At 29.3% G+C, this 288,358-nt stretch overlaps 2 protein-coding genes across 2 annotated transcripts; both read right to left on the bottom strand.

The window, feature by feature from the left end:
* Window positions 1-5,460: 5,460 nt before the first annotated feature.
* Window positions 5,461-26,917, bottom strand: LOC142329186 (uncharacterized). Its single transcript, XM_075373582.1, has 9 exons — window positions 26,660-26,917; window positions 23,552-23,621; window positions 22,315-22,532; window positions 20,376-20,537; window positions 19,069-19,182; window positions 15,213-15,294; window positions 10,078-10,116; window positions 7,630-7,728; window positions 5,461-5,732 (listed from the first exon to the last, which is right to left on the bottom strand). Exons 1-9 carry the CDS (start codon window positions 26,915-26,917, stop codon window positions 5,593-5,595), a joined length of 1,182 nt encoding a protein of 393 aa, XP_075229697.1. The 3' UTR covers window positions 5,461-5,592.
* Window positions 26,918-91,484: 64,567 nt separating this feature from the next.
* apolpp (retinoid- and fatty-acid binding glycoprotein apolipophorin) lies at window positions 91,485-241,160 on the bottom strand. Its single transcript, XM_075373975.1, has 54 exons — window positions 240,999-241,160; window positions 220,310-220,339; window positions 216,142-216,338; window positions 213,323-213,508; window positions 209,900-210,049; window positions 208,868-209,060; window positions 207,941-208,172; window positions 206,268-206,433; window positions 203,751-203,924; window positions 201,137-201,289; window positions 197,341-197,488; window positions 193,129-193,412; window positions 189,843-190,067; window positions 187,133-187,312; window positions 186,635-186,822; window positions 180,961-181,218; window positions 179,276-179,469; window positions 175,618-175,764; window positions 174,079-174,309; window positions 170,970-171,271; window positions 169,293-169,422; window positions 167,105-167,268; window positions 165,339-165,544; window positions 163,899-164,127; window positions 161,892-162,034; window positions 160,233-160,623; window positions 157,101-157,376; window positions 152,380-152,706; window positions 150,074-150,486; window positions 145,508-145,655; window positions 144,139-144,283; window positions 141,300-141,488; window positions 139,558-139,784; window positions 137,446-137,625; window positions 136,016-136,162; window positions 133,902-134,070; window positions 132,190-132,362; window positions 128,481-128,701; window positions 127,246-127,544; window positions 126,434-126,561; window positions 123,863-123,991; window positions 120,978-121,109; window positions 117,458-117,617; window positions 112,709-112,911; window positions 111,116-111,349; window positions 110,611-110,744; window positions 107,233-107,393; window positions 103,442-103,625; window positions 100,868-101,067; window positions 99,761-99,879; window positions 96,547-96,679; window positions 94,145-94,257; window positions 93,233-93,436; window positions 91,485-92,183 (listed from the first exon to the last, which is right to left on the bottom strand). Exons 1-54 carry the CDS (start codon window positions 241,069-241,071, stop codon window positions 92,157-92,159), a joined length of 10,149 nt encoding a protein of 3,382 aa, XP_075230090.1. The 5' UTR covers window positions 241,072-241,160; the 3' UTR covers window positions 91,485-92,156.
* Window positions 241,161-288,358: the final 47,198 nt, after the last annotated feature.

The following is a 288,358-nucleotide window of genomic DNA, read 5'->3' as shown; positions in this document are numbered from 1 at the left end:
TGAAAACTGGTAAATAAATTTGATGATGAAAATCAAACTATATGTAGTTTTAAGGATGCTTGGTCATCCAAAATCTAATCGTACCAAAATCATTTCATTCCAATGAAGCTTAAGGAAAATTTTTTTATTATTGTATTGTTCGCTAAAATCTTTGCTTGATTACTTAAATACAAAAAAGATTGCGTTTATTTAGAGTTTTTTTGTTCTCACAATTTTTTAACAAAACATAATGTGATCATTTTAAAATATTATAAAAGAAATTGTAGATAAAATGCAATTAATGTAAAAAGTATATAAATATATACAGAAACATAAACAACTTGATATGTGCATATTTTTAATAAAAATTGCTAATTACTAATAATTGGATGGTGTTTGTTGTTATGATACTCCCAATAGAATGACAATTTGTCTTGCCAAACATGTCTTAATGAGGTAAATATTTTTTGTTAAAATATCAATATACTTTGTATACAAATACTTTATGTTTATTGTTAATATTATGCACTGATACTGGAAATTAACTCAGAATAATTAAATTAACTATATTTTTTTTTTAAATGAAGGTGTACTTAGAAATGTTTTTTTTTATTTATGTAATTAATTTTTTAATTCATTATTGATAATAATGTAATATGACTTATTTAATTACATAATATGGAATTGATTTGCATAATTTAAAAAATTTATAGGATTTATTTAAAAATATAAGCAAGTAATAAATTTTATGAATAAGATAGTAATGAATGAAACTGTCTTATGTGAATAATTTTTAAAAAAATTGTTAAATAATGTAAAATAAATAGGTAAAAAATATTAAATAAAATAAATCTAAAAGAATTGGTTTTTTTAATACTGTTTTATGTTGATAACATTTCTTCAGTCACTTTTCCAGTTGCTGAGACAGTTATCATCATAAATCATTCTTTTAATGATGTAAATTTTTAGATCCTTGTCTGTAATTACACTGTATATATAAAATGAAAAAAAAATTATTTATATTTTTATGTATGTATATAGTGCAATGTTTATGATCAAACATTGTAACTTTTCTCCAAATAACAACTTTAACAAAAGCTGAATTTAGCCTTCACGAGGTGTGCGTGGATATATCCCAAAACAGGAGAAATTTGTCTGGTGAACTGAATCTAAACAAACTTCACAGCTTTATTTATCATCAAATCACATCTCACTAGATCACATCTAGAGTTGTAATTCAGGACCTAGTGGTATCATCTCAACCTTTCATCAGGGGGTCCTGGGTTCGAATCCCAGCCAGGCATGCCATTTTTCATATGCTACATTTCCATATCCCATGCACAAGCTTGACTTATGTGGAATATTATCCGACAAAAAAAAAAAATCCACTGGTTGATGAAACAAACAACACTATAGTTCATAGAAGACAGCATTCAGATACGGTGGGCTGCTGCTTAGAAGATAACATGCGATCAGAAGCATTCGAATGCTTCAACACTACACACACGAACAAGAAAAATAGAAAGTCCAAAATCAAATCAAAGCAAATCACCTACATTTCCACACACAATATAAACTTGCTGATGTAGTTACTGGTAATAACTGGCCTAATGGACCATCACAAAATTCTCATCTTGGGTCTGCAGGAAATAAGAAACACCGACCAGGATATCATGAAATCTCAAGGATATAGACTCTACAAAGATATACCTGGGAAAAGAGTGATGAAAAATTTCCTACAGTTTGGAACAGTCTTTTTAGCAGTCTCAAAATAATAAACTCCATACAAGAATTTAAGTCACAATCCCTAAGAATCTCAACACCCACCCTAACAGCATCTAATAAAATCTACACTATAATAAATGCCAATGTACCCACTAATAATAAAAATAACTCTCCAAAAGACCATAAAGAAACAGAAATGTTCTGGAATCTACTCAACCTAACTATAAATAACATTCCCAAAAACCATGTTAAACAATTAATCAGACTTCAATGCTCAATTAGGCAAAGAAGATACTGCAACATCATTGGAAAATGGCCCGCCCAACAGAAAACAAACAAAAATGAACTGAAACTCATCAATCTTTGCAGAAACCACAACCTAATCTCGAAATCCACCTATTTCATTATTTGTGAGAAATGTAATGGTTCTTTTGGTAGAGGAATGTATTTTTCTCATTGACATGTCTTTTGTGAAGGTGCCAAGTATACTGATTTAGTGAAGCACAAGTTTTTTGAAAAAATGTTCAAATACTCCTAATCCTCACTACAATGCAGTTTGAACTCTTAACCAAAAAATTTTGAGCAACAGACTCTGTTGAAGACACTCATCAATGTGGAAGACCACAGAAACTGCTTGATATTTTCGATGCTATGACCAAACGTCCATGAAAGTCAATATGTAAGTTAGTACAGCAGGAAGATATCAAGCTTGCTACTACATATAAAGCTGTAAGAAAAGAACTGAAACTTTTCCCCTACAAAGTAATTTGTATTCAAGAAATGAAACCTATGGATCATGACAAAACTACATTATTGTCAACAATTTAAACACATTTTATTGACCAAAATTCCATAGGTGTCTTCAACAATTATGTTTTTTGCAGATGAAGCATGCTTTCAAATTTGGGAGGGTATATTAATTCACAAAATACATGATTTTTGTCGACAACTAACCTCCATTAATTACATAAACAATCTTTACACAAAGCGAAAATTGGAATCTGGGTCAGAGTGAGTAAAATGTGCATTGTGGGTCCAATCTTTTTTGAAAACACAGTCAATCAATAGTGATCGTTATTGTGATATTTTAACTTCATTAGTCGGTTAACAGAAGTGGAAATCAATCACAGTTGGTTCCAACAAGATGGCACTACAGCACCCACAGCTAACAGGTCAATGGCTTTTTTACGAAATGTCTTTGGTGAATGAATCATTCTGAGGTGTTTATGGTTTGTATGATCACCTGATCTGACTTTCCAGACTATTTTCTATGGAGGGCAACCCCAAACAAGCATTGTAGTGCAACAGACTGATTGATGAACTAAAAACCGTAATAATGGCATAGGTACAAGATATTCCAGTACATGAGCTGGTTAAAGTGTTTGAAAACAAACTGAAACATCTGTAGTGCTATGTTGATGTTGGAGAAGGTCGTCATTTTCAATATCTTTTATAAACTATTCCACTTATTATAATATCCATTTCTATAAAGTAATGAAATATTTATTTTAAAGAAGTAGTATAGAAGAATATTTTATTTTATTTCAAAGTAATAATTAAGAAAGTTTTGTCATTACACTTCCATAATTCTAGTGTACAGCAACTTTCCGAATGCACCATAGATTTGACTTACCTTAATTTCATCATGTATAGGAATTGATTTTGTTAGTGTTGTAATAGAAAATGTTACTGAATTTTTTTTTCGCAATAGCCAATTCATATTCAACATTCAAAATTGGATTCAGTATCAAATTTATCAAATGTTACAGAACAGACATCAATCTCCATGTTTGCATACACTTGCAAGAAAAATTGTGAATTGTATTCAGTTTTTGATTGTACAATTAATTGTAAAGAATGCAAATAGTAAATATCTGTATGAAGATGATTTTTATTATCATGTTGGTACGTCTCTAAATAACAAGTGTATTTTGAAAAAGTCAACTTGTTTTAAGTTTGTTAATAAATGTGACAAAATATATAAAACATTTTTTAGTAAGGTTGAGATTTTCTAATATGACTTGTTTTCTAACTATGAGGTATTTTATTCCAGAAAATATTTGCTGAAAAAGATTTGCAGTCTATTCTGCAGCTTTTAGTTTTTGACAGAACCATTGGCTGCATGGAAGGATGATTTAATTACTTATTTAGAAAGCAAATCATTTTTAATTTATTTAAAAAACACTCTGTTATGAAAATGTATCTTATAAAAAGTATTCACATTAGGTTTTTTAAAATGTATTTTTTAATATATAAAAGTAACAATAATATTAAAAAAAAATCATACCTTATATTGAGATCATAGAATTTTATCATAAAAAAATAAATTATGTTCCTTAATAATTTAAATTATTTTCACAACATGATTGCTTTTAAAATTAATAAACTTAATGCAACAAGAATAAATATGCTGGCAAATGTTGGTCAGTATTACTACTAAAATAAGTAAACTTAATATGTTTAAATCAAATCTACAAAAACTGAAATACATGCTAGAATAAATTTTGTCATAAATCTTATAGTCATAATACCTTAAAAACTAATGAGATAATTTAAAAAGATTTAAATATAACATATTTACAAAAACAATAATTTAATAATTAAACTAAGGTAAGTATAATTTTGTTTTTAATAGATTTGAAATAAAGATGTTTATAAAAAGTAAACCAGAATGTTCATACATTAGACAATGGATTTTGAGCTGCAAACATTCTATATTTTTTGTAATTAAGTTATTAAAAGAAAATCAAGAATGGAAAATAGAATATCACAATAGTTGTTTATAGAAGCAAATTTAATTTAATTTTAATGAAAATTGAAATAAAAAAGCCTTAAGTTTGTACTATTTAATAATTATTATCTTTGAATGAATTCTAATGCCAATAAACAAGTAAAAATGTAAAGGATCTAACCACAACAAGGTTGCATTGAAGATACTAAAAGCTCATTAGTTCATTATCTTTAATTCAGAAACAAGAACAACTGAATGAAATTATCAAATCCACTGATACTTTAATTTATCGATTAAAATGTTTGTTTATTTAGCTACTGAAATAACAGTGATGTTATTTAGTAATAGTAGTAAAACTTAAGGTAGAAAACAATCTGATGAATAGCACGACAGAATGTATAAGAACTAAAAAATTATTAAATTTTAACAAATCACTTTTAAATGGAGAACTTTTTCTTACAAAAATCTTTTGAAATTAATGATTCCACTGAAGAAAGTGTGAAAACTAGTAGAAGAAAATTAGTTGTGCAAAATGTAGTTAAATTAGTTTTAATTTAAATGTGAATTGTTTAAAATGTAATAATATAAAACAATGCAATTAAACCACCAATAAAAGCTGCTTGAAAAAAAAACAAGCTTTGAACAAACTATTTTTATATAGTTTGGAGTATCCTAACAGTGTATTAATTATATTTTTATTTAGTATAAAAATAATTATATCAGAGGTGCATTAAAACCTGATGAGTGTAAAAAAAAAGTTCATTATATTATACTGTACTTTATAATGAGTTCAGTTCAAGTTAAAAATAATACTTTTATTTCATTATAATAATAGAAAATACATTTTCAAAAATTAATTTTTATTTTTAACAGAATTCAATTTCCAGAGATTTTTTTAAAAGTATTCATGAAGCTATCCTTTTACATCATTAAGGATGAAATAATAATTTCTTTATCCAGTATTATATCCAATATTTTATTTATGATTATTACGTAGAAATATTTGAACTGATCTTTACAGCGTTACTTCAATTTATATCAAAATTAAAAATAAAAAAAGAAGGGAATAAAGTTATATATAATTTTAAGTAACATTAATAAAATTTAAATGTTTTACTTATTAATAATAATAAAAACAACTCAGAAATTGTATTTTATCATCTATAATCATTTTCGCAGTTATCATTATCTTCATTTACATCCATTAATGATGCATTATAGTCTGAAGTCAAACTAAGGAATTCCCTTTCAATTTCTGCACTCATTTCTTCTTCCCAGCCACTTGGGTCAACACAGTCTGAAACAGAAATTCATGAGAAAAAAAATTAATTTATATTTCATTGTAATTCTTTTAAAAAAGTGTTGAAATGAGCATGCAAGATGTTAGATTTATTTTCCTGTAGAACATTCCTTAACCATTTGATTCCTAATATCAAAGTAGAGAAATATTTTACTATTACAAGTATTTTTTTCCGAATATTATTTTTATTCTGAATGTATATGAATGAAGAATTATTGTCACTGATAAAATGTTGATTAATCAACAATCATTTTTGCTTTTTCTTTATCTATTAAAGATATTACAATCAATTTTTAAGAGGAAAACATAAAAGTTTCTTTATCTAAATAAAAGTATATGCTCTCTACTAAATAAATGTATTATAAGAATGAGGTATAACTTGTGTCTTATTTTGCTCCTAATTTAAATAAGATTTGATGGTAATAAATTTTTTAGGTTCTTTGAAAGTATTATGTTTCTGTTCGTTCTTACATAATGTTTTGTTTGTTTATTGTTATACTTTTAATTTTAAGTTGCACCAACTTCTATACTTGTTAACTAATAATAAATGTTCTTCTACGCCAGTGAAATTGCTTCAGCATGGTTAATTTTAACGATATTCGAAAACCTGTTTAATAAACATAGCTTTAGCTGTTAGAATTTTATCCTTATTTCATACCCTTCAATTTTCAGGATGTAATTTAGTGAGACATTCTAGGTGATGTGAATCAAGTTGTAAAATGTAGCTTATTGTCTTGTGCAGGACATAGATTTTTATTGTTGATTATATATACATACTTTAAACCTTTGTATGTTCTAATTGCTATAGCATATAGTATTTGAATTCACATTGTATCGTGTTATATTTTGTTATAAGGGTTCAAAATATGCTCAGTGATTTATTAAGTATGAGCGCCATTTCAAATGCAAATCCTTATTAACAGTGAATATGTTAAACAGATAATTTATTTTATTTTAAATTACATCATCTCACAATAGTACATAACCCCAATTACTGTTAAGCAGTTGATTTTATTCAATTTCACAACTACTCCTGATACAGTGTTATTATTTAAACCCCAACAGCTAAATTAAAGTAAGCAAAAGTTCAAACCTACAAAAATTGGTATCAATAAATAGTTATCAGTAATCGGTCACACTATAATATTATAAAGATAATTGTATCATTTACATTTATTATCCTGCTAATGTTTTTTTTTTTTTTTTCACCTCAAGACGACCAGTCCACGCTAAAAAGTTTAACACAGTCGCCTCAGAATCCTGCTAATGTTAACTACTCATACATTATAACTGTTGGTGATAGTTACCATTATGTAATAGGTAGTTACACATTTTATACCGTTCTTTATCCATTATCACTTCTTGTTCTGCAATTGTTCTCATAAAAATATTTGCAACATCAAATAAATTCAAAATGTAAATATCTATAACATTAATTTACACCATCATTCTAAAATTAAAAGATAAATAAAATGTAAAATAAAAATATCTTTTACTTTGGAAGATCCACAGCCCCCAGTTATTATTATTTTTTTTTTAAATTTGAAAAAACTCTGCATAAATAGTAGATCTTGTTTAATCTTTAGTAAAAAAAATTTTGTAAGTTTTATTGAATTTACTCTAAGTGATAAAAAAAAATTATTCATCAAAAAAATAATTAGCTCATGGCCAGCATTTGGAAATATAATCCTGATTGGCGTTTGAATTCAGAATCTTCTAGATGAAAGATGAAAATGCTGTTGCTCTAGGTCAGAGAATCTGGTTTTTAACTTATAAAAAAGGTCTCTAAAATTTGAAAACCATAAGATAAATTTTTTTATTGATTCCAAATATTCTATTAAGTTGAGAAAATTATGCCTATATGTAAAAATAACATTAAAAATATCAAAAATACCTTCATCAAGCAAGTGATGTACTGATTCATATGGTATGTATTCGTTCATAGCATCTGAAAGATCTGTTATTGTTGGTACTTCATTACTGATTTCTGGTTCTGCAAGTATATTAAATCTATATTAAATATTTAATTGAAATATTGAAAATGTTTGAGTAGTAAATTATTTTCAAAAATGAGGACTCAAATACACGTATGTGCCCACACATGCACACACTCACTATCTGTTCTGTTTCATAAGTATGAAAATTCGATGTGAATTTTCAGTCATAGATAGCACTATTAGCAACATTCATAAAGATCCTCTCCTGGAAGGTAATAGGCAATGTCCCTAAGTTCTAAATTCTAATGGCCAACCTCCATCATTAAATGTTGATTTAATGAGGCTTGCATTCTGTTTTAAATTCAAGTTAGTTAACCTTTTCTCCTCATATTGAAATAAAATGTACTTTTTCCTCAACTGTAACTTTAACCAGAAAAATTTATCATCATTTTTTGAAAAAATAAAGAGGATTACCTGGTACTGAAGTGTAAGCCAAATGCCAAATGTAAGGTTTAGATAATTAATGGGCCTTAAATTAAATAAAATGATTATGGCAGATATTTTTTTAAATTTGAATTTAAATATTGCCTTATTAAGAAAATTTAAATTTTTAACAAAAACATTTAATGATATTTTTATATTGGTTAACTGAAAAATTTTAAGTATCTAAATAAACAAATTAAGAAAAATATTATACAATAATGCATTTAGCAAATATATACAGATTCAAATTTTTGAATTTGTTACAGTTCCACAAAAGGCCGAGTCGTTACTCATTATTAAATTATAACATAAATAAAAATTATGATTCTATTGTTAAAAAAAAAATTAGAATAGGAATGTTGCAAATAGCTATTAAGCAAAAATAGATTACAAATAACTATCTACCAATAAAATAAAAATGTTATAATTACCTATCTATAAAATAATATTAATCAGAGATACTGGACAATTGAAGAAAACACAGAAAAAATTAAAGAAAACTCTTGTAATAAGAGAATTATTCCTATGCAATAGCTAGTACCTTAGAATCTATCAAATAAAGTCTTTGACCTGTTTTATACAGGATTTGGTGTTAATATGCCACAGAGTGTTAATATTTCGAAAGTTCATACATTCATACTAGTTTTTAATTAATCTTTTAAGCTGAAAATATATATATTTTTAAAATCCATTCATTCATATTTAAACATATTAATCCTTGAACATGTTTAATAAGAGTTGTAGTTTATGCTGAATTTAAAAGAAGTATTTTATTAAATAATGTAAAAAAAGAATCAAAATATCTATCTATTCATGATGTTAGTTGACCATAAAGTCAAGAAAATTAAATTATTTAGGTGTAGAAAGGATTTGATGTAGGAGTGATATCAAAATGAGAAAAAAATAATGGAAGAGTAATATCAGGCTCAACATCCACTATAGCTGATGTGGCATCTACTTAAAAAGTTACTACAACCCATTATTTACTTTCTTTCCAAAAAAGCAATCATTAATTTCTAAGAAACCATTTTTCAATTTTTCTTTTTCAAATTTGTTAGTAAGTTTCTCACTTATGACCAAAATTTATTACATTTTCCAACACTCAATTAATAAAAGACCAGGAGTGTTCTACCCCTTAAAATATTCCAGAATGTAAATGATATTTAATTAATACATTGCAAGAATGTAAAAATAATATTCAAATATTTAAAAAATTAAACTCCTTTCTGCATTTTATTTTTAATGATTGATTCATGACACAAGCTTAAAGCTTTTACATAGGGATATGGAATAGAAATTTTACAGCATATGAAAAATGCTGCATGCACCTGACCAGATTTCAAACATGGGAAAGGCTGAAATGCTACCATTTTGCCATGGAGGCCAGCGTAGTGAATACTTCAAATATGATTTTTCTTTTTACCTCTATAACTCTGAATTTATTATTTGCCTAGCTTGACTTAAAAAGATTGGTCAAAATAGCAATTTCTATTGTACAGTAAATTTTGACCATCAATCAAAAAACCAAAATGCATTTCACTCAAATAATTACAATTATGGTTTTAATGTATAAATAATTTTTTACAGACATAAAATTTTATATTAGCTAAAACACAGAAATTATATTGTAAAATGTTGCATGGTTATAAGTATATTATACAGCATTCAATATTATGCTTATATCTGTACTTTTTTTCTATAAACTATCGGTATGAAATATATCTAATTCCTTATAAAATATTTGACATTAACCACTGATTAATTATTACTTGAATATCAAAGTTTGACAAATATTAAGGTAAGATTATGATAAATTAAAAGAAAAGTAGGACAGCAAGCAGTCTATGGTATTGCTTAGAGGTAATTTCATTACTTAAATATTAAATTGTAATTATTTGTACTCATATATTTAAATAACTCACCGTTCTTCAGTTCCACTTTGGGTGAACTTTCAGGAACAGCTGCAAAGATAATCTTAATAAATAAAAATTAGAATATTTAGAAAATATCTGAAAAAACCTATTTTCTTATTAAAATTCCAGTAATATGTCTAAAAAGGTTGTATCTTATTACAAACACAAATATGTTTCTTTCCCTTCTCTTATTTTATGTAAATTAAAAATAAATAAAAATAAATACTTAAATGATATCATAAGACAGATCAGGAATATTTTTCTGTTTATTGTTAGATGAATCAAATGTATGGTAAAAACAATGAGTCAAAATTGAAAAGATAAAAAATTGATGTTTTGTTTATGCAAACTTCAAATTACTCAGAAAATGATCTAAAGATGTTTTCAGAATTTCTGTTTTTTCCAAAGATGAAATTAAAGTTTTTTAGACAAAAGTTTTGTTTTATTTTTTGGGGTTTTCTTTACAATATAATTTATTAAATGATTACTCAAATAATTATCAAGAAAAAAATCTACTGTATTGAGTGAGTTTATCTCAGGGAAAAATAAATTGAGTTGGAACAAGAAACAATTCCATTATATTAATGTTTGTTTTTTCATGAAAACTAGTAGGTAGTTCTTTAAGATGCAGATGAAAGTTCATTCGTGAAAATTTCTTTTTAATGATTTGAGTATTTCTCTTGAAACACAAATTAAGGCATTAAGATGTCTAAAGAGATTTGGTTGAAAACCTATACAAAAGTTAGCCATTTGAAGGGCACTGATATTTCATGTTGACTTCTCCAATTACAGAATGACTATCATTAAATTTTGTGAGGAATGAATAAAATCCTTAGCTCATGTTAGTTGTATACTGAAAGAAATGGGGTGTTGCTTCAGATTAATAATATTCAGTTTTAGATAGATGCATCATTAATCTGCTTCTGCTTTTATTACCCAAGAAATGCTACTACACTACTGCCCTGTGGTTTTTTTTAAAACAATGTAAATTTGGCATATGCTATATTAAAATCTGTAGAATCTAGCAATAACAGTTGAATGACGTAATCATCACAGAAGTCAATGTGTTAATTGGAACTGCAACTCAATTACTTTATGTTTGATTCATGAAAACTAACTGAGTGATTTCAAGAAACAGATATGACAAACGAACAGAAAGATAAATGAAAAACCTGGTAGATAAGCATTTAAATTTTTTTCGATTCATAATTCAGAAGTTATTCAAAGTTTAAAATTTCACTTAAGTTAACGATGCAATTCAAAAATAAATTTGATATTGTAACAAAACAAGGTAACATTTAAAAAATTACTATTCAGTCATTTTTTACACAAAACACTTTCAAAATAAATAAAATTGCTTATGTTAATTAATGAATCTACTATCTAATTATTAGATGAAGGAACCATGTAATTTCCTCTGAAAAAATTTACTGTAAGCACAGTTATGTACAATATTTCAATAAAGGATAAATCTGAAAATATGTTTCATATGCATATTATAAACAAGTCATAAATGAAAAAATTAAGTAATAAATATTACATGGAAATAATGTAATTAAATTTAGGGAAATAACAAATTTTTAAGTATACATTATGTGAAGTAGTTGAATATAAAGTATAATTTAACAGATTCTCTGAAAAACAACATTTCATTTAATTTAATTTTTGAGAAGTGATACCTTTGTTTTAATTACACAAAGTAAGTGAGAACAATATTATTTTCATTATATAGATTGGCTGAAATAAGGTATTACTTTTAAACATTGATTTTTTTTCTTTTTAAATTTATAATGTATATTTAATAGTAGGATTAAAGATGATAAGTTAAGCCTACACAAATAATGTAACCTAAGATTTACTATGTAATCAATCACTACTTTTATCAGTTACACAGCTAAGAGCTGGCGAGACAGTTAAGTGATAGAATTAAGTGAATTTGAAACTGATTATTTGAAAAATATTATTCAGTAAATTTTTAAAAAAAACAATTTCAAAATAAATAAAATGAATCATGTTGATTAATGGATCTATTATTTATTTATTAGATGAAGGAACCCTATAATTTCAAGTACAATTTTCAAGTTGAAAATTAAACAAATATACCTTCTCTTAAAACTTAGTGATTTTGTAACTTTATTCTATGTTGCATATTATTAGTGTTTAGAACAAACAGGAAATTTTATTTAAAAAAAGAAAACAAGCTGATTATGAAACATTAATGTCAATTTTACTAAGATATTTAAAAAAAAATTATATGATAATATAATTTACAAACCTACCATTAAAAAAATAATAAGCTTGATTACACATTAAAAAAAAATCCCATTCAGCACACTGGAAGGGGGAGGTAGATTTCACCAGTGCTAAGTAAGGGATAAAAAAGATTTCCACCTTAAAGTTAAGAAAAACTTCAAATTTACTCAATACAACAATGGTTGCATGTTAAAAAGTTTCACATGTTTAGCATAGGACAAACCTCATCTTCTTACAATTCTAGCAACATTTTGGTCATCTCTTGCCATTAGGGTTGGTCATATTAAAAATTGCTTCAGAAAAAAGTTTTAGGTAATGTTTAGAGGACTAAGGACCACTTTAAACTGATTTGATAATGTGCCTATTAAGAGAGGTATTTTTTTTGTCTTCAAAACCCAAATTTTTCCACCCCCTGGGACAATGGTTGGTGATATCAAAAAATTTTACGTAGATAAGTTTTAGACCCTTTTCCAAAGAATAGTAGGAACTTTAAATAAATTCGATATTTTACTTAATAAGAAAGTTATAGCGATATTTTTTTTTCGAAAAAGTCCGCCATTTCCACCCCGATGGTCCAATTTTGACCGTTAACTAACTCAAGGGGAGAAAATTGATGTAATTTTGTGTCATAATTATTAGGTCTATTATTGTGAGAAAATTAATACTTAATTTGATACTAATTTACAATACTAGAATTAACAATAAATAAAAACAACAACATTTAGAATTTAACATAAAGTGGTTATGAAAAACGACACATAATTACATTTATTTTGTGCCATAATTCGGCTATTTTTTAACCGATTTTCAAACATAAAAGATCATTTTATTCAAAATAAAAGCCTTAATGATTTTAGACAATAACATAAATTTTGATATAACTAATATTTATGGAGATATAACAGATTGAAAAAACAAACATGGCCACCATTTTGTAATTGTGAAGATTTTTAAGTCCTGATTTTTTGCTAATTCAAAATTTTTATTACTAAGATGCTTACCAAATAGTAATATGATTCATCTATCTGAACTTGAGATATAAATCTTTACATAAAAATAACAAAATGACGGACAGGGAAGAATGAAGAAGAGAAATCACCTTTTTCCTAAGGTTATTTTTTGTTTAGTTTTATAAGTGAAATCTGAAAAAGTATAGCCAGCCCACCATTTTCTCTGTGTATATATATATATATATATATATATATATATATATATATATATATATATATATATATATATATGAGAAAACTTTGTGTATTTATAATCAATATTTATCTCTCTCTCTCTCTCTATATATATATATATATATATATATAGATAAATGTATTTATTAACTTTTGAGCTGATGGTGGTTTTGGTGACTGGGGGATGTGAAACGTGAAGATAAGTCGAAATTTTCCAAAGTCGAATCATGGTAATCTTTACAATTGGTAGCTTTCTTGTGAAATCTACTTAAAAAAGAAACTATACATTCTGTTGCTTTCGAACCACATCATCAGCTTAATTAAAAAAAAAAATAATAAACAATATTTTTATGACATATTTATGTAAATAAATTAATAATAATTGTCAATATTATTTTAGTAATGCATATACAACATGATATTTTTATTGTTTTATATTGCTTAAACTTATTTAAAAAAATGAGTGATGAAGTGTAAAGAATTAATTTTCTTTAAATTAACTTATTCTGATCAGAATTCAAAAAATGCATATTTAACAATTTTTTTTTTAATTTGTGATATTTTAGTATGTAGTTTCTGTGAATTTTATATAGTAAGCAATTTTAACATACATATAGAGTGTATAGTAATAGTCTCATTTTTAGGAAGATTTCATAAGAAAGCTACCTATTGTAATGGGTACCATGATTTGACTTCCAGAAAATTTCAGCATATTTTTGCGTTTCACATCCTCCACACCCCAAAACCACCATTAGTTCAAAAGTTTATATATATATATATATGCACAAGAAAGTGAAATATATATATATAAAATGTATTTCACTTATTTGTGCACACTATAACTGCTGTAATTTTGCGCCAGTCACTTTCAATTTGTCACATAAAATATAACGACCCAAAATCTTGGTCTAGTTTGTTAACGGCCAAAATCGGACCATGGGGGTGGAAATACGATGGGGGGCTTTTTAAAAAAAACAAAATATCGCTATAACTTTCTTATAAAGTAAAATATCGAATTCATTTGAAGTTCCTACTATTCTTTGGATAAGGGCCTAAAATTTATTAAAGTTTTTTGATATCACCAACCATTGGCCCAGAGGGTGGGAAAAATGGGGTTTTGAAAACAAAAGAAATCATACATCCCTTAATAGGCATAGTATCAAATCGGTTTAAAGTTTAAAGGACGTTAGTCCTATAAATATTACTTAAAACTTTTTTCTGAAACAATTTTTGATATGACCAACCCTTATAGCAAGGGATGACCAACATTTTGCTGGAATTGTAAGAAGATGGGGCTTGTATGCTAAACATGTGAAACTTTTTTTCACATGCAATTATTTTTATACTGAGTATTTGAGTATTGAGTTTGAAGTTTTTCTTAACTTTAAGGAGGAAATCTTTTTTATTCCCTACTTAGAATCGGTGAAATTCTACCTCCGCCTTTCAGCATGCCAAAAAGGATTTTTTTATATAGACAAAGAGACTTGTACTTTATTCATGAAAGCGTATAATTTTATATGTAACTTCAATTATGACTGATTTCACATAGAAATATGCAGTAATTATAAAGATGTAAAAAAAAAAAATTGTATAATGAATCCAAACAAAAAGGTTATAATGATCTAGAAAACTCTATTATTGTTTGGTAGAAGTAGAACAAATAATATCTTTTTTTAAAAAGAGAAAATTTGTAAGAAAAAAATATACCTGGTGAAGGCAATGATGTAGCAGTTTCATAATGCTGTCGAGCCTTTAATTCATTTGGTGAGACAATTGGTTCACTTGCCACCTGAAATATATAAAAATATTAAATACTACTATAACCCTTTAAAATACTATATGACACACTATGTCCTTACAGCCACTTTCTAATAAATAAATAAATATTTATATAAAGTACGATATGAAAGAGTTGTAAGAGGAAATAAGAAGGAGGATTTGTTTTTACAGTAGTTTATAAAAATGTATAAAAAACTATTTAAAATAAAAAATATTCCATTGGTACATAATTATACTTTACATAGATCATGTTCGGAATGGGTAAAAGTACAACTTATTCTGCAGATAAAAAAAAATGGTGCTCCACTGTTTTTGCCTAGATGAAGGAAAATTATGGTAAAACCTTAATAATAACAACTAAACTACATAAGTAATTAATGATAAATAAAAAGAAGTGTTTAAATTTCAGTTTAATACTTAAAAATAATAACAACAAGAAATAATAAGTTACAGGAAGTCTAATTTTTTCCAAATTTACTTGTATGATTTACAGTGGTTTGTTTTGCTTGCCTTTGTATAGGGTGTTGATGTGTTGAGTGGCTGGAGTAGAAGTATATACTAAGGGGAGAGAAATGAACTGTTATGTGGTGTAAGGCAATGTTCGTTTTTCAATCACTTTGCATCATTTGACAGTGTTGTGTCTACTGAAATTTGACTTAACTTATTATTTTTTAATATTATAACAAACAGCACTTTATAATTTCATCTACAAGAAACAGTATTTTTTTTTAAATCTTATAGAAAGGTAAGAGGTCATGTTTGGAATGTAGCATCTGCTGCCTGCAGAAAGTTATATATGCGCGCGTGCGCATGCACGCACACACACACTCCTCAGGTAAGTTCATGTGTATATTTCACCCTACCCCAGCACTGCAAGAGTATATTTCCCTCATCTGTACCTAAAATACCCCTTTCAAATCTGTATGAAAACTAGATTTATAAAACTTGGAATTTCTACAAGTACATGAAGATATTTATATGAAATTATTAATAAATGAAGAAGACAAAAAATAAAAATTTAAAAATGTGTTAATGGGAATAATTGGATTATATTTACTAATACTGATTAGTATATATTTATACATATACTTATCACTAGAAAAATTAAAATTCAGGTTTTAATTTTTCTTCTTAGTTAGGATTTAAAAATTCATCAGTGTAATACTGGTAATATAAAAGAAAATACTTTAATTTTATTTTCTACTGAATTTTACAATCAACTGAATAATTAAAATTATTACAATAATAATAATGATATATATATATATATATATTAAAAGTTAAAAATTGATATATAGTTTCATTATTATCAAAACAAAATTTTACACAGTATATCTTCATAATGAATGAAACACCACCACATATCCTTTAATGTTTAACCTTAAGTATTTTATAACATGAGTTTACTTAAACATTTCACATAAAATGTAATAATAAAAAAAATATGAATAAATTACACTGATAAACATAATTTTTGTTTTCTAATATACATGATTTTAATCTGTTTTTTGATGCTGAAAACGATTATGAACTCAAAATCTGTCTATCACCCACCACTTTTGAAAATTGTTTAAATTTTAATTAAAGGATTTTTTCATTTTTCAACGTACAGTTAGCATTTTAAGCTCCTATATTGTGTTTTGTTAGCCCATTTTTTATTGTTTAACTTTGTTAATATAATTTGTAAGCTATAAATAAACAATACTAGACAAGAATTAAATCATGCCATAATCACATATTATGACATCATATTTAATACTGAAAATTGAGCCTTCAGGAATAAGATTAATCATGTCTGTGCAGGTCAAAACGTGCAGCTGAAAACACAGCTGTGTTGTTTGTATTATGCACTGGATTTAGGAATGAATTAATTTTGTTCAGTCTTATTGCTATCTTAAGTTTGTTAACAGCGCAGTGTCATAACACCTCAAAATTGTGTAAATGATGTGGATTTCTTTTGTTATGTATGTGGTAAGTTTACTATAAAATCAAATAGAAAAAACATTACGGCTTTAATTAAAAAAGCATATCATTTGCACTTTCAGTGTTAAATTGGTGATCAGGATAAGACGTGGTTTCCTCATATAGTATGCACTAATTGTTCTGTATTAAGGGGATGGCTGAAAGGTACACAGAAGGCTTTGCCATTTGGTGTGCCTATGACTTGGCATGAACCAAAGGATCATGTACCCGATTGTTACTTTTGTTTAACAAGTGTGTCTCAAATTTCTAAAATATCTAAACATACTGTAAAATATGCTTCATTGCAGTCTACAATCAGGTCTGTACCTCACAGTAAAATTATTCCAGTTCCTGAGCCACTGTGAATGTATGTTTCAAAAGCAGTGATGAAGAATCAGGCAGTACTGAAGAAGACAACAATGATTTTGATTTTGAATTATCTTCCAATAAGCCACATCTTATACCACAAGGTGAATTAGATACTTGGTTAGGGATTTAAATTTATCAAAAAATCAAGCTGAACTGTTAGGATCAAGAATGCAAGGTTGGAATTTACTATAAAAAAATACAAAAATTTTGGGCTTTTGAGGCCGACAAAAAGAACTTTCTCAGTATTTTATTGATGAAAATAATTTGGTTTATTGCACAAATATTGATGAGCTTATGTTGCACTTAGTTCATAAACCTGATGACTGTCACCTTTTCATAGATTCGTCCAAGTATAGTTTAAAAGTGGTTCTACTACACAATGGTAAAAAATATATGATACAAATCGCTTATGGTATTAATTTGAGAGACATACGATATGATGAAAGACGTTCTTGCAAAAATAAATTATAAAAAACATAGCTGGAACATATATGGTGATTTGAAAGTTATAGCTATTTTGTTAGGCATCCAGTTAGGCTAAACTAAGTACATGTGTTTTCTTTGCGAATGGAACAGCCAAGCTAGGGATAAATGTTATTAAAGAGTGGAAGAAATGTGACAATTTAACTTCAAATGGGAAAAATATTATTCACGAGCCCTTAGTTGAACCCAAAAAAATATTTTTAGAATTAATTTTTTTAAATTTTTTTAGGATTAATGAAAAATTTTATAAAAGCAATGAAGAAGGATAGTCCTGGATATTTGTACATCAGGCAGAAATTTCTGAAGTAAGTGAAGGAAATATTAAAGAAGGAATATTTGTTGGTCCTCAAATAAGAGAGTTGGTCAAAGATGATGTATTTAACGCAATGTTAAATAATGTAGAAAGTGCAGCTTGGGATTCATTTAAAGACGTCTGCAAAACTTTTCTCGGCAAACAAAAATCCAACAATTACCACAATATTGTTAATCAACTTCTTACTTCATACAGAGCTATGGGGTGTAATATGTTTTTGAAAATACATTTCCTCCACTGACATCTAGATTTTTTCCCGGACAAAATCGGCAATGTAAGTGATGAACACAGTGAACATTTCCACTAAGACATTTCGGTGATGGAAAGCCTCTATAAAGGGAAATGGAATAGTAACATGCTAGCCGATTACTGTTGGACATAATTCAGGATGTGCCTGAGGCTATTTATAAAAGAAAACCATCAGCAAAATCATTCTAACACAGGTAAAATTATAAATTTTACAGATTTTAACTATATTCTTCCTTAATTTTTTTTGAAGCATAATTTATTTAAAACTAAGGGTAATAGAAAAATTGTATTTACAGATCTGTAATGTATGCAAAATAAGCAATTTAAGAAATGGTATCACACTTAGAGAAACATTAAAAAATTTTTTTTATCATCAATTTTATAGATTAAATAATACATATTGCTTACAAGTTTTTTTGTTCTTCCTGTTGACAATCCTCCATGATTTTTAATATGTTTTCTTAATGAACTAGGATCTGTATATCTTTTACTACATCCAATCACTTGACATGCATATGGTTTCTATAAAAAAAGAGAAGTAATGTAATGATAATTACAAATTATTACAGCATTTATATAGTTATATAAAGAAAGTTATAAAACTAGATTTAATTGATACTGCTATTTTTGTACTCAGGGCATGTTGTGGCCATATTTGCAATATCTACTTTTCATGATTTTCAAAAGTTTTCAGAATAAAAAAAAAAAATGATGAAATCATTACAATTTCATAACATATAAAAATAAATTTTGAATTTGATTAAGAAGAAATTTATAAATATATTTTTAGATTGATTAAATTTGTCTACTGTGACTCCACAAACGTATGAGTATTAATTTTTTTTTTTTTTTTAGGTGATTAATTCACCATGTAAGTTTGAAGATTTTGTTTGGGAATATCGTACAGAAATTTTCTCTTGGAACCTTCTAGGTAAAATGTGGAGATTCAAGCATTAGCCACTAGATCAGCAAAACAAATTCTGTGAAGGAAGTTGCCAATAAAGTGAATGTATTATGTATGGTATTTCTAATGTTACAGTACCACCTTTATCCTTATTTCATCTAGTAACATACTGCAATAATTAGCAATGACTACAGGAAGCCTTCAACTATTTCAGAGAAATCAAAAGCCTTTTCCACCAGGGAAAATTTAAGGGCTAATCTGCTGCATAACAAACCCACATGCTATTATAGATTGTTCAACATCTTTGGGGTTGAATAGTTATAGACTATATATTAGTACTTCTAAGTAATGGTTTCATTCAAGGTAAGAAATTTTGGTTACAGTGAGGTAGTATACAGGAAAAATTAAGTCTGGAAGGAATCAGCAAAATGCTGTATAGTTTGAAATAATAAGGCTTGAAGATTATATCTGAAAACTGAATTGATTTGATTACCAATCTTTGTAAGGTTGACATTGATTAATCTAGATGAAGAGTTCCTTCCTGTATATATTACCTAAAAATTGCTATCATATTAGAAAACCAACATGTAACTATAACAAGAATCATTAAAAAAACTTTTAAATAACAATTATAGGGTAAACTATTTTCAAAAGTTGAGAAAAATATTAACATAGATACTTTAAAAACAAAATTAATTAATGAAGTAAATTGTTTTCATAAGATTTATATGGAGTTCCATGGGCAATAATATCATGAATTTAATAGTAAAGAAAAGTTTGATTTCCATTTATTATTAAATCTGGTACTTACTGTGTCAAAATGTGTTCGTTGATGCTTGGCTCTATCAGAACTGTTACTGAAAGCTTTTGGACATCCTTGAAATTGGCACGCATAGGGTCTTTCTCCAGTGTGAGATCTCTGGTGTATCTTCAAATTTTCAAGTCTTGAAAATGCTTTTAAGCAGCCCTGAAACTAAAAAAAGGAAAAAATATTTGACATAATTATCAGCAATTCTCTCCAAAGAATTATGAACTTCTTTTTTTGGGGGAATGGGAAAGCTAAGAGGCTAAGCTTTAGCACTTTAGGAATTACTTATAGTGAAATAACCATGTAGGAAACTCCTCTGAATTTTCTGAACCAGCCCACTGGCAGTCTCTGTATCAGGTACCAAATGCAATCGCTCTTCAGGATGTAGTGTTTTCAGTATGAAGAACCTGGTAAGGTTTCCCATGATATCAGATTAATACAAAGATAAGATTTAATGCCCAAAATAATGTATAAAATGTGTCAGTTGAAACAGAAGTTATACTATAAAAAGAAGAACCAAAAAAATGTGGTTATTCCAAAATGAAACTTTTCAAGGATCATGTTATAAAAGTACAATGTGTACATGCTCAGATTATATAGATGTATACTTTTAGCTGCCATAAAATACTGTACTTACAAAGAGATCACAAATATATTGTTAAACAATTTTTTTTTTCAAAATGGTGATTTAATAAAACTATTAAACAAAAAAATTTAAGCAATTAATTTTTAATAAATTATTTGTTTTTTTGATAAGTTTTTGATAACCAGTTTTCAAGTTGGATACAATTTTAAACCAATATGCTAAAAATCACTTTTACATTTTTATGTATTCTATTAATATTTTACTTATTGTGCAGTATATATGTGCAGAAGGTAATGTAAAAGAAGAAACCTTAAATGTATCCTGTATGGATTGAAGAATACTCTAGAAAAAGGATTTTCTAAGTTTAGCTAGAGACAAACAAACAAAGCTAAAAATACCAGTGACTCAACAACATTCCGCAGAATGTTCCCAGAAGTCTCTGCTATCTCTTTTTGTTTTCTCAAAGTTTGACAATCATAACAATGTTAATGTATACTACAATGTATGCTCTACTCTAGTTTATGGCAGCTGTATTGGCTGCGGGTAATAGCAACTCATTTCTGGATCACCTAATCAAGTTGAACTGAAGCCAATGAATACAGAACAGCCACATCTCAGTCACTGTTGGTTGTTGTTACTGAATTTACATTGCTCAGCTAGTTTGAAGCCTAAGGGATCCGTAAGCTACTGACAAAACTGAAAATCTGACTCCAATTCTAGTAAAAGTTAAAACTAAACTTACTAAACTTGCAAAAACAATAACATTGAATAATAATTAAAGAAAACTTACCACAGTCTTTCCATCTATTTTATATACTCATTCCAGACAATTAAATACTTACTAATTAAATAATTAAATATTTACTATTTTATAATAGAAGAGTTTTGGATAATGAACTTATTGATTATAAGATAGCCAGTTGGAGGTGTTATTTTTGTTTACTGAGCATACAAAAGATAATTTTATGAGTGAAATCTTTGCATGTAGACTAAAGTGGTTATTGTACAAACAAAATTTAATTATAAAATGCAGTTTGTGAACTTGGAGAGGATGATGAAACAAAAGCAAAAAATGACCACACATATAATAATTAAAATAAGTTCTGTTCTGTGTCTTATGTATATCAACTATTTATGATCCAGTTCAAGAAGTAGAAAACATATTTAAAAATATATCTTTACCTAAGTAAGGGTACATTTTAATTAAGAAAATAACATGAAATGTTTTGAAAATAAAGGTAGTAAAACTCTTTGCCTTTATATAGAGCAATTTGTATATTTGCTGCTACATTCTTCGTTGCTTATACATAATTTATACAACAATATATGTGAAAAGAACATCAAAAAATATCTTACTGGACATTTATTTGGTTTTTCTCCAGAATGAACTCGCATGTGTATAAGAAGTTTATAACGAGCATTAAATGGTCGTGTGCGTCTCGGGCAAGCTTGCCAGAGACAAGCAAAGTCTTCTCCCCGCCGTAATTCCACATGTGTTTTCTCAATATGTCTTACTAATGCAGGTTGCCCTTGAAATAGTGCCCAACAATCTTCCCATCTGCATTCCAGTAGACCTGTTAATATATAAAAATAAACATGTCTCAATTAAGAGTTATAATAATATAAAACAGTTCATAAAAAAAAGTAAATCTAGAGTGACATGAATATTTTAATTAAAACAGTTTTACTATTACTACCTTTACCTTTTACTATTACTATGTGTTAAAAAATCAACAGGTTAATAAAAATAAAATAAACAAGTAGGCCTGGCTAACCTGAAGTTCATGAATGAAATTGTAACTCAAGTATAAAATCATGAACAAATTTAAAGGAAAGTCTGTATGACTGTTAAGATCAAATAAAAAATAACCAAGTTATCAATCTGATGTTAATATGATTTCACGGTAAGCTTCAGTACTTTGAAAAAGACAAGTAGTTTTATTTGACTTATAAAAAGTTGTTAACTTACTCCTGGTAAATATGTTTTGTTTGTTGTTTATTGTAACTTGAGAATTGAACTGATTAAGATGAAAAATATCTGTACAAGGGTTACAGAGGTTTTTCAAGGGCAATTGTAGGTGATGAGCTACTCTAGCTTCCTCACATTAAAAAGTTAATACAAGTTATTTCCTGATGTTTAGTATTAATTGATTTATAATAGCATCAAATCAGTCAAATTAATAAGTTTAATTAATAATTAGATTAAATTTATGTAGAAAATTTTCATTAATACTCATGATGCACTTCGGCTGTTGTCTTTTACTAAATGACAACAGCAAATACAGTAGTTACCTTCTAGTTCAGTAGTTTACTTTCTCAAAAGAAAACCATGTCTGTTGTCGCTTACTTTCAGTTATGTATCGGGACTGGTAAACTTCTCCATATTGGAAACAATTTATTAAACATGGAATTAGTCAGGACAATTTCAGGATTTCTTTTTTTTGTATTTGTTAAAACAGAATTACTTCTGTTTGAAAATTTAATGTAATTTCTGTTCAAAATTGAAAGAAATTTATTCATGTTAATAAATATTCAACAGAGATGATTTTCTTATTTGTAATTATTAAAAATTGTTTAAAAAATAATGCTATACCAGATGTAACATCTTCTTTCACTCTTGGAAGCATATCAACTACAGCTCCTTCTGATTGTGAAACAACAACCTGTGTAGAGAAATAACAGTTATTCAATTAACCAGACATAAATTATATAGAATTACAGTAAATAAATAAAATAATATCATAAAAATTGAGGGAAAAATATTTGTTAAAATGTTTGAAAATATCTTTAAAATTTTATTCTATGTAACATGCATTAAAAATGGATAAATTACTTTTACTAAAGAAAAAAATTTGAAAAAAATAGCAAAACATTTTATCTGATAGAAAATTTTTACTGCACTAATAAAATAGACAGAAATCAACCTTATACTGCAGCTGCCTCTCTTTCATTATAATTCTAATCATAGATTCAGAATTACTATTGGGTTGCTTCTTCATAATACTACTGTGTTGTTTAATTCTTGACTTTACTTCCAAGTAAATTTTACTATAACAATAAATATACAATAAATAAAGTTTGAATAAGTTAACCTGTCTTTTCTACTACAATTAAAGTTTTACCTAGAACAATTTGATTTTTTATCTGCCAGAATATGTAGCATTATATATACTCACAAGCAATTGTACGGGTGTAAGTGAACATACTATTGTGTTTGCCTATTAATGGGTGTGTGTTTTTGCACATGCATGTTGTATCAAATAAATATTTACCTGATTGTCTGTTATGTTACAATTCATATCATTCACTGTTGACTTTTGCCATGTCTGTCTGCAGTTCAGGTGACCAAATTCCCCATTTTCATTATCATAAGGCTATATAAAAGCAAAAAAAAGGTATTAGTGTGATATCCTATTTATAAATTAACAAATCCATAAATTTGGCTACAAAATGTACAGCAATTTACTGAATGTTCATTATCTAGTCACTTATATCTTTCAGGTTATATGTTTAATCTGTTCATTTTAAGTAAGGTAAACCATCTAAGCTTTTTTCCTTTTTTTTCATTCTCAATCTCTTTTTCACATTTCAGATACTCTATTATCTTTCTACATTCTTTAATTCTTTCACCCTATTTTATCAAAATTATTTTAGTCAGTACTATCAAGTACAGGTGTACTTGATACTCAAGTGCACTGAAGTTTGTGTACAAGTACAAATCAGATACACCTGATTTGTTGGCTTTACATTGAAATATACCAGTTCAGTATTCCTTCAAACAGTAGTTATATATATAATACATTTAATAAAATCACACACACACACACACACACACACACACACACACAAGTGCACACACACATACATTTTGTTTTCAGTCATTTGACTGGTTTGATGTAGCTCTCCAAGATACCCTAATAACTGCCAGTCGTTTCATTTCGATATACCCCCTACATCCTCCATCCCTAACAATTTGTTTTACATAATCTAAATGTTGCCTGCCTGCACAATTTTTCATATCTACCTGTCCCACCAATATCAAAGTGACTATTCCAAGATGCCTTAATATGAGGCATATAAGTCTGTCTTCTTTTAACTATATTTTTCCAAATCCTTCCTTCTTCATCAATTTGCTGCAACACCTCTTCATTTGTCACTTAGCCTAACCATCTTATTTTTAACATTCTTCTATAGCACCACATTTCAAAAGCTTCTAATCTTTTCTTCTCAGGTATTCTGATCATCCAAGTTTCACTTCCACATAAAGCTATGCTCCAAACATATACTTTCAAAAATATTCTCCTGATGTTTAAATTAATTTTTGATGTAAGCAAATTATATCCCTGACTGAAAGCTTGTTTTGCTTGTGCTATTCGGGATTTTATATTGCTCCTGCTTCGTTCATCTTTAGTAATTCTTCTTCCCAAATAACAGAATTCTCCATAATCTTCATAATCTTTCCTCTTCATATTTATATATTCAGTGGTCCATCTACATTATTTCTACTACATTTGATTACTTTTGTTTTGTTCTTGTTTATTTTTATGCATTGGTTTTTGCGTAGGACTTCATCCATATCAATTATTGTTTCTTCTAAATCTTTTTCATTCTTAGCTTGAATTACTATATCATCAGTAAATCAAAGCATCTTTATCTTTTCACTTGGAACTATTACTCCGGATCTAAATTGTTCTTTAACATCATTATCTGCTAATTATATATAAAAATTAAAAAGTAACGGGGATAGGGAATATCCTTGTCAGACTCCCTTTTTTATTATGGCTTCTTTCTTCTGTTCTTTGATTATTACTATTGCAGTTTGGTTCCTGTAAATGTTAGCAATTGTTCTTCTATCTCTATACTTGAACCGCAAATTTTTTAAAATGCTGAACATTTTATTCCAGTCTATGTTCTCAAATGCCTTTTTCTAAGTCTATTAATGCTATGTATGTCGGTTTGTGTTTGTTTAATCTTCTTTCTACTATTAATCTGAACGCTAAAATTACTTCCCTTGTCCCTATACTTTTCCTGAAACCAAATTGGTCTTCTCCTAACACTTCTTCCAGTCTCCTCTCAATTCTTCTGTACAGAATGCTAGTTAAGATTTTTTTATGTATGAGTAGTTAAGCTAATTGTTCTGTATTTTTCACATTTACCTGCTCCTGCTTTCTTTGGTATCATGACAATAATACCCTTTTTGAAGTCTGACAGAACTTCCCTTTTTCATTAATATTACACACCAGTCTGTATAATCTATATATCACTTCCTCACCTACACTGCACAGTAATTCTGCAGGTATCCCATTCATCCCAGAAGTCATTCAAATCTTTTAATATTCTATTAAATTCAGATCTGTGAATTTAATTGAGCATTAAATTCACAAATTAAGTGTGAATTTAATGTGTATGTACACACACACACACACACACACACACACACACACACACACACACTTAATAAAAATAATTAATAATTAATCATGATTTTATTCTAATCATGGTATTATGTTTACGTGTATTGGTATTAAAAAAAAATTACTGTTTTTTCTAGGCTTGGATCTATTGAGCCTTACTAAAATAACTTTTCAGATATTAAAAACTTCACAAAAATATTTTATTAATTTATAACTTTAAAAAATTCTATAGTAATTAAAGTATAGAAAAAAAAACTTTTAAAACTACAAAATTAAAAAGAAATTACCTTTGGTTTAAAATGGAGACTGGAACAATTTTTCCGAATCATGGAATTGAATGATGCACCTCTCATACCTTGCCGTAGCATTGTTTCAATTGGTGGGAGGGGGTTGTTGTTGCTGTTATTGTTTACACATGTTGGTGTATTTAAGTATGTTTTGAATCCTTTAAATCCATTATTACAACTATTATTAACATTATTATTTGTATATGAAGAATCTTCGCTAATTGTTAATGAAGATACTGATTCATCACAGTCAATCATTAATAATTCTGATGTACTTTGTTTGAGTGAAGATATTTCATCTGTAAACCATTTTGTAAAATATTCTGTTTGATTATTTTGTTCTATAAAATTTTCATTTTTCTCTGTTTTAATATTATAAGTCTGATCATTATTTAATGTTTTAATATTTTGACTATCACACTGACTATAATTTTTATTTTGTTCAAAATCTTTTATTTCATTTACGTTATTATTATCTTTGATCTCATTTACATTATCGAATAACGTTAATATCATTTCATTAACATTTGATGACTTTTCATCGCTATCATAAACTTTTAATAAATCTTCATCTACTATTTGTATGAAACTATTTTCTTTTCTCTTGTTATCATCATGTAAATTAGTTTCAAATGGTATGTGAACTTTATCTAATTGTAAATGGATTGATTTATAATTTAAATCATCATTCATATTTTTATTTGGTGAACAGCTTTTAAATTTTGACATATTATTACAATCAAGATCATCATCATTTTCATCATCTTCATCATCATTATCATCATCTTCATCATCATCATCATCATCATCATCTTTTGAAAATATTTGATCAATAATATAACAATCTTGTTCAGTATCTGAGCTTGATTGTGCTCTAGGTCGAAAACTGTGTTCACCATCATTATTTATAAAAAAATCATCAGAACCAGTATCATCTATTGTGGATGCAACTGAACTTAATCTATCTCTTTGATACTGATTAAAATTGGAATCATTTGATAAATTTCCATTTATATTTTCATTATTTTGATATTTATTATTATAATTATACACTTTTTGTTGTAATAATTCTTCTCCAACCATTGTAAAAATGTAACTAAATGTCATTTCGTCAGATGTTGTATCACCAAATGAATTTATTCGATTTTCAAAATCTAAATTACCTTCTGGTATTAAATATTTTGTTTCTGTTTTCATTTTTATGTAATATTAATATTATTTTATTTTGTCATTGATTATCCAATTAATTTAATTTTTCACAGAGTTAAATGTTTTTAATTCATTCTGCAAAAAATAATAAAAAATTATAAATGTAAGTACATTTCATAAACAAAACTAAAACATTTTTTTCTTATTAATGGTTTTGCTTTTTTAATACCCATAGAAGCAAGTGTAACTTGATTGTAACACCATTAGTCCAGATGATACTAAACATTTTTTTAAAAACTGTTTAGGGTGGAAAGACAGCAGTAAAAATTCATGAAAAGTTTAAAATAATAAAAATAAAACTAATTACCATATTTATAAAAGTATGTATTAAAAAAAAATTATTAGTGACACTTGTGAAAAATAGTTCACGCAGAAGATCTCTTTAAGTAATTATGTATCTCTTGCTTCAGTGATTTCTGTTAAGTCTTACACAGTGTGACTTTTTTATTCATATCACAGAGGTTGACTTAAAGATAAATTTTCATAAATATTGGACATAACAATTTTTCCAGATTTTTCAAATATGTATGGAGCTTTCTTTTCAGTATATTTAAGCAAGTAACACTGGCTCAAAATTAAATTTAAAATAATATATTTAGCAAATCAAAATGCTAGTTTTTAATATTTAAAAAAAGTATTATTGTTTTATAACGCTATTTAACCAGTGACAATTAATAATGTAAAAAAATATTTCAGCAAATACATTACAGATAAAAAATAAATAAGCCTTCATTTTATTTAAAAAATATTGAAATAAAATGAAAAAATGCAATATTAGCACAAAATAGATTTAAATATTTTGTGATTACTTTAAGTTTTAGAATGATAAATGATATAACATTGAGTTACACCATTAAACAAGAAAGCTTCACTACTTCCTGAATTTTTTTGTGGCAATTGCTTAGCATCATCACCAGTTAGCTGTTATTACAACTATTCTTAATAGTACAGAACTCAGGATTAAATACTGTTAGTATTGTTTTGATTTCAGAAGAAGTTTTAATTAAATGTGAATGTTTCTGTGTTGCTGATGTACTTCGACTGTTGGGTTTTGCTCAATCTCTGGGACAGTCAGTCTCATGAGATCAGACATGGGAGCTATCAAAGTGTAATTAGGCTTATTATTTTTTGATGAGACAATGTATTCTTAAAAAACATGTCAGACACATTTGATAAATGAATCTGTATTTTTTTTTAATATTTACTTTATTATGACTAAACCAGTAGGGTATTTAAAAAAATTAATACAAATTTAAATATTAATTTCTCATTATATTTTTTTTTACATCTATATAAATATATATATATCTTATATAAAAGAGAATGTCCTGACTGATTCACATAATCAATATACAACCAAAACTATTATAGGTAGAGACTTGAAATTTTCAGGGTACCTTCGTATATTTAAGTAGGCGTTCACTAAGAAAGAATTTTGCGAAATTTTGATTTTAATGGGTTCAAATCGATAAAAAACCAAATTTCGTGTTAACAGCGCTATCTGTTGGACGTAAAAGCAACATACTCTATACTAAATATTTTACGATTCCATTGCAATGTTTCCGATATGTGTGTCCGCTATAGACTAAATAATTACTGGACCGATTTACGAGCGGGGAAGAAGGGAGAAAGGGAAAAATCGGAAAAGGGAAATAGGGAAAAATCGAAAAAGATGAAAGGGAAGAAGAGAAGAAAGGGAAAAAGGGAAGAAGAGGAAAAAAGAAAAAAGGAAAAACGGGGAAAAGGAAATGGAAAGGGGAAAAGAGGAATGATGAAGGGGAAAAGGAAAGGGGACATGGGGAAAGAGGAAGGGGATTAAATAAATTTAATTAAAATTAAATAAAATAATATTAAATTAAATTTAATTAAGAAATAATTAAATTAAAATGGAATTAAACAAATTAGAATATGTAAAGCAAATAATTGAAGATGCCAGATGCAAAAAAATTGGTTGATATTAAAAACGTAGGTAAAGCATGAAATGAAGTAATTTATTACATCTGTCAAATAAGTAATATTAATACATCGACAGAATGAGTGTGTGAGTACTCTAGAAGAATGCTGTTAAATTTTACAGCTGTATTTCTATGTTTAAAATAATGAAAAAAGTTCATAATAAACATGTGTCCGGAAAAGGCTTTGTTTTTAAATTAGGAATAACAAAAAACTTTACCATGATTTCTGCTTAGAACCTATACCGAAATTCATCGAAAACTAACTGGAATCGATAACCGGGAGAAGGGAAAAAGGGAAAAACCGGAAAAGGGAAATAGGGAAAAATAGAAAAAGGTATAAGGGAAGAGGGTAAAATGGAAAAAATAAAAAGGGAAAACGGGGAAAAGGAAAAACGGGAAATGGAAAGGGAAAAGAGAAAAAAGAAAAGAGGAAAGAGGAAGGGGTAAAAGGAAATGAGCTAAGAGGAAGGGGAAAGAGAAGTAAGGGAAAGAGAAATGGGAGAAGGAAAGGGAAACGAGAAGGGTGAGCGAAGCGAGCCATGACCCTCTGATCGTGACGGGAAGCGCAAGTAACCATACAGCACGGGCGAAGCCGCGATGGGGATGCTAGGATTTGGGATTGTAATACATTTTTTGTTTATCTTTATTGGACTTTTATATTGAACTATTTTAATTCATTCATAAAATGGATTGGTCTAATAAATATTATTCAATTTTCTTATCTTCCTTTTTTTGTTTTCCTTTATGTAAGTTTTGGGCAACAATTCATTGTTTATCGTATATATTCCTTCGGTATTTTTCATAACAATTTTTATTTACCGTTTTATCAGGATTTAATGAAAATCTAAATATAATATTGCTGATTAAATATTTTTTATTTATAAAAAAATAAGTCTGTTATTAAAAAAGCATTGCGAGTGATGCTACATCTATATTGTGGGCGAAGTCGCGACGGGGTACGCTAGTATATATATATATATATATTTCTTTTTTTAAATATTTTTGTTGCTTAAAATTTTGTTTATTTATCCTTTGTACTGAAAGAAAATATTTTAATTATAAAAGATAAAAATAATCTGTTTGATAAATGATAACTTTTATAATTGTGTAAAATTAAAGAAAATTTTGTAGTATTACTTCATTTAAAGAAGTTTTATGAACCTTTTTAAAATTTAATTTTTGTTAGTTTATTTATTGTTCTTAAGTGTTGTTTTTATTTTTTGTTTATCCATTTGGTGTCACACTTGTTCTATCTGTATGTACTAAATTGAATCAAAATAAACGGATATTTATTTATTATCTAAATAGAATTTTAATCTGTTACAAAAATACTGGAAAAAAGTTTACGGGTATATTTCACAGAATAATTATTCAAATGTACAAAGTTTAGGATATACAATGACAAACTGAATAAGTGGTGTGAGACAAAGGATAGTGTAAATCTGTAATCTTTTATTCAGCTGAAATATATTACATAAAAAAAGCTAAAAGGAGATGAAGTTATACAATTGTATTTTATACGATGTATTTTAAACAATTATTTTTTTGTACATTGTCGTTATAGTATTATAATCAAATGTTTGTCAGATGATTTTGTCATAAGAGAAAAGCTACTCCTGAAAATGACTGAACATTCTTAGTGACAAACATCCCCTCCAAGCCTACAAAAGAAAATGAGAAATAAATTTGTTTCACATTGCCTTCTTCCATTGTTTTCTCTGCTAAGCTACACATGCTGTTGCCCATTAACATTAGTTTCATTTAGTGATAACATTCTCATGCCCAATTACAGTATATTGTATTATATATATATTAATATTATATATATTCGAGGTGTGTGAGAAAAGTAATGAGACTGACTTTTTACTTACCAAAGTTTTTATTTTTTTCAAACAACAATATTATCCCCTTCAAATTAGTTCCCTTGGGCAGCTATACACCGGCGGAATCGTTGTTCCCACTCCTGGTAGCAGAGCTGGAAGGCTTCAACTGGTAGGGCTTTTAACTGGTCGGTCAGTATTTTGAATGTTCTCCAGAGTTCTAAAATGACGTCCTTTTAAGACATGTTTAAATTTCGGGAATAGGAAAAAGTCACAAGGACTCAAATCAGGTGAATAGGGGAATTGAGTAACCGAAGGACTGCGTTTTGAGGTCAAAAACTCCCTGATGGGATTGGCCGTGTGACACGGGGCTTGTCATGATGAAGCATCCACTTGCCTTCAATGTCTGGTCTCACGCGAATCATTCTTTTCCTGAGCCTTTCAAGGACACCTTTGTAAAACACTTGGTTGACAGTTTGTCCTGGAGTTACAAATTCTTTATGTACGATACTCCTACTGTCAATAAAGCAAATCAGCATGGCTTTGATATTTGATTTGCTGATTCGACATTTTTTCGGTCGAGGAGATGACGGAGTGTGCCACTCTTCGCTTTGCTTCAGGATCGTACTCAAATATCCAGGATTCATCACCTGTGATCACACGATTGAAGAATTCTTATTCATTGTTAATCCTCTCAAGAAGATCAACGCACACGTTTCTTCGATTGTCCTGTTCCGTTGTGAGGTTTTTCGGCACCAATTTCGCATGTCCAAATCGTCTGTCAAAATATGATGTACGGTGAAAGTGTTTACATTTAACTGTTCACTCATCATCCTTATTGTTAAACGACGGTCTGATCTCACACGCTCAACGTTTTCGTCAGATTTTGAAGTTGAAGGTCTCCCTGAGCGAGGTTGATCTTCAACGTGTTCTCGGCCTTCCAAAAATGATTTGTGCCGGCGGAAAACTTGTGCTCTTGATAAGCAATGTTCCCCACAGGCCTGTTTCAACTTTTCAAAGGTCACACTCGCGGATTCCCCAAGTTTAATACAAAACTTGATTGCACAACGTTGTTCTAAATTCCGATGCTCCATTTTCGCAACACACAACTTCACTGATGGCGCTGTCAAAAATGATATGTTGGCTGAACGGAGTTGAAACTAGTACTGAGCATGTTGAAGAGATGAACAAACCGGTCTAGCACAGACCGGTAGACACAGCGTTGCCAGATCGCTCGAAGTGTCATCAATCTCATTACTTTTCTCACACACCTCGAATTGCATACAAAATATATACGGATATGTATATACACAAAATATATATATTATACAAATATTATATATATTATATATATATATATGTATGTATATGATCTATCTAGATCATAAGCCTGTCTAGATTATATTTTCCATCTGTCTATATGTAATTTTGTGTTTTTCAGTAAAAATGTACATCTTAAGAACAGAATTTATTTATTTTAATAAAATCTGGAGTACATACAAGTATATAGAACATCTACAAAATAAATAAGTTTGAAAACTTTATCTTTGAAAATACAAAACTGTGGCCATTAAAAGATTTTGTAATAATTAATGTTCCACAAATATTAATTTTATTGAATTATGTTTTATTAGATAAAATATTAAGTTTTTTATTCTGAACAAAATGACACTTCATTTGTTCAAATTGAATAATACAGTCAGCTGTTTAACTCAGGTTATGACTGAAATTATTAAAGTAGATTGTAAGAATTATAGTCTGATAATTTTGCCTGTTTCCACTCATTAATAAAATAAATTATTATAAAATTATTTTTAACACAATTAGTAAATTAAGTGAAAACAGCATAAAATTATCACATTGTATAATTTTTGCAATCTGCTTAATGATTTCAACTATATCTAAGCAGTTTATCAACAAACTCTGCTTTCATTATGAAAAATATAGTGTCATTTGTTGGCAATTAAAGACTTAACATTTTATCTAATAATATTTACAAAGCTAATATTTAAAAAGTTTTTATTGACAGTCATTTTGGAATTTACAAGGTTGTAATTTCTATACTATTTATTTTCTAGAAAATGTTATTGGTAATATATACCAAATTTCATTAAGATATCTTGTTCTGTTCTTAAGCTACACATTTTTATTGAAAATACCTCCTGAGACAGTATATATATATATATATATATATATATATATATATACTAGTGAACAATAAGCAAGCCTCTTATGGCCTAATGAGATGAGGATGATATGTAAATGAGGTGTAGTCTTGTAGAGACTCAGGTCAACCATCCTGATATGTGTGATTAACTGAACCCTAATCACCAAGGTACACTGGTATCACCGGTATCCATTGTCTAGTATTCAAATCCATATAAAAGTAGTTATGTAGCGTAAGTGAGAATGTGTCGAATCTGTATAAAAGTAACTAACATTTACTCCAATTTGAACCTCAGAACCTTTAACTTCGAAAATCAGTTGTTGAACAAGCAATTTGCAACAAGTTTACCACCAGACCAGCCCGGTGGGCTAGCATATATATACGTAATACATGAAATATAGTTTTCAGCATATGAAATATCCTAATTGTAATTATTATTCCTATTATTTTATTAAAATAAAATTATGATTTAATTCTGTTTTACATTTGAACTCTATACATTATGAAAATGTACACTTTATTTACTTATAAATTAAAAAAAAAAAAATGTATTCTATCAGTTGCAGGTATGGTTCAATTTTAATAAATAAAAATATTTAGAATCTACATCATTTGAAAATTCAGTAAAAAAAATTGAAATAACTCAGAAGATTAATTGGTAATTTACATTTTAACCGTATTTGTTCAGTTTTAGAGTAAATATTTATCAAGAAATTGTCTTCTTTTTACACTTATTTAATTTTTTGATATTAAATATTTTTAATATCTGTGGAAACATTAAATAAAATTAATATTTCACAATATTTAATGATTGTAATGCTAGTACGAAATAAAATTAATATATTCTGGTTACTTTAATAAATTACCAAGCAATTAGATGAGCTATTACTTTATAAATTCATAATAAAAACCCACCGGGTTGGTCTAATGGTGAACGTGTCTTCCCAAATCAGCTGATTTGGAAGTCGAGAGTTCCAGCAATCAAGTCCTAGTAAAGTCAGTTATTTTTACACGGATTTGAATACTAGATCGTGGATACTGGTGTTCTTTGGTGGTAGGGTTTCAATTAACTACACATCTCAGGAATGGTCAAACTGAGACTGTACATGACTGTACATTTCACTTCATTTACACTCATACATATCATCCTCTTAAGTATTATCTGAATAGTAATTACCGAAGGCTAAACAGGAAAAAGAAAGGAAATTCATAGTAAAATAATTTTTTTTTCTTTAATCCTAATTAACCTTTTACTTCGCAGCTGATAATTATAATTAAAAAAGAAGTGAAAATCTTATTTACATTTTGGAATGAGTTTTACTATATAATAAGATTTATTTTTAAATTGGTAAAAATTATGCAAAGTGTCTGAATATCAATGCTTTATTTTTTTGTAATTAAAGCTTACTTTTTTTCCCAGAATGTTGGGTTCTGATAGATTTATTATAAAACCAAAAGCACTTAAGTAAAAATGAAAACTTAAAAACCGTTTTTATTCATTGAACTTAGATGGTATACACAAAGGCTGAAACAAGGCCTTAAGATTAATAGGAGAGATTATCTTCTGGTTTTGATGAGGTTAAAAGATCAGCATGGAAAAAAAGGATTGGAGAACAACATTAAACCATCAAAATTTGACAAGAATAATAAAATTAATATAGCACATGCTTAAATATTAATATACTTTATAACAGCTTAATATAAAATTCTTTCTAAGCTTTACATAGTTATGGATGAAAAAATTATTTTATCTAATCGGGCTAAGTAGATTATTCTTTTTTTATAAAATAAAATATTTATTCAGATCATGCAACAAAGTTGTAACAGATAATTTAACTACTTCAGAAATAGTAAGTTTATTATTCCTGGAAAATTGAAATGGAACTACTCCCAATTTTTGACTAAAAGGATCAAGGAAAAAATATTATAATATTAACCAATATGAAATGAAATGAAATGGCTATAGCCCTTATTAGTAAAAAAAAAAAAAAAAAAAAAATTATTTTAACATGCAGATGACACAAATTACAAATTGAAAATCAAAAGAAAATATGTTAGTTGATTTCCAAAAAATTATGAAAATTAAAAAACAATATTTTTTTAGTTTCCATTTTTTTTTATTATAGATTTGTTGGCAAAAATCACACTTGTAATTTTTGTCAAAAATCTATTTTGAATTACTTTTTACAGTAGTACATTATTATTCTCAAATCACTATCTCCTGGCAACTCATACTTTTCATAACCGTGCTAGAAACTGAGCTTATATAAATAAAATGTGTATAGAACTTCTACAAAAGAAAATTTTGGTTCTTTTTCTGAATTCGACAACCACTTTTATCCATTTTTTTTTGTTTTAGTAGTTTTTTGTTTTTTGTTTAGTAATTTTAATTTTTTATTTTAATAGCAAATTTTTTTTTAGTTTTAATATAATTTTTATTTTTAATGTTAACTGGACGTCGGTCAGTGAGCATTGGTTATGTTATTTACATTATGTTGATTCCGTGTACTGAATGATATATACTTGATATATATACTCGATCATATTTATATACTGGATTATATGCACTGGATCATATATATATCAACATATGTTCTATTTTTTCTAAATACAAGTTTTATTTTTTCAACAAAATAATATTTTCTATGAATTTTTATCATTTTACCTCTATTTCTCCAACATATTTTTAATTAAGCATTTAAAAACTAACTATTTTACAAGAATTAAGTTAAAAAAAAATTAAAAAATTGGCTGTCTGATTCCGAAAAAAGTACCAATATTTTAGATTAAATCATGCAAAACTCTTTTAATTAAAACAATTTTTTGTTAAAATTAACAATGTACAAGTTACAGCCTAGAATTTGTAAAAAAAATTATTTAAAACAGATGTTTGAATCCAATTTTCATGGATACTAACTTGTTTACACTTCTTATAGACACAGCTGTTTTTAACACATATGTATTTTGATGATTTTATTGTTTTTTTTTTTTTTTTAATGTATTCAGGTATTGAATAGTATGTGAAAAATTGCATGCTTCTTTTATTGTTTAAAAAATATAAATTATTTTAAAATCTTTAATTTTAGTTCTGTAGATAAATACAAATTACATAACTGAGTCATTCGTATTGTTTAATTACAAATAAATTTTTTAGACAACCTTACTGTATTAATTTTATTTTGAATATATTACAATGAGAACTAAGTATAAAACTTAAATAGTAAAAAATAAATAAATACCTGTTTATAATTCAGGTTTTATTAATTTTCAGCTGTAGAATTTTTTAAATTATAAATTTAATTGTAAGAAAAAAGCTTGTCCTTTTTATCAACCACACATATTCACTCTTAATTTGAAATAACACGAATGTTAACAATTATTAAACACACTGCAATATAGTCATATATAAAATAATGATAGAGTAAGCTGTGCCAGCTCGGCTCTTCGATCAAAAATGTAATGAAGATCAGGCTTTAAGTGTACATATGAATCCTGAGATGCTGATAGGTGAAAAAAAACCCTCATATATACTGGAGGGGAGAGAAGAAAACATATCGTGCGCTAGACGAATGGTCGGTCGTGTTCCGCCTATACTTGAAACTTTTTTAAAAAGGAATGAAAAAATGAACAAAAAAATATTTTATTTATTATTTTTTTTGTCAGGCTTAAATTCTAACGAACGTACACGATTTTTTTTAGATAAAGCGCGCGCGCACACACATACTTATAAACAGAAACAGAACACACACACACACACACACACACACACACACACACACACATATATATATATGTACAGAGAGTGAGAGAGAGAGAGAGAGAGAGAGAGAGAGAGAGAGAGAGAGAGAGAGAGAGAGGGGGGGGGGAAATATTTCTTTTTACAAATTTCGGAGAATTGCCTCCGCCACAAAACGATAAAAACTTATGCATGCCTATAAAACGAAAGAATAATATCCCGGAGTAACAAGTCTCCCAACTCCGTAATTACATAAAACAACAGATTCTTTCAAATTTTAAAAGCTTTAACATATAGAATGATTCAGGAGGAAAGGGAAGTAATTTGGGAACTGATTCTAGAGCTTGAAATAAGAAAAAAGGTTCAAATATATGTCCAAAAACGTTTTGTTATAGAGTTACGGCTAGAGAAAAATTTCGCCCTGATTTCAGTTATCCGGTGAAATGAGGTCATACTGAAATTTTTAAGGCGTTATATAAGAGTTAAACTTGATGGTTTCTTATGTATTTTGACTTGAAGTTGAATAACACAGTCTCAAAACTATATCTCCCGTAGTTTTCATGATATCCATCGTAAAATATAAAAACTCGGTGACGAAAAACACATGTTTTTTTTAGGTTTGAAGTGCAATAACTTAGTTAAATGACTAATAAATTCCTAAGTTTTATTACAAAACTTGTAGTGAATTAAATTGTGAGAAAATTGATGCAACAAAGTCTATGAAACACAAAGTTGCGGATTTAAATAATGTGGATAAGCTTGGTATTTTTCACGTACTACAAAATTCATTTCTACCATATTGTGACCATAATTGAGCGTTAGTCTGTTTCTGCAAGAATAACAATAAACAAATAAAAGAAAACAAATTTGAAACTGAAAAACCTGAAGTTCTTTAAAAATAAATATTTCAAAGTTGGTATTACAAAAAGCAGAGGAAGAAAGTATGCTATTTAATGTCAATAACGTATGGTTAATCTTAATGTTAATATAAGTACGTTAAAGTATCGAGACATTAATGCACTTACCACTAGGGAGGTGGTAATTAATACGGTCAAGTACATGGCCAGATTGGAGAAAGAACAGCAACTGGCTGTTAAGTTAAGACAGGCTCATTCAGGCACGCAGGTGGCTTGCCTGTTGATGAATGGCAATGAGGCAGAGAAGCTTTTGAAAGGGGGACGCCTGTGGGTCGGGATGGTTTCATGTCGAGAGACTCCAGACGAAGAGCAGGAACGATGTTCTAGATGTTGGGACCATGGCCACAAGGTTCCGAAGTGACAGATCCCGGAGTTGTTTCAATTGCAGAAAGAAGGGCCATTTCAAGGCCGGTTGTCGGGAGCCAGCAATATGCAGAAAATGTGTTGCGGAGGGCCACAAACATGGCAGTTCACCATGCAGAGCGCAATAAATATATTGCAGTTGAACGCCAACCGCAATCACCAATCTTAAAGAGATCGCATGACTTGCTACGGACCTTGACCAGAAATTATAAAGCGGACCTGTTGTTGGTTGCAGAGCCAAATCTGAGCGTGGTAAAGGCCGTGGGATGGTACGCGGATGAGGATTGCTCGTATGCCATTGCCATGGTCCCGAGATATGACACCTTTAGCGGTAGCGGCGGTGGAGCAGGTTTCACATGGGTTGAAGTCGCTGGCGGGACGATGTATAGTTGTTACGCCTCGCCCAACATACCATTAACAGAATTCATAATCAGAAAAAATGGATGAACTCGCGGCAGGTATTCGGAGACGAAGAGGAATGATGTTGGTGAGTGAGACTTAAACGCGAACTCCCTCAAGCTGGCTTGTGAAGAAACCACAACCGAAGAGGGAGAATTCTGGCTGAAGCTATGGCTTCCCTTGATATGGTGTGTGTGAACGACTTCGGAGCTCACACATACCATAGAGGTGACATGGTTTTTACGCTTGACCTCTCATTAATCAAGGAGACCTGGATAAGAGATGTGAACTGGCGCGTTCTGGACGAGGAGACTCTCAGCTACCATCTCTGCATAGGAATGATCGTTGGGAGGCAACACGATAATGAAGTCCGCGCACAGGGATCTTGGAAATTAAGGCCGTCTCGGATTCCAAAGTTAAGAACCGCGTTTGTGGAGAAGGTGGCGGCCCACAGTCCTGAAGGTATTGAACCGGAGGTTCATGGCCTGATGGTCCAATCCTGTAAAAGAAGTGTTAGAGAGAGCTATAAACAGGTCTATTGGTGATCTATGAAAGTGGAAAACGCACGGAGGAATTGTATCCAACTTAAGCGACTGCTCACAAGAGGGAGGAAGGGTGGTGACATATCAGCTAATGAGCTTATAAAACATAGGTTAAGACAATCTCGTAGCGAACTGCAGAAGGTGGTCTTTAGGTCGAAAAATTGTAAGCGGAAGAAGATATGTGACGAATTAGAAGAGAACCCCTTCGGGAATGCATACGAAGTGGTGATGGACATGTTTGGAAAATCAGTGTCAAGGTTGCCTGCTGCCCAATTGAGAGAGGTTTTGGAAGAACTCTTTCCCAAGGACCATAAATGGAGGAGGAGAGAAATAGTAGCCGGGGTTATTTCCCGGTTCTCGGTGGATGAACTACGTTTTGCATCGGATAGACTAAAACCACGGAAGGGGCCCGGTCACGGAAGGTCCTGACAGCATAACCGGGAAATATAAAAACAGCTGGTAGAGGCTTCTCCCTTGACAATACTTGATGTTTCTAATAAAGTAGTCTTTACAGAGATGTTTAAAAAATTGGAAACTGGCACGTCTGGTGCTTATTAAATTAGAGGGCAAGAAGTTTAAGCCAATCGCTCTCATCAATGCTCTGGGAAAATTGTTTGAGGCCTTGTTGGTACGGCGTCTAGAGATTATAATTGACAGAAGGGAAGGCTTATCCGGATTCAGAAAGCAGCGATCTACGGTAGACGCGATAACAAGAGTTATGGAGCAGGTAAATGCAGCAGCGGCCGGATCGCGACACAGTAGAGAAATTCCGTTGATAATTAAGGTAGATGTACGCAATCTATTTAACAGCGTCTCTTGGGATGCAATCTTGGATTCGGTAGTTAGAAGACAGGTACCACCCTACCACGTTAGGATGGCGCAACAATACCTGACGGGGAGAGAAATGCAGGTGGTCTCAAGAAAGGGAGAAAAGGTCGTTGTGGTCATAGAGCGGGGTCTTGCCACTTGTCCTGTTGGACAAGTGGCAAGTGACACAGGGAGGTAGACTTCTGGACGATCCAGTGGCTTACGGGTCATGGATTGTTCGGGGTCTAGCTTCACTCTAGAGGGATTTGCAGGTCGATGAGGTGCAAAATACTGCGAAGGTGTGGACGACGTGGTGCATACCTTCATGGGATGCCCGAGATGGGAAACCGAAAGACCGTTGGATCGGCAGGCCACACTGGAAGAGGTGATGTCAAATATGATGGGTTCGCACGCAGGCTGGAGACAATGCACGAGTTGGTTCCGAAATGTGCTCGCTAAAAGTTAGAAGAGGAAGCTAGAGCGTAGAGTGGTGGCTGGTCTGGAAGTGGGAGTGGAAGGCCATCTCTCGGGGTGGACGGCGGAGGTCAAACAGGATAGCCGTCGCTGGGTGCCCCCGGGGGACGCTGTAAGCTCTCACGGAACGATTGCACTGGTAGGCCTGCAGACACGCGCGGTGATGATGACCTTGGGTGGTTCCACCACTGCGTTTTTGGAGGGTTTCTAGTGGGTCCCTGCTTCGGCAGGACCCACCCAGCAGTACGGACTGCTGGTCGTCTGGTTGCAGATTTGCCCTCCTCCAACGTAAAACAAAAAAAGGTATGGTTTAAATTTTTTAATTTTATGAATTAGGTATTGAACTGTTTGAAAACATTCTATGAATAATGTTAAGTATGGACAAATTTGAAAAAAAACATCAAAATTTTGTAAACTATTTCATATTAAAAAGCCTATATAGTCATATATCTATTCCTTATAAGGTATCATTAGAAATTATTTAATATATGCCTTTACTTTCATAATAATAAAGAAAAAAATATTTACTTTTTCATGAGTTGTATTTAATTTTATCAAGATCAACTGCAATGATCCAATTTCTTTTTCCAAACAATGAATTATTTTTATGCAGTCTGTTATTACCCCCAGTTAATTGTTTTAAATAAGTAAAATTATCAGGGTAATGCCAATAAACTACATATCTAACGTAAATTTTTTATACTTTTCAATTGATACGAGACTACCAGTTTCTCTGAAACGGAAGATGTACCAGGTGAGCAATTTAAAACCAAACCACTACAGACTAAACATAATTGCAACGTGCAACATTTTATGAAAGAATACACAAATTGAAATGTAAATTAAATTAGATTCTGTATTTTAATTAGCAAGAGTTTACACGTTTACCATATTTTTACACTGAATATTTGAAGTGAGCGCACTGTGTAGCGATGCATAATTGTGCTTGAGTGAACATACTGAGAATCACCTGATGCAAAACGTTGTTGTCAAATATGTCGATTTCTTGTTGAATATGGAATATTCAACATGAAACATCAATACAGTGTAGGAATTTAAATTATAATTTCTATTTTTCAAATAATTCCAAAGAAAAATATCTCAATTAGACAAATCTGATGAATGTGGATGCCACAACTCTGTTGATAGTTCGTTCTTCTGTAAAAGCCGCATGAACTGCTAGTGAATAATTTTATGTGTAACATATTGCATTGTCTTGTTGAAAGAAGCAGTACTCTTTTTCACGATCTAAGTAAGCATAGATTTCTTCAAAAGTTGTTCAGTACTCTACCGTACCGAGTGTCCGTTCAAAAAATATAAGCTCCTCCATATGATTACTAGAAACAACACTCAATACACCGATTTTTTTTTTGAACTGGATGCTCAAACATCCGGTTAGGATTTTCAGTCATCTGATCTGATACTGTGGGAAATAACATTTCCAGATAAATGAAACAGTGCCTCGTCCGACATTAATGCAGCATCAGCTCTATCTATTCATAGACAATGTTTTTGAGATGCCAGTTGCAATACGTAAGAGGTTTCGGTTTGTCTGGCCTCTTAAGTTATTGTAAGTTACACGATACGGTTTCATATTTAAATCGTGAATAATCTTAAGGCAAGATAATATATATATATATATATATATATATATATATATACATTTTACAAATGTGATAACGTGCGCATAAGCTTTTTTCGGACTGGCAGAAATTCTTTGAATGTCAGTTATGGATAACTATTTAGTTTTGCGTGTGAAATCGATCCCGTTGAACGCCAGTTTTTAACCGTATCTGCTGTAATACTGGTTTTCGAAATTTTTCCGCGAATATTTGCCATATTTCTTGAAAGGATCCAGAAAGCACATAAGCTTCCATTATAGCAACCCTTTCCGTGATCGATAAGGCATTTTAGAAAAATACAAATGCAAAAGAAGGAACCTATACTGGGAAACATGAACAGTTTACAACTGAAAACAATAGATAAGAATAATAACATTCACAGTCAAAGGTGGTTGTAATAGTAGCAACAACGGTAGCACCGTTAAAAGTAACTAAAAAAACTACAGTCCGAACCAACTAGGGTTGGTTTTAAGTTGTTCACATATTTGATAAGTTAATTTATTAATAATTTATTCAAACAATAGTCATAGTAATAGTTACTATGAATGATACCGAATTTGTAGTATTTGTAATTAACGTAAATATTATTTATTATTTATCATTATTTACAATGTAATGTAAATAATATTATTAACTTTACATGACATAAATGTAACGATATATTAACGTAATATTTAATTATAATAAAGTGATTACTCAAATTGTAAAATATTTATTACTATAATTTATATTTATTTTTTACAAGTTATACAATTCTGTTTTTATCGATGTAGGCCTGATAAAATAATAAGGATAATTTTTTAATTCCGCTTGCTACGCCTGTTTGACAGAGTTCATCTTTCCCTCACCTGGCACTATCTGTAAAGTAAATAAATAAATCTATTCTATTGCAACATAAAAATGAATGAGGTAGATGATGTCAATATAAGATAAATCTTTATATATAAAAATGTTAAGTTCGTTTGTGTGTACGCTTCAAAAACTCAAAATGTTCTGCACCGATTGAGCTCAAATTTTAGCACGATATATAACCCGCATCAAAGATTGTTTTCATCTATTTCTCGCATCAGTCACTTACCTGCGACCGCGAGAAAACAGTTTTTTAATAAATAAGAGGCTAATAAATCAGATGGAAATGTAAACAAAGGAAAACCAATCAGATCAATGCAAGATGGCCGCTGTCAAACACAACGACCAATCACAAAGAGCCCGTATGGCCGTTGCCAATGTAAACAAAATCACAACTGATTAAGTAACAAATTTCTTTGAATTATATTTAACAGCTAAAACATCTGTATTTTATTAAAAAAAAACAAAAAAAAAACACCAAAACAAAAAGAAAAGCCACCAAGAAGGATGACTTACAGTAAATAAATTAAAACACCCAACTTTCATATAGCCCAGATGACTTAAGACTATGCAAACAAAAATAGTCGAAATAACCAAATACACAGAAAATAATATCCCTACATAATGACCAAAAAATCCTTTGTTAGGTTTTTTTTTTTTTACATATGTATGACTAAACAATTGTTTTTTGGTCATTTAGCGTTCTTTGCTATGTAAAAACAAAGAACAATATTCACAAATAGTAACACTGAAACCACACAACTAAGTATTCGTCTTTTTTTTTTGTTTTTTTCTAACCTCTGAAACCACCGTTATGCATTGCTTCAGATGATGATATGAATGATTTATAGTGTATGAAAATGCCATGCCTGACCGGGATTCCAACTCGGAACCACCGGATTAAAGTCCGAGACGTTACCACTCGCGCCACGGAGGCCGGCAAACATATTCGTTAGGAGCCGAATAAAAACACGACTTACCAATATGGCGTTGTGTGTCAAACCAATTTTATACGGACTATAATTACTTTTAATACGCGAAACCCTTTGCAATGATTGAACATTAACTTAAACCTCTTCAAAAATTATTCCTTTTGAACTAAGCCACATTTTGATATCATTGTTTTTCTATAACACGGCTGGAATTCTTTTCGTTTAATGATAAGAAGCGTTGTCGAAGACAATAACCGAATTCTCTTCCATAGGATATAATACACCGCTAAACTATTTCTAAATATTTCAAATTCGTGTAATTTTTTTACGAATCGCGTTTTTATAAAAATCTCACCTTTTTCTCAATTGACCTGCGGGGTTTTGTTTTCTTTGGAGACCGTAATTCATTAGTAGATTTATACTCGAGAATCACGTTGTACACTGAAGCAGCACAACTTCTACTTACGTTAGCAGTTTATTAACATCTGAACGCCGTTTGATTATTCTGTAATTTATAAGCATTACTCTGCTTTTGTAAGCATTTAAAATTATGTGTTTTTTCGCACGACTTAAGGGCTTTTTTTCGCATCCCACAAATCTTTATATATAAAAATGTTAAGTTCGTTTGTGTACGCTTAAAAAACTCAAAATGTTCTGCACCAATTGAGCTCAAATTTTAGCACGATATATAACCCGCATCAAAGATTGTTTTTATCTATTTTTTGCATCAGTCACATACCCGCGACCACGAGAAAACAGTTTTTTTAACGGTCAGCTGTGTACCAGTGACCGCGCTATCTGCCGGAAGCGAGGGGAACACTCGCCATACTGGCTAACGACAACCGCAGTCACATGTGAAATAACACCTGTTCCCAATTACATTGTTTATTAAAAAAAAAAAAAAACGTATCTACTTGCATCTGATTCAGATTATTATACAATCTGAATTAAATATTCACTTTAATAGAGGTACTTTTGTGTGATCGTGTCGTGATTGAGCTGCGCCTTTCACCAAGCTCTGATTTTATTAAAAAACGACCAACAGTGGGATATATGTATTAATGACGCGTGCAACACTGCACATCCAAACCAAATTCGCGCATTATTCGCAACTATATTGACCGCTTGCTTCCCTTCATCTCCCAAAGAGTTATGGGAAAGATATCGATCGCAAATGGCTGAGGATATTTTGCATAGAGTACGCCTAGAAAATACCAAGAAGACCATGGAATTTACAGAAGGCATTTACAACGAAGCATTGATAAATATTGAAGACAAGTGCTTAGCTATTGCAAATAAAATTCTTAGTCAATTGGGAATGCCAGAACCCACTCGAGCTGCGATTGCTTCATTTGATGTGGATTTATGCCGTGAACAGAGTTACAACATTAGTGATCTTCAGTCATATATCCAATCAAACATTGCCAAATTAACGCGTGAACAGAAAGGCATTTATGATCGCATAATGCAAATGATAAATGACGGAGTTGGGGGACCTTCTTCTTGGATGCGCCAGGAGGAACTGGGAAAACATTCCTCATTAGATTGATTCTAGCAACGGTTAGATCAAAAAATGACAATTATCCTGTTGCGGAATATTAATCAGCCAAAACTCTGCAACGGCACGCGACTTGCAGTTAAGAAATTGATGAATAACGTAGTGGAAGCAACGATTTTAACGGGGCCTTTCAAAGGTGAAGATGTCCTCATTCCTCGAATACTCATGATCCCGACCGATACACCATTTCAATTTAAAAGATTGCAATTCCCAATTCGATTGGCATTTGCAATCACAATCAATAAAGCTCAAGGTCAATCTTTAGAATTGTGTGGTTTAGATTTACATGCGGATTGCTTCTCACATGGGCAACTGTATGTTGCGTGTTCCCGAGTCGGTAAACCAGATAGCCTTTATATCTACGCAGACAGTGGAAAAACAAAAAAATATTGTATATCCACAAGTATTGCAAAATTAAACTTCTATGAAACGTATGCTTTGTTTTGTTTCTCATTTCTCATCCATGCAACCACAATGTGCCACAGCGAAGCGTGGCGGGTAGAGCTAGTTATAAATAAAAAAACAAATCATAAGATTAAACAAGGCTACATAAATATTAAAAAACACGACTACAAAAAAAAACTGACTACAAACACTGCTCATTAGTATAGGATAATTACTAATATAGGATAGGATGCGGGTGACAACTTTGTATATGGTATAATTTGTTTCCAACGTTTTTAAATTTATTTAAACATATATGTAGTCTACAAGCCAAAAACTCTTTATATCGTACATCCCTTTATATAGTCTAGTCAAAACCTGGACCCTTGGGGTTCAGGTCAGCCCAGGCGAATCCCAGAACCATAGCTGCTTGGGGCTTCTCGGGGCCAAGGGGTCTAACCCGTGGCTGCAGAGCTCGCTTCGCTCGCGATTCTCAATTTTCCAGGAGGACCGGCGGCCTGGACATCCTCAGAGGGGGTCCATTCCCATCTACCCAGAGGGCTCCAGCCCCTGGATTGGACGGTACGGGAGTGGAGCCTCCGCATTGTACGTTATCCTAATGGTTGTAAGAATAATACTATAATTAATAATTATAGTATTCAGGCTTTATAGAAACCTGAAAAATAAACTTAATTACAAAAGATAGAATACTAGTAACTACGGTAACTAAAGTACACACAACTTTGACGAAGAAAAATTCATAACTTATTTCTTTTCCGTGGTGGCAGAAATATAATAATGAAGTAAAAGGATTAATCTATAATTTCCTTAATGAATATCTTTAATTCATAACTTCACCCTATTTGAGGGCGAAGAAATAATGACTATTTTTAATATCTTAATTTTCTAGGAAGCTAGGGTCTCGGTCGGTAGCTTCAATCTTTGCTGGGAATCTTTCCTGCAAATTAGAAAGTAATCGATCGGTTGTTTCTCACGTAATGCAATAGCAAACAAACAGACAAAGTTTATAGATATATTCATTTCTGAACAACCGTGATCTGTTTGTTAGATCGAGGGTATACTTGATTCGTAGAAAAGTTAGCCTTCAACCTACTAACAAATATCCCTTTTGAATTTTGAAAATCGGAGGATTGTAGAGATATAAGGCATCCAATTGCACCTCCCAAAACAGCGCCCCAGGGGCACCCCGTTTTTTATCAGTTGATTGGTCTAGCTTCCCACGAGGTGCTCGTATACTTCATCTCTCCAGCCAAACATGCAGTCCCCACGGGAAGCCTATTATTGTTAAACAGAAATTTAAAAAAATTATATATAATTTTATTTAACGTAAATTTAATTCTATCATTTTTATAATATTATTCATTCGAATCAGGCAGTTCAAATCCAGCTTACACAGTGACAGAGACTCACAGTTCACAGTTCATTAATTCAATTATTAAATTTTGTGCTTCAACCAGCAAAGTTACACTACTCATATATATATTTTTTTTGTTGAGATTTTTCGAGATGAAATATATCTAAAAATTTTCTGTTATGCCAAGAAACATGGGTAAAAATTTGATTGCGATTGATCGAGTAGTTTTTTGTTTATCCTGAACAAACAAAAACCCTCTTCCTCTTTAAACATGTGTAATAGTACAGATGACACTCCCGGTATGTAAGGATTCCAATGCGGGGGTGATACATCTAAATCGGTTCAGCCGTTGACTTGCTACGGTGGAAAAAACATACATACACCCTAAATACATTACACTCTTTTTTCGGTAACAAATATTTCAACAACATAGCATTTTTATTGTCATTAACCTAATATACGAAAATATACAGATCACATTAGGGGTCACCCTATCCCTGTAATGTTAAATTGGCAATATTTATGTGCCTTTTTCTTCTAAACGATTAGATAGATTTTCCTGAAATTTTTACCTCTTAATCTATGTAGTTTTATACCAGATTTCCTACCACATTTACTAAGTTTGGAGAAATATTTATAGATTTAAAATTTTTTGTTTAAGTTCTATGAAAATTAAATTATTTTATGTGAAAAATAATTTTTAATTTTTTTTTTAATTATAAATATTTATATATATATATACATATACAAGCAGACCCGTCACGGCTTCGCTCGCGCTATACGGTTACTTGCGTTTCCCGTCGCGATCAGGGATGTTAAGTCAGTCCAGGCTCGCTTGCCGTTCCCATTTAACCAGGGGGCTCTGCACCCTGGGCTCCTCTGTATTTATTAAACTTAAAAAAAAAAAAAAAAAAAAAAAATATAATACATAAAAAATTAAAATTATAAAAATATATATGAATAACCTAAACTTCTTTTACTAAATTTAATATAGACGTATATATCGAGATATCTATATCGACCGTTGTCTATGTCAATATCGACTTTCTCAGACAGTAATGTGATTAAATTTTTCTAAATATCTCAACCCCAGCGCCATCTAGCTGGTCTATTTTTTGCAAAAAATATTTATTTTCATGTAACTAATATATATTCTTAATATGAGCCAAATCTGACAAAAAATACAATTTTTCGAAATATCTCGACCCCAGCGCCACCTAGCGGGTCCAAACTAATTCAGAAACCTTTGCGGGGTGCGCACAACAACTCACCAAATTTTCATCGCAATTGGATGAATGGTATAGGAACGCATACGAGACATACAGACAGACAAACATTCATTTTCATATAAATAGATATATTTATAAATTTGATACTACAAAAGTAAAATAGACTGTAAAGTCCTGTTAAAACTTTAGCTATTTAGCTCTGATAGCGTTTGAAAAAAGGAACATCGGTGAAAAAAACACATTTCCGGTAAACGCAGGTTAAAAGTAAATAAAAGAACTTATTTGTTTTAAAACGCTCTGGGCCATAATCCGAATCCAACTCTGTCTCCTTCTTTTGGTCTTTATAGGCTCCATCATTGAAACTTCATCTTTCTTCACTCGCGCCGCATCTAGATTCCGTAGCACAGAAACTGACATTTTTTCAATATACCATAAATTAAATATTACATAATAAATATATATTAAATTTTAAATTAATTTATGTAGAACTATAAATGTAATTTAAGATTATATATTTAACATTTAATTTTTGTAGAACTTTTAGTTGGCCACAAAATCCATTATTAAACACAAACACTGAATCATAAGCCCCTTCTTTTTTTCCTGTTCAGCCTCCGGGAATTACCGTTCAGGTATTACTTCAGAGGATGAATGAGGATGATATATATGATTGTAAATGAAATGTAGTTTTGTACAGTATCAGTTCTACCATTCCTGAGATGTGTGGTTAATAGAAACCCAACCACCAAAGCACACCAGTATCCAAGATATAGTATTCAAATCCATATAAAAGTAATTGCCTTTACTAGGACTTGAACGTTGGAACTCTCGACTTCCAAATCAGCTGATTTGAGTGAATCATAAACCCCTATTTTAAAAATATCTAACCTAACAAAAACAGTTTTTGGAATTTTTGACTACACTATATGATTAAAATTCTCATTTATATTTTGTGTGCGGTGGTGTAAGCATTTCTTTAGTAACTCTGGTTTTGACAAGTCATTATAAATTGGCTTAATTTTTTCAGCAATAGCCATACTGAGTGGTGTTTTTCGCTTATATCCTTCACCAAAATCAACTGCTTTGTTATATTTGCACCATGAATTGATGTTCTGGTGACATAAGAAATGTGGTTCTTTGTCGGTCGACGTCTCATGGAAATAATGATCTCCGAATATTCTTTCTCATTTCGTCAATGGTGTCATCCTCCTTGATAGCTTGACCATAGTATGAATGAATTCTATCTATTTTAGAAAAGGTAAGCCTGATCTTACCGCGAATATGGGTTTTCCACATGCCAGACGCTGCACTTTCATGTATTGTTTACTTCCTTGTACGAAGTAAAGGAAGTATTGTGATAACGAAAAATTTCGGTTTTCAGATTTCAACGGAAATATCCATTTTGACTTTCCCTGAATCCATTTTGACTAGTTTCGGCGTGACGTCTGTAAGTCCAAAAAAATTTGGATTTTTAACTGCAGTAATAAGACCTCATTGAGACTTATTTAAAGATATACTATAAGTGGTAGTTATTTTCATTGGTTCCAGAGTTACAGCCAAATAAAATTTTAATTAATGAAATATTTTTATCTTACACGGGGAAGGCACATCGGTTCGAATTAAACTTCATCTCCTTTTTTTTATTTAAATTTATTGATTTATTAATAATTATTAACCTATTTAAAATTAAAAAAAATTCGATATATAATAATTCAATAATAATAATAATAATAATAATAAAAAAATATGAAAAAATAGAAGATATTAATAAAATAAAATATTATGTACGTTCATTAAAAAAAAAATGTGTGTATATAATTTAATAACGTACAAGGAAGTCATGTGGTGTCCACATCAGATTTTTTAATTTGCGCAGCCGAGAGCCGATACGCTTTTGTATGTACCCGATACATTTAAGTTTTTCTATGTTTATATCATTCCCATAAGGGGGTCCTCTACCACTTTTTCAAAACGTAAAGATCCGGTGAAAACCGCATCTGCTCAAATTGGACCGATTACAATGCTTTTTCTTCTAATGCTCTGCTGCAGCGCTAGGCGCGAAAGTAAATCCTAAATAAAATGTTTAATTTAATTTTTTACCGACTTTTAAAGAAAGGTACGTTATTATTACTTTCGGTCGCTTGGTGTGAGTGGGGGATGAAAATGAATTTTCTTTTTTTTAAGATATGAGAAGTACGAAAATACCATTCACTTAAAATAGGGTTTCTTTATACATTTGTAGGCCTATGTATAAAATCTTGTGGCTCAAAAATCTCCAAAATTACTTTATTAATGTCATTGAAAATTAGATACACTCTAGTAGTGTATCTGAAGTTGTGCATGTAAAAATTTCGTGAAGATTGGTTGAGTCGTTCTTGACTTACTCTTAATTTAAAGTTGAAAAATTTTCGGTTATGTTGACTGTGTAACTGTGTATTTTTCAAACGCGCTTATGCAGTGAATCACAGTGGTGTGTGAGTTAAAACTTGATGCTTGACGCTTGTGTGTATGTTAATCGAACGTATTTAGTGCGTCATACTCTAAAAATCAATGCGTTTCTGACTGCGAAATAGAAAGGGTGTCGAAAACGAAAAGTCGGTCTTCTTGAGCAGAACTGCTCCAGAAATTTTTTTTTTATTATAATAAAAACTCGTTTTAATGAAGTAGAGATCTTTATAAAAGTACTCGATAGAAACACAGAAAAGAAAAACAGTAAATGAAGAAATTAATTAATTCTAATAAATTATAAATAGTATATTTACATCATTTCTTTCAAAGAAAACAGTTGGTCCCTTTTGCACCTTTGGTGTATTTCATTCGTGTTACAACCTTCAGAAAGATTAGAAAAATAGTGTAAATAAACAAATTAACGTATTCCTTTCTGGTGTGTAATAAAAGTATTTACAATACTTCAATCCTATAAGGATTTCCAAAATATAAATATTTATTTAATCTGAAAAATAAATTTGGTACTTATGTATTAACGCCACCGCAGCTACAGCTTTATTTAAAAACAAAGTAGTCAATCGGATTTCGGTGGAAAATGGGCCGAAACAGATTCAAAACGGAATATAAATGGTTATTTATATTTATTTATTTTATAAATATAATTTAACCAAACTTAACCTACGCTCGCTTCGCTCGCTAACCTTAACTAATTAACACCGTAATTTTTTGAGTATTTATTTAATAAATTCAGTAATTACAATTATTTATTATTTAAATAATCAAATTGCAATAATTACTGAATTTATTAAATAAATACTCAAAAAATTACGGTGTTAATTAGTCAAGGTTAGCGAGCGAAGCGAGCGTAGGTTAAATTTGGTTAAATTATATTTTTAAAATAAATAAATATAAATAACCATTTATATTCCGTTTTGAATCTGTTTCGGCCCATTTTCCACCGAAATCCGATTGACTACTTTGTTTTTAAATAAAGCTGTAGCTGCGGTAGCGTTAATACGTAAGTACCATAAATTTATTTCTAATGAAAAATGAAAATAAATCTTTTATTTTTGAAATTATAAAACTGATAAATAATTAAAAAAATAATCAAATAATTTAAATAGTAAAATAATAAATAATACACTCATCGAATGTATTATTTTTTAACACAATTATTATGTCTAATTGTATTAAGATTAGGCCTACCCTAAGTTGTATCTGAGTTGTATCTGATGGATGATTCTTTTTTTCTTTTTTTTATGTTTATTTATTTATACATATACAGCATACGGTTAACGTATGGACACGTGTACTTTCATTATTTTTAAACTTATAGTTTAATATAGCATATAGTAGATATGAAATGCATTCTTATAACCCTCTCGTTAGACCGCAGTGCAATGCATTCAACTAAAACGTGAAGTATACATACAGCTGCAGAAGTTCATCTGGCGCGTAAAGAAATTTATAAAAACATCATAACTTATTAAACCAACTTGCCCGACTGTATGCTTGTTGTTTTTTTGTTTTGTTTTTTTTTCAACATATGAAATGAAGTGTAATTTGATAAGCACGACAAGTGTCGGGACAAAAACCAGCTAGATGCTGGATGCGTGTCGAGGCATGATGGCATAACTTCTTTACCCCATCTATATTTTTAATTACAACAAAACACAACCGTTAAACATATTTCATCTACTCTGAAAGATTTTGAAAGAAAAAACATTTCAAGACGACGGCAGTACTTTTAGTGATGAAATTACAAACAGTAAGTCCACGCGCCATACGAATCCGATACTTTCTGTGGCCGACTGATTTTAATACTACAAATTTAGATTATTTTATTATCTTCTAGAAACATTCTTATTTTACTTTTTATTTATTTAATTGATATCCTTTAATACACTTTAAATTAAATATTCACATAAATATGTTTACTCTTTTGTATTATCAAATGTAGACATAATCAGTTTGATAAAATTACCATAATATCTACTTCTTTCTAACAATGTATAACAAAGAAATCTCTAGATCCCTTTCGGCTACTCATGTCATCAGCTGACTTAGTTAAAATGTGAAGGTTTTATTACTAATAGGTATGACTAGTTGAATTAAAATTAAATAATGATATCAGTAAGTGTTCAAATATTTAATTTTTTTCAGAAATATTGTTGATAATTTATATTTATATTTATTGTTGATAATGAATTTGGAAAAATATCATGCATATATACTTTCTTTCTTTTCCTGTTTAGCCTCCGGTAATTACCGTTCAGATAATACTTCAGAGAATGAACGAGGATGATATGTATGAGTGTAAATGAAGTGTAGTCTTGTACAGTCTCAGTTCCACCATTCCTGAGATGTGTGTTTAATTGAAACCCAAACCACCAAAGAACACCGGTATCCACGATCTATTATATTCAAATCCGTGTAAAAATAACTGACTTTACTAGGTCTTAAATGCTGGAACTCTCGTCTTCCAAATCAGCTGATGTGGGAAGACGCATTCACCACTAGACCAACCCGGTGGGTTACCATGCATATGTACTAATCATCATTATCAGTGTCCTTCTCATATCTGAGAGCAGGTGACGCGATTCATATTCCGCTGACAATTTCCTGCCATAATTCACGGTCCTCTGTCATTCGAATCAGTGTGCCTAAGTTTCTCCAGTCTAAGTTCAAATCTTAGTAAAGGCAGTTATACGGATTTGAATACTAGATCGTAGATACTGTTGTTTTTTGCTGGGTTTCAATTAACTACACGTCTAAACAAAAAAAGAAACAGTTTCTTCAGTCGCCTCTTCAATTTGGTCCAGCCATCTTTTCGGCGGTCTTTCGCGTGACTTGCTGCCCTCTATTTTTCCTTGTATTACGACTAGCTTCTCAAGATTTTTGCCTGACCTACGGTCTATATGACCGAAAAAGCGGAGGATGTACTGGAAGCATATTGGGAACGACCTCCTCTGTGTACCAGCTGGATTATAATCGAGTTGTTCGTTTTCTTTTCCGTCCATGCGACGCGAAGCCTTCTTCTGTAGGCTATTTCGAATGCTTCAATTTTCCTCCGGTTTTTCACCTTGATGATCGAGGTCTCAAGGGCTTACATGACTACTGGAAAGACGAGTACCTGAAGCAGCCTCAGCTTTGTATTCCTCGTAGTATTGTTGTTTTTCCAATTGGATTTATTTACACTCTGCTTAGTAAAGTGAAAGGTTAAATTTTGTGAAGTTCCGTAATTTTCAGTTTTTTAATGTTTTATTAAAATTGAAATTACGTTTAGTACTATGATGTGGACAACACATGACTTCCTTGTACGCCTATTAATTTACATTTACACATTTCTTTTTTAAATGAGAAGTACATAAAATTTTATTTCATTAAAAACTTCTGATATTTCTTCCTTTTTTTGTTATTATTGAATTCATTCATCGTAAAATTTTTTTTTACAATAAGAGGTTAATAATTTTTAATAAATCAATATATTTAAATTAAAAAAAAAGTAAAAAAAAAAGAGATGAAGTCTGACTGAACCGATGTGCCTTCCCCTAAGATCCGAACATTTCATTAATTAAAATTTTATTTGGCTATAACTCTGGAACCGATGAAAATAAGTATCATTTATCGATATATCGTTGAAAACAAGGCTTGTTATTGCAGTTAAGAAAAAGTTCAAAAACCAAACGTTTTTGGATTTTGGCTTCTTTGTACACTTTTGGTTCAGTCGATTGCAATCAAAAAGGGAGGTGCACAATTAGATGTTACAACAGTCATAAATCCAAAACAACATTCTATAGATAATCGTTTTTGAGTTATGCGTGATACATACGTACGGTACATACATACATACATATGTACAGACGTCACGCCGAAAGTCAAAATGGATTCAGAGATGGTCAAAATGGATACTTCCGTTGAAATCTGGAAACCGAAATTTTTTGCGATCACAATACTTCGTTTACTTCGTACAAGGAAGTAATAAGTTGCGATACATTTCGTTCATTACGTCTCTTTCGTTGAGAAATAGTACATAAAAGGTTTGCAAAAAACATTAGCTCAACATAGATATGTTTAGGCATAGAGTTGTATGTAAAAAATTGTCTTATATTAAAATATAAAAGAAACTTCATATAGTAGGAAAACGATCAAATGAAAGTTTGATTTCATTTTTTGCGTAGAATTGAAGATACATATTTGAAGTTAATAAAAATTATATTGAAATAAAAATGAAACTATGTAGAAGAAAAAATTATCGACTGAAAGTTTATCGACTAAAAGAATGTGTTTTGATTTCATTTTTTACATAGAGTTGAAGATGGAATTGTCTATAGAGTTCCATGAAAGTCATACTTGTTCCTAAATAATCTTTTTTGTAAAAAAAAGAAAGTTTACTAATTTTGAAAAAAATATTCGGAGGCAAATTTCCGTTTTGAAGAAGCGTGGTTGTTTGCGTATTGAACAGTATTCAGTATAAATATTAAATCATGAAAAATACTTAACGGGATGTGTTTATATATATATGCCTATGTATAAAATATTGAGGCTCAAAAGTTTCCAAACTACTAAATCAGTTTCATTAAAATTTAGATAGATATGCATCCTAAAATTTGACAAAAACTGGTCGAATCGTTCTTGACCGAACAGGATGAGATGATCTCGGTCGGACTACTTCTGAAGTTTGAATTTTTTCAGGGTAGTTACTGTGGTACTTTGATGCGATCCAATAAAAAAACAAGAATGCTAATTGAAAAACTGTTTTGCGCGTAAGATTACATTTTTATTCAGGATTCTAAAACACAATTCATATATACAAAATCATTATTATTTATTTAATAAAATGAATTTGAAGGTGTAGAAGGTGTCGAAAAACTCATTTTAAAGATTATACAGGTAGCGTCACCGCCTCTCTGTCAAGTTGTCACACTTGTAAGAGGGGCCGCTGGCGACGCCCCTCGATCTACTGGAACTATACCTCTCAGTATTATAAAAGAACACATGATATTAACATAACATGAAATAGAAAAATACACCATAAGCTAGCTAAATCACCGAAAGCAATATTATTTTCAAAAATCATCTCATCGGTGCAACATTCTTTCTTTCTTTCTTTCTTTCTTTCTTAACTAAAACCGGAAATCCACCTTCTGACGCACTTACTGAGACAAAGTTTTTACTCTCCTATCTAAATAGAGATATAGCTCTAGAAGGAAAGCATTGTAATCGGTCCAATTTGAGCATATGTGGTTTTCATCAGACCTTCACGTTTTGACATCTAAGGAACCCAAAAACCGGATGAAAATTTTCCGGATGTTAATATTATGTACGTGTGTGTTCGGTGTTGGTCTCCAAATCACCTTATATCTCCAGAACTACTGGACCGATTTTGACCAAACTTGGTCAGATTACTTACAAATATGGGGCATTGATGCCATTAAATTTTCAACTTATAAGGTCAAGAGAGTGAGGCTATAGAACAAGGTTATCCGCATTATTACGAGATTTTGCTTAATTAAGGTCATATTTCTATTAGCCACATTTTTTAACAATTAAAAAATAACAATATTTGCCAAAAAAAGTTTTTCAAAATCGCACCCCTCCCAAAAATGTTATTGTAGTCGTCTACTATGTTATGACGTCACAGGTGAGCGATACAGTTAAATAAATGAATAATATTTAAAGTGTAAAAAAGTAACTCGGTCTGGCTGGGTCTTGAATTTGATTGCCCGGTTGATTTGATACCTGATGCGTTAAATCGCGGCCACACAAGTCTGCCTACCGTACAAGTGAAATTTGTTCTATGTAAGTTGTGAAATTTCATTAGTTTAGTTAAAGTTAACTGTCGCCACTAGTACTGCCACACCCTCGGGAATTAGATACGGTATGCTCGCCAGCTTTAGTTAGAATCATTGAATTAAATAAACGAAAAAATATATTTAAATAAAATGATAAATATTTTAAATTAAGTTGTGTGTGTAAGCCGTGCATCAGAAATAGTTGTAGGACTTTCCCGGAACACGGTTTTAGCCGCGTGACGAGAAAATCCTACAACTGTGTTGTCAGTTTTTTTTTATTCATCTTCTCAATTTTTTTTTTTTTTTTTTTTAGATATAACCGTTAGTTACTGATACAATTATTACTTTAAAAACGGCGTTATGGAGAAAACAGGTGATCAAAAAATGCCCCAACAAATCGAGGGAAATGAGAAAAAATTATTTATCATATTATTAAAACTTATTTTGCGTTTTATTATACGTAAAGTCGAATGAAATTAAAGTGTAATAATAAAAAAGTAATTTTCAACTTTCTGAAGAAAACTTTGTAATAAAACAAATTACATCGGTTAAAAAAAATAATAATGAGATTTAATATTCTCGATTTTTTAATATTATTATTAACCGATTATTCAATTTCAGACTCATAAATAAAGATATAAAGAAAAAAAATACAATTGTTCAAACCCAGAATAATTTTAACATTAATTTATTAGCCGTATCATAATTTTAAGCCTATACTATACTAAACTAAAGAAAAGTTTAAACATTTTAAAGTTAACTTCATGTTTTGTAATGATTACAAAACATACATTCTATAACACGATATATTTTATACTGAACCCTCATTTTAAAGAGAGATTTACAGAGTAAGAGGGGGTGAGTGATTTAGAGAAAGAGAGAGGAGAAAAAAAGAGAGAGTGTGTGAGTACATATATGTGGCGTGCATTGAACTTCAAAAAACGTATAAAAGAAGATCCAGTAATGTACATATAAATTCAAACAGTGGTTGGCTGCACATGTTTCTTAACATCTTGTTGTTATTTATATGATTAGGGCAACGACATGGTTGTTATATTAAAATGAAAAAAAAACAAGAAAAAATAACGGCTTGCCATTTTTTCTAAATTTTTTTTTAATTTTTTTAAGAAGGATGAAATTATGAATAGAATGTAAGGGGAACTCATTGGAGGAACATTAAGAGAAAAAGAAAGAGTGAACTAAGGCGATGGTGGGGAAGAAGAGATAAGTGGCAAAGAGAGTGAGATAGTAAATAGGTATAGAAAAAGAGATATGGATAATGATAGGATAAAGGAATAAAGCGATGACATTAGTAGTTTTTGCAACAAGTCAAGAGTAGCTTTATTATTATTAACTATTTATTTTTTCCCTTTTAAAGGCAGGAAATGAAACAAACTGTTTAGATTGCATTTCAATAATAAAAAAAGGAAAAAATCCTGCAACACGTGTGTTATAATTACTCTATGGTTTAATTTAGTTATCGTTTTTTAGATTTGTCTATTGAATTAAAATCAATTTGATTTATGTTTGAGTTTAAATTCGGTAATTAAACTAATTAAAAATATTAATTTCTTCAATTAAAATCAATTTTATAAAAAAAAGTACAATGAAGGAGCTATGCTAAACAGTAGTTGAAATAAAATAGTAAAAAGAAACATTTAAATGAAAAAATTAAAACCTGTTATTAGATGAGCATTTCTATTTTTATGTAATAACTGCCAGCACATACACACAAAAACACACACACACACAGAGAGAGAGAGAGAGAGAGAGAGAGAGAGAGACAAAAAATCCGAAATGACTCAAACTATTTAAAAAATATACCTTCAATCTCTCTTTTTTTAATTTTAAGTTTTTGAAGATAAAATGTTTGAAACAATCTACCAATAGCATAGTGAAAGTTTATTTTACGTCGATTAAAAAATTTAAAAAAATATATAATCATGGTTTTTACTTTTTAACGCATTCAATTTTTATTTTTGTTTTTTAATGTGTACGTCGCAATCTTCAAACTAGTGAACAGTAAGCAACCCCCCCTCTCTCCAACGGTCCAAGGAAATGAGGATGATATGTATGACATGTAAATAACGTGTAGTCTTGTATAGATTCAGGCTGACCATTCCTGAGACATGTGGTTAATTGAACCCCAATCACCAAAGTTCACCGGTAATCACCGTCTAATATTCAAATCCGTATAAAAGCAACTAACGTTTATTAGGATTTAAATCTAAGAACCTTCGACTTCGAAAATCAGCAGTTAAATAATTGATTTGCGATGACGAATTAGCCACTAGACAATCCCGGTAGGCTCATTTGAAGTAGTTTTGATTTAATGTAAAACATTTTAGTTTTATTTAAAATACGGTTAGATCTACAAATAAGAAAGGCTGCTCAAATGAAAAAATCAAAGGTGAGAAACCTTAATCTTAATAAAGATAAGAAAAGGATTGCAAATAAATAGCGTAAAAAGCTATGTGAACATGGAGAACGATTTCACCAGAACATATCTAAAATGGGAACACAATAACAGGGAAAATGGAACCCAAAAATGTTAGCTGACTACTGTTGGAATCTAACAAGGGAAACCTGCAGCAGAAAATTCAAAAGAAATACATTTTAGGTGAGTACAAAATATGTGTAATGTACCGTCATATTATATTCACCATAATTTTGTTAAAAAAGAAGTTTCAATTACGAACAACTGAGTCCGTTAGAAAAATGCATCAACATAAAAAAAAAATACTACAAGAAACAGCCATTCACTCTCACTTAACAAACAAAAAATTAAATTTTCTTGGCCAATGTTATTTATTATTTCCAGAAGAATACTCTCAATTTCATGGAATATTTAAATAATAAATAATGCTTTGCAGAATTTCTATAAGTCTATCAGTAAGAAACTGATTTTTTAGTTCTTAATTTCTCTCTGTAGTTACACTATAGTTATAAAACTTTGCCATGAATTCATTTTTATTAAATCCAAACTGAATTAATGTAAAAAAATAATTTGTAAAAGTGTACTAAGTAATGGTCTAGCGGTTAACTCATCGTCGCAAATTAGTTTTTCCAACAGTTGATTTTCAAAGTCGAAGGTTCTGAGGTTCAAATCGGTAAAAATTAGTTGATTTTATACGGATTTGAATACTAGTTAGTGGATACAGGTTCTTTGTTGGTTGGGGTTCAATTAACACACGTCTTAGAAGTAGTCCGCCTGAATCTACACAATAGTACACCTCATTTCATGTTATACATATTATCTTCATCTCATTGGGCCGAGGGAGGTAGTTGCTTATTGTTCACTAGTTGAATAGATTGTAGCCTACATATTAGGAAAAAAATTATTAAAAATCGAATCTATTTGAAATTACTGAATTTTCATAACCGAAGATGCGATTAATCGACTGAGCCTTTATCAACCTATTTATAAAATGTATTAATTATGTAATAATTCTTTACTAAAAATTATACATTTGTAAGCAATACGATTTTAAGGAAATATTGTCGAGTAATGTAAGGAGATGCTATCGATGAAATCGTTAAAAAATGATTTCTTTATAAATTTTAAAAATAAATAAAAATTTATAGGTATGCAATAATGCCAATAGAATATGCTTGAAAGTGTGAGAAATTGTGGAAAATATTACGGTTTTTAATGAAATATTTTCGACGTGAAGACGTAATATAATGTAACAAATTACATTTTATTAACTGTCAATGTTAAGAGAAGCTTTCCGGTTAAAAACTTCTCACTTTTATTCATAAAAATTTTATTATTGTGTGGAAATTTTATTTTTAAATGAAAATAGATGAAATGAATGAAATAAAAATTCAAAAAACTTAGCAATTTAAGTATATAAATTTAATACCTGTTTAATAAACTACTTGAGGATGATAGAGGCTGCTAAAATTTTGGCAGTTTACAAGGTTTGAAGGGAATATTATTCATCGTGTGTAAACAGAATTTTTGTTAATTTATTTCCGGTTTATTTCAGCTTAAGCAGCTGATAAAATGCTGGAGATCAATTGGATTTTATTAAAACATTATCCCTTAGATAGAGGTCGAATTATTTTAGAATAAGATGGAAATTCCCTCTTGTAATTTTATAGAGGAGGTAAGATTGGTGAAGTATCATAGAGCATTTTTGGACAACTTTAATTTGGTCTTAAATAGAAAATTTGCTATCACCTTATTCAGTATAGTAAAATTTATTATTTTTACTTCCTTGTACGAAGTAACAAGTACCTGTTTATTCAACAGGTATTAAATTTGTCTACATAAATTGCTACGTTTTTTGAATATTTATTTCATCCTATCTATTTTCATTTAAAAATAATAATTCCACACAATAATAAAATTTTTGTGAATAAAAGTGAGAAGTTCCTTTACTTCGTACAAGGAAGTATTGTGATCGCGAAAAAAATTTCTGTTTTCAGATTTCAACGGAAATATCCATTTTGACTAGCTTTGGCGTGACGTCTGTACGTACATACTTACGTATGTATCTCGTATAAATCAAAAACGATTAGCCGTAGGATGTTGAAATTTTGGATTTAGGACTGTTGTAACATCTATTTTTGCACCGCCCCTTTTGATTGCAATCGACTGGACCAATAGTGTTAAAAAAAGCACAAAATCCAAATAATTTGGATTTTGGACTTTTTCTTAACTTCAGTAATAAGCCCTCATTGAGAGCTTTTCAAGAAATATATCATAAGTGGTAATTATTTTCATTGGTTCCAGAGTTATAACCAAATAAAATATTTATTAATGAAATATTTGTATCTTAAAGGGGAAGGCACGTCGGTTCAAATCCGACTTAATTTCCGACTTTTTTTTAATTTAAATATATTGATTTATTAATAATTATTAACCTCCGATTGTAATTTTTTTTTACAATAAATAATAATTCAATAATAGCAATAAAAAAAAGTTTGAAAAAAGTTATTAGTGAAATAAAATTTTATGTACTTTTAAAAATGCGTATGTGTATCTAATAGATGAACAAGGAAGTCTTGCGGTGTCCACATCAAATTTGGTGAAACATCTGATTATTTAATATTAATTGAAAATTGTATTATTTTTATTTATGAATTTGTTTCAGTCTACTTGATAATAAATATCGCTATAAAATTTAGTAATCTTCTCCTGTTTCATTTTGTTGATATTTAGATCATAATAATTAAAAAAAACATAGTATTAGATACATACAAGACTTGCATTAATTTAAAGGGCAATAAAGGGACTTTTACTCTAACCTAATATTTCAGGTAAGATTGTTGAATTAGTAATTGTATTAATATTTGATGTTAATAAAAAGTAATATTTTAGCAATTGTGCAATTTTCCACTTTTATTAAAGAATTGGAGGATCGTATCTCACTTTCAAATGAAATAAGTTTAAATGATGTGCAGCAAAAAATGTGTATATGTAATTTAATAGGCGTACGAGAAAGTCATATGTTGTCATATAAGATTTTTTATTTATTCATAAATAGATCGTAGATTAATAAATAGACCGCTTATTAGGCGCGCACACAATAATACTGTTGAAAAAATGTGGAGCATGCGAAATATTCTTTTAGGCAGCACTATGGGAATCGGTCACAAATGATAAACAATTATCTGTGTGAATTTGTTGTGGGGAGAAAACCCCATTTGCAGACGGTAATCCATTTAAGCGTATATTATAAAATATCATAACTTATTGACTACTACAATAACATGTATGTAATTTTGTTTAATAACAATATAAAGTTCCACACTCTCTACTGGTTAATGCTCTAAGAACGAAAAAATTCTATAAAGAACTATAATCAATTTCTGATTTCAATAAAAAGATCACTTAATGATCAAGTGTTGATCTAAGATCAACATTAGGGGCAGGTTAGTCGTTGTGACAATTTAAAGTGAATGTTACACACCTTATTATATGAACTAATTGTCATTCTTAGGTTTCTATTGATACATTTATTATGTGTTCCTAATGGTTAAAAATAACACAATATTAATCATATATAATTTTACCTTTAATAAAATGTTTCCTTGATATTTTGAAAATTAATGTCACCTTCACTCTAAAGTATCATAACTAATAGCAGTGCCTCTAATTATGCATTAATTAGCTCGGAAAAAATTAACTTATTGAATAAAAAAATTATTAAAACATATTTAAATTTTGTGAACGAAATTTATGTTTTGTTTTGCAGTTTTGAAATTATACAAAATTTTTTCTAGATTGAATTTTTGAAACAAAGAAAATTACGAACCGTTAATATGTTCAGCTCACGAACCGTGAGCTGAACTACTGCCTCACGCAATGCCTAACCCGCCATGGGGGTCTTTCGCGCCTACCTGGTATGAGGAGGGCGGATGACCCTTACTGCCCGCCCTTACTGCGGCGACCCTGATACTCCAGAAGACGTAGTGTTCTGGTACCCGCAGTGGGATGAATACCGCCTGGCTTGCTCGGCGATTACCCGACTGCTCAGCGTGAAGAACATTATCGCCACAATCTTGCGGAGCCCCAAGAGTTTTGATACCATTGCAGTGTTCGTGGCGAGGGTTCTTCAGGAGAAGGATCGAGGCTCGGGGATGAGGGATAGCCTTCTGCGGAGCTGCCGTTCGCACGTACTTGCACGAGTGGGCGATAGCGATGAGGCACGGGGACTCTCGCACCTCTAAGCGAAATAGACCGAGTCCCGGAGGGGATGTTCCACTCAGGGTGTTTCCGTTAGAGGCGTTGGCATAAAGACCGAGTTCCGGCTCCCGGAGTGGGGAACAAGAGACGCCATAGCAGGGCCTGTTGGATCCTACTCTGGAGGTTTGAGGCGGGCGCAAAGTGAAATCCGACCGGCGGGCCGAGACGTGGAGGCGCGTTAGAGTAAAGGACACTCCCCTGGGCTGTGTAATACTTAACTACAGGATCCGGCCCGGGGGAGAAGAAGAAAAAAAATGCTTAGAAATCTTCCATGTGATGGAATGCAATGCAGCTGCATCCTTTGTCCAGCATAAGAAGGATTTAGTTAGTCTTTGTCCTAGACTCGTTCGATGAACATTGTCCGATTAAAGTCCTATAGCAGCTCTCATCTGGTAAAGTCCTGGATTAGTAGACTCGTTCGGTATTAAATCTTTTTGTACAATAAAAGTACAATTACCAATATAATAATTGTAATGAGGCTCGTTGAATTTTAAACTTAACTTATGTTTACAAACATACACATAAAAAGAGAGTCACTTACAGGTAAAAGTGCGTATTTTATTTGTTACTTTAAACGTGTAAAGTTTTCTATATGGATTTACAGTTGCACATTTAGAAAAATATGAAAATATTATCAATTAAAATTCGTAATTTATTTTCTTGCAATTTAACGCAGTAAAACATGTTTTTTTTTAAATCTTGGTTGTAATTACATTCAATTATTATTAAACTTCTAAGGGAAGATTAAGCAACAAAATTTTTTCCAAAATTTTACGTGTTACTTATAATCCAAACCTTGATGGATATTTTAATTGTATTAATCAGTAGATAACGTGGAATCGTGTATGTGTATATATATATTGCATAGATTTCATTTAGTTTTTTATTGTTACTTCCTTGAGTTTTATGAACACCGTTAATTATCATCTAAGCAGAATTTAAGAAAAGTATAAAAACATTTTTCCCGGGATGTTAGAATAGGTATAAAAAGAAAAATAAATTCAGAGCCCTTTTCTAGGCAATACCAATAGAAATATCTTAAATTTAGTTTAATATTGTCTAACCTTAAATTAATATTGCTCACCTTGATTCTGTTTATCCTGTCTTTATCTTTTTAACATGATTTTTATCTGCCCAACATATAAAAGTCATAGAGAAAGTCTCAGTCTATAGAAGTTTAAAGTTCAGCTGATTGAAACTTTTACAAAATAGTTTTTAATAAATTTATTATTCAAATATTGTTTATCTTATGGATATTGGTATACTACTATTGTACGACAATGAAATTTCTACTTTACTATTAATAAAAAAAGTTTCCTAAAGATCTAATTCTTGTTTATTACGTACATTATTAAGACTCTCGTTTCTAATGAAATAATTATTTAACTACTAAACCTAAACTACCCCAATCATTTATTAGTTTCCGATGTATATAATGAAATATTTAAGTCAAATGTTTCTCTTAAATATTAAAGTATTTAATAATTTTACATTATTATGAGCATAGAGAGGATTTTCGTTAAATTTCACCAAAATCAAACCGGCTATTGATTATAATCTGAATAGGTTGTGTGATACCAATGAAATTAAAGATTTCTAATTATACAGCGGTAGTTAATAAAAATTGTGCTCTTATAATTATTCATAATAATATTTTTATAGTACTACAAAAACCTTTTACTACGTCTTTCTGTCATTTTGATGCATAACCGCTGGACTTTCAATAATTATAAGAGTATATTTATTCCTTATTAAATGAATTTACTTACATAACCTAAAAATCTTCTTTTTTTTATTTTATGTATTTAATAATTTAAAGACAGGTTCAAATACTTATGTATATATTTTTGAAAACATCTATCAGTTTTTAGATAACATCTATCAGTTTTCAGATCTCCTAAAATTATTAAGCAAATTTTAAAGGTATTTACGTATTAACGCCACCGCAGCTACAGCTTTATTTAAAAACAAAGTAGTCAATCGGATTTCGGTGGAAAATGGACCGAAACAGATTCAAAACAGAATATAAATGGCTATTTATATTTATTTATTTTATAAATATAATTTAACCAAACTTAACCTACGCTCGCTTCGCTCGCTAACCTTGACTAATTAACACCGTAATTTTTTGAGTATTTATTTAATAAATAATCTGAATTTATTAAATAAATACTCAAAAAATTACGGTGTTAATTAGTCAAGGTTAGCGAGTGAAGCGAGCGTAGGTTAAGTTTGGTTAAATTATATTTATAAAATAAATACTTATTTATTTATGTAAAACTCTATATCGGCCCATTTTCCACCGAAATCCGATTGACTATTTTGTTTATAAATAAAGCTGTAGCTGCGGTGGCGTTAATACGTAAGTACCTAAATTTCAATTATAAATCGGCTAACTGAAATGTTTTGTTTTATAACGCACTTCAATCAATCATTAGGGCAGATTGCGCAAGTAAGCCACACATTTTGTGAGGATGTGTGAGTAGAATCTTCTTATTTACTATTAAAATAAACCTGTGATCTAGAAATGTTACAAGCGAATATTTAGAATGTTATCATTGGATATTTTTACGAGTAGCTAATTTTCAAAATCTGATATGGAACCACACGACTTCCTTGTACGCCTATTAAATAAATATACACATTTTTATGTACTCATTTTTAAATGAGTACATAAAATTTTATTTCATTAATAACTTATGATATTTTTTTTATTGTTATTATTGAATTATTATTCAATATTATTATATAATTCAATAATTATTCAAAAATGAAGAAGTCAATAATTATTAATAAATCAATATATTTATTGATTTATCCAAATATTTCATTAATCCAACTATTTGTATTAATTATAATTTTATTTGGCTATAATTTTGGAACCAATGAAAATAAGTATCGTTGAAAAGCTTTCAATTAGGGCCTTTTACTGCAGTTAAGAAATTAAAATTTTAAAAATTAAAATTTTTTTGGACACTTTTGGTCCAGTCGATTGCAATCAAAAGGGAAAGTGCACAAGTAGATATTACAACAGTCCGAAATCCAAAATGTCAACATCCTACGGCTAATCGTTTGGAGTTATGCGAGATACGTACGTACGTATAGACGTTACGCAGAAAATAATCAAAATGGATTCAGGGATGGTCAAAATGGATATTTCCGTTGAAATCTAAAAACCGAAATTTTTCGTGATCACAGTACTTCCTTTATTACGTACAAGGAAGTAAAAAATAATAACAGAAATTAGTTGAAAATGTATTTATATACACGTTAAATGTATCAACTTAATTTAAAAATGTATTTATATAAACGTAGTAATAGAATAATTGTTACGTTGAAATCTAAATAAGCTTAATATTAAAGTTCTGGATGATTTTTAAATGGATGAAAACTATTGTAGTAGTAATCAAAATATCTGTTACATTTTTGTTTCTTTTAAAAGACGTGTATATTACCAAAACTAATTTAAAAATCAGTAAAAAAATAACTAATGAAACATGTGACAGCTGTTAACCGGACTGAAAAGACTTGTTAGATCTATTTTTTAATTTTTAACTTAATAATGAATGATTGCCAAAAAAAAAAAAAAAAAATTGGATGAATGCCATATAAACCATTCACCTTATTTAAGACATTTAAATAGGATAATTAATTACGTTTAATTTTGTTGTTTTGACAAATTATTTTATCCTTAAACAAACAGAATTACGAAGTTATTTTAGAAGTAAATAATTTTTGGTTTATTTATTTATATAAGGTTGCGGTAAAATTTCCAGCGTTTTTTGGAGGAAACAATATCGTATTCCAGATGCCTAATTTGTTACAACCACGTAATTTATAGTAAATTCTGAAATGGGCGTAATATTAGCTTTTGAAGATTAGATTGGTGGGAAAGATGGTTTATGAAGAAAAATTCATCGTATGAAAGCAGGAAGAGTTTTGTGTAGGTATATAGTCTTATTTTAATAAAATATAACATTTTTCGGTAGTTAGGTATTAACGCCACCGCAGCTACAGCTTTATTTAAAAACAAAGTAGTCAATCGGATTTCGGTGGAAAATGGACCGAAACAGATTCAAAACAGAATATAAATGGTTATTTATATTTATTTATTTTATAAATATAATTTAACGAAGCTTAACCTACGCTCGCTAACCTTGACTAATTTTCACCGTAATGTTTTGAGTATTTATTTAATAAATTCAGCAATTATTGCAATTTGATTATTTAAATAATAAATAATTAATAATTTGATTATTTAAATAATAAATAATTAAATAATAAATAACTCCTCATTTCACCTTTTTACTTCAACATATTTGTAATGGTAAAATTTGATAGTGTTAGTAAAAATTAAGTTGTAGGCCTAGCGGTTCAAATCTGTTTTTTTTTTTTTTTTTAATGAAGTTTTATTATTAGTTTCCTCGTTCATTTATTTAGTTTTATTAAATCTTCAAATAACAATGCCTTCTTTAAGTGAAACCGAAAGAACAACTCTCTTGGTGATGTACGGGTACGATTGCGAGAGTTCGGCATTTATCAGAAGTATGTGATTTATTTAATAATAGATTTTAAAACAGAGAACCAATAAATAAATTGACTGTGACCAAGACAGTATTTTCAGGAATTTGAGAAACCGGTACTGTAAAAGAACCGTCTTCGCACCGGTAGACCAAGAACTGTCACAACTGATGCCAAGTCATTAGATGTATTGCAGACCTTTGTCGAAGACCCTCCTTCATCGATTCCGTAAGCTGTTGTCCAACATGGCATCAATTATTATTCAGTTAAAAAATTCTTAAAACAAATAAATTTCATCCTTAGAAGCTACACCTGGTGCAAGAACTTTCGGAAGATGATTTTGACCGCTGAGTTGTGTATTAATATTAGACGTAGACGCAAATTTTTGTAATTCAATAATATTTACTGACGAAACGATTTTTATGTTAATTGGCCATGTGAATAACCAGAATTGTCGATACTGAAGCTAATAATCCCAGATGGATGTTTGGAGCTCATACATAGGATCTTCAGAAAGTAAACGTTTGGGCGGGAATTATTGGTCATTGTATTGTAGGGCCTTTTATGTATAGCCGAAAGGATTTTAGCAAATATCCGGGAAAATGTCGGACAGAAATTGAATAAGTAAATTAAATTAGTATGGTTTCAGCAAGGTGGAGCATTACCTCATTCTTATCTAAGGGCACGACAAATTTTAAATGAATAATTTCCAAATCGCTGGATAGGTCGTAGAGGGGCAATAGAATGGTCTGTCAGGTCCGCAGACCTGATTCCTCCGGATTACGTTTTTTCGGGGTATCTGAAACGTAATATTTACAAAATAAAATTTTCAGACACTGACGAACTGAAAAGAAGAATAATTGACGAATTTGCTCGTGTACCGCCAGACATTATACAAATTATAAACGGATATTACTTGAGGTTAGTATACTTCAACCAAGCTGTAGAGGGGAAATACTTTGAACATTTATTGTAGAATAGTATCTTTTCAAAATTTATTTCATTAGTAATAAAGATCGAAAACATTTACTTAAAATAAATATTGTAATATATAAAGTAAATAATATAAATTAATACAGCCGTTTAATTTGTGGTTGTTTGTTAAGGATCGGTTATCTACTACCCACCGGGTTAGTCTAATGGTGAACGCATTTTCCCAAATCGGTTGATTTGGAAGTCGAGAGTTCCAGCGTTCAAGTCCTACTAAAGTCAGTTATTTCAAAACACGGATTTGATTACTAGATCGTGGATACCGGTGTTCTTTGGTGGTTGGGTTTCAATTAACCACACATCTCAGGAATTGTCGAACTGAGACTGTATAAAACTATACTTCATTTACACTCATACATATCATCCTCTGAAGTATTATCTGAAAAGTAATTACCGGAGGCTAAACAGGAAAAAGAAAGTTATTATTTATAATTACCATTATTATAGCACTATTTAAAGTTCGTTACTGTATGCATTATGAATGTAAAGTGCAATAAAAGTGTTCGTGCAGCGGAATTTTACCTCGTTTTATTGTTAACACGATTTTTCCGCCGTTTCAACTTTGAATACTTATAACTCGAAAATGAAGACATTAATAGCAAAAAGGGTTTCAAATTTGGTTATCTTGTAAAATTTCAAATCGAAATCGTGTCATATTTTTTAAAAAATCTTTCTATTTAAAAAAAATTAAGTTTGCTTGAATACGGCGGATCCAAGATGACTGACTAAAATTAAAAACCCACCATAATGCAGATTTTTTTAAACTATGTGGAACCTTATTTCTTTCTGTCTCCAAATACTTCTCAGATATGCAATATAAAGCAGCTTTTTCCATACTTAAATATCACCCGGTATATATATATATATATTCGCAAATTTTCCTATCGGAACGTTTCATTTTTTATTTTAGCAGACCAGTCTGGTCCACAGCCATAGGTGGGCTGGCTGGATGATAACATTAAAACAAATGCACATTCATTTAGAAGTTTACATTATTGATAAGAATCAAAACGTTTCATTTTCTTGTCAAATGTTTAATTTATTTTCGGAAATTAGTTTTTTGCGACATATTTTGTTGCCTACGGATATCCAAAAGTAAGTACCATTTACGCGGGATCTGATTTTCATATTGTAGGTTATATTTTTTCATCATTTGTTCACTTGTCAGGAAAAATATAAATGAATATTGAAGCGGCCGATCTCCGTGGTGGAGTGGCAGCGTTTTATTCTTTCATCTGAAGATCCCGGATTCGAATCCCGATCAGGTATGGAATTTTTCAGTACTTACGTATTAGCCCGTCGACCAATAAATTAAAAACCTTTGGGTTATTGTTAATATCACCCGATATAACCATTATTACAACCATTTATAATTATTTATTTATTTTACAAATATAATTTAATCAAAGGTTAAGGTTAATCAAAGGTTAGCGAGCGTAGGTTAAGACTAATTAACACTGTAATGTTTGAGTATTTAAATAATAAATTTAGTAATTACTCCAATTATTTATTATTTAAATAATCAAAACGTTACTGTTAATTAGTCAAGGTTAGCGAGCCGAAGCGAAAGTAAGTTAAGTTTGGTTAATTTATATCTAAATTATAAGCAATAATACTTACATTTTTAATGTTTAGATAATGTTTTTTAACTCTGAAAATACTTTAAAGTTACGGTATCACTATAGTTTTGTCGACGGATAATAGATAAGAACCCATTTTCCATACGTTACAAATTACCACGTTGGCCAATGCAGTCTATGCACATAATCTCAACAAAAAAGTGAGGATCAAAGATATCAAACCAAACGATTTTAATATCCAAAAAAACACTTTTTTTTTTTGCTTGATTCGCCACATAAGGTTGAAGCTTGTGCGTGGGATAGAGAAATGGAATTTCTATAGAGTATGAAAAAATTCCTTATCTGACCGGAGTTCGAACCCGGGGACTCCCGGATGAAAGGCCGAATCGTTACCATTCCGCCACGGAGATCAGTATGGGCGTTTAAATTTAATACATGAACATTAGTTACACGGATGTGTCACGTAACTTTAAAGGAAGAGATAATATTTTTCATTAAGAAATATGATAACAGTGAATACGTAATGTTCAAATGTAGGCCAGACTTTAAGTTAAAAAAAATGTTATGTTAAAGGATAATTTTTTATTCTCTCAAAAGGCAGTACTTAAACGGTATTTCAGCACCAGCGCACTCCTGACACACACACACACACACACACACACACACACATATATATATATATATACATAAGTGCGGTGGAAAATGCTGTTTCCTTTGAAAATAGGTGCCTAAAGGAAGAAGAAACTTGCCATCCCATTAATTATGTCACATGTGGAGGTAATCAAATGTACAACGAATTATTCAGCCAAATTTCACTGGTGTTGAAAAGTACGGAATAAGAATATCGTGGAAAATCAGATCGGTGATCTAAATTAGACAATTAACAATTTTTTATTTGAAAAACATATCAAAACTTACACAATAGAAAAAAATTAATTAACCTCTTATCTCACCGTTAGCTAACAGACACAAAAAACAAGCTCTTTGTTAAGTGAAACGCAAAATTTCATTAAATTAAATATTATATACATTTATGTTGTAATCAAACAAAATAAGTTGGTCTCTTACCCAAAATTAGCAAATGTGTAACATCTCTTTCTTGTTTATATTAGAATAGATGTACAGAATCAGATTAAAAAAATTAAATGTAAACAATTTAATTTAGTTAATCATTTTATGCATATTAAACAATAAAATCACTAATAAAAAGTACAGCACGAATAATACCGGTCGATGCAATGATAGTATCTGTTGAATCAGGTCTGTGAACACAGGTATAGCAGTCAAAACCCACCGGGTTGGTTTAGTAGTGAACGCGTCTTCCTATATCTGCTGATTTGGAAGTCGAGAGTTCCAACGTTCAAGTCCTAGTAAAGCCAGCTATTTTTACACGGATTTGAATACTAGATCACACATCTCAGGAATGGTCGAACTGAGAATGTACAAGACTACACTTCATTTACACTCATATATATCTTCCTCTGAAGTATTATCTAAACGGTAGTTACCGGAGGCTAAACAGGAAAAAGAAAGAAAAGGTATAGCAGTCAGACGGGGCTGCGCAGTAGCAAACTGTTATAACACATACAAGCATAGATCTACAAAAAAACCATTGTATCTAATATTCTTACGTAGCGTGACGTCTTATCAATGATTAATTCCGAACTGTTGAAGTTTTATTAATTAAATGATTTAAAACCACTCATAAGTTAACTTTATGCAATTCGTAAACTATTTCTTAGTTGTATCGTATAAAACCTGTAAAAAATTACATAATTTATCAGTTTTAGTAATGCTGTGTTCTTAGTAATAAAACTGAAAAATAATGTAACTAACATTTTTTTCAGTAAATTTAGCTGTGTGCTACATAATTTATTTTTCAGAATTAAATACTAAAAAAATTTTTTCTTAAGTTTTTTTAACCGATTGGTAAATTTAACAAAGTAAATTTACGCCGAATCTTAAAAAAGCGTGCTTTTGACTCCAATTATTACTTTCCCATCAAGATAGCGTTACAGCTCTAGAAGGGAAAGTATTGTAATCGGTCCAATTTGGACATATGCAATTTTCACCGGATCTTGACGTTTTGACACCTAAGGAACTCAAAAAACGGATGGAAATTTTTCGAATGTTAATGTTCTTATGTGTGTTTGGTGTTGGCTTCTAAGTTACCTTATATCTTCAAAACTACTCGACCGAAATTGATCAGATTACTTCTATATATGAGGCATTGATACCATTAAATTTTCAACTAAAAGGTCAAAAAAGTAAGGCTTTACAGAAAGATCACCCGTAGTATCTCGAGAATCCGCCTAATTAAGGTCATATTTTTCTTAGGCGTATCTGTTAAAATTACAAAGTAATAATATTTACAAAAAGAATCTTTGCAAAATCGCACCCACACCCAAAAAGATGTTGTAGTTGTCTGCTATGTTGTGATGGCACAGATGAGCGATAAAATTAAATAAATGAATAATATTTAAAGTGTAAAAAAGTAACTCGATCGTCCGGTTGATCGGTACCTCGGTTGATGCGTTAAGCCTCGCGGCTACATAAGTCTGCCGACCGTACAAGCGAAATTTGTTCTACGTAATTCGTTAAATTTCATTAGTTTAGCTAGTGCCGGCTATCGCCGCCACACTCGAGTAGGGAAATTATTGTTATTGGGGGTCAAGAAGAGATCCCTTTAGATTTATTTTAGTTTTAGAGGAATTGATTCTATTAAATTTTTGAGAAATTTGAGCCACAGGGTAGGGAAATATTTATCTCAAAAGCGGTTAGAATTTTATGAGTTTTCATTCCCGTGCGTTTATTAGCTTGAAAAATGTTTAAAAAACGTACTCTACCCAAAATCATTCGGGTGATAACTGCTTTTTTTCTTTTTTACCAAACAAGTAAACATTTTTTTTGAGTTATTGTTTTTTAAATTTGACATTCTATCAATAATATTTTCAACTATTTTAAAATTTTTACCCCGTTTTAATATATTTTTAGAAACAGGAATTTTAAGAATTCAACTTTTTGCCATTTCAAAAGTTGTCCTTTTTATTATTTTCCTCTAAATAAGGCGTAATAAGGTGCAACTATTGTATGATTTTTATTTTTTCACAAGAGTAAGGAATAAACAAAAAAAAATTGTTTTTTACTATAACGCACTTCCAACGAATTTTTAACTGTATAGATTGCGAGGTAGACCGTATATTTTGTGAGGAAATTTGAGCAGAATTGTCTCGTTATTTATTATTAAACTCAACCTGTAATTAAGTAATTTACGAGTGGATAAATTTTTTAGAACGAATCTGAGTATTTTTATGGGTAGCTAAAATACTATTTTACTTAAAAGAAAGAATCCCAACTTAATTAATATCTTTTAATAAAAAAAATCCCAACACAGCTGTTATCGTACGTTTTATGGTGCTTTAGATCGGTTAACTTGATTGAATTCCTGCGAAATTTTTTATCTGTTTATTACTCTAAAAAACAATTTTATTTTTTATTACTTTTATAAGAAAATGCATTAAGATTTTAAGGATAATAATAATTTTCAACTTAATCATTCAGGAAGTAATACATTTTTAGCTCTATAAATACTGCAAAATTTCAGCAGTATCGTTTTTAAAATTTAAGATTACATCTTAATATTCAGATTTTTTGTAAGCTCAGTTTTAATGCAATTTATTCTTTCAGTACTGGAGAAATCCAATATATAGAAATTTAAATATACTTAATTTTTAAATATTAAACAAGTATAATTATTTTATTGTGGTTTAAATAATTAATTCTATTTGATTGGGAAAAAAACTAGAAATTGTTAATATTTAAATTAAGAAAAATTCAACACAGTAATGTACGGAATTAGAATTATATAGGTTTCATTAACATATGTTTTCTAAGTACGGTAGTAAATCTCGGTTAGCTTATTCCCCGATTTTTTTTATTTTTAATTTTTTCTTTCTTTTTTTACTACTTGTCCAAGTTGTTTTTTCTTCTTTCACTTTAACGACAAGTTCTTCTTATATAATATAAATTATTATTTTTAATTCAGTATTTCTAGCCAGAACATCTCCTGCAAAGCCAACGTGAAGAAACAGTTGTAAAGGGAATACAAAAACGGGCATATTTAACGCACGTGCTCGGCGTACGCCCAAAATACCATAATGCACTGTGCAGGAGATCATTTAAATTGCTTCAAAAAGCTTTTTATAAATATGACGAACTAACAATCATAATTTATTAATAGGTTGTATACTTCTTGCATATTTATGGTATGTTTGAGAGAAATCAATGTCTTTTTGAAAATTCATAATAAATAATTTTTAATTCAGAGTAAAACATATTCAAATTATCATTATCAAATTAGTATGAACTGATTTTTGAAAAAAATTAACTTGAGTTTTTACAGTTTATTATTTATGGCTATTGTGCAAAAGTGCTAGCCTTGCATGTATAATCAGCAAAGTTGCAAGCAGTCAGAGAATAAATATGCAATTAATATACCTAACAAATTAAATATGACACCATTTCAAATCACAGTAAATCTTAATAGAAAACTTCTTTTGAACATGTAGTACATGAGTATTAGTAAAATCTTGCCTGCCAAAATGCAGTATATACTTTACTTTTACAGAAATATTCCCTTTAGATTTAAAAAAAAAAATCCAAGAAGGATTTTTTAATTGTAATAAATACATTTTTATTACATGCATTTAAAATAGGTTTACAAATTTCATATGAAAAAAATATAGAATGACTGTTCAACATTCAAATTAACAACAAAGAGATTAAAGTTTCAGAAAATAAAACAATTGAAAGGGTAAATAAATGCAAATACTTAGAAGAAGTAATAACTCCAACAGGACTGGAAAAAGAAGGAATGAAAGCTAGCGTTCAGGAAAATGAAAATAGCTTATTTAATTTGAAACCTGTAGAATAATAAAATTCCATATCAAGAAAAGCCAAATTTAGACACTATACAACAGTAATCCTTTCAGAAAACTTAAATGATTCAGAAACACTACCAACACTTTCGAGCAAAAACGTAGTAATAATTATAATAAACAGAGTTGGAAAAAGAATTCTCAGAAAAATGTACAATCCAAAATATAAGGATGGAATGTACTAACTAAGAAAACCAGAAGAGAGATAGAAAAGTACTATAAAACTAAGCAAAGTAGGAGAGGATATGTGAAAATAATAACAATGAAGAAAAGAAAGATAAAATTCTACAGACATTATATAAAATTAACAGTAATAAACTAACAAAGAACATTTTTACGTTTTATTAATGAAAAAAGGTATAAACACATCGAAAAAGACCTTGAGGAACTAATCAACAAAAAAAATTATATGTGAAAGATATACATTCAGGACTAAATTTCAAGAAAAAATAAAATGAAGCAGAGCGAAGAAAGAAGAATAAATGAAGCAGAGATAATGAGGAAGGTTTTGGAAAAGAAAAAAGCTAAATTATGTAAACATGGTCCAAAGACTGCCTGAATGAACAACAAAAATAAACAAACAAATAAAAATATTTTGTACTCATCACTACGCAACATAATTAAAGATTATAAATTATATTACATAATTCATAATTACATCATGAATGGGTAGATGTAGATGTAATTTTTTGGTATTTGTATTATAAGAGAACAAAGCCATTAGGATTATTGTGCAGCTGCTAGGGAGGCAAGTTTACAAGCAGCCCCGTTACTAGATAACATTAAGGTTCTATGAAACCTGTGTATTTTTACTATTGATGGCTTAGCAAAGTAAGGAATACATCTGCAAAACTGAAAACAGGAAAGAGATGAAGGATAAGAAATAAGGAAATATATCCTTAGAGGAACCCTTAACCCACCTGAAGGGAAAAATAAAGTCCTCTCTCTCTCTTTTTCTGTTTAGCTTCTGGAACTACCGAAAGGTATTATTACTTCAGAGGATGATATGTATAAATGTAAATGAAGTGAAGTTTTGAACAATCTCAGGTTGACCATTCCTGAGATGTCTGAAAACTGAAGTCATGCTAGTCTTAGCAGAATGGGTGCTGAAACTGTTCACAATCTTTGAGAATAGGATTTTTTTACCAGTATGAAAGTAGCACATTTCTGATTAATAAATTAGCTTATCTTCTATGTATATATATATATATATATATATATATAATAATAATATATATATAAATAAATAAATGTTTCTTTGTTCCATATGTGTTCCTACACTATTCATCCAATTGTGATGAAACTTTGGTGAGTTGTGTGCATGACTGTTAAAGTTTCTGAATTAGTTTGGACCCGCTAGGTGGCGCTGGGGGTCAAGATAATTTTGAAAATTGTATTTATGGTCTGATTTGGCTCATATTCAGAATATATATTAGTTATGTGAAAAGAAATATTTTTGTAAAAAATGGACCTATTAGTTGGTGCTGGGGTTAAGATATTTAGAAAAATTGTATTTATGGACTGATTTGGCTCATATTCAAAATATATATTACGTGAAAAGAAAGATTTTTGCAAAATTGATACCTGCTAGGTGGCACCAGAGTAGAGATATTTACAAAACAAACAAATATACGGCCTTTCTTCTTCTATATATATATATACATATAACAGGCAATGTTCTTGTGTCCACTGTAGACTAAAAACCTACTAGACCGATTTATGTGCAGGTGCAGGTTTTTGCAAAACGGTCTGTGTTGTCCAGAGAAGGTTTAAAGTTACTGAAATCCTACATCTGACCAATAGAAAGAAAGTTAGGGGTATTTTGAACCAACTACTGTGTTTAGAGAGTAGTTTGAATTAAATCCGATAGGTAGTGCTGTTTTGACAATTGGATTTATTTAGATTCTGACTTTATAAAGTGAAAGGTTAAATTTTGTGAAGTTCTGTAATGTTTTGTAAGTTTCTTAATGTTCAGCATTAATTGTGATGATTTTGCAGCCATATCAAACTTTCAACTGCGTTCATTTAATCTATATATGTAATCAAATCTAGCCAATAGCGAAGCATTGTTGGGTCTGCTAGTATTTAAATATATATACTCCCTAGGCGACTAAAATACTGATAATTTAAATGTTATACTTAAAATCATATTCTCTAATCCTACATCTACACAATTTACTTATTTTTTGGGGAGGGAAATTATTTTTCAGTAGAGTAAAAAGATTTTTCTATTGACAACTTCTTAAACTTTTTTGCAAAATGTTTTTATCATGACAGATTCCAATGTCATATAGTAATTTATTATCTTTGGCCAAATTCTCTTGTACTCAAATAGATTCTAAGGATTTTTACTTATTCTTGTGTTATAATTATGACGGCACGAATTTATTCTCTGTTGGCCTGTACTTGATTATTACTTCATAAATAATAATTGAAAGAACTATCATTAATTGTAAATCTTTAAAAGACTGCAAACAAGTTTCACATTTTCTTATTCTTATCATATGAATTTATATCTAATTACTTTCTTTTATACCTTAAAAATTCTAAATCTTATTTAGATTATGATTCTCAAAACAGTATTATTTTACACAAGAGCTTATCAATATGTGATAAATGTTCTCATCAAAAAATTTAGGTATTAATAAACAATGAAATAAAAATTTCTTGTCTCCAAGGAATTGAATGGACCTCTTGAGAAGAGTTACAAAGTTTCCTAAATAAACAATTTCATCCATTTCTAGAATGTGTGCATAAAAACATATCTAACTGAACTATAAATTGACTTCATGGGTAACAAAAAGAAACTGCTCCAGTATGTACATCAAATTATTAGGGAAGACAATGGGCAAAGTTTGATCTGAATAGCATACTAAACATAAAATAAATTAATTAAAAAAGTGTTTTATTTTACATTAAAACAAAAATGATAAAATGACTGACTTTTAGAGCATTAATTGAAAAATATCTGAGTACATTTTTTAGTACAGGTTAAATAAGTAAGAAGAAATGAAACTTATTTAGTACTTAAAAACTCAATGACAAAGTAATAGTGTATAAAGTAATTTTTTAATACATTTTTCTATTGAAGTATCTTTTGGATAGTTGTGTAATAACTAAATATAACAGAAGCATAATAAAATTTCTTGTGAGACAAGATATTATTGTACATGGATATTGTAATTTTTTAAGAATTACTGTTTTTTATTCATGTTTGTAAAAAATATCGAAATATATACATATTTATTGGTGTAAATGATGATCTAATAGCTTTTTTAATTTTGAAAACTCTTAATGATTTTTGAAAGAATGCAAAAGATCTATTTCAATTGAGTATATTAAAGATATTAATAAATAATAATGACGACAAATTTACTACTTCATTAAGATGTTTCAAAGAAAAATTATATGAAAGCAATAGAAATTATTAATTACTTTTAATAAACTGTAAGTATTTATCATCTATTTTTGTGTATTTTTCATCTTTTCGCCAAATTGAGTCAATTTGATAATGTCATCAAAATTAATCATCTAACAAGAAACTTTAAATTTCATACTTTAAGCAACAAAAATATAACTATCATCACCAACAGGATTACTATCGATGTTGTTAGAGGCAATGTATACACTTGTGTGTGGAAAATAGTTTGGAAGAGAGAGTAGTAAATTAAAACAAAACATCAATCTTATTGAAAACTATTCATTGTGTTTGGTCAATAAAAATATACTAAGCACAAAAGCCACAAAGGACTATACTTTATATATTAACACTTAAGCTAGGATTTGTAAATGTTTTTATCACAGTCTCCTTTTTAGTACAAAGTAGTCAGATCTGTTTTGAGGACACTCATTTTACTATTCAACATTAACTAATACTTTTAAATATGTCTATGACAAATGTCAATTTAGATTATAGCATATTTATGAATATTGTCCTATATAAATGAACACCAAAATTTTTTTACTACTGAAAGAGAAAAAAGAATATTAAAATGTAGCTAAATCGATGAGAAAAATGGTAAACCTACTCTGATTGAAGGCTTTTATACAAGTTAAATTTTATACTTGAGTTCTCTTTTTTAAACAACCACGCCAAGTAACTAGTCTGAAAATCCTAAAAAAAATAATTACCAATAAAAGTGATCCGTAAATACACAAACTAGCAACTAGCTTGTTGCAAACTTACTATTTCATAAAAAAAAGTACTTTTCAAATCAATGTATTCATTATCAGTTTATCTCAGATAATAAAATTACATATATTTGTCAATGTTAAAGCAGATAATTGTCAGACTACAAACATATGATGAAGATAATGTATTGTCTGATATAGTTTTTAATAACTGATGAGGAATTTATAATTTTTAAGGGTTTTTTACATTTAAAAAACTGATAATTTTACATTGAGCCTGCTGTCAATTTAGTGTATTTACTGGTAGATATTGGCTGCAATACAGGAAGCACTCAAGATTAAATTTTATTGGAGAAAATTAAAATGTTCAGTTCTCAAAAATTAAGAATACACCATTTATACAAAAAAAATTGTAGGGGATTTAAAAAAAAAATCTCACAAATTATCAGAAAAAAAGTCATAATTTACTACTATCTGCACTGAATTTACCACAATAATGAAGAACAATGAGGTGTATTAAAGTATTAATATAAAAAAGACCCAATTCCATAGGTAGTGTAAAAATATATATTTAACTTGATTATGACAATCAGTTTTTAATTGTGTAATGGTAATGCAATTATTATATAGTATTTTATAACTGATGATGAATCATGGATTCGAAAAACTTTCTATATAAACTGTTAAATTTAACTTAAGTTTGGTATTTTTGGTGTGTTCAATATTCAAGGGTAGAAAGAAAAGTTACAGGCCTCACACAGTGATGGGGTTAGTACACTTAATTTCTTGATGGTATCATATGACTCCATTCTTCATTAGTGTACTATTAGAATTTTAAGTTATTGCATTATTTAATATAGTTTTTACAGTCTATCAAGGTGGAAAATTATGGTATTTTTTAGAAAATTGAAAATTCATGCAGTGATTAAATACTTTTGTCTAAAAGGATTAAGTGCAAATGAAATTAAAGAAGAGCTTGATACAACACTGTGAGGCTCTTTTCTATCGAATACAACAGATTAACGCTGGGTTGCTGAGTTTAAAATGGGTTGAACATGCATTAGTGATGAACCTTGCAATGGACGCCCTTCTCAAGTGACTACACCATTAATGATAGAAAAAGTGCGTAAAATTGTTTTTGACAGATCGACAAGTGACAGTGAATAAGTTGTTAGTAGTAGAGTCTGTAGGCGAGTCAACAGAATACACATACAATAATCTGCATGAACAAGCTGTGTTACATAGATGCTGCATTTGCTCTCGCCCAACCAAAAACAGTGCCAAAAAATATTTCAAGCAGTTCTTTTGAGCACTTTTGGTGCAATCCAGATTAATTTTTATGCTGATTTGTGATGGTTAATGAAACTGATCTGGCTCCCAGTGATTATCACCTGTTTCCTAACCTAAAAAAATGGCTTGAAAGGAAGAGATTTTTTACAATAATGAAGTTACTGCCACCTTAGTAGGTTATTTTAAGGAGAGTTAGATAAATCCACATACCAGACTGACATAAGCACTGTTGTGAAACACTGGATTAAGTGTATAAAATTTAATGGTGACTATGTTGAAAAATAAATCAAAATGTATCCAAAAAATATTATTTTCTTATCCTGACCCAGAAATTTTCATCCTACTCTTGCATATAAGTAAATAAGCTGTATAAGAAGATTAACCGGGGAGAAGTGCTATGAGTATAAAATAAAACTTGAAGTCGTAGATTAGAATTTAATTTTTATTTTAACAGACTTTAACAATTTTAAAAATGAACTTTTTTTTATTTTCAAACATTTGCTAAAAGTACCATCAAGGGGATGGTTTGATGAATACCGCTATATTATTAATCAATTTAAGATGTCACAGTAAAATGTTACATGGCAGTTTCATAAAAAAAAGACTTATCGCACAATGTTATAACAATTTATATTTATTTGTAATATAGTAATCAACGTTTTCAGAACATAAATACCAAAAAAATTAAGTTGAAGTAAATACAATACGAAGAGAAGAATGATAGTCATGATAAGTAATTATACTATAATTGCCACAATCAAAGGTTTTAAGTGTATTATACTTATAACAGATAAGATCTCCTGAAATGCTGATATACATTATATTTAAAAAACTGAGTAGCTTAAATATCTTTGCTCTATATGAAAAATAATACCTAGTCCTGGTAATAGTAATTTAATGAGAACAATGTAAATTTTTTTGTACACAGTACTCAATAGACTAATCAATTGGATGATATCTATAGTTAATGAATAATCAACTAAAGAGAGTATAGAAAAAATCTTAAGGCTACAGAAGAAAGCCATAAGATAATGATAAGAATAAGTAGACATGTAACTTGTAGGCAATTTTTTAACAACTTAAAATTAAAAATTGTTTCTTCATTATTTATTTCTGAAGTAATATTAATTGTGGTGGAAAAAATTTAAAAAAAGCATAGACATTAATAATTATCTGATAAGAAACAGATTGAGTAGATCTTTTTTTTTTGTCTTCAGTCATTTGACTGGTTTGATGCAGCTCTCCAAGATTCCCTATCTAGTGCTGGTCGTTTCATTTCAGTATACCCTCTACATCCTACATCCCTAACAATTTGTTTTACATATTCCAAACTTGGCCTGCCTACACAATTTTTCCCTTCTACCTGTCCTTCCAATATTAAAGCAACTATTCCAGGATGCCTTAGTATGTGGCCTATAAGTCTGTCTCTTCTTTTAACTATATTTTTCCAAATGCTTCATAGTAGAGTAGATCTACGGAGTCAATTAAACATTCTTTGAATCTAAGTTATCTTAAAAATTAATGGAGAAAGTACCATGAAATACAACTAGTTGCGATAAACATTTAAAAAAATAAAATTTAGATAAATAAGATTAAATTTTTATCTTGGATTTCTGATTCACTCCTGTTCCGTACTTAGGATTTTTGAACTATGTTTTATTTCTGTTTTTATGAATAAGTGCCAATTTTATTTTTTACTGCCAATTTCATCTAATAACTTTATAACACTATAAAATTATGTTAAATGCTTTTACAAATTCAAAATGTAACTAGAATGAGTACGACAACATACAAAGGAGAACACTTTTGGGGATTGAGGATAAACTTACCGCTTTGAGATTTTCCAAAACTGATTCTATCAAATGAATAGAAAATATTCCTTCAGGAATCCTACCTTACATGATTCCTACAGGAATGGTAAATCTACATTTCTGCAGTTTACTAGCAAACAATAAAGACTTCAGGTGTTTTTCTTTTTAATAAAAGCTGATCAATACAGCGGCTTAGTTGGAACAGCAACTGATTGGCAACTGTAAATTTTATCTATGGATATACAGAAATTTATGGAAGAACACTTATCAAAATAATGGATAGTTGTATTTTACTGGAAATAAAAAAACAATAAATATAGGAGGGATGATTGGGGTAGATTCCCGTAACAAAAATTACGCTGATAGACAAAAAAAAAATTTTAATGTTTCCTCTAAGTGTGATACCATTTCTTGAATTAGTTTTTGTGTACATTACAGATCTGTAAATACAATTTTTCTATCACCCTTACTTAGTTTTAAATAAATTATACTTAAAAAAAAAAGGAAAATATAGTTAAAAATCTATAAAATTCATAATTTTTCATGGCCATACTTATTAGAATAATTTTGGTGATGATTTTCTTTTATAAATATCCTCAGACACATCCTGAATTAATAACCAACAGTAATTGGTTAGCGTATTAGTATTTCATTTCCCTTTATAGCGGCTTTCCATCACCAAAATGTTCTGGTGGAAACATTCATCGTGGTTGTCACTTACTTCTCCGAGATTGTCCAGGAAAAATCCAGATGCGAGTGGAGGAAATGTATTTTCAAAGACATATTACGTCCCATAGCTTTATATGAAGTAAGAAGTTAATTAAGAATATTGTGATAATTGTTGGACTTTTGTTTGCCGAAAAAACTTTTGCAAATGTCTTTAAATGAAGCCCAAGCTGCACTTTCTACATTATTTAACATAAAAATAATATTCCTTCTTTAATTTTTTCTTCACTTACATTTGAAAATTTCTGCCTGATGTACAAAAATCCGGCACTATCCTTCTTCATTACTTTTACAACATTTTTCATTAGTCCTAGCTTGATATGGGAGGGGGTAAAAATAATTTTTGGTTTCAACTAAGGGCTCATGAATATATTTTCCCCATTTGCAGTTACATTGTCTCTATTCCACTCTTTGCACATAATGTTTATCCCTAGCTCGGCTGTCCCATTTGTAAAGAAAACACATGTACTTAGTATAGCCTAACAAAATAGCTATAACTTTCAAATCACCAAATATGTTCCATGTTCTATGTTTTTATAATTTATTTTTTCAAGAATGTCTTTCATCACATCATATGTCTCCTTCAAATTAATACCTAAGAGATTGGTATCGTAGGATATTTGTTACCATTGTGTAGTAGAACCACTTTTAAACTATACTTGGGCAAATCTATGAAAAGGCGCCAGTCCACAGGTGTATGAACTTGTCCTAAGTGCAACATAAGCTCATCAATATTTGTACAATAAACCAAATTATTTTCATCAATATAGTATTGAGAAAGTTCTTTTTGTCAGCTTTAAAAGCCCAAAATTTTTGTATTTTTTAAAAAGTAAATCCCAACCTTGCAGTCTTGATCCTAACAATTCAGTTTGATTTTTTGATAAATTTAAATCCCTAACCAAGTCATTTAATTCACCTTGTGATATAAGATGTGGCTTATTATAAGATAATTCAAAATCAAAATCATTGTTGTCTTTTTCAGTGCTGCCTGATTCTTCATTGCTCCTTCGAAACATACATTCATAGGTGGCTCAGGAACTGGAATAATTTCACTGTGTGGTACAGGCCTGATTGCAGATTGCAATGAAGGATATTTTACAGTATGTTTAGATATTTTAGAAATTCCAGACACACTTGTTAAACAAAAGTAACAATCGGATACATGATCCTTTGGTTCATGCCAAACCATAGGTATACCAAATGGCTAAGCCTTCTGAATAGCTTTCAGCCATTCTCTTAAATATATAGAATTAGTGCATACTATATAAGGAGCCCACATTTTATCCCGATCAACAATTTTACACTGAAAGTACAAATGATATGTTTTTTTAGGTAATTTTTAAGGTGTAATGTTTTTTCTATTTGATTTCACGGTAAACTCACCACATGCATAACAAAAGGCATCCGCATCATTTACACAATTTCGAGGCATCATGACACTGCACTGCTAACAAACTTATGACAGCAGTAAGATTGAACAAAATTAATTCATTCCTAAATTCAGTGCTTAATACAAACAACAAAGCTGTGTTTTCAGTTACATGCTTTGACCTGCACAGACATGATTAATCTTGTCCATGAAAGCTCACTCTTCAGTATTAGATATGATTTCATAATATGTGACCATGATATGATTTAATTCTTTGTCTAGTATTGTTTATTTATAGCTTAAAAATTATGTTACCAAAGTTAAAAAATAAAAAAAATGAGCTAACAAAATACAATACAGGAGCTTAAAATTCTAACTGTGTTGAAAAATTAAAAAAAATCCTTTAATTAAAATTTAAAATTTTTTCAAAAGTGGTGGGTGATAGAAAGATTCTGAGTTCGTATTAGCTTTCAGCATAAAAAAACAGATTAAAATCATGTATCGCATGTTAGGAAACAAAAATTATGTTTATCAGTGTTAGTAATTTTATACCCTATTATCCTCTGGTATCTACCTACCTGTTCCTTAGGGTTTTGACCTAGACTCTTGAGAATTATAATGTTAATCAAGTAGCCATTAATCTCAAATGAGGATCTGGCTGAAAAGTTTAACAGTTTAGTGGGTGCTTTAATGTGCTGTATTTCTGAGAATAAGCAAAGGCTTTCTTTAAAAAAAACTTATATTGGTTATCAGTTGACTCTTAATATCTGAAGGTTTTTATTAATATACTGATTTTACGTGAAGGTTTTTATTAATATACTGATTTTACGAACAGTTTATTGTGTAAGTTTTTGGTCTTATATTTTTAGATCAGTCAGTTTCAGTACATTGAAATAAATTTTAATAGATAATTGTGTAAATAATATAAATAAAAAAGTAGCATTTATTGAAATACATCAAATTCACAAGATTATAGTATAACACTGATATTACAATTGAAATTACCATAAGATTTGTTAAAACAAAAAAGTAACTATTCTAATAAAGCTAAAAAGCATGAAATGTAATAATTATTTTAAATGAAATTGTTGCGAGAAAGCTGACAACAATTTTGCATGAGATAGCAAAACAGTTGTTTTATTTGACTAATCTTTACTGCAAATTCAAGAACTTTAAGGATTATGGGGGAATAATTCAGTTTTTTCGTGAGTCTTAATTTGTAGTGAATATCATGATTCTCAGAAAAAAAATTGTTATTGGTAGCTATTGTCCTTAGATGACACTTTCCTGTAAAGTAACACAATCACAACAGTTTTGTAAATGCCATACAATAAGAGCTATAGAATTGGTTTGTTACAATGTACACTATAAATGAGTTGTGTAAATATATAACTTGGAAAAGCAGACTGATTCCTAATCAAGTCAGGATTATGTCAGGGAAGTTTGTTGTTTTAAATACTTTTTGTATTAGCAATGGACAGATTCTTAAGAAGTGGCAGCTCAGAATAAGGTACCCACCTTTAGATCCACTTACAGGAAAGAAGGAAGTGAAATGCAGTGCAGAAATGAAATTTCTGAGAAGCAAACTGGAGTAAACAAGAAGACACAGAATAAGGTATGACAGGATAACGGAGTGGGTTGGTATGAATATTATGCCTGACAGAATTGGGAAGATATAAAAGACAATTGTTGAAGCAAAAGAAACTGAAAGGGAAGTACAAGAAGAAGTGGTATGATATAATGAAAGAGTAAACTGAAAAGAAAGAACTTGAAGTGAAGAAAGTCATGGAAGATAAGTGGTGGAAATCCACAGTCAAGAACCTGACCTAGGAAAGTCTATAAAACGGGTAGGTGAAGTAAAAAGAATGTACTAATTGAAAATACTAAGATGAAGCACTAATTGTGATCAATGACAATTTTTTAAATGAAATTCAGTATACCTTACATGCTTTCCCATTCTATGCAGTCATCCCTTTTTCTTTATCAAGAGATTTTTTAAAAGCTTTATTTTAAAATGTAGACTGTGGACAACACTACACTGCAAGCTACTAATTCAGATAATTTTCTACTGAAAATGAAATGTGATAAAAAAAGACATCTCATATTCCTTCAACTTATTTAGCTTTACGACTGTGATATGTACATCATATGAAGTAATATTTTACTAGGCTACGGTGGGGGTAAGTGTGATAGTAGGAGTAAATTATGAATAGATCAGCACAGACTATATTGACTGTTAAAGTTCAAAGTAAATACATTAAAACTTATCTTCTGCTGATAGTCCAAAATGACAAATATGTGGATTGTCAAGTAACCAGCAGACATAATCATAATATAATTTTAGACTCCCATCACAGCAGAACTTAGTATCTAGTAAAAGGAATGAGGATGTATGCGTCATACTATTTGGTTAAACAGCACACTATATTCCATAAAACTAATTTCACAAAATATACATAATAAACATTTATTAAAACATTAATTAATAAACATAATAAAATGCATTCATTCATAAAACACAACACAAATTTTGAGTGGTTCATGTCAAACTATATTTTGAAGCAATTAAAAACATAGTAAAAATGTTTTCTCTTTTTCTGTTTTCTCTCTAAAACCACTGTAAGGTATTACTTCAGAGGATGAATGAGGTGATAAGTATGATGTAAACGGAGTGTAGTCTTGTACAGTCTCAGGTCGACCAGTCCTGAGATGTGTGGTTAATTGAATTCAAGCACCAAAGAACAGATTTGAGTAAAAGACATTGTGTAGTGAAGATGTGCTGTCGAACGCTCTGTGGTTTTTTGCTTGGTTTTTTCTGGGTTTATGTTGATTTTAATGTTTGGAGAGTTTTGGTTAATGGATGTGTTAGTGAAGTTTTGAAGATTTTGGACTGACTTTTTATTCGAGATTTTTGTGGATCAACCTTATTGCCATTGGCAACAAGGTTCACTATTGCACTATTGACTAATTTATTGCTCTGCGAGTTATAACAAGACAGTGAAGTAAACAACCACTTTCTTCTCAAATTCTTCTAACAACCACTTCGAAGAATTTGAACTTATTTTTCATATAAGATGAGCAAAAAAGTGTTGAGGCAGTTTATAAGGGGATTCCTTTTTTCCCTCCTAGCTTCCTTCCCATAACTTGTAACTCAAAAACCCCTGAGATCTTTGCGTCCCGGGTCCTTCCTGACCCCCCAAATCCAGGGTCAGATACATTTTTGTGATTCTTTGACCCCAAAAAAAGCTCCCCACGATTTTCGCAAATGGGTATTTGAATTAAGCGGAATTTGGCACTGAAGACGGTCTGTACATTAGTTTTTCAATTAAATGCTTGGTTCAACAATGGAAAGATCACTTCTGCTGGCGGATTCTGCAGAACCTGGTAGTTCAAGACCTCCGGCACTCTCAAAGGTGAAGAAAGAGTATGCTAAAGACAAAGAGGTACAGACAGATGTCATCGGAAGAGGGGGAATCTGTTGTGGGGACAATAGATGAACTAATTACTAAGTTAGGACTTCTAGTATTTAATTTAAAACAAAATTCAGGAGCAGGCTTGTCGAAATATATAACAATACATGAAAAGGAGCTTTGCAGAATATACAAAGGGTTTAAAGGACTGATGTAGTTGTTACCACCCATGACAATGATTACGCAGGCAACACAAACTGAGGGATCTTGTGAACTCAGGATAAGAGAACAGTTGGAGACAGACTTATCTGATGTGAACTTGGTAGCATTATCCATTAGAAGATGGCTGGTAGAAATAGTCTCAAGAGTTTCTAAAGTTGAAATACCTGATGAGGGAAACATAATTAGTTTTTATGACCTAACGAGCCAATCCAGGCGAAGAGATCACCCTGTTAGTGGTGTTGTGGGAGTGATCTCTGGAGACACTGTTAAAAATGATACAGTTATCAGCAGGATGTGAGCAAGCCATAAATCAAGCCAGGAGATACACTATTTGTTATGAAACAGTTAAAGAAGAGGAAAATGCAGTAATGATAATATTAAAAGTTACAAAGAAAATTACTATTTTCTTAAAACCACTATTAAACCACTAAGGCCGTGACTTTTACACTACCAGGAGGGCAGACTTGGGAACCTCATTAGGAAAATACTGGTATATTTAACAAAGGGTAGACAAGACCATGTGAGAGTTTTGATTCTGTCAGAAGTTGTAAATGAGGAAAGCAAACGTCCGTGGATGAAGCATGATACTCCACCTGTACAAGTCAGCCGAGCTGTAATAGTCAAAGCAAAGGACAGGTCCTACGCGAATCTCTTAAGAACTATGAAAGAAAATGTTACCCAGGAAGAGGCTGGAGAAGTTTTGTCCCTTAGGAAAAGGAATAATGAAGAATTATGCATATGAGTTAAGGAGGAAGAGAATGCTGAGGCACTTGCTACTATGTTATGAGCTAAGTCGGCAGAGTTGCAGGTCGATATGAGGACCAGAGGCAGACATAGAACAATTGTACATCTAAGAAATATTGATAGTGAGACCAGTGAGCAAGAAATTAAGGATGCAATAGCTCAGGTAATCGGAGGTGCAGGTGAGTTTAAGATCTTGTTGATAAGACCTGCTTATGGTGAAACCAAAAATGCAAGAGTAGTCATGACATATCGCGCAGCAATGAAGTTAACAGAGGCTTGCATATGGATTTACTAGGTACATTGTCGTGCCTATATCCAAGTACCTGAAGACAGATGCTATCATTGTTGGGCTTTGTGCCATGTTTCAGCAGATTGCAAAGGAGTAGACAGACGTCAGTTATGCTTCAACTGTGAGAAACTACGCCATAAGAGTGCTCAATGCAAAGGCTCGATGACATGCACGATATGTGGTTCAGAGGGCCAGTGGACTAAAAGGTATAGATCCTAGAAATGAAGATACTACAATTAAATATTAATCATAGCAGATGGGCACATGACAACTGCTGGGAGTTGGCTAAGCAAATAGAGTAGACATTATAATTGTTAAAGAGCCTAATGTATCAGTGACTTCTAGGCCAGAAAAGATAAGAGACGACAATTTGACAGTGACAATTGGCTTTCCTGGCAGGAATATGTGGAGCTGGAGAAGGTTATGTCTGGATAGACTTGGGGATACTGTGATTTTCACTAACATTCCCCAAATGCGGGAGTTGTCAGTTTTGTGGCTCTCCTTGATGAATTAGGCCATGAGATTCTAAGGTTCAGAGGCAGAAAGATAATTTTGGCTGGAGACTTTAACACTAAGTCTCCAGAGTTTACATTGACTGTGTGAAACTTAGAGGGACAACATTTAGCGGCAAAAATCAATGCTTAAGGTTGATTTGTATGAACAATGATGAACCCACTTTTAGTCACAGGGAAGCCAGTTCGGTAATTGACTTGACTTTCATCCCTGAAGATCATGTAACTACTCTAATTAATTGGAGAATATTAGATGAAGAGAGTCTGTCGGATCATTACATAATAGCGTATGAGGAACAATGACACCAAGAATGGTTAAGCTTGCTAGAACTATCGCCTCGAGGATTTGAACCTTAGAACTCTCGACTTCAAAATCAGCTGATTTGCAATGATGAGTTAACTACTAGATCAGCCCAATTGGCTATAATAAAAATTTTGGACTGCCATGTTTATAACCTTATATGTCTTCCAACAACATATACAAAAAAGTAAGTAATACGCAGTATTTGGAATTCCAGGTTACACACATTAGTATATCAAAATTTAAGTGCAGTCACATATTTATTGGAAAATAAATCCACTTTAACTCAACAAAAAAATAATTGATAATACAACTAATGCATTGCATTACATAAATGTTTCTAAGAGAACTAAAGCGAACAAAAGAAAATACCACAGAACAACTCTCCACCAAGCTTCACTGATCAGTACAGATAAACTATTAATCTGACAAATGCACATCTTTTAGTAACAAACTGTATATTAAATTAAAGGCAATGCCTTATCTGGTCAGGGTTTTTACACTTAGTATACTAGTGTTATGGAAGTTTTGTGGAGATAAGATCCATGTCCTTTGAATATTTTTCAGTAATAAAAATAATTTGTAATCACGCTTCAGTTCAAATATCAATAATAATTATGTAACAGCATGCTGTTAAAAAAATTATGTAATTTATGTATTATAATTTAAAAGATATATTACCTAATGGGTGATTTAATAAAATAAGCAAAATAATTGAAGTTTAAAAAATTATAAAAATATATTATTTAAATAATTTATTATATATATATTTTTTTTTTTCAATTCAATACATCAACATTTAACGCTATTAATAAAATATTTTACACTATTTGTTAGGTTACTTTTAAAAATTAAAAAAAAAATATACACAATTAAAATTTGAAGTACTCTGATAAAACAATAAAAAAAATATTATTCTGGATATTATAAAATATTCATCACATGTGCTTCATGTAAAAAATAATAATAAAAGCGATTAGTAAATCTACATACATACATATACACACATTAAATTTACAAAACATAAATAAATAAATAATTCCAAAACTGAGTAATGATGTATTAGAGATAAAAAAATTATTTAAAAAAAAAACATTAATTTAATTAGTGTAAATTTATTTAACTTAAATGATTTTTTATCGTAAAGTTATTTTTAACTAATAGCACAGAATGACAGTTTTTAACCTAATATGGTCGGTGATAGTTACAAGGATTAATTATTACCTGAAAAGAAATGTATTTTTTATAAATTATATTATAAAAAACATATCTATCTTAATTATTTATATATATATAATTGTTCATGTAAAAATATTTTATTAATATAACTAACATAAACCTAAATTAAAAAAATTATATACTGTTAAATCCTAAAGATGCTTCTGATTAACCTTTAACTCCTTTCACTTGTTTCTGAAACAAAAAAACAAAGCACATTAGTAAAATATATAAAAATAATAAATAAAGACAGGAGAAAAATGAACATATTAATTGTTCATTATTCATGTTCAATCTTTTATTCTAACCCTCCAAAATTCTCTATTGTTTTAGTATGTCCACAGTTCAATAGAATGTTAATTTCTATACAATGTATTATTATTACTTTAAACAGAAAAGTGGAAAAAAAAATTATTATTTTTTATCAAGTTCAATAATCATAACAGTTTTAAGTGATTTGACCCATAGATATTCTCAACAAATCTCTGACAGGAAAAGTACGTAGAGAAGTAGATTCCCACTATTTTCTTCATGAAGCTACGAACAAAATACTACTATTGCATATCAGCATTTATGTGGCTATTCATCCATCCTAATATATATTTTTGTGGCATAATATTTTTCTGTATTTAGTAAATGTTTAAATATTACAAAAATTGTATGTTTATAATCAACCATCAGAACAGATGAAACAATCTGAAAAAAAAAACGTGGTTTTTTTTTTACCTCTTAAAATTGGATCTTGCATGGAGGAGTGTGTGGTATACAGAATGGTACAATTGTACTGAATTATTATATAGGTTTTGTCAATGCAGTCCAGTCATGCATGCATCATATATTTACATATCTATTCTTTCATTTTAATAGAAATATATCTAATAAATAAATGAAATCTATTCCCTATATTATTTTAAATATTAGTATAAGATTTTATACATTCCATTTTCAGTTTAAGACAAAAAAAATTCTCATTTTATTTTCTGATATAATTTTATAAAAAATCATTTAATCAAAAATAATTATTTTTAAGATAATAAATGTAAAATTTCAAATACATAATAATCACACAATAAGCTTTGCAAAAAAATTCAATAAATACAGTTTTAATGAATTTATTACTAAAAGTAAACATTACACACAATTTTTATGTGGCTCTTTTCCCAAAACAACAATTAAAAACAAATGTACTTGCCTACTCATACAGACCCCCCCATACACACAAGAAAATAATTTAACAAGCTTACCTGAAGGATTTCTCTTTCACTTGTATCTTCAACAAAACAATCAGTCTTAGGTAAACCTTCACTTTCAACACATGTACACTCAAGTGTTTGTTGTTTTCCAGCTAAATTTTCAGTTAAAATAGTTGATACATCATGAATGAAATGCTTTTTAGCATCTGTTTTTCCATTAACAAAGTTGGCAGCATTGAAAACAACACCATCAGCCTGAAAAAATAAAAATAAATCAATAAGCAAAGTGCCAGATAAATAAACAAAAAAATTAAGGTCAGTTTAATATTATGTGATTTATTTAAATATACTATCAGAGAATTTTATTGATAAATTCTTTATTAATAATTGCAGAGATACTTTTATTGCAAGTTTTACAGCCAGGTTTTTTGAATTTTCATGGGAAAATAATTGTCATAACATCAAGTGACATTAAAATATTACACTACAACAATCCATCACTAAGCAATGATGGCCAAAAATGTTCAAATGATCAGTTGACTATATAATTTGAAAAAATCTTTCATTTATGTTATATGAAAGAAACTTTCTGTTTATATCTTGAACTTACATTGAATTAACACTTTGCTCTGCGACCAGTAGAGAAATCTATAATTTAACACTAAAACAAATCATGCTTTTGGCAAAAAGTAAGTCTTATACATATATCAAGAAAAAAATTATAAGAGAAATTTTACCAAAACTTTTAAAACACAAGAAATTTCTTTAAATTCTAAATGTAGACCCTTAGCGAAATGTAAGTGCTTTGGATTTGAATCCTGGTCGCATTGAATTTTTCATACACTACATATTTTTTTTCATAATTATGTAAGTTGTAGGAAAAAATATATTTTCATTCCTAAAAGTATAATGAATAATCTGATTAACATTTTAGCAATTATAATACGTAATTAATGTGCTTACCAGTGTAACAGTTGTGGCACAGATGTCAGAATCATACGTTATAGATGATGGGCTGTAACTTTCTGATGGTTTCTTTCTACTATTCAGTGTGTAAACCTCATCTTTGTTGAAACCTAGAACAATTTTAAAAAAAATTATTTTAGACTTGAGTAACAGAAGGTTCAATAACTAAGTTTGTAAAATGTCCTTTCACAACTTTATTTCAATTTACCTAAGTTTATTTCAAAACTTAGGTACTAGCTAAATTTTAAAAAAATAAATATAAATTCTGCAGACTAGATAAGTCATTAGCAATATTACTTTGTATTTTGCCTACCATGCCATATTGACTGCCATCTTAAGCCTTGAAAATATAATGTTTCAAGAGCAGAAAAAAAAATTAATAAACAAATAAATAACGTGATAACAGAGAACTCATCTTTATTAAATAAATATATGAAGCATAATATAAAAAGTGTCCTAGCTATATATTCAGTATCTTCATGAAAGAGTGGTGGGGTTTCTGTAATTCAGATCAAGGCAATAGGGGAATTTTGAAAAGTTATGTTGGAAGCCCTGTTTAGTTTGTTACTATAACTCCACTGTTCAAGAAAAGGCAGTGTTTTTTTTTGGGCAGGCTGAATTAAAGAATGTAATTTTAATTCAATGTGTATTTTAACATGAAAATGGGAAAGAGCCACCGCATAAAAATAATATAAGACCATTTGTTCAAACAGTTTGAAGAAACTACATCTGTTCTCAATGAAAAATCAACTGGCAGACCACAGGTATCAGGTGAATCTGTTGAACAAATTAGACAATCTATAATCAGTCCTAACAAATTCATCTCTTGTCAAATCCTCTAGTTAGATATTAAAAAAACAACAATTCACAAAGTTTTACACAAAAGTTTAAATTAACATGCATATAAAATCCAGCTACTGCAGGAATTGAAACCTGATAATGGAGAAAACATTTCAATTTCACGGTTGAAATTTTCCACATAATTAATGAAGATGAATCATTTTTTGACGATATAATATTTACAGATGAAGAAACATTCCATATTAATGGATGTGCTAGCAGACACAATTCATTAATATAGGGATCTGAAAACTCACATGTAATTTTTGAGAAACTATGTGACATGCCAAAAGTTAATGTTTGGTGTGGTGTGATGAAAAATTGTGTAATTGGGCATTTTTTTTTTTTTTTTTTGTTGAATAGACTATTAATGGAAATGTTTATCTCAATATGTTAAACAATTACTTCTTCCTTCAACTATGAACTCTAAAACACACAAAGAATTCATTTCCAGCTAGATGGTGCACCCCCACACTTTAATGATGCATTTGTCAGCCAGGCTTTGAAGATTTGGATATCAATGAATAGGCTGGCAAAGACCTATACCCTGGCCTCCAAGAAGTCCAGATCTGACACCATGCAATTTTTTCTTGTTAAGATATATAAAAACAATGTTTATTTGCAAAAAATAAATAAACCTATGTCACTTAAAGGAAAGGATTAATGAAGCAATTGTAACCATAACAGAAGATAAGATAATTCAGCTATGAGCAGAAACTGAGTATTGACTGGACATCTGCCAAGCAACTAATGGTGCACATATTAAAATTTGTTAGTTATGTAAAGAAAACTGTCCGAGATGTCAAATTCAATAAATAAACATCAACTGCAAGTATTTTTGCTTTAATTTAATCCACGTTCAAAACCCTACTATTCTTTTATGAAGACTGTTATTTTGATTTCATTCAACATCTGAATTTTTTATTGTAATAAAATAATAACAACAATAATCACATCACAGTAATTATAGGTTCAAATAAATTGTCTTATTTGCCAGAATTTTGAACATTTCACTATGAAGAACATGATCCACCACATTTACTTGAATTTTATTTCAAACAACTAAATAGAAATGACAAACATTCTACATTCATAAATCCTGAAAATATATTTTGTCAAATTCATATAAATTTAAGATTATTTAAATTTATAGTTCATATTTGTCAAATGTATACCAACTGTATATTTTTTTATTAACTACCTTGTGTGTTAATAACACAACAAGGTAAATCCATGATCAGCTAAGTACAATTTTATAGTGAACAAAATTCATATAAAAGCAATTAATCTTTTAGAACAAAACAATGTAATTAACGATATAAGTTTTAACAATACCAATAAATTGGTATTGATTGATAACCATTTATCATTAAATGTAAAAAAATGAATATAATTTTCTAATTAAAACATAATAGTAATAATATATACTTAAACTCTACTATAAACAATTCACAAGAACTGACTTCACATCGTTGGTAACCCAAGTGGTAATTAATGTGTCAAAACAATGTATTGTATTAAAATTACACAATATTACATATTTATTATTAAAAACTTACCAACAATATCAGTTAAATGATGTTTAGCATCCTTAGTAGTTGGCTGTAAATTATTAAGATGTGTGATGAGGTGGAACTGTATACCAGTCTTTTCTTTATGAACAAGGTTTTTTAACAATCTTGAATACTGCAACTAAAATTTAAAAAAATGTGTAAATAAAAAACTATTAGGAGGATTTATTTTTAAAACTAATATATTACTTTAAATTACTTGGAAAGATTATGTGGTTTTAATAAAATGAAAAACTGTTAATAAAATGAAAAACTGTTAAAACACATTTTTTCATTATGAGGAGGGCTGACAAGTTTTCAGCCTAACTCATATCCTAAAATCTGAGTTTATTTTTATCACCGTAGTTGGATAAAGGCTCTTTTTTTATTATAAAGTTCCAATTTGTAGGATTGCAGTACTATGTTTTCCCCTAGATATCTAATGAAACTATATTAACAAAAAGTACAGAATTTTCTGTCGCTGAACATTTGCCTCTCATTAAGTTCATAATACTTCAGAAAAGTTAGTAAGTATTTAGAGTTTCAGAAAAACCTCAAAAGGATTGCAATCATGCATTCCTCATTATTTTGTCATGCAAAAACTACATGGCAATTTTCCATTGTATTAAGCCATATAAAGTGATTTACTATCACTAAAACACTATTTTTTGAAACTAGCATTATCACTTCGTACATAGTATTTTAAACAGCATAGGGATTTTGAGGTTTATAGTGCAGAAAGATGTGGGTGGTCTTCAACAACTGAGAATCAACTTTAAAAATTGTTATATATAATAAATTGATTCTGCTAGATAATGAATCTTATCTAAAAATATTTTAAATTAATGGCTAAGTTCACAATTCATGCATTTGGGGACGTAAAAGAAACTGAAATGTTAGAATTCTAGCAAGAAAGATTTCAAGATGATTTTTAAGCATTTAAGTAGTTTCTAGATATTCTGTAATGGTTAGTCACTGTTTATGTAACATGGTTATACACTATGACTCAGCAATCAAACAGCAGTTTTTGTGGCATAGTGGCAGCACTTTGAGTTCTCCACAGATAAAGATATTTAAGCCTAAAACTCATCAGGATAGGTCAAGGTTGTAGCTTTTGGAATAAGGAAAGTATCTTGAAGATCAGAAGGTTCATTACAGAGTTAATTCAGTTTACTATTTTAATTTGCTGTGTCAGTTGAAAGAGCCAGTGAAAGTAAAATAGCAAATGAGTAAAAGATATCTTTCATCTGAAAAGTATGAATTAAAATTCTAGTCAGCCTTGGGATTTTTCATTGAAGTATTTAATTGTTTATAGATAACTGTAACTGTACTTATACATAACTGTGACACTGTAATTTCTTGGGAAAATAAATTAATTATTCATCTTTTATAAATTAAATTAAAAAAAAATTAATTTCATGTTTATTATTGGATTAAAAAATTAAATGTACATGCAATAATTTATAATATGCTAGTCGGTCAGGGCTCGCTTCACTTGCCCAACCATTTAGCCAGGGGGCTCCACACCCTGGACTGCTTATGTGTTTGTTATCTCATAGTTATACGAAACTTCCACATTTATATATTAAATATATACATTTAAAATGTGTTTATGGTAATATATAGTGGTATGCAATTGATAATATTGAAAAAACTACATGGAAAGAGGGAGAAAAATGAATAATGAAAGGGAATGTTATGTTAAAAAAAATCCCTTTTGGCATGCTAGAAGGTGGAGGTAGATTTCACTGGTGCTGAGTAGGGGATAAAAAAATATTTCTACCTTGAAGTTAAGAAAAACTTCAAATTTACTCAAAACGACAATGGTTGCATATGAAAAAAGTTTCATGTGTTTAGCATATGACTTAACCCACTGGGTTGGTCTAGTGGTGAATACTCTTACCAAATCAGCTGATTTGGAAGTCAAGGATTCCAGCGTACAAGTCCTAGTAAAGGATTTTATATAGATTTGAATACTAGATTGTGAATACCAGTGTTCTTTGGCAGTTGGATTTCAATTAACCACACACCTCAGGAATGGTCGAACTGAAACTGTACAAGGCTACACTTCATTTACATTCATACATATCATTCTCATTCGTCAATTGAAGTAATACCTGAACAGTAATTATCGGAGGCTAAACAGGAAAAAAGCATACGACAAGCCCCATCTTCTTACAATTCCAGCAACATTTTGGTTATCCCTTGGCATAAGGGTTGGTGGTCATATCAAAAATTGTTTCAGACAAAGCTTTTTGGTAATGTTTAGAGGACTAACGATCACTTTAAACAGATTTGATAGTGTGCCTATTAAGGGAGGTATGATTTATTTGTCTTCAAAACCCTATTTTTTTAATTTTTTCTACCCCTTGGGCCAATGATTAGTGATATAAAAAAACTTTACTTAGATAAGTTTTAGGCCTTTATTGAAAGAATAGCAGGAATCTTAAACAAATTTGGTATTTTATTTAATAAGAAAGTTCTAGTGATACTTTCTTTTTTCGAAAAAGCTCCCCATTTCCAACCCCATGGTCCAATTTTGCCCATTAACAAACTTGACTGAGATTCTGGGTTGTTATATTTTATGCATAAATTTGAAACTGATTGGCGGAAAATTACAGCAATTACCATGTCCACAAGAAAGTGAAATATATTTATAAACTTTTAAACTGACGGTGGTTTTAGGGTCTGGGTGATGTGAAAATTTTCTGGAAATCGAATCATGATACCCGTTACAATAGGTTATCCCAATAGGATTTCTTATTCTTATTTCTTTCATTCTTTCAATAGGATTTCTACCTAAATGAAATCTACCTAAAAGAAAAGAGAAGAGGAAATGGTGAAGAAGGAAATATACAGACTTTACAAATACTTGAGAAAAAACTAAATTACAAAAGACAGAATAGTAGTTAACTGTAGTAGTATGGATATTAGATACTTGTAGATACGTATAGATATTAGATACTTATGTTGCCATGGTGACAGAAATATAATTTACTAAAAGGATTAAGTTCTGTTTCTTTAGTGAATATCTTTAATTTACAACTTCACTCCCAAGAAGGCTAGGGCCTCAACCTATGGCTTAAAAAACCTTTCCTGGGATAACACAAATGTATCATGAAAATTTAAAAGCAGTAGGGTTAGTTGGTTCTTGTGTGATGCTGTTGCAAACAAACAAACAGACAAACTTTCACATTAATATATTAAACATAAAGAAACCTACAATTGGCACTGGAGCTCTTTCACATGGACCACCAAGTACACCAATGACTGCTTTAGCTGCATCTGGACGGAATGGATAATTGAAAGCCTCAGTATATGCAATAACTTTCTGGGTATTACCTAAAAATAAAAAAAGTAATAAATAAATAAAAATATATTATCAATAATTAAAATTTAACATTCTAATTTTAATTTGTATAATAACAAAAGAAAACATACATTTAATCATAAGGACTTGATAATAAAGCACAAGGGTAAAATACAGAGTCTTAGGGGAATTTACTCATTTTAAATGAACATTACATAGATGATTATACAACAAATTTTATTACTTTGATTTGAATAGGAGTGGGAAGGAATGTCATTTCTTATGTAGAAAAAAATCACATATAGAAGACGATGTCCATCTTCCATAATGCAATTTTCAAGTCGAGAGGTGAAGTTCTGCCATACATGTTCTAATGACTGTCTCACGAGTGATCTACTGCACCTCTCTATAAAATAGCTATCTTCAGTTTATATAATAAACAGGGTTCATTGACATAAACTTGCTCCTTTAAATATCTGAGAGTTAGACATTCTGAGGTCAGGGAATCAAGGAGGTCAAAGTACATCTTCAAATCAGGAAATCAGATGACCAGGAAATGATCCTAAAAGGATGTTCATGGATTGTCTGGTGGTCTGGGTTGTAGTCTTATCTTGTTGGAATCACACATCTTATTCCAAGTTCAACATTTGTAGTTCTGGCAGAAAAATGTGTTTATCATTTGCGTGTAACAATTTGAATTCACTATTAATGTTACATTTTAATCTTCAAAAAAAAAGAATAATAGGAACCAGTAACATTACACTTGGATACTGCACATCGCACTATCACACGAATAAATGTAGAGGTCTTGTCAATCTAAAATAATGTCATTAGTTCACACACATTTCATGGCAAAAATAATAAAGTTTGGTTTTAAATTAACTGTGTAATGTTCATTCATAAATTAAGTACTCTCCTGTGTCACCCAGTATAAACTACACTTAAAGAAATCCACCAAACTAAATATATTTTGATGAGATTTTAAAATAAGTTCATATACTATGGTGTAAAAAAACTTACCTATTTCAAGGTCAAATTGATGTTTGTAGTATTTAATTTTTTCAATGAAATCATTTGAGTTTTCAGGAGTTGCTGGAGCAGCCTTTTTGCTGAAATATATTGTACTCTTTCCATTAAAATCTATTTTACCATTAGTAGTGTAATGTTGTGGCCATTTCATGCCAGGTGCTCCAAAACCAATGAGTGAAAAGTGAACATCACTTAAAAAAAAAAAGAAATTTTAAAATGTAGATAAAAACTCAATCGATTATGTTATAACATAGTAAATTTTCATTCAAAACCACACTCATTTATATACAATGTTCAAAACTTTTATTTCTGTTATTCAGTCTAAAGTAATAGGTGAAATTATGCTAGAGCCTTACTGATAATTAAACCTACGACCAATTTGAAAATTATTTAAAGGTCAAACGATGCATCTCAATTAGGAAATTCTGCTGTATTATGATATTTGGTGATTCATTTTCTTAAATTAACAAAATACTGTTTATGTATATATATTTATTATAAATATCTTTGTTTTATAGCTTAATTTTACGAATTCTATAGAAGACTTTGACCATGTTCAGTGCTTCCTCATTGTAATGCGTTCTATTGCATCACAGATTTAGATGTAATACTGTTACAGCATTACATCTGTAATTATGTCTCCTACTTTTTCATGAAAAGTTTTCTTTTAGAACATTTTTTACTAGAAAATTTTTTGTATAATTTAAAGAAGTAAATCCTTTTTATAGTTTAAAAGTATTTCTAGTTCTAAACATATGATATGTGGATGATTGGCGCATATATATATGATTATATACTTTATAATTCCTTCAGTTCATACTCACCAGCATTTAGAAATTAAAAAGAGCGTTTTGATTTGATACTCTTAGATACTATTCAGCATATCATCCAATAAAATCACTAAAGTAAGCCTTAGGGCTTATTTTATATTTTAACTCATTCAATAATTTTCATGGGTACATCCAACCGAAAAATTTAATATATATGGAATAAAAAAATAATCCTGTTCATAAAGGTTTAAATGAGTACTTCAACTAAAACTGCCATCACAGACAGCATATCATCCAATAAAATCACTAAAGTAAGCCTTAGGGCTTATTTTATATTTTAACTCATTCAATAATTTTCATGGGTACATCCAACCGAAAAATTTAATATATATGGAATAAAAAAATAATCCTGTTCATAAAGGTTTAAATGAGTACTTCAACTAAAACTGCCATCACAGATCACATGTCAAAAGTATCTGGGTATACTAATACATTGATTTAAACAGAATAAATGCTTTATTTTCCTTGTTAAATGTTTTAACAGGAATAATGTTCAACAATTTAACAGCGGTTATTCAAGCTGTATGTCAGTTGGTAATAAGACTGTCTTTTTTATTTTAAATCTCTTTTTATTATTTAAATGGATGGAAAACTTGAACATTTTTTAAATTTCATACAATTTGTCTGCTTGAAAAACTTGCTAAAAATTTAAAAATATTGTTTGTAAATAAACTTTACTAACAATTGTCTAAAGCTATTCATGAAATGCATTTTAAAATAAGAAAATAGCCAGCAAAGTAAAGGTAATCAATCGGTAATTAAAAGTTCAAATATGTCATTATGGAACTAATTTAAATAATGAGATACAAACCATTCTTAAGGCATGCAATATTTGCAAAAATAGTCAGTCATAAGGCTCACTATTTTCTGTAAACATTTATACCTAAATGAACTAAAGTTTACTATAAGCATGAATTATTGTTGAATTAACTGACTTCTAGTAGTGAAAAACCAGTACTATAAAAGCCTTACACTGCAGGAAGTGATTGGAATTGTGTGGAAAAAATGTAGACTGTGTGAACATTTTTTTTTTTTTAATTTTGAGGGCTAAAGAGGAAAGTAAATAAGTAAATAAAAAATGAAGATTTATAAAAATTGTTTTTTATTTCAGTTCTGATATTTTGTTAACTAATTAAAGTACAATTTATAATGTTTTTACTGATAAAATTATTATTCATTAATAGAATGTAGTAATTAAATATTCCTATATATTTCTGAAATGTGTTCATATTTTTTTTAAATGGAGAACCAGATCTCAATGTATAAACTTAATATATAATCTATTAATTTACTCAATAATAAATTTCCATTTATCTTTCTTGTTTTCCATCACAAAGTAATTTCAAATAAAAATAATTTTTGATCCAAGTATGGTATTATAAAAACTAGTCATCTTCATTGAAAACATGAGAAAAACATCTGTGTGGTGAATAAGGTCATTCCAGTTATATCAATAGTCTTGCCATGTTTCTCATTGGGCATGTTACAACCAGGGAGCCCTCTAATATGGCTTTTTATCTACCAAATTTGATGACACACATGTAATTTTAAAATTTAGTGTTATATGAAAAAGGAATTGAAGAAGGCAGTATCTCTGAAAATGTGTTTAATTTACATATGTTTGTATTAACATACACACAAACTTGTTTGTAGTGTTTATTGTGTGTAAAAAACTATTTATTTCATACACAAAAAAAAAAAAAATAAATAAAAATCTGGTAAATATAATACTTACTTTATTCCTTGTGCACCAAGATTCTTAGTCAATTGTCCAATAAGTGGTGTAACAAGCAATTTAAATACATCTTCATTTTGTTCAACCTGTTCAACAACTAATACTATATCTGCTTTTTTATTTGGAGTCTTAACTGTAGCTGTTTCACCCTCTTCTAGTGTCTTTCCATCAACTGAACACTGAACTAAAATAAAAGAATTACCTCAATAAAAAGAACAACCTCAAGTTTATAATTTATTTTTCTCATTTTTAACTCTTTCTAATCAATATCTATATCTCAGTGAAGTTCTAGCAAGTCTCTTTTTAATACTTGTTGCACACTCCTTATTCAACTATACTAATTTTATTTTTCAAGAAATATTACTTAATATTCTTTCACCAATCTAAACTGATGTCTTAAAGGAATTTTAATTTCTTAATTACTGTTTTTAATTATAATAATATGTCACCCAACTTTTTATGGTTTAAGAACTTAATTTCTACTTTCGCTAATTTATTTCTGCATTAGCCATGGCTTTTGATACTCAAACATTAGAAAATTTTCAAAAACTGAGAATGGGTAGTAAGCATTCATTTGAAACCAGCTTCACAAAAAAGTACAAATAAAAAATTTTTCAAATTAGTATTTGGATTTTGTTGTAATATATTTAATATGATACCTAAAAATGTATTTATTCTGGCAGTTATACCTTTCCAATCATACAAGAAAGATTTTTTTTAACATAAAAAAACATAACCTTTTTTGACATGCGTGTCCGTTTGTATCATATATGACAAATAGAACATAATCAAACTTTACTTTATTAATTTTTATCATTAATTTTACAGATTATTGGTTCTTATCTCCTTCAAAGTACTCCCCTCCTCTACTCACACACTTTTCTCAGCGGTGTTTACACTTTGCAAAGCAGTCCTGGATGACTTCATTTGAAATGGTCTTTAAGGTCCATGGCGAATTTGCTTTAATGTCATCAATAGTCACAAAATACCATCCTTTCATCATTGATTTTAAGAGAGGACAGTCATCTGATTTTTGGCACAAAACTGATGAACTAACAAAGATGAGAGTGCGGGTGCATTATCGTGGTGAAGGAACCATGAGTTATCTCGCCACAACTTCGTAATCGTTGTTAAACACCTTGGTAGTATGCATGGTTCACCGTTTCACCTTGAGGCAAAAATTGAAAATGCACAATTTTATTAAAGTTGAAAAAAGAGAGCATCACTTTGACTATAGACCAACACTGATGTGCTTTCTTGAGACATGGAGATCTTTTGCCAATCCATTGTGATGATTGAACTTTTGTCTCAATGTCGTAGCTGTAAATCCAGCTTTCATCTCCTCTGATCATTTACATAAATATTTCATCGTCATCAGCTTATTAAAGAAGTTGCCAACAAGCGTCCACTACATGTTCTTTCTGCTGTTTGGTCATCAAACAAGGAACAAACTTTGCTGCAATTCGATGCATGTTCAGTTTTTCAGTCAAAATGTCATGGCATGATCCAATTGAGATGTTAACCTTTTCTGCAAGTTCTCTGACAGTCAATCACCAGATCATTGATTTTCTGAATTTGGGTCATCAGTTGAAGGTCAGTCATCAAGTCGAAGGTCTTTCTGCTCGAGGGTCATCTTCAATTGACTGATGACCACTTTTAAATAATGAAAACCTTTTGTAACATTGTGTGTGTACAATCCAGAGTATCATCTCCATCAGCTTGTTTCAAAAATTGAAATGTTTTTGTGAAGGTTTTCCCCAGTTTCATGCAAAATTTTATGTTGTATCGTTGCTCCTCAAAATTGCACTTACAAAAACTCAAATAACAATAACTTAAAAACTAAATGAGCTATCAACAATCCAAAATCATGTATTACAGATGAGCTTATCCAGAACACATTACTTCCTATTGCACGTCACAAAATATCTCCATTGGCATGTAATTAAAAACGTTTGGTTATTTTCTGAACAGACCTCGTACTACAGGGTGTTCCATATAAAACGCAACCCAACCTTATATTGGCAGGTATTGAAATAATAAAAAGGCATGTGTAAATGTAATTTTTATTATTACCATCCATTACCTAACATTAAGAGTAAATGTTGGAAGTGGCCGCCATCTTCTTGAATACAAGCTTCTATTCTTTTTACAGCGTTTCTTGCAAATTTTTTCAAAGTTTGTGGCTGGATATTTAATACAGCTTGTTCAATATTGACTTTCGATTGTTCAAGTGTTCGTGGTTTTTTGCGGCTTTTTCTTTGAGGTAACCCATAGAAAAAAATCCGCCGCAGTCAAATCTGGAGATCTTGGTGGCCACAAGCCTCGACTGATAACATGATTACCAAAGAGTTCCTCAATGAAATCAGAAGTTGAACCTGCGTAGTGCAATGTCGCACCGTCATGTTGTAGCCAGCAGTGTCTGTCTTCTTCTTCCAAGTGTGCAATAAACTGAAATAAAATATCCTGATATCGTTCTGCATTAATGGTGTACTTGAAAAAAATAAGACCGATTAGTTTCTTCCACGATATCGTGCACCACACGCCCAACTTCTGCGGGTGTAATTGTTTTTCGTGATAAACGTGGGGATTTTCAGCACTCCAAATTCGATTGTTTTGGCTGTATACGTAGCCATCCAAATGAAACCGTGCTTCATCTGTGAAAAATAACGAATCCATAACATTAATTCCCTCACGCAGAAAGCAATGGAACCATTGACAATACTGTAGCCGTTTTTCTTTATCGGGCTTAAGAAGTTGATGAACCGTTTGAATGCGATAAGGTCGTAATTGTAATTGTTTGGTCCCTCGATGAACGGTTGATTTCGACAAATTAATTTCAGCAGAAAAATGTCTGATCGATTTATTTGGGGAGGTGAGTAATCGGTCTTTGATTTCAGTGACTGTATCTGTATTCAACACTGACGCAGATCTTTTGTGTTCCTTGTTATTAACAGAACCAGTCTCTCTAAATTTTTCAACTAACCTTAATACTGATGTTTTGTTAGAAGCTGGTTTATCTGGGTACTTATGGCGAAACAAATCTTGCACTGCAACTACTGATTTCGTACTGAAGTACGACTCAACAATGAAAACACATTCATCTAGCGAAAACACCATTTTGTCTCTAGCAATACACTGAACGTTGTGATTGCATTGTTGTTACTATCGGTAGTGTTCTACTGCGTCGCCGCGATGTTCAGATGTTGGACGAGTCCATTTCAGTAACGAGTAGGGAAGTAAGCTTGACTTTTGAAATTTCATGGATGAGTGATTGATGGGTTGCGTTTTATATGGGCACCCTGTATATTACTAAGTTTATCAGTTGAAAAAATAATTTATGGATAAACATAAATTTCCAAAAGGTGGTTTATAGCCAGTATTATTCAATACTAAAAATAAAAATTATATACTTTTTGGTTAAATTTCTTTACTGTCCCTCCCAGGTACTCATTGTATTAAAAAAGTACTGTTTCAGAGCTGCTTAATACAGGAACATATTTACAAAATGTCCTGAAGGTACAAGTCACTATCTTACAAAAAAAAAAACTATTATCTAACATTACACCAGACAATAGTTTTATATATTGGTACTCTACAGCTGACCAGAAAGCTCCAATATAAGCCTGGCTCAATAGTAGATAAAGGAATAATTTTTTTTTACTACTTATGTACAGTAATTTATATGCAGACACATGTGTTGCAATACAAAGATATAATTTAAATAAATGTAAAATAATTATTGAGTTAACTTGTTAAATTCAACAGTAATTTTTCCAATAAAAAATACTTACTGCATTCACTTGGCACAGAAACTGAAACATCACTATTTCCACAAGCAGCATAATAGGCATTTGCTACTTTACAGGCAATTGCTTTCTTGTCAGTTGCTTCAGCAGCAAGAATATTACAAGCATGACGATAATGGAATGGGTTAACAAATGGATAGCATGTCCTAAACAAAAACAATAGTTTACATTCAGAATAGTTTATATAAAGACAGAATATGTTACATAAAAAAAAAGATAACTAATTTACCTTTAATAGTAAGTTAATCAAAATAAAAAAATAAAATAAATTATATTGCTATTTACACAAAAGCTTCCTCTTGACCTGCTTTCTTATTTACAACGACAACATGATTGAACAACTATGGAAAGGCAGAAAATATGATTCCAGTATAATTGCCAATGTATAACACATGGCAAGGTCATTCTTGACTCGCTTGAAGTTCAAACTTTGACTGCTACGTAGAACCATTAATCAAGCCCAAAATCCACTTTTCACAAAAACTAGGGCATTTCAACAATTAATATAATAATCTCTCTTAACAAAGATGGGAAAAAATGATCATGTGTCGGTATAAATGGCAAAACCCACTGAAATTTACCATAAACTTGAATATAAAGTCATAAAATTATGGCTTTAAAGTATATATGCTGTGCTCCTTGCATGAAAATGTTGTAGTGAATTTATGGAGTAAACATACTTTGATTGATGAACAAAGAGAGGATACTTTTCTCTTTTCAATTGCAGGAATTGAAAAAGTTTACTTAGACATCACTTTAAAATTTAACAAATTTTAAAGATAAACCTAAACTTATTCATGGGACAATCTGAAACATTGTTCATGACTGTTTAGGCTAGTAATAAACATGCCAAAATGGGTCGCTCAGCAACTGATACAAGATCATAAGGAATAGCATACAAATTTGCCCTTAGGATCTCATTTAATGAACATGATTTCTTATAATAAATAATTACTGGGGATGAAACATGAGTTTCCATTACTATTCTGAGAAAAATGTTCGGTCCATTTACAGTCTAAATTTACGGTCATTTACAGTGAAAATTTATTACAGTCTGTGAGAAAATTATAGGTATATTTTGGGACACACATGATTTGCTTTGTTGGATTTCTAACTTCATAACTTAACAGTTAATGCTATATAGTTTTATCAAGTCACCTTCAAGAAACTGGAATGCTGTTCTATGTAACAGGCCCCAAAACAAAATCATGTAAAGGTTCTCTGCTCTCTTTTTCCTGTTTAGCCTCCGGTAACTACCGTTTAGATAATTCTCCAGAGGATGAATGAGGACGATATGTATGATTGTAAATGAAGTGTAGTCTTGTACATTCTCAGTTCGACCATTCCTGAGATGTGAGGTTAATTGAAACCCAACCACCAAAGAACACCGGTATCCACGATCTAGTATTCAAGTCCGTGTAAAAATAACGTAAAGGTTCTATTGCATGACAATGTACTCATGGGAAGTAAATATTTTGGGAACCAGTGGCTAGAAAATTCTTTAGCAAACATTTTAGAGCCTTCATTTGTAGCTTCAGATTTCTATCTCTTTCTAGTAATGAAAAACCATTTCTATTTTTAGCAATCAATTCTAGTAAAAATGCAATGTCAAATGCTTAATATGAAATTAGTAACAATGTGATCACATTTTTTACTAGGAGGGTTCTGTTTCATGATTTTCTACCTTAGAGAAGCATATTAATACACAATAGCCGTCTATGATGGAAAAAAATATAAGGATATACCTTTTTCAAATATGTAAATATTTCAATAAAAATAAATTATTTTTATAAATTAATACAAAAATTCAGAACCTTAATTTCTGACTTTCCATCATTACATAACTTTTTAATACAGTTTTGCAGGTTGTAAGACCAGCTATAGTTAGTTACACATTTATTCTTGTATACATTGTCTATACAATTTATCTGTTCAAGATGAGATAGAATCATCAATTAAACTCAAATTACAATTAAACCATGAAATATATAATTTTATTGTAAATAGTGATGAATTAGATGAATATATAGAACTGCATGTTAATAATAAAGCTTTTAAGCTATGAGATAAGCAATGTATTAAAGATCTCATAACCAGTAAGTATTCATGTGCCTTCTACAGTAACTGTTCATGTTGACTTCATAACCAAAAACATTCAGTTCAATTTAAATTTAATTATGTACTTATAAGTGGTGTTAGATAGGTGTTCAATCACATCAAGAGTTTTATAAAAACATAAACATCTATAAAATTCTGTTTTTAAATTTCTGTTAATCTATAACATTCTTTAAAAATTTATGAAAGTATGTAAAACTCTTATGTCGCAGATATATATACTTTAAAAGAAATAGAAAGAACATGTATAGACAGAAGAAAGGAGATAAAAAAGAATGCGTTATAGCTACCATTACTGTTATGTTCTCCAGAGTAAGAAGTAACATTTTAAAAATATAACTATTACACATGCACTATTTGCATGTGTGGCCCATGCAGGTGAGTGACTTGAACTCTTCAAAGTTAACACTGCAACTATCCACAGCCATATTTGCAATGGCTGTTGAGTCATTGTGTGCATTTATTAATTTTTTATAGTACAGTAAAGAACAATATCAATCATGCCACTGATGTGGATGAATGTTTGTTGTTTTTTAAATACTAAAAAATCTAACTGGCTGAAATTTCATTTTTTGCTGACAAGATAAGAGAAAGGTGTATAAGATAAATGTAATGTGGACATTTGTCTTAGATGAGGCTGATGTCAAATTTGTAAAAAAATACAGCTAAACATTTCATGACATCATACTCAAAATTAAAGGATTATTTTTTGTGCGATAATATAGAGTAACAGATGAAGTGAAAGAAGAATTACATGAGAAGAATAAGAAGAGACTAATTGGAATAGGAAAATGTATTTAGAACCTTTATTTGTCATAAATCACAGACGAGAAAAATTATACAGAAATTTAATAATTGGTTTTGACTTGATGGAATTGCATTTACTCCAGATTAACCATAATTCATCTAATTTTTTTTTCAATTAAACTTATAGCAACAGAACTTATACACAGAAGCAAATGAGTCATTTTCAGAAAATGCATTTTTCACTCCCCAATGATGTCACATTTGCTTTTAATAATTAAATGATGCATATAGCACTTATGATGTTATTCTTTCCTCAAATTTGGTTAGAATTGTCATACAACTAACTGGCTTATACCACACTAATGTACTAAGTCTAATCTAACAAGTTCCCAACAAGACAAATGATTATGTTAATCTAAACTAAGCCCAGATTAATGGTTACACTGTATTTTAGAATATTAAGGGGAAATGCAGGATAAGATTAAGAAAAAATGAACATACTTGAACACTGATTCACTTGAGAAAAAGCCAGTACAATAACTAGTTTGATGTGCGTGCGTTTCTGGAGTAGCAGCAACATCACCACATGAACTTAATTTGTAAGCATTAGCACATTCAGTAGGAGTTGATGCAACCTATAAAAAAATAAAATTATTAGATAAAAACAGACTTAACCTCAAATTAAATGGACGTGATTTTCATAAAATTAATTCATTTTGTCTAAATATAAATAACACATTATTTTTACAATTAATACTTCTTTTTATTTAAAAAAAATAAAGATAAGTAGTATAATAAGCAGTTTATTATAGATTTTTTTATGTATGATTTTGCTTGGCATTGAAAAAAGTGCCTTTTTTATTAGCCATTAAAATATGCTAACAGCATACAGTACTATATCCAATGTTCCAATTTTATTTAAAAAAATTTTATGTGAATTGATTTCAAAAAAAAATAAACATCACATGATAAAACCTGGTATGGTATAATAATATTATGAAATTACCTTTCCATTGGGCAGTGTAAGATCATTGTATGGTTCATTATTAATTGTACCCAAGAGACCTCGTGTTTTACCAAAGTAAAATCCTGAGACACGGAATGTACAAAAATCTAAATTAGTTGTACAATGTATTAAGATTCCAGCCTTTGAAAAAGCATTAACTGTTGGATATCGTCGCCAAGCTTTCAGCTCATCTAATGATACTGGGAATTCACTTGGTGCACCATTAACATGGACCTGAAATAAAATAAGAAATTATTATTAAACTGTAAAAGAATAAAATTATATATTTCAATATCTGTAAATCTCTCCATTTAAAGAAAAAATACATATTTTCATAAAATGAACTACAAAAACATTAAAGACAATAGAATTATTTTAAATGAATGATTAGTATGGTTATTTGAAACCTTCCAGATAAATAGTATCCCTTTTCAAGGACTCATAAGCAGCTGCAACTCTCATTTATGTAACGAATGTACCTGTGGCTAACAACTCTGGATTACCATACGAAGATAATTAAAACCCAACATCAGAATGGTAGTTGGGAGACGTTATCGAGGAGCCAATTACTTTAAAACCTCATCCATTTTCTTTATCAAAGTATATATAAAAGCATGTCCAAAGTTGTGATAATAATAATAATAATAATATATAAACGTAACGCTTGAACTGTCTATCACATGTGTAGAAAGATATGTACATCCTCTAGATCGTCTGACATAGAGATTACTAAAAGAAATTAATAGCAGCTAATGGAACAAATGTGGCAGTAAAAATATTTTAGTCTTTAATCGCAATAATTACTACAACACATTATATGAAAAAAATGTTTTGGATTTTAAGATTTAATTTTTTAGATTTTTATAACAATCATTTTAATTGGAAGTTGAACAGTAATGAAAATGTAACAAATCTAAAATCAGAAAAAGGTAGAATCACCATCTTGCAACATGTTTCTCTAATCTCAGGGCCAATTTTTCCCTAAAGACATAACTTTATCCTTCTAAGTTTCAAGATCAGTTAAGGTAAGGTTTCACTGAAGTAGATTTAAATATTTAACCCACTGGGTTGATCTAGTGGTGAACGCGTCTTCCCAAATCAGCTGATTTGGAAGTTGAGAGTTCCAGCGTTCAAGTCCTAGTAAAATTAGTTATTTTTACACAGATTTGAATACTAGATACTTGAATATTCATGGATACTGGTGTTCTTTGGTGGTTGGGTTTCAATTAACCACACATCTCAGGAATGGTCAAACTGAGACTGTACAAGACTAAACTTCATTTACACTCATACATATCATCCTCATTCATCCTATGAAGTATTATCTGAATGGTAATTACTGGAGGATAAACAGGAAAAAGAAAGAAAGATGCAACTATTTAGAAGTTATCAACAGACATAAAATGCCTCTAAAAAATGTTATAAGAGAAATTTTGCAGTGATTTTATAAATATTCTAAATTTTAATTTTATATATAAATATAAATAAAATAAGAGGAAAATATATAAATATATCTTATTAAAAAAATTTGATTCGATTTAAAAAAATAATGATCATCAATTAATAAAAAAAAAAATGTAAACAATAACTTACTGTTCCATCTGATTTAAATTCAATGTTATCCTTTTTGTCACTGATAATAATAGACTTTACAATACCATCATCTATTTGTGCAGCAATTGTGAAGTTTCCATCAACAAAGTCATGTGCCAAGAGGTATAGACAGTTTCCTTTAAATGATATATGCCTCTTGTCAAATGTGAAGAATTCTGTAGAATGTATGAGGTATGCTGAAGCTGGAAAAAGAAAAAACCTTACTACTAAAAATAATATTAAAAAATTGGATTTAAAAATTAACACTATATGTTATATAACAATACCTGATACATATGGTATTATTACATAAATGATACTGTTTGTGGATGGTACCTCTCGAATATATACTGAATATAGAAAAATATTAATCTATTTAATATTACGACTAAATTTAAAAATAAGATGAAACAACTATATTTCTTTTTAACATGCTTATATTTCAATTTACAAAAATAAAATACAAACTAAATTTTATATTAATAATTTTGGAATATTTTTGAAACAAAGATTTTTTACAAATTACTCTTGTATCATCATATGCCTGCTCACACACATCTACAGATAAAACAAATTAAGCATGAACATATATATAATACACATACTATGGTTAGATTTAATTTTATTATAAATTCTTATTAATTTCTTACTGTTACTTTATAATTAACTGAAATTATTTTTTTATAATTTATATATTTATAAAAAATATTATTTTTAATTTAAAAAGAAGAAAAGTATGAGTGGTATGTCCATTATATTCCAAGATAACTGAATTTTTGTGCATTTTGAATGTAAACATTTATCAGGGTGAAATTTTTTATTATTTTTTTTTTTTAATTAACTAATTACAAATTTAAGAATATATTTTTAAAATTTCAACTATAAGAAAAACCTGACACAGTTTTTTGATAAAGTTATTTTCTGAGAATGAGTTTTCAAAATCCATAGAAGTAAAAGTTAATAATTAATGCATTGTATTACAACATTTACACTTTTTTCTCAATAAATTAAGCAGATTATGTTTATAAAAATTAAAAATATATTAATATGACTATATGCCATGATGTGATGTGATCCAAAAGAGTTGATAACTAAGGAAATTATGAAGGTTATCAGGTTAAAATTTTAAATATTTATATTACCAACTACACATAAATAAACACATTTTATTTACAAATAAATACATACATATATATATATATATATATGACATTAGCAACGTCAAAGAATTTATATCAAACACCGAGCTAATCCTGTTAAACAAAGGTACAGGGACATTTTTCAACAAATGGAGTGGTGAAACTTCAGCCATAGATTTGTATTGTTACTTTCCTTAGATTGGAACGTTGACTGACACCTTCATGGAAGTGACCACTTTCCGATTATAATTACAACAAATATACAGTGGGAGGCACCACAGTTTACTCAGCAGTGGTGTCTTAAACATGCCGATTGGATTAGCTATACAGACAGCGTCGTTATGCCAAGTTGTACTGGAAACATCAATGATGATATAACAGAGGCAACATGGGCAATTTTAAATTCGGCAAAGGAAAACATTCTAAAACCACCCCAACTTTGATGAAACCCAGTGTTCTGTGGTGGGGAGTCGAAGTAAATATAATAATCAGTGGGAAAAGGAAGCTTTCAATCTATTCAAGAAACGTGCTACCCTGGAGAATCTAATATCTTTTAAAAGACATCGTGCCTATGCCAGACGCACCATATTATCTAAAAAAGCATCCTGGGAAGCATACGTATTCTCCAACGATTTAACACATCTGCTACGCAAGTATGGAAGAAGGTTAAGGCCATAGCTGCCTGGTCCAATAGCCGTTCATTAAACGTGCTCACACAAGCCATACTACTCAATCATACTCGTGTCATCATACTCGATCAACAGGCTATAGTTGAATTGTTGGCCGATCAATTCAAAACTGTAAGTAGCAATGAAAATCATCACATCGATTTCATTCGCATCTCAAGAGAGCAAGCATCACTAAACTTTGTAACGGATGACCTTTTTTATAACGTACCATTTTCATTCGTCGAATTCAATCATGTTCTACAAAACTCCAGTGATACTTCAGCTGGATATGATGATGTTCCATATGCATTCATCAAAAATCTTGACGACGATGATAAAGCATGGGTATTACACTTGCTTAATAAAATATGGACCTCGGCCTCATATCCACAAATGTGGAAAGAAGCACTGATCATACCACTTTTGAAACAAGGAAAAGATCCTTTAGACACTAAGAGTTATAGACCAGTATCTCTAACATCATGTGTCGGCAAACTCTTAGACAAAATGATAAATGCTTGTTTAGAATGATTATTGGAAAGGAAGCAGCTTCTTTCACCGTATCAAATTGGATATAGACAGCGCTGTTCTATGACTGACAACATGATACTTTTTGAAAACGCTATACAGAATGCTTTCATTAACAAGAAGCACTTGGTAAGCATATTTTTCGACCTTGAAAAAGCATTTGATACGACGCAGAGATATGGAATTTTAAGACAAATGTATGAATAGGGACTACGTGGAAATCTACCCATGATTATCACCAGCTACTTATCTCAGCGAACCATAAAAGTACGTGTTGGTTACACCTATTCAACAAGTAGGCGTTTACAAAATGGAGTTCAGCAGGGGTCACTCCTTAGCAGCACCCTGTTTACAATTGCTGTCAATAGAGTTCTACAAGCAATACCACTGGGAATTGGTAAATGTATGTATGTCGACGATCTGATGATTTTCTACACCAGCATGGAAACTGCAATGGTCCACTATACGTTACAGTGAGCAATCGATGATATTGATGATGCAGCTGAAAAGTCTGGCTTCAGGTTTTCAACCGAAAAGTCATGCGCCATACACTTCAGTTGCTTTACAGGAGCACACCCTAGTCCACGACTTACAATAAAGGGCGTTGTAGTTCCATATAAAGAAGAAATAAAATTTTTGGGACTATTCTTCAATAAAGGTCTTACATGGTGTCCTCATATACGACGATTAGCAGCTAAATGCCAGCGAACGTTAAACATAATCAAATGTATGTTGAATATCAATTGGGGATTGGATTGAGAGGTTCTTCTACGTCTGTATACTTCGTCGATACAATCAAGAATCGACTAAAGCTGCGTTGTTTATTCCTCAGCTCGAAAAAGCTGTCTGAAAGCCTTGGACGTCATACAAAATGCTGGAATTTGATATCGTTTTGCACCAGTCCCATCGACAGCCTTGTAAGTGAATCAGGATTGTCTCCACTGCGTTTTCAAAGAGACATCCTGTTACTGTGTTATGCGGTCAATGTCACATCGTCACGGCACCATGTGAATGCATCAGTGTCCTTAGACATCCTCTCCAAGAAGCTTACATCCGACGTCAGACCTATACCAGGTCAGAGCTTGAAAATTAATGGACAAGTATAACATTGTGCTTCCAAGAGTTGTTGAATCAATGGTGTGTGAATCACCATCGTGGCTGCTTCCATAAGCCCTTTTTCAAATGGATCTAGCACGTTTTAAGCAATGCAGTTCTCAGGAAATAATTCATTGTTTTCAAGAAGTTATGAGCCGGGACACATGACCAGGAACTAGTTTTCAACATAGATGGCTCTAAGACGGCGAACGGCGTTGGCAGTGCCTTCCATTGTGCTGGCACTAGTCATTCGTGGTCTTTGCCGGCAGTTGCATCCATTTATACAGCTGAGTTGTATGCCAATTGGCAACCTCATTGTGAGCACTATCATGTACCATCCTTTTTAATCTGCAGTGACTCAATGAGTAGTATTCAAGCACTGCAAGATGTGTGCTCAATGGACCCCTTGGTGAAAATGGTTCTTGCACTGCTCCAGGTGTTCAGCATAAGGCAGCAATGGAGCACATTGATGTGGATCCTGGGACACTCCGGTATTGTTGGTAATGAGGCTGCAGATAAAGCAGATCGAGTAGCTGCTGACAAGCCTGAGCCCGAGGAAATTCCCATCAGACCTGGCATGTTAAGTGTCACGTGTCTGCCTGTGTCAGACGTGAATGGCACAGAGTTTGGAGTGGGTTAACCACGAAACATAACGCTGTGAAAGACTCTCCTCACAAGTGGACCACTCCACTTCTGATCAAAAAGAGAGCAGGTTGTTATAACACAGTTGCGAATAGGGCATATGAACCTAATGTTTAATTATATGTTGACTGGCAGCAATCAACCAGTTTGTGAGGAGTGTCAGCAACCACTGACAGTTAAACACTTATTGGAGGATTGCATCGTACATCATGATCTGCATCGTCAATTTAAAATAGAAGGAGGAATGAAGAGAATTTTGAAAAATGAGGAATGTGCTATTAGAGACTGGCTGCTCTTTCTTTATACGGCCGGACTTCTACTGTAGATAGTATATACTCTATGTCTAGAGAGGATATTTAAGTTTTCCTTTTCTTTGTTTTATTTTTCTTTTTTTTGCATCCAATTCAGGTGTGTGAACTTTTATCGTGTGCATACTTTTCTTTTTTGGCTACTTCATGCTTTTCATTAAATGCTATCATTTATTCGTACTTTTTATTTTAAGAATTGGCAAGGACTGAATGATCTTGGTAATCAACTCCTAATAGAAAAAAAAAATAAAATAAAAAATAAAATAATAATGTTGATGATGATAAATATCACTTGAAAAACATAACACTCTATTTAAAATAAGATACTTACCCTTATTCATTAATAACTATCAAAATAATAATTATTACCTCTGTATGGTGGAATGTAATCAATTGGATTCAAGGTCGGTCTGTATGTGTAGTAAATATCTGAAACTGAAGGTAAATCAGGAGATTGCAACCAAGCAATTGGACTAAGACGTAAAGCACCCTTTGGTAATTTCCATAGAGTAAAAGTTGGTAATGGAACCTGCATCATAGAATACATCATTTTTTATAATTTAATTTCAGTTCTGAAATTTAAATTATTCCTCTACAAAATGTACAACAGGCTAATTTAATAACTAATGATATTATCTGACAATAATTTTAACATAAACACTTTCATTGATTACTGATATAAAACAATACATGAAACACTGGAGCAGTAAAACAAAACACATTAATAGATATGTTTAAATTACTAGACCATCTAAATCCTTACATCAGTTTTCATAAAAATCAAAACTGAAGATATTCAAATGACTGAAAGAACTCTTTCTAATTGCGAGTTCTATTACTCTATTGGCAATTCATTTATTAAAGTCGATAAATTTAACAAAATACAAAATGTAACTGCTATTAATGAATAAAAATTATATAAATTCAGTGAGAGTAAATAATAAATATGCTTACATTAATATTGAAAGTGAAAATAACCAAAGTTATCTACGTAGAACATGTAAATCATGAGAAGACAACTGAAAACATCAGATAGGGCAAAATATTTAAAGTTAAAGAGAAATAAGATTTAAATATAGAGAAAGAAGTATTATCTGAAAAAAATCAGGCAGTTATATATGTATGTATGTATGAGAAAAGCAGAAAATTAAAAAGAAAGTTGTTTCAGGAAGGAGATGAGGATGAATTTATAGTCTGTATGTATTTTGGAACTTATTAGAACTGAGAAAACATTTTGTACAGAATTACAAAACATTCAGCAGAGTATTCAGTATAAGAAAATAATTAAAAATGAAACCAACAATAATAAAATTTAACAGAAAAGAGAATAACACTGATAGACAAAAAAAAAAATTTTAATGTTTCTCTAAGTGTGATACCATTTCTGGAATTGCTTTTTCCCCGCACATTACAGATCTGTAAATACAATTTTTCTATTACCCTTAGATTTAAATAAATTACACTTAAAAAAAAATTAAGGAAAAATATCGTTAAAATCTATAAAACCTATAATTTTGCATCGCCATATCTGTATTAGAATGATTTCGCTGATGCTTTTCTTTTATAAATATCCTCAGGCACATCCTGAATTAATGTCCTACAGTAATTGGCTAGAAAGTTAGTATACCATTTATTCCTCTTTAATTTTTCCTTCACTTACATTCGGAAATTTCTGCCTAATGTACAAAAATCCGGAACTATCCATCTTCATTGCATTTACAAAATGATTCATTAGTTCTAGCTTGATATTGACAGGGGGTAAAAATATTTTTTTGGGTTCAACTAAGGGCTCATGAATATATTATTCCCATTTGTAGTTAAGTTGTCTCGTTTCTTCCACTCTTTGAAAACATAATGTTTATCCCTAGCTCGACTGTCCCATTCGCAAAGAACACACATGTACTTAGTATAGCCGTTAACTGCATGCCTAACAAAATAGCTATAACTTTCAAATCACCCCATATGTTCTGGCTATGTTTTTTATAATTTATTTTTCCAAGAACGTCTTTCATCATATCGTATGTCTCTTTCAGAGTAATACCATAAGCGATTGGTATCGAAGGATATTTGTTACCATTGTGTAATAGAAACACTTTTAAACTATACTTAGACGAATCTATGAAAAAGTGCCTGTCCTTAGGTTTATGAACTTGTCTTAAGTGCAACATAAGCTCATCAATATTTGTGAAATAAACCAAATTATTTTCATCAATAATGTACTGAGAAAGTTCTTTTTGTCAGCTTTAAAAACCCAAAATTTTTGTATTTTTTTGAAGTAAATTCCAACCTTGCAGTCTTGATCCTAATAGTTCAGTTTGATTTTTTGATAAATTTATATTCCTAACCAAGCCATCTAATTTACCTTGTGATATAAGATGTAGCTTATTGGAAGATAATTCAAAATCATTGTTAGTCTTGTCTTCTTCAGTATTGCCTGATTCTTCATCGCTGCTTTTGAAACACACATTCACCGTGGCTCAAGAACTGGAATAATTTCACTGTGAGGTACAGGCCTGATTGCAGATTGCAATAAAGGATATTTTACAGTATGTTTAGATATTTTAGAAATTCCAGACACATATGTTAAACAAAAGTAACAATCGGGTACATGATCCTTCGGTTCACGCCAAACCATAAGTATACCAAATGGGTTCTGCGTACCTTTCAGCCATTCTTTTAAATATATAGAACAATTAGTGCATACTATATAAGGAGCCCACGTTTTATCCTGATCACCAATTTTACACTGAAAGTACAAATGATATGCTTTTTTAGGTAATTTTTAAGGTGTAATGTTTTTTTCTCTTTGATTTTACAGTAAATTTACTGTAAATTGTCACATACGTAACAAAAGGCATCCACATCATTTACACAATTTCGAGGCATCATGACACTGCAATGTTAACAAACTTATGCCAGCAATAAGACTGAAAAAAATTAATTCATTCCTAAATCCAGTGCTTAATACAAACAACACAGTTGTGTTTTCAGCTACACATTTTGACCTGCACAGACATGATTAATCTTATCCATGAAGGCTCACTCTTCAGTATTAGATATGATATAATGTGTGACTATATATCATTTAATTCTTTGTCTAGTATTGTTTATTTATAGCTTACAAATTATGTTAACAAAGTTGAACAATACAAAATGAGCTATCAAAATTCAATATAGGAGCTTAAAATGCCAACTATACATTGAAAATTAAAAAAAATCCTTTAATTAAAATTTTCAAAAATGCTGGGTGATAGAAAGATTTTGAGTTCATATTCATTTTCAGTATCAAAAAACAGATTAAAATCATGTATCGTAAGTTAGGAAACAAAAATTATGTTATCAGTGTAATTTAAAGATTATTAAGAACTAAAATTTAGTAAATAAAATTAAATTCTTAAAAGTTTCTGCATGGAATGAAGTTCTGTGAAATAAATAACAAGAAAGCTAGATCAGAAAACAGTAGAGGATTTTGAAATGTTTATTATAGAAAAATGTAAGATTAAATGGATCAATAAAAAAAAAATAATTTTTTTTAAGAACTGGGTGGGGTGGATAGATCACATTTTAAGGCAACTGCAAATTAATTGGAGTTTCATTTTTTCACTCCAATGAAGAATGAAAAGTTAATTAAGAAAGAAATTAAGCTGAATGATTGAGAATGTAGAATAAGATTAACAGTTTAGTTTAAATAACTGGAACAGAACATAAAAAAAATTGAAAAGTCAAATAAGAAACAAAAATAAGAGATGAATCAATAATTTTTTCAATATGTTGATAAAATTAAATACAAACTACATATGTATTAAAAAAATACAACAAATGTAAAAAAAAACCTTTTTATATTATGTATAAAATGAAAAGAAATTAAAAAATAAACAGTTGTACTTACAATAGATGGTTTAACAAATTTCTCTTGTGGAACATGTTGTTGAATAAATCTAAAGATTGATTTAACAGCAGCAATAAATTCATTCAAAAAGGTATTAACATGATCAGGGTTAAGTGGTTTATGTCTAAGTATCTAAAAAAAGAAAGAAATATATTTAAGAAAATAAAATATTAAATTAAAATCATTAGAGTTATGTAAAATCAGAATATAAGAAACTAAATTTGTGAAGTACACAAATCCAGTGACACACTCATATTGTACTCATGTTTAGTGGGATGAAAATTCATTTTGTTTAATCCTGTTTTTTTATTAAATATTTTTTCAAAACATTCTATGGATCACATTCTACATACATTAGATCACTGAATATTTATTTATTATTCATTCAAAGAAAATGTATACCAATTTCCATTTATTCTATTTTATTATATAATCCTGATCTAATAACATTTTTTCTAGTTGGTCAAAAGTATTAATAATCTAAATCTAACAACAAAAAAGCTTGATCACAAACTTATTTTATAATACATCTATAGAAACGATAGCTGTCACAATATAGGAAAAGCAAAATTATCTTATGAACTTCAATAATTAAAATGACATAATTGCTAAAATGAGAATATGTGTGAATACCTGTTTTGTCAGAAAGAATTAGAGTAACACTGACAATTTCTGAGCTGCATAGAGCTAAATATTGTAAAAAAAAAAAAAATAACAAATAGATGTTCATAAAGGTTATTAATCAGAGGTATGACAATATATGAATGCCTACTCTCACCTCTTTAAAAATATTTATGCTGTTTTATAAAACTATTTTCAATGAAGTATAAATTATTATAAATAGAGTACTTAAGTACAACACTAAAAATTAATTTAGAACATAAAAAAGAAGGTCTATTACAGTTTAATGACAAAAACAAAACATAAAAATATTCATAAATTATTTATTCAAGCTAGAATTTAAATGCTGTGAAATAAAAAAAAATCCACCCTTGCATTACTAAACACTGGATATTTAAAAAAATGTTGACTTTACTAATTAACACACTATTTAATTCTATTTTTTATTATGACCTTGGACATGCTACATATGTTCTGCATATGTAGCATGTCCCTTTGAGGACCAACCTTTTTTGGGTGGTTAAAAAAAAAATCACGTTTATATTGTTGTTAGTAAACAACGGTACAGTACCTTAAGGTGACTGGGTTGTGCAAAAAAAATCTATAATATTTTTTAGCAGTTTATTTTTTAAATTGTACGAAAACTAATACATTATCAACTAGAAATGGGTTTTTTGGTCATATCTTATTCAAAAATTTCTCTAAAGAATAAAAAACCCAAAAAAATAAATTTGAAGTCACCTAACTCAAAATCAAGAAAGTATTTTACTATAGGAATAATTTTCAGAATTGGTGTCTTGTTTTGCGTTAAACCTAAAAATTTCATGATTATTGGCAAGAAATTGATAAATTTTAGTTAAATTTAGGTTAAAACTGTCGGTATACAAATCACTATTAGATTAAACATTCTAAAGTTCCCAATCAATTTCACTCAATGTTTGAAATTCATCATTCATTTTGCATATTATAGCAACTCGCTAATAAATATTGCTGGAAAAAAGAAAAGAAAACACTAAGATGAAATAAGTGTAGCGTTATGCGACTTTAATCAATAACAAATGCAAACTTTCAAAAGTGAACTACCATGTCTGCCACAACAGCCAAACATGTGATTAGTACCAACCTCATTTTGACACTAACAAAATTTCATCAATTCATCTTTCATCTTTTTTCAATTCATCAATTTCAATTCATCTTTTTCTGCTTAAAATGAAATTAACAAAAAATCACAAATTGGTCTTTTTAGCATAAAACTGAACCTGATGAAAAATCATCAAGTGGTCTTCAAAGGGTTAACATGGAAGCTGAAATGGATATAATGATGATAGACCCAAGACTAAGTGATCTAGAAGTCAATAAGTTACTAAAGTTAATTAAAAATTAAAAATACTGATGACAAACATTACATTAAATTTAAAAAAAAAACCAATTTAAATATTCAACAAAATTTCTTAAAATTATGAATTTAAAAAGTAAATGGCTAAAATTTTTATAGACTATTGATTTTGTTAACACATGAAATAATAATACTAAGTAAGCAGAAACTTGAAATGCTATAGACATTTTTTTTTTTAATTTTAATGTAATAAAAAAAAAAATTACAAACAGGTACATAAATTTGGTAAGCTGAGTAATGTTAAAATTTTTTTTTTGTTCATTATATGATGTTAAACCATATGGTCTGAAAGGTCTCGATATTATAAAACATTCAAAGAAATATTTTCTGTAGTTTTTGTAGTCATCATGCACTCTATTTGCAATGTTCACGTACTACTAGAACGCAGTAATATATTAGGTTATGTACTCTACTTGTATTATTCAATGTACTTTGGATTGTTATGTTTAAATAAATTTTTTATATTAACAATCTTACTTCCATCATAGGTCAAGAAAAAAATATTACATGTTACATAATTTATGTAGCGGCTGCCTGGTGTTAAAATTATTTTTGCTTTATATCACAACAGAAATGTTACAACATATTAAACAAATAACACACATTCAAATAAATTGGACCAACCTGAACAGAGTAACATTCAATATATCTTGTAGTATCGTATAATAATACGATACATTTTCTACTACTACTACAGAATACATTTTCAAAATTATTTATCTACAGATTATCTCGTTTAATAAATAAGAAAAACACGGTTTACATTGTAAATTATAACAATTTTTTAAAGACAGATGAGTTGATGATAAAATAAAAAACCACTACAATTTGCAATACTATGTTAAAGAAAAGTAAATATAATTTATACCTTTTCAATAGATGCTGCAACAGAACTGAAGAACTGGCTGAGTTCAGGTGTCGGCAATGCATCCTTAACTGTATCGACAAAGTTATGATAGTCGGCCCATGCTGTTTCTGGGATTTCAAATGACTTCAACTACAAAATAAAAGAAAATAGAGATTATCTAAGATTCCTTAAACAGTTCTTATCTTTTAGTCATTGTTTGGTAAATACATGAATAAATTTGCAGAAAAATAAACATAAACAGTAGCTAAATGAGAAAAAAATCAAAGTACAGTCAAACAATGTCATCATTAATGATAGCCACTGAAAAAAAAATATTAAAAAATTTCCAAACTTCTTTTGAAATCCCTTGAAAAAGATGAACATGTAGATATAAATAAAAATTCGTAGTATATGCTGCCTAAAAACTAAAGTTACAAAAATATTACAGTTACCTGAAAATGCCTACAACTTGTTTTTTTAAATTGAGAAAAAAATTAACTAATAATAATGATTTTATTAAATATGGTAAAGAAGGGAATGATGAGTATGTATAATTTGGAATATTATTAAGTAAATATTTTTTTCTCAGAAGAATTATAAATGTAAAAGAACTTATTTTCTTACATTTTTTTTTTTTTGTAAACATCAACAAGTATGCTAATAAAATACAAATGTGTCTCAAAGAAAAGTTATTATAAGACACAGAAAATTCAGCAACCATCTTATACAGAGTGTCCCATATAAAGCGCAACCCAACCTTATATCAGTAGGTATTGAAATAATAAAAAGGCATGTGTAAATGTAATTTTTATTATTACCATCCATTACCTTACATTTAGAGTAAATGTTGGAAGTGGCCGCCATCTTCTTGAATACAAGGTTCAATTCTTTTTACAGCGTTTCTTGCAACTTTTATCAAAGTTTGTGGCTGGATATTTAATACAGCTTGTTCAATATTGACTTTCAATCGTTCAAGTGTTCGTGGTTAGTTGCTGTAGACTTTTTCTTTGAGGTAACCCCATAGAAAAAAATCCGCCGCAGTCAAATCTGGAGATCTTGGTGGCCATAAGCCTCGACCGATAACACGATTACCAAAGAATTCCTCGACGAAATCAGAAGTTGAACCTGCGTAGTGCGATGTCGCACCGTCATGTTGTAGCCAGCAGTGTCTGTCTTCCTCTTCCAAGAGTGCAATGAACTGAAATAAAATATCCTGATATCGTTCTGCATTAATGGTGTACTTGAAAAAAATAGGACCGATTATTTTCTTCCGCGATATCGCGCACCACACGCCCAACTTCTGTGGGTGTAATTGTTTTTCGTGATAAACGTGGGGATTTTCAGTACTCCAAATTCTACTGTTTTGGCTGTATACGTAGCCATCCAAATGAAACCGTGCTTCATCTGTGAAAAATAACGAATCCATAACATTAATTCCTTCACGCAGAAATCGACAGAACCATTGACAATATTGTAGCCATTTTTCTTTATCGGGCTTAAGAAGTTGATGAACCGTTTGAATGCGATAAGGTCGTAATTGTAATTGTTTGGTCGCCTGATGAACAGTTGATTTTGACAAATTAATTTCAGCAGACAAACGTCTGATCGATTTATTTGGGGAGGTGAGTAATCGGTCTTTGATTTCAGTGACTGTATCTGTATTCAACACTGACGCAGATCTTTTGTGTTCCTTGTTATTAACAGAACCAGTCTCTCTAAATTTTGCAACTAACCTTAATACTGATGTTTTGTTAGGAGCTGTTTTATCTGGGTACTTTTTGTCCACACAGGTATGAACGAAAGACACCATGGCCGGTCAGGAATTGTGTCCGCCAGAATCCCAGTTCAACAAACAGCAAACAATAGTTTAGTCATTATGTTGTTAATGATTTCTATTCATCCATTTATAACAAGTGCTATAACTCATGATCCTGCCAAGTGTGAATAATATCAGGAATAAATGTGACTACAAAAAACAATTCTGCAGCTGAAAATTATAATTAATGCAAATACAACAGTGGTGCTGTTCATTCTGAGAAGTGCGAATGAAGTTTCATGATGAAGAAGGCATGATAGTTAGTCCGGCGCCCCCACCACACACACACACACAAAGAAAAACGTTTTGCTAAAGCACACATATGCTTGTGATGTTAGGAAAATGAATGATGAAACTTGGATTTTTTTTTATTCAGATGTTGAAACAAAGCAGCAGTCATTATAAAAAGTGATCTAAAAGGGAAATTATAATATGGAGAATCATACATACAGAAAAAGTGCTGGATGTAAACATGACTATATTATGAATAAAAAAGAATAATTGAATCCAGCCTCGCAACTAAGGTTGTAATTAAGAAATTATTACTACAGCTATAGTTATTAATAATGACAGTTATTGACACTACTAGAATTGGGGGGATTTTTACACTACATGAATGAGTGCTTCAATCTATTATAAATGCTTCATAGTACTTTATAACTGGCTTCCATTAAATTGCGTTATTAAGGATGGCTTCACAACTTTTCCATTACATTTAACCGTGACAAATACCATTTGTATGAAAAAAAAAAATAAATAATGAATACATAACATACCTCATCAAATTTCTCCTTGATCATTCCAAAAACAGGCAGTGCTTTAACTTGTTCGACAAAGAGATCAACAAATTCGTAAATTTGTCCCTTGAGGTGTAAATATGTCTTTATTGTCAGTTTTCCAATTTCTATAAATAAATAAAAAACAAATGTAAAACTATATTCTTGAAAATAAATTTGTTTTAAAAGAATAATAAGATTAAAATAAAATTTCTTTAAATGTTTAGAATTAATACATTTATAGTAAAGTATGTAGTATTATGCGAATTTTAAATCAATTTTTGTTGACTACATATTTATAGTAATGGAGATAGTAAACTATTCTGATATGTGGGGAGTTTGTGATCAAAACCCCCAGGGTAAATTAAAGAGATGTATCTATCAAAACTGGGTAATTATGTAACCATCTTTTCTTACCTTCATCCCTTCTTCTCTAGATAGGTATCAGTATATTTGGGTCTGTTTCCAATGTACTGACTTTATTATCAAGTCTGTAGAAACAGAAGTCAGGAGCAACTCCAAGTTAGTAGAGATTGGTGAAATTGCAGCTTTGCTGAGAGATTGTATGGAGGTGGTATTTTATTTTCTATGCAGAAGATGCAACAAGTGTAAAAACAGCAGCTGAGGTGCTGCTCAAATAAAATCGTCCTTCTATATAATGTAATCTATGTGTACGTTTACATGTTTTTTTCTTAAAAAAAGTAATGTGATCTATATAAATACATATATATATCCTAAATAAGATATGTCTAATGCTATTACAAGATAATTTTAACACAATTAAATCTGTAAACTATTAATTGGATAAATACCAGAAAATATTTCGGCTGTTGCAGAAACAATAATTTGGATTTCTTCTTCATGTTCCTTGATTTTATCTAAGATAAAGTTTACACCTTCAACACTAAACTTCAGAGATTCTTCAAACAAGTTGATAAGAACTTTAGATATCTTTTCATAACTTTCAGTTATTTTTGGAGTAAGATTCTTAATAGCTTCATTGAATTTTGATGTGACTTCATTGAACAAAGTGACAAAAGATTCTGATGCCTTTGCTATTTCTTCTAGTACGGTTACCACTTGCTGTAGTATAATACCAAGTGTTCCCTTTCTGAAAAAGATAGAAAAATGAAAAAAAATTTTAATTATTTAGGAAAAATTTATACATGAACTGGAATTTATAGGAATTAATACTCAAATATCTCAGAGGCACTGTATTAATCAAATGATATTTAAATAAACCAAAATACTTTACTCACTGAGAAAACCAAAATAATCCAATTACTAGTGATTTACACCAACATTAACCTGTTGCAACTGAATCAAAAAGATAGTTCAAATAATCAAATTAATACAATTAAATATACTTATTTATATTTAGCATAATAAAATATGCTAGAGTATTTGCGAAGAAAGAAAAAATTGTAAAGTTTTAAGTTATTAAAACATATGATGAAAAAATGATTTTATAACGTATTAAAATCTATTATTTTCTGTGTTATTGTTTTGAGTTACAATTTATTTGAAGAAAGACTGTAAAATTATATATAGAAACTACTCTGCATTTTATAGTGGAATTTTCCAGTGGAATTTCAACCAATCCATAACTAGGTTAAAATATCATACAAAAACATAACACTGTATATATTTAAGTATCAAGTTGTACTTAAAGGATTTTTTTCTAACGGCCAGTTTCAATATGACACCATTAGTATTGAATTTAAAAATTTTAATTAACTATGGAATGGAAACAGGTTTGTGAAAGGAAAGAAGATTCATTCTTTCTTTCTTTAGTGGTTTGTGGGTAATTGTATAACCATACCCTTTACTTATCTTCATTTCTTCTTCTCTAGACAGGTACCATTAAAACTGGGCCTATTGTCTAATGAACTGACTTCATTATAATGTCTGTGGAAACAGTAGTCAAGAGCAGCTCCTGTTGTTATTAGAGACTGGTGATGTAGCAGCTTTGCCCGCCAAAGAAAAGAAAAAAGAAAGGAAAAGGATTTTAAAGAAAGAATTGTATATGTATTTTATATTAACTTACATATAATCAGCTGCTTCCTGAATACTCTTTTCACTGACAACTTCTTGTTTCAATGCTTGTATCTGTTCAGTATAAGTCTTTACAACTGGACCGAAGTCTGGAAGAGATTTCTGTATTTTCTCTACATGGTGTGTTACATCTTTGGTAATCCTATTAAGTGCATCTTGAAATACTTTACTGTATTTTTTAACTAAATTAATGTAATCTTCCTTTGCAAATGTCTAAATGGAAAAATACAACAAAAAAATATTATTTAACTCATAATACTATTGAGAACTGAAATACTTATTCTACATTTTTTCAAAGATAAGACTGGAAAAAAATTTTACTGTTTTGAGAAGGGCTATTAAAACATCTACAAACATTTAGAACTAGATGATAAGTCATTACTAACACTTTGTGCACTATGCTAACACAGTTAAACTTATCCTGCAAAATTCATTTGCATATTTTTAAAAAGAAAGTTTTTTTTAGAATAAACTAATGGATGACTGATAAAATAAATATGAAAAGTGAAGCCCAACAAATAAAATAATTCACATAAAATAATTCTAGCACTATTCCAAATTTCATAGTAACAAACAAATTTCAACAAATAACGTACTGATTAAGCCATTAATGAAAGTGACATATAATTATATATGACTGGCTCACTGCTTACACAACCATAATATAAAACAACTTACTTTAACCCTCCAAGGTGGAGGAACCAGTTACAAATCAATCTTTTCCAACTTTGAATACAAATTGTAATGAATAGAGCATAAACTGATAAGTACAATAATTTTATAAAAATAAATCTTACGATCTTACTGCTTTTTTAGCATATTTCTGGAATTTCTAAACATTTTTTTTTATAAATAAAACATTAAATAACATTATCCATCAATGCCTAAAAGTTCAGGAAGATTTTACACAACAAAAGGAAAGTTGTAAGATGCATGAAACATAGTCATATAAAAAGTTAATGTAAAATTTAAAATAATTTCTATAAACAATACATTTAACATTTTAAATATACATTTAAGAGTAACTATTTAAGAATATCTTCATGAATTTGCTTTTAAATTTTATTAGAAAAATAATATTAGAATAAAGTAAAAAAAAAAAACAAATGGATTTTTAAATGCTGTAGAATAGTATACAAGAATAAATGAGAGTAAGAGAAGTTTAAGAAAAGAAGTGAGAATAAGTTTCATTATTAAATATTATTTGTTTTGTGAATAGCACAGACCAACTATAAGTAAAAATAAACTCAACACACACAACCTTTGTTAATTACCTTATACTTAAATGTATTAATTTTGATTCTCTGCTATAATGGAGTATATTAATTTTTTTCTCTTTATCACAAACATTTAGTAAAAATACCACAGGTTGGTAATAAACTGATTGTACAACAAAATCAAGACTGCAAAAAGCATCCTATAAGGCATGTTACAATATACAAAAACTACAGTAGAATACATCATGTTACTGTGCTGATTTGTTGACATTGAACATATCGATTTATTTATACATCTGTGGATGCATTTCTATAAACCAATGTAGGTAAACTATAATAAATGCTACTGTTTTCCAATTTCTTTCTGCCCCAACACCACCAAGTGGTTATTGCATCTGAGTAAATATTTTCTTTTGTTTTTTTTTTTTTTTTAGCTGTATTAACTAATTTCATCATGTAAAACAGTAAAATAATTATCTGATTACTATCACATAAGTGCTGTGAAAAACAGCACTACCAATAAAGAAAACTTATTTTGTTTACGCAAATACTGAAATTCACAGAATACAGTACCAAATTTCATTAGATCTTAAATTCAGTTCCCTCATTCACATTGTAGTAGATGCTATACTAAATGGTCTCACTACTGCTTTAAAATGGGTTCATTAATAACAACACTATTGAAAAAGGAACTATATAAAAGCTCTGATAACATATTCTGGAAGAATCATTTTTTCACAGAAAAAATGATTCATATAATTAAAAACAGATTCTTGTCCCTTCCTAATGAATAAGAAAGATTTTATGAAATAGAGTATGTTAAAGATAAATTTTTCACCTGACACTAAGCATCTGCTCATATTTAAAAAAAAATTATATGTTCTTGTGAACTAATTACAGCATGTACAAACAACTCTTTAATTAATTTTCTACTTTTTCGATCTTATCTTCGGCTCCTTAAAAATAAATAAAATTTTTGAAATGTTTTTTGCAAAAATCTTTTAGTTTATCTTAACTGAAATCATCATCAAATACTTTTTCCATATTTGAAAAATATACGGTAATTATTTAGTTGAGGTGCCTCACCCCGAAATCACAAAAAAACATCTCAAATCGTAAAATCTTTTAAAATGAATTTTATGATGGAAATGAAGTGTTGGAAAAGTGTTTGAATATTGATAAACTCGATAATGCAGATTCACACACATATGATGTGTAAAAAACCTTGCTAGTCAAGGTTAGCGAGCATAGGTTAAGTTTGGTTAAATTATATTGGTAACGTTACGGCAAACGCTCGCTAACCTTGACTAGCAAGGTTTTTACACATCATATGTGTGTGAATCTGCATTATCGAGTGTATCAATATTCAAACACTTTTCCAACACTTCATTTCCATCATAAAATACATTTCAAAAGATTTTACAACGATTTGATATGTTTTTTCTGATTTCGAGGTGACGCACCCCATAGACAATTGAACGTCAATGGAAGGAAGTAAGAAGCAATGTGCTGCGTTATGGAAATTCCAAACACCATTTCCATGGACATATGGCTGAATTTTTATTTGAAAGGAAGTATTGTGATTATAAAACACGATTTCACCATTTATGGCGAATTATAAGTGAGATATACACAAAATTTTACACGTGTGTTATTTATATCACTATGTAAATTTTTACTAATTTTCTATTTTCTGACACCCAAAATACATCATTAAATAAATAAATATTAATTTTGAATGACTCTGATATGGTTTTTTGTGATTTCAGGATGAGGCACCTCAACTAAATAATTACCAAATATACATTTTACTCCTTTAACTCTTTCTATATGTACTTCTCACCAATAGTTCATATTAGAACAATTGCATACCTTAACTCCTTTCTTTCCTAAATCCATACTGTTCTTTTTCTCACCATTTCTACCATTATTTAATTCAGTTTTCTGTTAGAATTAGTAGAACAATCTTTGTTGAATACACATATAAACTAATTGTATTAAAATTTGGACACTACTACACCATGCTTTTTGGAAACTGGAATCATAATTCTTTTAAAAAGGCCTTTTGGAATCACCCTAATTTTAGTTTCACCACAATTTTGGATGGTGAATATTTCTTAAATATTTAAGAAAATTTTAATTTGAGGTGTCATACAGGGATTAATTTCATATGATACATCTAGCATATTAGACTTTAAAAACATTCAAAATAACACTGTTTAAAAATAATGTATAAAAAGATTACAAACAAGAGACATCTAAGTTTTCAGTAGATAAATAAATTATTACTATCAATAAATCTCAATCTAGCTCACAAAAAAAAGAGTAATAGTAAATTAAAAAATAAAATAATACTGGACATAATACTGGGTAATAAAGGACATATCTTTTTCATAAAAAGAAGCTTAATCATTTTGTTTATGGTAAAAATCAATTAAGTAATACAGTATAATTGGTAATAAAATTACAAAATAAAACACTTACAATGAATTCTTTAAAACTATCAGTGTTGTATGAGTATTTGGATTTAAGGAAATTTCCATCATCAAGTGCTACTTGGACAAAGCTTAATTCTTTACCATCAAAGCTTGCACTTAAATCTGCAACTTGTCCGATAGCAAATCCAAAATCTGCAGATAGTTTCTTTTCCTTTCCACCTTAAAATTTTTTATAAAAAATAATTAAAATAACAAACACCACTTAAAAAATCAAATACATTAGTTAAAATGAATTTTATACGTGAAAACTAAATATTAAAAAATAAGCCACGGAAAGTGGCTTGCATTATATAAGTAACTGAATCTATCTGACACAAACAAATACATTTTTTTTATTAACAAGATATAACTTACACAGCAATTTTAATAGCACTACACTGGTAGATAATTTTTATAGTAACTTTGTAGCTTTTAAATAAACTCAGCAAATTGTATTATAACAGTAGAATATAATTCTGTTAAAATTATTTTTTTTTTATTACTGCTTTTCTTTTTTTTCTACTGAAAATTTTTGTAGATATCTGATGCTTCAGAATAATTTTTTTATAAACAAATAATTTTAAATGTAATGATAACATTAAAATTATAGAAATATTTGCTATTACCTTCGTAATTGAAATAACTGATTCTGATATTTAAATGACAGAGATAGTAAACATATACATCAATAATTTTAAAGGATTAATTTTTTTTTATAAAAATCTATTAAATCTGTTCCAAAGATGCAGAGATGAAGAAAATAAAAAAAAGGAAAGCAATAAAAAAATAAAAGAGAAAAAATGAATTTTAACAAAATAAAAGTCATTAGACTTTGGAACATCATGAGCATTTTTCTATTACTTTACATCATTCTCATGTAAGGTACCTATTTCTTACATGTACTTTGGTATAATAAGGATGTTGCATAAAAAGTATGTTAATTATAATTTAATTTTAGAATATTACATGGCTAAATGCATTCATAGCCTGCTACAGTAACGTAAAAAATTATTTTACTAAACTATTTTATAACTGTTCCTCTATTCTTCAGTTTCTACTCAATCCTTTGTAATAGATCTTACTTATTGTAACATAATGTTTATAATATTATTACTATCTAAAATCACAACTACTAAAACTTTAATGTAAATAATGTCCCAACAAATCATGTGCAATTTGAATACTATGATCTGAAACAAAAATGTATAACTTAATAAGTTCTTCCAAAGCTCAATTGGATCAATGTCTTTAAAATTATAATCATCATACAACTTCTTTCTTTCTTTCTAAAAAGAATCAAGTTCTGTTACAGTAAGGTCATGATTATTCTTTAATAAATTTACTATAACACTACAATCAGGACTGAATTTGTGACAGAACACACTGGAACAAGAGTACTGCCAAGTCCATTCTGATTATTTTTAATAATAAAGTTATTTAATTATAACTTTATTAAACACACATCAAACAGAATAGTTAAAATAAGAATTTGATATGGTTGCAGTATTTTAGTTCCTTTCCTCTTCCTAAACCAATAATCAATCAATAATGAAAATTTTGACGAGATATAATTATGGTATAAAAAGCTGAATGAATTATCTGGAGTTTTAAAACCTATATTTTCCTAACAACATGTCAGAGATATCCTGATATATTCAAAAAGTAAAAAGAGAATGAAGTCATTGAGAATGATGATATAATATAGGAAAAATTATTTACCTTTATCATATATGAAAGCGTATTTAAGATTATTTTGATTTTTAATTTCAACACTTTCCGCATACTTTTCACCAAGAAATTCATAATCGGTCTCTATAATCAAATGGTTAGATAAATGACCCTTAATCTTTGTACGAACCAAGTATAATGTACCTTCTGGTATTTTAAACTGAAAAAAATTCACAAAAATTTAAAAAAGTAATAAATAATTAATAGTAACCACATAATTAATTTGAGCACATTTTAACTAAGTAATAATTTTAACTAGTAAGTCTACATTTAAAAATAAAAGAAAATGCAGATTAAAAAATAATTAAGATAAACTGAAAAATGGCAAAGGATAATAAAGACATACAAATGAATATTTTAAAATTTATGAAGTAATGTTAAAGAATAATTTGTATATCTAGAAACACTAAATAGAAATTGTAAATAGGAAAAATAGGGATGTAAAAAATAAATTAATGATTATTTATACTTTTGATTATTGTAGGGCAGTATACTTTTAGTTTTTCCTGATTCAAGGCTTTGTAAACATTTTAAAGTATTTTCTATCACCTCCTTTTTATCTTGTTGGGCTAAATATAGTGAGATTGTAGGAGTTTATTTGGCTTACCATTACCTTGATCAGGATTATTTCCCATCTCACTTCTCAACTTCTTGTATGTATTAATACTTTCTGAGACATCACTAAAGGTTGGTCAGTATAGGTAATGAGGTCACTGGTTATAAAGCTTTGAGATAAATCCCAAGCTCTCTTGCACATATTGGCTTAACTGACTTAATTCTCTCTAAGGTCAGTTACCTGACTTGGTGGCAAAACAGGTCGGTTATTACCGAAAGAATGAGATTGCTGTGATATGGATATGTTATATACTTTTTACTTCCACATTCATACACACAAATATATTTATAAACAAATTAATAGCTTTAAATTGATTTTAATTAAAAATATAAATAAGTTTAATTATACATTATACAACAGCATGATAAAAGTGATACAACAAAAAATACTAAATTTTGGAAATCAATCTCAATATGCAAGCCTGTGGTGAGGTTACCTTTATGATTTAATGAAAAATTAAATTAAATTTATATTTTTACATTGTTCTATTCTTTGAAATATTTCTTACTTTCTTACCTACAACAACAATTAAATATACACAAATAAAATAATCTAGTTGTAATTTCTTTATTTACTTAAAAGCTCAGTATTCAATATTCTGTTTTGTTTATTAGTATACAATAGTTACGTGCATGTTAGCAACAATTTTATGCATCACAAAAACGTAAAAAAGTGGAAAAATAAAATGGAACAAAGCACACAAATTAACAATTATGTAAGAAATTAAACTTTATAATAGAGCATTTCCTAGAAGTTTCAAATTTCATAAATTTACAGAAATAATCTTTTATACTTGTTTAATAAAACAAACTTTTATTAGGCTTAGATTACTATTCTCTCTTTAAGTAATTCGTTGAACTCTACAATATAATATCTGCGGTTAAATAACAAAACAAGTTTCAGTATTTCCAATTTTACACAAATAACCACTAATCATTTAAACAAGTTTCTTTATTTGGTTTTAGTTTCCTAAGAAGAGTAATCATCCTTTCCTAATAAATCTTATAATTTTCTATATCAGATTTGTAGGTTTATGCCCACTAGACATGAAAAACATATGTAACAACGCGTAAGAATGAATTTGATGAATTTTTAATACACAACTCTTTTAAAAGAGGTAAGAAGGCTACTGTTGGGATTTTCTAGCAACATGTATGTTAAAATAATGTTTGGGAAAAGATTACAGAGAGCGATAAAAAAAATCCATTGTTAGGAAGAGTAGAAAAAGACCTCTGGGTGTATACAAATAGGAGATAGAAAGGAGTTATGAAAAACAAGGGAAAAAATGATGCATCTGACAACAGTTGTAAGAAAAGGTCAGGATGTGTATAACAATGTCCAATTAGAGCAAAAATTTAAAGAACAAACATTTAAAAAATTTCTACTTTACTTACTTATGTGATTAATGACAATAAGTGATCAAAAACTATAGGAAGCTTATACAAAATGATATTACTGTATATATTATAATAATACTATAAATACTCACAAGCATCTCCCCTTTTGTTGAAGTGAGATCAACTGAAAATTTACTTTCCTTCTTAGCTTTATTCACACCAGTATAACTGAATACCAAGTTATAATTCAGATGTGGTTTAGTTGCAACTAGAATCTGCTTATATTCAACATCAATACTCTGTAAAAAAAAAAGTTTTTTATATATAATACTTTTAAAGGTTATAGTTATATTGGTAACTGAAATAAAGCAAAAGTAACACATTATAAGCAATGGGATCCAACTGGTTTATAGTCAGTTAGATACTTACCACATAACTCAAAATTCTGTGGATGAAATAAGGTTTTCCATAAAGAAGTCTAAGTCTATTTCTGAATGGCTCTTCAAAAAATGGAGAAAAATTAATTTGTAGCAGAATATATTTGAGCTGCTCCCAACCTGTGTGAAGAAACAATGATCTCCAGAGAGATTATGGTAGAATGGGTATTCTTCTCAGATGGAGTCTGAAGAATGTCTTTGAGGGGTTTGTTATTTCATTTTGGGGTCCCTCTACTCACAGATCATCCTTTTCTCTACATATTTTTGGTCTCTTCTTACCTGACATGTTATATGGATTTGATGAGACACCCGCTGCATCTTTACCAAGGATCTGGATACAAATAATCTTCACGGAATTAGTATGGTTTTGTGGCAGAGGCTCTGCCTACAATCCCTTAAAATAGTATCAGAATGATGTCATTGTAATAAAAATTAAGACAATAACTAAAAATAAAGTAATTCTGATATATACGCAATAAAATTATGAAGGATGGGTGAACTAAACATTGAATGCAGAAAAGTAACAGGGCTGTTTCCCAATAAAGAAAAAAAATTTATCAAATCAATATTCTTAGGAAATAAAGATTTAAAATATATTTATACATAAATCTACTTTTAATCTTTAACTTTTAAGGCCGTAAAGGACCACTTTAGTCAGAATAATTCAAGTCTTTTTTGCCGATCTTTTGGCCTTTAAGTTCTTAGCTTTTACTTTCTCCCAATATTTAGTCATTCTTAATGATCTTGCTTTACGATCCTCTTCTGAATAAACCCTTTTTGTATAATTAAAAGTTCTTACTTTAAAGTTGGTATTCGGATCTTTAATAACAAATTTTGTTATTTATCTTATAAATCTACTTTATATTATATAAATAGAACTGTTTGTAAATGAGAATAATAAGGACAACAGGAAAGTAAAAAATTAGTTGGAGAGGTGAATGAAAATTAGTGAAAATACAAGAAATACTAAAAATAATACTTTTCATCATTTCCATGAAAATATTCATAAATTCTATGAACCGACTTAAAGGACTAACAAATCATAAAACATGCAATTGTGAAATGACTGATACAAGATTAAATAATTACCTACAAAATAGTTATCTAGAAAACATAAAAAAGAGGAATAATAATATCAAACTTACACCACCCTTAATATGTAAACTTTCACGTAAATTGTAACCTTCCTTTTCTACATTTCTGATGAACTTATATTCCACTATTATCTTCTGTTCTTTCTTAGCAAACACATCTAAATCAACCTTAGCATCAACTACCTTGCTCCACTGTTGTAATACTGTGATATGTCCCTTGACAACCAAATCCTACAAAAATTAAAAAAAAGAAAAATTAGATAGTTTATTCAATAAATAAAATTGGGTGTCCATATGTGCATACATATTCTTTCTGAAGTAAGAAAATATAACTTATAAAAAGATCAATATAATTACCACAAAAATTGAATGTGGGTTCATAGGCTGTAGCAAAATAAAAGATCATAAAAAAGGTAATTATTGTTAAAATATTTTTTTTACATACCCACATTATTTATATAGTTAATAATTATTGTTTTCTTACAATTCAAATTCAATAGCTCCAATTTCAACTGAAGCAGGAAGTCTGAAAGTAATGAGTTATGAGTATGAAATGAAAATCATACTGAACTTTAAACACTGGAATGGAGAAAAGCAGAAGTACTCTAAAGTTCATGTGTGATCTGGATGAAAATTTTATCCCTCCTTTGGATGTGCTTAGTCTGACAGACATACAGAATATATTTATTCAGTCTACCAAGAAATCAATTCTATTTCACATAATTTATAATAATTGTTTTCCAACATGGTTCCTACATAGTCTACAATAAAAACTTGTGTAAATGACATTTTCAGGGGACTAACAATTCAAATGATGATTGATACAGTTTTATATCAAACACACTTGATTGTTTTTGTGAGGGCATTATTTTATTTCTGAAATAAGTTTTATGTGTCATAATTAAAGGTAAAATCATGTTATTATTTTTATATTATTTACTCTTATTACTACTACATCAACATATTTCAAAACAATAGCTTGTGGTTTATGCAGTTATTCTGGTTCACAGATGTAATGTATGAAATAACTGTTTCAATAAAGAAGAAATCTGTGATGAAGTGATTAAAATTTCAGTTTTTTTTCTTTTTTTTTTAATGTCACATTTATTTTTAATCAAAATTAGTTCTTAATTATTAAGTTTTGTCTATTCTCGAATGTAGATTTTTTTTTAACCTTTTTTTGGTATATTTTACTAAAATCTTGTGTAAACTCAAATAATTCATCAAAATACTGACCACTGTGCCCAATAACAACAAAATAACTACCAAAAATGTAACAGAACCTAAAAAAAAAAATCTAAATCCAAAGTTGACTTTTGCAAGATCCCACGCATTATCAGTCAGTACAAAATTTCCAAATTACATCAAACGGAAACAAAAAATTAAAAAAACATTAACCCTAATAACCACAAAACTTAAACAAGATAGCTCAAATGTTTTCTAAATTTTTTGTTTTTATTCATTTTTGTTTGATGTAATTTTGGAATTTTGTACTGACTGATGATGCGGGATGGATCCTGCGAAGTTAACTTTTGGTATTAGTTTTTATTTTTTTTGGGGGGGGGGGGGTTCTGTTATTGTGTTTGGTGGTTATTATACTTAAAATCTATGCATGCACACACCTGAACATGTATGTGTCTTATAGACATGTAAACTTATATAAAAATAAAGAAATTAATAATAATGTTCAATGCTCGAAGAAAATTTAATGGAAAAACCAAAAAATAACAGCTAGCCTAAAAAAGATTACTTAAACTATAATAATAAGTTAATTAATAATAATAATTAATAGTAATAGGTTATTTACCCATATTGAGGCCTTTAAAATAAAAAAACTGCATACAAATTTTAGAAAGTTAAAAGATTAAAACTGATTTTAATTTATCTTATAGCACCAAGTGCTTGATGACAGAGAGGGTTTTAAGTGTGTTGCCAAAACGCCAATATCAAACATATGTAAAGCTACACATTTCAGTTAAAAAAATACGTAACTAATAAATCTTGATACATGAAATTATTAGTACTAATTAAATGTTTCACAAGTGCAGGATACTCGGAGAAATAAGAGACGTGATTCTCTCTCCTAAAGTCCAAAGTACTTCAGACATATTCCTTAAAAAAAAAATTGTACTGTACATTAGATAACAATAAACTGCAACTGACCTTTCCTAAACCAGGATGACTAGCACGTACTTCACCAGAGAAACTACCACCTTCACCAATCTTATTAATATCAGCATTCACTGACACTGAAGTCTTTTCTGATGGAGATTTCTGTTTATCTAACCACAGAGAAGCTTCAGCTAGCAAGATTCCATTTTTCTTATTCTTTGGTATTTCATACTTAGCTTCAGCAGCAACAACTCTCTTGGGTAATGTTAACACAGCACCTTTTGAAAAAAGATTTCTTTTACACCAGCAATATACAAATAAAGTATTCGTATGAGTAGAATAAAGAATTCACGTCAAGAGTTCTACTTGACTTGATTTTTGTTAATGTCTATTTTATAATGAATACCACTGGCTTTTACACGATATTACACAAATTAATGAACTTACATAAACAGTAAAATTTAAAGGAGATATTCTTATCCTAACCATAATTTTTTATTTTATACAGAAGAATGTGTTTTTAGCAGTACTCACATCTCTTCCTCATAAAAGATATTAATTAATTGAGTTAGTATAAAAATATAGAAGTTGAAAATATAGGAGCCAAATAACTAGAAAATAATATAATTTACAAAATAATTAGTTATTTTATGAAAAAAATAGCACAAAATATTTCCAGAAACATGTTCTTCAATATAAAAAAGAAAGTATCATTAAGGCAAGAACTTACTTATTTATTAAATTTTTACTGATCAGGTGAATTTTATTATTTGTATAATTATTTAAGTGTACACTTACTATAAATAGTAGAACTGCTTTCAAACTTCTCTGGCTTTTTTAATGTTTGTGATCAATGTGTTTGATTACAATAGTGATTATTTGAAAAATGAGTTTGAGTATATGTTGATCTTGTGTATAAAAATAAATCAGTTTTATGAATAATTATAAAATTTCTAAAAAGAAAACTATCTAACAACAAACTACCTAATTATTTAATTTTCAAGCCTTCTGCTTTTAGACTTCAAAAACAGATGTTGATCACAATGATGAAATAATTTATGAAAAACAGATTTTCATTAATAAATTGACAAATATTAATTTACAGGACTGTAATTTATTTAAAAAATTATAAATAATTATTGTCTAAGTAGGAACTGTTAAATTAACTAGTAAACATAGCTCATAAATTGATAATAGAGATTTATTTTTCTCATTTAAACCTATACTACCCAATAGCTACCAATACTGACCAATGGGAGATTAGGAAGAAGATCTCAGCAAGAAACTAGATAGTAAATAGATCTGTCAGCATTTAGGGATTAATTTTCACCATATGATTTTTACTCCAGATGGATTTTTTTAGATGGCTGAGATGTGTCATACATGTGGCATGAAATGCTGAAATCAAGCAGATTAGAAATTGTAAATGAGGTAGCCCCTCACCTAACTAGCTTTGCTGAAGAATTGATCATACATACATTCATTAAGAGTGAAATTTAGAGCATTAAGGAAGAAATCAACAGAAAAAATAGGAAAATTTGTAATGACTTAAAACAATTTTTGGTACATGGAATGTAACTATCTTTATAGAAATAAATGTCTATGAATGAATCATCATACATCATTAAAGAAATATCTGAAATAACTTGATGGCTAATGCACAAAGAGTAAACAATAAAAGAAATGATCTGGGAAGACAAAGCATTATATATAATAATATATAATATAAAACAGAATTTCAAAAAGCTTAAATTTTAATACAAATGACTAAAACTAATCTATTTACCACTTACCAGCTTCATTTTCATGTACATAGAGTTGATAGTTAATCTTGGTGTCAGGTTTTTTCTCTAATTCAAAGTTATGATCAAAAATAAATCCATTCCTCTTTGTTGTAATTTTCAATGAAATATCATCGACATCTGCAACGAATGTGCTCAAATCTAGTATAAGATGAAATTCGTAGTCATATTCAGCAATACCTGGAAATAAATAAAATTCCTTTTATGAAAGAATTAATCAATTTCAGCTGGCATACGTGAAGACAATATTCATAAAATTCATTGCTGTTTATAAAAATAAGATTTCATCAAACATTATTTAAAAAAAAAAAAGGATAAAAATATGAGATGTTGCTCATAATACTTTTCTTAAAATTCAGTGTGTGCTTTAACTTCTATACTCTTAGGTTCTCTACGTGTAATGGATTTTTTAAAGCAATATTTTAAGAAAAAAAAATTATAAATATATATCTTCATAATTTTATTAAACCTATATTATCCAGTTTGTTGTAACTAGTAATTACCAATAAAACATTGGTTTTATAAACAAACCAAATCAATAGCAAGCTCTATGCAAACTCATCATCATATAACAAGTACTTTTTATACCTATTGACTCATTTTCAGTCATTTAATAACTATCTCAGGCAATGCATTACCTTTGTCATATTATTAAAACTGATACTTGCCACAATAAACTGAATTAAAACTGATTATAACTAAACCAGCTATCAAAAGAGGTATGCTAGTTTAAACATTCATTATTTTCAGAATTTACCTGTTCATTAAACCCATATTGTTTTCTAAATGCATGAAAACACGTTTAAATTACACCTTTCAAAATTATAATACACACGTTTTGTAGCTCCTTCTACTAACAAAGGAACTGCACAACTCAGAAAAGATCTTCAAGCTAACCATTTCAATATTTTGGAAAGTAAGTAGTTTCTAAATCTGATTTTAAAATACTTATTATAGAACCTATTCTAAAGCATGAATTTTTTTCCAAGCTTTTCATTGCCCCTTTTCTTGATGCATCCCAACCCCATAGGGGAAGACAACCGCCCTGTGATGCTTTCGATAGCCACCCCCAACCCACTGTTCTTAGCCCTGATGGGCTTTAATGGGAGTCGTCTTTCACCCTCTAACTTTTTATATCACATTTACATTTTTTATGTAGACATTTACGTTGGTGATTTTTTTAAACTCAGATTTTGCCTTCGCTGCAGGCCTCATCCGGACATCTTGAATGTCCTACATCGTTGCCCTCTGCACTAGCTAACCAAGTTCGCGGAAGCATGAACTCCGCACCTAGTTCTACACTTTATAAAGCCAATTCGTGTAAATGTTTCCTAATACTCGAGGCAAATTAAATAAATAACATATCATAAAAATGTTGTTTGCAACAACAAAATTTATTCCTAGTTCCCTTAGTGAACTCAACTTTAGTTCATACCCCTGACTTGATTTCATGTATGGATTCTGATCTGGTCTACCAAGGGAGAGGTGGACAGACCTCTTACTCCCACTCAGCTTCATTGCAGAGTCCCGCGTGACATTCACTTTCACTTACTACCATCGTTGAGATGCCGCTACACCTCACAGCTGCATGGGAATCCATGCCCTCGGCAGTTCAGGTGCCATCCTGCCAACAGTGATGCTTGCTCATTCAAAACTGTTCCTTGATACATCCCAACCCTATATGGGAAGACACCTGTTGTGATGCTTCCGGTCACCCCCCCCCCACAACTGTTCTTAGCCCTGATGGGCTTTAACGGGAGTTGTCTTTCACCCACTAACTTTTTACATCTCATAGTAATAAGCCAGGTCTCGTTGGGATGCTATAATGTTTCTTGATGCATCTCAATTCCCCCCCCACCCACGAGGAAGAACACCTGCCTCATAGCATGTCTAGACGTTCTACTACCTCCTCCATTCCTAGCCATCAGTGGCTTAATCGGAGGACATCTTCTTTCCCTCACACTGATCACATTCCACAGTCATCAGTCCAGCCTTGTGAAATGTCATCGATGCAGATGCCTCGAGAGACATACACAGCAGTAAATTCTCCCCTAGTTAAGTTTTGCCTTTAAAGAAGACATCATACACCTAACTCTACCACGTAGCCCTCAGGAACTGCTAAACTAACAGCCTACATGCAGAAGATCAAAGACCCTACGCCTAATTTTATATATTCGATCACCACCTAAAACCGTATGTACCCTATTTACAAATGATTACAATAAAATTTATGCTACGACAGCACATCAATTCCAGCCAAAAATTCATACCACAACAAAATATAATAATTTAAGCCAGTAGTGGCTTTAACAAAGGACATCTTCTCGCCCTCAAACTGATTGCGCACTACAGCTTTCAGTTCAGGCCCCGCAGAACCACCCCCTGTCCCAGCAGGAATTTTATGATAGATATCTTTCTTGACATCAATCTAATAGAGAATGCCAGCAGCCCATGATCGTATGATACAAATGGTCAGCCATCCTTTTATAATTAATTGTATCCAATATTATCTAATGTAGTTTTTAAAAAACCTGCAAATTAAGATAGTGAAAGTGAAGTTTATGACCTAATAATAAAAATTAACGATGTATTTCAATGTAAACTGTAAATATTTTAATAACTGTTAATTTATAATGACGTTACATCTAATGATAATTATTTCACTTGATTTAACTAAAAATGAAATTAATTTTTTTTAATATGACTATATTTTTGAAATTAAATTTATAGTTTAACATTAAAAAGAAAAATATAAAAGATAAATAAATTAAAATTATTATTTTTGTAGATTTTACAACTTACTAAACTAAATAATGATAATAATACTTACTATACTTCTTAATTGTTGATGAAATTTCTGCTGAAGCAGTTTCTCCAGTATCCCAGCTGAATGATCTTCTAATTAAGAATGTGTTAGTGGTTATTTTTATAAGAAAATCATGTTGATTTTTACCAAATTTAACAGTCGCCTTTACCTGTAACATATTCAAAATATTTATAATATCTCCTTTTATAAAAATTGTATGTTATATAGATAACATTCTTTTTCTACCTAAAAAAAGAACGGTAATACTTTCAACTAGGCACTAAAATCATCATGAATTTACAAAAATTAAATGGATATATATGTAATTTACACATTAATAGGGTTATTTTCATATGCTCATTGTTAATGAAAAATTGATTAATTCACTTAATATTTTTTAAATTTTATCACCAGATGTTAAAATAGCATAAAGTTGTGATTTCAATTTTGCTTATTATATTTACTTCTATTGTTAAATTATGTAAAGTTCTTGAAAACATCTATCAATTATCAATGTAATAATAAACAACTATTACTTATGTTTTATTGAATGTCCTTTAAGAAAAACTTTTGCATTTACTTTAAAAGTAATTTTATTTTTTACTTTAATTAAAGATATCAGTGCTTTTCTTCAATAAATTAGACAATCAACACATCAAATAAACATTTCAATTCTAAACATAAACATTTAAAAAATTAGTTATTATTTTTAAAATATCAAATTCATTTACTGGTGGACTTTTATAAAAAATAAATTGAAATGAGTAAGAAGTTATTTGAAGAAATCAAAATTTTGTAATGATTTCTGAGTATGCATTAAAAGACATTTCATAAATAAATGTAACACTTGATACACTTTCAAAAATTGTTAAAAGTTTAGATTTAAAAGTTTACTATTAATTATTTACTGAAATTAACTATATTTCTTTTTAGTTGAAAAAGGGTACAAAAATTTACATGATTTTTCCATCATTAAGTTTAAAATATAGTGAAATAATTTGAGTGTATATTTCAATATTTATTATCTACATTTTTTATTAAAGTTATAAATATAACTGCAGCCATTTAGTACAGTTTTTGACACCAAAAGTAATTCTATAGCTTTTTTTAATCAAAATTATTGAGTAGATTATTTATTACAAATAGCTCTTTCAAACATCCAAGAGAAGAGGTCGCAAAAATAAACTTATCATATCTATGTAATTTATGATATTCTATTCTTTGAATAGTATACTATTCAAAGAATAGAATTCTATAAAACAATAATAAGAATGATCCATTTCAAAGAATTATGTTCTTTGAAAAAGAAGACAATTAAGCAAATCATAAATTAAATATGAATAAATTCTGCTTATAAAAATAAGTCTTTAAATTAATTAAATTAAAAAATCACCTCATTGCCATCTTCACCATTATTTGCTTCAGTTAATTTCTGTTGCACATATTTGAAGTTGAGCGGGTATGTTTTTTCACCAATTTTGATGCTACCAGAACCTTCAATAGTCTTAGAATTACTTTCTTCCTTTAAATTGAAGGTTGTACTATAATTAAATAAGAACAAATAGATTATAATTAAATAATAAAGGAAATGCAGCACAAAACTATTAATAAAATATAAGGTACGAAATGTAACGCAAGTACATGGAAATCAATTTTTTAAATGCTCTATTAACATACAAAATACACACAGACATACTGGACTTTACATTGTTCCACATAAATTAAGTATTTTACAAGACAAGTTTTTGCTAAATGAAGTTCTGATACTTATTATATTCTATATTACAGATGCATTATAATTAACGTGCTACTTATATATATATTATAATTATTTTTTTTTAATGAGATATAGAAATTGATATCCAATTGTAAAATAACACAGCAGTTTTCAAACATTTTCCCTCAGTAGAATTTTACATTCATGTGGAAAAATTGTAATTTAGAAACTGATAACATAAATTTGCTAAGGATGAAATATTTCTCAGAATCTGACTGATACTCCTACTTTTTGTAGTTATAATTTGTACACAACATATTAGTTTTACTTGAACAATTTCAGTTAACAAAATGTTTGTTGCTGAATTTTAAAGAACTGCTCAAATAAATTCGAGGATACATACATAGAAGCATTTTTAGATTTGAAGAATATATTCTTCCTCAAAGAGAAGATAAGAATAATACATACAATATATATGTTAACTGTTATTTATTTATTTTTTTTTCTTTGAGGTTTTTTAGGGACATCGACTACTTTTTCCATTCTGCGAACGGCCTCAACTTCCGATGACAGTGTGTCTGAAGCCTCGGACATGGCATCTTCTTCTCTTTCTGATGCCAATGACGTTCACCGGCTTACATCAGGTGATGAAAGCTTCATTGATGCTGTGAGAATCGTTGCAATTGAATCTCAACTCGCAAGCGATGCATTTTCGGCGGCTGATGAACTGGATTCAATCTCTACGGCTGTGCTTGGGCCAGCTGAAACAGATGCTTCGCCGCGGTTACTCTCTGAGCTTTTGGAGGCTCTGTGCATACAGTTTTATTATCGTCTGTGTCTGGTGCCTTTTCAATAATGACTTGCACCTCCATTTCGGTAGACACAGACTTTTCCTATACTTTTGGCACAATTTCCTTAACTTTCTGATTAGAAGGAGTGATCTTTTTTCCTTTTCCGGATAAATCAAGATTTTTACTCATTACAATTGGTGGCATTACAATCACAGGTTTGGCTGGTTTTTAAGCTGCACTGGTGCATCTCTTATTTCATCGGCGTCAGTCCGGGAATGAGCCTTCTCATCTTTACTTTATTTTCTCTGATGAGTCGACTCAATCTTTGAATCAATGATTCTTTCAATCATTGTCGCAAGACTCGGTGCCATCGTATTAAGCAACTGCTCCACGTTAATTTTAGATGTGGAAGGGGCAGCCGCTGCTTCTGCATAAGAAGTCAATGGTCGAGGTGTATGTTGATTAACAATTTTCCTCGCCTCAGGATAACTAACCTTTTGAAGCGTTTTAACTTCCTGAATGGCCGTTTCTAATTTATATATAGGGCAGTTCCTTAAACGACAGTTGTGGTGCCCTTTACAGTTGGGAGGGTCATTACATGGATCACCCTCATGTGTTTTCACTCCACATATACATATTTCCTGCGCTTCACATCTAGCTGCTGTGCGTCCGAATCATTGACACTTACAACATCTCATCGGCTGCGGAATGAAAGCCCGTACATCAAGCCGATGGATGCCAACTCGTATCTTTTCAGGAAGATTTAGCCTATTGAATGTCAAAACATGCGAGGCCGAAGGAAGAATCTCACCATTTCTTCTCATAGTAAGTCTGCGACACTGAGTCACTCCCTGACTCGACATTTCTTGTACAATTTCTTCTTCTGTACAATTTAGAAGATCGCGACAAACAGCAACTCCTCTGGATGAGTTAAGTGTGCTATGCAGTTGGACAGAAACCGCAAATTCACCGATCTTCTTCAACGCCTGGACTTTCTGGTTTTGCATGTCGTTGATGGTTTCGACATGCAATCCATTAAAAGTTTTACGAATTTCCTTAACAGGACCACCAGCACAATTAGTTATTTCTCTTGCGATTAAGAATGGACTAACTTTTTGAAAGTTTCCATTCTCCTTTGTAATAATTAAAAATCTTGGTTTGGGAACAATGTTTCCAAACAACGACTTTCTCAATTCCCTACTGATTTTGTCAGCATCTCTCTTGATTTTGTCTGACTCCTTACCCTTTTTCCTCTTCGCTTGTGGCGAATCGGAGGTTTCTAAACGAGGGTGTTTACGTGCAGCACCCTCTGCCACGTTTGTTTGTTCAATATTCATGTAGATTTTTCCCTTCTGTAGCAAGGCTAGTCGCCGGGGTACACCCCCACTCCAGGGCTACTAACCTTGGAGGTCCGATCCAGTACTCCGGTGGAACCGGCATATGTCCTGGCAGAGAGTAGATGCGCAATCTCTGCTCTGACTCCAGGCTCCTACTCACCGAAGCTTTCAGAGCTCCCATGCACCGACATACATGGGCACCATTGCTACATACTTGCCATCGCAGGGGGCATGTGGACAACGGAAGGGTCTCCATTACACCTGCAATAACACACTGACTCTGGCCGCCATATCATCAGCTCTAAATACGGTATGTGTCCACTTCCTAATCGATAATTTGTTCATATCCTGCAGGTGGCCGAAAAATCCAATCCGTCTTGTGACCTGAAGATGAAAGCAGGTCAAAAAAGGAGTATATCCGAGGAATTTACTTGGAGCCCCGTTAGCCAGCTGTATGAATTGTACATAAGTGCGGCAACAGCTGTACTTATGTACAATTGGAACGTAGATGTTGTGTTCCGGACGTGGGGATTACCTACCTCAGGGCGTTAACTGTTATTATATCTATTGATGACAATTTTTCCACCAAGAACTTTGCAAGAAACTATTGTTAATCTCATTATAAAATTAAATACAGTACCTACTATACAATCATTCACTTATGCAGTACAGTTTACTAAGGTTCAAGGTGAGAAAAAAAAATAATGTTAGTATTATTACTAACAGGACAGGTTAGAGCCACAGAATGTTTACAGTTCAACATTTTTTCAATTATGGTAGATTCTATTATGAGTTTGTAAACTGAGCAACTCAAAGAAAATGAAATTAAAAAAGAAATTTGTTAAAATATTTTTTACAAGACTGTATTAAATATTTCAACTTCTATAAATAAAAATTTGACTATTGATGAGAATGTAACTCTGCGTGGTGACATCATGGATTCAGTGAAATTTAATAAATATTATGATTATGATAGCAACACAAAAACTTATTACAATATCAAATTTGCATATTTAGTCACCTGTTGGTTATATTTGGGAAATCATTCCATCACATGTTTGAGGCTACAATGGTGGATATATAAATGTGTACACATAAACAATAAATAAATACATAAAGCAGATATGCGTAATAAGAGTAAGTATAGGTAAACACTTTTAGTACATATAAAGTGTACTAAGTTATACATTGCTATTATATCTGATTAAGATCAGAAACATTACAAACAATTCAAGAATTTTGAGCCTATGCTTGTTTTACTTTTCATAAACTTTACAAAGAAAATAAAGGAAGGAAATATAGTTTAGGTTTCATGTTATAATCAGTTTCATAAGTAAGATAGTGTAAAATTTCTAAATAGTACAAAAAATAGAACCCCAAGTCAATGTAATTAACTTATTTTTCAAGTGCATCTTGTAATTCAAACACACACGCACGCACGCGCGCACACACACACACACACACACACACACACACACACACCCTGCAATGATTAATATACATCAAAAACGTGATGGAAAAGAAGAATAAAAGTACTATTTGTGTTTTCTAAGCTTTTTATTTGAAGACAGAGCTACTATTCAAAAAATATAGCTGTGGTAAAGGACACAATTTAGAAAAAAACTAAAGTTCATTTTGTAAGGCTTGAAAAAAACAGACATAATGAATGACCCTGACAGATTTGGTATTAATCTTCTCTTTCTCAACATCATCAAAAGTTGTTCACATTCACTCAATTTGTTCAGACATTTTAACGCTCATTAGAGCAGTCCAAATCTGTAGTTATAGAAGTTATTGCCCTTAAAATAAATAAGGATTGTTATAACATACAACAACTTTTGTACTTTCATATTTTATTATGCGCAAGGATATTACTTAAAAAAGTAAGGTAATTCTTTGTGGATATTAAGAAAATTTAAACAGTAATTATTTTTTATTGAAAATATCATAAATTTTCAGTGAAAATAACTCTACTTTCAAACAGTTTTAGGAGCACACTACCTTTTTTTAAATGACTATTCCAACTTAAATAATAAAATAATGACAGCATTAAGCATTAATGGTAGATTCTTATATAAAGAAATCAATAATTATTTCTACTCATCTTCACTTACCTTCCAGCAAACAGTACACGAGTAGCTGTCTTGGCAGTGAAAATAATTTTCTTTCCGGCTGTTTTTGTTGGTTTGTTAGTGATATCAAAGTGGTATTTTTCAAGTTTTAATTTTGGACTGTCAACATTAAATTTAAAAAAGAAATCATCAGGTGAATCAAATTTAGCTTCTCCATCAACTCTAAATTTACCACCTCCATTTCCAACCCATTTAATTTCACTTTCACCACTAAAATGACTTTCACCTTTCTTTTCAATCTTAAACAATACTCTAGATTTTCCTTCAGGATGATCAGCAACAAGGTCAATCAGTGGATTTTCTTTATCTAATACAACATGATTTGTTACTGTTATTTTTTTATCATTTACAACTAAATTAACATCTGTTTGGAAGCCCTTGCCAGCATTAACCACCTGAAACAGGATTAAAATGAAAAAAAAAATTAATAAAACACAAAACATAAAAGCAACACTTTCTAAACTACAATGTTCACAAAAAAAAGTGTTGTAATATATACAAATACAAAAATATAAAAATGGGTACTAAGAAAAACTCCATCACACTAAATTGCCTAGGATTTGCAGATGACCTCGCTCTTTTAGCAAATAATATTCAAGAAGCCAAAACACAAATCATGAGCCTTCAAAACCTAGCACAAAAGATAGGGCTTCATATCTCTTTCGAAAAAACTGAACTAATGGCCATAGATCCTCTGGTAATAGAGCACATTACGGTAAACAATCAGAAAATTAAAATAGTAAAACAATTTAAATATCTAGGGGAAATAATAACTTATAATTTAAATGAAAAAGTGACATGGCAAAACAGGACAAATAAAATGATTAAATCCCAAAAATTAACTTGGTCAACATATAACAAGAAATGCCTTTCTGCTAAAACAAAACTTAAACATTATAAAACTGTAGTACAGCCAGAAGTCACCTACGGAAGCGAGACCCTTTTCAAAATCACTCAGAAAAACCGAATTGAAAAAATTCTGAAAATAGAGAGGAGAATTGTCAGAACGTGTATCAATAAAAAACACCAAAAAGAAGGCCAATGGTGGATTGTGCCAAATGAGGTGGTGTATCGAGAAATAGAGCCTGTTACTGATACTATGCGGAAAAAAAGAATCTCTTTCTTCGGTCATCTCATAAGGACACCGCAAACAAGACTGTCCAGAAATATCATTGAAAAGCTCTGGTTCCAAAAGCTAGAAGTAGGATGGATCAAAGAAATTAGAGAAGATATGAAAGAATTGGGAATTTCCCTGACTGACCTACAGAATAAAACTGGAAAAATTACAAAGCTAAAAGATAAAAGCATTAGATTTAAACAAAAGACAGACAAACGACAAAATACAACGAAGAGGGTGTTTACGGATGAAGAAAAGAAAGCAAGATCTGAACGGATGAAGAAATACTGGGCAGCTCGAAAGAGTAAAATAACACGCTTTTCTCAGAAAAGATCCAACTAAAATTGACTTAAGTGGTCCCATGTTGGCCGTAAAAGCATAATAATAATAATAATAATATACAAATACATGAACATTTTATTAATGCATTTTTTTAAAATCTTAATATGCAATGCAGAAAAATATAAACAGTTAGCTAAAAATCAACTGATCATCCTTGGAATTTAAAAGAGAACTAATTTTAACCGAATATACAATACATCATTTGATTCTATATCATCTGTTAAAATCTACTAATCTTTCCCAGTATCAGAAAATTAAGTTTGGACCTTATTTCTTCCAAAAGTTTCATCACTATTAGGAGAAAATCTGGATCTTTGTCAATATTGTCATATTTCTTAATGTTAAGGAGTTTTAGTTATCAAAATTTGTTCAAAATATACAATTAGTTAAATACACACACACACACACACACACATCCCCCCACACACCACAAACAGGGTATATCATGGAATTCTCTAGGACTTTCACAACCTATTATTCTACCTGTGAAAATAATGGAAAAAGTTCATATAAACATATGTCCTAAAATACTTTGTTTTCAAGTTATGGCTGGTGAAAGATCTCGCTTGGATTTCAGCTACCCAATTGACATGTTTCTAGTCTTTCATAGAGTTAAAATGAATAAACTAATTTTTTCAGGATTTCTAAGGCACTCACTAAGTCTATTTCTTTTATTACCTACATCAGAACTGAAAAAACTATGATTTAATTTTTAACAAATTAATATGATTAAAAAAAAAATATATATATATATATATATACCTAAAATAACATTATGTTATATAATATTAACAGTAATATATTAATGTGATTATTATGTAGTACTAACCTTATTTTTAACAGAAACATCAAATTTGCCTTGTTCAGGTAAGTTTCCATTAACCTGTACCTGAATGTTTTCAGATTTCTTTTCATATTCAGCTTTTAAGTTAACATCAGCAACTTTCCCTTCATAAGCAAAAGTAAGAGCAGCATTTACTTTCTGATCTCCATCAGAAGTAGGTTTATAATAAGCATTACCAGTAATTGTTCGTGCTGATTTCAAATGACTTTCCCATTCTAATTTACCATTGACACCAGTTTCTTCCTTTGAACCTTCTGCAATTACTTTAAAGAACTTGTCTCCATTCCATTTAAATGCATTGTTAGTTTTAATCTGTAATGAATAAAAATTGTTTTTAAAAAATTATCCTCTACATAACAATGAATAAGAATATTATATAATTAAAAATATCTAGTAATTAAATAACTGATCCTTAATAGATAGAAATAATTCAATTAATATTATTGGCTTTTGTTCTTATACTGTATTTTATAAAAAGAAACTATTATTAAAGACAGAGGCAATAAAATACAATATTCGCATTATAAATTTGGCAGTCACTTGCTTTTTCTGCTTTTGAAAAACTTTGGTGAAAATGTACAGGTAGCGCAATGAATCTTGATACTTGGTGCTACATCGGCAACAGCCACATTTGAATCATTCTACTATTCTTTTAGCATATCTGCTTCATTATCTAACAGCAAATGGGAGTTCGTAAGACGTATTGTGGTGTTAGTATTGGATCACAGAACACAATTTTTTTAAATTTTAATTACCTCAATGTATATCTAATATTTTGAATATTATTACATTTTTTAATATAATTTGATTTAATTATATATATATATCAAATTTAATTGCCAAAAATTCTTTAATTAATATGCAACTATTTTCTGCAAAAAAAAAATATGTTATGCATTTTTCAACATGGTAAACATGACAAGAATGACAGAAGTGGTTATGTGAACCTGAGAATTGTACAATAGGTCTACACATAAAATTGCATAACATGCAAATCAAAATGTATTACCTTCATTGAGTGCTGCTGTTCTATTTTGTTTTCAAACAAATATTAAAAAATGAATGTAAGATAACAATTAAAAACACTAAATAATGGAATTGGAAATTACAGCAGAAACTAATTATTTTTAAATATTAGAACAAAATAAAACTTTTTTAATTGAAGAGGGTGAACACCATACACTTTGCAAGAAATATTATAATTTCTGAGGTTATAATCATCAGAATCATCATAATAATCACTATCATTTTCACTATCTTCTTGTAAAAAAACAAATGATTCCATACTATTGTCAATAATATGTTCTTGTTGCATATATTCAGCTTCTATTTCCTTAACTTTATCACAATACAGCTACTGTTATTACAACTTACTGTATTTTAATTTTTTTTCATTCACGTCGGCCACTTTATTTTCACATACCCATGAACATCTTTGATATCAAAAATAACATTATGACTTGCTATGTATCCTTTAACTTCTGATTAACCCAACTTTAATCAGAAGTGTCTCACGTCCAGGTGATTTGTAGGTAATCAGAGAACATTCCCTTTTTTTATGAAAGTTTATCAGACAAATAGGCAGTAAATTTTTCCCTATTTAGTTTTACCAATTCGTCAGCTGTGATTTCAGCATTGAGGAAGGATGAGGAACAGATGCTTCTGCAACCAATGTAATATTTCTTTTCTTGAATTGGAAATTGGTGACTTTTCTAAAACTGCATAGTGATAAGGTGCATTGTCAGAAATTACCACAGAATTATTGGGCAGGTTTGGAATTAACATATCTTCTGTGCATTTTAAGTAATTTTCTGCTTTTGTTTGATCCCTGTAATTGCCAATTTTTAAACTTGCTTGCTAAGTTATTAAGGCATTTGATATAAAACCCATTTCTCCTCAGGTATGCACCATGTCAGCTGCCTTTTGAAATGGGAACTTTTATCCTGTCACCAGAATCACTACACCATAATTTATTTAGTTATGAGAAGATAATATAGATCACTTGTCGAGGTTAGCCTATTATTGGTTCCAAAATTTTTTATGGCAGTCAGATACTTAATATGCTCAAACCCTATGTCATGTTGCTCAGTGAGAACCTTCCCCTTTTGGTTTTCTCCACCTAAAGCCCAATTCTTTTATTATTTTTCTCAAATTCATCTCTATTCCTGAATGACCAATGACATCTTTAAGTGCTAACATTATCTTTTTCCCCATCAGCAGCTGTTAATGAATTTTGTGAAATTCATTTATAGTTCATCTCACCACATATTTATCAGTAATCTAGCCCCACTGTAGACATTTCACAAAGTTTACATCTTATTGTAGTAGAGAGAGAAATTTCCGCCAGATTTTTGGCTTAATTTTCTAGTAACTGCTTTTTCTCTTTTCTCACTCTTTTGGATCGTGAAACCCCACACGCAGTTGCTGTCCTTTCTTCACATTTTTTAACATGAGTTAGGTGTGTATCTTCTTTTCAGACTTCAGAAATTAATTAATTACCTTCACCCTTCATGAACTCATACACACTATTTATTATTTTCCAGGTCTGCCATTTTAGTCTTATGTTTTTTACAGTAGAATTAAGTTCACTCATAATTATAAAACACTAAAAATACACAACTGATTATATAATGTAGTGCGCCACTCATCTGTAACTTTCCAGTTAGCCCACAGATTCGAACCGACCCTCAGATTCGAACAGACTCGAACCAATAGCCTCAAGCTCTTTTCATATTTTGTGCAGACATACAGCACATGATTGATATACATCGTCTGACACTAAACATTGGGGACACTGACCCAAGTCAGTCAAGCCAAATCGAGCCAGCCTCTAACAAAATGCACCATCCCAGTAAGAAACTGAGTCACATGCCACTTCAGGGAGATCCATGAGATGACTCCCAACACCCTGCATCTGAAAAGAGACCATGCGTATAATGCCCATCTGCAGTCTCATCCCACCTGTCCTGTCAAATACCAAAATTTCCTCCTCTTATTTCCCAAATACACTGCACAGTCAGTTCACCCGACTTCTTCGCAGTGTAACATAATTGACATTCTGATGCAAGAACATCAACTGGTTAACACACGCAATAACTAGAACTGCCTCACATGAAATAATCCCGTAGCCACCTGTCACAATAAGCAACAGGAGACACTGAGCCCTCAACAAAATATTGCAGTAGCTTTCATACCTCATTCTGTTTGCCCAAACAGGTGCTGTGTAAAGCATAATTGCCTTGCATAATACTTAAAATTTTATGTAAAATTTTCACTGTTTTAAAATTTAGACCCCAGTCGGGATGGACCACCCTACAAATGCCAAAGAAGGCATCACACGTCTTCTTTGTGACACGCAGAAAGTGCTCCTTGAATCTGAAATTCTCATCAAGGAGTACCTCCAAATACCACTGCATCGAGAAATATTGAATAAGATGGCTGGTCATTGAATCAAGGGCTCGCCACATAGCAGCCAAACAGTTCTTCAACAGCATCATGGTGGATTTCTTAGGGCTAAATATCACTTTGTGTTAATTGTTCCACACCTCTAGTACTCTACATGCTTGAGTTACAGGACCTAGTATGTTATACTTTATAATATGACATTAATGACAGTAAAATGTTATTCTAAGATATAACGTATAATTAATATACCTGATATAACTGTCTCACAGTTATTCATAGCCTATAAGTTGTATATAATAAAACATCAAAATATCATTAGTATTTCTATCCACTAACAGAATAACATATAGTGGAATTATTTCTCACTATTATAAGAAAGCAAGCTAGATAAATATACAGTATTACGCTGAGCACAGTAAAGTGAACATCATTTACAGCTAAGTGCTCTGCCCAGACCTCAATCCAGTTTCTATTAAGCTGCAATTTTTGAAAATAAATAAATAAAATCATCCTATTTTTAGGTTTCTTTGATTCATCCAAAGAGACAAATGCATAAAGAAGTGCGAATGATAGTTTTAAGCTACACAGTAAGGTTATAAGCTATATATAAAATTTTTATTTATTCTTTTCTGATTTGAAATTGCGGTCATCAAGAAGATAAATACTAAAGATAAATTTTTACCTTGACTCAAAAATTAGCAATCAGATTAATTTTGTTGTTACAGTCAGTGATTGATTAATTCAATAAATAATTTACAACTGTTTACAAATAAAAATCCATTTTTCATCTGAAAAAAGTACAACACTTACTAACTGGGTGTTGTAAATATGAATAAATCAATGTTGCCAGTTTAAACAAATTAACTTTTCTTTTGAACTTAAATTTCTATCATTTAATAAACATTTTGGTACAACAGTATATAAAAAGGTTAACTTTTTATATATTGATATGAATTAGTTTCACAGTTATTCAGAAACTCTTTCTTGTCTGTTAAGACTTAATTAAGCTATCCTTCAACAATGAAGAATTTATATTTCTATACACAAGTGGTCAGAGAAATGTATAAAATTTACTTTTTTGTTAATCATTATGAACTTTATAAACTAAATGATTGCATAGAATTATATTGCCATAAATTCTATTAATGCTTATTTTTAATACAGAACAGAACGTGTAAAGTGTTTATTATTATTATTAATAATGGATGAAAATACATGATTTGAAAAAACATAAAACATCTAATAATTACTAGATTAATATTACAATTTAATAATAAAAAAAAACCTTCTAAAAACAATACCTTTTCAAATGGGGTGTACTGATTAACAGAACTCCATTTAAGAGAAGTAATAGTATAATCTGCTGGAAGTTTAATTTCAACTTCATTGTTAATGTGATCTTGATTAATTTTACCATTGCTATCAACAGAAACTTCCCCAGCAGAAGCAGCAAGCTTATAAGTACCAAATGGTAAAAAGTTTTCTGGAGTAAGACGACAGTTAAGGAATTGTTCAGATACTTCAGAATCAAATTTCAAGTTAACTGGGTAAGGTGTTAAAGATCCAGTAGCTGATCCCTGTAAAAAAAAAAAAATATTCATTAATTATACTAATCAAACATAGTCATTTAGCGGATATTAAAAAACCAAAAATGTTTAAATTATATAATCTTATAATCGAAAATGTACAGATCTTCATTGAACTTTTAGCTGTGTTTTACCCATTGGGTTCTACATTCAAAATTTCTATTTGCAACAATACACTATTAAAACATTAATAATCTGATTAATATTATTCTAATATATTAATAATTTTTTACAAACAAAAATTAATAAAATGACAAGCAAAATTCAATAAAAATTATGATACCCAGTGAGCAAAACAGAAAGTAAGATTCCTTACCAGACAAAGAAAACAATCTAATAAAAAAAAAAATTAGTGAAAGCTATAATATTAAAAAAAAGTGTGTCCTTGTCTTCTAACATTCAATTTTTCTTTAAAAGAATCAGTAATTTTGCAAATAACATATTGCAGTTTAAATTTAACATTTAATTATACCACATTTTCATGACATTTTATTTTATGTGGGCTATTTTTTAAGTAAGGTCTGTTTTTTATATAAACAAAACTGGTAAAGATACTGTCAAAAACCTTTTTTTTATTATTTCATTCTTTACACTTTATGCTGTTTTTCTACATAGTTACCTTGTTTTTTTAAAAATTTATCATAGCATTTTACTAAATTATTTATGCCCACATCATAGAAATCAGCTGTCTGTGAAGACAACCAGTCTTCAACCATTGTTTTCACTTCTCAATCGATGTCAAACTGCTGACTGCCAAGAAAATCCTTTAGGTACTGGAACAGGTGGTAATCACTCAGCACCAGGTCCGGGCTGTACGGTGGGTTATCCATTTGCATCAAAAAGATGCGATTTACTCTAGAATTTGAGCAGCGCAACGACAAAACTCCAGATGATAGTAGGCCACATCACTTATTTTTTATAGCATGCCAAAGCTTTGTCAAGGTCTTGCAGTACGCAGCTGAGTTTATTGTTATCCCTTTGGACATAAATTCGACTACACACATTTCCCATAATCTTGCATGTTGACACTGTCTGTTTGGCTTTCACTTTAACAGTAGATATAGTGTGTCACCGTTCCATTGACTGCCGCTTTGAAGCTGGACTGATGTGAGAAACCCATGTCACATGTCCCCTGTGACAATGTGGTCCAAAAGTTCATTTCCTTCCTCACTGTATTGGGTTAAAAGTGGTAAAGCACTAGCACTCCCTTTTTGGTGTTTTTCAGAAAGCAGCCTGGAAACCCATCAAAAGCTCAGTTTTTTGAACTGAAAAATTTCAGAAAGATTCTGTGTAGCAATTTCAACTTCACAATATAAACCGTACACAGTGATGCTATGACTCCAAATGACGTCTGCATTTATGCAAGACATGCCGGGATCCAGAGCACATGCACATTTCAACAGCCATATAAAATTTAGCAAAAGCTAAAAAATACATATACTTTATGTACATTACACTATTATACTTTAAATACATTACATATACTTAAAAAATAGCCCTCGTATAAGGAACAAAAAACATTTAAGTATGATTTTTAAAAAGTAAGAAAAATTATTTATTAAATTCATAGCACTACTTATTTATTTCTGGATGTTGTGAACTGTAAAAAACCCAAAGATATTAAATTTTTCTTTTCTTTTTTTAAATAAAAGTAATAAGATAACAAATTTTTAACAATGTGTCATTTTCCCATAACAAACTGAGAATTTTGAAATTGATCAAAGTAAAACCTTTACAGATTAAATTAGAAAGAAGCACTCAGTAAAAGGTGGATAGGCAAATTCACGTAATAATTCGTTTTCTAATTAGTTTAATCTGCTAAAATATTTTATACATTTTGAACACACATTGGAAAAGGATAAAAATAAAAAAAAACTGAAATAAATTAAAACTTAATATTTTCTATGTTTTTTGCCATGTTTGAGGCACATTTAATTAATTATAATTAATTTAATGGAATTCAAAAAAATACTAAAAAGAAACATTCTTTTAAAATAGAACTATTTAATATAAACTACTATTAAAGAAAAGAAAAAATAGTAGCATGAAAATAACATTTATTTTGATTTGCTTAAAAAATTAAAAAGAGATTAAAACTTTTGAAATCCTCAATAAATAAATACTCTATTTAGATCAATACATAATATGAGATAGTTCAAGAATGGGTAGAATGCATTCCACATATAAAAAAGTAAATGCTGTAGTATTTGCCTAGAAGGTACAAGGAAAACTATGAAAAATCTTGATCAGAACTGAATCAGAAAATACAAAATTAATTAATTGATTAATAAGAAAGAGAAGTGAATTAAATTCATATTATTACACAGAAACATTTATTTATTATAATAGTCATGGTAAATATGTATAGACAGTAATTATATAAAAATCAGTACAGAATAAATGACAATGTTAAAGGCGATAAATGAAAAATATTTGTGTAAGTAAAATATTTCTGTATACACAGTATATTTGTACTAATATTACCGTGTAAGTAATTGAAAGAGAATTGAAAAAGAGAATTGAAAAGTAAGAGAAAGAGTAATTGAAAAAGATCCTCTTTCAATTTAAAGAGGATTCAAAAAACTCAGGTTATTTATAAATAATTAAAAATTTATTTTTTGTGAAAGTATACTGTAGTAAGTATTATGCTGTGTAATAAGAGCATAATTTGTTTTCTAATTTGATTTCTTTTATTGATGTAAATAATAAAAATATGAAAAAATATTCACAACAAAAAAAGATGTTGCTTCTACAACAAGATATAAAAGACACAGTGGAGATAATATTTTTACTATAATGTATTAAATGACAAAGATAATATTAAAAAAGAAAGAAAAAAATACATACATGTACGACAATGTTCCAGCGTTCACCAGTCAAAAGCTTTTTAAGTGCAGCTTGTACATTAGCATCTTTACCATCAGCATTATTGTAAACTATACTTGCTTGACCATCAAATGAATTTTTATTAAGATTAACATTCTTGGCATTTAAATTAAAACCAAGTTTATGTGCAAATATACCAGGAGCTGAGAAATCAGTGAACTGAAAATTAATTTCCCCATCATAATCATCAGTTTGTTGAGAGTATTTTCCATTGTAAGCACTAGCTAATTTCCTACCACTTGGTAAAGTAATTTCTGCTTCACTAACAAACGATTGTTCAGTCGGTTGAGATGAACGTGCTCCTTTGTAATTAATTTGTGTTTTATGTTCATTCTTATATATGATTGTATTCCTGAAACATAATATAAATGATTATTATTAATTCAGTAGCATTATTAAACTAATATCACTGTAAACAGTTAATGCAAAAGTTTTATTGATCTCACAGCTAGTGATTAGAATTACATTTAAAATTTCTTTCATTAGTGACTAAATATAATTAAAGTACAACAGATATTTCTTTTTTACAAGTATGAAAATGTTTTCAGCTACAAATGAAATTTTTTCGTAATTTCTAAAAATAATCATCTTATATACTTTAATGACTTCAAATTTTTTTTCTAAAATGGTGCATGATAGGAAATAATATCTATTCTTCAAAAATAACTTTTCCAATAAACAGTTTTTATTTCACAACAGAAAATTAAATTACTATAAAATAAAAATCCAGTAATTTATAAAAAAAAAGGACTAGCCAATAACAAACATTTACTGACTGACTTCTATATGTACTGGTTTGGTTGTTCATTGCTTGTTTTTTTAGCATTGTTTAGTACCAGTATGTTCTTACATTATACAAGTGTTGCCCATGTAATACATATACAGATTTGTTTACATCTGTGCACACTCTATTGCTATATGCTATGAGGTGTTAAGTAAAGATGTATCGATTGATATTTTTGTTTTATGTGTACATTGTACTGCATATTAAATTAAATGTTTTCTCATTTATATAACTCATGCAAAGAGTAATGATCATAGCCCATATACTAATGAAGGAAAAACCTATAAATATAAAAAATATTTGTATAAAAATATAAATATAAAAAATTCTAAAAGTGATAAGCCTTCATATACTATTTATTGTTAGTGTAAGAATATTAAGTAAAAGGTAACATAAGTATTTTAAACTTGAATTTTAATTCCTTGTCAAAATGATCTGACCAACTGCAACTTAAAATCTAATTTTTGTCTTTAATGGGAGATGTATTCTACATATTATTCAATTTCATTTATTCAATTACTCAATTTTAAAATATTGATCTATTATGAAAAACAACACTGTAAATAAAAACAAGTACACATGCCATAGACATGGATTTTCTTCTTATAGAATCACAAAAGTATTTATTATCACCTGTCCTGCTCATCAGAGACTAAAATAAAGAAATGGATCTGTGTACACATTCAAATGTGTGAGCACTTTTATTATGAATTTGGTCAAAGAGAATTTAGGAATGATAAACATTCAATATTAGTTCAAAAACTCAAGAAAAAAAACACTAAATTTATCTATAGTGTGTAAAATTACAAATTACAAAGAAATACACTATTACGTACTTAGTATCAATCTTTTCTTTTGAAAATTCAGAGTCTGTTTCAATTTTAACATGTTTCTTGGGGTCTTTCTGTGCATCCCAGAAGACTTCTGCAAAGCCCTTATAATGATCTCCACTATGTGTAAAATCAGTTTTACCTTCAATCTGAAATTTAAAAAAATAAAAATTAATAATTTATTAATATTTATTAATAATAAATTAATAATTTATTATAAAATTATTTATAATTTATTAAATTAAAATTTATTAATTTAATTGTTTTTCTAACAATTTTTCTATTTTTCTAACAATTTGTTCATAGATTTTTAATTAACTTGGTACTGATTAAAAAGATAAATAGATGTTATTCTTATACTGTTAATTTCTTATTTTTAATTGTGTTGTTTATCCTAACAAGATGTGAATGTGCAGTTGGCTTGTAACCCTTCCTGGACAAATTCTTTTTCCAGTTAATCAGACATTTGGCATAAATGTATTCAGAACACTTCATTTCAAATGCTGATTAATCTACATCAACTTTTTTTTCAATTTGATTATAATCTTTTTTTTCAAAATCTTGGAAGAATCACTATCAGAATAATCTAGAAGTCACCTAGAACTTGTTCATCTTTCATAGGATTGTCAAGAACTGTTATCAATAATTTTCCTACAGCAATTTTTAATTTATTTGTAAAAATAGTTACAAAATTTAAAAGTTTAAAAAAAAGGGGATAGTCACTGTTCTTCAGTATTTTTGTTATAGTAATAAAATATTCCACAACAGTATGAACTCAATCTTCAGATTAACAGAAGTTTTTCAAATATTTGTTAAAGACAATTCTGGCTGTTAACATATTCTTAGTTCTATAATAAATATTAATTTTAATATGAATGTTAAAATAAAATAGAAACAAATGAAAATGTTATATGAACATAATACTTTCAAATTTAGCTAAACAAATTTACTCTGAACTATACCATAAATGTAATTTAGGACATTATGTTAAAATGTATATTATAAACTTTGGATGTTTTAAAAAGCAAAGACTTTTGATAATATAGAGAATAGTCAATAAAAATATTCCTTATTTTATTTTTGATCTATCTGTATAAAATATTATGGTTTTAGGAAGTTGGAACAGTTTTTATACATATGCCACAAAAGAAAATGTTAGTCATACAATATTTGTTAATTCATGGTTCCTCTTATGTAAAAATATCCATATAATTTTTAAATCTAAAAAACTTATCATAAAATTTTCTGTATTTATTTGTTATATTCTCAATTTTTCAACAGATGCATTTTGAAGAGATTTTTATTCCAAAAAAAATTAATGATGATGAAATTAATAATGAATAGGATAATATAATTGATTGTTAAATTGAATAGTTCATATCTGAAATATGACAGCAAAGAAAAAATTTCTTATTCTCAAAATTTGTTTCTCAAAACTGCAAAGGAGTTGGAACAATTTTTATTTAAGTGTATTAAAAGGTGCTGCAAACAGTAAAATGAGGCAAAGATTTTAAAATTTGTAACTAGTGTATGTAATTTAGCAACAACTAAAGAATGAAAAATATTGATTTAAGAAAACAATTTTTTTAAAGAAATTAACACAAAAAAATCTAAACTTTGTAAATATTCTGTAAATAAAACAAATACATGATTCCTTGTAAAAGAATTACCTATTATAAAAATTAAATTTACAACAGTATCAATAAATTTCAGCTTAACTATTTCTAATTATATTTTGTAGAAAAGTTTTTTACGATTTACCCATTCCTATATAATTTGATATCCTTCATTTCCAGGTATGATAAATTATCGAGTGTCTACTATAAATACTTTTATAAATTTAGAAAAAATAACCAGTAGTTAACAAGTCAATTTAATAAATATAAAAAACAGTACAAATGTTGTAAATCTTAAAAAGAGACCTCTTGTATCATTAAAAGTAGTATTAATAAATAAAAAGCATTTAGAGAATTAGATTGTACAAAGGTTATATACAAATGTCATGACAATTACCTTTCTTTCCTGTTTTGGGAAGTTAAACACGAATGCACCAACACCTTTACCACTTTCTAAGGTAAATTGACCATTACTGTCAAAATTGTTTGGGAAAGATGCTTTAAAGTTACCAGCTGGTTTATCTTTATTAAACTCAACAAGAAAATCAACAAATTGCTTGCCACCAGCAGTTAAATCAAAATTAACTGAAAATTCATTTTTATTATTCTTTATTCCAGTATCCAACCTAAAAAAAAAATAATAATAAATAAATAAAATAAATTTAAAGAATCACACAATCCGAGTTAAACTTTTATACATTATAATTAACAAAGAAAGAAACTGTGACACAAAAAAAATAAAGCAACCTTAAAAATAATCCATTAGGTAAGCAATATAATAAAATAGCTGTATCAGAAACAAGAAAAAATTAATCTTAATATATTAATGCAATAAATTTGCACTTGTTAATTCAGGTACAGCGGAAACTCCTTGCATATACAGAAAAAAATCAGTAGTCTGTGGTTTATTGCAGTTCAAATTATGAAATAAGAAGTAGAAAATTCATAAGTTCCTTAAACGGTTAACTCATGAGTGAGTAAATTTATTTTGCAGCTAATTCATGGGAATTTTTTAAATGGGTATTTGAATAATGAAAATAAATAAAACGTGTAAAAAACATATATTACATTATTTAAAGGAAATTTAGCAACACTTAATTTCTGGAAATAGAATAAATTAGGTCTATACCTAATTTATGGCCAGGATCCATAAGAAACTAATGACTATGGTAATTACTTGTTTGATGACTACTGCTGCAGACAACACCAGTAGGTTTAAATGTGAGGATAATGAAATAACAATTTTGATAATAAATAACCAAGCCAACATTGACATTACCACCACTTAATTATACACTAATAATCATGATGAATCGTCATTCACAAATTTAGCCTATTTATGAATTTACAGTCAAACACAAGAAAAGTAATGATTGTTGTAGGGCTCAACTTTGACTTTTTTTTCAACCATACATAACTTTCTGAGAAGCTGTAAGGAATTTTTCATTACACAAAAATATTTTAACTAGCTATTTCAACATAAAAACCACAAAGTTCTTAAATATAAAAAACAATCTGTTCACACTTCAAATCATTTTTCATTTAATTTAATAAACCGTACAATTATTCCTCAGTCCATCCAAAACCAAATGTAAAAAGCTTTTGAAGCATATAATGAATTTCAGTTATTTTCAGTAGTTTATACGTGCATCATCAATTATGCAAGGGATAATTTTCCCTAATTTTATTTATGTAAACAAAAAATTCCATACGTATGTGTATGCCAGTATAAAGTCCATTACTCTCCATGTTAGGTCTTGGAACATACGATTCTAAAATATTGAACTACTGTAATAATGAATTACAACTAAACATAATAATGTGTTAAAATGCTTACTTCAGGTTCTTTGGATCTGTTGGAACTTTAATTTCAGCTTGAATATGATTATGGAAGTTATCCGGATGGAAATTGTGGGTAACAAGAGCATTCAGCTGATATTTACCACCAGGTTTAAGTTCAAAAGAATTTGTCAACTTTGATTTATTTTCACCAACTATTTCTCTCTTTCCATGAATTTCAATACCTTTATCAAACACTTGAGCCTGTAAAAATAAAAAAATTACAATTTAAGTAGTAATTTAAAGTGTATAAATAATTACAATTTAATCAGTTAAAAAATAAATAAAATAAAATAGAATACCATATGCACTGAAATTTATTTATTATAATCCACTACAGCAAAGGGCAACAAAGTTTTAAATGATGACTTCAGAATTGTCTTTAGAAATGATGTCTACAAATGTCTTGTATGTCAAGTACATTTTTTAGATTTATCTAAAAGCAAGATAAGAAATGAAAGGAATTTCCAAATTTGCTCAAAAACTCATGAACTCTCAGAACTCTAGTTTCAATTTTATAACTAACAGTTTTATGATCCCTTGAAATATTTCTTAATAAAATATTCAATATACCAGACTGTCAGATGGAAGATCCAAAATAATTTTTGTATATTACTTATGTAAAACTCTAGAAATACAAATATTATACAGTAATTAAAGAGAGATTCTATTTCTTGCACAAATGTTATATCCTTACTTATGTGATGTTCTCAGATTCCTTACCTACAGAAGGAAAATAATATGGCTTACATAATATGGTTACAGTTAAATTTGTTTATTTAATGACACACATATTTTAATGTTTATTTAAAATCTGGTATCTTAAAGGAAATATGGGTTTTACTGAAAAAGATAGATGACAGGTGTTGATAAATGAAAAACAGATTAACCGACACCTTAAATTACAAACAGAAGCAAAATGTTTGTTATCAATGATGGAATTATGCTTACAGAAGAATTTGGAGATATTGTTTAAAATTTTATACTCCACCCTCCAGAGCATAATGATAAGAACATGAATTTGATATAGTTCTGAAATCTCAAATAAGGTTTGAGAATAAAAATTATAAATAGATAGAAAAAAATATGAAAATTATTTCAAAATGGCATAATGTTAATATTTCAATTAGAAGAAAATCCTCATAGGTAAAAAGCATTTAACAAAAACAAATAACATCTTGATTAATATAACTAACAAAATGTTTATATAAAAAAATTTATTCATTTTATCTGTGAACAAAAATTAAAATTCCTTATGAAATAAAACTAATACAATTTTTTTCTTTCTAAGATGCGATACCTAAATTATGGATATATTCAAACAGAGACTATATCTTTTGGCCCCCAACACTATACACTTTTCTGAAGTTTTACAGTGCAACCTAAACACTACTAAAAGAAACATTATCAATAAAATTAAAAAAAAATTATCTTGAATAGTTTTTTTACAATACAAATTCCAATTGTAGAAATTATTACGCTGTATGTTCCTCATTAGATATTTGTTAAAACCTTTCTGTATATTACTCCAACAAAGAGTGTTGCAGCCATGCAAGTTATAGGAATAAAATAAACAAATCATAGGAGTGTGACTTATTAACTTATTAACTAATTACTTGTGACTTGTGACTTATTAACTAATTATAAAAAATGTTTATAATCTTGGAAAAATGTCTAATTACGGATCTGTTGGAAAAAATATCAGATTATCCTTAATTTATTCCTTAGTTTTTAATAATATAACAATATGGAAAAAATCTTTACCTTAAATACTACTAGATAATCTCCTGGTACTTTAATATTTACATTTCCTGTAAAAGAGCTAGATAAATGGTATTTTTCATAACCACCTTCTAATTCATATTCTAAACTTTTAGGTGATGCTTCTGCATTAAAGGTTCCTTTAAGAGAAATGAGTGGGTAGCTTACTGAAAAGTAAAAAAGTAAATAAAATTTATAATAAATATAGAAATACAAATATTCATTTATTTTTACAATATTCTTAACTGTTCACTCAGATTAATTACTTTCACTCTTTATTTTTCATTTCTTAATTTTTTTTCATATTCAAATGCTAGCTACTCTTAATCATTTTTTATTCATTAATCAATTTTATCTATACATTCTAATTCAACTACTTACATATTTCCTACACTTATATTCCGACATTATACCATTCATCAACAGACAGACATTCATCCAGAGAAAAATTATCACCAAAGAAAAAAAATCACCAAGTAGCTATAATACTTGTTAGTAATAATAATTTTTCACTAGAAAGAATTACAGTGGGCAACAGATTTATTTTAATAGTATATATTTCATTATAGCTGCCCCTATGGAGTTGGGCCTCCAGAAAATCCCAATCTCATCATATCGATTATTTTAAATTTATTTTTATTTATTTTTTTTTTTTTTAAGATGATTAATTCACCATACAAACTTTTAAAGCTTGTGCATGGGAATATGAACTGTAAATTTTAAATGTATGAAAAATGTCATGCCTGACTGGGATTCAAATCCAGGACGTTCGGATGAGAGGCCAAGATGTTACCACGTTGCCACAGAGACCAGGCTGATCAAATACATCTTCCTCAATCATACCTTAGGTCATATTAATTCCAAAGTTTCCTCAATAAAGAAAGTTGACAATGCAGTAGCAAAACCTTTTCATCACGTTTTATACATACTTCTATGTTACATGATGAAAATGTTAAACCCAGATTTTAATTGACTTTTTTTAAGGGAGGTGGGTAGGAGAAATTAAATTATTTTTCAATACTGCTAATTCTTCAAAAGTTCCTTGGGGAAGTTTCCACCAAAATGCACCTAAGTCAAGGTATGGGTAAAAGGGAAGTATCCACTTCACATCTGATTTTCATAACAATTTAATAAATCAGTACTGTATATAGAGTGCATGAGTCATCATGATAATAAAAAATTTTATGGATATATTCATAATTACCATATGAACATACAGATTGTGGCCTAGTTTTTTTTTTCATTTTCTGACTGAAAAGAGTTCAAAACTCTGAGAAATGCAAAAACTGCACTCCTAGATTTTGATCTGTCATACTTTTTGTTCTAGATCTACACATATTTTTTGTTCTAGTACTACACCTATAAAGTCCAGTTACAAATATTATTCTATACTTTACTAGCAGCTACATTGAAAAAATAAATTAAAAGAAAGTGCAATTCAATTTATTCATGTTCACCTCGCACAGTGTTTTTCAATGAATGACTAATATCTTTATTTTTAATAAATCTATCTCTAAAAATTATTCAGCTTGCAACTGAATTTTTGATACTCTTTGAAGGGTGATAGGAGGTACCTACTTTAAATCCAAAATGGCAACTTCCAACTTAGCTTCATTCATTACACACAATTTAAAGATTTTTTAGTGGTTCAAGACACTTATTTTTACATCAACAGTCAAACAGTAGCAGTAGTCAGTGGCGAGCTTTCCATTATCACAACCAAGAAGTCTTTTTTAACTTTTCTTTTTTTCTTTCATATATACAAATGGAGGTAATTTTTTTATTTTGAAGCAGCCTACTAGAAACCAACCAATATCATTTCATTTTTGTTTTTTTTCTTTCCATATTTCCTTCATTTTTTTTGGAGAGCACAATTTTCCTTCTTTTTTCCATTTTATTACACAAATAAAGAATTCTCCAAATGGAAAATTCTATGAGAATATTACGATAATTCTGCAGCAGGAATGATACGTGCAAAAAAATAGGATTTTAGGATCAAAAGAAGAGTCTCAATTATTTTTAAAAAGATCAACAATTATTTTTAATTTTTGTCTGAAATGTTCAATTATAATTTACTAAGCATTAAAAATATTCAAAAAGTACAAGTAAACGATTTTTTTATATTTAACTATAACATCTAATATAACTAGAAAACATAAACAAAATTTAATAAGTGAAAATTAATACTCACAAGAATTCTTAGTATTGAACTCGAATGACTTAGGATTATCATAATGGTATGATACATACTGGTTGATGGTAAATGTATGATCTGTACTCTTAGAATCAGGTCCATGAACAAGACTAAATACATTACCAAGCTGTAAAGAATTAAAAGAAAATATAATAATTTACCAATCTCAAGAAACGATTTTTTTTTTCAACAATCATTTGAACTTTTTCTTTCTTATCTATCAAAACCCTATTTCTTGTATATTTTACATCCTCAGTAGTTTTTTTGTGTGGTACCTATATTTTCCTTCAAATTGCTTATTTCTTTAAATAACCAAAATAACCAATTCTAGAAGCATAATACTCACGGCCTTATTGACTATACGTTTATAAGATTCTTGCATTGTTTTTTTTTTTTATTTACATTCAATATTCTTCATTTTACACTTTATCAAACAAATTAGTTTTCAAGCATTTTCTAAAAACCTCTATTCTTTGATTGATAATTTTACTGACCCTATTGGCTATTTGGCGATATAAAATAAAAAAATTCATTTTCACATCTAAAATATATATATATATTTTTTTTTTAAAGAATTATTTCCCAATCTCTTATGATTGTTATTTGTTGATTCTTTTTTGAATGAAATCTCTCCAAGTTAGTCCAAATCTACTTTAAAATAGTCAGTTACTTTTGATGAAAAAGAATACTAATAAAATTAAATTAAAAAGGTGTGACCAATTATCAGTTCAATGCAATATAAAAAAACTTTGTTTTTAATTTTCATTCTAACAATACACATTTATTTCAAAAGTTTATCAAGAGCACATGAGTTATCTTGCACGAAATTTATACATGAATAGTAAACAAGTATAAACAATAGCTATAAAAATACAGTAAAAATTCAAAAACTTTACATTTATGTCAAGAGATAACATGTAAGGTAAAAATCATTTACAAATTAAACTCACATACATACATTCTTATATATTTTTCAAGACATAAGCCCCAGAATCACAAGATTCCATGTAGGGATGACTTGTTATTTGTAAAATTTCAGATTTAAAACATAATGTTTATATTTTTCAGTGACAAAAAGTCAGCATTCACTGTTTTTTTTTGTTTGTTTTCATCGTACTGTAGAGAGAAATCTGAATCAAAGTAGATGGAAAGAACATCAGTACAGACGAATAAAAGAATGTTATATAGGCAGAGGGGCAGTAAACTTGTATGGCAAGATAAAAAACAGTTAAAAAAAATGAATGACAGTAGTCCAGTATAGGCATTTTATGCTTTACTATCTTGTTAATAAGAAATTGCAAAGATTTTCTAATGAAATCAATAAATGTTAGTGACAAACTAGTAGTCTATTTTCAATATCTATTTGTATAAAAATTAATTAATTTGTGCAATTTTACTACATCATAATAGCTTATCAAGCTGATAAAAATGCAGGTATTTAAAATATGCAGGTATCTTCTAATCACTTTATTTTATGAAACTGCAGTGTACTATCTTCCAAGGAAAATGAATGAAGAAAAAGTGAAAGATAGAGGAAGGGGACTGACTACCAATAGAAGAAATACCTCTGATCTGGATAAATCAGGGTAGGTAATCATCTTGTTCTGGATTAATGAAGCATTCATAGAAATCTAAAATGTATTCATATAGTATCTAATAAATAAAAATACTTACAGATTTCTGATCCCTGCTGTAATCCCAATTAACAACAAAGTTGAAATCTGGTACTTCACTAAAAGCAGATTCAATATAAACTTTAAGTTTCTTGTGTGTATCAGTAAACTCTTTATTCAATTTAGATTTAAGAGAAACGGAATTTTTATCATAAGCTACAGTAAGATCAGTTTCTAATAAATCTGTATCGTGTGCAATAGTTCCATCAATTTTATATTCTTTGTTAGGTATGTTTATTGTAACACTTTCTAAAGTATATTTACGGTGAACTGAATTTGGTTGCTTGTCAAGTTTAATAAGTCCTGCAAAAGAAAAATTACAGTTATAATATATTAATTAGATTAAATTTAAGAAAGTGTGAGCCTAGCTCTAAGAATTTTGATCCGAAAATCTTTTATAAAATTTGTAATACTGATTATCTAATTCACTTCTGCATCCTTAAAAAATGTAAAGTCAAATTTAGAACCCAAACTAGGAATAAGAACCTCAAAAAATTTAATGTTAAAGATTACAGTATTCCTAGAGTAAATGTCTACTACATCACGGGATTGTTGGTATTAGTTCGTAGTTACACAATAATTATCTAAGTTAATAAAAAAAAAATTATAATATTAGTTTTTTTTTGTGAAGAACAAGTGTATTTTTAATGTTCTGCTGGATTATTGTTGCTCAATACCATAACAAAGCATACCCATTCATCCAGATAAATTAATACTATAAATAATTTTGTTTATTAATGTTTCGGCTAGATTGTTTGTCTTTAGTCAAATGGATAGAACCTCACTTCAACATTTAATTCAACTTTCGTTCATGTCTGTTAATTCTTCCTTTCCTCCTTCTGTTACTTTATTTGACGTACAGTTAAAAAAATAACAATATTAAGTCCTGTTTATTTGCTATCACTTTATGACTGCTTATGAAATATAGCCTTATCTGAATGCTCAACTGTTTTTAAACTTATTGCTTTTGTTTATTTATGTTTTTATCAGGTATAAAATGATACATATATTTTTGTGGTTTTTTTTTAGTGTAAAAATAGTTTTATTGTTTTCAGTGTGACAAACAAATGCTTTAAATCATATTAATTTAATCTTAACATATTTATAAGCAGGAAATAGGAGTAATTTTTGTATGTTTATTTGTTTTTTTCCATGCTGAATGGTTTTTCAACAATTTTCTTGTTTTCTTTTTAATATTTGCTCTTTTAGCATGATTTTGGAATTGAAACATAATTTTTAAAGTGGCAACATTTAAAAAAAAAATTAATATTTCAATAAACATTCAGTACAGCTGCAGATTCAACAGTCAATTTGAATATAATTTTAGAGGAAATTTCTCATAAAGATTTTTTTTAAACTACTTAATATTGAGAAAAACAAAATCTAGAGATTCATTCAGATTGTTATAAGAATATATTTTATTTTAAAAATAGTGAACCAAAATTTTCTTCTAATGATGTAATCAGTTTAGAACTGAATGGAAAATGAATGACCTGTGAAAAGAGTTAATCTCAACTTTTACATTTGTAGATAAAAGTATAAATAATAAAGAAATTCAATATAATTTAACAATATAAAGTTTTATTTATCAAATAATTTAATGAGAATATATATTGTATTGAATAACAATAATCAAAACATGGGTATGTTTTGCAGTACAAAATTATAAATTAAATTTTAAAAACAACAGTCCTTTTAATTAGCTCTTGCTTAACCAAATCTCCAAGTTACCAAATCTCCTACTCTTTACAGTTCATGTTGATTACGAACAGTAAATTAACAATAGTGTTTATTAATCTGTTAAATTATTTATGTTTAAAAGCTTAACTGTGTAGGTGCATAGCTATAAGTGTACAAGATGGAAATTCAACTTAAAATATCACAAAGTTCTGGAAAAAATTGCAACAGAGCTGAAGTGATAAATCCTAGTAGTGAAGTAATAAGGAATAGTAATAAATTATTTGCTAAATAATTTAAGGTAACTACAATTTTAATCAAGAATATGACTAAAACCAATGTTAACTAAGTTATTGATATTTAAAATATTATAACAGCAATCTAATGGAATGCACTGTGGCATTCTAAAACTTAGAAATAATAAAGATAACACTAAAGAAAAGGTGTTTCTGTGGCAAAAAAAGATCAAATTACACAGAAATATATAGAAATTAGTAAAATAAATCTCATTCTATTTATTTTAATTGTTTAAGGTTAAAACATAATTAACTGTAAGTAATATTCAAATTATAACTCTTGTAGAGCAAAGATCTCGAAACTTGATTAACTGTAAGGAAAATGTGTTATTTTATAAAATACAATTAGATCTATCTTAAACCAGTCATCAGTTTAAGAGATAACATAAAGCTACTAACTGTTTACATTTATTCACATTAAGATAGCACTTTAATCTTTTTCCACCTGATTACGTCAGTTGGTCTGAATCAAGTCAGTTGTAAAAAATATGTGTCTAATACGGCCAAGTGAATGTTAGAAATGTAGCTATATTTTTTATGCATTGTATGAACATTTTAACCAGATAAACAAGACACCCTATATCAGATTGGTTTTATTTGAGTAAGAAGAGTAGAATAAAATAATTTTCAAAAATTTAGAAAATGTTAAATTTTATAATAATTTCATTGAAAATAAAAAAAATAGCAGAAAGTAGCAGATTTTATAATAAAAAAACTGTATAGTGTAATTTTTAATAGTTAATTGTAAAGGTAAGGCAAATTAACAGAAATCTATGCACATAAACTGGTTAATTCCAGTCAGCAAATAAAATAAGAAAAAATTATATAATTAAAAAATTTTGGAAATGATTTCAATTTTAAGATTTTTAATTACTTTAGCTCAAAATCAGGTTCTGATGATACTTTTCTTCTACTCCCACTACTATTTTTTTAGTTTACATAGCAAATAAAATTGTATTCTATTTCTCAAAGCTGTCTTTCTTTGTCAAAAAAAAATGTAAATGCCAATCTTCTAGTTATTTTTTAAATCACAAATTAGTGATGATTTCATCAACTTCATTTATTAGTACAAAATTCTAATAAAGACTATTTTACAGAGAATTACATAATCACACTTAAAGTAAATCAATTTCTTACCAGAAACTGCAACAGCTTTTTGACTTTTTCCACCTTTAAAGTTTCCTTTAACACCAATAAGACCTGTTTCTTTTCCTTTAAATTCAGGGAATTTATATTCAAGAAGAGGTTTAAGTGTTTGATGATTAGAATCACCAGATCTGTAAAAACCAGCCTTAACATAATATTCATTAGCATCATCAAGTAATTTGGCAACAATTGTATGTTCCAGATCTGTTTCAGTGATATGTCCTATGGAAAAAAATAAAACAGTTATAATACAGCAATAATGAAATTAATAATAAATAAATTGTACTTAATTGTCCTTTTATTTTGTTATTAGTACTTATTCTGTAAAAACAGTGTATTTGCAAACAGAAATCTATGTTACCCAGAATTATGGTAACATTTTTTACCAGTTGAGGATGAAAAAATTTATATCTTAATAACTGATTTTTTTTCCGAAAACATTTTTTTAAAAATGCTACAATGCAAATAAAAGAGATTGATACCTTTTATAATTACATTGAAACAGATGTAAGAAAAACCTGCATACATCATAGGGTGTGAGAAATTAAAAACACAATATGGCCAACATTTTTAATAACAGGAGGTTCAATACATAAAATACAAGTTCAATTCATATAAAGAGACTTCAAAGCTTGTTCTTCCATGATAACTGAAGTTCACTATATGATTTCTTTTTAGTTCGTTATCAGTAAACATTTATTCACCAAAAATCCCTTTTTGATGTATCCACTTTTATAATATATAACTTTATTAAACACTTTATTACGAATATCATTAATTTTTATTTAATATTATTCAAATCAGTGAATCAATTTAAGTAATAAAATACAACAAAGATTTTCTTATGTTCATCATTCTTTTTTTTTTTATTTTTCAATGAAAAATATATTTTCAGAAGTTACATTAAAACTTTAGAAATTATGAATGTTGCGAACTAAAGATTAAGTGTTAAATTAAAAAAGGCATATTACTTTGTCAAATTCTTCCAGAACTCATGTATTTATTTATTTGAATAGTAGTACTAACAACTTTATAAGATGTAAGTAATTTCTTCTATTATCGTACACATTGTATATATGTAATAAAATGGGTTATATTTTGGAAGTTAGTGCAATCAAAATGAATAAAATGAGTGTCATTACTGTAAAATATAAGTAAGCTGTCTAATATATTATTTTTTTAGATTATGTAATTATAAAAATAATTACGGTAAAAATAAATAAAAGTTTCACTTGCCTAATTATTTTTCTAAAGCAAATTCTATGGATTTCCAGAAGATCAGGACTTTTCACAAGTATTAAATGATAACTTAGTAATTTTACTAATTGCGTAATTAGTAATTAATTTTAATAATTACTAATTATGTATTAGTAATTAATTTAATGATACTAACAATTATGCATAATAATTATATATTAGTAATTTTACAAATTACATAAAAATCAAAATTAACTTTAATTACCAAATTTTTAGTTAATAATTAGCTTACTAACAAAATTCATATAAAATTAAATTAAAAAATCAACATACCATCAAAGGAGATGACTTTCCAAGGTGTTGTAAGAGAAGCAGTAAGATGTTTTGGCTGTGATCCAGCATTAATCACGAATAATAATTTACGGTTTGTCTTTGAATTTGGAGTATCTAAAAGTATTTCGAAAGTACGTTGATTTGGTTCTGAAAATGAAATAGCATATGAAATTTAATTATGCTGGAGTATCTAAAAGTATTTCGAAAGAACGTTGATTTGGTTCTGAAAATGAAATAGCATATGAAATTTAATTATGCTCAGACAAAAACATTATTATTACAAACCAATCCCTCTGTCAGTAAAAATGCCTATCTAGCAATTATTAGTGCACAAATTTTTTTTTTATAAAATTTATACAACTAATAAAATAATAACGTTATTGTTTACATTTTTAAATGAAAAGCAATTATTCATTCAATCATAATTTTTTTCCCAGAATAATGTATTTTGAACAAAGCTTTGTATAAAAATTGATTTTGCCAATCTTACCAAATAGATTAAAGAGATATACCTCTGTATGGCAAACCCCTAAATAAAATATATTATCTTATCAAACCAAAGGGATTGATATATATATATATATATATATATATAGAAAACAGTGACTAAAAACAGGTTTCAAAACATGAGATTGCATGAAAAATGTATAAAGCAATACTGATCTTCAAACTTTACAGGTTATTTTTATAAATTATAAAACATATATATATATATATATATATATATATATATATATATATACATGATTGCAGTAGATAATTAGTTTGTTAATTAGGTAGTTAGTTAGTTAGGTAGGTAGTTAGTTAGATGTTAATAGTTAGTTAGTCTGTTAGTTAGTTAGTTAGGCTTGTTAATAGTTCTTGCTTTTAAAAAATTATAAAAATATGCATATTTACAAATTTTTTTCAGAGTTTAAAAAGGTTGTACATAAAAATAGGTGTGAATAATCTAGCCATACATCATATGGATCAAGAAAAACAGAAAAATTTTAGTACTGATGAAATTAAATAACAAATCACCAGTTGATAGGTGGCGGACTTAAAACAATACTGATTTTTATGTACTTAATATTGCAATGGGCTTTTAAAGTGATTAATTTTGGATTCCAGTTTATAACTTAATTTTATAAAGAACGCAATTTAATTTTATGATTTGATGGAATATAAGGTGGGAAAAAAAGGCATAGTTCAAAAGTATGGGCCGATTAGTAACAAAATGAGAACAGCTGAAAAATTTAATAATTGTTTCAAATACTTACATATTTACTTTATTTTTCTATAAAATCACCATTTCATTCCAAATATTTTTGATATCATGAAACAAGCTTCTTCAAACCCACTGCATAAAATCCTGCTGCCTGGGATTGTAGCCACTTTTGCAAAGAGATTTTCAACTCTTCACTTTCTTCAAATCGTTGAGAACATAAGCCAATTTTTGAAGTGTAGAAAAAGATAGTAGTCACTGAGCGTGAGATCAGGACTATAAAGAGATAAGGGGAATTCACCATTTGAATTCTTGAATTATTTCTGTTGTACATGCAGCTGTACGTGGACATGTGTTATTGTGAAGAACAATTCCTGATCAGCATTCCCTGTCGTCAGTTTTGAATGGCACAACACAGTTCAGAAAGTGTTTCACAATAGACTTGTGACGTGATGGATGTTCCAGGTTCCATGAAATCAAACAAATTCACACCCTTTTGGTCTCAGTATACAGTTGCCATGATTTTCCTTTGAGATTGAGCTTGTTTACATTTTTTTCAATTTATGTGAACCAGAATGATGCCTCTGCATGGATTGTTGTTTCATCTCAGCATTGACATATGAAATCCACATTTCATTACCAGTGACGATATGGGAAAAAAATTTGTTTCCCTCATGGTAAAAGTGGTCAAGAGAAGCATGTGCAAATGTCTTTCTGTGATCTTTGTAAGCACTTGTAAACATTTTCAGCACCCGTTGTGCACACATTTACAATGGCCTAGAGTGTCAATCACAATTCTCAACAAAGTTGAAACTCTAGAAATTCTAGAGAAAGGTTGCTATCGACTATTTTCTCTCACTTTTGCACTCATACATTCAACGAGTTTGTCAGTTCGGACACTAGACCTGCCAGCTCTCTGTTTGTCATGAGTATTTAAATGGCCTTCCTTAAACTAACAACACCATTTCTTCACTCACTGTGAGAAGTTTATATATTTCACATTACTGATAGTGAATTTCAGCAACGTTATTTCCTCTTACGTTTGGAAATCTAATTACTGATCAAACTTTATAACTGGCGGGTTTGTTATTACCACACTCGTTTTAACAACCATCTTGCAAAAGCAAACAACAATGAATGGCAATGTGACAGTTACATTCCCAACAAACCAATTAAAGCTACTGGGTACGCATAAACCAATCAGTGTTGCCAGTCACTACTTATAACTCATCATTCCTTACTTTTGAACCACGCCTGGTATATAATTTCAGCTCCTCAGTTCAGTTCTTTAGCTTGTATGAGCTGAAAAGTTTCACTCACTTCTAAAATTATAATGCCTCAAATCCTACATTATCAAAAGAGATTCTTGGTTTGGTCAATTAGAAAATCCTTTTACCAATTTTTTTTTTGTTAGGTGACGGCTTCTGATTGCCTCAAAATTTGTTTTTTCTTTAAAAAAAAAATTTGATAGAAACTTCTGTATATATTTTTTTTATCTTTCAAAGATATCTAGTTCCTATCAAATACATTTGGATAAATGAAGGTTAGTTAACTCTCATGGATTCAATTTAACCCATTAAGTTGGGAAAATTCAATGTAAAAATTTTTAATTTATGCCAGTAAGACAAATAACAATTTGAAACAATAAACTTTTTTAATTAGTGAACAATCCGGTTTAGACATTTGTGAAGATTTGCTAAAACAAGACTTAGGAGGCTGTTCATAGATAAATGGTACATTTCATTTAATTTTTTTTAGAACTTTAATACTTAAGTCACATATCCCATCAGTATTTTAAGGAATAACAAAAAAAAAAATTATTTTTGATATACAGATTTAAATACAATTCAGATACCCAATTATTCTTAAAAATGACCATTTTCATCTATTGACACTTTACTACATTTTCAAAACAAATATTTGAAACATTTTATTGAAAAAATGCTTCAACAAGTAAACCTAAATCAATTAGAAAGTACACTGTTTAAACAGCAACGGTTGGAGAACTAAAATAAACTAACAGTACAAAAATTCAAAATTCTTTTACATTTAGAAGCATAAGTCATAACACAAATATTTTTTAAAAGCCCTAATAAAAAAAGCTACAAATAAAAAAAATGGTAAAAATATCTTACAGGACATTTTAAAATATAATTTTGTCATTTGTTTTATAATCTTGGATGTGTGATGTATAAATGTTAAACTGTCTGTTAGCACAGATTAATAATTAAAAACAGACAAAACTGGGGCTCTAAAAAAATCGTAAAATTTAGTTTGATAGGCTAACTACAAATGAAAAGCAAAAAAACATTGTACTTCCTTCAAGTAAACTGAAATAATATAATTTACACTAACAAACTATCTAACACTAACTTAACTAATTTAAACAAAACTACCTATAAATAAAAATTTAACAGACAACTAAAAGAATAGTAGTACATTTATTACAATTACCTTTAGTGTTGTAATATGCCTTAAAGTGATAGGCTGTTAAAGAATCATCTTCCTTTTCAATATGAACTCCAAAATTGGTTGGACCATAAGCTGGGCTAAGCAATTTTAGATTATCAAATGGATAACTTAATTTTCCACAGAATGTCAAACCAATAAATGTATTTAACTGATCAAAACATCCATTATATTCTTGCCTAAAAGAAATGATAAAATGCTTAACAATAAATAAATATATTAAACTTAATCAAAAATAAATCTTTGAACTTATTTTACTTACAATTTCAATAAAAGCTTATCCAATTATTTACATTTTTTCTATTCTTTATACAACTTATACTGGTTCTCACATAATATATATAAACCTCTAAAAAATCACTTTCTACTCTCTTTCACATTCAGAATAAACAACTTCATTATACTGGTACTAAATAGAAGATAAAAATACCATATAACATTATCTTGGCACTTAAGTCACAAATGGAGCATTAGTTATAATACATATTTTTACATATTTAACCACAAACAAATTTATGACTTCAGAAAATCACCTGGTTTTGTGCATGAATTTGAGGAGGCGAAAATTTTTATTTCTCATGTTTAAAATATAAGTACCAAAGAACACCCACAAAACTACATTTCTCCACCCAGCCTATTACTTTTAACATATATCTTTTAAAATGCATATAACTTATTGAGAAGCAAGTTCATCATCTGTTTAGCCTCAAATTTGTTAAAGCTGTATTATTCTAATTCCCAAGTATTATTTTCAAATTCAGAGTATTTCTATCACTATTACTTACTACAAGACATATTTGACTTTTAACTTCAAATATGAGACAGTTTTGTAGCCTTAATCGTACATTTTTTGTACATAAAATATTTTTCTTCTTTTTCGCTAATAAAATCAATATTCATTTATACATCATCAAATGAGATCACTATATTTATCATTACTTCCTAGACCTACTTCACAACCTTGTCCAAACAAAATTTCGTAAGTTAATCTTTTTTTTTTTTACTTTTAATAAAATGCAAAAAATGGTTTTTTTATTCAAAACAGATCAACAATTACATAATTTAAAGTAAGCAAATAAACAAGTAATGTAATATTAGAAAAAAAAAAATAGACACTAGCTTAATATAAATTTCATCTCTATATATACAGTACAGGATAATTTACTGGAAAACATAATACATAAATAGTTTTTCAACCTTTATTATTCTTAATAAAAGGTAAAGTATCCTTATAGTAATGGTATCAGTAATAGCATTTATTTGAATAATACTAAAAATGAAACATATACCTGATATTATAATAAAACAAGCCAAAAGATTCTAAGATCAAAGACTGTCTGTAGACATCCTTATATAATCTGTAATAATTAAAACAGTCATATGCAACTTTTAAATCTAATTTCATCATTAATCAGTACACTCATTTTATAGTATTCCTCAGAACTACAAAACATTAATAAAAGCAAAGATACAGAAATCAGTATTAATGACCAATACTGAAGCATCTTTTACAATTCATCTAGATGAGGTTGCACAGGTTAAATCACTTCCAGTAACCAAAACAGTGAATATGGACTGGTAGAATTTATGTTTTAATTTTATTTAAAAATACATAAATTTTGTGCTCTTTAGAAAATCAAAATAAATACTCTTTAATTAAAAATACATACCTCTTAGTGTCAAATTTCACAGGAACTTGAGATATTTGTTGTCCTTTTTCTTTAATTACTTTAATAATATTGGAATTGAAAGATATAATGTCTTGTTTTTTAACTGGTAGACCAACTTTAACATCAACACCATGACCTTCAAGGAAACGTACACTAAGATCTGAACCGGTTGCTGAATGTATTGTTCCATAAACTTTGACTCCAGATTCAAAAGAAAATGCATCAATTAAAAGCTGCCCGCTTACCTCAACAGCAGCACTGAAACAAGATATTCTCACTCATAAACACTAAATATAATTGAAATAAACTAGAACAGAAATAAATTGGAATAGACTTAAATCAACTGAAATAAGTTGGAAAAGATTTAAGCAAGTCGATAAAACAAAAAAAAAAAAACAAGTTATATAAAAAAAAAGAACTGACATCAAGAATGTTAACTCTGCAGCAAAAAGAAAAATGAACTAATATGTGAATATTCAAACACAAAAAAAAAACTGTTATATTTTTTATTATTACAGGTTATATGGAAAATAGTACCTCAAGAAAAAGAAAAACATGAATGTAATAAAGATCTAAACAAACAAAAGTTGAAATAAAACTAATAAGCACATAAGATACCGACAGCATGAAGGTAAATTCTGCGTGAATTAACCCCACTTTGAGTTTAGCTTAATGCTATTGCTGAGTATAGCTTAATGCAATTTAATGCTATGAAATATCTCATGACCTAGTACTATGAGAAAATATTATTGATCTTCAGGAATTATTTTGTAAATGACCAGAAAGATGAAATACACACCAAATCTATGGTACACTTACTATTTGAAAACAAAAAAAAATTAATAAAACAGAAAAAATAGTTTAGTCTATTGACAATAAAAAAAAAATAAGATAAATAGCGGCTAATACATAGTAGTAGTATTAATAGACAACGGAAATCTATTTTTTCACTAGCATTATTAATCAGTGATGTTGCCGACTGTAATAATCACTTTCATAACATATTAACAGATTTAAGTAATAGAACTCTTAAGATTATATGCAAAATTATTTTACCCAATATTATAAGAAATTTAATTATGGGGGTCAATTCATTTGAAGTGTCTCCAAAAAACATAAGCTGATTGCTTGAGCAATTCAAAAGAAACTGAAACTGACCACTTGTTTCCCACATGTTTCAGGACCTTAAAACTTTTTTTTCTAAATTTTTTATTTAATCTGTTTACCTGTAGCGGTCATTTTTGTTATGGTGTGTACACCTACTTTTGTGATTGTAAGGGTTTACAAAAAAAATCATAACTAAAGAACTATTGGTCCTGAAAGGATGAAATAAAAAGAAATTTATTTATATTTTCCAAAGATAAAAGATTGGTCCAGTGGTTTATTTACTTATCTCTCTTCTTTCTATGAGAAAATGACCAATAAAGTAGAACATGAAAAACTGTGAAATATCACTTTTGGTAATTTTTTTCAAGAGGCAGACATGGCATACACAGTTTAAATTATTTTTTTATATGTAGGTATATGTTAGTAGTTTTACCATAAATAATATAATGGTGATATACTTACCCCTAAATTTTTACAAATTTTTGAAAACTAATTTTTTTTTTTAAATTCTAATTTTGGCTTCAAATAATTCTGATGAGGCTGGTGATAAAAATTTCAAATTTGCATAACTTGCAGTGTTTTTGTAGATGTAGAAGTTGTATATTGTAATAATAAAAAAATTATAACCTATCAAAAATCAGGAAAAACCTGTTAAAAGCGATACCATTTTGACTCACTAAATAAATGCTCCAAGGGGGGTTTCTTATTTTCTTGGCACTTTACATTTTTTATATATTTTTGACATTTTGTCACTAAAAATAGTTTTTTTTTTTTTTTTAATTATTAATGATAGGTTGTAATTTAATGATAACTTACCAGTACAATGATGCCAGTAACCTAATACAATTTTTATTCAAAAATGCTTATAAAACACCCAAACTGAGATTTCAATGAGTAGCCTACATATTTTTTCATATTTATTTATTTATTTACATATTTATTTTTATACTGGTTTATTTTTTGTAAACACTATCAAAGAAAAGATAAATTGTAGTAAAATTTTAATTATTTTTTAATAAAACAGCCTGTTTTTGTAGCAATGATAGTTTATTATTAATACGATTGACCAAGAGCTGTTATATCTCTTCTGATAATTTTCTCTTGAAATTGTGTGAGAAGGACCCATCACTGTAGTTAGTTGAAGTGATGTCAACTTTCTCAGGACTTTGCAGATCGGTACCCACACTTTGTCTTGTTGAGACTTTTGAAATGATGTATGTGATGTTTTGACAAATACTTGATGTTTTTCAGCTAGTGATTACAAAATGAATACATTTCATCAACGTTTAGTATCTGACTGTTTAATGGCCTTTGCAGGCTTGCCTTTGCCACCTTTCATTTTGTTATTCCTCCCACACCATCACAGATGTTTTTCCCATGGGATGGATCCAAAAAAGTGTCATTTGGCTTCAAGGTCAAAGACTTTTTTGTGACTGCACAAATTAGCAATATTCTTTTTATTTTTATACTGACTTGAAGCACCATCAGTAAAATAGATGACTTTTTAAGGATTCTGATGTACTTCCTTGATATGGCCTGTTAAAAGTTTTTGAAAGCAATAAAGTTTTGCTGTATCTTCCTTCAAGTGATCACTTAAAATACAGACACTTTTGTGTTATAATACATCATTTTCCTTGAAATAGAACACAAAAGGACGAACAGCAGCTTGGCTGTTGACCCAATGGAAACTTTGTATCTCATCTTGAACAAGAAATGAAAAGTTTTCTGCAAAGTCTGCCAACATCAAACATTCTTCTTCACCAAATTCTGATTTTTTCTTCTTGAAGAACTGAAATTACTTGAGATTTTGACATGAAATGGTGAGTTTTCAGCTTTTCCAATTTTTCCACTAATGATTCGAAAAACTCATCTTTGGTCTAAAGAACAGTAATAATCTTTGCCCCATCAGCTGCTACCCACTGTTTGGACATTATTGTATCTGGCAACACATCATACTCTTCAGAAAAGTTGAGCATGTCAAACACTGCCTGCTTACCTGGAGAATTGGTGCACACATTCAACATGTAGCTGTAGTTATCCTTGTCACAAACAAAGATGTCTACTAAGTCCTTATAATCGACAATAAGTTTGGGACCATCAATCATGAGTTTGATGTTCTGGTGGTGGGGGCAGACACCAACTGTATGAGTCCCGGCTGCACCAGCCAAGATACACCATTTCGGATGGAGTTCGCAGAACTTTGATCTTCTAATTTTTTCCTCAGTGTTTTCACTTTAAAGGAGACATACAATTCATTTAAGTTTATCAGAACAAGGCGCTTTTGCTTATGCACTTTGACACCATCAACACACGTGTTAACATAAACCTTTTTACCAGGACACAGCATGTTATTACTGCCATCTTCATAAAGTAACACAACTTTTTTAATTGTATCGTTACTAATTCCTGTTTTATATCTTTTACCTAACTCCAGTAGAATGCCTTGCTCATTAAGTAATTCTCTAGTAAGTCTAACCAAACGCTCAGACACACTGAACCCTGATATTATTTTAGATTTGGTCTAAGATTGGGGAAGTCAACTGATAATTTTAACCTTATCTTCTTCAGAAGCAAGAACACATTTTTCTTTTACTTTTAAAATAAGAAGACTGAGGTGGATTTTCATTTTCAGAAACTTTTGAATCAAAACGCAATTCAAGATTCCTTTTTAATTTTTCAGATGCCTTATTTATTTTAAATCTTAATGCTGATGGCCTTTGATCCATGCTTAATTTATTTAATTTTATGGAAGTGATACCCAAAATGCTATAAGCAGCATCCAATTGTTCAATATTGTGATGTGGGGCAATGTATTCCTCTTGGCGTTTGCATTCATATAGTTCTTAGTTCTGCTAAGAAAAAATACTTTTGAAACAGTTAACACAAAGTGACTTTCCAGGGACTAAATTCAAATTTGGAAAAATGTGTTCTTTAAGAGCTTGCTCTAATGTTATCCGTCTTAAGTTTTTCTTAACTGTTTTTTATGAGTTCTCAAGGGTCACAACAGAACTGTCCATTCAGGTGACTGAATTATGACAAAAATGTTTTTCATATTTACAAACACTAGTGACATCATACACAAAAATAAGTTGTTGGTTTTCATCTCACTAAGTTCACAAATTTTAATGAGTCCTTTTGGCACTGCACCATACACTTAAAAAAAAAATATTATAATATTAAAATTTTTAAATAATATAAAATATTTTATATTAACTTTTTAAAATATCATATTTTAAAATAAAATATATATTATATTTGTAATTTTTTTTGCAAATTATGTAAAACTTATTTATTTAATAAACACTTCCAAATACAGGAAGAAATTTGAAACACTCAGTAAAGATGTGAACAGGTCAACAACTAATGTCAGACTGACCAGTCTGAAACTGCAAACCTAAATGATGTAATAAGCATAAATGAGCATGCTGCAACATAATTTATTGACGACTGAAAATGACTAGAGTCTGTTATAACATGAACACTGCAGTTGAATGGTTCAAACAAGTCAATTTCAACTATAGTAATAAGTAAAAAAATATTAAAGTGCCAAGAAGACAAGAAACCCCCTTGCAGCACTTATTTAGTCAAAATGGTATCGCTTTTAACAACAGGTTTTTCATGATTTTTGAGAGGTTATAATATTTTATTAGTATAATACACAAGAAACTTTTTTTATTTGCCATAAACATCTACAAAATCACTGCAAGGTGTGCAAATTTGAGATTTTTATCACTAGCCCCATCAGAGTTATTTGAAGCCAAAATCAGAATTTAAAAAAAAAAAATTAGTTTCAATAATTCATAGAAATTTAGGGATAAGTGTACCACCATTAATATTATTTATGTTAAAACTACTAACGTATACATATAAAAAAATAATTCAAACTGTGTATGCCATGTCTGTCTCTTGAAAAAAATTACCAAAAGTGATATTTCACAGTTTTTCATGTTCAACTTTATTGGTAATTTTCTCATAGAAAGAAGAGAGATAAGTAAATAAACCACTGGACCAATCTTTTACCTTTGGAAAATACGAATAAATTTCTCTTTGTTTCATCCTTTCAGGACCAATAGTTTTTTAGTTATGATTTTTTCCGTAAACCCTTACAATCACAAAAGTAGGTGTATGTACACACCATAATAAAAAAATGGCCACCACAGGAAAACCGCTTAAATAAAAAATTTAGAAAAAAAATTTTAAGGTTCTAAAACTTGTAGGAAACAAGTGGGTAAGAAGTTTCAATTGTTTTTGGTCAATTCAAATGGTAACCACCCTTGGGTCAGTTCAAATGGATTGACCCTATGTTAATTAAATCAGCACCACTTTCATTATCATTTATTTATTTTATTATTATTAAATATTTATTAAATCTCATAAAAAAATTAATCCTTTCTAAAAATATTTACTATAAGTTCCAATATTTAAGTCAAAATTTCAATAAAATTTATAGGTCCCGGTTTTTTTTTACACTAAAGATGCATTTTTTTATATCAGTATTTTTCATTAGTAAATAAAATATGATATAATAAGTAATTAAATACAGACAGTAAATATTAAAAATACACACCTTGGGACGATTTGGAATTTGATGTTGGCATTCTTAGGATCTCTAAGGATTGCTGGTACATCAATTTTAGCATCAAGCTTTACACGAACAGCACTACTACCCTTAGTGTTAAGTTTTAATGGAAAACCAGTACCAGTCGGGTAAATAGCTTCAGCATCCAAGAATGTGGTGTGGTGCTTAAAATCTTGCTGTAAAGTACAAAAAAAGTTAATTGTAAAATATTTTACACACTTTTACGTAAAAGAAAATTAACATTGCTCAGGCTAACAATAACCAGTACAAGATTACGACAAAAGTAAAAAAAAAAGTTTTATAAAGTATCATGTCAGAAAAATAATTTTAATTGATATATACAGAAAAATCTCTTTACAAACACATTTTTGTTGTTGTAAAACCTTTAATTGAAAGATTCTACAATTAAATTTTATAATACAAGAAAAAAAAAGAAGAAATTTAATAAAGTAAAAAAAATTACATTAAGATAAGCGTATTACTTACATCAATGTTCTTTATTTTTTCAAATGATTCATCAACTGAATCAAATGCTTTGTCAATTATGGCATTGGGGTTAACATTTGTGTTTCCATAGTATGAGATCCAATTAACTTCAGAACCATAGAGTTTAAATGATAAATCCAAATCAACATCATGATCATGAGAATCAACACCAAAATCAACCTAAGAAAAAATAAATAAATAATAACAATAATTAAGAAGAATTACAAATATGGCAAAAATAATTGACTTAAAAAACTATATAAAACTAGGTAATTTCTAAATTAATTGTCTGTTTAAAAAGAAAATCTCTTTCACAACTGACAGAAAAAGTACAATAGGAAACTTCAATCACAAATAATCACAGAAATGTTTTATTTTTTGACAAATCTATTAATTTCCTTTTACTGTTGTAAAAAGGTATGACAAAGGAGAATAGCAGACTTTAACTATGAACCATATGTTACTAAGAGGCTAAGATACTGATTCTTTATCAAATTGTCCAGATATTGAAGATTAGTATTTTAAAAATAATAATAATTATTCTTATACAGTTTTTTACTATCATCCTTTCTATATTATACCAGTTAACATAAGTGATCAGAAGTAAAGCTCAAATTTATCCCTCTGTCTATCAAAATTAATTCGACAGACAATATGCACATAATTAAAAGCTAAACTCAAAAAATTAATTTAAAAAAAATTACTATTAGATCCAAATTCTTGAGGATTTATTGTAACAAAAAAATTAAATCCCACTGTCTTACTGCAAATATTTTCAGTAAGTGTAAAATAATACAGGGCGTTTCATAATATTCTTCAAAGTTTCAAAAATTCATTAACAAAAAACTATTTCACTCATAAGAATAAAACAAGTACTGTACAAAAGAGTACTTCAAATAATTTTTTCCACATATACTAGGCAGTTAGTAAACCATTTGCTCGCTAGGTGTCGATATTAGAGAAAATGGCTGCCATGAGAAGCGAGAAGTCGTTTTGTGTGTTAGAATTTCACTTGTCAAAGTCAGTAATTTCTGTGTAACGTGCGTCTCGGTTGAATCTTCATAAGGAGCCACCAAGTGACAATTCAATTCATGCATGGTACAAACAATTTTGTGAAACTGGTTGCTTACACAAGAGAAAATCAACTGGTTGTCCATCAACCTCAGAAGTCAATGTCAAACATGTGCATGCAAGTTTCATTCGCAGCCCGTCAAAATCGACTTCGGCTGCAGGCAGAGAATTAGGAATTCCGAAAACAACAGTGTGGAGAGTTCTCCGTAAATGTTTATTATGCAAACCGTACCATCTTCAATTAATCCAGCATCTTCCTGATGGAGATAAAACACGTAGGCTTGATTTTTGTTTACAGTTACAGGAAAAGATGTTAGATGAAGGTTTTCTAAACAAGATAATTTTCAGCGATGAAGCTAATTTCCATATTAAACCGTCATAACGTGCGAGTTTGGAGAACTGAAAACCCACACGCTTATGTGGAACACATTCGGGATTCTCCAAAAGTAAACGTTTTTTGTGCAATCTCTCATGAGGCAGTGTATGGGCCGTTCTTTTTTATGGAAATAACAGTAACCGGTATGATATACCTGGATATGTTACAATTATGGCTTATGCCTCAGCTACTCAACGACTTCATTTTCCAGCAAGATGGTTGTCCTGCCCGTTTTCATAACGAGGTTCGACAGTACCTTAACACAACATTACCTCGACGCTGGATAGGACGTGCATCTGAAGAAGGCCACCAAGATCACCAGACCTCACGCCATGTGATTTCTTTCTCTGGAGTTACATGAAAGATAAGGTGTTTATCCCACCAATATTGCACGATATCATTGAGCTAAAGGATCGCATAATCAATGCAATCAACTCTATCGAAAATGACATGTTAGAATGAGTTTGGCAAGAGCTAGACTTTCATGTTGATGTGTGCCGTGCCACCAGAAGAGCACATATTGAACATTTATAGATTTTAACAAAAACTGTTTGAGTCCCTGCATCACCTCGTACAACTTTCATTTAGGTAAGTGAAATACTTTTTTGTACTGAATTTTTGTAACTCCTAAGAACATTATGAAACGCCCTCAATGAAAAATTTCATGAAATTTAAACAGGTATTTAAAAAGTATAAAAATAACCAATCAGTCAGCTAGTAGTTATAATAATTAACATTATTAGCTGTCAGTTGTTGAACAGCTACAGGATTATTCAACAGCTATATTTAGTTTATTTAAAACGGGATTTCATTTTATTTTAAGCTGAATACCATATTAGCACTGTTATTTTTTTAGTATTTTAAGTGACACCAATTATTATGATCACTAAAAATTATCAGCATGTGCAGTGAACAGCTCTGTATTCTAAAGTGTGTTGATCTGTAGGAACTAGTTCATCAAATGTTGTTTTGGCAATTGTCAGTTTATTGTGCATTATACACTTCAATTTCCAAGATGCTATCCCATGAAATATGCCAGGTGTTGCAGAACCATCAGATCACAAGGGATGTAGTTTACAGTTTTACCCAAGACACAGCAGTCTTTATCCAGTAAACATCAGTCCGGGATCCAGTTACTCATGATCAGTCGGCTGGTATTTTAGAATAACATTATATTTAGAGTTAAATTAATGGTTAATTATTACAGCAAATATAAAAAATTACAATAAAAAAAGCATATAATGATAATCAATCATACATTACCTTACTGGCAAACTCATTAGTCTGTTGGTGAATATCCCTTGGGTGACGAGCTCCTCGTTTTGGACGAACAGTTTCTTGGAATCTTTTAACAATTTTATCTGTAATAGCTGATCCTGATTTTCTTGCAATATTAATAAAGTCTTCAGTTTCATGTGAAGGGAAATAACCTTTAGGACCAAAGTATTTTTCAAATATATAATCCAAATTTTCTGTACGTAGATTTAACTGAAAAAAAAAAATATATATATAATTGATGATGCATATCTAACTCTTAAGGATATTACTGATAAATCAAGGTATAATCACAAATTTACAAATCTATTTTTAAAAAAAGATGTATCAAAATTATAATTAACATTAAAAATTATAAAAACCCCAACAATATAAAATATCCAAAATATTTTACCTATAAAACAAAAATTATTATTTAAAATACATACTCATTTTTGGATAAATACCACCCAAAAATAATGTATTGAAAAATTGGTCTAATTTCAGGATAAAAAAAAATTAATGGCATTTACCAATGATGAAAAGGAACATAGCCATATTCTGAGATATGTGAAAAACCCAAAAGTACAAAAAGTTTATTCAAATTTAAGTAAATAACCACAATTCAAAAAAGGCAAATTATCTTTTTTAAACCTTTACAAAAAATTAACTTCAATTTTTAAGTAAAAACAAAATAGTTTTGTAATAACAGTGAAAATAGTAAATTTCATCAAACCTATAATCGCTTAAAAAGCTTAAAGAAAATAAATAAAAATTCCAAATAAAATTTTCCACACTTCTACAAGAAATGATCTTTCATTAATTTGATAGAACTAATCTAACCTGGACTGTGTCATAAACTTATATTAAAATTAATTTTCAATTAGTTTTTTATTTGTTTTTTCTTTATTTATTTATTTATAGTTACCACTGCATAGATTTACAGCAGAATAATTCATTTTATTTCAATAACTGAGATAATACACACCTAAATCTTCAACTTTAATCACGTTTTAATTAATTTTTTTATAAAAAAATCCTTACTGAAGCAGAGATCTCTACACAGACTACAAAAGAAAATGTAGTAAACAAAAAGCTGAAAATTAATTTTAACAAAATAATATTCTGCTGCTAGGATGCAATCTGTTTAAACTATTTCTAATTTAATTCTATTCTATTTCATAAAATCATGGACATAGGTTTCTTCTCTGTTTAACCAGGGATCATAATAAGAAAGTTAAAACTTAAAATAATTCTTAATATTTTATGAAACATGTCTAAATAGTTATGTTAATCTATAAACAACAACTGCTTAATGATATAATATCAAATTACTAAAGAGACATCCGTAACTCATTTTTAAATATATGAATCCACCAATCAAATTAAAAAAACAAAACCCTTAGATTTATATAACGCTTTCAATACTACACTATTAATTAGCAATAGGAATAAGTTAGATATCCAGTAATGAGGAACAGGAATTTTTGTCAAGAGATTATAGAATTAACATAGTCAGCAATAGGAATGCAGTAATAAAAATAACTCAACATGGTGAAAGAATTATTTTAAGATTGATTTGGAGCCCAGGGCAATGACATTATTATACGCCAACCACATCTGCAGATAAAGAGGTATGACAAATGAGAGGTATGACAAAGAGGTAAACAGAGGTATGACAAGACAAGAGGTATGACAAGAGGTATGGTAAAGAGGTATGACAAAGAGGTATGGTAAAGAGATATGACAAAGAGGTATGACAAATGGACAAAGAAAGAAATGAACAAGTACAAACTAGTAATTTTCAATATCATTTTTAAAAGTAATAAATAAGAACAGATATGCACTGATAAAGCCAGGAGGTAAAATAAGATATCAGGTAAGACTATATAATGTTCAGGCAGAAATTTTGAAATAAAATTATAGACCATAAAAGGAATCCGGCAGCAGTCATTGAATAATAAGAGAGAAGAAAGAGCTGTTAAATAAATATTTCATTTATATATAATATGTAATACCTGATAAAAACACTCAGTACTGTACAGAGAAAAGGTAATCTGACAAATAGTTTAAATAGAAAAAAGAAATTAATGAAAGTTTTAGCAAGATGTCTCTATTACAATCTGAATTTTGATATATTTCTGAAGGATTAAACATCAATAAAGTGGCATAAATTGATGGTACATCATTTGAACAGAATATTGTACATTATCATGTAAAATTTTATAAGACTGACATATTTTTCAGTTTCAATAAAAGGATTATAATAATTAAACAAAAAAAAAAAAAAAAAAAAAAAACACAGGAACAGATGAATGTGGGAGTATAAGTTTAATGTCTGAAGCTTCCAAATTAAAAACAAGAATATTTCATAATATAACAGAATGAAAGGTAGAAGATGCAGCAGGTAAAGACCGATATGGTTTCAGAAAAAGTACTGGTACATGACAAGCAAGCAATTTTCAACCCTCAGATTAATTTAAAAGGCAAGTTGAAGCAAAACATATATAATTCTTAGATCTTGAAAAATATTTTGAAATATAACTGAAAACTAGCTATCTATGATTTTAAGTGAAATAGGAATGAAATACAGAAAAGAGAAAGGTATCATATTTTTTATCTGCAAAAGAATCAAGTAAATGCAATAATAGTAGAATATAAAGAAAGCAAGCTGCATTACAAAAATGAATAAGACAAGCATCTAGCCAGTCTTTTTCCTTTTATATTTGTATACAGTAAATAATAATTAAAAGAAAAATTTGAAAGCAGAATAACAGTTCAGTGGAAAAATTTAAATTTTAGAATTCACTGATGATATTGGAATTTCTGTTAAAACTAGGAATAAGGTAAATAAACAATGAATGGAAAGGTTTATCGCTGTAAGAGAAATTCAATCTAAAAGTGAGCAAATGTAAAAAAAGTAAATAAAGAGACAAAAAGAAAGGTATCATGGAGTTAAATATTAGAATAAGAATACAAAAGTCACACAACTATAAAAAAAATTTAGATAGTAAAATTATAAACAATGGGTAAAATAAATAGGATAACAAAAGCAGACTCATATAAGCCAGGAGAAAATTTCAGTGCAGAAAAGATATCTGCTAGTTGAAAATGTGATTTTAGGAATTACAAAATAATTCATAAAAAAAATTGTATAGTGCAGCACTCATGATTATTGGACATGGTATTTATTATTATTAATAAGTATTTATTAAATACTTATTGTATTAATACTTATTAATACAATAATAATTTGAATATTTATTAAATAAAAATAAAAATTATACTACTATACCTCAAGAACATTAAATGCATGTCCAAAAATTTGAGATGTCAGATTGAGAGAGTAAGAGCGTGGAATATATGATTTTTCTGAGAAAATAACATTAGCTTCACCTGATGCACCCAAATTAATAGCATCAATACTATATGATAATTCATGATTTTGTGAGAACTTTCTAATATCAACAGGAAAATTTTTATTAATTAAAATTTGACTCAAAAAGTGTTTAGCAGCTGCTTTATCTGGATTAGTAGATGCCCTAAGATTTCTCAGGTGAGATGTAATGAAACTGCCAACTGTAACATAAGATAAAAATAATACTTTTAACTGTAATACTTAATAAAAAAAAAAAAAATTAATTTAATGAGTAAACTATACCACTTACGTGTATGTATGAATAAACTATGTTTAACTTTCTTAATAACAGATGGCTGACTCTGAAACAAATTTTGCTTCTCTAAGAGAAGGAATGTAAATAAATTAACAAATCAAATAAAGTGATACAACGAGCAAAAGGCAGACCACCTTCTGAATTCCTAATGATTAATACTGAACTCTTACTTCTATAAGTACAAAGAAAAATTCATAATATCAGGTTGGGCAAAAATCACTTCCAATGAAAAATGATTTAAATTTTTTTTCTTTCAGATTAAACCTAAATAAAAACAAGACTCATTGTGGAAAAATACACCTCAAATAAGAAATAAAAATAGTGACATTTTATTTGGAAAGTCAGAGTTGTGTTTCTGAAACATAATTAAAATTTACAGTTTTTACAAAATTACAAAATCACCTTCTGGCACAAACATCAATTCAATGGTACTGAAATTTGAACAGACTGGATTGATGGGAGGTGCCAGAAGATTAGGAAGACCAAGATCTTCCAGAAATAATGAAAATACTCGTATGAGTCTATAAGGAACAGTGTATCAGAAGATATCAACACGAAAACGTTCCACTCAATTAGACATTAATCAAGCATACCCCCGCAAAATATTTCTCAAGAATTTACAAATGTTTTCTTACAAATTCCAATTAGCCCATAAAATGGACTCAAATAATTACACATTACGTTTGAAATAAAGCCAGCCAATTTATCAATACCAATGATTCTGACAAATTCTTTTTTCCTAATTTGTGGATGGATGATGAAGCCACTTCCACCTTAGAGGCTATGTCAATAAACAAATAATCATTTTTGAGGTACTACCAAACCACAAGTTACACTAGGTTTTCCTTTACAGCCACCAAAAAAGTTACATTGTGGTGTGCTGTTTCTCAACACAGAATCATCAAGCCATATTTTTGTGAAGAAAATGGTGTTTCGGTGACAGTGAGTAGTGATAAATATTGGCAAATGCTTGAGGAATTTTTCATTCCAGATCTTAGATCGCAAAGAGGTATGGTTCCAGCATAATGGAGCCATGGTTCACACTAATGGAGTTCCTTAGCTCAAACTTTGGAAATCAAATAATTTCAAGAAATTTTGATTTTCATTGACTTCCAAGTTAACTGGATTTGACGGCTTCTGATTTTTTTCTTTGGGGCTATTTAAAAGAAGTTTATGTTAATAAACTAAAAATTTGAAGTGCTAAAAAAAATATTCAAGCTGAAATTAGCAGCAATACCGGAGAAACATTGGTTTTTAACTACACAAAATGTGTTAAAAACAGCCCAGATTTGTGAACGCTTCAGAGGTCAGTATTTAAAAGATATTATTTTCAAAACCTGATTTAATAAATCATGTTTTAAATGAAATTTAATTTAAAGATAAAAAAAAATAGTTTTGAATTAATTTGTAATGTTTTGAATAATAATAAAAAACCATGACAAGTTACTTTTGGCCCACTCTGTATTAGAAAATAAAGAGAGATTGGACCTACTTATCTTGAATTAAAACATGAACATTCTGCTACTAAACTTCTTTGTTTAATAATTAATCAGCAACAAAGATTAAATATACAGAAGCACTGATAGCCAGCTCACTAAGTCAGATACAATCTACAAATAAATTCTACATAGTGTGACAAATGCTAATGCTGTGGTTTATAAGGAGCAGAGAGATCCATCTCATCCACATTACATGAGGTGATACATCAAAATACAAAGTACTTAGAGACATGATAAACAATCAAATCAATTGGCATTAAATCTGTCTAATAACCACATCAATGAAGTATGACGGCTGAAGCATCAGCATACTTCGGTTATGTGAGAAGAAATAAACTATAATTTTTATAAATAGTAAATTTTAAAATTAAACATTATATTACTAAAATTAATTAGTTAATTTTTTTCTTAATATAAAATGTAGATATATTTTCTTTATTCCAGTTATACAGGAGAGAGTCTTCCATCAAGGGCTTATTTCATTCATGATATTTTATTCCATTTTGCTGAAAAAATATGTACCTATTACTAAAAAAGAAGGTGCAAATGATAGAAACAGTCACTCACTTTTCATGACAAAGTGTTATTAGAAGTCACAGAAAACAAAACTAAAAATCAATTGAACCATGACATAAATCTAAACAAGTTAAAAAAAAAACTGATCACGAAAGTAAAAAAGTAGGGATTTTTGCAGAAATTTATTATTAAATTTAAAATAGAGTAAGTTAAAGTGCCAATACTGCAAATTTTATAAAATATAATTCATATTTTCTCTACTGATTTGATAAATAATTTTTACAAACTACTAAAACACAATGTACGACATTTAAAATGAGATATAAATTATAAACATTTTTTTATACTACAATTATCTTTAGAAACAATTAATTATTATAAAACACATCAAATTTTATTGTATAATCACTACTAAAATAAAAAATTGTTCCTCATTATGGTTAAATGAATAATGAACAAAGTATGATTTTTCTTCTCCGTTTTATTATTTTTAATGCTCATTCTAAAATTTTATAAATTATTCTCTATATGTTGAAGATAGCATGTTGATCAGTTAATTTTTTTTACAATTAATTCATCACATGAGCTTGTGCATAGGAATAGGGAATGGAAATTTTATAGCCTTTGAAAAATGCCGTGCCTGAACAGGATTTGAACCAAAGAACTTTCAGATACAAGGTACTACCAACCACTACATCAAGGAGTAGTAGAATGTAATTATTAGTTAATAAGTAATTAGCTATTAGGATGAAATCACTGTAGAAATTATTTAAATTATATAATTTCATACTTGCTTCACTGCTCACTTGACTAAGTTAAAAAATGGCTGTTAACTATACAAAATTATAATATATGAAAGTAAATTAAAAAATGTGTGCATTAATTGTAAAATAATTAATTACAGTTAAATAAATAAAGTAAATTAGATATTTATAATAATAAACAATGCTAAATGAAAGCAAATTTCATAATTTCAATTAAACATTCATTTACTATAATATTAAGGAAAACTAGAAAAAAACAAAAAACAATTAATTACTAGATAATTATTGTTAATCATAAATGTTTGTTAGTTTCTTCCAAATACCCTCTCCCAAAGTCCCTACAATATCGAAGTATATAGAATAGAAAACTCTTTATTACAAATTTCATAATTCTAATAGTGATAAAAATACATATTTTTAAATCTTCATATGAAGATTTAAAAATCAGCTTACTTTGCATTCATATCAACAAATAATAAGTGTAAGCTTATGTCATAAGCCAACACAGTTAACATAAGCTGCTAATTGTATTTTTTAAGTAAAAAATTAATGCTTCTTAACAACTAATGACATTTTTTACCAATTTTATTAAGCTGATTTATCAACACAATGAATGTCGTAAGCTTTAAAACTCAACAAATGTTTTTTTTTACTCAATTCTCAAATTGATAAGCATAAGTTAACCAAGGTACGACAAGATAACAAAAAAAGCTACAACAATAGCAAAGAACATAATATAATTAGTAGACGCACAGTAATTATAAATTACTGAAAAGCTGTTATAGTCAATAACATAAACGGTTGCCCTCTTATTTCTTTCAAAATTTAACTCCATTTCTTATTGCTTTGAGAACTAAGAGGTAGTTCTGAAAATAATTTTCTGTTAGCACAGAGAGAATAAAATTAATTAACATATTAAGTATAATGCTTGCAATAAAATGTAAACACTGGTATTATACATGAAGTAACAAAGACTTTTTGATATAAATAAAAACAACTTAATCTAGTTTTATGTGTTAAAAATAATAATTTTCTACAATGAAATATAACAGACCTTGATTAATTTTCTCATTTTCTATGACGTGCTTGACAGTATCAGCAACCTTTTGGCATGGGCATTCAACAAGGGCTAAATATGCTTTGATACGAACTTCTGAATCTTCATCTAAGTCCTTTAAAATTGTTATGGCAGTGTTCTTAAGCTAATCAAAAAATAAATAAAAACAATTTTTTTTAAATAAAATGAAATAATCAAACAGAAATAAATAAAACTACTACAAGTAATTTATAACAATGCAGCTGGTATGACTATCAACAGCATTTGAATTTGCATATGAATCTGATGATTCCAAAAAGTGTCAAACATATCAGAAAGTAGCCCTGTGGAAATTGAAAGAAGTGAAATAAGGACAAACTACCAACAGCCAAAGCCAAACTTAATAAACTGCTTTCTTAATAAGACTAGCTAAGTTATAAAAAATTAAGTACTTTCACTCCATGTTGATATCTAGTTATTAGTGATTAATCATGGTGCATCATTTCATTTGCAAAGTAAGCACACAAACCATAATCTGTAGGCTTTAAAGTTTGTAACAGCTGTAAATGATATGGATGAAGTTCACACTCAACACAGATATCACTGGAATTGCTAAATCGCAGCTAGCCTTCCTAATGGATTTCATAGGACTATGCACAAAAGACTCTTACACATTCAACACTGTCTTCAGACACACTCAGTCATCCTGTACTCTTTCCTTTACAAATACAGCCACTGGTTTATATCATCTACAAACGTTATTGTCACATGGGAGGTCACAATGGAGTACAACTTGAATGGTAATTACAGATTCACACTTTGCAAACTGCAAAACACAGAATGCTTTCTGTTGTGTGTGTGTGTGCGCGCACGCAAACCTCATGAAAACTGATATCAATCAAAATAGAAATAGAAGAATTAACACTACCACTATTTCTGCTGCTGTTAATCATACAAATTTAATTACTGATAAATACACAAACAAAAAAGAAACTCAATTGAGCCTAAGGCAAAGGAAGGCTTCAGTTCACCACCAGACACTCTGAGAGAAGTAAAATGACGGGTTTCTATAATGCTGAAAAAAAAACTTATAACATGATATGATAACAATTTAATCTTAAATCTTGACTACGTAACAAAATAAAGAAAGTTTTTTCTGAAGAACCAAATAAATATTTTTAATTATTTCTATTTTTAAATTTATTACAGCCAGACGTTGTTTATTTTCAGAATTATCTTATTATCTATACACATACAGTCAATCACAATAATACATATTGCCTTTTTTAATGTCGCCTATCTAAACAAGTTGTTAATTAAACTCAGGACTAGTTGAATAAAAAGGTAGCATTCTTATCCCCACCAAACTACAATACATTACAATCATTTATATCAATATAAGTAGTGAAGTGAATAAAACCTAGCAACAACGAGCTAGCATCTAACAGATAGTTTTAGCTTATTCTCAAATTCAGTTGAATAAAAAAATGCTAGTTCTAGCTAGAAAGAACTAAGTTTAGAAGTACTCAGGAAAACTCAAGAAATTTCTTGGGTTAGCACTTGCTAAGCTTAGCCACAGCTAGGTTTTTGGCTTCATATCATAACTTGTTTGTCCCCACTCCTCTTTCTGTTATCTGTACAAGGTGATTTGACGACCAGCTCATACAAATTGCCTCATACTCATCTGGATTGCTTAATGCTTGCTTTGACTATTATATTTGTTCTTTGATCTTAGTAGAAAAAATGTCATCTATTGATGAAAACGATAGCAGTGAGAAATATTTAGACAGGTTTTATTAGACTTTTAAGAGAACATCTAGTATTAATTGAAAAATCCATGACTCCAACGTCAGTTAAAACCAAAAAAGAAGCTTGGAAAATTATAAGTGAAGAGTTTTCATCAGCTGTTGGTAAGGAAGTGACAACTGTACAACTAAATAAATTGCTGAGCAGTATGAAGAGTAGTGTCAAAAAGAAAACCGACAAAACTACAACAGCCTATCAAACTAAAAATTTGGGAAAAAGAACTTTATGAAACAATCAGCCAAGATAATAATCCGGTATTTTCTAAAGTGCCAAGCAGTCTGTCTGTTGGAACAGGATTTAAGCTACTCACTTCTGCTACAAATACAGTCATGGACAGCGAAGATGATCTTATTAGCAATTCGAAAAACTTAATGATGATGCCAACCAGTTGGCAAGAAAAACAAGAAAAAGTGCTAAAACATTTCAGCTTATGAAAGTGAAGAGATCTTTTGACACTGCAGATTCAGCAAATCGTTTTACTGCATGCAGCAAATGCAAATTAACAAGATGAAAGTTGTAAGAGAAAATTAAACTTGAAAGTATTAAAAAACTGTCAGATGTATCTATTCAAACTGAATTAGAAAGCTATGTTGTTTATCGAAATTTGTAATAAAACAAATGTAATTCCTTTACACCCAATCCTTCTTACTATCAATAAATAAAAAATAAAATTTAAAAACCAACATAAAAATTGCAAAACATAGGTGTACATATCACTGTGCGTACACTGACGTGCATGTTTGGATGTACACATGAGTTTATTTATTTTTGTATTTCTTCAATTTTACATTTATTTTTTAATTATTAGATGAAAAAATTTATTACAATAGTAATGCAATTCAATAAAACCTATATTAATACAGTTACATAAAACAAATTAAAAAAATAATATATATTTCAGTTCTTTTTTCATTCATTCAAAAACAACATTTCATAGAATTTCTGCTGGTACTTAAGAGTTGTGGCTGCATTTACACATTGCTCTCCTTCAACTTCCTCTTCAAAAAGACATTATTGTTGTCACCTAAAACATCATTAAAGAATTTTAAAATGTTGCATAAGCCTTCGCAACATACCTTGGGCATTTTTTCCAAAGATACATGGACCAAAATTGGGAATGTTTTTTTCAGCGGCTCGAAACACCTTTCAATGATGACTCTTTTCCTGGAATGGTGCAAGTTGAAATTTTTCTCTGCCGTGTTAGCAGGTGGTTATTAACCATGGAAATATTTTGTAGCTGGAGTCACCAAGTAAACAATCTCTACCATCAAAACATGACTTAATTCCTTGAACAGGACTTCTCCATCATATCCATGCATCATGAACACTCCCTAGCCATTCTGCACCCACTCATATATTTTTCAAGGGGATCACAAGTACCCTGGACGTCAATACTCAAATATTCCTTTCAATATATATGCTCATCCCTATGTAACCTGAGTTTTGTTATTTTCACGTGGGTACAGTCCAGGGCACCTTTTACATTTAATAAACAAAAATGTCTTTGCCAGAGAACTTTCACTTCATTTACTTCTGCTGCTGTTGCTGGAAAGTAGATCCATTTAGATTTGTCGATTATCTGATCCATTACATAACTTATAGTTTTACAAGCCATAGATTTGTGTATACCAACGTCTTTGACAATTCCTGACTGAAATCCTGGGTCAGCAACAAAACATAGAAATATCTCCATTTGCTTTCTTCAAGAAAGAGCTCCTCCACATGCACGTTAATAATACGGTAGCTAAGTAACCCATATTATCAGGCTCAAATCTTAACAATTCTTTACAAATACATGTTTCCTGGCGAGCAGCGTACTCCTTTTGTTTTCACACATGCATAAACTCCACCATGGCTCAAATAAAATTAATAACTAGCTTAAAAGCTAGCATACCCCTGGCCTAAGTTAACAACCCCCTAAGAAACCGCTAAGAATAAAAGTTAGAAGTTTCTCTTTATTCACACCAACTTTTTAAAATAGCTTTTAAAACAATATATAAATCCTTACCTTATGTTTCGAAGCATCACTCTGGAATGTTTCAAGAGCAGCAACCCTTATTTTCGTCTTTACAGTCTTATCAGCAGCACATTGACTTAACTTTTCTACAATATTATTTGTCAAGAAATGAACATTGTGCAGACCCTTTAAACTGGCAATAACCTATAGGAAACACAATGAAATTTTACAGTAGTAAATTTGTATTATTTGAGATACTAGTAACTTTAAATAAAGCAGACCTCGACTTTGCACCACACTGTCTTACCCTCTTACATGAAAGAACATTCAAAATTAATGAACATAAAATAAGATTATTCATCATGCAACTTTGGTTATTCTTTTTTTTTACTAAAATAGTATTATGGTAAAGGAGTTTTTTAATTATGTATTATATACATATGGAAGTATAGTTCAAGTCAACTAAGGCTTTTACACTTGTATAACTTGTTCTTTTAGACACATAAGAAATTTTCACTAGTAGTAGAAGTTAAAGAAGTTTTAGAAAACATGATACATTGCTTGAAATGATTTTAGTAATGCCATATTTTTTACTATATTCTTGTCCATGATGATCAGGATGAAATTAAGTTAAAATTTTGAAACTTCTGCAAGGTCCAACTGTATATCAAAAAATGTTTTTTAAAATTTACTTGATATTTTCAGTTGTTTTTGCAGAGGAAAGTTTTCTGCAGAAACCATCCTTCTTTGAAAAAATGACTGAATATTTATGAATAAGTTTTTTAAGAATGTTTTATTATACAGTTTGACGTAGTTTTTTGTTAAAAAAAGTTGAAATTTTTTTAATTCACACCATATAACTCACATCAATTGAATAATTAGAAAGAAATATTAAATATAATTAAGTTAAAATAATATGAAAATTAAAAAAAATTACTAAAACTGACTACTGATGCAATTTATACAATGTAGAATAATATTCTACAAATATTGTTAAGACTAGAGTCTTTACAAATTATATAATATTTTTAAGATATTATAAGGCTAATAGCAATTGGTACTAATCATCATATTTCAGATATCAAAACAAAACTTATTTATCACTTCAATGTGCTTTAATTACACAAAATGTTAAAATATCAAAAGAAGTTTATGATATGCTGACATAAAGGATGAAATCATACAACTTTCACTTTAAGATAATAGTTTGTTCAAAATATTTAAGTAAAGAAAATAAATCATTAAACAAATGCTGTGGTAAGTTGCAAAAATTACCACCATTGACAGTTAGATAATTAATACAAAGACAATTCTTGTCAGCTCATAATAAAGGCTTATTCCTAATTATAACTACCAGGTAAGAAGTAATGAATTTCATAGCATGTGAAGAATGCCAAGCCTAACCAGGATTTAAATTCAGAATCATTTCGATGAAAGGCTGAAATGCTACCACTCTGCATAGAGGTTGGCATTTGCATTAGCACTGGACTGTATTAATGCTATAATTTTTTGTTAAGAGTATTACTTCACAGTGTTTACTACTAGCAGTAGCTCATTAATATACATTAAAAATAAAGTCTTATTTGTCAATCTATTATTAGAATTATTAGAATCTATTATTAGAACCTATTTGTCAATCATGTAGCACTCGAACTATTACTTTGCCAAATATAGAATCAATAAATTGTTACTACTTTTTTTAACTCTACCAATTTTTCTCTATCTACAACATATAACCTAAAGCTGTTATAACTTTCTCTCCCATTTTTTTTTTAACAAAAAATTCAAAACCCATATTGACAAGACTTTACTTACTCTAAAAACTTTAATACCTTTTCTAAATCCATTGCATTTAATACTTTTTTTAGATAATTTAGTAAAGTAATTTTGTAGATTTCCCTTTTCTAAACCCACGACGTGACAGTTAACTTAATGTAAAACATTTACCTTTAATGTAAACTACAAAACTTTATGTATTTAAAAAATTAAATGAAATTAATGCTACTTTGATAAATTAATCGGTATTAGGCTATGCACAACACCAATTATGCTGTGTTTCTACAAAAAAATAAATATAGTGCAAACCACATTGCTATTTACTGAAAAAACCCTATAGGATTTTGTTTTCAACAGAAATGGATTATCAACAATGATCTGCAAGAAGTCCAGATAGTAAAAACTAAGAAATATAGAAATAAAACAATGGACTTCGAATAACTTACAATTTGAAAAACAAGTTGATTAGAATTTCTTTCAAAACAGAATGAACAAGTTTGAGTTAAGAGTTATATATCTAAGTGGAACACAACATCAATGTGTATTCAGAACACAAAATTAGGAAAAAACATATCAGCAATCATTAAAATTAGTCATCATTATAATATATAACATAATAAATATTGATTATCTGGTCTCTAGTTGCCCAAGAATTTATTTCATCCAACAGCAATGTAAACAATAATAATACTTTTTTTTAATTATTTTTGAAGAATGTATCTACTTCAAAACAAAGTAATTATCAAAAAAAGGTAATTAATTATTCATGTTTACTACTGAGTAACCTAACTAATTCTATGGCTGGTAGAATAAGTTGACATTTAAATTATCAAAATTTAAATTATGTCATCTATTGCAAATTAAATATTAAACAAACAACAAAATTTACCTTGATTTCTTTTTCTCTTGAATCAACTTTACAACCAGCAAATAAAGGTTGAGCCAATTTTGTAACAGCTTCCTCAAAAACAGCATCGTTTGAACAATCATGTTGAGAACAATAACGTCCTAACAATGAACCCACACCAAAGTAGATATGACGATGACCAATATCTAGAAGAGGCTACAAAAAAAAAAAAATAATAATAACTTAAATGTTTTCATAAATTAAGTAATAATCTTATAAATAAGACTAATGCTTTTGTTATGACAATATAGTTGTCTCTTTATTTTTGTTAAATAAAAGATATAACTAAACGGTTTTTTTTCCCTATAGTTAAGTGTCACCTGACATGAAGAAATATGAAATTTCAATTGCTATATGATTTACATTAAATTTCAAAACTAAAAGAAATAAAGAGTTAACATTAAATTCTGACTGATTTATAAAAATCAAAAAAGATTTTTAATAATTAAAATAAAATAAATTAATTTCCTGAAATAATTTAAAATTGTACTTTAAAAAGCATTGCTTTCAAGAATGTTCTGATAAAATAAAATACACTTTTCTAATGAAATAGTTCTGGTTTAAACAGATATTACAGTCAAAAAATAATAATCTTAAATAGTAATCATTCTTTAAATTTTCCTATTAGAATTCAAAAATTGGTTTTCACTTTTTACTGTCATTTGTAACCCTTCAAGTGCCAAGTGGTGAAAAAAACTATGTCAAAAATAATGTCACCCAACTTTCCTTATCAAATACAAAATATGCACGCAAGAGAGTCTAGAAAAAACATTTATAACTTTTTTTTTATTTTTGATGGTATTTTTATGAAAAAGGTATGAAAATGTTCGCAACAACAAGGAAGTCATTAAAATTACTGATAAAAAAAAATGTGTATGTACTTAACCAACTGAAAAATTTAACTTTTTTTTTTAAAAAGAAATGTTTTTTTTTCATTTGTTGTTTTTTACAAAAAAAAGCAGAAACAATTTATCAATGGTAAATTAGTTGTTTTTTTTTTTAATTTGATGTAGTGTTTTCTATTCTACAAGAAGAAAAAATTTATACCAATATGTGAAAAAATACATAACCAAGTTTTTTTAAGTTTCCATCACCATCTACGCCTAGACAGTGATTACAATTCACAAAGACCAACTTTGTGTTTCTCCTTCTGGTGTATATGCTGAGTATTCATCAGTGTCATCTTCAAATAAGACACTGAAATGTAAGAATGATTATCACTATCATTATTCTCACTAACAGATGATTAATAAGGAATTGTCTATCAATTTCACTTAGGGTTAAATGATCACAATCCATATTCTAAAACACATATATCAGTTATTTAGAACACAGACAGTTATAATAACAAACCACAAACAAAAACTAACTAATCAGAACCTCCACAACACATTGAAAACAACAGAATGAACTGCATAGTAAATTTGCACACTGACTCTGCTGTTCAGCATAGCTGATGTTACAACTCTTGTATTCATTTATTCTTTCCTTTGCCATTATTTTATTTCTATATAAAATATTATATTTCCAAATACCTTTAGTTGTAAATCAAATGTAGTATTAAAAGATATAATCACTTTTAAACTAAATGTGGAGCAAACTAGTTTTTATTTACAAAAACATACAGCGACGGCAAATTGTTACCTGGCACTTTTAGAACAGAAAGACAGCAACAGTGGATTGTCACCCTGGCATATTTTTGCACAATTTTCTAGTGACGATAAATCATTGCTGTGACACTCAAAGGATTAATTAAAATTTGGTAGAACTATAAAAAATATTGTCCATATGAAAATAGCTGCTTAAAGGAAATGAAAAGGTGAGAAGTCTGTGTTTCAATAAAAACAGAAAAGAAATTTAAAAAAATTACAAACCAACTGTTACTGATTATCGGGTTAAATTTTCTAGAACACAAAATATATATATATATATATATATTGCTTTTTTTTACAGAATCTTGACATAAATAAGAAATACTAAAAGGAGAAATAAATACTAAAGGAGAAATACTTAAGGAGAAATAGCATAAATATACTACTACTGAGACTGTTTTTGAAGTGCAGAAATATATATTAAATTTTTACTTAAGTTTTTCAATTGCTTTTCCTTAATTTTACATTAGAAAATTTTGATTACCAGAATTACATCAAGCTACACACTATTATACTACGGCAACTGAGTATTAAACAAATAAAGTATGATAAAAAAAAGATAAATAACTTCAATCAATTATGGAAAGAATGTAATTTTTCACATAAAAAATCTTCCGCAGAGTTATCTAAAAAAACTTACAAGGCCACCAGATTACAAAATAAAAAGGGAATCATCGAAATCAGTCTATCAGAGAAGGATAAGATTTGAACATAAATTTTAAAAGTTTGAAATATATATAACTGAGAATCTATCCTTTTATTGATGGTGATTAAAAATTAATAAAGAAATAAAGTAAATTATTTCTTATAAAAATGATAGTGCATAAAAAACAATCAGGTTACTCACCAAGATGGATTTAACAGATTCCTTTGTAGCGTGTTTGATAAAACCTAAACTTGCAAGCCATACCTCACTTTGAAATTTTGAAAGTTCATTTTTTTGTGCAAGTTCAACAATGACTTCAATAGAATCTCCAGTGCTAGCACGTGCAATTCCATCGAGTAAAACTTTCCTGAAAATTAAATACAATATAAAAGCAACAACTTTTTACATTTAAATGGCATCAATTTCTTTTCCCATAAATGCCAAAAGAATGTAGGTAACACCCAGCAGTGTTTAACTTTAGTGCCAATTTACTAAGTATGACTTCAGTATACAAAATAAAGTCATATCTCTTTATGAAAGACCACAGTTCTACTAAATGTGAATCTAATCTTCACATCATCATGATGAAATGTTTAAAAAATATAACCACTTTATGATACACCCAAGTATTTAACTACTTTAAGATTTACCAAGTATGTCATAGTTTATGACATACTAAAAAAACTGTAAATTTAATTTAACTGAAATGTGCATGCTCTCAGAATATTTTTTTCTTATTTTCACGGTTTTAAACAGGAAATTTCATTTATTTTGCTTACAGTACATAAATACTTGTTTACAGTACAGTACAGTGTTACAACTTGTAACAGTGGAGAAACCATAAAGTAGGTTTTATAAAATAAATATCAATATAAACCGTAATCTGCTAACACTAATATATCCTACAATTAAATTTGTACCATTGTACCATGAAATAATAAAACTAAAAGTATAATACTATATAGTTTCATGTAAACCAAACCACACCACAGTTGAAATGGAATAAAGCTCATGTTTTAAACTAGTCTTGTTTTAATTATTTTAAAACAAGACATTATTTTTAAACATTTTAATTATTACCACTAGTTCTTTGTAACAATTTTTCTATCATGCTTAGCATTAAGTGAGTACATTCTTGTACTCACTTAAAACTGTATTAGTAACTGCTATATGTTTAGTACAGGGCATGTCATTAAAGCTGTAAAATTTAAAACTTTGATTATTCATTTGACATTTGGGTGAGGGCATTAAACTATTGTCAGTCATTTAATGTCATTTAGTAAATGAGAAACAATGATCAGGTCCACAGCAGGCTTTCTACATTAAATCGTTTAATAAAAATTGTGGTTCTGCAATAACTGTACAAAAGTAATTTCATGATCAGTTCAATATTGTTCATCTTGATCAGGTACAGTCTATTAGCAATTAAAAACAGTAGTAGATGTGCTATCAGCAACAAACAAAACATTTTTAAAGTAAAATGCTTGTTAATATATTATTTACAAATAAGCAGCTGATTAGAGAATTCAAAATCACTTCTTAAAATGGTAAGTAGAAAAACAACTAAATTTTCAAATTATTATACCTTAGTAATGAACAATTTTACAAATTTGATTCTAAACTCAATGTTAATATATGACTATTATTTGTTACCAAAATTAAAAAAAAAGTAAAGTAAATTAAGTAAAAGTAAAATAAGCAAGGAATAAAAGTTATTTTAATATATATAGTACAAAAATAATTATTTGTCTTCTAGAAAGAAAATATATATATGTGTGCATATATACATATACATATATTATATATACAACATATGTATGTATATATACAATGAAGCAAAATAAATAAACAATTTGAATGAAAAAACTCCTTACTTGGCAGTGTCCTTTGATTTAACTCCTTCATAAACTGTTAAAATATCATTCTTTTTACTATGACTCAACACATCTACAAGATCAGAAAAGTCTTGAGCAGCAGATGGTTGAACAGTTGGTTCAACTGAACTTTCTACCTTACTCAATGCTTTTTGAATGGTATCAGCACTTGAATAATGAGAAACTGCATGTGGTGCATCGAATATAATTGATTTTGGTTTGACGACGTTAGCTGAAATAAAAATAACATACATAATTTATAAAAATTCATTCTAGTAGCAAGTTTAAGGCATTCAGTAGAATAATAATTGTGTACATAAAAATGTTTGAAGCCAACTCAATTTTATTGATTATCAAATAAATCAATCAATCAATATTAATAAATGAGCATTTTTAGTTTTATTTCCATTTTGATTTTAATTTGGAGAAAGATCTTTTAACAATTATAAATTTTAAATCTTAAGTATAGTACAGGATGATTTTTAAATTCAATTTTAATATGTAATTTGATACAAATGATTTAAAATAAATTATATGGAGCAACTGATGATGCAAGTAACTCGTAAAAGTGCTCTTGTATGAAGAATGGAATAAGGTAGGTGTCATCCCATTTTACTTTATTAAATCTGTACTAAGGTTGATTGGATCAGTATAATATATATTTAAAACTTCTAAGGATAGAACTTGTAATTCTATTATTAAATAAATTATTATGTTTTCTTCTCTAAAAATACAATGTACACTAAGTGTGTATTTAATTTTATAAGTTACATGTATTCATAAATATTTACATACTTGTTAAATGAATGTATGTAAAAACTACCCTGAACTGAAACTATTCTGTATTGTAGGATCATAAGTAAAATAATAATAATAATAAAAATAAGTATAAAATAATAATAAGTTAGAAAACTTATACTCAAATACCTGCAATAGGAACTCCTTTAGCCTGGGAAACAAATGACAATTTTGTAACAACAGTAACTAAAACCCCGGAATCAACAGAAGCATGAGGTTGATAACTGTACTTTTCTTCAGAAGTAGCACTATGAACAACTCCATCCTGTACATCCTGAACTACTGACAAACTTGAAATTAGTAAAGGAGATGACTGAAAGTCCTAAAGAAAACCAAGAAAATTAAAAGCATTAGAGATCTTCATGACATATAAATACTTAAAATTAATTTATTTTAAATAAACTTTGCTATCAACTAACTTCATTCAGTAGTCGTGTTTTCGTATTTATTATGAAGTATAAATTATGTATTCCTCAACACCCAATGCATAAAAGAGAACTGATTAAGTACAAACTAAGCAACAGAAACCATCAAGAATCAGTAAGGTTACTAATTAAGGTGAAAACTAACATTAATTTTGGTTTTATTTCTTCTTCAAGCATCTGTGTACTTAAAAATATGTAATTGTTTATTGTAAAAAGAAACACATACAATGACAGTTTATTTTCATTATTTAATTATTATCAATAATTACCTATAAACACAACAAAAAAGCAAGCAATAATGCAGATAATGCATTACTTGAAGAGTATCATCAGTGTTATTAAAATATTAATGCATTACAAAGGTAAACCATTAACTGTTACAGTATTTTAATAATTGATGATAAATCCATGGATTCAAAAAACACTTTTATACACTTGCTACTTTGATGTGTTAATAGTGGTTTTTTAAATAATATTATTAACTGCAAAATACCAGACAACATGTTTAATAAAATTTCAGTTATTTGTATTTTAAAAATTTTTTTACAATAATAAAAATCAGCACTTTCTTTTAAATTAAATATTAAACATTTTCTTGAGTCCGATTTTGATAATTTCATTAATTTGTATAGTGTCAGTATAATTATTTTATCATTATGTACAAGGAAAGGCTAAGATAAAACAGTTATTGCAATAAATATTTAAATAGAAAATGCTTAAAAAAACAATAACTTACAGAGGAGATGGTGTAAGGTGTAGAAAAAACCGGAATGTTTAGACTTTCACGATGAGCACAAAGATTTAAATTTCTTGACTTCTTGATTTTCAATGAGTTACCAGACTTCAAAAACTCAAAATCAGTTGGACAGGTACCAAACACATCAGTCTGAAAAGACAAAATTACACAATTAATTATAAACAATTTAATGATAATATAGAGGGGGTCCAAAAAAAATGTAAATACTGTTTGTAATTAAATAATATCTAAACAAAAAGACTTACACTCACTAATCTAATGTGTAGTATAGTATATGAAATTACATTTATCATGGTAGGTGGAGCTGGTAATTTATGTCGCACAAGCATGGATGGTTGGTGTGGTGGAATGGGCCGAGCCAGTCATATTAGTCGGTGCAGCAGAAGACAGTCGAGCAGCAATAATAGCTGAGGTTCACATATTGTTTGTTGAGTGCAAGGCTGTACTGAAGTGGTAGTGGAAGTACGAGAACATTCACGAGGTACAACAGCAGTGGCAGAGAGAGTTTGGAACAAGGAAAGATCCAGCCACCCACTAACAACTACAAGTCTGGCATCCAGTGCTGAGGTATTGCAACATTTCACCCAATCTCCACAAAAATCCGTGAACCAGGGAGCACATGAAAGTGGAGTGAGCCATTCAAGTGTAAGATGTTTTCTGAAGAGTGAAAAGTGGAAAGTGTACTTTCCAACTGCTACACGCGATGAACGAGGACAACCCAGATCGAAGTATGGAGTACTGTGAATTATTTCAGCACACGGTTGGCGAGGATGAGGAATTTTATGTGGACTGACGAGGCGCAATGCAAACTTAAAGGTACTGTGAACTGCCACAATTGTGTCTACTGGGCTCCTGAAAATCATTTTCATGTGGACAGGGCAGTGAATCTACAGCGGGTTGCTGTGTGGTGTGATCTAGCAGTGCATGGTTTGATTGGTGTCTTCTTCTTTCAGGGTACTGTAATTGGTGAGGAGTATCTTGATATGCTTCAGACAAGGATTTTGCCTGTGATCCAAAACCTGTTTGGTGATGAACTTTTTTACATGCAACAAGATAGAGCCCTGCCTCACTACCATCGAGATGTCAGGTTGTACCTCAATAAAACTCTACCCAGATGGTGGGTGGGTCAAAGAGATGCTGTAGAGCACCCACCTTGGTCTCCTGATTTGACACCTCTGGACTTCTACCTCTGGGGGACCGTCAAGAATTACATGTATTGACAAAAACCAACAATTGATGAGCTATGTGAAAAAATCATAGAGCCATGTGCTGCCATTACGCCAGATATACTAACAGCCATAGTTCTGTGTACAGTTCGGCATCATGGGCATTGTGTAGAAGCTGCTGGTGGTCATTTCAAACACATACCATAATCCTCTCTGTGTAAAAAATTGTCAAATTTGTCACAGCATATGGACTAACAAACAGTGAGTACATTTTTTGGACCCCTCTGTTTTATCAATGAAAAAAATTGCACTGTTAATATAATTTCTAACCATGAAAAAATGAATTTTAAGCTGTTTCAAAATAAAATACATTACGCTTTCCCAAAGAACATACAAGCAGAGATAAAATAGATATATAGTAATCAGAGTAACTATTAATAATTCAGACTATAAAATTCTAATAACAAAGCTGAAATTAATCACCGAATATACATATTTCAGAGAAATATCTTGAATTTTTCCCAAAGATGCTGTAAAGTTTGCAATTTTAATCTGAGTAGAAAAAAGATTGTTACTGAATAGGGCCAGTTACAGGCAATTGTAATATTTTCCAGTCTTTTAGTAAGAATCAACACACTCAAAATTCATATTACTCAGAATACTTCAATGCATTCTGCTTGCCTATATTATATATATGTATGAATTGAAATAAAATTTAAAACTAAACCATGTTCTACATTTGTATTCATCATAGATAGCCTTTTCAGTTTTTAAAAGAGTTTATAGCTTTGATGAAGTGTTTCTAACCCCACACATAATAAATTTATTATAATTTAATTTTATTAGAATAAATAAATAAATAAATTATTAAATTTATTCAAAGTGTCTCGCCTCCAATAACAACACAGTTACCACTCCATAAACATGACACCAGGAACCATTAGAATCAGGCCAGGCAAGATAATCCCAAAACACTTCAAGAGAACATCAATCAATAAGGAAAACATTTATCATCTTATTAACACAGCTTATATTCATGGAGATAATTTACCCTATGCCACTGACCACTAGTCAATCTACTTACCCACACAAACAAATTTTCTTTCTTTCTTCTTCTTTTTCTGTTTAGCTTCTGAGTCACTAAAAGGTATTATTTCAGAGGATGAATGAGGATGATATGTATGAATGTAAATGAAGTGTTGTACAGTCTCATATCGAACATTCCTGAGATGGGTGGTTAATTGAAACCCAACCACCAAATAACACCCACATAAACAACTACATTTGTTTTATATAACTCCCTAGTTTGGAGCATAAAAACATTTTGCAATACAAAGAATCAACAAATAATGATTACAAAAAGGCCCAATTCATTTTAATAGGTTTAGAATAAAATTTGAAAAACTTTAGTTCAATGGTGAGAAGTACACTTTTGAGTAAAGATAAAAATAATGCTATAATATAACTTAATTTAACAAGTACAACTTACTTTTATTAATTATACAGTCATATTACCTACCTACAGAATTAAATTAGTAAATGCATTATTTCATGATGAAAAGGGTATATTATTTTTTACTTTACACAGACTTTCCCAGTCTTGTTAGACTTGTGATAGTCTTGTTCTATGTGATTTTTAAGATTTTATTCTTCAGGTTTTTTTTTAAATCGGTTTTTTAGTTTTTGTTATTTTAGATATAGATTAGTTGATTCGAGTTGATTAGAATATTTTGTTTCTGGTGGTTTAGTTGGATTTTTGCAATGGTTAGGTTTTTTTTTTTTTGATAGAAAGAATATCTGAGGAACAAGAATCAATACTCGGCCACTCAATATTGCTTTTATTGATGTTGATAATACAATCAGACTCAAAACTGAATGTCACATATATCACTTAATATCATCTGTATTTTGGTTGGCTTAATATGTGGTTGTATAAAAACATAATTAATAAATTGAAGGCAAAAGAAACAAACAAATTCAAAGTTGACTCAGGATATTTGTTTTTCTTGATAATGGCTATCATTTTCATTTGTTTGTGTCTTATTTTTAGGTCACCCAAAACCATTTCTTTATTATACTTAAGAAACAATACATGCCTAATCCTCAACATAAAAAGTGTTATATTTTTATAGAATTATCTATTTATAAATTGTTAAAACTGAATTATTCCAACCTTTAAAAAAAATGCATGCAAAAATGAGTTACAACTAAACAACTAAAAAAATATATCTCATACCTCATAGTGAGATGTAACACCAGCATCCTTATGAGTTGCAGACTGTAAAAGAGAAATAATTGCCCTTTTTATGTTAAGACCACTTTGTGTTTCTCCTTCTTCAGTGCAAACTTCACTTTCAATATGGCCATCATGGAAACTGAATTTAACAGGATGGGCTTGCAATTCTTCAAAACCACCATGTGCCTTAAAAGTAAGAAAATACATACATTATAGTAATAAAGGATTCAGTAAATAAATAATAAATTTGTAATTATAATTTAATCAAAGTATTTAGAATATAATTGCACATTTTTACATTGAACTCGCATCAATTAAATACAGACTACAAACAGATATACAAAAAAAGAGAAACAGAAATTTGTTTCTATAAATTTAATCCAAAATATGTTAAAGATCTGTGACTTATTTCTTTCCAATGTAGACAATGTTGGTATGTACTTATTTTATCAATGTAGAATTTCCTAATTTTGGTTAATTCACGAACCACACAGATCCTAATAACTTCATTATTACTGTTGAATTTTTGAATAGTCCAAATAAGTCAGAACAAAGTCAAAACTTAGGACAGATGATGCAGAACATCTCATATAAATTAATGGAGAGCTGTTTGTAATACTTGTTTTGGTACATGTGGACTCTTTACTACTCTATGTATTTACTAGAAATTGTAATCCTTAACTTATATTGCCTAGAAGGAGTGAAGCTGTAATTGCGTTGAAAATAAGCATGCACTGATTTTTTTTGCAAAATAGTCCAGATGTGCTACATCCTTAACATTTTGGAATACAATAGCTGTGATCTAATCTAGAGTAAAAATTTTTTCTTTGGCTGGAGGGTTTGCTGTGCTTCTGCTGCATACTTGTTCTCTTTAATTCTAAAGTAATATTGTGGACCCGAATCACATTACAGGTCTGAATACAGTTAAAAGATTTATCTATTCTTTCAAAATGTTGAGTAATGACAGTAATTAGTTTTGGAGGTGTTTCTTCTTGGTAATCTGGTGTGAGAAGATGAGAAGTTCATGTGCATAAACATTTTTATTCAGTAATTTCATATTCAATATTTCTGCATAAGTATTAACAACTAACTTCTACGTTTCTGCAATGGTTATCTGTCAATCTTGCATTAAAAAGTCAAAAAGTAGAGATTGGAAAGGTAAATGATTAATCGAAACCTAAACCCAAATCAGAAAATAAAGGATGCTCAAACTGAGTGATTTGGCATAGGAAGAGAAGAAAAGCAAAAGTACTACATATCATCAGCAATCTTGTATATGTATGTTGAAGATATGTTAAAAAATTCCTTAGAAAATGAAGAAATCAGTACAGGAGAGAGGAAAATAAATTAAAACAATGATCATACATGACCCAAGTTTTAAAAGGGATGAAACATAGGATATTCAACAGATAATTTCAAATATTGAAATGCTAGGACTGAATATGAACAATCAGAAAACAAAAATTTAAAAGGATAGGAGACAATAGTTTACTGTCTGCACAAAAGAAGGAAGAATTGAACAAGTAAAACAATACAGATATTTGGTTACCAACACTGAAATGTACTAATGAGTGAAAATGAAATAAAAAGAATATCAAAGAAACATTTAACAGCAACAATTATTATGTTGTAAGAAATACCTTACAAAGTATTATATCTGTGGTGTATTTCAATATGGATGTTAAACATAGACATTGAAAAGAAATGAGAAAAAGAAAGGCTGAAAGCAATTGAAATGTGGACCTAAAGGAAATTATAAGATTTTAAAACAGAAAAAGTAATGAGAAGAGTAAATGAGACAGAAGTTTAATCAAAACAATTCAGAATAATAAGATACTGGCTGGGATATATCACCAAAAGAGGACTGATTAAAACGTGCTAGATGGATCAGTAGAAGATAAAAAATGAGAAACCAGAAAAGACTAAAAACTATACATCATCAAACTACTAGGATCTTAGTTTTTTTATCATTTACTTCTCCTTGGCGCCAGACCTGCTTTGAATATGGACACAATCCCAAGGAAAATCATGGGACATCCACCCTTCAACTTTCTCCATCATCTTTTCATGGATAATCCTTACCAACATATTCAACAGCATGTGCCATGCTCATTCAGTCTGCAGCTTAGTCCTCATGATCTTATCTGGAGTAAGAAAGCTGAAATGTTTCAGGCATGCTTTCCTATTCTGCAAGAATTTATTGCACTTGAACACTATGTGATTTGCAGCGTCTTCGCTTCCACAGTAGTCAACACTCCACAGGTCTCAATGCCTGTATGTACAACTATCTTTGAAGCAACCATGATCGGTCTGGTCCAAACTGGGTCAACTCATATCTCATTTCCCCTTGCTTGCAGTCCAGCTACCTCTGGTGGTCAGGAACAGTCTGTAGATCCTACCTTCATTGACTCCATCTTTCCTGCCACCTGCAGACAAGCAATGCCTATGCGTTTTCTTCACTTGCCCACTGGTACACCTCTCCTCTATCTCTCTCTCTCTCTCTCTCTTCCAAACGTAGAGGTCCAAGGATGAAAGTTCAGCCACAGATCTTGCAGCAAAAAATTTAGCGGAGAATAGATGAGAATAGACAGACATAGTGCAAGGATACTTGCCTCTGGGCAGACAAACATATCATGTTTGATGATGAATACCTAAGTGGCTCTGAGTAGTCACTCTGAGCCACTGTAATGCCAGTATGGTATACATTTGCAGTCAAGGAGTAACATATTTAACACTTAAAGCAATGCAGTAAGAGAAGGGAAAGTTTATCTCCAACCTTACCTTTAAATTTAATATAAAAATAAAAATATAACAAATACCTTTCCATCATTTCCATGAACATTGATATTTGATACTTTCAGTATATAACTACACTGTGGCTGGGCACTGATATCCACATCAGCACTGATGGTAATCTTTGAAACATCCTTAGAACCGGCAACTTCTGTTGTAGTAGTACCTTCTAATTTGTATTGGTAGTTTGTGCCTTCCTCATATTGATACAAAGATCCAGATGCTACACAAAAATTAAAATATTTCTCATATAAACTACACACACAACAAAGATTTTTTAATTAGAGCTACTTCAGTAATTACTAATACATTTTAACAAGAAATTAAAAACCGCAAACAGTACAGGCTAAGTTAGCAAGGTAACAGTTGTTTTAACAAATACTGTGTAATCAAGGATTTCGCGTCAACAGTAATTAACTAATATCAAATCGAACGATCAGGGATCCAAATTTACACTCGGGCACATTTCACTTACGTTGAACATAGTAAATTACGTTTCACATTTCACTTCACGAATCCTTTGAAAATATTGTTATAACGATTGTTATTTGTTACCTATTGAGATAAATCCATCCTACTAAAAATCTTACTATCACGCATTTAATCAGGATTACTGTACCAATATTTCGAAAAATAAGATCATTTTTTATTTTTTTATTTATATATTAATTTTTGTAGTCTTATTAATATAGAATTATAATATTATTTTATGAAATCTGTTTGGTGCATTCCTGCTCTAATAGCAAGAAAGCACAAAATTATAGCATTAGAAAATATAAAAATATTTTAGTATTTTAAATTATACTATAAAAAATTTACTTAAAAAATTATGGAGCTATATTTTCTGTTCTTCTTTACCAATGATTTTTTTCATATATATATATATATATTTTATAAAAAAAGTAATACTAAAATAATGTATTCGGACCAAGATTTTGTGGTTATAATCGTTCACCACTCGCTCATCCCTACTGTTAATGTGCGTGTACTAAATCTACAATGGTTTAAAATGGCATGGGAGAGATCAGTGCGCGAAAATACAACACACATTTACTTGTGACGCAAAAAATGCTGAAACTTCAGCCAAAAAAATCCTCTGAGTACAGTTTCTAACTGGTTGTACAGGTTCAACATCCAATCAACATATCAAATACAATTAAAAAAACTCGTTTATATTTTTTTAACAATGAATTTTGATGTTAAAATACAGTCCGTAATCACAATCACTTAATACTAAATAATTAATGGAAATTAAACATTTTTTTATCATTAACAAACATTTTTTAGGAAATACAAATGTAACATGTTAACATTAGACCCTAGGAGGTAGGATAACCAATTTTTAAATTAAATGATTTCAGTTGTTGAAAATATACACTATAATCTCAATCAATTATAAAAATACCAATAGTATTAGTAGAATTCAAATATTTAACACTATTTTTAAAAGGCTATTTATAATATTTTTTTCTTAAATACATTTGCCAGAAAAAAAAAGTAAATTGAAAGGGGATTTATCCTTCCATTTTATGATAATTTCCAATAGTAAATAAATTGTATACTTTTGAAATCTGCTTGCCACTATTATTATAATAGTATTTTTATTATAATAATAGAAGTACATCAATGTCAGCATAATGAATTGAAAAATGTTTAAAGCTTTTGAATGTATCCATTCTGTCATTGTTCAAAAATAAATGATATAAAAAGCAGATTTGTACCACTGCCTATGAAAAGAAAAATGTTCTTTTATAAATATATAAATATAATAATCACCTTTCCATCGCCAGTCTCTATAATAATCACTGATCTTATTTCAATTTTTCTGAAGGAGAATCTGAACTTGTTTCTGCATTTAATATTGAATATAGACCATTTAGTTTTTTCTTTTTTTTTGTCTGAGTATAGCAATATGATGTTATAAGAATTTTATATTGTATTTTATTTATTACCATCATGGAGAAGGCATTATACATTGCGATATTTAATCTGGAGCTCTGCCAGCAGCCCCGAAAAGAAATCATATAATAAGAAAGCCAAGATTAAGACCATCTTAATGTTCAATGTTGTCATTGAAAATGGTAAACCAATCTTAATTATATATTAATACGATGCATAGAGCTTTACCATCATACTAGAAGACAGCAAGGTATTATTGTAATGTTATATTAAGTTGTTGAATTAACATTGTACCACTGTAATAGTTTTATTTTAACATTAATGTAAAATTAAGATAATTATAGAGTAAAACTGAATATTTTTGAATTTATGTTTTTACATTGTAAATGTTTTGTTTTTAAATGCCTGAAATCCTTTTGAAAATAAAAAAAGCTCACACAGTACATTATTTGAACCCAATAACATACAATAGCATAAAACATAAATGAAATTGAATAATTTATGTTTTATTAAAGAATTACTAACTTTGGTTGACCATTAGACTATTAATAAATGGATGGCTACATTCACAAAACAAAATAGTTGCATATAACTTATTTTAAGTATTACTACATTTATAATGTAAGACAATAAATATGTTTTATACTTTTATGTTGAATGTATTCATTTTAAGATCTATAATATAATTAAATTGGATTTCATTAACATTCATATTTGTATAATCACAAGATACATATTTCATCTTTTTATTTAAGAGTTTTCTAAAGTTTGGTCATACTGGTTTTTGTAATTACCATCTGCATCTGATTCAACTTAGGCCTAACCTACTATATGATACACCACCTTATTTATTAATGTTAAATGAGGAAATCATGACATTTGCATTAAAGGATCATATTAATTCTTAGTTACACCATATTATAGCACATATTTTATTTTTATTTGTTATGAAGTCCAACAAAACCCAACATTCAGTCATTAAAGTTAATAAAAAACATGATACAATTGTATAACTGTAAATGAATATTGTTATTAAAAAACAATGTAGGCTTGTCTGAGAAATGGTACATAATGCAACTTTAAAGTTTAATAATTAACCATGTTATTCTTAAATTCCAAAATTTGAATTAAAGCCATAAATATTAAAATTTTATGATAAGAAATGAAATTACTGAATGATAGTTGATATAAGGTAAAAGAATTATATGATAAAATAAGAAATTTTTCATTGACATTACCTAGAAAATAACTTAACATCCAATTTGCCAGTTACTTGTACAATAAAATAAACATTACTTACTAATCTAAAAGTCAATAGACTAGATTTTATTTAATGTACTTCATGTTAACGATCATATACATTGACAGCAGTCATTTGTTTACTGATTTTGTCATTTGCTCATATCACTATCACTGATCTTCACACTATGTCGAATATGCCAATGTACTCCATCTGTTTACTTATTTCTTCAATTTTATCACCTTGCAACAGACTGTAATCTTGATTTCAGTTTGGTAACTGATCTCCAGTTTCAAGTCAACCACCCTTAAGACAGTACTATTTACTGAGGCCCAATGACAAAGGTACAATGGCAACTGTAAATTCTTTGAATTAGTTAAAACTTTAGAAAAGCTTTACAAAAATTCACAGCTCTACAAAACAGTTTTGACTGATTTGCTCAACATTCAAATAATTTTCCAGAAGTCTGGTACAGCTTTCTTAATTCATGGCCTATAGTCAGCAGCATCCCTTATTCATGTGGTGAGTACACCTATTCACCTCTAGATTGTCAGGTCAAGAAACTGGGAGATAGAATCTAACAGCTATTACCTTTAAAATATTATTAGTATCACTATGTCTTAAACTGTCTACATCTCCTCATGGTTAACCTAACTCTTGAAACAATTAATTGCTGATGGATGCTAACCATTCGCCCATCCAATTAATTAACAATGGGTTGGATGAAAATAAACTGTTAAATCATTTGCAATTTCAAGAAGAAATTTAATCTTCAAGAAGATACATTTTATTGGAAACATTTTTATTTTAATATTTTGGTTTTAAAATAAATTATAAATTATTTTTACTGAAGAAAACTTCAAATAGTAAAACAGTTAATTGAACAAATACCCAATGTGTTTGTTTTAAAATAATGTAAGTTGCATAAGAATGAAAATTAGATTATATAAATATAAATATAAATAATGAAATAGTAACATAGATAAATTAGATGAAATCATTATTTTAATATAATCTTAAAAATAAAAACTGAAAAATAATATTTTTTTACTTACATCCATGGCATCCACTGAAGCATTTCTTATCTGAAATCAAATGATAATACTTTTTAACTTGTAATTTAAAATTATTCTGTAGCAAAAAAGATAATTGCAACATTTTGTAGGGATAAAAAAATAAAGAATGAACCAGAGAAGTTAATTTGAAACCTTAAAACTCCTACATTTAAAATAACCTAGGTTTGAGTACACAGTTGTGGTTAATCACTAAATCCTTTTTTGGTTAATTAGAAATGTTTTAAATTGCAACTTTATTTGTAGTAAATGTTTGGATTGTAGCAAATTATATGGATGGGAATTATTATAAGATGATATCATCATGGAAATGAAGAGAAGAAAGACTCTGATTCTGTATCTGAAAACGGATATGAAAGTGAAGAAGGAATTGAGAAACTTAGTAATTGTAAATAGTTCTTTATCCATTTATAATAATATTAATAAAAATAATTTATGAAACTGAATGTTGTTTATTTTTTTACTAATACCACCTTTTCCATTTAAAGGAGTATCTAGGTGTGTAAATAAACATATATTCTAAAGTTTTTTCTTTCTCATTAATCTTGAAATAGCCTGCAGGTCTTATAGGTGGCAGGGCTTATATGTGGGAAAATACAGTAATATGTATTAAACAATATAAAATGATATACCTAATGGTTTATCACTGAATAAACCAGTTAAAACCAGGTTGAAAAAACCTTTTATTTTTTTTATTTAAAATCAATTGGATCTAATAAGTTTTTAAAATATTTTCATAAATTTTTTGGCAACAATATTCTGAAGGTTGACTTCACATATTTTTTTTTTCGGTAATGCAATTTATTTTTCATGTCCACAACCAGAAAAACACAATGTATTACTTGTTTATTCTGATTTATGTGTACATATTTTTTTTTTACTATAGTATCTTTATGTTGTGGAGGCATGATAACTGAAAAAACTGTGATAATGAATAATTTATTAAATTTTGTTTAAATAACTGAATTGTGTTCAAAAAGTTTTTTTTTATTTCTCTGTTCATAATAGTGCCCAATAAAAATGTTTTTTTTGTTCAGAACAAATTAAATTGTTTGTCAAAGACATCAAACAAATTAGATATCAAAGTTGTATTAAATAAAATTATTTACTTTCTTTATATTTAAATATATTATTAAATTATGTTATTTTTCATTTTTAAATAACAGTTGAAAATAAATAAAACAAACTTAAGAAATGATCAACTTTAAAAAGTAAAAAATAATTTTGTTTTTATTCTTTAAATTTTTATATATATTTATTTTTAAATATTTATAATGTAGTTTTTAAGTCTGTTTAATTTATTAGTTTCTGTTATTAAAAAAAAAATAGTTTTATTTTTAACTGTTGGGTGAATAGACTTACAATAATGACTATAAAGAAAAAAATCATAATCAAGAAACTGTAAATCAGGAAACCTGTTTTTGATAAAAATAAGAAATGGAATACAGAAAAATAACGTAAAGAAACTGCTACTCAATATGAGGTGGAATATGCTCTGTGGAAGCATTCTCTGGTATGTTTTATCTTCTTTTATCTTAAGAATTCCAACTAATTTTCATAAATTTTATTTAAAAATAGATTGAACATCATAATTACATCAGATTTTATATCATTTTGTTCTGAAAATCTAATACTAAGTGAAGATGATAAAAAAAGAAAAGTATCACAAATTACTTAAGTAGAAAATGTATTTTGTTGTATAAAAAACATTTTACTTGAGTTATCAAGAAAATTTTTCAGTGGACCATTAGGAACATTCTCTACACAACAGATAAAGAATTATCAATATTGGTCCATTTTGGGAAGAGCATAGCTTGAATGAACATAAATGTCTGATCAAATTGATAACCTTCTCCTTTTCTGGGTCAATTGTAAAGAAAAATTGATAAATTTTGCAGTTTAAGCTACATGTCGTCATTAGATAAGAATAGAGTATACAATTGCAAAAAAACTGTTAAACTTTCATTTTTCAATTTATTATCGGAACTATTTAGTTAAATGGTAAAATGTGATTTAGCTGTATGGGATCATTGGTTATTTGATCTGACCACAGAATAAATAATAAACACAGAAATATCAGAATAAAAATATGACATCAGACTAAAATTTATTCAGTATTATTCTTTTTGAAATTGATAATTTGCTCCACGTGTAGCGCATTTAATATTATAATTGTTTTTAAGATTATGATTATGTATAATGGATTAAACCTTTACACTTACAGTTTAGAAAAGAATTAGGAGCACAAAAGTCAAATTGAATAGTAATCTTTAAAGAATTAAAAAAAATATAATTTCAAGTAAAGATAGATGTATATAATAAATGAAAAGAAAACATAATAAATAACTTCTGAGTGTCATTTCCAAACAGGGATGTGATGATTGATTTATTATATTTGTGAAGTCTTGTCCGAAGTGGTCAAATAAAATTATAAATATTTGAGAAAACTTTGTTACCATTGTTGCACCCTCAATAGTTGATAAGTTTGAATACCTTAATAATCATTTCAGAGAATTGGAAGGTAGAACAGTAAATCACTGCTAGGGGGAAGGAAAGAACCCAAAAGAAGGAAGACCACCCAAAAGGAAAACTTTTATAAAAATTAAGGATCAAAATTTACAACTTTCCACTTACTCTGCAGACTTAGAAGATCGTAGGTAAGCGAGAGAAAAAAGTACAGGCAAGTGAAATGAAAAGTTCTTATGAACAATTAAAGTTAAAATTAATATGGGAGAAATAAAATTACAAAAATGAATTAACTGATTTTTTCAGGAAGTTTTGATCTGAGGAAAGTTTGCAAAAAAAGTAAAAAAAACATAAGATGATATGGACATGAAAAAATTACTGTATTATGAGAAAATCAATAACAGATTTAAAGAATACTGGTTGTAGAAAATATCTAAGCAAAAGATGCAGGTTAATGTGGCAAAATTAAGTAGAAGTATGGTTAGTAAATTATTAAAAATACTAATTTACCCATATAAGTTCATATGTTTATACTTTTGAAAAAAAAGGAAAAAGTAGTTGTTTATTTGTCGAAAGAGAATAAGAATATCATTAGCATACTTTTATATATTTATCAACATAATAAGAAACAATTAGTTGTGTAATGTTTGGAATGAAATGTGGTAATACAACATATAATTGCTTTAACATAATTTATTACTTGTAATAAAATAGATTAATTTTAACTATCAAATTACTGAGGCTTAAATTAAAAAAGTTATTATTCATAGCATTATATTAAGCATGATTATTCTATTAATCCAGGTTATTGATTAATCAGGATATTGTTATCAAGTATTATTCATAGATACATTTCATAAAGTATAATAAGTGCACAAACAATGTTTTTAATAATGTTTTAAAGCAATGATCATAAAAATTTAATACAATTTAAAAACAAAGAAAGATTTTAAAAAAGTGTTTTATAATGAAGTGCTTTTTTTGAATTGGAAATTATGAGCTTAATAAAATTGTTAAGCATTCAGCAAAAAGGAAGCCTCAGGCTAGGAAGTAATATGTGGAAGTCATAACAATTGTTATCACTGAACAAATATGAAAGAAAACATATTTTTACTCCAACGCAAAAGTGGATAGGATAGAAAAGTGCGTTAAATTTTGTATGTATATAAGTTCATGGAATCATAATTCCAAAATGTCTATTGATTTTTCCAGTGGTGTTATGTATCAGTCACTGTAATAACCATATGATTTTTTTTTTTTAATAATTAAATCATTAATATAAAATTTATGAAGTTTCTATAGCCATTTCTAGCTTAGACAATTTCATCATTACAACTCAAATAATAGATTTTTTAATTTTTAAATGATACAAATATTACTGTAAGAATGGTTTAGGCAATATTTAAAAGAGACACGCTGTAATGAAAAGTTTAAAATCATGTGATTGTTAGAAGGTTTTATTTACATACTCTTCATGAAGTAACCAACCCATTATACTCATAAAGTATACCCTCATACACAGGATGAAACAGTTTAATGGCTAAAGTCAGGATAAATGTATAGTCTTGTTTATTTGAATCGGTGTATTCAAATCCATTGATTCATTTAAAAATAAAACTGATATAATAATTAGTCAGCTTTTCCATGCTTTAATTCAGGAAATAGAATGTAAATGAAAAAAGAAAAACAAACTTCTGAGCTGAACACAATGTTGATTATACATGAGTTTCATGTCCCACATTGCAGTGTATATTAAATCTTTTTTCAACAGAAAAAGGGAAATAGGTTTTTTATATAAAATTATTTTTCTCTATCTTATTAAGACTATTACGCAAGTAAATCACTTGACAAAAGGCACTAATCAAAACAATTTTTCCTTAAAGTAATGAAGTTTTGTCAATCTATGAAGTGAACAGAGCAATTACGTCATTCAAAACAGTGAACATCGCCTGAACCAGATTTACTGATTTTAGTAGGTTTGGCAAGCTGATGTGTAACATTATATTTTACTCACTGAAGAAGGCATCATGAAGACAAGGAACTTAACGCCTAATTTTCCCTAGCAAGCTTAGTATGGAATGTCTTTTATCTTGAGAATGGCTATACAATTTTTGAGTGACATTTGTCTCATCTCAGATCACCTACCACCTACAACAATTGTTGTCACCTAACAAATGTTTGTTATGTATGTATGTTTGTATGTTATATATATATATATATATATATATATACATTATTTTATTGAAATTAATATTTTTAAGATTCATCTGTTAAATTATGTTTAAATAAACCACTTAGTACAGAATATTGAGATAAGGCATATCTTACCTTAATTTTTCATGAAAGTACTTTCATGGGATCCCGCATCCTCAGTCATGATTGAAATAATTCTATTACTGAATAATAAAAATTTTTAAATAAAAATAGTCTATTAAAAACTGCAACAAATAGCAGAACTCATGTAAATTAATACACAAGTTTCATTATTTTAATATTTTTATTTTTAAATTTTTATTATGCAATAAGAGAATTATTTCGATCATGACTGAGAATGTGGGATCCCACAAAAATACTATCATGAAAAATTAAGGTAAGATATGTCTTATCTCAATATTCTGTACTAGGTGGTTATTTATTAGAATATATATACATATATTATATATTGTTGTTACCTTTCTATAAAAGTTGTAGTCAATAAAATAGAAGATAAATTATGTTTCTGAGTGTATAAACAGCTAATCAGCTTAAAAAAAAATAATAAAGATATAAAAACGCTTTACTTATTATAAACTTGACAATGACATTGGCAATCTTTGCCACATTTTTTCCTTGAACTTGAGTATGTTAAAATATCTTTCTTTTATCAGAAATAATTTATATTTCTTTAATAATTATGTTTTTTGATATAATAAAAGAATGAATGTATTTATTTTGTAAGATAAAGTAAATAATTATTTAAATGAGATAATTAATTGAATTACACAGAAATAAAAAAAAAATATTCTGAGAATAAGATAGATAATCTTTTGTATAAAAAATTAACAATCAATAAAATATTAAACAAAATAATTAATTTATATGATGCAAGTAATGTTTAATCTCACTCAAAATTTTCTCATTAATGTTATCTTGTACATTTAAAAAGAAAAAAAAAGAAAAAGCAGAATTTATAAATAACTAAATTAAATTATTGAGATAATGATTTCTAAAAAAAATATATATATATACTTTGTTGAGTGTGCGCGCGCATGTGCTTCTGTAAACAATTAGTTCTGATTAATTCACCCCATAAGATTTAGGCTTACATGTGGGGATATGGAATAGACATTTTAGAGATAAATAAAAAAAAACTATCTTGGTTCCATTGGCATGAACTGGGTTCAAGTCCCAGTCAATGCCAACCTGGAACACAACCACTCTACCATGGAGGTCACAGAGTATTTATTTAATTTATAATTGTATAATTATTATGTATTTTATTAAATGTGGGCCTATCCATTTGCAACCAACATAACCTCAAGACAAGAAGTTATAATTTACATTTGAGATATAAAATATATTTTTCTAACCCTTACATATATTAAAATTTTACAAATCATTCAATTCAAAATATTTTAACTTCAGTTTCAGAATCTAGATTAATCATAAAGCAAGACTAAAAGTTAGTTAATTTATACTGATTCTGTAAAACTCATAGATTTGAAAAGTACCATTAATTTACTAAGCAACAAAGCAGTTATGAATGGAAAGTAACTTTAAGCTATGAACTAATAATGTCATCCACAGTAACTTATTTAATTAATACATATTAATAAACAAGCATACACAAAGTATTTTAACTTTATAGAAGTAATTTATTAATAATTAATAGTACACTGCTTGAATATCTTTGTTATAATTCAATTTTCATATAATGTGGATATTTTCAAATAATTCTATTTCAGTTAGTAACTCACTCATTAGTCTGTTAAATATTTCTCCTTTTCATCTTTACCTTTCAATTGTGTGATTTAGAAAATGAAGAATCAAATTTATTAATGGAAATTTATTGTTCCTTTCTTTCTGTTATATCAATATTTCCCTCAAAGCTATGAATACCAGTAGATTAAGAGAGCAATAGCAGCAGTAATAGATGATTGGGGAAACACTCAAACATGTTATCTCCATTTTATTCCTAATCTTCATTAAAAGCAGTCTATTGTAAAGACTTTACACCCAAACTTCCTTATCTGAATAAAGATTAAGCTGATATAATCTATTCTTGAATTCAGTCTTTTATGTGGTCTTTCTAGATCACAGGGTTTTATCTCAGTGCAATGTTTGAAAGCCAGTTTAGTTACATATATTTAGTAGATATAAAGATCAAATCATAAAAATTTGTAAAAAAAATAAGATAAATGAAGCATCAGTTTTACACTGGCTTCTTTCCTTAACTCTTTATTATGAACCCTATCCTTTTATAGCCCCTTCACTTTAAAGCTCATCTGTACCAATTAAATTCTGAACTGTACTTTGCTTGATAACAGAGTTTCACTCTTATAAGTAAGAACTACTGGAGTGGACATCGTCTTGAAAAATTTCAATTCTATATCTTTCCTGTCCAACTTTTTTAAATAACCATTATTGAGTCACAGACTCAATCCCTAAAAAACCATATTTTTTCCTGTGGGGAATTATTCATTTCCAAAAATGTTCTAACTGGTAACTCTATCCATTTACTATTTTGGTAAATTTTCCGAATTAATATAATTCGGAAAAATTATATTAATTTTTCCGAATGGAAAAATGTGTTTGGAAACATTTTTTAAAACTTTTAAAGTTTAAAATAAGGTAAACTTTACTTTTTACATTTTTCTGTTTTATATGATAAACAATACCAAATGATTTTTAGCTTCGTTTGAATGCCTTCAATGTTAAATTATTACGTATTACTAAATGTTAATTGTGAACAGAACTTCTTTCAGATAATTCAAACAATTTTATAAACTACTTGACCCATATCAATCATACAGTGTACTTTGTTGGCATTTTTTATGAAGTGTAATCAAATAAGATGGAAGGAATACAGTATTATGACAAGAGAATGTTTCTCCTTAATTGAATGATGTGCTTAAATTGCATTAATGTCTTTACTATAATAGGTTCATTGTCTGTCTTGCCCACAGTAAATAAATAATAATTCAATTACTCCAAGAGATGAATGAATTTAACTTAGGAAGAAAGGATTATATTTTGATTTGCTTTATGAAAGAGCACATCCAAATATTACAGTTTTAAAAATAATAATAATCACAAAAAATAGTATTTTATGTAGATTTATGTTTAAGTATAATATTCCTGCACAAGTATTTACACAAATAACTTAAGAATATATATATAATTCAAATGATATGAATAATTATTTAATTTATGAAAATAGGAGTAAAAAGTATAAGATAAAGGCATAATTACTTCCAGATTACAGTGATTTGACTAAATATAAACATTTGCAGAGAACAGTTTACCACAGTCAATGTTTTACATTGGGATAGAAGGAAGAAAAATCAATCAAGAGGAGAAGAAGAAAAATCAAGAGGAGACCAAGGAAGAGAGGTATATAAAAAATACAAGATATAGGAAAGAAGGTAGAAATTACTGAAGAGATGATTAAGGAGTTATGAAAAAACAGAAGAAAATGGAGTCATTAAAGTCTCAATTATTTCAGGCTAAATAATGGTTCATCAGTAATAGCAGGCAATAAATAGTTGGATAGAATTTTAGCTTATAATAATAATAAGATAGATTTTTCAAACCAACATATTTAAATATTTATTCATAATTTGCCAAATAATTAAGTACTTTATTTAGATCATTCGTTCTCAAAGTGGGTGATAAAACCCCCTTGTGAGTGTTGGAGGCCTCCAGGGGGGGGGGGCGGTAGGAGGCCCACAGAAAATTGGGGACATTCAGGCAGTCTAGGAAAGCGATGGCTGATTAAAAAAAAAATGGCAAAAATTATGTATGGCTTCCAAGAATTTTGACTGCAAAAGCCAATCCTGCAACTGTACCCTGGATTGTGGTCAATTGTTCAACGATCTCTGATAGCATTCCCATTGTCGTATTTGTCTGAACGTGGATTTAGTGCAGTAGCAACGTTGCTAACCAAAAGGAGAAATCGACTGCATGTTACATAAGGCGGTGACTTACAACTGTTTTTAAGTAAAATCGAGCCTGATATTAACAAATTTGTTAAAGCATATCAGATCCTTCACATTAAAGTAGGTATAATTTTTCAATTGAAAGCTTTGTTTTAATTATTGTATTGTTGTATTGAATATGATATCACTATAGTTGTTACATAACTATATAGATGCAATTGTAATTTTTTTGAAAGCAATATTAATAAAAATACTTCAAAATATGATTAAATATGCGTTTTAATTGCTCTTATTTAAAATGTAAGTTTCAACTCAGAAATAGGATATGCCATGTTTAAAAACAATAATTTCAATTGCTATTTTTAAGAGCGCATCTTAAAAACAGCAATTACAATTATTATTTTTAACAGATGGTATGTTTAAAAATTTTCGGGGGTGCTAGAAAATTTTGATTCTCAATGTGAGCGTTGGGTGAAAAAGTGATTTAGATGGATACATCATATTCATTATACATGAATATTACATGTTAGGGATATACATAAGTATTTTAGGAATAGGTAAGATTATTACTTCAAGGATAAAAAACAAGCATTGCCTGGAAGGATTTAAGAAAACCATAGGAAAATAATAATCAGAGCAATGTCATAATATAAAAAATTATAAGTAATAATAAAAAAAGTGGTTAAATTTCAATTCTATATATAAAAATAATAAATATATGAAATAATGATACATACGAGGGGTGGCTACTAAATAACGAGACAATGCTGCTAAAGAAGAACTGCGCGTGCGTCAAATTCGTACGGCCGAAAGCTGTATAGGGTGAAGCCGTCTCTTTCGATTGCATTCCAATTTCTGTAGACATATTAGTCTGGCCGTGGCCTTCGTTTGGTTAACATCGGATTTTTTGTTTTGTCGAATAAATGATAAGTGTTTTATTAGAGCAAAGAATTGTCGTAAAATTTCATATGAAACTTGGAAAAACCGCTACTGAAACTTATCTTTTATTAAAAAAAGTATATGGCAATGAATGTTTATCAAGTGCTCGGATTTTTGAGTAATTTAAACGTTTCCAAGATGGCCGAGAAGACATTGAAGAGGTCCCGGGTCACCATTCTACGTCAAAAACGGAAAAAAATATTGAAAAAACTGGTAATCTGATCCAATCTGACCGACGGTTAACTACTCTTGTCTTTATTCAAGGTCCTTGCTAAACCCCGTGAAAAAATAAGAAAAAAACCACTTGAATTGTAGAAGAACAAGTCATGGGCTCTTCATCAGGACAACGCACCGGCTCACACTGCATTGTCTGTCAAGACGTTTCTAGCCAAGTATAACATCTGTGTTAAACCATTCGCCTGACCTGGCACCATGTGACTTTAACTGTTCCTCAAGGTCAAATCTGCATTAAAAGGATAAAGATTTCAGACCGTTGAAGCTGTGAATGAAAAAGCGGCAGGCGTCATGAAAGAACTTACAGAAGAAGACTTCCAGCACTGTTTCGAACAATGGAAAATTCGCATGGAGCTTAGTAGGGATAGAGGATGGGTGTATATTGAAGGGAATAATAACTAAATACGTATAAATTTAAAATAAAATATTTTACAGCATTAGTCTTGTTATTTCATAGCCAAACCTCGTAAATATTTAAAAATAATAAATAAATGAAATTAGTATGAAATAAATTAAAAATTTTGAAGGTATTAAATGAAATTATTTCAGTACACATTATTTATATGTGAACCATCTTTTATATGATGCAGAAAATTCAGATTTATTTATATTTTAATTAGTATTAATACTCATTAACAGAAATATAATGATTTTATAAAGAAAGAATACCTTTTATTGAATCTTAAAGTGATAATTGTAAAATGGTGCAATGATCTTTCATCTACTAATTTGTAATTTTTTGAAAATCTTCTATTAAGGTCCCTTTCTTACTGATTAAAATATGATGCTATCAAACATAAAAATAAATCTACTGGTTGACTGGTGGTTGTAATTATTTTTTAGGCAGACTAGTTTTTCATTCAAATATAAATACATAGAAAAATTAGAAGTTTTTAATTTATTAAGTAATAGTCTACCCAATTCATATTTATAAGTGAAAAACAATGATCCACAGGTATTTTTTATACCCTGTGTTTTTTAAGAGTTCCTAAGGTATAATATTATATTATAAACAGAATATACATAAGCATAATAAATAATTAATTATGATAGCAAGATAACATTTTAATACGATGCTTTAAAGCATAAATGTGATTTGATTTAGTCAAAGGGAAAATTAATTCATCCCATGAGAATTGCAGCTAATAAAACTCTCAAAAATGTTATGTAACAGAATTACAATTATGATCACTAAAGGGAGTAATATCTACATAATTATCTATATCTTCTACCCAAGAACAGTCTAATCATTTTATCCATATTTAGTCAGTTACAATACATCCAATCAGTAGAATGATTTTTTGAATTGCTGATGAGGAATTTTCTATTGAAAAACTTAAAATTTTTCGAGTGATAACGAACATCAAATCACTATTTGATAAGAATTCAACTCTTGTCCCTTGGAAGTAAAAGTAAACTGTATTCTCAAAGTAGAGGAAAAATAGCAGACACGGCAATACTTTGCTATTGCTAGATTTGATATATATATATATATAAATTAAATGAACACAATTGAAAGTTTGATAAAACATTAACAAAATGAACATTACGGAACTTCACAAAATTTAACCTTTCCCTTTTACCCTTTCACCCTTTTCCTCTTCCCCATTTTCATTTTTATCATTTTCCCTTTCACCTATTTCCTTTCTTCTTTTCTGTTTTCCCCTTCTTCCCTTTTACCTTTTTCAATTTTTCCCTATTTCCCTCTTCCAATTATTCCCCTTCTTCTTTTCAACCATGCATAAATTGATCCAGTAATTTTTTAGTCTATAGCAGACACACATATCGGAAATACTGAAATGGAATTGTAAAATATTTAGTATAACGTGTATTGCTTTTATTTCCAACAGATAGCACTGTTTAAAAAAAAAGCATGTTTTTACCTGTCACAGGTGTGACATCTTAGGTATATAAATAGTAGGTATATAAAAACACATGCGTATTTGATTGTAACACGTTGTGTCAAAATTTCAAAGCAACCAGTAAGAACTTTTGAAGATTTAAGACTTTGAACAAACATTTACATTTTTATTTATATGTATATATATATATATATTTATGAATATTAACTTAAATTTACTTAAGTTAATTTTCATCTTGATTGGATAGAATTAAATATAATAAAAATACATATTTTACTTAAAAATATTATTTTTATTAATCTGTTGGGTTAACCAATCAACTACACAAACTTTTAGATAAATACACTATGTTTAACTAACAATTCTCTAAGCTTCCTCAGGTGATAATATACATTCATACACACATCATACAAAATTCTCTTAGATACTAAGAAATTAATTGGTCTACCTATCCTAGATAATTATCATCCTAGATAGTTATCTAGGATAGCTAGACCAGTTAATTTGTTACCATGTAAGAGAATTTTGTACTATGTGTGTATGAATATGTATTGTCATCAGATGAAGCTTAGAGAATTATATATAACACAAGTGTATTTAATTTATAAGTTTGTATAGTTGATTGTTTAACCCAAGAATTTAATAAAGATAATATTTTTAAGTAAATTATGTCTTGTTATTATATATATATATATACTTCATAATTCGTGTTTTTCTGATTATTTTGAAATGGTTTACTGTAATAGAATTTATTTTAGAAGAGTATTTTCCTTTTTTGGACTAATAATTTTCCTGGCTGAGAAGCCAACATGGTTAATCACTCAGCTGGTAAAGCTAATCTATATAATTTAAACAAAATCACTCAAAGATGTCCAGCGATAGATAGCTCCTCCATTCAAAAAGAAAAAAAAAATCACTAAGTGTTTCCATTCGTTATTGTATTACCAATCTTGTGTTTTTAATGAAGCCTGTAGATATTATAACTATTTCATATGATAATGAGTATTCCCAAGTAATGTAATTCAAAAAGTTTTATTTGTGCATATAATAAATACAGAACATTTGTGTTCCAACATAAACATTATTTAATTAACGATGAGTGATTTTTCATGATATTAATACTAAAAAAATATTTCATCTTTTCAGTAAAGTATTTTCTTTACAGTAAAGCCATTATCATAAGCCAAAAGCACAATTTGTTTTATTTATTATTGTTAAAAAATCAGTGTTGAAGAAATATTAGATCATTATTGAGAAATGAATTCGATACCAACTGAATGATCAGCTAGCATTTTGATCATATCAAAATGGTATGGATAGTCTAGTGATCTGACTTTATACTTTAGAGAAAATCTAAATGAATGTAACATTCAGGGCTGCATATAAATCTCTGAGCAAATCTCAATACCACAAACGCAAATTCACTGTAAATAAAAAATTGAAATGTAAAAACAATGATGTATTTTTTTGTTAAAGTAACAGGTTAATTAATTCAAATCATTTATTAATTATTACTAGATAAGTAACTGTTTCACGTTTCATTATATGTCATATCAGTTACACAGATTAGAAAAAGTAAATAATTTATTCTCCAATTATTTAACTACCGTATTTATTTGAGTTATTAGTTTAACTAGTCATGCATCAAAAATCTTAACTAGAATTCTATACAGAAGAATTGAGAGGAGAGTGGAGGAAGTGTTAGGAGAAGACCAATTTGGTTTCAGGAAAAGTATAGGAACAAGGGAAGCAATTTTAGGCCTCAGATTAATAGTAGAAGGAAGATTAAAGAAAAACAAACCAACATACTTGGCGTTTATAGACCTAGAAAAGGCATTCGATAACGTAGACTGGAATAAAATGTTCAGCATTTTAAAAAAATTAGGGTTCAAATACAGAGATAGAAGAACAATTGCTAACATGTACAGGAACCAAACAGCAACAGTAGCAATTGAAGAACATAAGAAAGAAGCCATAATAAGAAAGGGAGTCCGACAAGGATGTTCTCTATCTCCGTTACTTTTTAATCTTTACATGGAACTAGCAGTTAATGATGTTAAAGAACAATTTAGATTCGGAGTAACAGTACAAGGTGAAAAGATAAAGATGCTACGATTTGCTGATGATATAGTAATTCTAGCCGAGAATAAAAAGGATTTAGAAGAAACAATGAACGGCATAGATGAAGTCCTACGCGAGAACTGTCGCATGAAAATAAACAAGAACAAAACAAAAGTAATGAAATGTAGTAGAAATAACAAAGATGGACCGCTGAATGTGAAAATAGGAGGAGAAAAGATTATGGAGGTAGAAGAATTTTGTTATTTGGGAAGTAGAATTACTAAAGATGGACGAAGCAGGAGCGATATAAAATGCCGAATAGCACAAGCTAAACGAGCCTTCAGTAAGAAATATAAGTTGTTTACATCAAAAATTAATTTAAATGTCAGGAAAAGATTTTTGAAAGTGTATGTTTGGAGTGTCGCTTTATATGGAAGTGAAACTTGGACGATCGGAGTATCTGAGAAGAAAAGGTTAGAAGCTTTTGAAATGTGGTGCTATAGGAGAATGTTAAAAATCAGATGGGTGGATAAAGTGACAAATGAGGAGGTATTGCGGCAAATAGATGAAGAAAGAAGCATTTGGAAAAATATAGTTAAAAGAAGAGACAGACTTATAGGCCACATACTAAGGCATCCTGGAATAGTCGCTTTAATTTTGGAAGGACAGGTAGAAGGGAAAAATTGTGTAGGCAGGCCACGTTTGGAGTATGTAAAACAAATTGTTAGGGATGTAGGGTGTAGAGGGTATACTGAAATGAAACGACTAGCACTAGATAGGGAATCTTGGAGAGCTGCATCAAACCAGTCAAATGACTGAAGACAAAAAAAAAATTATTTGAGTACCCCCCGCCACGGAATAAGCCCCGCACAACGATTTTCCGGACCGAAAATAAATTAAAAAAATCGAGTATATACCGGTATTTTAAAGTACAACAGATATGATAAAAAAATACGTAAATACAAAATATTCAGAAAGTAAAGCATTTAATTCGTTCATTTAAATTACAATATTAATATTAAATTAATAATTAATTGCCGTAAATACTAGTTTAGTTCAGAATCAGTAGACCAGTAAAACGAAAAGAAAGTATCATGTTGAAAAGGATCATTTCAATACACTTTTTAATATGGGATTTTATTTTTAATTAATTACTGTCAATGTCTGCAGAAGAGTTACCAGTAGTCTCCACGTCGCTCTGCCAAAGGTGATCGATCGTCTTCACTACCATCAAGTTCATTAGATATTCCGCATTTTTTTAAACTTTTCCTTACTAATTCCGTGGAAATACCTTCCTAATCATCTTTTATCCAAACACAAATCTGGTTAAAATCTGGGCGTTTGATTCTTCCTGCAGGCGTGAGAAAGAAATTTTCATCAGCCATCCATTTACTGTACAATTGTTTTAATGCAGATTTGAACGGTTTATTAATGCAGACATCTAGTGGTTGCAATAGAGATGTCAACCCGCCTGGAATTATTAATTGGTGTCATACCCTTTTTTAAAATGTCTTTCACTTTATCACTCGTATGCCCCCGATAACTATCCATTACAAGCATACCGGTATTTTTTTTATTAAGTAAATCTCCTGATCGCTTTTGCCATACACACCTCATCCAATCTAAAATTAAGGTTTCGTCCATCCAACCTGATTCCTGTGCTCTGATAATAACCGCATTTACCTGTACGGTAGGAAGAGTTTTTCTTTTAAAAACAACGTACGGAGGTAATTTTGATTCATCAGAAGTAATGCAAAGCATAACACTACACCTTAGTTTTTCATTACCACCAATGCGAATCGTAACACTTTTTTCACCTTTTTTGTTTACGGTTTTGTCAAATGGAATTTCAAAATTTACGGAGGTTTGATCAGCGTTTCCTATTTGAGAAGGTAAATAGCCTTTATCTTTTCAAAGATTTATTATGTATTTGTGAAAATGTAATATTTTTTGTTCATAAGCGTCTGGAAGTCGTTGAGAAATGGCCTCATTGACAAATCATTTCGTGCAAAAAATCGTGTTATCCATCCAAGGTTTGCTTTAAAATAAACTTTATTCAATGATTTAGCGATTTCACGAGCATATGATTGACACATTTCTGTCGTGACAGCATAACCTTATTTCCTTTTTTCCATAACAAAATCATAAAAGTTTTTTTCTATGTCTGTGTATTTTGGTTTTAAGTCACGAAAATCCCTTTTATTAATAGTGCCTTTCACCAGAAGTTGTTTCTTCTTACTCCAATCTCGAATGCAGCTTTCATCTACGTCAAATTTTCTACCTGCCGCCCGATTTCCAATTTTTCAGCCTTTTCTATAACGCGCAGTTTTTCATTTACTGTAAAAAATCGTAGACGCTGTCCTTTTGTACTCATTTTAATGCCGTAATTAAAATAAATCACCGTATTAAACTAAACAGATAAAATGCACATAACCGTCCACATAGACAAACAGTACAATGACTATGGCGAATAGACAAGACGACGATGGGTAACTGATACTGTAACTGTAATGTCATTAGAACCGGATACAGTCTATACAGAATGAATCAGTTTTATAAAAATACCGTAACTTCGTTCCTATCGATAATATGAACAGGATGTTAATAATTAAGGATGTATTCTGTATAAGCCCATCCGGTATTGATAAAAGAAAGCCTAATGTAACTAACTATATTTATGTGATTGAATTTAGGTACGTCTAAGAAAACGTTTACTTTACATAAATTATCCTGGCTAAAGTCTGTTTCAAGTAAACCCCGCACCCTTATTTTTTCTCTCAAATTCCAAGAAAAAAAGTGCGGATGCACTCGAATAAATACGGTATTATTTAAACCCTGTTTTTTAAGTGGACATATTAATTTTTGTAAGCAAAATTAATTAATCTTGTTAAGGTTTGAATGTAAACAAAATATCGTTGTAACATACAACCTGTTTTTGCTAAGATTTATAGCAGGGTGGTGCAAGTGAATTTTACAGAAAACTGAATCAATACATTTCCTCAATTGAAGTATAACTTTAAATTAGGATCAAAAGGATTCGTTAAAAGGTCAAGAAAAAACGATTTTAGATCTGCACTCATGAATACAGAATAATATTCTTTATAGAATATGATAATCTAAAATTAATAATAATGAAAAGTCAACAAAAAACCAAAGCGTGTAGTAGTGTGTGTACAGTAAAAAAAACACATTCCAATACTTTAACTAGTACTTTTTCTTTTTACGTCACCCAAAAATTATTGCCCAAATCAACTCAAAAATAATTATTATTTTGAAAAAACTATTTCTAAGCAAGAAAAACGGTAAAAAAAAATTATTTTCTAATTTTTTCTGTTCTAAATCAAGGGAATATAACTATTATTCATCTTGAATCAAAGAAATATAACATCAAATAACAAAAAAATAAATGTTATTTCTTGATTAATATACAACAATATAAATCGTTGATTTGGAAATGTAATAGCAGTCGTTAACATATACGTGCATTATGAATACATGAACATAGTAAACAAAAAAAGCAAATAAAGTAACAAAAAATTGATTTAAGTACTAAAAAAATTTGAAATATTTTCTAATATTATTTCAAACAGATCTTCTCTGTGCCGTTTAAGCCACAAAATTCACATAAATAGACCCATAGTTCTAGCGGTACCATTTTCTTTCTTGTTGCGTCGCTTAGCACATGCTTATAAATTTTCACTTTGTTTTGTGTGCGAGCACCACTCTCTGGATCTACAAAATTTTCACTGTGGTTCACTGTATAATGTTGGAAATCGTGACCTTCTAATAAAGGAATACTATCATAGGCTTTCCGCTTATCAGACATAAGTGGAAAGCAACTGTTGAACTTTTCTCAATGGAATATGTTATGATGCTAAGCAACGTTTCTTTTTTCCTATCTGGCACCGCATAGCCTATATAAAACACTCACGTGTTTCACGACAGATTCCTTCAAAAAACCATAATTTGGCAACACATGACCTCTATTATATTTTCGTTTCGAAAATCTAGATTCATCTATTTCTACTGTCGTTCCTGGTCCACCAATTTTTTGGGGATTCTTCAATATATCAGCACATACGTCACGTAAATAGTTATTCCAATCTATGATTGCCTCTGATGCCATTCAAAGTTCATGTTTACAAAGTTTTGTAGTTGTATATTCCTTTGACCAGCAGTAAATAAACATAATAATAGTATCAAATGATAATTGCGTATCTTGTAACCATGTATTATTGCGTAAACCAATTTCTGATCGGTAAGTTCGTTTTTTGCATATCACGTCCATTTGAATTCAATGACAATGCCAATTAAATGTTTGTTTTACACTTTCGAATCCTATGTAATTTATTTTTATCTTGTAAGAATTTTAAGGGACTTCCTTTGTTACTAATTACTCGAGCGATTGAAAATAACGTGTACGGTGCCATTATCGATTAACTACTGAATCTATTTACTTGCATCATATAGAATTCATTGTTATTATTCTACGTACCTAAGATTCTAGCAATACGCCTACATGAAACACATGAGTTTTCATCACCAAATGAAGTTGTAAATTTCTTAGTAATTCACTTTGAATTTTGAGAGTACAGGAATGTAAAATTATAATTTTACATTCATGAACCATATATTGTAACAATCGGGGGGCTCTGCCCCCCCTAAACCTACCTGAACAATCATTCCTTGATTTTGGACATAGAAATAATTTTAAAATCAAAAAAATTGAAAAAAAAATCATTTTTCCTCGCCAAATCAAGTTGTGAACATGTTAGGAACTCGTTCAATGTAACCATTTAAATTTATTTATTTTATAATTATAATTTAACCAAACTTAACCCACGCTCGGTTCGCTTGCCAGCCTTGACTAATTAACACAGTAATATTATGTGTATAAATAAATTTTTGCGAGTGGTAGCGTCTCGGCCTTTCATCTGGAAGTCCCAGGTTCGAATCCCAGTCAGGCATGGAATTTTTCACACGCTACAAAAATTGTCGTTCACTTCATCCTCTGATGCAATACCTAACGGTGGTCCCGGAGTTTAAAAAAGATGTAATAATTATTACGATTATTTATTATTTAAATAATTAAAACATTACTTTTAATTAGTCGAGGTTAGCGATCGAAGCGAGCATAGGTTAAGTTTTGTTAATTGTTATCTATAATTATAAGCAATAATGCTTACTGCATTTTTTGTCAAAATTTTTTTGACTAAAAAAATTTTACCTTTTTCTTCCCTAAAACGTTTTTTTTAAACAATTATTTTTGAGTTGATTTGAGCAAGAATTTTGGGTGGCATAAACTGAAAAAGTACCCTTTAATTTACTCAGAATAATTCTTTAGACCTCTGTTCATGAATTTTAAATATTTTTATACATTTTCAATATTACAAAGCCACATTTTCTAAAAAAAATTCTTGAAGAAGCATATTTTTATGCTAGTTAAAAAAAAAATTGTAGTTCTATTTACATTTCATGTTACTAAAAACTCAAACTTTTACCTAAAAAAGTTTTGTTAAATGTAGAAGTTAGTAACAATAAAGTGAATATATATATATATATATTTATTTATTTATTTATATATATTATACATATATATATCAAAAATAAAAGTAAAATCTAAGTAACAAAAGAACTAAACAATAACTTATAAAAATATTATATATACATAAAATTTATTTTACACATTTTGTTTATCTGTTAGTTTCTATAAATTAATACTTGATATGCTGCTAAAAGTAGATGAAAAATCTGTTATAAGAACTATTAGAATATGAACAATGAATGGTATGAAAATTTAAAGAAAAATCTTTAAAAAATTTTAAAAAATCTGAGATGGCCCATTGCTTCAATGATTTGGTTAAATAGGAATGGAATAATAATCAACAGATGAAGTAAAAAAACATAATATTAAATCTTTTGAATTAGAAATTATTTTAAGGAAAGTGTAAAAAAAAAACAGATAAATTAAAGATAAAAAACAAAAATAAAAAACTGTTATATAATTAACTTTAAAATTGATATTTTTATTAAAAAATTAATTATGATTCTCACCTTTTTTGACTGTTAATCAAACATTAAAAAAAAATACCGTACAATCACAAATAAGTAAAATTTTTATTGATAAACTACGAAACCAATCCTTTAAGTCCTCCAGTAATAATTTTGGGTCCTGAGCATGAGATGGTAAATGTTTTGCTTATAAATGAAACTATTAGGTGTTCTACTATGTCACAGGAGTAAATCTTGAAAATTCACGATATGAAGTGATGAGGATAAGTCTCAACAGCCTGCATTTAATAAATTTATTCCATACATCTAAAGTTAACAATATGGATGTAATTATTACACCTTGTGTGAGTGTAATTGGCAGTTACTAATGAATGTACCAAGTTTATAACATTTAACATTAAAATGTTAATAATTAAAATATTGTGATAATTTGTAGTTAAGGAGATTTAGATCTTAAATTAGCACCTACGTTTTTATTATTAAAAAATACCACAATTTAAAATTATTAAATTGATTTATTTTTATAAACTCACACAAAGTTGTATAAAATATTATTATTACATGAGTAAAAATAATTATGCCAATAGTTAATTATTGAATAATAAATAGTAACTTCATTAAAAATTAATTATAATAACTTAATTAGTTATTGATAGCTGATAGAAGGTTTTAACAGATAAGAATTGTGTTACTGAACATAAATAGAAAGTCTCATTATTTGTAAACATCCTTATTTCTTGTACTTTACAATTTTATTAAAATAGATGTTAATTTTTAATATATAGAATAAGCTATGTATTTCTTGTGGTTACAAGCTGTTTTAAGTTAAATAATAATTAAATCTAAACATTTTAATGAAAAAACTAATGATAATTACTAAAATTTACTAAAAATCTTAAAGTTTTCTTATTCTAAACTATTATTATAAAATACTAATAACTTAAAATTCATAATACATACCAGCATTAACAGCTGATAAAGTAAGGAGCAGAACCGGTATCGAAAAGTTTAGCAGTTTTCTTTTGAACTTCATGGTGAAAGCATAGAACACAACACACTGATGGACCAACAGTATATGACTATTCTGTTCAGGGAGATGAGCTTTTGTGGAGGAACAAAGGTCTGTCTTCCCCCACCGGTATGATTAAATTAATAAATTGAGTAAGATATAAAGTCCGAGATGTATATATTAAACTAACATGAAATAAATAAATAGACATTACTGTTATCTTAAAATTATTTATGTAATTTCCACATATACACAGTCAGCAATAATAAAGTTAAATCACGATAGAAATAAAAAACTCACCTTTTGTGATAACCTTAAACAATGCTTTAAAATGGCAATTCTCTGTTTTATTCATTTTTAATATTCTAACATAAAAGTGTAATATATTTCTTTAAATAAATTAATATAAAAATATATATATACAAATACACACACACACACACACACACACACACATGCATACATGTACATATATAAACATACATACTCACACAAACTTACGAATATTAAATACGAGGTTTGTTCAAAAAGTAACGAGAATTTTTTGTTTTTTGGAAAGAATTTTATTTATTCGTTTACATTAATGTTAACCCCTTCAGAATAGTTCTATTAGATATTATACACTTATGCCAGCGCTTTTAATCCCGAAACACTTCTGGAACTCGATCTTTGGATTAGTGTTTAGCTCTTTCAGCTATTCGCTTTTAATCTCATCTATTCTTGTAAAAAGACGGCCCTTTAAAGTTCTCTTTATTTTAGGTAATAGAAAAAAGTCATTCGGGGTCATATCTGATGATTGTGGTGGCTGGGGTATCATTACAGTGTTGTTTTTGGCTAAAATTTGACGAACAAGCAGTGAAGTGTGAGCAGGCGCATTATCGTGATGCAAAAGGCATGAATTGTTTCGTCACAAATCCGGCGTTTTTCGGATTGCTTCACGCAAACAGCGTTGAACTTGTAGATAATACTCCTTATTGATCGTTTGACCTGCTGGCAAGAACTCATAATGCACTATGCCGTTAAAATCGAAGAAAATGTTGAGCATAACCTTCACATTCGACCGTGCTTGTCGAGCTTTTTTCGGTCTTGGTGATACAGAATGCCTGCACTGGGACGATTGAGCCTTAGTTTCGACATTATATCGGTAAACCCATATTTCATCACCTGTTATGATACGTTTCAGTAGTTCTGCGTCGTTGGTGACTTCATTTAGCGATTCCTGATCAACTTCCATTCGCCGCTGTTTTTGTTCGAAATTCAACAATTTTGGAACAAATTTTGCTCTCACTCGTTTCATACCCAAAACATCCGAAAAAATTACATGGCATGAGCCAATTGATATCCCAACATCATCAGCAACTTCTTTGATTGTGATTCAGCGATCATTCATATTTATTTATTTCACTTTTTCCACGTTTTCATCGGTTGTTGACGTGCTGGAGCGTCCGGGGCGCTCGTCATCTTCAACGTCACGACCTTTTTGGAAACGCTTATACCACTCGTAAACCCTTACTTTACTCAAAGCAGACTCATCAAAAGCAATATTTAACATTTTTAAAACATTGCTACACTTTATTCCATCCTTATACCAAAATTTAATACAGATTCTCTGATCCATTATTTATACAAATAAAAAATCGCCGATCGTACCAAAACAAGTGTTATTTTGACAGCTGACAACAGACTAAACATCTAAAATGTACAGATACTTTTTAGACAATACAACGAAAAAATCTCGAGAATCAGACTAGTACAACCCGCGAAATTTAAAAATTCTCGTTACTTTTTGAACACACCTTGTATAACAAGAATCTTTTCTGAAGGCTGAAGGAACATTTTTTCTCAAAGACAACTTCAATTCACAATTTGATGCCTTAATTTGCTTTATATTTGTTTTAATCTATCGTCAATTACTATCAAAATAATTTATTACTAAAAAGATATAATACTATTTTTTAAATAAAATCGAAATATGAAGTGGAAAAAAATCATTTGATGAATTCAAATACATCAAATAACCTTTTACTTAGTTTTCACAATTAGAATGATAATATGACTCTATTGGGAGACATAACAGTTCTGTCACGGTCTCTTAATAATCAGTTTAGGAAGATGCTAATATTGTTCTATTGCATTGACTTTCAATTAGTCTGAATCAAAAGAAAGAGTACAGTGAGTATAAGTGAAAGAGTATTGTTATTGTCTAAGGATTAAATTTGTAAAAATAATTAAAAAAAGAAAATATATTATAAGAACAATTTTTAAACAGAAAGTAAGTATTAAAAAAAAATGGTTCATAAAAAATGTTTATTTAATTTTTAAAAAATCTTTTAATTAGATAATGTTTATACAAATATAATAATAATAATTATACATATGATAATGTTTATACAAAATTATACAAGCAAATTGCAAAGAAAGAACCCAATATTTATTAAACATATATCATCAATGAAAGTCTGTTTTAAACTCACTAAGCTAAATGGAGATGAAATTTCATAAAAAGTAATTAAATTATGTTAAAATCGAATTTTTCATAAAAAGAAAATCTGTACTGGTTAAATGCGTATTTTTACAGGTCTGATGAAGAGTTATGAATGACATTCAGGATGAGGGTCATTGCTGTAACCTTAAGCAACTTATTGATGGTTTTACTCATTGTGACTTGCTGCTAGAATAGCATTTCGAATTGGTAGAACAAACCAATCTCAGTATGGCCAGAGCACTATACTATGATGAAAATAGTTTTAAGAATCATTGCATTTAAATCAAATGAATGATGCTGATTTTACAATTTATGCATAATGTAATAAACCTCTCTTAAGGAGTGACAGATGACATGTATATATGTTCGTCATAGTATAGTGCTCTGGCCATACTGAGATTGGTTTGTTCTACCAATTCGAAATACCATTGTAGCAGCAAGTCACAATGAGTAAAACAATTAATAAGTTGCTTAAGGTTACAGCGATGATATATATATATATTAAAACTAAACTGTGAAGAAGGTTTATAATGTTGCAAAGGACATGTAAATAAACATTGTAACTTAGCCAAAATTTATGTCGGTTAACTTGATAAAATATTTAGATTTTGTTTTAGATGATTAATAACCCATATAAGCTTATAGATTATTCTTGTATTATATACAGTGCAATAATTTTATAGTGCACATCATGATACTATACATTATAATTCCATTATGAACTATAATACAGAGATACTCACAATTGATTTGATTCGTGGAATGTAGTTATGCACAACTGGTAATGTCTTACAGCAAGTGTTGGAAATGTCCACCTTTTTTGAAGGAACCATATGCAGCCACATGATATGAAGGCAGCTGTGTGAATGCATCATATTTTTTAAAACCTTCATAGGACATCAGGGCTAATAGAATTCATTTCTGCAGTAATGGCTCACTCCAAGTCTTGTAGAGTACATGGGTTTGCTCGATATATAAACGTCCTTTCAAAAAACCCCAGAGAAAGAAGTCTGGTGACAATAAGTCAGGGGAACAAGGGAACTACCAAACATTTCTTCCAAAATTTCCATGGCTGTTTTTGAGTGTATGACACATTGCCCCATCTTGTTGCCAATAACAATAGCATTCATCAGGCTGGAGAAGAGCTACAAATTGCATCATTTTATTCTGGTTTGCTGGACTCTCAAGGTTTCGTAAAAACCTTGAGAGTTACATGCATCGATGATCCATGTAAGGTATGTGGATATTGTGTTGACCAATATCTATTGTTTTGACTATTGATGTAACTGCTAAGGTGAAAATATGCCCTAATCACTAAAAAACACATTATCCAGTATGTCCATTCCATTACTTTCCACCTGGTTGATAAACCACTGGCAGTTAACAGTGCACTGTTTATCAGTTTAACCACTTATTCTTTTAACATTGTTTGGGAGTTTAAGTTCCTGTATGCAATGTATATGGTATGCGCTAGATCTAATTTCTTTGTGGCCTTTTGTGCACTTCTGTACAACATTCCTCTCTGCAATGATAATTTACACAAACATTTTCTTGGAGACTATTCAAGTAATATATGTAATGTGCAATAAAATGGTAGCTTGGTATATGCAAATGAAAAATTCCAAGTCTTAGTTGAATTTAAACCCAGAACATTATGAATGAAAAATAAAGATGCTAAATTTGATTATTTTCTTTTTGATAGCATATAAATACAGATATGATGAGATATAAACTCAAGGATATGTATGAATAAAGGGAAATAAATGGTAAGAGATGTGTATTTCCCAAAACATCATTCAAGATTATATTCTGACGGAAAAGAATTATCAGGTTACCAGAACGTATTGTTTAATGAATTACTGATAATAAACATGTATGAATTACTACTGATAATGTAAAGTTTTCTCCGATCTCAATTCATTTTATAGCTCATATAGACATCTCTTTTATTAAAAAGAAATCTATTTGCTTTTCTACTCAACTGTTGGCTATGCTCAACTCTACTATCAGCTACTGAACATTACATAAATATCAAAAAGTAAAAACCTCAGAGTAGCCAATATTTTTTTATATCTTATAAAGCAGAGTTAACAGTGTGGTAATGTTTTTCTTGTGTCTTTGGCAACCAGAAGGAATCTTCTTTTTCATCATGAACATTATTTTTCATAATACTTTCATTATCAAAGTGTTTTTCTTCTACTACTAATGCCACTTACTAATTTTCTCTCCTTTTAAGGTAAATTACTAACAAATTGTTATTCAACTAGATAAATTTCCCCATGTTAAATAGCTCAGCTAATGATTAGTCAGTTATATTGCCTAAAAGCTTAAAAACTCAAACTATCCAAAAAGTAATAATTGGACCTATTGCTGTCATGGTTCTTTTTTCAAATAAAAAACATGCTTATTATTTATTGCTCATGGTCTTATATGAAATGACTTAATCATTATGACATATTTGATCAAGTCATGTAGATGGTAAACACAACTTCTGTACTCTAACTGGCCTGTTATTTAGTGTAACGAAAACAATGATTTCTGAATCAGCTTGTTTATTATTTTATTTCATAGTTAATTAAAAAGAAGCTCCCTTTTTTACTTTCTTGTACAAAGTAGAGGAAATATTGTGGTCACAAAAAATGTTGGTTTTCAGATTTCAACGGAAATTTCCATTTTAACCATCCCTGAATCCATTTTGACTAGTTTCAGCGTGACGTCTATACGCATGTATGTATGTACCTTGCATTACTGAAAAACAATTAGCCATAGAATGTTGAAATTTTGTATCTAGGACTGTATCTAGTTTTGCACCTCCCCTTTTGACTGCAATCGACTGAACCAAAAGTGTCCAAAAAAGCTCAAAATCCAAAAAATTTGTATTTTGGACTTCTTCTTTACACTAACGCCCTCATTGAGAGCTTTTCAACGATATATTATAGGTAGTACTTATTTTCATTGGCTCCAGAGTTATACCAAATGAAATTTTAATTAATGAAATATTTGGATTTAGAAGGGGAAGGCACATTGGTTCAAATCCTACTTCATATACATATATTTTTTTTAAATTTATATATATTGTATCGCTTGTAGTTTTCATGATATCCAAAGTAAAACATAAAAAATTGATGACAAAACTTTTTATTTGGATTTGATGTTTGAGAATTTAGTTCTGAGAAAATTGGTGTAATAAAATCTGTGAAAAACAAAAACAAAATCAACTGTTACTATTAAAAACAGAACAGAAAAAAAATTTGATGATTTTGTAAAAGTTAGAAACAGCTGTCTGTAGAACAATATATTTAACCCTTTGAAAAAAGTTAAAATTCTTTTTTTACTTAAAAAAAAGAACTTTCTGTGGTTGATATTGTATTAATTTACAATAAATATTCAAAAGTTTCACCACTGACATTAATGCACTTTTCAACTTGTTTCCTTCTCTGCCACCAACCTATATTCACATTTCTTAATGAGAGCAGCAACATTGAGAATGCAAGCCATCAACACGTCTACTTTATGCTTATACACCTTGCATTTCATTCATCCCCATAAACAGTAATCTAAGGGAGTAAAGTCCGGTGATCTAGCTGGCCAATTTACCATCCCCTTTACATCCAATTTGTTTTCTAGTAAATTTTCATCAAAGAATTGTCTTATTTCATTTATGAAATGTGTTGGGCTTCATTAAATTGATAGTATATTTCAATTCATTTTGCCAATGAGAAATTTTCAAATATTGTAAGAAATTCATTGTTTCCAGATAATTTCTCCTCGTGACACATTGTTCTAGTGTGAAAGGGTCTATTAATTGGTTATCAATCATGTTACACCAAATGTTGCTGGAAATATAATTTAACTATAGCATATGTGTTTTCTTCAGACCACTGATGTGAATTTCGTGTGTTGTTTATGCCGTAATGGATTAAAGTAGCTTTGTCTGAAAATGAACCAATGAATGAATGTATAAATGGAATTAAGTGTTAATCATTATTAACCCATTGACAATCTGCAGTCATCTAGCATGGTTAAGTAGTTGGAAGTGTCAAACTTCTGATAATATTAAGGATGCAGTCCATGAGCATGTAATGTGCTCATTGTAGGACTAAACTGTATCTCCTGAGGAATATTTTCTTCCCTTTCAGCATCATGTACCCGTTGAGAACTTCAGGTTAAAAATGAGTGCTGGGAATTGTACCATTCTCACAAAGATTATTAAAAATTCTTTATGGTTTGCAAATATTTGTCCAGGATATCTACAATGGTATTCTTCCACTGCAGCTAGAGCACTTTTATCACAAAAGCCATACAGAAAAAAAATCATATCAGCATATCCTGCATGAGTGAAGAGAAATGGTAATTTTCAAAACGAAGAATTCAAAACAGAATCTCATTTTTTAAATTCAGTTAGAAAGATGTAGGTACAGTTTACAGTACAGCAAACATAAAAATACTAGAGCTTGTTGCAACCACAATAAGTCTGTCCTTGAAGCGATTCTATAAAGACAACACATTTTCGGCAGTGGGGTATGCATTCATTTGGTTGCTTCTTTGCTGTCGTGTATTTGTTACTGTATTTATGTGCTACATTAGTTTTGTGAAAACATCATGCTGTGCTTAGTTTACGAAAATTATTGGTATCATTAGTTTTTTAATTGTTACATTTTCTCTTGTTAACGGATTTTGTTTCTTTAGATTGCAATAAGTTTAATGTAGGATGGTATTTTAATCTCATTTTATTACCATGGAAGGTGAAAATAGTGGGGTGCACAAGAAAAAGATTGGGGGAGGGAGCGTAAACATAGTCAGACAAGAGAAGTTGTGTTTAATGTTTTTAACTTTTATGACAAAACCCACCTGGTTGGTCTAGTGGTAAATGCGTCTTCCCAAATCAGTTGATTTGGAAGTCAAGAATTCCAGCGTTCAAATCTTAGTAAAGTCGGTTATTTTTACATAGATTTGAATACTAGATTGTGGATACCGGTGCTCTTTGGTGGTTGGGTTTCAATTAACCACACATCTCAGGAATAGTCGAACTGAGACTGTACAAGACTACACTTCATTTACACTCATACATATCATCCTCATACATTCTCTGAAGTATTATCTGAAAGGTAATTATTGGTGGCTAAACAGGAAAAAAAAGAAAACTTATGACAACGGAGGCACAAGATGAACCGATCTTTTTAAACAAGATCAGAACCGTGTTGCCCAAATTACAGGAATTTCACTCAGTTGGTTAAATAAATTTTAAATGAAGCAAAAACTAATTCCGATATGCTATGCGATTATGCTTCAGCACTGCTAAAAACAATTGTCACTAAAGCATTAAAACGTCTGTGGATAACTTTGATAAAGGTGTCATTTGTGAAATGATTTATACTTTTCACATTGATAAAGGGAACGTTACTCTTCGATCGCGACTACCGGTCGTAAAAGATGAAATTAATTTTTAGGAAGCCTTTGGTTTGTTATGGAGCATTATCGAAAATGTGGTTCAAATGGAAAAAACAGATAATAGAAAACTTTTAGTAGAAAAATTAGAATAACGGGAACTGAAGCTACGTTAGAGCTATTATTAAAAAGTACCGTAACCAAAACAACAGCTCTGTAACTTACACGGACGAATCCTACATACATGCAAGTCATACCAAGCTAATATTGTGGACTGACGGCTCTGACCGCAACCTTGCTACCCCATTTCTAAAGGCAAGCGTGCTTGCATTGTTCATGGCGGTTCCGAATATGACTTTCTCAAGAACGTGCTTCTTATATTTAAATCTGGAATCAAAACAGGAGATTACCATGACGATATGAATTCTGTTAATTACCAACGGGGGATAAAACAACAATTAATTCCTAATCTTCCCTACAACATAGTCATCGTCACACTTGCATCTGAACCATGCTCCAAATTCGAACGCGTGAAAAGCAGACATGATCTATTGACTTATGCAAAATAACGTGGTATTTGGAGTACAGTGCTCAAATCAGAACTGTACAGTTTAATTAAACTCCATGAGTAACGTTTTTCATTATTTAAAATCGATTCAGTTTTAGCCTAGAAAGATCAGAATGTTTTGAGATTCCCTCCTTATTCTCCGGAGTTAATACAATTAAAAAAATTTGGGCGGTTTTAAAAGAATACGTCAAAAAAAAAGTTAAATTAGATGATGCTATTGCATTTATTGAAGAACGAGAAAATTCAATTATGAATGCCTAATGGAAATCAAGGAGCGACCGTATCCAGAAAATAGACATCTTATTTGCCTCGAGAACCTTTAATTGATAATGCCATTTAAACTCGTTATAAATGTAAATGGCGATGATTGTGATTTAAATATTAGCGGTGATGATGGGTTATCAGGAATTGAAACATTATTTTTTGTTTGGAAAGTAGCATTCAAATCAATGTTAGTACGAGTATTGTAGTGCCTGCACCACTTCTCTCCTTTGTTCCTTCGTTCTCCTACGTCAATCATTTCCTCTTCAAACGTATTGAACGTGTTTTTCATCACCGCAATTTTCTGTTTTACTCTGGATATCATGAAAAACAGGAGATACAATTCTAGGACCTGTTTTTTAGGTTTTTTCAGGTCAAAATCATAAGAAACCATCAACTTTACCCCTTATATAACACCTTAAAAATTTCTGATTGACCTCTTTTCCCTGGGGAAACTGAAATCTTGGCGAAATTTTTCGTTTACCGTAATTCGATAACAAAGCATTTTCGGACATATGTTTGTATGAAAATTTTTCCTTCTTTCAAGCTCTAGAATCAGTTCCCAAATTATTTCTGTTTCCTCCTGATCAGTCTGTATAATTTCTTTTTTTTTCACATATTAATGAGTATGAACACATTTCTAATGACTTATGGGGCGCCATTAGTAATTAATATTAATAAATTTTGTTTCAAGAATATGGTGATTACTCACCTGTTAATGGTTGTTATTAAAAGGCCTCTTCTTAGGGCAAAATAAGTTATATCCTAAAACAACAAAGGAAAAATTTCACTTATTGGATGAAGAGCCCATTTTATTTATTTCCGGTTTCTGAACCTATTACAGAAACCGGAAATTAATCTGGTGCCAATTACCATTACACTTAACTGAATATATTGGACTTAATTTATTCAGAATGTGTAAAAAAATGTATAAAGAATGGTGTTACAGTATAGCTCTGGAATTCACATTGAACCATTAAAATATTTAATAAAAAAATAAAATTTTTAACAAAGTAAAAAATATGCTATTTTAATGTTCATTAACGAGCAGAAAAGCTATAAAAATGTTTCTGCATTCACCACTGGGTACCAGACGTTATATAATAAACTTTATATCCTTATGACATGATGATTCTACAATATATGAGGCATCTCATAAATAGCACCCTAAAAATTGAACAGTTTGAAATAAAGGTAAAATGTCAACAGCTCCAACTATGTTTTGTAAACTACATCCAGATCACCAAAGTTAAATAATTTTGGGTGTAGAAGTTTAATTATTTGTTGTTGGCATTTTTATTAGTGGCTAATGAATTAAGTAGTTAATGCTATTAAAAGAAGATAATAATCAGCAATACTACTTTCATGAATATATTGATTTTTATATGTAAAACATTTTCTTATTTGTATGTCATCATTTTATGTAAATTACACTAATTAAAATTTGAAGTGAGATAAAAATTTTTTAACAAAATTTTCTTTTAATTTTAATTTTAATGTTCTTAAAATATTCCAATATAAAATTGAATTAGCATGTTAGGAAGTAGTAGAATGGGTGAGGGTAAAAATAAAAACTGATCAACCCAATTTTGTTAGAAAGCTTCATCCTTCTGGAGATTAAGATAATTTACTTCCTATCCCAAAACTCAGTTATTGATGAAAATTAACAGGTTATTGGATCATATGTAAAACAAATTATCCTAAGACACAAACTTTAGTGTAATATAATACAATATCTATCATATAATTTAAATCTCCACTTTGCAGTTTGGTGTTTAGTTAAATTTGAAAGAATTTAATGTTGAAGGTTTTAATTAGATATCTAATACAAGTAAAAGAAATAATTGTTTTGTCACATTTATGAAATACTTAAGTTAGTATAATTATGGAAAATAATAAATAATATTGTGTGTGTGGGCACACGTGTTAATAAACAGAAATACAATGAGATGATACCAAAAAAAAGGAATACTAAGAACTTATTCATAACATAGAACTAATTACACTATAAAATTAAATGAAAACCATTTAAAGGAAAAACCACAGTTTAAAGAATTATAAAGAGGTCAGTTTTATTAGATGTGTTTGCCTCGAATACTGATTTATTAAACAATAATGATCATTTATGTACTATTATAAACAACGTCACAGTAAATTTAGTAAAGAATGGCAATTTGTTCATTGATCCATATTCTATAACAGTTATTATTATTTGATTAGCTATAAACATCCAGTTTCTTAAAACAATCATTAATAGTCATTATTGAAAAAATGAGACTAGTTTTTGAGAAAATATTTACACTAATATGCATGCATCCAACATAATACTCTAAATTAATGCAAATATAGTTTTGTATTTAAACTATAAATTTTATGCAAAAGATTAAAAATTATTTTATTATTATTACTATTTTTTTATCATAATGTAACTGACATTAAAATATTTTTAAAAACTCAAATTTTAACACAAAAAACACATTTTTTTTAACACAAATATTTAATTAATTAAATAAAAAATAATTATAATAGTAATATTTGGCTTAGAATTAAAACAGGAAATAAAACTGGCAAAATTATTTTTCCTACATGTTTGAATTTTGCAAATTAAAATAAATTTACTCAATAATTAAATTAAATAAAACTTTTTTTTATAAATAAATGTCTTACGAAAAAATATTCTGAAAATTTAGTTATAACATTAAGCTGACAAAATTAAATAATAAATATAAAAACTTTGTTTTTAATTTGTCTACAAGTTAACATTGAATGTTAAATAAATGAAATAGAGAAATGAATTCACAAAAGAAAGGAAGAGATAAGAAGGGGGACTGTAAAGCAAATAATGTTTTATAAACAAGGGTCTTTACATTATCATTGTAAGCTAATTGTGTAAGTATTCTATAGATGAATATAGACTTTACAAGACTAATTTGTTTAATAATATTACTCATGAATTTAACACTTCTGATTTTTTTAAAAATTATAGTTAGGTCTGCATTTTAAAAGAAAATTATTACCTTAAAACCAAATGATCTGTTTTTAATTATGAAATGGACTGATGGTCACAAAGTACTTTGAAATACTTTTTTAACACTTATCAGTGTTACTAGAGTTGTAGTTTAGTATTACAGTTCTTCTTAGGTTATTGCTTGCAGTTTTTTTTCTTTATCTGAAAGACACACCTTATCTATCAGGTGATCTTTTTGTGTAAATTCAGAACACAGTGTCTGGTTTTTTCATTAATGTTACAGTATAACCCAGAGGGGAGAAATACTAATCTCAGGAAATGGCTTCAGTCACACTGCAACCACTTCTCCAAAATTTAGCCTACCAATCATGATGATTTTCTTTCTTCCTTGGAACATCATTTTTTCTTGCTGTGTTAAGTCACATAGACTGGTTGTGTATAAATCCCTTGATGAGTGATGTAAAATTCATTGACATAAACAAGAATAGAAATGAATATGGTAGGTCGTCAGCTGGATTTCCAATTGGTACTTACAATAGTAGAGACAAAATAATAAATCCATTATTTTCTGATGATTAAAATTAGCACTTCTTTAATAAGATACATGCTGAATCACAGACTTGAAACATTCTGTAACAAATATTACATGCTTGTCAGTTTAATATTGTTGTTGTTTCTTTTAGAATGTGTGTGTTAGGTGTCACAACTAAGTAGGTACAGGCAATCTGACAAATGACACTACCACTGATAATGATAGACATTCCAAGAAAAAAAGTATTCCATGTCAGGCTGACTAGGGAAAAAGAAGAATGAATATTTTCATTTTGTATTCTCCATTAGCTCACAGTGATATTCAACTATACAATTGACATTCTATTCTGTTCACCAGTGGAACAGGCTGAATAGTGAATAGTAATATAGTAATAGTAAATATACTTTCTCTCAAAGAATGTAACTCTAACCCACCGGCTTGGTCTAGTGGTGAACGCATCTTCCCAAATCAGCTGATTTGGAAGTTGAGAGTTCCAGCGTTCAAGTCCTCGAAAAGTCAGTTATTTTTACACGGATTTGAATACTAGATTGTGAATATTGGAGTTCTTTGATGGTTGGGTTTCAATTAACCACACATCTCAGGAATAGTCGAACTGAGACTATACTAAACTACACTTCATTTACACTCATACATATCATCCTCATTCATTTTCTGAAGTATTATCTGAAAGGTAATTACTGGAGGCTAAACGGGGAAAAACGGTTAAAAAAGAAAACGTAACTCTAACTGGTATCTCACAGAGTTCAGATGAATACATGTGTCAAAACTAAAGAAAGACTGGGAGAATTGAGTAAATTTTGTAAAGAAACAAAATAGTCATTTTCAATGAGAAATAATGCATTATTCTGTTCACTTTCTTCAGTCATTTTGTCTTTTTTTTTTGTAGAATTTACTATTTTATAATGAAACTATTTTTTATTTAATGACTTCAAAAAAAGAAGGAGGTTTTCAAATTGGCTTCATATTATTTTAATACATGTTTACTTCCTTGTACGAAGTAAAGGAAGTATTGCAATTGTGAAAAATTTTCGTTTTCAGATTTCAACAGAAATATCCATTTTGACTAGTTTCAGTGTGACGTCTGTACGTACACGCATATGTATCTCACATAACTCAAAAACAATTAGCCATAGAATGTTGAAATTTTGTATTTAGGACTGTTGTAATATCTAGTTGTGCACCTTTCCTTTTGATTGCAATCGACTGGGCCAAAAATAAGTCAAACCTCTAAATAAATTTGGATTTTGGACTTTTTCTTAACTGGAGTAATAAGCCCTCATTGAGAGCTTTTCAGCAATATATCAAAAGTGGTACTTATTTTCATTGGTTCCAGAGTTATAGCCAAACAGAATTTCAATTAATGAGATATTTGGATCTTTCAAGGGGAAGGCATGTCAGTTCAAATCTAACTCCATATTCACATATTTTTTTTAACTTTTTTTTTTAAATTTAAATATATTGATTTATTAATAATTATTAACCTCTGATTGTAAAAAAAAATTAACGGTAAATAATAATTCAATAATAATACAAAAAAAAATGATAAAACTCAAAAGTTATTAGTAAAATAAAATTTTATGTACTTTATGTATTTTAAGTTTTTTTTTTCATAAGGCATCTTTATGTAGGCTTGCCCATATTTTAAACAAAATTAAAAGATGTAAAATAAACTTTCAAAAAATAATGAAAATAGGAAATAAATATATTTTCAATTCTTAACATTTTAATTTAGTGCCTAATTAAGGATTAGAAAGTTGATAATTGATTTTAATTTGGTAGTGACATCTAACAATTTTTAAATAATTATTGTTAGAAAATATTTTAATGTTTTAAATTTTTTATAGTTTCCTTAATTTTTTACTTTAGAATATTTTTCTTTATATTCACGTTTACTGAAAAAATAATCTTATAAAACAAAAACTTTTTGAGTACTCAAGTTTATAATTAGTGTTGAACACATATTTATTTATTCACTAACACAAGTACAGACCAATTCTTAATTATAGCAATCTCTCCCTTCTTATTTTATAATAATAAATGAATTTTTTTAATGTAAAATGTGAAGCCTGACTATGATATTTATGAACCCAGAACCTGTTGGATGAAAGACAGAAATGCTAGAATTCATCATGGAGGTCGATGGAAAAGCATTACTTTTTTTTTTAAAAATGACCAATATGAAGAAAAATATGACCACTATACATTGAAAGGCTAAGAAAAAGATTGTTAACATATGTGTTTAGAAGTAAATAAAGAAAGAAGTTATAGGATTATAATTAAAAAAAAAAGGAAAGAGAGATAAAAAACTACAAATGATGTAAAATAATATACAAAAGAACATACCAAAGAATTTGACTCAGAAAGTAAACAAGATTAAAACTTGCATGAGTAAAACATAGAAAAACTAAATTTACCTTTTAATATATTAAAAAAACATTCTGTACTTTGTCCAAATGAAAAAGCATGCTTTTGTATGTTTAAGATATATTAAACAAGATAAAATCTAAAAACTTCCCATACTAGGAGACCTAAAAAATGAGACTAAAAATCAGAACTTCTCAAGATAAAATTTATTTTGTTTCAAACTATTCAGACTTAGGATATTGATATACTTTTGCTTTTCATCTTCAAAAAATAAAATGTTGGAATTAAATAAAACAAATAAAGATAATAGAATTGCTAATTAAATTTGAATTTTAGCTTATTTTATGTATATTATAAAAAGATGTCTTTCTAAATATGTAGAAATTAATCTTCTAGAAACAAATTTTCACACTTAAGAAAGTCGGATATTTTAATAAACTTTTATTTATTTGTTTATTTATGTATACCAGGTTACAGAGTAATAGAACAGTGACATGATGTCAACAGTACTCTGCAGAGATGTCAAGGCATTTGTTTGGAGATAATTTAATATTTAAGTTGTTATTAAGAAATATATCAGAATAGCCAATTTAAATAAATTATAATTCTCATTAAAATTGATAACAAAGAACTGCTATTTCAGTAGTATAAAATAATTTCAATAATTCTTTTTTATATAATGGTCGAGTGTGCATCTTTACACATGGATGTTAAAAACAAATTGCCTGAAATATAACTAATGTAATATTGAAGAAAAATATTAGGTCAGCAAATATTTAAATAAAATAGCATAAATTTATAAAAAAAGTAAAAGCAGCAAAATTTTATCGCATGAAGATTTTTAATTCATTGTTACATTATACTGAGTCAGTATATTGTAACCAAGCAGAAATTTATCAAATTAAAATTTGTGATTTACTGGGTTTTAATAAGTAAACAATAAAAAAAAAAAAACGAATGATTTATAATACTAATTTAAACATTTTTTTCAGATTTAAAGAGTATGTTATATCTGTCAGATAGCTGTACTAGAATGTTCCCCTAAGAGTTAAAGAACTATTCCCATAACCAATAGAACACAGTCATTACTCAATTGGGATCCCCCCAACAAATTACTGACTTCCAACTGTGAGTCTATCAGAGAGCGCTTTGCTCAGGGTCATGCATGTGAAGTTTATTTTTTAAATATTTATTAATGATTCTCATGTCTCAACAAAAAAATAAATAAATAATAATTATTAAAATATGATGTTTATTCTAAATTATTAGAATGTGTTATAATAATGCAATGAATCATGGATAAATTATTAAAAATTAATTAAAACTAATTATTTTAAATTGAAAATTATGATCAAAAATTAGCTACCAAAATTTATTACATTTTTAAGCTTTTCATAAAATTTTTGAATAAAATTAACATTTCACAAATAACAGGAAAAAATGGTAAATTTAAGTGTTAATCTTTATCTGATGTTTTTTTAAAGGTCATAACTTGTTTTCTTCTCTTAAGGTTATCTGAAAATGTTTTAATATCAAACATTATCAAATAAACATTTTCTGGAATATTATCATAATTAAAAAAAAAAATATATATATATTCTATATATATATTAATGTATATCCTATTCATCATCATTATTATTAACATTTCTATCGTTGTTATGATGACTTTCTTTTTATTAGTAAAAAATATATGATTAATTATAATTTGTATTGTTTGTGTTTCCAACCCAGAAAACCCCAAAGAACAATATTTATTAATTAATAACTTTTTTTCAAGGACTAATAAATATTTTTAATTCATAATTTTAAATACAATAAAAAATGAATCGAAATTAATGTATTGCTAATCAATAACAATTTTTAAATTTTCCAAAGAAAAATAATTATTGATTTAGTTTTTATATATTTTTATAGAGAATTTTTTATAGCTATTTCATAGTCACTTCTTCAGCCTTTCTGGCACACCTATTATCTGACCAAAATTTTATTTGTAATAATAATAAACATAACAAAATAGAAAAAAATAACAGTTAGGAATACAAAAATAATTTCCTTATAAATGAGATAGACCCACTTTTAATTATTAAAAGACAATGTTTAATAAAATTTTATCTAAAACTGAAAAGTTGTTAGAGAAGAGTAATGTTAAATAATGATTTATGGTATTTTTATTAATAAAACAATAAGCACAATATACTCTTCTTGGACGTTAAACTTTGAATTCAGATTTTTAGTCATCAACTTGAGATATTACTATCTTAGTAAACATTATATTAAATTTATTCAAATAATTTTTTTAAATATCCTCTGTTTAACCTTAACCAGATAAAAGAATGTATTTCTAGATGTTTTTGAATTATATGTTTTATTTACTTTGAGAATAATCTACATAAATAAAATAATTTATAAATTTGTGATGGTTATAATCTTGTCAGTAGGAAAACTGAAAATTTATATTTAAAATATTTAGCATATTTATACAAATTAATTCCATAAAAAAAAGAAAAGAATAAAGTAATTAACAATGATCATTAAAATGGAGTTGTGGGAGGGCATTCAATCTGGTAATGTTAATTAGAGTTTAGAAGAAAAAAAATGTAGAACAGTTTCTATTTCTGTAGGTAGTTGGGCATTAACTTTTATTCCAGCTGTAAAGTTTGAGAACTGTTCCTTTCATGACAATACCTTATTTGAAGAAAATTATTTTTTTTTAAATTCCAGCCTATAGTTAGTCCAATTCTGTTCAGGTTTAATACCTGTTATCATCCCATCCTTCATTCACTTTTTTTAAAGATATATTTAATAGCTCCTCCTGAAATATCAGATAATATCAGACTTAACTATTGTAGTTTAAATTGTTCCAGAATATAAAGCAACACTTATCAAACACAAATAAAACAGACACATGTATACATACTTAGAGAATTTGATATTTTTGAATCCAGGACACTGTATCAAGTAGAGCGAAATCCTGGGGATTACTTCTTTACTGATAAAAATATTTCTTAGTTCTAAATTTTAATTGCCATGAGGGAAAAGATCTATAGGATAAATTAGGTAAAAACCAAGAATAAGAGTTGTTTAGGATCAAAAATAGTAAGCTACATACTATGTATTATGCATACAGTTTTATTTTTTATTGTTTAAAATAACCCATGTTGCTATTAAATAAAGGTACTTCTCAATTAAAAATTCAGTCATAGTATGTTTATTGATTAATTTGTGTATTTACGAACAATCAATTCAAGGGCACTTACTAATAGTTCTGGTAATTTATTCTACTAGACATTCACTGTAATAATATAATGAATAATAGAGTACCATCTAATATACAACTTATTGTCTTCACAGTACTATTAAATTAATTGAAACAATTTTCAATTCAAAAAAATTAAGTTTAAGTATTATTAAATGTAATTTGATATTTTTTTTGGCCCATTGTAGGAATTAATTTATAACTTTGGTTCTGAAATTTTTCTTGTGTTTTTTATATACTTAATCTAAAAATTAATGTTTTTTATAACAATAATATGAAATTATTAGTAAGGGCTACATACAAAAATTCAAGATACCAACCAAAATGTTTTATATATAAATCTTACCAAAAAAATTAGTTAAGTATATAATAGCCATAAAATAATTAATTATATATATATATATATTAATTTACATATAGAATCTGAGATGTAGGAGGCTCAGAGTTTTATCTTTGAGAGTAATGTTGTTCATTACACAACCATTCTTGTGGTGAAAATAGTAAAAACATCACTTGTACGGCAAATATTACCTATTGTTTTGTTGGTTTGATTTGCTGTTATGAAACAGTATATTTAGCTCAGTGAAGGAAGCAACTTCATTTTTCAGTAATTTTATCAAGGAATGCTTTTTATTTTTGAGAAGGATATACTATTTTCAGAAATAACTTATGCCTCAAATCAGGTAACTTATAACCAGTTTTAAAAGATACAACTTTTAGGTCATTTAGTATTTGTAATTGTAACACCTGATTAGTGCCAATAATAACATTTTATTTTTTTATCTCTATTACTTCTCCTTGGGACCAAACCTGCTTTAATTACTAACCCAGCTCCAAGGTGAAAATCAGGGATTATTCATTCCTAAACTTCTTCCATCATTTTTGTTCAAATAATTGAGATCAACATTTCATTATCGCATGCCATGCTCATTTGTTCTGTAGCATAGCCCCTGTGATGTTATTATCGTGGGTTAGCATGCCAAATCCTCTCAGACATGCTTCCCTAAGCTGCATGAAACTTTGTATATGAACCCAGTGTGCTTTGTGGTGACCTCCCTCCCACAATAATCACATTAAATGGAAGGATTAAATACCTACGCACACAAGAATGCTTTGAAGCTATGTGACTGGTAAAGAATTAGATTAATAATATCCCATTTCCCCATGCATACTGTGAAGCCATATTTGGAAGTCTAGGAGCAGTCTATGGTTCCATCTACCCTTGATCAACTTATCCCATCTCTTCTGCCAACTGTAGGAGTGATGCCTCTGCCGCCCACATTGCTTATCACTCCTTCCTCAGAACAATAAAGTCCTAGGGTAGGCAATATGATAATCTAAAGTTATACATAATACTTTTAACTTCCTCTTTTTTAGTACTAAAAAATGAAGTTCTTTATTTAAAATGGATTAATTAAGTATACTGTAAAGGACAGAAGTTTAAACATGTTGTAATTATTGTAAAACTTTTATGCATCTATAATCGATTTTGATAAAAATGGTTATGAACTTAAAAATTTAAGTTTTTTCATTGCGGGATTTAATTTTTTGCTAAAATTTAAGATAAATATAGTAAAAAATAAAATTTAAAATTGTTCATAAAATTTAAAACTCATAAAATTACCAGATGAGACTTTCAATGTATTAGAAGTGGGTGTGTTTTTATTATTTATCTGATATACTATAGACAACAGTTGAATAATATCTTTGAGGACCTCTATAATTCACAACTGTAACTGATATGTCAGCTAAGAGGAGTCCTTAAAAGGACCCAGGACTTAACTTGACTAAAATGGTAGGTCAAGGAAAAGATGTAACCAATAGTATGAGATGTAAATTTGGTGGTGTACAACCATAAATAAGAAACCAATTTTTTAAGACGTACACATTCAATTCTGCCATTTCTTAAATACTCAGTATAATAATTTGGATGGCATAAATATTATCTGGTCCATCTCATCTATTAGTAGTAAATATAAAAGTTAAACCAAGCAGCTAAACTTTATTCGACATGATGCTCTGCCACTCATATGATTTTTTTTTACAACCCATGGACAGAATTGGAGTCCTAGACTGGCCAAGTCATCTCCTGATTAAGAAAGCATTTGTTTCACTGGTTACTTTCTACTGATTAGAAACAAATTTGTAAACAAATGTGTTAACAAATTGTGTAAACAAATTTAATAAGTGACCCAATATCCATGGATAAAAGAAAGAGGACAGGTGGAGGGGATGATAAACCTATAGATTGAAAGCTTCTTCTGAGATCAGGCTAGTTCACCTCAGGGAATCTGAGATGGTTATTGAATATCTGATATACACCATTCAAATATCAATTTAATGTGTAATCAAATAACCAATTTTTATGCAATTAATCAATTTGTAATATCCAAGAAATACTAGTAGGTTAATGAAGTATAATGAATCTCAGTCAATACTTCACCACCTTGGAAATGAAGGGATTTTCCTTTATAATTATATTTGTATTTGAAACTCATTTTCTAATTGTTATAACACTCTATTTTTTCCTTCTAAGTGATTTACACATTTTGCATTGCAATGTTTTTTCTTCTAATGTACTATACCAATATTTTTTCATTTTATTTATTTTTTTTTATAGATCCATAAATACAGATCCTCAATTTTATAATTAAAATGCTACTTAAACAATGTTATGTAATTCTAATTTAATGAATATAAAAACTAAACAAAAGAAAGGTCATTATAATTACATCTTAATATAAAAATTATCAAAAGTCTGTTTTTGTCCCTTTCATAAATTAAAATGAATTAGCAATATATCTGTATAAATGAGATCAAAGGCCATTAATTTTTTCTTTATCCAATTATTAAGTAAATGACCTATGTAAAGAGACAGTATGGTGTTATATTTTATTATTCCTGTTATTTGAATTTTTAAATAATTTTTTTTAATCATTTAATTTTAAATTAAAGTATTTACTAAATATAATTTTAAAGCATATAGTAGCAAATATTATTTATATATTTTTTCCTAAATATACAAACTACCTATCCTATCAAAAACAATCCCATCAAAGATTTACGAGTTTATAATTATTACTACCCCTCTATGAAATACAGTACCTTAAGAGTGTTAAAAAACAGGTAATATAATTTTATGACAAAAGTTTAAAAATTCAACCTAACATTTTATCAGTTAAAAATGTTTTTAATAATCTTTTGAATGTTTTTTTCTTTTCCAATAATTTATATATATATTTTTGCCCAATGTATGATGTGGCATATTTAAATAAATAGCTTTAAATTGTGTTGTTCAAAGTGAATTTTGCCCTAATTTCTTTTGTTGTCATCACAGACCAGTTTAACAGAAATAGATTATGAAAAAATATTTAAATTATGAAGCAATATTTACATACAACTATTTATTTATTGATCAATAAAGTAATAATAAATTTCACTTGGTTATAAGGGATAATAAAACTTATTATTGGAGGAGATTTTCTCATTAATAATTATATCAATTAGATTTCACAATAAACATTTTCAATAAAGAACTATCAGCTTTTGAAATTAAGAAACAATCTTTTTTCTGTTTACTAAATAAATTTATTATATTTTAAGCTTTTTTTATCTAGTATTTTTCATTTTAAAGACAACAGTTCTTACTTACTTACTGAATAGATGATATGAAAAATAAAAACCAATTTTAAGAAACTTCTCTTTCTTTATCTTCCTATCGTGTCATTGAACATTTTGATGTAGGCCAATTAAAAACTATTCTGTACCCATTGTTTCTTTGTCCTACCAATAATTCTTCTTCCCTCACCCGGTTTCAACACCAACATAAATTAATGACAAATTGATGATAAATTAATCTACCAGAGTTACAAGTATGTAATGAATTTCTCTTTATATTACAAAATATTACAATTACTATTCTAAAACTCATGTCATGTCTGGCTGCCTTAGCAACATAGCACCGAGTTACTTGTACCTTTGAGTTGCACATGATTCACTGATTAAAGGCTGGATATATCCTGATGAGATCCACAGATGATTGCATCACATTTATGATAACATCATAATGAGTAACAGTACAGTGAGAGATTAGTGCCAGATTCATACCAGATACATACCAGGTACCAGATACATAGAAAGAGAGGTTAAGGATGAACTCATTCAACAAACTGAACAGATTGTGCATGATAAAATTTCTTTCTTGATTTATGAACTTTCAAATGATTATCACCAAAGATTGGGAATAATCTTTATAACATCACGAGAGAATTCTTTGTTTCCATAAATTCTATACAAGTTGGTACCAAGACTAATCATTCACTAATCACTTACGTACATAAAATTAAAAGACTGGGCATGACCTTTAATATTCCTTGAACATTAAAAAAAAATGGAGATTACTATCTCAACAGAATTATGACTGAGGATGAGGTAAAGTTTAAATACGCAAATGAGATTAAGGAACAATCCAAACAGTGGATACACTCATTAACCTAAGAAATCAAAAAATTCAACAAAAGGCACTACTGAACTAAAAAATAATGGTTACAGTATTTTGGAATCACAAGGAAACTTTCTGACTGTTTAGGATCTTTATTGTTTCACTACATCTGATATTATTGAATTTCCAGTTTCCATAACTTCTAAGAGCACAAGATACAAAAATGAGACTTTTTTTGTGATGAAGCCCTTGTAACCATATACAAAGGCTTTATTTGAGCAATTTTAAGGGAACAATTTTTTATCATACTCCTGCAGAGATTTGGCACCCACTGACTATCATCACCAGGAAGTTCCAGTAGGCTATCCTGAATTTTTAAACCACTGAAACCCGTTGACAAAAATGAATAAACTTAGTGCCCTAGTAGTGGATTCTTTGACCATGATCTGAAAAAAACTGGTATTATACTACAACAAATGCCTGAATATTAGAGTTGGCTATCTGAAAAAGCAATGTTTTTAAGTAGATAAGTACTGAATAAAATAAACTCAAACAGCCAATTTTGGGTATTTTATCTACTTTTTTCTGTATTGAAAATTATTGTAAAGGGGAAAGTGTTCAAGGATCACTTCTTACCTTAATAAGAACTGGCATTTAAAAAAAATAAAAGAAGATACTTTCAGAACAAAACAGACCATCTTATGAAGAACTTATCTCAGTTCTCAAAATCATACAGATAGAACGTTTTAACTTCACAGAGTTCTTCATGAGACTAATTGAAAACAAATTCAAGCAGAATATAATGAACACAAAGAAGCATTGTAAGTAGCATAGATTCAGCACTTACTGACAACTTTATAGAAGCACATCACAAGTAAAGTAATTTATTTATTTTTTTTTTTAATTTTATTTTATTTTCTCACCTACAGTATCCAATGACAAGACATAAAATGTGTACTGTTTGAAAAATACCAAACCTGAACAGCATTTAAACCCAGTACTTCTATACGAAAGCTACCATGCAGGTTAAAAAAAGCCTTATAGTTCTAAATATGCACAAATAAGAGCTGAACCTTAATACAATACAATAATATGAATGTGCAGTAACACAAGATTAAAAAAAATTGAAGAAAAAAAGGATGCAGGTAAAAACTAAAAACACTCTTTAATTGTATTCTAAATAAAAGTCAGCAATAACTTCAGATGAATTCACAGTGCATCAATTATATATCAGTACTAACAATTTAATTGAAACATTTAATGCAAATAAAAAAGCCTGTTACATAAAAACATTTTTGGTTCATTTTGAAGATAAATATTTTAAGTATTTTTCCTACTTTAGAAAGACAAAATTGATATTCCTCAGAAACAACACGCTAGCAGTTTTATTAAAAAAAAAAAAAAAAAAAACATCTAAATTTCAGTATTATGGTTGATCAGGTAATTTCGTAATTACTAGATTTGTGTTCGAGTAGAAAGAACAAGAATATAAGCTTATTCAAATTAAAACTAACTTGCCAACACATTTCATGAAATGAGAAAGGTTAATTAAGATAGTGTTATAACGCTTAAAAAGAGATAAAGTACAAAGAGATGTCACAAGAGAAAACATTATAGATGATTTAAAATGAAACAGGAGTTATCAGAAACTCAAATATTTATCTAGAAATAGATAAGAATGGAGGTAGATGTAACTCTTCCTTCAAGGCAGATAGCCATTTTGTAATTTGTGTATTTGCTCAAACTTGATTACCACTTGCCTCCAAGAAAGGATATTCAATGTGAAAACATGTAATAGTCTGATGCCAGTGTTATTTTTATTCATCAATCATGTTATTCCCCATAATAATAATAAAAAGTAAATAACTTTTATTTAGTCATAGTTTTATTTGATTTTGACTACCTGTTCTTTTGTTTTAATTTCTTCTAATTTCAAATACTGAAGATTTTCAATTAAGCACATACTTTTAAACTTTTTTTTTTCAAAAATATTGAGCAATTCATTAAAAACCATTAACAGATCCATTCATTACATATTCTTAACACTTTTATAATTGACTGATAACAGGACATTGCCAGTATCAAAGTTATCAGTATTATTTAAGAAGAATAAAGAATGCAATCATTTTTAAACAAATCTATCAATTATTCATTCAAATGAAATAACAAAGGTTGTGAAATAATATTACCATTATCATAATTAAAAACATTATACAAACTTCCTGTTTGATTGTTCTGTTTGTATAAAATGTTATACCATATAAATAAGATCATGGTATTAAAAATAATTAAAATTTTTCATTTCATAATATTTAAAAAATGGATTTTAAATAACCACATGTTTAAGATGTATAGTACATTAATAGATCTAATAGATCTGTATATTGCCAAATGACTGGAATCAGGGCAACACAGCGTTTTCATAATTCATGAATAATTTCTTTAGATAACATAAGATCAATAAAATTACCTAATAATATATTATAAAGTTATGAACTATAAATAAAATAAGAATTAATTAAATTTAATTTGTTGTAAATCCAACAAAAATAGCAGTGATGGATATAGCAGTCATAATATGTTGGGATAGTAGATTGCATTAAATATTTACACAAGATACAAGTAGTAGTAGAAATCTCCTAGTATAAAATGTAAATCTTGTAATGAACAATCTTTGTAACTATTATCGTAGACTGTATAATAATGATACTTAGCCAATAATAGAAACAGAATAAAACAGAATCCCCACGCCTGGAACATACCATCTACATTCCTCATCCAGGATGGTAACAGGTCTACATAAGTACAATACATAGAGCCAGCTAACAGGGCTTCAAGTAATTTCCTAGAATATGTGTTTTTTTATTAAACCTAACTTCCATCTTCAAGTTACTTTTAGACTATATTTTTCAGCCACCTGCAGATCATTCACGTTTTATACAGTTTTTGAAATGGACTTATATCACCTTTAGAGCAGGTGATCTGATGGCTAGATGTGATTGCAAGTGCAACAGAGACCCTTCCATTGTACACATGCCCCTGCGATGGCAAGCATGTAGTAAGATGCCCATATATATTGGTGCATGGGAGCCCTAAAAGCTTTGGTAAATAGGGGCCTGGAGTCAATGCAAAAATTCTGCATGCGCTCTCTGCCAGGACGTATGCTGGTTCCACCGCCTTATTGGACTGGACTTCCAGGGTTGGTGGCCCTAGATTGGGTGTACCCTGATGGCTAGTCTTCTACCAAAGGGATAGAATTTCTTATATGCAGAATCTTGAACAACACAAGCATGGCAGAAGGTTCATGTAAACACCCAGAAACAGCCAATTCGCCAAAAGCAAAATGGAAATGGAAAGCAAATGGAAAGGACTTGGTAAAAATTAGAAACAAACTCATAAGTCAACAGCAACTACTTACAAGAAGGAGTATACGTAGCCCAAGGCATCTTGTAATTACAAGAGAGAGTGATAACTTCTCTTGTGACTCCATTCTTGATTGCTCATGAGATTACCATGTTTATTGGTGGAATTGTAAAATAAATTCACAAAACTTTTAATGGACTGTACATAGAGACTGTAAATGATGGCCAAATGCAGAAAATTCTTACATTGAAGAAGATAGGTGAATTCCATGCTTGTACCCCATTCCCCATTGGGTACAGAGACCCAATTTGCCTGAGAAGGTGCGTGCTGGCATACATCATTTGGGCGTGCAAGCTTTTATACTGTAGCCAGTGCAGTGTTTCAAATGCCAGTGCTTTAGCAACACTGCATTCAGATGTGAAAGGCAGCAAATCAGCATGTGTGGTGAAGCAAGTCATGAGGGCAAGCTGTGCAGAGATCCACCTGTCTGTAATAACTGTAAGGGGCAACATAACTGCCGTTCTAGAAACTGCCCAGTTTATAAAATGAAAATTGCTATTCAGGAGGTGAAAACACTCCAAAAGGTTAGATACCCGGAAGCAAGAAAAACTGTTAGCAATCGAACACCTCGACCAATGTTGACTAATGCAACTGCTACCTCTTCAATGATAAAGGTCAATGCAGAACAACTACTTTCTATTCTTCTACCAAGTCTTCCAGCTAAGATTGAAAGAATCATAGATAGTAGAATGAAAGCTTCTCTCTTTGAAGAACGAGTAAGACCTACTGAGATACTGAGATACAGAAACTGTGGACATTGAATGAAAGGATTCGAAGGGGACATCTTAAAAGGCCAAATATACACCTTTGAGCAGTCAAAAGGTAAAGGAAGATGTGGCAAGAATGAAGGAGAAGTCTGAACCTGGTGGAATGCAGGTCCAACTTAAGTTAGTAAAAGTCCTAGCTTGAGAGAAACTGTCAAAAAGAAAGTTATGGAACCTCTGAAAACACAGAGGACTCAAAAAGAGAGAGTGTGCATTTCTCCACACCACTTGAGCCGGGATCACCTGGTATTGGCATTAGAGCATCCTCTCCATCACACACAGTGGTATTGGATGAAGAAGATTCCATATCCAAGATCTCAGATACACTGTTTTCGAAAGTGGAAACCATAAGAAGGATGTAAAAAGAATAAGAAAGGATGGCCTAAGGGCAAACCTATGTGATAAATAAAAAAGAAGTTAGAAATCAAGATGACTGTTTTTTATGCTTTTTTGTTTGTAATTTTTAAGTTTTCTGTTGTATTTATTTTAGAAAATGTTTTAAATAATTGCAAGTTTCTTTTTATCAGGAAAGTTCTTGTCCCCTTTTTTCTTTTTGTTTAAGAAAAGGGCTAATGACTATAGTAGTGGATGACCAAAACCTGAAGAAAAGGTGAAAAATAGAAGTTTGTTAGACAGTCAGTGATGATAGATATTAAATTGAAATTTAGGCTTTTATAATGACCACTCAAACAAATTGTATAATAAAAAGTTTAAAAAAAAAAAATGTTTATTCGTAACATATTTTGACACCATCAATCACTAACAATGGTCATAGAGATAACTGAACACATTTTGAAATGAACTTTTTAAAAAAACTTTATTGAATTTTATTATTCAATATGAATTTGAATGTTATTACAAAACTTTAAATTTTAAATGAATAGAAAGTTTTTGATAATTTGTGCTCCAAGAAAATATAGAAAATTATAATAAAAATAATTATTGGTAATCAAAATTCAATATTAGTTTTTAGGATGAACCAAAGAAAAGAGAAGTTGGATAATATTTAAAAAAAAAAATTATTAAAATAAGATAGCTGGTAACAAACTAAGAAAATTTTTCACTTTTACACTAGCAATACTTACTAATGAAGAAGCCACAGGTAAAAAATGTACAGTTATAACACAGATTGAACTATTTTGAAACCCCACTTCATGTCATTAACTGCAAAGATGAACCATGTACTCCCTGGAGAGTTATAGATTTTGAACAGACATCATACTGTTTTAAACCTGGGAAAAAATTAATTTAATTTAATTTGCCATTCAGTAAGTTTATTTTTAATGTTTTTATATTACTCTTCCCTTTTTGAAGATAATTGAAGAGCAGACATATTTTGCAATGATAATAAATCTATTTACAACATTTCAAATATAAAATAAAAATATAATGCCAAGAAATTATTTATTATCATATACAGTACCCAAAAACATGATTTCACTGCATGGGTGATATTTATAACAAAGTACATACAACAGATAAAACACCAGCTGAATAGAGTAAATTTTTTGTTTAACATCAATTTTATCATAAAAATTGAAAAAAAAACTATTAACGATTAAAAATTACTGTTTAAAATAAATAATTATGAAAAAATTAATAAAAAAAACATGAATTTATTTTTTAAACATATATGTCTGCTAAAAAGCAACAAAAGATATGCCTAAAAATGACAAATCAATCATTTTGTAAAACTGGTACATAATTATTTCAGTTTATTTTTTTTATATCATCCTAACATTTCCTTACATTACATGTATTATTTAAGAATATAATTTTAACTTACTTATTTATAGATTAAAAAAATTTCATACATACATATATAAGTAAAAGATTAGTAAATCTATAATAAATATATTAAATATCAAATTATATTTACTTCATAATATATTATACTTTATAACTTACTATTATGCTTTGCTATACCCATTCTTACTTATACACGCACATACAATTATTTTTATGTAACATAGATGAGGATTCAAAAAATTCTTTTCTAAAACAAAACAGTCTATTTATTATGTAATAAGCAATGAAATAGGCAACTACAGCTGATCAGGATGAAGTACAGGTTGACCTGGAAAAATACTGCTTTTAAATTTCTCAATCATAAAATTCTCCTTCGACCTGGACCTCAGTTTGTCATGATTTTCCGTTGAAGTATGAAACATAAAGCCCGATATATCTCTTTGTCTCGATATATACACTAAGTATTTCAGTTTCATCTTAGCTAGTCTATATATATCCAGTCTTTGAGTATATCCTCATTACAAACCTTATAACTCTAAAATACCTTAAATAATCACTGATAGACTTACATCTCAAACACCTTAATTTTCTTAAGTGTTACTTTTGATAAAATCCCAAACTCAATGCTACACAGCAGTACAGAGAAGATAACACTTAATAATTTCTTCCTTAAAATTAAACTTAAATTATAGCTGCTAAGGACATTCCTCACTGGCAGAAAGCTTATCTGGCTTTTTAAATTCTATTATTTTTTTCTTGGGATTGATCCCAGTCGCCAACAAGGAGAATTCCAAGTACATGACACTTGTTATTTATACAATAGTAATGTTATCAGTGAAAGGCTCATATGGATTCTATATATATATATATATATATATATATACATATGAAAAATCAATGAATGAGATTTAGCAAATTGAAAGACTACAAATCTGTACAGTTTTAGAGCATTTTCTGTTATCAGTGCATTTTTTGGAGTCATCAGTTAACTTATCTGATGATGTTATTCTCCATTCCTTACTAATTATATTCCTGTCTTTGTTCTTTTTGTTCAATTTTTATCTGCTACACATTCCTTAATTACCAAACTGATTAAATCTGGATTACTTAATACATAATCCACCCATTTAGATTTCTCTTTACAAGATTCTAGTATAAAACTCTCTCCTCTCTCTTATTCTTTCCAAGAGCTCTTTTCTGATTTTATTCACCCACTTTATTTTCCATATCTTCTAAAACACCACATTTCAAAGGCATCTACTCTTTTCTTATCTTATTTATAGTAAAATTATTCGTTCTGTTAAAAACTATAATAAAAAAATTAATAGCTAATTCAAACAATAAATCTAAACCTAAGCGGACACGTTTTAAAAAATGAAAGTGAATTTGGAAATAAAACCGATCCAATAATTTCACAAAAAATTAAAAAGAACTCAACTTCCATTATTTCGTGCACTATTCAGGGAGCAAAGGAATTTATTAATTTTTTCCAATATTTGAACAGTAATATTTATCCATTTCAAATAAAGTCAGTCATTTTGAATGGTTTTGTTGATGAATCAGTATTTTTATTTCCCGTTGAGATCCAGGAAGGTGAAACCTGTATTTTAAGTATAAAGAATAAATATTCTGTGCCAATACAAATTCCTTCTACTATTTTAAAAGAAGTTGTAGGTACTATTATTGTCTCTCTTACAAAGTAGTTAATGAATTTTTCAATAACGTAGTATATCCTAGCTACCATTGTTATCCCATTAAATAAGATTCGGCACTTTATTTACAAAATTATAGTCAATTTCATTATTGTCTGTGTTTTCTAAAGTATTTGAAAACATTATAACAAAAAAACTTTAGCATTTTCTGAAAAGCATAACATATAAAAAAACTTTCAGCATGATTTTTGGAAAACAATTATCAACTGAATCAGCCATTTTTCAATTCTTGGAAAATATTTTAAATTGCATAGATAATAAACAGATTACAGTTTCAATTTTTTTGCGATCTCATTCAATTTAGTTCTACATTTTTCTGATGAAGAAACCAATATTTTTGCCTTCAGTTATGCTGTTTACAATAGCTTAAAGTCATATCTTACCAAACATAAATCGATAGTTGAAATATCATATTTTGATAATAATACACATGTAAAACATTAGTCCTCACTTCAAGATGGACATAAAGGGCCATAGTATTGTCCTTGGTCTCTTGCTTTTATCATTGTTTTCTAATGGATCTACTCAAAAATATGAACCATTCATTGATACCATCTTCATAGACGACACAACTGTTTCAATATCTAAAGATGATAAGGACTTAAATTAAAAAATTCTATGATAGCAGTTCAAAAAATTGTTCACTAGATGCATTGTACATATTACTTTTTTTAATATGGGTAAAACCGTTGTATTGTGCTTCTCAGGTTAACGTAACATTGCTGATCACATGGATAGAATTCCCATGGATATTAAGGTTAATATTTCTCTTACCCATAAGGTGAAATTTCTGAGTGTTTTATTAAATGACTAGTTCTCTTAGGATGAATAGATAGAGTATGTTGCAACAAAATTACATTGTACTGTTTTGATTTGAACTGCCTGATTAAAATGCTAAGCTTGTCATCACTTGGGGCTCCCTCAAAAATTAAGAATGAGTTTGCGTGGTACAAAAGTGTACTGTCAAATTACTATTTGGTCCTCACAAGTATGAATTGTTTAGAGTGATATTTAGAAAATAAAAAATGTTAACTTATCCTATATTTGTATTTATGAATGTGCTACCTTTGCTGAAAAGAATAGTAACTTATTCTCAAAAAAAAAAAAACAATATCCACCTCTACCAAACTAAATAATAGAAATGTTTTCATATAAATCAACACAACACTTTGGCTTATGAGAAAGGGTCTTGTGCTTCCACTGCTGTTTTTGATAAATTATTGAACCTTTTAAAAACTATTTCTACCAATTAATTTTAAATAAATTAAAAAATGTCCTTTTACAGAAATAATATTGTTCTGTCAATGAATTTTTAAATAATACTAATTACATTTTTTTAAATCCAGAATTGTCTGCACCCTGTTCAAATTATACCTAAATATGTGTTTAGATAATCTGTAATAATGCCTTCTGTAATGGAAACTATTTTGTCATTGTTTTTTTTATATTTAATTACACCTTCAAATTTTTTATGTATTTACCTTAAAATTATTTCAAATGTTTACTTTAAATAATTAATATAGACTTAAATAACATTTTTTTTTAATATTATAATTAATTTTATACATTTCTGTCTTGATCTATTTAATGTATAATCTGTGGCGATCAGAATAAAAGATATATTTATTTTATTTCAACCAACTTTTGTAAATTTATTACCTAAATAATAAAATTCTTCCACTTCTTTTCTATTGTATTCACCTATCTTAATATTTGGATCCTATTTCTATCCTTTCTGTCACATTTAATTACCTTTGTTTTTGCTTTATTTATTTTCAAAATAAATTAATCCCTTAGCAATATTTAATCCATTCAACTCATTTTTGCTTTCTTCAAACAAGAACATAACAATGTCATCAACTAATCTTTTCACGCTTACTTTTTCTCTTTGAATAATTACTGCTCTATGAAATTTTTTTTCAGTCCCTGTATTGCTTCTATTACGGACAGGTTGAAAATAATTTGAAAACACTACATTCTTGTCTTACTTCTTTTACAATTAGAACTCAACTTTGTCATCAAACATCAAAATTACATTTTAAACATCAGTTTTTGTAGATAAAAGAACTTGTACCAGTTGTAATTTTCATGAACTTATTCGTGTTTATGGCTCAACAATGATAAAGGTACACCATGAATGATAATGGTGTTTTAATGACGCCTAAATGAATCTGGATTTAATGATAGTTGTGGTGGATGAACATCACAACCATTTTTACATGTCAGTATCTTATCACATCTTTACAGTTGAAGATGATAACAAAATCAATTTCAGATGTGGAAGAAAAATTTAATCTTTCTCACAGAACAATCTATAACATTTTTCACAATCATTTGAAATACCTAAAAAGTATGCATAGAAACAGGGTGATCCTTGGCAACTATCAGAGGATCTAACAAAAACCATATGGTTGTGGTCCTTAACTGTCTTCTTCACTTTAATGGATATAGTGATTTCTTGGGACAAATAATTACTTAACATGAATTTCACTGTTGCCTCTAATCACTCCATTTTTTTTAATGAAAAAGTGATGAATTTTTTCTTCAGAAAAATGTGAAAGCATATGGATAAGATAGTCTCAGAGTAAAATTTCATTCTTGGTTCAAGAAATACTTAAGTTCAATAAATGAATTTTCATTAAAAAAAAACCCAAGTACAGAACAGTATTGTAATGAAAACTCTCTATTCAATATTTAATATACAGACTGACGTAATAAAAAGAATAGATATTTTCCTCAGAATAGCCCATGAATATTTTACATTGAATTTGAATAATTACGTATTATTTTATATATTGATTAAAATTGATAAAAGTAAACGTGAATTAAAAATATATCAAAAAATTTTTTTTTGATATTACAGAATAAGCTTTCTAATATATAATTAAATATGGAGTTGATGAGGTCATATTATCAAATCAACAAGTGAAAAAAAAAAGTCTTGGCAAAAAAAGCATTGTAATGAGATAGTTCTTTTAAAAGAAAAACGTAATAAATTATATCTTTTTTAATACACAATACAGAAGATAAAGGGCAATTTTTGTATATTAAAAAAAATTACAGGAAATAATATAAAAAGTAACGACATAACAATAAGTTGAAGAATAAATACATCCTAACAAAATTGTAAATACCAATAATGTAACAAAATACTACTAGAGTTAGAATTTATGAGTAAACTAACCACTTTTACCAAATAGGCACCTCAACCAAAATAGCATGGACTTTTTTAAACCCTCCAGATAAAGATATTGTTCAGGATAATCTGATCTGCAAAGAAGCCATACCGCTAAATAACAGTAAAGAAGGAGCTACTCCACTGTTTCTTAAAATTGATGGCACAGTTGTACAGATGGAGATAGGGCAATGATGGATCCGGTTGTCGAGTTGTGAATTCCATTTGATGCGGATATGTTTCTATCTATTCTGCATTATTTCTATTTTTGGATGATTTTTTTGAATGTTTTATTGGCTTGGACGTTGGCAACTGTGGGTTAAATTTTTGTAGATATGTATAATATTGAGAACTGGTTTTTGGATTGTGGACTTACTTTTTATTTAGTGTTATATAACTTCAACCTTATTCACTATAGTAATAAGGTCTATAGTCGATAAATTTACTGCTGTGCAAGTACTGACAAGACGGCCAGTTGTTTATTAATAGAAAGGAGTCTGACGTAAGAAGCTACATATCACTCTACAGAGGTGAGTTGAAATTTACTAAGTTTTCCTACGCAACTATAAGGGGAATTTTCTTTCTGCTATAGCTTCATTGACACTTCACCCAGCACCCTCTACTTCCATTTTCTGCCGTTTCAAGACGCTCTGTGTTTTTTAACAGGGTGCCCCAAATTTGACCCCCCTAAATGAACAAACCCCTTTATTGATCCATACATTTTCCTTTCCCCAACCCCCCCTGCCATCGACCACTCAAAAAGTATTGTATGGGGTATCGTTTGACTTGGAATAAGGAGGATGAGTTACCACGATATGATTTTTCACCGGCTGATTCTTCTGAATGTAGGAACAACCAAAAAAGGTGTCAGCTGTACCTATGGAGCCGAAAGTGGTGATTCACATAGGCACTGGAGCTGAGATGACATCGGATATGGCTGCTGGTCCATCGTCGTTGGTTGCTATGGTCAAGGGACTGCCTCTGGTGGCCCACAGGGCTGAAGTTGATGTCAGAAAAGAGGCTAATAGGTGCAAGCAGCTCTGCCAACCTTCTGCCAAAGAGGAGGAGGTGCCGCAAGACCTGGACGAACTGGTGAGGAGAATCAAGAGACTGGCATTTGACTTTAGGAAGAACATAGACAAGAACATCAAGTGCACCATCAATGATGCAGACGCGGACATTACTGTATTGTGGCTGCGCCGCTGGGCAAACTTCCCTTTGCCTTGCGTACTGATGTTTTGGAGTAGTACAAACACACGACCGAGACTAAGCTGTTAAAAACGATGGCGACATATGCTGACCTATTTCTACGATCAGTCAGGAGAGAGGTTGCTGTGCCTGCTCAACGGAGATCCTCTCTATATGTAAGGTCGGTACTGGTATGGAGATCAAGGTTAAAGTAGACTGGGGAATTTAAACAGATACTGACGTCGGGGCTGAAGAAGGGTTCTGTTCAAACCAGATCAAAGATGGTGGTTCTGCGGATCCGTGATCTTGAGTGCGATATCGAGACAACGGATATACTAGGGTAATCAGTGAGGCGGCTTGCCAGGACCTGCCGGATAATGCACAAGTCTCTATGAGGGTAGGCTCTGGCGATACTAAAATCGCGATCTGTCGGCTTCCGGCTTTACTGTCTGCACCGGTTACATCATAGGGAAGAGTGAGGATCGGCCTTGCGTCATGCAGAGTCGACTCATAAGTGCTACAGATGTCTGGAGACGGGGCATACGGCAAGAATCTGCAGGGGTGTTAACAGGTCTAGTGCCTGCTTTAATTGAGGATCGGAGGGCCAGCGTGCGGCAGGTTGCAAGCAGGCGCTTAAATGCATTACATGTGATGTGGAGGGACATCGCACTGGCAGCTCGGTATGCTCTAAAGGAGTAAGTAAGGAGAATGTTACTGTGAGCAGGAGGAGGACCGGATTATATCCTACCCGTCAATGACAGGTTAATCTGAATCACTCGGCGCTTGCTCATGGTATGATGGAGAGATACTTGTAGAAAGTGGGTGCTAATATAGCACTTATCTCCGGACCCTACGTTCCTCGTACTCGGTTTGGATGGGTGATCTCAGAGGATGGTGGCGCGCAGTTCTCTTCCTGCCCGGGAAGTTTTCCGAGGGAGGGGATATGTAAGGGCGAAGGTTGGCGGTGTTTACTACTATGCGTGTTACTTTTTGCCTAATATTTGCTTGGAAAGATATAGAGTTTTTGATCGACCTATCGAAAGATCTTAGTGTTCACAGACCGGCCCTAATGGCGGGGGATTGTAATGCATGGTCTACGGCCTGGGGGTCGGCCCGGATTTCTCCGCGTGGCAGGCTGCTGATAGAGACTATTGTTGAGCTGGACATTGTTTGCCTAAATGTTGCGGCTGTTTACACATTTAAAAGGAGAACTCCGGATCTATTGTTGACGTCTCTTTTGCCTCCCCGGCTCTGGCAGTGAGGATCTGCGGTTGGTGTGTAAGGGAGGGGTATTCTGCCAGCGACCACCAGCCGAAAATGATGACGCTGGCGGACTGCCGATCCAGTGGAAGTGGACGGCCTATCCGCAGACACTCTACCACTGAGTTACACTATCCAGAATCCGGATGAGGCCTGCAGTGAAGGCAAAAGCTGAGTTTATAAATCACTGATGTAAATGTCTACCGAGGCATTTACATCAGTGGCATCCCAACGAGGCCTGGCTTATTACTACGAGATGTAAAACGTTAGTGTCAGAAGGCTTCCCCTACGAGGTTGGGTGGGATGGCCTATCCAGCTAGGCTGGAGTGTCCGAAAATTGGATCCGGGTGCTGTCATTGAGAGCTTAAACCTACGGACGGTGAATGAGACTGCTGTAGCGAGAGACAAGGTCGCTTGCTTGGTTGCGAGGATGCGATCTGTTACTTCCTCGCAGGTATAGCAGAAGTGGTCGTCCACCGCTATTGGTGGACGACCACTCCACAGAAGTGTAAGGAGTGCCTAATAGCTAAGCGTGCGGGGATGCAGTCTTATTTTGACTCAGCGAGGGCTGCAAATCTGGCCCATTATAAGGTCAAAAAGAAAGAGCTATTTAGCTTGATCAAAGAATTGAAGAGGCTATGTTGGTGAAGATTATTGGGTGACGTGGAGGCAGATCCCTGGGGGAGGCCGTACTGGCTATTAGTTAAGAGTGTACTCATTCCGGCATGGAGATGTGAATCAGTATGCTGATGACACGACTCTCTGCTTTAGAGATAAATCTTTAGTCATTTTGAAGTCAAAACTTTCGTTGAACTAAATCGATAAACTTTCGTTGAAGTTAATCGATTAACACTTTACAGCAATAAACTTAAGGGCGGACTAATCGAAGTCGAACGTTATTAAATTTTATCTCTGAGAGCATGAACATGACAGGAAACCTTCCGTGATGGTTGATGAACTCTTGGAGGAATCTAAATCTACCAGATTTCTAGGTATGCACCTTCATCGAGGGCGACCTGGGATAAACACATAGATTATGTTTGCGCTAAGTTTTCATCGGGCATCTTTGCCCTGTGTAAACTCGCAAGTGTTTGCTCTTTAGATCTGTTGAAAATGGCTTAATATGGGCTAATATTTCCCCACTTGTCATACGGGATTCGAATTTGAGGTTACTGTGGTCGGAACTTGCTGAGTAGGGTGTTTCGGCTGCAAAAGAAAGCTGTTAGAGTGATTATGAAATTAAAATTCAGAGTCGTGTAGGGACACCTTCTCGGAGCTGCGATTTCTGACTTTGCCCTGTCTTTATATCTTGGATGTTGTGGTGTACTGCCGTTCGAAATGCAATTTAATGCGGAACGGTGATGTACATCTTTACGATAATAGAGGAAGGAACAACTTGCATGCCCAACAGCAAAGAACAGTGGCTTTCGAATGTTTGCCGTCGCAAGTTGGTGTCCGATTAATTAATAGACTCCCAGAGGATTTCAAACAGTCGGTTTAAATCTCTACTAAGACACCTTTTGGTGTCTAAGGCGTTGTACTCTGTTGACGAGTTCATGGATGGCCGCTGGGAAAATTAATCAAGATTTTATAAAAACAGAGCCTGATGTCAAAAGATGTGAATTGTGGATGAACGATACGTTTTATATGTTTGCATGGGACGACTGAATGGATAGAAAGGACTTTAATCATTTTAAACATTTTAATCATTTCTATAGGCTTTTAACCACATTTTCTAGTTATTGATGGTGTGTGGCAACCGGTGTCACAAGGTGCGTGTCTTCCCCTACGGGATTGGGATGTTGACTGATGTTGATTGAGATGCAATTTTGTATGGTTTTTTTACACAATAAAAAGATTATTATTACCCAGAATACCGATGACATGTGGCCCCAAAGAAGCTGCCGACATTGTGGAGGGATTGTTCCCTATGATGGACGTCGATCCTCTGGAGGTGGGGGCTGTTGAGGGGCCTCTGACATTGTTTACCTTTGAGGAACTGCTGGCGGCAGTGAAGCGCATAGCCGCCGGGCCTGGATCTTCTGCCTAATGCGGTAATTAAGATGACGACCCGTGCGTGCCGGAGGCGTTCTTGAGGGTGTACAATACTTGTCTGGAGGAGGGCGTGTTCTCTATGAGGTGGAGGTGGCATTATCTTGCCCTGATTCCCAAGCTGGGTAGGAACTTGGCGCTTCTTGCCTCATATCGCCCTCTGTCGATGATTGATACCCTGGCTAACGTTCTGGAGAGATTCATTCAACAGAGGTTAGTCTGTGCTGTGGAGGAGGTGGGCGGACTAAATGACAGACAGTTCGGCTTCCGCAGGTGCAAATCCGCGATAGACGCAGTGGCAGAGGTACGTAGTATTGCGGGTTGCCAGAGGAACTGCAAGGGCAAGATATGCGTCTGTCCTGGTCGCACTTGATGTGAGGAACGCGTTCAACTGTGTCTCTCACATCGCGATCAGGCGTGCTATGGAGAGCTTTGGTGTCCCTGCTTACCTATTGCGGATTATCGGCTCCTACTCAGAGACAGAAGCATGATATGCGAAGTCGACGGTGGCACACTGGAGCGGAGTATAAACAGCATAAAGGACAGGTGGACCCACAGATTGATTACAGACATCAGGTGATGGACTGAAAGAACCCATGGTTTGCTACCTCACCCAGCTTCTGGTGGGCCATGGGGACTTTAGGGTGTATCTATTTCGATTTGGCCTAGACCATACAGACTCCTGCCCTGCTTGCGGAGTGGAGGAGACAGCGTACCTACATATTTTACAGATGATGTGGAGCGTGGAGAAACACTAGCTGTACTTGGTATAGTGGATAGTTCCTACTGGAGGAGTTACAAGAGATCATGCTAGGAAGGTAGATTACTGGGTGGCAGTCGCTAGATCTGCTAAAGACATAATAGACAAGTTGTGTGTAGCTGAGGAGGTTTGAAGAGCAAATAAACGCTGGAGGATTCTGGGGTAGAGGATAGGCTTGCTGGCAAGTGTGTAGGGGCCCCTCGACTTTGTGGGGGTTGCCTGGATGCGATGAACCTGTGGACACTCCAACGCCTGGAGCCTCAAGGTAAACCTCTCCCTTTCTGAAGTAATGCTAAACAAGCGGTGCCAAAAAGGAGAAGAACAGGTGGAGGTTTAGTCGGTAGAGCGCAGGCACACACATGCACTTAATAAAATCTTGCAGAACCTGTTAGCGAGTTCGATAATCTGTACATAAATGATATTCCTCCATCGCAATCATGACAAAAGACTTGATTGTTACAAATGGTTTATGTGTTTTGTTTGCGGCAATATTTGGATCTTGGATAAAATTTTGTTTAGTGAAAAGGCATGGCTAAGTTAACACCCAAAACAACCAGTATTGGAGGGCAGAGAAACCTCATGTTTTCTACTAGACTACATACATTACATTCACAAAAAATTGGAGTTTGATTTCTCAGAATAGAAAAGTGGATCCAATATTATTCATGGAAACAATACCAAATGAATGCTGCTAGCAGATTATAACTGATTTCATATTGCTGCTAGATGAGCAAGGTGATGCAAAAGCCTACATGGAGAATATACAATGTTACTGGTACATGATTTCTTGTGTAGAGAAAGTCATTTCCTGTGGTTTATGCCCAGCTATGCTGTCAGATTTATCTCCCATTTTTTTTCTTTGGGGTTATTTAAAAGAAAAATTGTTTAGAAATAATCCTTGCACAGCTGACTGACTCAAATGGAACATTTAAGTCAAAATATTCCATAATTATGGATGAAGCCTTTACTTGATGAAAATCCATCAAACAAAAAGTAAACAAAACATGTTTTTTTGATTTTTGAATAGTTTTATTAGTCTGAACGTAACATATGAGGAAGAGAACTGGTGTACCTAAACAGCTGTAATTTTTTAAATAAATTTTGTGAAAATCAAGAAACATATATTGTTTTTATTTTCTTTTTTAAAATATTCCATGTCAGCGCTGCAACCATAAAAAAAGTGGCTGCTAACATAAAGAAACATGTTAATGCCTGTACAGTTGCAATAGAGGATATTTGTTATTAAAAATTACTATAAGTTTTAAAATTATCTAACATTTATTTTTTCTTAATATTTTAGTAAAGTTTTTTTAATACATTGGTTCTATATATGTTTTTCCATATGAGTTGTGTAATGTTTTGCTCAACTGTAATTAAAATAATCTTCAAATGAAAATGACGAACTCTTTGTTACGTAAAATTTAAATTGATGAAAGTATAGTATCAATTACCAGAATTTGAGAATACACATACTGCAAATCAATGTGAAAATTGAAAAACTATATAAAAATAATTTTGTTAAAATTCATCTTTAGATCTGGCAACCTTCTGTAATTATAAGCTACAGTTGTAACCTAATATGTATTGACAATATAATCTGTGCTTAAATTTTTAATTTTTTTTTGGAATGATACAAACAACAAAGGGGTTTTGGGACAGTTATAAAATAATGGCAGATTATTTACAATAATAATCTTGAACAACCTTAGTCCTATAATCATAATTTGAATATTATACTTTAATAATAAATAAACATTTTGAGTTTTAATTACAATAAAAGTATTAAATATAATGTAATCTAAATAAATTGAGATATAATATTAATTATCACCAATGTGAACAAAGTTATATCAATGTGTAAATATTTTTTCTGTTATCAAATCATTTAAAGTACCCAAGTCCAAATTGTTCATAAGCTTGAGTTTAATATACATATGAGTAAAATGTAGTTACTTAGTTTATAATTTTATTATTTGCCACTCTCAACTATTCATAATTACCTATAGCTCACAACAAAATTGTTATCATATTCTGTTAGTCTGACCATCTTAATTTTCAGGTCCTTGTGATTGAGTGAATGAATGAATGAAAGGAAAAAATTCAGATTTAAAAATTATAATATATTTCTACAAAAAAACAAAAATGTTGAAGCTATATTTTAAAAATATAATCTCTAAAATACATTTCTTTGAGTTTGTGCTTTTCAAGAAAGAGTTTTCAAATAAAGTTAAATATAAAATTGTTCTTAATGAGAAAATAGTAAAAGAACTTTGTCTTACATTAAAATAAATTTGAAGTTGAATAGAAGTTTACTGAATATATTCCTCACCTTTTAATGGTTTTTATCTTACTCTGGGATAAGAAATTGAGCCCTTTGATAGCACCACAAGCAAAGAAGGTTATCATCTCACTTTTGACGCATGAATTCAGTTGCTTGTTCGTAGTGAACAAGTAAAGCAAAGTTCGTCATTTTCTGAAAAATAAATAAAATTGAATATCAAGCTAAATAAAACAAAGTACTTTGTTTTAATGGAAAGGTTTAACCCCCACAGACATACAAAAAGAATTATATTCCCTCTTTAAAAGATTCTTTCCCTTCATTTTTGAAAGTAAAAATATGGGCTACTCAATTTAAATGTGGTAACACATCCATCTAAGACTAATGATCAGGATGCAAAATACTATTCCAGATCATCAAAAAAATACATAGTATTAACTTAACTAAAATTAAATCATTCGAACATTAAATAAGTAAAGCTGCTAAGCTATGTATATATATATATATATATATAAATTATTACTACTTTAGATGATTATTTAATAATATATTATTTAAAAGTGATCGTAATTTAATAAATTTATATAATATGAAACAGGAAAAGAAATTAACACAATCAGAATATGAAACTTGCAACTAAATGAATAAAATAAAATAATTCATTTTAATCTCTTGAAAACTGTACCAGAAAAAATTAAACTATACATAAAATTTTAACGAAAGATACCATTAATATAAATTAATTTTTTCATATGGTAATTTAATAGATACTTTCAAAACTGGCTTCATCTCCAAAATAGTTAAAAAAGAATTTAAATTTAAAAATTTATATATAAATATATATATATATATATCAGTTTTTCAAATTAATTTCCTTATTTGTTAATAAATAGTTTTATTAATTTCTAGAATATACTCACATAATCATTATGCCGTAGTAATAATCTACTGAAGATACGTTAGCCTTCTGACATCGCAAACTTCTTGGTAGACTGTGTCCACTCCATCTTACATGATGTTTTTTGTATGAAAAAATCTTCCTGCTTGATACATCTGCGTTTGATAACAGTCAACCAAAAATGCATTTGACTGAATACTTTTCAAGAATGTTGTAAAACATTTTTAAACACTATTCTGTAATGAGTTTCTTCAACATTTTATAACAGTAGATGTCCATGTTTCATCTACTGTTATTACACACCAGAAACCAAACAGAAGTCCAAACTATAGGTGGGAGCAGGTGAAAGTGCAAAAAAGAAAGCGAAAACGGTTCTTCTGCAGGAAAAGTAATGGCTATGTTTTTTTTAGGATTCTCCTGATGTTATGTTCATTGACTTCCTGGAAAAAGGGACAAACATCACCGGTGAGTATTTCGCTTCCACAGTATGGGTTCTTTCATCATTATAATATGCCTGCACACAAGTCTCAGTTGCTGATGCAATGCTTTGTAATGATTCCATATGCACCATATTAACAATTACTTCTTCCCAAATCAGAAGAAATGACTCACTGAACAAAGATTCACATCAAATGATGAGGTAAAAGCTGTGATAACTGCTTATTTTGCAGAGTTGAAGTTAGACTAATTGCATTATACAGAGTATATTAAAATGTTAGAAAGTTATTTATCTAAATTTATTGAGTGTGCAAGGTGCAACATTAAAAAATGAAATTTTTTAAAAACCTTGTGTTTTCTTTGCCAAATTGATAAGTTTGTGAATGACTTGGTCCTATATAATCATTCTAAAATGCACAACTTTTGAAACATCAAATATTTATAACTATAACCATTGTTTAGTGCCAATATTAAAATCTAAATCCATACATAGTGTGCCCAACATCCTCATCTTCATCATTTCAAGATATAGAATATGAAGGGTCACATTATTGTCCTCAATCTTGAACAATTCATTTTTATATTCTTTGTAGATGATACAACCATATCAGTATCTAAAAATAAAAAGAGTTTAGAATTTTTAAATTGTTCACTGGTTGAATTGTACTTACCTAACTTTAAATATGTATAAAACTGTTGTTGTTGGACTGGATTTCTCAGGCAGATGAAACACTGCTGATTGTTATTTTTGTTACTCTTAAAATGAAATTTCTGGGTACTTTATTGGATGACAAGTTCTCTTGAGATAATCAAATTGATTTTGTTTGTCAAACAAAATAAAAGCATATTGTTTTGCTTATTTATATTCATGTTTAAAATAAAATGTCACTCTTAGGGCTCCTCCATAAAGTCAGAATGAGTTTTCAAGATAAAAAAGTGGTTGTCAAATAATTCACGAGTAGAGTAGATTGATATTTGGAGAATTAAGATGTTAACTTATCCCTTTGTTTGTATATCGAAGAACTTCCTAACAGCCCTTGAATATTTTAAGATTTCTTATGAATAAGATATTTTTCTTAGTGGGTTTACACAAGTTGAGACTACCAAATCAAATGATAAATAAAATCAATATTTTTCAAATAACAAAGATAAAAAATATTAAGATAATTAAAGAAAAAGTATTTTTTTATTAGTTTCTTGTAACTAAAATGACTGTGATTACTTAATATAAAGTCAGATAACTGAGGCCTTGATCTTGTGCAGTTGAACTACTGTGTACAATATATGCAAAGTATAAATAAATAAGTAAAAAAAATAGTTACTTAAAAAAAATATATATATAATTTAAACCAAATTCATTAAATCAATTCTCCTTAAAACTTATATCATAATGCTTTTGTAATATTTAACAACAGAGTTAATATCAACATAGTTACAGTTTAAAAATTTTGTAATTTAATAGATTTTCCCCTCTAGAATCAAAAAAGTGTATGTGTGCTCATTTATTACTCATTTATTACTTTATGTTATTTGAAACAATATTTCTTACGGCTCTTGATCGATGAAAATTAACTGAAATAAAGATTTATCACTCTCCATAAAAAAAAATATAGTGTGTGGGTTTGTTTGTTGTATGTACTCAGATTTTTAGTTTAGCTGCTACTGGTTTAGGGCAGACCAATGGTGGTACATTGTGCGGCTACATGTAGTGCACAAATGATTCATACTTGAGCTTTTTATAACATTCATGCTTTGGCTGTGATTAATCAATATTAATACGAATATAATAATAATATAAAGGTAACTAAATTTAAATGTAGATCTATAATTACTGATATTTTATAATCTACAATTATAATAATTGTTAATCTATAATTATTGCGATGCCAGAACAGGATTTGGATCCTACTCCATCATAGCTGAAGATCTATAATTACCTATTTTTATTCACTTCAGAAAATACAGGCTGATTACATTTGCAGCTACTGTCCTTTGATGAAACATGAATTTTATAACATATGAAAAATTCTTGCCTGGAGAGGATTCAAACAAAAACTTTCCTGATGAAAAGCGGAGACATTACATATAAGTATGGAGATCAGTTGAAGGGGAAGGAATTTTTCTGTAATGTAAAAACATTTTTCAATATTTTAACTAAAAAGGATTTTAAACTTTTCCAAACTTTTTTGTATTACATGTACTCTCTCTTTTTCTGTTTAGCCTTCAGAACCACTGTACAGTATTACTTCAGAGGATGATATATATACGACTGGAAATTGAAGTGTAGTCTTGTACAGACTAAGGTCAACCATTCCTGAGATGTGTGGTTAATTGAAACTCAACTACCAAAGAAAAGAAAGAAAAGAAGTGTTCATAAACTAGTATTCAAATCCATAAAGTAAAGAGAGTAACTCCCTAGTAACTCTAGTAAAGGCAGTAACTGCCTTTTTTAGTATTTGAACCTTAGAACTATTGACTTTAAAAATCAGCTTATTTGCTCTGATGAGTTACCACCAGACCAACCCAGTGAGCTTGTATTATATGTACTAATGTCATTAACTTATTTATTCAAATATTGTTCTAAAGATTCCACAGCCTTAACTGTTTTATTTATTGAGTACTGTAATTATTGACTGTATCAACTTCTTTTAAAATTTGTTAGCTTATAATTAATCATTGCTTCATAAATAGACATTGTTATTACATTTGACATTTGTTATTAATTTTAGATCTTTAAAAAATTGTCTAAAACTTTACTTTCCCTTATGCCTACATTAAATATAATAGCTTTCATATGTAGCCAAAAACTCTTTATGACACTTTTCTTTAGAATGATCCCCAAAACTGAAATTGGCAAAAGAAAAAATTTCACACTTTCTTTTCAAAATCAAGGAAGATATAAGGGCAATATTTGTTAAATCTAGATTTCTTAAGTGAAATCATTAGAAGAAATTGAAAAAGTAGTAAAAATTCAAGTTTTGAAAAACATCTTGGCTAGTTTAATATTTGAAGAAGAATATTGAGATTGGACAAAGAAGAACCTGAATACATTCAACTTAAACCTAAGGCCTAAATTTTAGATAATAAAACCTAAGATTTGAACCTGCAATAGAACAAGTTTCTGCATACTACAGGAAGTAAAAGAACCTTACAGGAGTATGATGTATGGTTTTGTATGTGTAATACTGGAAAGCGAAGAAAACATATGGAAGACTATGGCCATAAGGTTAGGCCAAATAACCAAAGATATAAAGATCAGGGGAATTTTAACATAAAATTTGAAGAAAAAAATTTAACAATGAAAGAAACAGAATAAAATAAAACATAAGAAACAGAAATATCTTTAAAAGAAAAAGAGAATAATTAATTAAAATCAAGATGTTATTGTGGACATAATAGTCCAGTTATATCATTCAGATAAAAGAATTCATTATAAATTATTTAAATAATGAAGGGAAAATACACAATATGAGTATTTAATAAAAAATATAATCAGTTAAAATAATGATGGAAAATATTAATGAAAATAATAAAAGTCTTGTTCTACTTCCCTGCTTTCATTAATTTCAAGGTTACTACTTTATTATTTATATAACCTCAGATACGCATGTGAATGTATGCTCATGCGTATATGTATATATGCATATACACATAAAGTTTAATAGGGGGGGGGGGGGTAATACAAGTATTACATAAGTACTTTTTAGTGATTTTTACATCCTCACCCTTGTAAGAAAATAATAACTTATTCTTCCCTTTTTTGCTTAAATATGATTTCCATATTTTTTTTTCTTTTTTAGACTGATGACTTAATTCACCACAAAATAGACCAAGATGTAGAGACTTTGAGGTGAATTAAAAGATTGCAGGAAACCAATTGTACCACAGACAGCATGTAATGTAAGATGGTTTGTAGATCAACATGTATATGTTTCCAATAGCTATTTTTTTTTTGTTATTCAAAAAAAGTTTAAAAAACAAAAACGTTATCTTTTTAGTTTTTTGCTTCAAAACTGAAAAGTATGGAGCAATCACAATACTTTAATGAGAAAAGCTGTAGACAATTAAAATAAAATACCTTTAAAACGAGCCCTTGAACAGTTTGATTGGTTGATTTTTTACAAAGAAAAACTATTAAAAAAAAAACATAAAAAATGCTTAAAAAAGGCGTTTTTTCAAAAATTCATAACTCTGTAAATTTTGAGGCTGCAGCAATAGTTCTCTGTGAAATTTTAGTCAACAATATAAATATTATGTGTGGAATATCAGGGTGCTATCAGATAAATAGTTTTTGCATACTTGCATTTTGAATTTTCTATGCATTATTATATACATACTTTGCATACTGTGCATTTTCTTCAGAAATAGTCTGATTGACATTTTTAAAAAAAAGATCTGTAAATTAGAAATATTTACTACATTGTAAAATATTACTGAAAATATTACACTGTGAAATTTTTTTTTTGCATATTGTCAATTTACACTGTCATTAAAATGTGTTGAAATAGGTGAAAAATGCATCTAAACATGAACATATTTGTTCTAGTGGCTGAAAGTAGTCGAGTGTTAGGGGGGAGGTACAGCAGCAACGGAGAAGTTGTATTTATAGTAACAGAAGCGCACAGCAAGCATTTTATCAATCATTATAATGATTATCTCAGCAACTAATGAAACATTTTAACAATTTTTTTAAATCTCAAATTTTATACATATACATATAAAAATTATACAAATAAAATCTAAACAATTTTCTTCGTATATTTAAAAAAAAAAATTTTTTTTGTTTTAACCAACAAATTTTACAAAATGTAAAAAAGATAAGGGTAATGTGTAAATGTAAACAGTCTAAACATTTATAAAAAAATATCACTTAAGATGTGCTTAAGCCTGAAAATGTTAATAAAGTAAAAAAGTGTAGATAAGAGTGTTTCTCTAATTCTGTGCTTTATGGAGGCTGAAAGAATATTATATTGTATATATTGATACTTATGAACAGAGGGGGAAAAAATTGACTATAAAAAGTTTAACCTAAATAAATTAATATAAAATTAAGCATACACATATATTATTTATATATATATATATATATGTAGTATCCACAATACATTTCATATTCAACTACTATATATGACAAAAAAAGTCAAAAAGATACTTTAATTGTTTTCCATCAAATCTGACGTACATACATATTCAGATAGTTGGGTTGAGTTACCCCCCAAAAAAAATTAAAGTCGCTTCAATAATTGCTTTATTATTTTTTTCACCTATTACAACACATTTTAATGATGTAGTGTAAATTGACAATTTGTAGTAAATCATATCTAATT

This window comes from Lycorma delicatula, chromosome 8 (genome assembly GCF_047948215.1).
Source record: "Lycorma delicatula isolate Av1 chromosome 8, ASM4794821v1, whole genome shotgun sequence".
Classification (NCBI taxonomy): Eukaryota; Metazoa; Arthropoda; class Insecta; order Hemiptera; family Fulgoridae; genus Lycorma; species Lycorma delicatula.
Note: the sequence above shows the minus strand (reverse complement) of the source record. Positions and strands in the feature narration are given on the sequence as shown.

Excerpts from the sequence above, each read along its gene's own strand:
- LOC142329186 (XM_075373582.1), bottom strand. The coding sequence starts at position 26,917 with ATGATTGACTGTGATGAATCAGTATCTTCATTAACAATTAGCGAAGAT. Across the intron at positions 10,117-15,212 it reads TACATCATTGCCTTCACCAG|CTGTTCCTGAAAGTTCACCC; the intron begins GTATATTTTTTT and ends TTATCTTTGCAG. Across the intron at positions 7,729-10,077 it reads CAAAGTGGAACTGAAGAACG|AACCAGAAATCAGTAATGAA; the intron begins GTGAGTTATTTA and ends ATATACTTGCAG.
- apolpp (XM_075373975.1), bottom strand. The coding sequence starts at position 241,071 with ATGAAGTTCAAAAGAAAACTGCTAAACTTTTCGATACCGGTTCTGCTC. Across the intron at positions 117,618-120,977 it reads AATTTGTTAAACCATCTATT|GTTCCATTACCAACTTTTAC; the intron begins GTAAGTACAACT and ends TCTATGATGCAG. Across the intron at positions 111,350-112,708 it reads AATTTAAATCAGATGGAACA|GTCCATGTTAATGGTGCACC; the intron begins GTAAGTTATTGT and ends ATTTTATTTCAG.